Source organism: Calypte anna, chromosome 1 (assembly GCF_003957555.1).
Source record: "Calypte anna isolate BGI_N300 chromosome 1, bCalAnn1_v1.p, whole genome shotgun sequence".
NCBI classification, from domain to species: Eukaryota; Metazoa; Chordata; class Aves; order Apodiformes; family Trochilidae; genus Calypte; species Calypte anna.
This window is the reverse complement of record NC_044244.1, coordinates 180,041,267-180,304,054: the sequence shown is the minus strand read 5'-3', so window position 1 is coordinate 180,304,054 and position 262,788 is coordinate 180,041,267. Positions and strand designations below refer to the sequence as shown.

At 39.3% G+C, this 262,788-nt stretch overlaps 5 protein-coding genes across 9 annotated transcripts; 2 read left to right on the top strand and 3 right to left on the bottom strand.

Annotated features, from left to right (window-relative positions):
* Positions 1–25,084: 25,084 nt before the first annotated feature.
* On the top strand, positions 25,085–28,381 carry SAP18 (Sin3A associated protein 18). The gene is made up of 4 exons (XM_030447902.1): positions 25,085–25,230; positions 25,424–25,533; positions 27,128–27,250; positions 27,894–28,381. Exons 1-4 carry the CDS (start codon positions 25,159–25,161, stop codon positions 28,048–28,050), a joined length of 462 nt encoding a protein of 153 aa, XP_030303762.1. The 5' UTR covers positions 25,085–25,158; the 3' UTR covers positions 28,051–28,381.
* A 10,697-nt stretch (positions 28,382–39,078) lies between these two features.
* Positions 39,079–49,262, bottom strand: SKA3 (spindle and kinetochore associated complex subunit 3). The gene is made up of 9 exons (XM_030461052.1): positions 49,113–49,262; positions 47,902–47,966; positions 46,871–47,036; positions 44,900–45,326; positions 41,870–41,967; positions 40,891–41,075; positions 40,476–40,691; positions 40,187–40,302; positions 39,079–39,112 (listed from the first exon to the last, which is right to left on the bottom strand). The coding sequence occupies exons 1-9, from the start codon at positions 49,213–49,215 to the stop codon at positions 39,079–39,081; spliced, it is 1,410 nt and encodes a 469-aa protein (XP_030316912.1). The 5' UTR covers positions 49,216–49,262.
* Positions 49,263–49,611: 349 nt separating this feature from the next.
* Positions 49,612–51,392, top strand: MRPL57 (mitochondrial ribosomal protein L57). Of its 4 annotated transcripts, none has more exons than XM_030446083.1 (2): positions 49,612–49,701; positions 50,916–51,392. In XM_030446083.1, the coding sequence occupies exon 2, from the start codon at positions 50,921–50,923 to the stop codon at positions 51,230–51,232; it is 312 nt and encodes a 103-aa protein (XP_030301943.1). In that variant the 5' UTR covers positions 49,612–49,701; positions 50,916–50,920; the 3' UTR covers positions 51,233–51,392. The 4 variants fall into 4 exon arrangements, with proteins under 4 accessions (XP_030301943.1, XP_030301952.1, XP_030301957.1 ...); XM_030446092.1 differs by having other exon boundaries at positions 49,617–49,678; XM_030446097.1 differs by lacking the exon at positions 49,612–49,701 and adding an exon at positions 50,395–50,456.
* Positions 51,393–52,019: 627 nt separating this feature from the next.
* On the bottom strand, positions 52,020–100,456 carry ZDHHC20 (zinc finger DHHC-type containing 20). 2 transcript variants are annotated; one of them, XM_008502330.2, is made up of 13 exons: positions 100,242–100,456; positions 83,176–83,202; positions 78,797–78,891; positions 75,202–75,322; positions 73,766–73,835; positions 72,582–72,614; positions 71,602–71,722; positions 65,239–65,371; positions 63,472–63,598; positions 62,220–62,309; positions 60,948–61,063; positions 60,481–60,558; positions 52,020–57,525 (listed from the first exon to the last, which is right to left on the bottom strand). In XM_008502330.2, exons 1-12 carry the CDS (start codon positions 100,357–100,359, stop codon positions 60,521–60,523), a joined length of 1,089 nt encoding a protein of 362 aa, XP_008500552.2. In that variant the 5' UTR covers positions 100,360–100,456; the 3' UTR covers positions 52,020–57,525; positions 60,481–60,520. The 2 variants fall into 2 exon arrangements, with proteins under 2 accessions (XP_008500552.2, XP_030301931.1); XM_030446071.1 differs by lacking the exons at positions 60,481–60,558; positions 60,948–61,063 and having other exon boundaries at positions 100,242–100,447.
* A 5,796-nt stretch (positions 100,457–106,252) lies between these two features.
* On the bottom strand, positions 106,253–244,633 carry MICU2 (mitochondrial calcium uptake 2). Its single transcript, XM_030452337.1, has 12 exons — positions 244,436–244,633; positions 165,295–165,442; positions 143,412–143,443; positions 143,220–143,295; positions 138,498–138,545; positions 134,316–134,398; positions 129,236–129,298; positions 120,170–120,267; positions 110,724–110,895; positions 110,332–110,440; positions 109,614–109,771; positions 106,253–109,331 (listed from the first exon to the last, which is right to left on the bottom strand). Exons 1-12 carry the CDS (start codon positions 244,631–244,633, stop codon positions 109,227–109,229), a joined length of 1,290 nt encoding a protein of 429 aa, XP_030308197.1. The 3' UTR covers positions 106,253–109,226.
* Between the last annotated feature and the right edge of the window lie 18,155 nt (positions 244,634–262,788).

The following is a 262,788-nucleotide window of genomic DNA, read 5'->3' as shown; positions in this document are numbered from 1 at the left end:
CCACTCTAAGTTCTCCCTGGAGCCTTCTCTTCTCCAGGCTGAACAACCCCATTTCTCTCAGTCTGTCTTCATAGAAGAGGTGCTCCAGCTCACTGATCATCCTCATGGCCCTCCTCTGGACTCATTTCAACAGCTCCTTTCAATATGTCCTTCCTCTCCTGGGGACTCCAGAACAGGACCCATTACTCCAGGTGATTCAGATCATTAACATGTAAGAAGCCTGCAGTCCTAAAATGAAACTTCAGAGTTCTCAAAATCCTGTTGCAAAGCTGAGGAGGTACTTACTGTAGAGGTGATCTGTTTATCAGGGAAAGGTTTTTGATACTGTGCAGACACAATATCAGTCCTGTAAACACTTAAGATATATGGCTATCTTTAAACATACAATGAAGTCCCAGTGTCTTCAACAGGACCAAGAGCATGGACAAAGAGAAATCTATGCATGGCTGTCTTTCCAGGATAAGAACTATATTTACAGCCTTTTCCAAGCCATGGGGACTATTTTTGTAAGTAATACTACTCATGAACAGTCCCATCTAAGGATATTTCTCTGAGGTTGTTTACCATAATCTTTTTTTTTTTTTTTTTAATGCTCTCAGTGCAAACTGTCAATAGTGCTTATAAATGATGCTGGTTTGGGAGGAGTGACTGCCCATAGAATCCCATATTTCATGAGAAAAATTCAGCCTGGTGGTATTGCTCAGCATCTCATCAGAGAGCGGCCCATTTCTGTATATAGATTACTGCTGGACTTTCAATAGTGTCACTGACTGCAATATATTGCAAGAGGGGAGAGGAAACCTCCAACTCGGTGAAGATAAAGAAACCCATAAGCTTCAGAGCAGATTCCGCCGTCGGCAGAATATTGCCAAGTAATGTAGTTTGCAATCTTCAAATACCTGCAAAACTGAAGTAAATTGTAAATTATATGACAGATGCAGCATGGCTTCATTTTCTGAATTACTGCTGTGCTTAACCGATAAAGCATAGCAACATGATTGCCCAAACCAAAGATTGCTCAATGGCTTGAGACCTTTTCCCAACAAAGTTCAGGCTGGTTTAAAGGAACAGCATTGAGATAAAAATTGCTTACTCTGTGCTAATATGCTCTTTTGTAAGATTTGGTTGTCATCCACATTCTTAAATCTAGGTAAAACAGATCTTTTGATTTATTTTCCTCCTTTGGAACTGTTTGTTTTCCTTTTGCATTCCAGTCCATCTGGGAATGAAACTCAGCTGCACTATTTCACCTCCTAGTTCCAGCCAGCTGCACTTTCTGAATTTCATGCATTTGCACAGAGTTGACTGAGTTTGAATTCCCACCAGCTGAGCAGCAGGTACAGGAGAGATGGCTGCAGGGAGTACTCATCACATCATCACATCATCACAGAATCACAGAACTGTCACAGTTGGAAAAGACCTCTAAGATTATCGTGTCACATCATATTCAGATAACCCATAATAGGGTCCCCTTCAACCTGGACCATTCTGTGATTCTGTGATGAGGAGACTTAGACTCTTTCTGCTCTTAGCTTTACAAACCCGAGTTATTATGAATTGCATTTCTCAAAAATGCTAAGGAAAAGTATTTCAGTTGGCTTGTATCATGATACAACAACTCAGTTGAAGTATTATTTGACCTCTGTAAGTTTCTGGAGTCTGTGTATCAGTCAAGTCTTTCCTCACAACTTTCTTCTATGCTGCAAGGTATCTCTAGAAGGAAAGATGCTACATAAAAAGAACATTACAATTTTTCAGTACAAGACTATACCGTGAGATAATGATCTACCATGAGTAACGGTCAGTGTGTTTATTCACAGCTCTGCTTCAGTGAGTGACTCTGCTGGATCTATGATGCTTACACTGCTCACATCCTGACTTGCCTGGGCAGCTCTCTGCCCTGCTGTGTGGTTAAGGTGATAGGGACCACAGCTCCATCATTTCATGTTCTTTGTCCTTCCACCCACCTGAGACAGTGAGGAAAGAGGGAGCTCTGTGCAGCTCCATCCCCTCACTCCCCTCTAATGCTGTGAGTTGCACCATGCTCTCCTTGTAATCTTGCTTCACCATCAGCTGGGCCACAGTGACAGTCTTTCTAAACTATTGTATTTAGAGCCAATTACCAAATTGTGCTGTTAAAAATACTTGTAGCGAACAAGAAGCAGATGGATCAGTTTTTCCTTTACATAGTACTGGTAGCCACCAAAAGCTTGAACCCATTCTTCTGAAAAAGAAAGTTAAAGCAAGAATATCATCAGGAATGTCTGGTTCTCTGCTAGTCTGTTTTTCTAAGAGAACAACGTACACATGAAATTACTGTCAGCATATGATCATACACATGTATGAGCATAGACACAAAGAATTTGCTGACAGTAACATCCTTCAGGACAACGTGTCTAGAACGAACCACTGTGACACAAAATGAATGATGTGCGAGGAAAAAAGACCTAGGTAAACACCACTGTAATGCTCCTGTTTAAATATATTGATTTTCTTTACAGAATGATACTGGGGAGTAATTTTTCCCAAATCACCAATGCAAAATGAGTTACAAACAGGAGTTCTGAGTCCTCCAGCACAGTACAGACAACACAACCTACGTGTCAGTGTAATATGTATGTTTAACTGTGGTGCAAAATTGCATTTCTAGCAAAGTTTGCCTTGTTGCTTCAGTAACTGAGTGGGTGAAAAAAATAAGCTCTAAGCAAATTCTAATTATGATTTATATATGGGGAATTTGTTGTTGTTGTCAGAACTGTGTATATGAGATTTATCACAGCATTCTCTTGGGGATGGAAAGGCGTAGTGAACATATGAAAAGGTTCTTGAAAAATGCATTTGACCACAGAGCAGGTGGAATGGGACTTACCTGACTTTGAATCTGCCTCAGCTTTGCAGAGGAAACATGAACCCAGGCTCGCATTAACTGGATAAAGCATTCTGGATGCTCAGACTGCCTTTACAGCCCTCACACAGAAGGTTCAAATCTCAGAATTTCACAAGGACCCATGTTCCTATGTACTCTGTCCTCAGCCCCACACTTCATGTCAATCATTGACTGCAGCTGGAGCCCAGGAATCGCCCAAGAGGACTGCAGGAATGTCGTGGCTTTGTGTGGAATTTCACCAGCCCAAGCCAGTTGTGCTCTCCATTTGGGAATGAATCAGCCAAATTTTCAAGTCCCTGTGATCAACTTGGTGTCATCACTTCTTTCAGATGCTGTTCAGATGGCTTTTGAACATCACACCCAACAGATTCCTGAATTTTAGCAAATGTTGTAGGCATCCAATCTTGGAGAAAATGAGAGGGTGTAATGCAGGACACATGAAGCCCTGGCATCTGGTGGGGGCATCTAGCAACCATTAATCTGGCCTGTAATTATCTTTTCATCAAAGGCCTGGCACAGCAGCTGTTAGCATCTCCCAGCACAACAATACCCCCACCACAGCTCTGCCCTTCCTGCCACAGACACCCTGAATGATTCACCCTCCAGACAGAAAGAAAAGGTGTGGGAGGAACACATGCACATTCAAAGCCTTTGCCTTGATACAGAAAGAGGGACTCTGAAATAGGCAAGGACAAGGGTGGCTTCCCAAAAAGTCTGTGTGAGGAGAAAACAAATGGAGGGAGCTGTGAGCAACCCCTACCCCGAGGGAACAAATGAGGCGCTTTCCTTCTTCAGTTTTCTGGAGAATAAAACCAACCAACCAAACAAACAAAACCCAAAGAAATTCCCAGAGCCACTGGTACAAAGGGGAGGGTTTGGAACTAAGAAACTCCTAGAGGACTAGAGGATGAGAAAAGGGCACATGGGGAGGAATGTGTAGCCTGTGGAGACAACAGAATGCCCCCTGCTCTGCCCAGACACATACACACAAGTTCAAGGGCATTTGGTAATCATAAGAAACCATCTGAGGCATCAGAAGAGTGAAACTCTGCTAAAACAAATCATGCTGATTTGGGAGAGGGTTTGGTAGCCAGGTCTGTTGAGCTAGCATGGATAGCATTGCATGGATCAGCTTTACTCCACTCCCTGTCCCACTTTGGGACTGTTAGCAGATCATTTCACTTCTCCACCTCAGCTTCCCTGTCTGTAAGGAAAGAGGAATGATCCCCACATCTTGGAAAGACTAGGAACTCTTCGGGTTAATAGCTACTTCTGTGAGCTATCATTATGTTAAATTGCCCAGTGACATAATTTAGCATTAATTTAAAAGAAAGCTATGTTCTTTTCTCTGGTAATTTACTGTACTTATTTAGAAGGCCTGGAACTGAAGTGTAGCTCTTCCCACAAAAAAATCATATGTATTTTTAAAGCATCTATCAAATTTGCATTTTGCACTAGACTGATCTATCAATTTAAAAACTGTTGGCTGCTAAGGAATTTGTATTGTCATCTCTACAATAAACAACACATATTTCTGAAGCAAGTTTATCAAGTGCAATCAAATGAAGCAAGTTAAATCACACATATATTAATATGCTTCAACAGTTAACCTGAATCCAATGTTTTGTTGTTTTCTGCTACCAACCTTGAGTGAAGGAAAAAAGGTCTCCTCTTTCCTCTTATACAGTTGGTTTATGGAAAATCTGGAAAGTAGAAAAATGGTGTCTCATTTCACTGATAATATAGAAATGTTATTATGTCAGTATAAACTGATACATGCTTTGTCTATTGAGTAGCACATACGTTGGGGAGAGATAGCAGCCTACTCAAATGAAGCCCAGAAGAGCAGTGAACAAAACTTTATTGAAAATGAGTACTTTCAGTTAGTTACTTGCTTACAAATAATGCCTGGTCACTAAAGTTAAAGATCACATTCCCTCAAAGCACCACCAGAAAGGTTCCTACTAGACATCTCACCAGAGAAACCTGATAGATAACTGCTAACAGTGAGAGAAATGTCATACAGAGACAGCAGTCACAGGAGGGGGCTGGGGGCTGCACACAACTCACATCCTCAGGGATAGTTTAGGAACCTTCGTCCTTTTGGTTGAAATGAGGCTCAGCCACAGGCATTTTACCACAATTACTTCTAACCCTTCTCTGAGGAAAAAAAAACCCAACAAAAATCCCCCAAAACATTTTAGAAAGCCTCAAGGTGTCCACAGGTCAGAAGCTTACCGTAAGGAAGGACAAGAAGGACAGAGAAAATAAATATTCTAACAAAGGATTTCAAGAGCAACAGTATCCTGGGAAAACAAAACTAGACAGGCTATAACCAGCTCACAAACATAAAAACCCAGCAAAAGGGTAGAATTGAGTCAGAAGTTAGCATTTTTAATAGGCTGCTTCATCAGAAGCAATATAAGGAAAAAATGACACTTCAGAGAAGGACAAGAAAGTGTCAGATTAGATATAATTTGAACACATTATGTGTTCCTGACACACTGTGTGGTTTGCACTAGAGGTGAGACTCATAGGAAATCATTCCTTTTCTGAAATGTTACTGGATCTGCCAGAGTCTTTAAAAGCAGGGAAGTGTAGTTGAAGATTACAAAAAAAATAGTGACCATGGTAATGAGCTTTGGATCAGATCTCTCAACAGGATTTGGATCTTTGCCTGTAAGCCTTGTTATTATGACTAAATCAAATCAAAAGGAAAAAAAATAAAGGCAAAAAAATTGATCTTATTACATTTAGAGAGAAAACTGGACATAAAATAGAGTAAAGGAAGGGATGGGATAGAAAAATGGGCACTGGAATGTGTTCAGAGGTACTATTTACGTGTATTCAAAGACAATTAAAATAGCAGTACAGATGGGCAAGGAAGTACAAGCATGGATAAGAAGACACAGTGCAGAGGAAGAGAACTAGACAGATCGCAGATTGACATCAGTAATGCACAAGGAAAAAGCAGTGAGTCAATATAAAACATGGAAGTCAAACTGTAAGAGATTGAACTATGTACATGCATCTCTTCTTGACACACCGAATGAGATCACAGTGGAAACAGGGATAGACATCAGCTATAGACAGATGTGGAGAGCATCTAAAAAAAACAAAACCTTCTTGGACCTCTGTTTCCAAAATGTCTGCTTTTGTATTAGAGTGTGGGATGTAAGTGACAGAAGTGACCATAAATTAAAAGAAGAAACAGATGTGAAGCTGTGTTAACACAAGACAACTGCACTTGTAGAACAGCTACTAAATGAGAACATTCCAGACAAGCATGGGGCAAGTATCAGTTAATCTTGCTATATTTGCTGATGCACTGAAAGGATCCAATTGCTCTCAATAAAAATTAAAAAAAAAAAAAAAAAAGAGACCATCTCTTCTGAGTAGAGATTACAGATAAGCTGCAGATAAGATAGGCAGAGAAACTGATCAGAGAAACACAGTTAGGCTGCATGAATATACACAAGGAGTACAGCCATTCAATGGCAAAACCATGACCAGAATCCTCATCCCCTGAATCATGAACAGCACCTGGATTATACTGTCAGTAAAAAAAAAAAAAAAAAAAAAAGATTAAAAAGGATGCAAAACATGAAGACTCCGAGGGGGCATTCAATTTCTCTGTTCCAGGCTGTTACCCAGATACAAAGCTGTAGGGGAAACCTGTTAGACTTAGGTCTTGCCCTAGGTAGTCTGCAGAAATTCAGATCCTTGCTGCTTAGCCTCTCTTTGATACGCAGTAATTTTCCAGTGTATTTCCAGTATTGCTGCCTCTCATTTTCCTAAACAAACTGGCTTTTCATGGTGACTCAGCCAACTGAGCTGGCCTGATGTTGGCATCCCTGACATATCTGCAAGACGGCACTGAGCAGCCCTACGGTGCAGCAGGGAGAAACTCACGACATCTCCTTAGCTGAGGGCACAGTGGGGTCTCAGCACTCTCCTGCTCAAGGTCTGCCCACAGCAGTGGCACATTCTCAGAGCACCTGCTGAGCCCAGCACTCAGTCACCACATTTCTGGCACTGTAGGAGAGGACCTGAGAACTGAGCAGTTGTGTGGTGCAGTTGTGTGGTTCAGGGCTTCAGGGAAGCCTCTGCTGTTTGGATTGCCTGCAGGAAGGAAGTGGGATAACATACAACTTGGCAAGGCATCTCAAAGCAGCATAAGAAGCTCCAGTCAACAAACCTCAGATATTTTCTTGAGGGAGAGAGAAATATACTACGTAAAGGAAAACTTCAGTCACGTCTCTGTGTACTCTGGGAGCTGAGATTCTGTGTGCTTTGTGCTTGTTTACATACCCTTATCAGCAAAGAAGGACACCAGAAAACTAAGAGAAGGTATTTACTATTGTCTGTGAGGTGAATGTCTTGCATGACTAAAATAACTTGGCTTGAAACTTACAGATCAGTCGGTCTAATCACAAGCAGGATAGAAGGATGGGGGTTAGCTATTGCCTGGCTTTTGCAGGAGAAACAGATTTTCATGTTGGGACTTGATCCATATGTGCCACATGTCCATGTGCCACATGTCCAAAAGACAAAGTTTTATGGAAATCGGGTTCAGGATTACATCCCGAAACAGGTTGTTAGGGGAAAACAATGAGAGATTTCTGCACAGGACACTGTGAAAAGTCCCCAGCTGTTCATAATGTTCCAGTAGTATATTATCACTGAGCGATGTAGTATAAAAACAGAAGCATCCAAATGGAAAGGCTTCCTACTCCAAAAATGCTTTGCCACCACATCTTCCTGTGTGATGACTACCATTATTACTGCGTGTCTCCTGGTGTTCCACAGAGTCTTTCAACCTACATCTATTTTGAACTTTCTTCCCACACCAGCTGCTGCTTTTAGCTCACTTCAAGAATACACACTTGCTTGTCTAAAAAGCTCCACAGCAGTCCTACACATAGTTACAATTTTTAAGCTATTTTCTTTCAGTCTCTGTTGTATGTTAGTACCTTTGCAAACTGTGCTAGAGCTCATAAAAACTCAGCTCTATGCTTAAAGAAAAAAGGCACTGAATGTCAAGGGTAGCTTTTATTTATCACTAGTCACTAAAACTGCAGGTTGGATATTCTGTGATTTGCAAATAATTGAAATCAGAATTCAGTTATAAGGTGAGTCACCATTCTGAATCTCTAACTTAAATGAGTAAAGTCTTCTGTAAGTCTTGGAGTGTGATAAAGACATGAACGGGGATATTAATATACCGTAAATTAAAGTGAATAGAGACACAGAAGTCACAACAAATTATTTTAAAGCAGCATCTCATGAGGCACGAAAAACATTTCAACTGGTCCTTGCTTTTCTGTCACCATGACTACAAATCTCTGTGCCCTGGCCATTTCTTGTTACAGGCATTGTAATTTACTTACAGCTACTCTCCATGCACCTTTTACTCCCTTTAGCCTAGTGAAATCAGTCTAAGTGCTCTTTCATCATATACTCACATGTAACTTCAAATGCTCTGATGGTCTGTGTGATACCAAACCCTTGGTGTGTACCTAGCAAAAGCACAGGCTCAAGCTATGAGATGACCTTCTATGCACACCAGATCTGTTTAGTGATATGGGTATGCAAATTTAGAAGTTACTTTTTATGAAGCCTTGTGTAATGTTCAGTAAGGCAAGCAAAGGCCGTGTTTGTGTGCAATGAGTGTTTTCCTGGCCACTTGAAATTTTACAGTTTTGCTGCTCTTCACTTCATGTCCACTTGAAACATCACAGTAAATCCTCTTCTCAGAAAATGAGAGGCGGTGTGTGCCCAGAGTAGGTGACACCAAATGGCAGTACTGGTGCAGCTGGAGTTGTTTGTCTGGTGGCTCCTGAAGCATGGCACTGCTGAGCATTCCACCTTTCCCTCCCACACACCCAATCGTGTCTATCTGCACCTTTCTAATTGGGAAATGATTTTATGTTCTGTCCATGACTGTGCAACTTTATATCCCTGTGGGTTTTAAAGTTTCTTTTGAAGTCATTGCTGCTATTACATATTCATTCTGTCTCAAATATTTTTTTCAATATAAAAGTATCAGTTCTCTCCAGTACTTCCTCTGTGGTTTTCTGAGGTATAGGAGAGGTTTTTTCTTTTTCATTTTGTTTCTCATTAAAGACCTAATCTGAAGGGTTTAGTTAGTGACTCAGTACCTTCTTTAGGTGGCCCTTCCTTTTCTATCACCATGACTACGGTTCTTCTCTGTGCTTTGGCCATTACTTGCTTCAATTATCACAATTCAGTGGCATCTACTCTTGAGGCTCTCCTTTACTCCCTTTAGCCTAACCAAAAGGTCATTAATCTGCAGTCTCCTCCCTCACACCTGAATGATACCATCTTGTTTCTTAACCTCGTCATGGGCTCCCTACCTCCTCACTCTTCGAAGGCTTTCTATCCTTTCCCCCTGTTTTCTCTTTTGCTCCCTGCATGCCTCCCAGTGCCCTCCTACCTCAAAACCTCCTGTCACCTCCCTCCTCTGCTCTGTATCCTGCCTTTATTTTGGTAGCTGCAAAAGTTGAAGTAATACCAGTTTTACAGGGAGGAGAATTTGTGCAGAGGTTTTGTGACTCCTAAAGGTGACCTATAAGGTCCATGACAGATTAGAAAAGAAACCTCAGTGTTCTTGAGGAGCATCTAGTCATTTAGCCCCAGGACTGCCCCTCTCCAGACTGGTCCTTCAGACCTCCTGCCCTGGTGATTCTCTGTCTCCGCAAGTTCTACTTTTTTCATGAGGATAACTGCCTCATGTTTTTTCTTCACCATGTGTTGACTCTGAATTCTTTGGGAATGAGATTAGTGGTTTTGTATTTGCAAAGCACACAGTTCACCTTTGTAGTACCATATAAATGCTTACCCCATCATAATTATAGTAGCCAGTGGCTCAGACATGCTGTACTGTAGCTAGGGAGGAAGCAGACAGATTTCTGTGCGTCACACAAAGGAAAGCGACAGACTGTGTTTGCTCGTTAATTAAAACATTTCAGTGACTTTAGCTTGAGCAATATAAAACTGCCCTGGATAGCCTAAGTGTGCCTCAACTTAGATCTCAGATAAGATCTCCTACCAGAACTGAGAAGATGCCCTGGTAACAGTGACGGTCAGAGCAAAGTGCTGGCTGGAAAGCGAGGGAACAGAAAGCACCACCCTGTCTGTCTCCTCACCTTCTAGAGCTCAAGGGAAAAATATTTCCAGAGAATTCTATGTGTCTCAAAGTATGAAAAATCTCCATCGTTTTTCTGGATTTGTTGTTGTAACAAGGTCAGAGACTCTTGGCCTTCCTTCCTTCCACTAAATTAGCAGAGCACTGACTCAAGTAATGGTCACTTCTGTATGAAATCAGGAACATTCCCATGGAGCATCATGGTGTTAATCCCATGTAGCACCCAACCATCTCTTTGGTTTTTTTTTCATAATTACCCAGCTGGGTAAAGTAGGGGTCAGCTTTGTTCCACAATGTTATACTCAGCCTCACCAGAACTAGAGTCTGAGTGAATATCAAAGACATTTATTGAGGTTATACTTTTATTTAATAATTTACCATGAAGGTGAAAAGTGCCAGAATGATCTATACTAACATCAGGTCTCTGGTCATTGCCTGTCTGTTCAGAGCTGGACCAGGTTGTCCAGGCAGTCTGTGAAGCCTCCATCTGTGGAGATACACAAAACCTGACCAGATACAGTCCTGGGTAATCTGCTTTAGCTGACCCTGTTTGAGCAGGGGTTTGCACTAAATCATCTCAAGAGGTCTCATCCAACCTCAGGTATTCTGTGATTCTGTGAGCTGGGGCCTACCAGGTTCACATCACCAACCATCCTCCAGGATGTTCCTCCCAAGCAGCAAAGAGAACTCCAGCACTGGATGCAAAGCCTTTTGTTTGAAATCAAAGCAGGGTGGGGGGAGGAGGACCCTATTCACCCTGGAATGAAAGTTCAGCTGGAGAATTGTTCTTTCCTGAACCTTATTCTCCTATTCACATTTTTGATGGCTAACAATTGGGAATCCAGAGTACAACAGGCTAAATTTATTCATAGTCTGACCATTATGAGAGCACCCTCTGAGGCAGTTTCCTCTCACATTGCCACACCATTGAAGGCAGCCCTGACCTTCGGGGACCACCCTCTTCAGGAATGGAGGGTTATTCAGCCTGCATCCTGTTTGAGAGCCACACGCCCCTCCTGAGCAGCCGGATCACTGCTGGAGTGGGGCCTGACCATTTGTTTCACAGCATTCCCACTGCAGAGCTGCACTCCTGAAGTGGCCAGCTGTCTGTGACCCACTCTTCCTGGTGCTGGGTCAAAACTGAGCTCTCTCTGGGTGTATGCTCCTGAAGCAAGTCTGATCCAACAACCGTACAGGCAGAGGTGTCAGCAGCTCAGCTGGCATCAGAAGGAACACACACCCCTGGGGTACAGCCTTGCATATCATTTAACCTCAGCTGAATCCATGTAGGAAGCTGAAATCGGGTTCCTGGTAATCCTTATTCAAGATAAGTCCTTTGAAGTTGATGAATGCTGCAGGCAGGGCCAGCTTGGCAGTTTTGCCAACTCGGTGAAACGTTTTGACAGCAACTGCTTTCCTTTTCCCCAAAACAAAAACTGGCTCTTGTGCTGCTTATTTTAATCCTGAAAAAAAAATCTTCACCACTTTTCCATCTTGTTCTGCATTGCTATGAGAGAACACCATTGCCACCACAATTTCTCTGATGCACAACTACCCAGGCTCGTTGCATGCAAATCACCCTTTTCTCAGTGCCCAGCCCTGTTACATTGGGAGCAGTGTCTGTCCTGGGTTCTGTGCTGGCCTCAGGAGGGGCTGGAGAAAGAGAGCTCAGGTTGCAGAGAGGAGAAGAGACTGTGCTTGCCATTCTTCATGCTGGGGAGGGAATACAGGGAATCACAGGAATGTAAGGCTGGGAAGGATCTAGCTTTGCTGTCTCTCTTCACTATGGCAGATTTTTGTCTAGTCTTAAAAACTACAGATTCTACACATTTCTCCATGGCATCTTGGTGTAGTGCTTCATGTCATGTTGAAGTCCCTGACTTGAGGCTACCCTGTGTCCCCATTTGATAGGTGCTTTCTTTTTCTGTTTCCAAAAATCGCCTGCCCAGATTGTTGAGGATTTTCTGTACCAGAGTCACATATAGGAGCACTACACAGGTGGAAAACCTGGATACATCCTCAGGACCTGTGCTGACCTATTGTACAGTCTGTGTGCAGGAAACGTTATCAGGAAGCACAGGTCTTATTCCATGGATGAGGTGTGGTTGCTCGATGCACACACAAATGGTCTGCACAGGGAGGTGGTGAAGTTGCCATCCCCAGAGACATTCAAGAAGTGTTTAGATGTGGCACTTCAGGATACAGTTTAGTGGTTGTGGTAGCTGGATTATGGTTGGACTTGATGATTTTGAAGGTCTTTTCCAACCTTAATAATTCTATGGTTCTATGGTGTTCCAAAAGCATGGGATTGACTACATATAAGCAACATCTCTGCAGAGTCAGAGAGGAAGTACTGGATCTACTGTGTGGACACTGCAGAACATGACACAAGCAGGCAACAAGACACACAGTGGTATCTCTGTGATATCCAGCGTATTAGACATTGACATTGCTGCAGTATCCTGGATCCTGCTTCTGGTCACACTCATCCTTTGTGGCTTGGCTCATACTTCCTGGGCCTCTACTTTTTCATTCTTCCCCTACTTATTTTTTCCCCCATACTAGGCTCACTAAGTGAGCATATATTTTGAGGGGACAGCCTGTACAGAAGCACAGCAGCTCTGTGCTGGCTGCAGGGTGTGACACACTGATTCTCATCTCAGGCACCCTGAGGTGCTGCTGCTCCATATCTGCTGCAGCCCCAGTGCTGCACCACAGGTGAGATAAAGAGTAGGGGGAAATCAAAAGCTCCCAAGTGAGGTGCATGGAAAGAACATGTAATTTTGAAGAGCAGTGTTCCCCTCCTTGTCTTTCACCATTCCTCACAGTGCTTTTCTACCAAAGTACAGCTGTTTGCATGATCTCAGGGTGACCTAGAAACTGACCTACAAAAAGGGGAATACCTCACTAGATAATGTTTTGGGTATCACTTGGTTGTTTTTACTTCAGCCTACAAGTTGTGCTAGTCTGGCTGAAGCTGCCACCTGACTGTCTCTGAGCTGAAGTGAGCAGCAGGGAGAAATGTGCCACAGACTGATGCTGTGGCCAAAGTGGCAGAGCAGCTGCAGGCATGCCTGGCCAGCTTCAGCATTCCCACTCCGTCACATCCCCTTCCCTGTGCCATCTCTACTACTACTTGGATATGTTGCTCAGGGCCATGGATGGCTGTTTGGTGGACCAGCCCAGGGAACCTATCCAACTGAGAAATAATCCATTAGAATAAAAATGAAAGGGACAATTTTCACTGCAATGTCCTCCTCAGTGGCATCCACTGCATGGGTGGAGAGCTGCAGCTAGGGGATGGCTTGCTTCACCCTATGCTGCTGCCAAAGAAAACTCCCCAGGACCCTCAGTGTGAAACCACAGCCTGAACACAGGCAGTTTCCTTACACATAAATTAACTGTATTCTCTTATTCTGTTTCTCAGCACAATCTTCCATTCTGAAGGGAAGGGTGGTAATTTTTCTTGAAAATTCACATTGTTTTGTTAGCAAATAAGTTCATGTTTGACACAACATCCGCCATGTCTGCCAGATCAGCAGGGTTTTCATTCTTTCCTCTGGCTCTTTTCCTCTTTGTTTTTTTGTTTTGGTTTGGTTTTTTTCCCTTTCAGTATTCTCTTAATTTAGACTGGACCCTTCTGTAACAGCAACCCAGCAACTTGCTTTGGGCAAAACAATTTGTACGCTAGATTTATTGTCTTCCTGCCTGGATGTCCATCTTCTAATGTCTTCCACAACCAAGCCTATTCAAGTTTCTTTCTCTCTATTTTCCTCTTAATTTGAGCTTAGTGTTTTGAAGGAAGTTGATCAAACTGAGCATTCTTGTGATTTTGAGCTTGGCTGCCAAGAATGTAAGTGATTCATCTCCCTGTAAGAAAAAGTGCTGGCAATAAAACATTCCCCATTCCCATTTTTTTTAACATGCAAAATACTGCCATTGCTCAAAACAAGCAAATCTTTTTATTCAGAACAAAGTGTTACACTATTAATTGCACGACCGCTAGAATTCTCAAAATACCTTTGAGCTCTATTCTTAGAAGAAGAAAATATTAACAGCAGAGGCCTTGAAAGAGAGGAGATGTAAATTACAAGGGCTAGTAAAGCACAATGAAATAATACCTTACCTCACATCCTTCATATTGTTACCTTACCTTCAGCAGGACCAAATTCCAGCAGTTTTTCCTTTGAGCTTTGTGTTGCTGATATTTCCAGAAACCTTTAAGGAAATGCAAAATAATTCAGGGGAGAAATGTGTTACTTACTTGAATGAGGACAGGGCAGGAGCTGAACAGTGTATCCAGTGAGGGGAGTTCCATGTCCCAGCTTGTCTCCTGTGGTGGCCCTGGTGCAGCAGGACAGGCGTTTGCTCTGGTGCCACTCAGCAAACTCCCCAGGGACCTGCCACAGCCATGACTCCTGTGACATCCCTGTCTCACCCCCATTCTGCTATGGCACTCCAGCAAGTGAAGGTTCTCGTGCATCCATCAAGCAGAAAGCATAGTGTTCTGAACACTCCTCCCCGAGAAGTCAGAGGGCTTGTTTATAGTTTGAAGTAAAAAAGGTAGTTTGGGGTTAAATTTGCATTTTTACAGGCAGGAAAGCACAATTCATCTTTTCTGTGAGTCTTTCTTCATGGTATTAGTAAAAGACTGCATTTCTGTTTGTCATAGTGCTGGCTTTGCTCCTGACTGGGCCAGGAAACAACATGCACAAAATGGTATTTCCCACATTGCAGCAGCGTCCCCACAGCCTTGCTCGTGCTCCATCAGTCACACACAGGTAGGACCGATAACACTAGCACCTGACATTTTTCAAACCTACCAAGGACCAGCTGCTTTCAAATGCCTTATTCCAGCTATTATCTCTGCCAGATAGTCTTCAGTAAAGTCACTCACAGTCCTTCACCCTGATGGCAGTGATGCTGTCCCAACAAGAAAGTGGGACTGAAGAAACTGTAGCACTTCCCACAGTTCAGCTGTCAGAACCCACTGTGTGCTGAGGTAAGGGCACTGAGCAACTCACACCCTGCAGGGAGCAGGAGGAGGATAAACTTTGGTGGCCTCAGAGGCAGGTACGCAGCCCATTCTTGGTGGCCTTCCACCACTGTCACCACCCAAAATTACCATCTTAGGAAAAAGAGCTCAAAGAATGGGGGATGAAAAAGTGTTGATCTAAATCCAGGCATCCCTGAGTACAAACAGAAAGAGAACTTCTCCATGGATGACCAAATATTTCATCTGCTGTCTAAACATAAAATCATGAAAAATGCCAAACCATTTGGATCTGCTGGCCTTAGTTCAAAGAAGAACTACATATTACATGAACACAAATATTCCCACTTCATTTGCAGCCCAAGATGGAGGCACACTCATTAATCTTATTCTGACAGGTTTTCATGGTTTCTAATCAAAAGCCAGTTAATAACTTCTGCAGTTTATAATTTCATCTTTGGTCTTTGGTCAAATCCTTTCTGAATTTCCTTTATGTTACTAGTGGAAGCTTGTTGGATCAGTAGCTCCTTACTGGCTTGGGTGAAGCCAGACACAAGTCTGAAAGAAGTGATCAACAGACAGGCTGCTGCTGTACTTCCATGGCATTTTAAGACCTGGTCTATATATCAGAATTTGTACATATGAATACTGAACCCTGTGTTCTTAATGTTTCACTTTTATGTTTTTGAACACCTATGCTTAGATATTAATTCATCCCTAACAGGTAGGGAATCTACCCATACCTTTAGTAGTATAATTTTTGCAATTCTTGTATCTCAGAGTTTCACCTCCTTTCATGTAATGGTGTCTTTTTTCTATTATTTATTTAATTGAAAAATCTGATATCTCTTTTTTAAGAGTAACAGAGTGGTAACAGTCTTAAAAATCTCAACATCTGCATCAAGTTGGTGTATCAGCTGGTAATTATTATGCCTTTTCACTCCTCAGGCTCAAATAACACACCAGAACATATTTTATCTTGCTTCATATTGAACAAATAGAATCTAAGAAGTGTAGAGAAACGAGATAAACCAGGTGCCTCGAATTGCCAGAGAGTGGGTGTGAGTCCACCTGTGCCTGATTAGGACAGGCCCCTATTGGGCATGAGCAAGATCAGGGGGCCAATAAAGGTGGGACACACACCCACAGAGGGAAGCTCAGCTCATTCTGGTGTGAGGCATGGAGAGGCCAGCAGCTCGTCGAGCCTCTGGAGCAAGAAAGGCTCTTCCTGCTACACTTCTACCCTGGAAGCGCTGTGTGGTGGCTGGAGTCCTGGAAGAGACCAGCAGCTCGTTGAGCTTCAGGAGCAAGAATGGCTCCTCCCGCTACAAAGAAGTGTAGAAGAGCCATTCTCTTGCTCTTCTGTGACTTGAAGTTTTATAGAAATTAATCTGAATTATTCTTACCTTCATAACAGGGATAACAAAGTCAAAGCTGACTGTGAAGTAGTGTGAACTTAAGATTTTTTTTTCCCAATCCACTTATTTAAAACAATTTCTTTCCTTCCTCTTTCTTCATTTGCAAGAATTTCCCCCCAGCAGTTCTGAGGCACTTATTTTTCAGTGTCTCATTTCAGAGTGCTGCACTCATTTTTCAGCACTGCTCACAGAAATACGAAATGCCATAATCTATCATTCTGTCACATCAAATGTCACACTGTACAGCTTATCATTTGAAGGCAGCAGCTTATGGACAGATGTCCTTTTCTGACTCCAGCTGAACCACTGCAAGAGGATGCCCTTTATCACCATTCCCTTTGTTCCACTGATGTGCCAGCACAGCCACTTGTGTGAACACTTCCTTGCCCATTCCAGGCAAGAAGAGTGAGATTACTGAAAACAATGTAAGTATAAATTCTTCGTTAACCTATTTAATTGTAATAAATCTTTGGAGAGGTCATTGTGACCAGCCCTGCTGAGGGAAGTGACAGAGACAGCAAGGGCAGTGCTGCGGTAGGGACAGGGAGCAGTGTAACAGCACTGGCACCCTGGCTGCAGGGGCCACCTCTGCCCTTGCCCTGGTGGCCACTCATCTACAGCCCCAAGGTGCCTCCTGTGCCCTGCAGCAAGACTTCATAGATTTGCAACAAAATGTCCTTTAAATTTCCTCAGCACCTTTTTGCCTGTCCAAACAGGAATGTAATACAGCTGATAACCAGTACCTACAGAAATCATTCTTTCTTGGTCCAAGGAATAGATGTGCACAATTTTTCTATCAATTTTTCTTTCAAAACTTGTGATCTGAGTAGCCAAAGTGATTATGTCTTACGTTATGCCTACAGGACATTCTGTTTTACTGGCATTATTCCTACCGCTATCATTAAGATTATGTCAATGTTTCCACTAAGCACTGTCTCTGAGGAGCTTATGGTAACCAAGCTGTCAGAATTCATTCTCGACTCAAACTTCACATACTGTAAATTCCCAGTGATGGACATTTCCTTTCTTTAAAAAGCATTGAGGTAATTGATATTGCAATATATATGACATATCATTCAAAAAATAATTCAGGTTTATATTGCAGTATTCAAAATGTTGCAGGTAATTTATCACAGCTAGAATATTTTGGTCGTAAGTGGCCACTCAGGAAAAAAAAAAAAAGGAAGAAAGAGAAGTTATAGAATTGTGTTTTCTGGCCTGCTATGAGCAACAAAAGATATTTCTGCAGTGTAGCTGTGTTCTCTCTAGGTGCTGAGTCTGCTTTGTGCTTGACAAGGCTTGCTACATGGAACAATGACTTGGAGAAGAGCTTTGCTTGACTCTTTGTGATGATACTTCTGAAGGCAGGAAAAATGTAATGGCTTACAAAGCATCAGGCTTTGTTGTGAAGGATATGGAAGTGCTCTCATAAACCTTCTGTGGAGCTCTGTGAGCCCCAGAACAAAACCAAATAAAACATGACTTGCTGTGGCTGACAAGAGAGGAATTATTTATCAACAGCTCTGTTGCCACTGAAGACTCAGTGTGAAATGCCACAGAAATGAGGAGATTCTTTATGTTAAGACCCATTATTCTGGGGCAGAAAACAGAGAATCAAGTATCTGTTCCAGGTGTGTGGGATCCAGCTACAATTTTCAATAGGAATGATGTCTCCCACAGACTGGAAACCCCTAAAGATCTATGTCAAGCTTAAGAGCAACATAGCCAGGGAGTTCTGTATAAAATATGTGTAGTTTGGTATATAAAATCAGATCTTATGGAATTTTCTACTTTAGAAAAAAAGCATGAGTCTTTTAATATTAGTCTTCCATGGGAAGAGAAAAGAACAGGTATTTGGAAGAAGATACTGGAATATCAACCTAATCTGTTAACATTTATTCATGGAAACATTCCCACCAAAGCATGATCATCCCTTTCTCAGACTTTTGTGTCATGTTCAAGAATTAATCCCATTAATCCAGGAAGCAGACAGGGAAAGGATTTGTCTGCACAGGAAACATAGAAGACAATATTAAGGACACCTTTTCCAGGCAATGATGCAGTGAGGGGACATGCTGTTTTTTCCATGCAGGGTGTTTGAGAACAGTTGCCCTCAGAGCAGCCATAGCAGGGGCTGCAGGTCAGGCAGCCCCCATGTTCCAAGGCCAAACTGGTGTCAGCAACATCCACAACTACAAAAGCACCAAAGATTAAAGTAACCTCCTCCTCAGGTTTCCCACCACTGCTCTCAGTAGTGGAGATGCCCCAGTAAAGGAAAGCTGTGAAACAGCTTCAAGGGAGGGTGGGCAGGGGCCCGTGCTGCTCACCTAACTATTTGCAATGAATTACAGGCTGACAAACTTCTGATGTTGCTTGTCCTCTCTATAATATATCTTGTACACAATTTTTAAAATTTCCACTTGTGGCAATGACAACCTGTTTATTCATTCCTTACAGCATCTGAACCTTTCAGTGCTGAGGTAATTTAATACAAACAGTAGGGGGGAAATAATGAATCTATGGTAGAGTAATACCCAAGTTATAACAGCAGTTTATAACTCCATTGTGTGTCTAAAATTTCTGGAGCATTGTATCAGATGTATTTTATAGAGAAATGACAACACATTTTAATGAAATCCAGGTTTAGACTCTGGCAACATTTCTTCCATAATTTTATATTTTGTAACTGAGTCTACTACCCCACCAGGAAAAATCAATAGAATATGTAGTACATCTCACCATCACACCTTCACATATATTTGCAGAGAGAAGAAAATAACTCCATGTGACAGACCAGGACTTACAGTTTCTTTACTTGAAACCGAATTCTGTCTTTCTCTGCTCACAATTACAAGTTCCAGCTTGTTCTGGTCTCTTCCAGGTGAAACTCAAGCAGTCGTTACAATTTTTCCTGGATCTCTCTTGCCTGACATGTACCCTGTTGCTTGTAGAGGCTGCAACCAGTTTTGCAGTGTATTGGTGTGCTGTGGAGCTCCACATGCACTCCAGCTACCTCCTCACACTGCTCAGGGGCACTGGCAGGGTCACATCCTGCACCCCTTATCCGTGCCCACTGCAGGGAGCAGAGCCCTAAGTAGAAAAAAGAAAGAGCCCTCCAGTTGCCAGGTCCCTTGTCCAGGCCTGTCACAGAGCACAAGAGCACTGTGGACATCCTTCTGAATTGCTCACAGACCCAGATGCATCAGGCACAATTAGCTCCCCTGTATTAATTTGTCTCTGATAACTATGGATAAATCACATTAAAGCATATATACAGTTCAGTGAAATGTATTTGCTTTATGAGAACATTTCTGATGCAGGAGTGTCTCTGCTAAACTGTGTTTCTCAAAAGCAGGTAGATTCCATAGGCTTTCAGACAAACTGCTGTAGGTATTTAAGATGAACAAAAATAATAGAAATGTGAGTGATAAAGATCATCTGCCTAAAATGTTATTCTTGGAAACATTTTTCCTGAAGCTGAAAAAAAAAAACCCAAAACATCCTGAGGGTTCTCTGACAGGAAACACCTGATGTGGAAAAGTTCCATCCAAATGGCGGAATCATAACACTTGGCCACAACACAAACAACCATAAACAGGGTCTTACAGTGGGAGGCATGAGCCAGCATGTTCACAGTGCACACCAGAGGCTCTGCCCTCTGTACCACACCTGGGTCTTGGGCTGTACACAAGGCTCTGCTGGCTGACCCCTGCTGCCCTTGTGTTGACAGTTAAATAACAATTTTGCAATACTGTATAAAAGTAAATAATCTTCGCTCTCTACAACTACCTGAAAGGAAGGTGTAGCCAGGTGGGGGTTGGTCTCTTTTGCCAGACGACTTTCAACAAGACAAGAGGGCATGGTCTTAAGTTGTGCCAGTTTAGGTTAGATATTAGAAAGAATTTCTTTACGGAGAGAGTGATCAAGCATTGGAATGGGCTGCCCTGGGAAGTAGTGGATTCTCTGTCCCTGGAGATATTTCAAAAGAGACTGGATGTGGCACTCAGTGCCATAGTCTAGCAACTGCAACGGTGGTTCAAGGGTTGGACTTGATGATCTCTGAGGTCCCTTCCAACCCAGCCAATTCTATGATTCTATGATTCAAAGTGTTGTTATCAACTTGTGGTCCTTCTGATGGTTTTAGAGATCAAGAAGGAGAAAACATATATGTAATATATGCACAAGTATAGATTCCTCCCAAGCAGTCAAGTCTTTGTGCTCCTATGTGCCTTCTATGCTCCTACTGCCTCAGGGTCTCTGCATGCTTCATACCTACAGCCACAGGGCCCTTTCGCACCTTGCAGACTGCCAGCCCTCTCCTGCCAGCCTTTGCCACAGCCTCCTTCACCTCCCGGCTCCTGTGCAAGTTGAACAGGGCCACAGAAGCCCAAGTGATGGTGCATTTTGTGAGCCCAAATCTTCTCAGTTCATAATGAGACAATGAACAAGAACTGAAACTTAAATTAAAACAGTGTAATTTCACAGCAGCACTACAGACTTCTTGAAATCCATACCAACTTTGGTATAAAATACAGGAAATTAAAATGCTGTAACAAAATCACATGAGTGCACATGAAGCGCTTGGAATGTAAAACGGATGTGATGTTACCACAATACAAAGTGCATGAAATACCAACTGTGAAAGCCTGTTTGCAGTAGAAGCTCCATCCAATTTGACACTTGGCTCATCAGGCTGATTGTAAAGATGTCAATCGGGCTGTTGCCAGAACAGGGTAGCTGAACCTTCCACAATCGAGATCAAGTCTTCTGTCAGACAAGCTTTGTGGGATATATATACAAAAAAATTAAGAAACAGTATGTAGTCCTGGTTAGGAAGAACTCACAACTGCAGTCCATAAACCAGAAGTCCTGGGACCTCGGGAACCTGAAAACAGAATGCTGCAGAGAGTGAGGCTAAGTCAGCTTCTTTGAACTTTTATTCAGTATACTCCTCCATCTGAAATGTTCAGAGTTCCTTGCTTTGGTCTTCTGTTGCAACTTTTCTAGTTCCTTGGAGGTTTACCTCAACGGTTGATATCCCAGACCTGTTGTGCCATTCCTTTCTGTATCTTCCCAAGGACACTTTTTATTTACTATCATCTTCTCTGTTCTGCCTAGAAAGTTTTAAATCACCCAGTACTGACTTCTCCTTTTGTTTTTCACTTTCAGTCACAATTTACTCATGTTAAGTATTTCACCTTACAAACTCTTCTCTAAATGGCTGTGGCAGCTTTGCCCAACCTCATATTTTATGGTACCAACACATCATCACATTCATGCCTTTCCTAGATGTCTTCACAAACAAAAGACCACTATTTAAATAACCACTTAAATAGAAATGTGTGTTACCAGTTCTTAAAGAGGCAATCCACACTTCTGAGACCACTAGTCTAGTTCTTTACAGACATTCTTATCTGAAAATGTTTGATTCAAAATTTGGGTATCCCCTTTACAACGCTATGGGGTAGTAACTTTTTTGTATGTAGTGTCTTACTCTGCCTCACTTTTGCAGAGTTGAGTGCTGTTTGCCTTTTCTTTATGGTGCAAACAATATATCCATGTTTGCACATATACAAACTGTTGGCACAGAACACAGAGTCCCTGACAAGTAGAAGGATCCCTCACACCCCAAAAACCTAAGAAAATGTGAAGGAAGGGTGAAACCATCAACCTTCTCACTGCCACTGAAGAGACAAACACTATTCCATTCCTATAGTCTCCCTCCATATCCCAGGTGCTCCTAGCCATGAACTGCCACCATGTATCTTGCACCAGGTCTAGCAATCATGGAATCAGTTTAGAGTGTGTCAAGGCAGAAAAACATCCTCCAAATTGATAGTTTCATCCTAAATTGGGAAATTTAACCTATTCTTAGAAGCATCCAGTGAGGAACATAGCTGGCAAAAGTGAGGGGAAATCCCTCACATGACTGAGAGCAGAGGGGAGCTAAATCCCACTCCTTTGGCGGGAGCGAGCTGTCAGAATAACTCAGGTACAGGCAGGACCTCAGCCTAAACTGGTGGGACCCCCATTTTCTGTGCTATGCCTTGCTTAACATTGCCTTCAGTAAAACCTGTATCCTGGTTACAGGTCACATAGCTGCATTTCCACAGAATTTCCATCTTGGTCTTCCAAATAAGTAATGTAAGAATCTAAGATTTTACACTGAACCTAAATTGCAATTGTTAATACAGTTCATGAATAACGAATTAAGTGATGCTTGAATTTACCTCAAACTCAAGCACACTAGGTCAGTTTTCACATAAATAAAGCACTCAAAAAGTTCTAGCAGCAGGAACTAATTAGAGTCATAATAGAAATATGCTTTATTTGTTACAGCTGTTCCTTTATGATACCAGATCCCTCAGTCCATATACTGAGCCCAAAGTGTGTATTATGAGGGCAGATATGATTAATTTTATCAGTGTAATAAGTTGTATCTTTTCCTGGGAAATCAAATCCTCCAAATGGGGGCAAGGATGAGTCATTCCCTTTGGTAATAAAAGGATGATATACTATAACTTAATGTAGATTAAAAACTGTACACTACTACCCAGGCTACCACAAAAGGAAGTTAATAAAAGCTGAAGGTGAACTCTAGAAGGTTGTTGGTTCACTTGACTTGTATTAGGTGTGCCATAAATCAATATTTTAAACCAATTTTATATTAGAGGTGAACAGCAAGACCTTTGTTTTTTTTATTTAGTATGGACCCATAACTTTTTCTTCTTCATGACATACAGAGAAGCCTCAGAGATGAATGTAGTTTTCTATTTTTTTTTCCTTACCTACATTTTTAAAATATAGAATGCATTGATAACATGCATTGTTTGCCCATGTTAGACATCTGCTTAAATCTCTTTCCATACGGAAAAAAGTGGCTTTTTCCAAGAGGCATCAGTATCAAGATCTTATTGAAAGGTATAATTCTAGGTTATTATTCTAGGTATTATTCTAGGTTATTATTATTCTAGGTATTAAAACCACAGGCAATGATTCAGAGAACTGTGAGCACCACACCGGGCAGAACAAGGAGAGAAGGCTATGGCAGCACATCCCAACCCCTGACCAACCCCTGTCTGAAGAAAACAATATTCTGCTCAGCTCAGCGACTCTGTGCCAGCTATTTACAGGAGGAGTCACCTCAAGGTGTTTCCCCATCAGGCAACAATCACCCAGCAGCCTGCCCCGGGGTTCGGGACCTGCCGGGGCAAGGTCCCCAGCACAGCCCCGGGCAGCCCACGGCCACGCAGGAGCTCTCGCAGTTGTCTGTCGGTGGTGATCCCAGGGCAGGCTCAGGGACCAAGCCACAACCCCTTGTGCCTGAAGAGAATCCCAGGCCAAGAGGAAGGTGTGTGTCCAGGTAGATACAAACCCTGCCAGGGAGGCTGCTTCGAAGGGGCACATCTCAAATGCCTCTGTGCAAACACACAAAGCATGGGGAATAAACAGGAGGAGCTGCAGATGGCATCGGTGTCACCGAGACGCGGTGGGACGGCTCCTGTGCTGCGATGGTTGTGTATAAACTGTTTAGAAAGGACAGGAAAGGCAAAAGAGGAGGAGGTGGCACTCTCTACAACAGTGACCAATCATATTCAAGGATCACGTCCTGCATGCCCAGTGATCAATGTGTGGCAGTGAAGAGGAAGGGAGGCAGGAGTGCCAGGAGCCTGGTGTGAATGAGCACGGAACTCCTGGACACACTTAGAGGTAAAAACAAAGTTTGTGGAGTTTGGAAGCAAGGACGGACACCCTGGGAGAGCTACAGAGAAGTAGTCAGAGAAGCAAGAGAGCAGGTTAGGAAAGCAAAAGCACAGAGAGAATTGGATCTGCCAAGGGAGGTTAAGGGCAACAAGAAAAGTTTCCATAAGTATGCCAATGATAAGAGGAAGACCAGGGAAAATGTGGGCCCACTACAGAAGGAAACAGGAGAGCTGGCCACCCAAGATATAGAGGAGGCAGAGATACTCTGTAGTTGTAGAAGAACATATTCTGTATGTTGTAGAAGTCAAAGGCAGGGATTGGGAAAAGGAAGATGCCCCCACTGTAGATGAAGAGCAGGTTCAAGACCACCTAAAGAACATGAAGGTGAACAAATCCCTGGGACCTGATGGGATTCACCCACGGCTCCTGAAAGAACTGGTAGATGTAGTTACAAAGCCACTGCCCATCATATTTGAAAAGTCATGGTGGTCTGGTGAAGCTCCTCCTGACTGCAAACGGGGAAACATAACCCCCATTTTCAAAAATGGAAAAAAAGAAGATCCAGGGAACTACAGGCCAGTCACCCTCACCCCTGTGTCTGGCAAGCTCATGGAGCTGGTCCTCCCGCAGGGTCCGCTAAGGCCAAGCTCCGGCGGGGTCTTCCCGCCGGGGACAGCATCCAAGCGCACCGCCTCATATCCATCCCCCGCCCCTCCCAGAGCCATATCGGGACCTGTGCCCGCCCCGCCCCCTGTACCCGCCCCGGTACCCGCCCCCGGTACCCGCCCCCGGTACCCGCCCCCGGTACCCGCCCCCGGTACCCGCCCCGGTACCCGCCCCCGGTATCCGCACCGCCTACAGCCCCGCCCACCGCCCCGGGGCCCCGCCTACAGCCCCGCCAGTCACTGCCCCCTTTCTCCTCTCGCGAGATCTGATCCGCGTCTGCGGGACATCCGGGGCTGCCGGTTGGTTTGCGCAGCAGGGCAAGATGGCGGTGGAGTCGCGGGTCACGCAGGAGGAGATTAAGAAGGAGCCGGAGAAACCGATCGACCGGGAAAAGGTGACGGGGGTGATGCCGCCGCGGCTCCACTAACGCTGCTCCCGGCCGTGGTGGGACGGGGCGGGCGCCGGAGGGGGGAAGGGTAATGGCGATGCCGTGAGGCCTCGAGGGGGGGGGAAGAGGGAGGGGAGAGGGCAGTGGAGGAGCGGTGTGAGGGAGCGGGGATGGCGAGTGTCCCCTCACCGCCCCGCAGACGTGTCCGCTGCTGCTTCGCGTCTTCACCACCAACAACGGGCGGCACCACCGCATGGACGAGTTCTCCCGCGGCAACGTGCCCTCCAGCGAGCTGCAGATCTACACCTGGTGAGTCCGCGGCTGTCGGGCCCCTCCGCCCGGCCCTGGAGCACGGAGGCGAGCGGGGCCCTCCGGGTCTGGGGTCTGGGTGGTGTCCAGGAGCCTGCTTGGCTGGAGCTCCTGGTCTGATCCTCGGCTGCGGGAGGGAGTTCGGTCGGCCTCGTGTAAAGCAGGAGCCGGGGGGCAGCTGTGTGCTCTGCTGTGGAGGCCGCTGAAACGCGGTGCCTCTGCTCCCAGCCGTGGCGACTGAGACGTGGCATCCGTGGAAGCCCAGCTTTAGCGAAGTGCTGATTGCTGCCCGCGGAAACTTAACTGCGGTTGAACTGCACTGGTTCATGTTACTGGTGCATGTAAACAGAGGCTTGTGTTGTGGTGTATCTTGGGTTATCACAACGAATCTACTCAACACAGCTGCTCTCCTTCAACTAGTTAGATTTTGTTCCTTCTTTTTTCAGTGAAAGTAGTTGTCCCAGGAGGCTTGTGTGAATGGTGTGGTGGTTTTAAGTCAGAGCCTCTTGAGGATGGAGTAGTGTTTTTCTGACCAGGCAGCAGCACTTTACCAGAGAGCTGCTTTTTATAACTGCTTTCAGTTTTAATTTGGAGAACTGTTTTAGTTGGTGTTGCAAACAGGTTAGTTTTTATCTGTAGTATTTTGAAGAATGTTTTTGAAAGTGAAGAATGCCACTTATTTTTCCTTCCAAGGTATCTGCTAGGGTTATGACCCATATGTTGTATGGGTGAATAAATCCTTTTTTTGTGGCTAGCAAAGCATGCAGTTCTAATTTACTTCTTGATGGGATTTATGGACTCAGTCCAGGCTATTGATGTTGTCTGAGCTGTTTGCCATCTGCAGAAGTCAGAACAGGCATTGTCTGTAACACACTGCTCCTTGGTTGCTTGAAGTGAGTGCTTAGTCTGTACAATTAGAGCTACTTTAGTCGTGATGATTGAGTCCTTTTGTTCTTGAAATCCTAGAAATGAGCTTTGGCTCTGGTCTGGTTGAAGGCTGGGAAAAGGAAGAGTGCTGCCTGTTAAGGCAGCAATGGAAATCTTGGTGGAAATGGAAAACTTTTTTTTTTTTTTTTTTTTTTTTTAATCTCTATACTTCTAATATTCAAGAAGCTATTTTAAGATGAAGAAACAGTTACAGTGTTCATTGTATAAATGTGTGTTAAAAAGTTCTCAGCTGTTTTCAGGTATTGACTTTTGAAATTTGTAGAAAAGCAGATGTCGAAATTACAGATTTAGAGACATCAAATATTGCAGTGAATTAGAAGGTACCACAGGTAGAGCTGCATTGCACCTGATCAGATTGTCTTCAGTGTACAGGAAGTGGTACATTCTCCCAGGTGTTGTAATCAATAAGTAGAGCAACTTCTTGTCACTTGGTCATTAGACCATTGTTTGTCGTGCCATGCAGGTGTGAAAGCAGTGGCTACCAGGGAGCTGAAGGGTTTAGGTCTTGCTCATCTTCAGGTGTTGCTGGAAAGGCATTGTATGGTTAAATTGTAGCAATATATTGATTCCAACTTAAATGGGTTTTGGGAAACTTTTTTTATTGCTGCTTTTGAGAATGTGAACTGCTTGGGTTTGTTTAATGTAGGATGGATGCAACTCTGAAAGAGCTGACCAGCTTGGTGAAGGAAGTGTACCCAGAAGCACGGAAGAAGGGCACACACTTCAATTTTGCCATTGTTTTTACAGATCTGAAGAGGCCTGGATATAGGTAAATGGCGTTTCTTCTCTGAGTTAACAGAAGACTTGAGGTACTGGAGCAGTCAAATAATTAAAACCAATTTTAGAAGTTGAGAACCCACAAATCAAATTTCTTAAGTTCTGGATAACTGACTGTATGATGATTGCTACAAACTCAAAATTTTGCTTGGCCATGGTTGTGAGTGTGTTCCCAAAACAATGAACCTGTGTGCTGAACACCGTGGTTGCCGTATTGGCAAGAACAGGGGTGTACAGTGTGAGGCAAAGCTCTGTGTCTGGTGACAGGAGGTGTCATCTGAACACTCATTTGAGTCTTAGCAGTTACCTTTCTGCAGATACACATCTTCCAAAATGGTGTAAGAGCCTGTGTCAGAAACCAGCAAGTACATTCTGCTCTGTAATCTGTGGGGCCTTGGTCTCTGGGTGTGTGCAGGGGGGCAAGGGGCTCTCTCTGGTATTTAATACAGTATCAGATTCCTTAGGGAACCTCCGTCAGGAGGAGCTTTTGGTGGGGGAAAAACCCCAACATCCCACACAAGCACCTAAACGCTAAATGCAGAGCAGGGGGGGCATGAGCCATTACAGACCCTGTTTTGGACATCTGGGCAGATTTACCTCTGATAATGACCTTGCCTTTTCTCTCCTGCATCCAGGGTGAAGGAGATTGGCAGTACCATGTCGGGCAGGAAGGGCACAGATGATTCCATGACGTTGCAGTCTCAGAAATTCCAGATAGGAGACTACTTGGATATTGCAATCACTCCTCCGAACCGTGCACCGCCCCCATCAAGCCGCATGAGGCCATACTAAGCTACTGCTGCTTTGTATGGTTATATTTCCTGTTTACTCCTACTTGCTGTTCCAAATCAGGCTTTTTTTTTTTCTTTTGTTGCTAAGCAAGTGCATCTGAAGGCAAAGCTAAGTACCAGAAGTAAACTTAACTTTTAAACCTTATCTTTTAGTTTATTTAGCAGAAGTACTCCTCTCCAGCAGTGCCATCATCCTATCCCTGATTGTTAGAGCCTGAACAGTAAGTCTGTGCGTCCTATGTTTCAGGATTTCTGTAAAATACAACCAGAAGGATTACAGATGTTCTGTAGTTCTGTCTTGTTTGGAATAAAGATCAATGTTATTAATCTTTTTCATGGTGTGGTTGTGGTGCCTGTGTGGCCAAGAGGGCCAGTTGCATCCTGGGGTGCATTAGAAAGGGGGTGGTTGGTAGGTTGGGAGAGGTTCTCCTCCCCCTCTGCTCTGCCCTGATGAGGCCACATCTGGAATATTGGGTCCAGTTCTGGTCCCCTCAGTTCAAGAGGGACAGGGAACTGCTTGAAAGAGTCCAGCACAGAGCCACAAAGATGATGAAGGGAGCGGAACATCTCCCTTATGAGGAAAGGCTGAGGGAGCTGAGGCTCTTCAGCTTGGAGAAGAGGAGAATGAGGGGTGACCTCATTAATGTTCATAAATATGTAAAGGGAGAGAGTAAGGATGATGTTGCCAGGCTCTTCTCAGTTATGCCCAATGATAGGACAAGGGGTAATGGATGTAAGTTTGAGCACAGGGGGTTCCATGTAAACACAAGAATTTTTTTTTTACTGTGAGGGTGACAGAGCACTGGCACAGGCTGCCCAGGGAGGTTGTGGAGTCTCCTTCTCTGGTGACATTCAAAGCCCATCTGAACGTGTTCTGTGTGACCTCCTGTGGGTGACCCTGCTCTGGCAGGAGGGTTGGACTCAATGATCTTTTGAGGTCCCTCCAACCCCTAAATTTCTGAGTGACTCTGGTGGTGGTTTTGGTTTTTTTTTGTTTGTTTTGTTTTTGTTTTGGGTTTTTGGGGGTCTTGGTTTTTTTGTTTGTTTTTTGGTTTTGGGGGGGTGTGAGTGTTTTGGGGGGTTTTTTGTTTTGTTTGGGTTTTTTTGGTTTTGCTTGGGTTTTTTGGGTTTTTTTGTTTTGTTTTGGTTGGTTGCGGTTGTTGGTTGTTTTGTTTTGTTTGTTTGGGGTTTTTTAAAGTGGATTTCTGCAGAGAAATATGGCTTTAAGCAGACTTGAAATTGAAAGGATGACCAAAGCCTTTATCTGATAACTGTGGGGTTGCTGAGTGGCCTCATGGGGATTCCTTGTACAGGAGGATTTCTGGCTGGATTTTGGGAGCTGAGCCCCAGGAGCAGTGTGGTGGTGGGAGGCAGACAGACTCCTGTTGTGCTTCCTGCTGGTGCAGATGAGCTGAGAGGGACAGGGAGGCTGCTCCCCTCATGTGGGGAGTGAGGGGCCAGGGCAGACCACAGCTTCCAGGCACTGCTCCTAGGATCAAGATGATGCCACTCCATGGACTGGGAGTGGTCTGGGTGACACCAGTATATCCCAGGATCCTGAGGAGCTGCTGAGCAGAGGAGGAAGAGGTGGCTTGGCACACTGGATGACATCTTCTCTTGTGTTCTGAAGAAGCTACTTTGTCTAAAAAGAGAATGTATAAGGCTGGTTTTGAAGGTCTGGCTTTTCTTAGATCAGTGTTCTCCGAACTTTTTGATTGCAGCCCTCTTACCAGTAAAATTTTTTGTGTGACTCCAGAATTGTTCATATACATTATTACTGCACAAATACAATATGTGCATTATAAACTAACACAAAAGAGAAATTAAGAGGTGAAATACCACTAAAAATATTTTAAAATTCTACTTATTAATGTACAAACCTATTTTCTTCCTGCAGGCAGCTTGTGTGTGTACCACTTTGGAGATGATCTGTGGTTTATCTTGCACACCCCACTTGGGGAGAACACTGGTCTTGGGAGGTGGCAATATCTGCAGGGCCAGAGGAAATCCAGTGTTTTCAGGTTGAGGCTGACTGAAGAGAGAACAGAACTATTTCCCAATGAAAGCACAGGGGGCTGTGCTCTGCCCAGAGATGCTTCTGCCTGCAAAGGGAAGAGCTGGGAAGTCAGGCAGCAGCTCTGCACTCTGCCAGTCCGTGTGGAAGCCCTGAGTGCTGTGGTTTTTGCCCAAACAACCTGTGGGGTGGAAGCAGCTGCATCACCTGCCTGTGTCTCCTGTCCTGTTGTCCACAAGCAATATTTTGTGAGTGTGCACGGACCAAGAGGATGATATCCAATATTGGCTCCCTAGAACTTTTGGTGAGTGCTGTAGCATCTTGCTCATCTTCATCTAATGAATTCATGTGATGCTGGGCCATGCCAGACCAGGCTGGGTAAGTATCACTTCCCTCAGGAAGGTGCCCTCCACCAACACTTGCAGCTCCACTGAGCACCAGTTCCTCAATTTACTGCAAGCCCTCGGGGTGCCAGGGCCAGGCCAAGGAGCCCTGAGTGTAAAGGTACAAGATGTGATCAAAGTTGTTGGTGAGGAAGCTGGGGTGTTGGTGTGTAGCAGGCAGCTTCCAGAATCTCAAAATGTCGGGAGGGGTAGCTAAGGGGCCATCCGTTGTCCGTGGTTGAAACTGGACTGCAGGTCTGTGTTGAATGGACTCTGCTCTCTGGGAAGCAGCTGGTGCTGCCTGTGCTTTCTGAGGACAGGGAAACAGGGGGGGACCCCTCAGTAAATCCGCACAGCTGCAGGGTGGAAGCCTGTGGCTCCCCACAGCTTCAGTGCTTGCCGAGTTCTTCTTTCACTGCAGGGGGAGATCTTGAGACACTCGAGGTGCCTCTGGCCTTCCCGGGGCTGTGTCCCTATCCTGGCTGGTGAGAGGGCCAGTGCTTGTTTTCTGCATGTCCTGCCCCTGGGTGCTGAGAGAAAGGCGAGAGCAGGGGAAGCAGGAGCTGTAGCTGCTCCTTCAGGACTTCACCTTCCTTCAGGTAAGGCCTTGCACTGGCTAAGGCTGAAGGAAGTGTTCCCTGTGTGCTGAGGAGGAGGAGGAGGCAATGCCTGCTTTTCAGGAGCTGTGATTTATGTATTTTTTCCTCACAGAAGTCCCTTGGTGCAGTGTAGCCTGAGGGATTTGAGGTTTAGTTCTGCCCATGGCTGTCCCTCTTTTGTCTGCTTCCTCTGGCTTATGAATTAGGGACTTGCTCTTTCAGCCTTTGAATGACCTTTATTTGCAAAATCACCTGCATTTGAGTCGCTTTTCTCCTAAGACTGAGAAGGCTGAAAATGCTCCCTACCTTTTAAAGAGATCTCAGGAAAAGAAAATACTTATGCTGACTGGGAGTGGCAATGGAGCTGGTCTACTGTGGCTGGAAGCTGGATCAGGGGAGATGTTTTGCCAGGGTGGAATGCAAAGTGTTTTTACAGCTCAGTGAGTTCTGTTGTTACCGGGGCAGGTTTGGTCAGGATCCCTGCACCTGTGTGCTGGGTCAGGACCATCAGATCAGCCATCTGGGTTTTGGCATCCTATAGATCTGGACAGGCAGAGAAGCGAAGACCACAGCCAAGAGGCCTGCTAGAGCATTGCCTGTGCTGCACAATGTTGAGGTGAGTCCTGCAGTAACCACTGTGTAATTATACAGAATTGCATGGCCTCCACCAAAGGCAAGGACAGACCTGCCATTAGATGCAACTCAGGAATATGGGCATTCCTTATTTTCTTTTTAATCCTTGTTTGTGCTTGAAATGTGTTTAAGCGTTAATTCTCAAATGTAGTCAATATATAAGGCAACAGCAGCAAGTGAAGCTGTTGCCTGTGACTCAGCTGCTCTGGAAGGCCAGTGTGGCTTTGCTGCTGGAATGGGACACATGGCCCAGTGATGGCTTGTGCATACCCAGCCTGGAGCACATCTTCACACACTTCAGCCAAAAGGAGGAACAACCTTACTGGCTTTAGGTATGGTGGCCCATGAAGCAAAATCACCAGGACGATTACCATGCAGAACTGTGAAACCTTCTATTCGACTGCTTAGGTTCTTCACCTTCCCATGACTGCCATGGTAGTATAAATTCATCCAACCTCTTCCCTGACTGCTTCAGGCTAAATGATTATTGAGAAGATTTTCCCTCAAACACTTGAATGTTGAACAGAAAGGTAATGCAGATGTGAAGAAAGTTCACCTTTCTGTACCTGCTTTTATGGAAAAATGCACTTGAGGATAAGTGCAGGTAGGCCTAAGGGTTCCCTGCATCAGAAGCCCACTACACAATCAAGGCCAATGGCAGCAGTTTTGAACTCAGACACCAGGATACAGTGAGCAGCTGTGAGAGCAGACAGCACCAGGCACAACCATCCTGATGGTGGAAGAGGTGAAATGGAAAGGCAATTGTCACATGCTGAGCTCCTACTGGAGAGGAGGGAATCTACTCACAGTAACAAGCTTGTGTGTCTCTTTCAAAGGAAGGATGTCAGTTCCTAAAAAAAATAATGGGTTCAGCACTGTGGTTTAGGAAAATCAAAACATGGTCTCAAAACTCAACAGCAGGCAATGCCATATGCTCAGGAAGCAAAGCTCTGTATACAACAGTATACCCAGATCTAACAATCCACAGGACTTGGAAGTTCAAGAGGAATTGTCCCTCATCAAGGCAGCTGGATTAAATGTTTTCTTTTTGGATGCTTAAAATCCTGACACACAATTGCCACCACCAAGGATCCCTTCGAAGCTCTTTTTATCTCCCAGCTGTGTAAGGTGAAGAGCTAGGATGAGTTTTTCAAGGAAGGTTCCTAATGTAATTTCTTAGAGGCCTAACCCCATGCACAGCACACAGCCACCAGGCAGCTCTTGTCCCCTCCTCCAAGGGTACCAGAGGTACTTCCCCTCCCCTTGCAGATGACCCTCCAGATCTCACCTCACCCCTGAGAAGGGCTTAAGTTGTTTTTCTCCCTTTAACTGGTGACAAACAGATGGGTTTGTGCATGTCTCCAGCCCCTGTGATCATTGGCCCCTCTGGCTGCAGCAGGAGCAGGTGCCTGGAGAACTGTCCTGTGCCCCTCACCTGCAGGTGCAGTGCAGTCAAATGGACCCTCTTACAAAACAGAGCCAACTTCCCTAATTTCTCTTTTTCCCCCTCAGCAGCAGCTACCCCAGGCTGCTCTGCTCCCATAAATGTGGCTTTCATGCCTGCTGTGCTCATGGTGTGCTTTCCTGTCTACCGCGGTTTGCCCTGAAGGACTCTGCTCTGCTTTCCCAGGCAGACTTGGTTCTTAGAACTAAATATTTTTTCCTCAGTTTGTCACCCACAACCAATGCTTTTTTGATTGAATGGAAAAAATGTATAAAAATGCTTTTTTGTTTCTTTTCCACAAGAACCATCTACCACTATCTTGTCCACACCTTATGATAAGTGTTGCTTCTGGAGTTGATCCTTAGCCAGGGTTTCATTTAAAATTGAAACCTTTGGGTGAAAGCCCAAAGGACTCTTGTTTCACAGGCCCTCTCTGATTTTTCCACCTCTCCACTACTAGGTCATGGATGTATGTTCATCCACAAAGGTATGTATGTACAGAACAAGCCACAGCCTCAGGAGACCAGCCAGTTCCTGCCCTACAATGACTTCACAGCCCTTATAAAAGTTGGAATGCAGCATTTTTGCTGTTGTAATACAGCTGGGTTACTGCTCTCGCCCAGTTAAGCAGTGGGGAAGGGCTCAGGCACACGCTTTGTCATTAACCTGAGCTGCAGCAGGAACACTCAGCACTGTGTTCACCTGAGTGGAGCAAGCTTGTGGAGGCTTAAGCTCTGCTCAAAAGCAGAAAGAGCTGTGAATGCAGCAGGAAAACATGAAGCTTTATCAGCAAGTTGTAACTCTTGTGATGGAAAGCATGAGAAAATGAGGTGTTTTCAGAAATCCTGTTAAGGTCACAGCAAATGAATTACAGCACCCATGGTTGTGTTTAAAGAACAGCACTGCAAATACTGCTAAAGCTAAGAGACAACTGCTCAAACCAACATGACCCAGTTACCTGCTGCTCTTGTCTCAGCCCTTGTGTCTAGACATTACAGCACAGCAGCTGGGTTCAAAAAAAAAATCCAAAACAAAACATCAGTTCCTCCAACAGAACAGGACGCTGGGGAATGTGAACTGTAAACCACCCGTGTCATGTGGACAGCAGGCAATGAGGAGGTGCCTGGTAAGGCACTGCAGATGAAAAATGGCCAAGTGCTGAGTTCAGAGGGGGCTGGAGTGACAGCTTAAGTAGAGACATCCTGGCCCAAAAATTCACTTGATGGTCAGCAAGAAAATCCAGTGAATGCTGGCAAGTGACAGCCTCAAGGGCAACCCGCCCTGTGCTACAGGCAACCATGAGTTAGTGTCTGCAGGCTGAAGTGAGTTTGGGGGCCTTTAACAGGGCAAACCCCACTAAGTGCAGTCTGAAACTGCACCTGGCCAGAGTACCCTGCTGTATATGGTGTTTGAATCCAGTGATCCTTTCCTTGAGTCCTCAGTGCATGTTTGAGAGCTGTAGAAGACCTGCCAGCTCTCCATCACTGAACAGATAGGAGCAAGCATAGCTGACCCTTCTCTTTCCAGTCTTCTGCTGAGCTCTTATAGCTGGAAACTGTGAAGCTTCAGAGGGGGAAAGGGGAGTGCCGTAACAGTGGTTCCAGGTGAGGCACTTGAAGAACAGCACCAGGCAGGCAGCAGACCTGCAGCAGATCTGTGCCAACACCTCTGGCTGTGTGGCTGCCCCACCGGGGCTGTGCACTGTCCCCCAGGCCTTGCCCAGCCTGGGCACTGCTGGCTCCACACTGCTGCTGCCTTTAGTTTCAGAACTGCACTGAGGAGCAGGAGGCTTATGCCTAAAAGGCTTGAAGGGGAGCACATGCATTTCAAAGAGCTGGAGGTTTGAAATATGGTCTGACCAGCAGCACATCACAACAGCCTCCGTGGTCAGGAAGGAGCCAGACCACCCTATACCTACAGAGCCCTCCACCAGGGGTGAGGTTTGCCACAGCAGCTCCGTCTCCTCCAGCGTGGCTCCCGCACAGCCACACGCACAGGGAGGGCAAAGGGGGGATGAAAAATCGGAGTTGCTTCAGCTGCCACAGCTGTGCTCGTGGAACAGCAGCCTCAGGAGATGTTACCAAAGCAGCCAAACAGGATAGGATTCCCTGAGCAGCTCCAGCAGTGGGTGAAGGATGGTGGCTGCCTCCCACTGTCCTGCCCTTCTCCTGCCTCAGTGCCCAGCCGTGGCTTTGTGGATATGCAGTGATCTGGGTCAGTGCACGGAGTGCATCAACAATTTAACCTTGGAAAACAATTAGTTCCAGGAGCTGGGCAAGCAGGAATGGCTTCCTGTGCAGCCACAGCTGCAGTGACACAACCCAGGGTGTGGGAGGAAAGGCAGGACAGGGCAGCAAAGCCTCGGATTGGTTTGCAGTGGGGTAGGCAATCATTAGGGAACGTAACTGCGGGGCTTTATGCCAGGAATTATGAAAGTATTTGAACAACTTCCTGCTGGGTATTCTGCGAACTATCCTTTGCTTGGCCTCTTGCCAGGCAAAACACCTGGGTAGTGGTGCAGCAGCTTCTTCTATGGGCTGTTTCCTCTGTCTGCACATTTGTGCTATTTATTTTTTTATACCCCTCAACTCAAATTGACAAGACAAAATCAAAAAGATGTCAACCTCCCTTTATGAAGGGGGTATTACTGTAAGAGCAGCATGAGGTTTCATGTTTAAAACTGATGGATAATATTTACAGCATTGACTGAGGTCCTTCCTGGCAGAAAGGTTTGTTCCTGGGACTGATGTACCTGCTGATTCCACAGCGTGGCCACTGGGATGTTGTTATTGGCTCCTGCATGAATGCCACAATCCATATTCCTGTCACATGGGGAAACAAGGTCCTCCCAATGGAAGCTACAGGTTTCAGCTACAAGCTGCAGATGGAGCACACAACCACCACCAGTACTGGAAATCTCAAATTATGACAAAAGGGAACAAAGCAAATATCACATCTTACAAACCATTCGAGAAGCATCCGTGAGCAATTTAACTAAAGATGCCTGGACCACAGTTGTTGCTCTACTGATTTATAAAATACCAATAAAAGCCCAAGAGGGGGCAACAAAAAGTGATGCTTGCCATTTAACCATTTTAACAGCCACCTGGGAGGCTTTCCTTTCACTGAAAGTCATATTGTGAATTTAACCTTAGGCAAAATATTTCTAAGATAAGAACAGCACTGACCAATTTTACAGGGGGTTGCAAGGCAGAACAGTTGAGATGCTTCTTTGACAGCAAATGGGATTAATAAAGGAAAGCTTCTGGTGGCTTACACATTTGATAAACAAACAAACAAAGATTAAGAATTGGCAGCAAATGAAAACCAAAGGCTATGCTTTTTTTGATTGCATCTTAGATTGTCCTTAAATATTCGAAGCAGAATTTTGTACTGGGTTTAATCTTTTCTGACTGCAGGATATACTGCTACAAGTTGTGATCCTGTTCTTCACCCTGCCCTTACATCTGATTTAGCAATCACACAGAGAGAAATTGAGCTGGAGATATTGTCAGAGAGGATTAAGATAGAAAACAAAATTATCAGTCCTTCCTGTGGCTCTGTGAATGGAAGGAACCCATCATAGAAACCATAGGACCTCTAAATTCTGTGCCATAGAAGTGGTGAAACAGCCTCCAGAGGCAGAATCCCCAGTTAAAATGGATTAACCCAGAACATGAAACCATCACCTGAGTCAGCTCCACCTGGTTGGAGGCAACTACTGTCCCCTGCATAAGTATTGTGTTTGCATTTATTTAGTTACTGTTGATTCAAACTGTGCTTTCTGGCAGGCCAATGCTGTGATCACATTCATCCCACAACAAACCACTCTGCAACTTCTAAGCTTTTATATTATTCCCACTCTGATGTACTCCTAGTGCACAGGACAAGCCTCTCCAGCAGCAGCACTGGTTTAAGGGGAGCCTGAAGCTCTGCTGGCCCCATGGCTCCATCCTTGGCAGTTGCAGAGTTTGAATGTGAATTTTCTGAGGTGGCCACAGAGCCCCTGCTGTGACAGAGCTGATCTGAGTAGGCAGAAGAAAATAAGAAAAAAAAAAGACAAAATAAAATACTTAACCGTTCCACCCCAAGCTTATTTTGTAACCTTTCCAGCCCCAGCTTATTTTGAACATAGAACAGTTTCCAGCACTGCTTATGCTTTCACCTCTGCCGACCTTTCACTCCCTCACTCCTAATACACAAACTCGTCCTTAGGCCTTACTGAAACTTAAAAAGCTTTCAAAAGTAAAGCACAACGAGATAAACCTAGGTTTTGTTTTGCTGCTCTGATTATATCTACCTCAGAACAATGGTCCTGCAGCAAAAAACCAAATACAAACTGCAGTATTACTTGTATTATGGTGATACTGTAAGCAAGAAAACCAAAATTAACTAGAAAAACTTCATTTTGAGATTTCAAAAAGTGCCCAGTGAGATAATATGAGAATATTATAAAGACTTCAGTTGTCATCTTGCAGACAATTTGTCACTCAAAAATTTATTGAATTTCTCTTGTATTATTTAATGAAATTGCTATGAAAATGTAGCAGAAAATTATGTGGAATAGACAAGAAAAATTATGCAAGTAACTTAGTGAGAACCCAGCACTGCTTGGTACACTGTGCTGTTCTCTCTGCTGGTGGAGGACGAGTGCAGGCTGTGAACCACCAGATGACTGCTGGTTGAGCTGTCTGGTTGAAAAGTTCTGCTCTGCAGCAGCATATTTTGTACTCTTTAAGACTATGAAATCCCATGACCAGTAACAAGCCCATTAAATGTTTCAGTCCTGTGATGGTGCTGGAAGCAGCTCTGGATTAACTCTCTGAAGGGGCTGGGTAGAGGAGCATTTATAGTGGGCAGATTAGTTTTCTAAGCAGCCACCACGCATCTGAGATAGATTTATTTAGTATTCAAAGCACTGTTTCAAGTACCAAAGACTGACACATAATACATACATTTTAAACAGAAGCTAGCACAGAAAAATTACAATAGTAGAAAATCAGCTTCCCAGTTAATTGAATTTAATTATCCTGGATAACAACTGGCATAGCAGGAAAAAAGCTTCTTTACTTTCTACACTTTAACCAGTATTAGTCTAAGCTACTGGAGAAATACTTCCAGGCATCTTCAGATGTTTACATATCCCAAAGACTTCAAAAAAATGTGAAACTGTTCAAAAAAGCACATACTTCTCCCCCTCTCCTGGGACACTTTCTCCCTTGTTTTACAAGCCTGGCCTCATATAAATGACAGAAATGACAGTCACCTTTTAGAGCTGCAAATGTTAGAGTGTCAAAGGGAAAACAGATACATACAGCACCCAGTGCAAAGAAAACTACAATAAGCAGCAGCACCGTAAGAAAAACCCATCCACCAGACAGGTAGCCGAGAGCCTGATGCAGGAATGTGTCTGGTATTCCTCAGCATTGCCAAAGTGATTTATAGCACAGAGGTGCTTCAAACAGCACAGCAGGAGTTACTCTTCACATAAAAAGAGAGATTTGTTTCAGTTGAAGACATCAAATACTGCTGAAGTGCTGGACTTCAAACTCAGCCCTGAAAAAATGTATGGTGTCACCAGAACAGCCAGAGATCCACTTCCTGGAGCAATATACTAGACTTCCCCTTCACTGCAACCTAACTACACTTCTCTACAGCCTGCTGCAAACACGTCCATACTCACCATAAGAATCAAGTGAAACAACTGTAGTACTACCTCATACCTGGCATACTCTTTGAAGTATATCTATATTTAAAAACCCTCAATGTGTTTTCACTAAAACAATTAAGGACAAGTTGTTAGTTCAAACAATCCACAACTTCCTCATTAAAAAAAGCTTGCTCCTTCGTATGGCTCTTCCCTCCCATCACTATTTTCTTTTGCTTTTTGAGCTTGCTGATTCAGTGATAAGATCCATGAATATGAAACAGTCTCAACGTGGTCTTCAACTTGATTTCAGATATTTGGTTTGAAAAATCCAGAATATACTCTGAAAACATATCCAGAAGAATTAATGAAATTATCTCAATCCTATTTTAAATTAGCAAAAGACAAACATTGAAAACTTTGTTTTTACTATCTTGACAAGGAAAAAGAAGGGTCAGCTGAAGTAAGAGCTTTGGTCTATTTGATTACTGAAATGGATCCCAGCTCCAAGTATAGTAGGGGATCTGCTTTTATCAGTGTCATTCTCAGTGGTGAGTACTGTTTTGACTCCATACATGTTCATTGGACCTCTTAGATAATAATCTTGTACTGACAAGTTTAACAGATAAGCAACAGGTGTAACACACATTACATTGAATCAGGAATACCTATTACTTGATCAGGTTGTCTCAAACTTGTTCAAATCAACTTGAATTCTTTCTAAAGCTATTATTCCATTGTTCAAAGATTAAATTAGTCTACAATAAGTATGAGTAATCTTCACATATTGTTCATAACGTGGCTTTGCATTTCAAAGAACCTCATCTTTGCCATAACAGTCATGACAACTGGTTGTTTTCTCCAGTTTCCTTAATCTTTATTACCTAAATTTACTCAGAATAAAGCATTCAGTGGTGCTTTGATTTCCATGAAGAAAAACATACCTAGAGATAAAACAGCAAAACTCCCTCATTAAACACAATCAATTTCAATATCCGTTCTTTACAATAAAGGCAGTCAGACACCATGCCAAGGAATACCTAGGTAGTGGCAGCAACAAGAGCTATTTTGGTAGCTGAAGCAGCTGCATGAATTTCTAAATGCATTGAAGCATTTTAGATTGAATATTAGGAAAAAATTATTTACTGAAAGGGTTCTTAGGCACTGGAACAGGCTGCCCAGGGGAGTGGTAGAGCTTCCATCTCTGGGAGCAGGTAAAAGATGTGTAGATATCATAGTTAAGGACATCGTTTGTGCTGGACTTGGCAGTGCTGGATTGATAGCTTTCAATCATCTTTTCTCATTTCAGGACTCTCATTTCAGGAGTCAATCATCTTTTCCAACCTAAATGATTCTATGATCCTTGTAGCTCCTCCAAATTAAATTACTTACCCAAATTTGTAAAATTTAATCATACCTGTTCTCTTTGTTGCAGTAACTACTGAAATCACTTTCATATCTTGTAGTATTCCCTGCCTTGGCTTCAATTTCCTTGGCTTTAGAAGTGTCTACTCTATTATACCTTGACAGAATCTACAGGAAACATTAAAAAGGAACAAAAAAAAATTATGTAGGATAACAGTTTATAAATTTTCAGTAAGTAGCAGAGAACTTCCTTTTTTAAGAACAAAATTTGATAGAACTAAGCCCTTTAATTTTACTACTTTGATAGTAAAAATAAACAAAACCCAGACATATTTGCTAACCTGTAGAACATCATCTGGTATCCTTGTTATTTCAGGAGGTGGAGGAGTACTGAGTAACTGGTCATAGTGATTTATTTTGGGAGGAGAAGGGTCTCCAAAATGTTTAAGATACTCATCAGAACTCAGAGCAAGAGGAATGTTGCCTTCTATGTTTTGTTTGTTGCCTGTTGCATCATTCTTTGTCACTGACTTGTTCTTTTCCCCCTGCTTCACCTGCTGCAAAAAAAGGAGGTAAATTAACTGAAGTCATTTAATAATCTTAAGTATTAATTAAATGTTCTCACATAATTACCATTACAATGATCTTCTACAGTAACAAAAGAAAAGGCAGTATTGGAAAGAATCTCTAACTGACATTTGAAAGACTTCTTATGGTAAAAAGTGTGTGAAAAAGTACATGGTTGCTATTTACTACCTTAGCTTCTGATTTTAGCCATCTTGTTTCAAAATCTGGAACCTGTGGTGTTCTTGTATGACTGGGAAGAGGCAGTTCATTTGGCTCTGGTGACCTTGATAATACTTGACTATTTGCTCTTGAACAGATCTTCACTTCAGGAGTACAGAACACAAGTACCATAGGAGAAGCCATCCAGTCAGCTGCTGAAATTAAGGGGAGGGCACAAGGGGAGAGGAGAGGGGGATAAAAATATATACATACACACATATACATATAAAAATATTATCAGTTCCAATACTTTAGTTTGCCTATTTGCTTTTCATAGATTTGCATATTCTAACACACTTGTAAAATTTTAGCTGACATTTCTAGCATGAAGAACTATCCAAATTACAGAATTTCTTAAAAGCACCAAATGCAAAAAAAAAAAAGTAATAAATCTAGTCCTCCTACTGAACAGGACTGAAAAAGCACAACTGAAATCAACATTGCTTTAGCTTCTCATATATTCAATTATCACTATGTTTGTCCCAAGATCTTAATATATTTAAGTGAACATATTACATCTCTTCTCAAAGAAATTTTAGCACTACTCTTGAAAGATCTAAGTGACTGTCTCATTGCCTCTTTCAAAGCAGTTTTTCCTGTCTACAAACAGATCTAATCAGTATTCTCAGAAAAACTGCAAAGTTGGCAAAACAGTTTTTACTGCAAATAAGGATACATTTCAGTTACAAAATGATTGATCCCTCTGCATATTTCTAGATGGATATGAGTAGAAGAATAAGCAAAGATCTGCATTGAAGTGAGAAACATTCCCATAGGAACCAGCAACACTTCATTTTCTATACATTAGTACTCATACTGTGACTGCACTCAAATTAACTATATTTTAACAGAAAACACAGCTTAAAAGTTTACTATTCAATTACAAGGTATTTACATAAACTAATTAAAAATTACATATGTATATTTATTTCATGTATTTTTAACTTACCATTTGCAGGTGTCATTTTTGGTTTTGGCCCAGGAGTAACTGTGCTTTCCCTGGATGTCACTTCTTGTACATTCACTTCACAGTCATCTTTAACAAGCCTGAAAAATCAAACCCCTTCATTAGCTCTCAAGTAATTTGAAGAAATTGCAATTAAAGGAATACTTAACCTGATAACTTCTCTAGTATCTGTTCTGCAATATGCAAGTTAAAAATTCATGTCCTCAAAGATGATTTTTTTTCCTGTTTGATCTTTCATCTACAATTCTACTGCTGTGCCACAAAATGAAAACAAACAAACAAAAAAACCAACAAAAGTGTCCAAGGTAGGATTAATTTTCTTTGTCCCACATGTTCAAATGTGTTTTAGGGGGAACAGTATTTTATTTTGAATTGTCTGTTGCCTACACAACTTCTACACAGAAGGAAATCTTTTGAGCTCTTAACCTACTGATATTATTGTGGATACCAGAAGATCTTAAATTCAGCTTTTAATTTTGAATAACATTAATTATGTTCATCACTAACTGACTTAAGAGTAAAGCTGTTTAATATAAATTCACAGAACTAGAAACAGAAATTACTAAAAATCTTTTTTCATATCTAAGATATTATAGTTGAAGGCATTGTAATACCAAGCAAAAGCTGGAAGTTTACCTAAACTCTACACAAACTGTCTAAAAGACAATTTTAAATGTTTAAAAAGTTACCTTGAAAACTAGATATAGAGCTTCACTAAAAATACTAAGTTTAAAAACTCCAACACAGTCAAGGCAGTATATTTTACTTAGACGAACACCCCTCAAGTTTTGAGATTAAAAAAGTAATTTTTCAAGCCAGTTTTCCTTGGAAGTACTAGAGCTACCTTAACAGTTATGATTTTTAGTTTTTGCAGTAGAGAAAAAACAAGTAAAACAAAAAACACTTTTGTTCTGACAATTCTCCTCCCCCCACTTTTTCTTTTTTCCTTTTCTTTACTAATTAATTCTGGTTTTAGTTTTGTTGTGGGTGCAAAGTATATTGTTCTTTTCACCTGCTTCAAAATTGAAAACGTGAAAAACAAAGTTGGAGAGCTTGAGGTCTACTAAATATTTCCAAGAACTGTGAGACAAATGTTTAAAGTATTTTTCACACAATGCACAGCTGCTTGACAGATTCTGGCTACATACAAGACCTGGCTGCCATGGTCAAAGGATACAAAAGAGCAGGGCTGTCTCAAAGTCTGAATTAGTACCTGGAAAGGAAGGGTATAAGGCTACCCCATTTGTACTAGTGGGTTTTTGTTTTTTTAATCTGATCCTCAGGGCACAAGATTCTGCCCATTAACCATTTGGTTAATGCAAAAAATATATTTCATTATTATCTTAAATTTGCTGACTTAACATTCTGCTCATTTATTGTGTTGAGCCTTCTCACTAAGAGGTGAGATGAGTGCTTTTTGGAGGTAGCAAGTTGTTTACATGTTTTAAGCTTCCTAATCAAGCCACAAGCTAACTCTAGCTTAACAATGCCAAATAAACAAAACAAGCTAAAAGACAGCTAAACAACATTTCAACTCTAATGACTTACTGTCATTAACCCTCACATATGCCTCTAATTCTGAACCAAGATGTAGTTTTAACTTCACTTGCAACTGGTGTGATTCCATCCGTTTTGGTAATTAATAACTATATGTTAAGGAGCAATTGTGCAATAACTGACTCTGTACAGAACTTAAATATTATCATTAGGTGTATAGAAGGCTGCCAGTGTGCTTTTTAAGAAAATTATATATAAATATTGCTAGTGGACTGTCTAATTATTTCACTAGAAGCCACACACACAGAATTTCCATTTGTGGATCTATCCATTTATAAATTACAGACATTATTAAAGACATAATTAAAATGGTTCTCATTAAATAGGAAAAGTAGTGCAAAACCATAAAAATAGGTATTAAAATTACTGTGTGATAAACTGAAATTATTTTCAAAATATTATTTGAGAGGAAACAATTTATGAATTAATATCTTTCAGGATTCCAGAACAATTTTCCTGTTATTATGCAACTATTCAAAGGGAGAGATCCCAAAACTATTTTAAAAGAAAACAGATCTTCTTACTTTACCCTCCCCAGTAATCTTAAAAGTAAAAAAAGCCAAAGCAAAATACAACTCAAGCAGCAAAAATGTAACCATTGCACTAAACTGGATCTTTGGGGGACAAAGTAATTAAAGTGGACATAGTTCTGAAGAACTTCACCATTGTGTCTATACTGCAATATCTGGGATAAAACAAACAAACCAACCAACAAAAACACTGAATTGGTATTTCCACTACTTATTTTGAATAGTTCTTTTTTGAAACTTTTATCTAAATACAAAATATTTAGCTGCAGAGCACTGAGCTTCCTGCTTCTTTCAAATACTGTGAGCTTTTAAAAGTGAACATGCTGCTAACTATAAAAGCATGAACTACTTTTACAATACCTTAAAAGTACTGAAAAAAACGTACAGCTAAGGTATTCTACACCTCACTGCTGCAAAACTTTTCCTTAATAAAATAGTAAAAATCTGAAGATCTCTTTTCAAGACTGGAGCAAAAAGAGCTGACTGTTTGTTAGGTCGAGCTGGATAATGTTGGAGATAATACACTATTCCTACAATGAGGCATTTTACAGAATGCTTCCAAAGTGTTTTTCCAGATCTATGTAAAACATTTGAAACATTTAAATGTGCTATATAGTATCTACTGCAGACAACTCCTCTTCAGATCTAAATCCATGGTTAGGGAAACCTCAAGATCACAGGTACACTGTATATTGAAGATTCTTATCCAGTGGAGGGCAGGGGTATATCAGATGTGCTTTTGGCACTGCAGAGGGTACATGAAAATACACAGTATCAAATAAAGACAGGGGGCTAAACAGATGGTAGATAGCAGCATATCACCTGCTTGAAGAAAAAGGGCAATAGCAACAAGAAATAAGCACAGCAAGAAAAAACTCCAGAAAATGCAGTAGGTAAACAATCTACATTTAGGTAATTTACTCACTTCTTGTTTGTCTGAGCAGATTTACTAAGAAGTGACATCGTATAATCTTCATTCATACACATGGTATGTTCACTAATGCCAAAGTGTTCAAGTTTTGGTGTTGCACACTCATAATCGTCCATCTTTAGCATACATTTTGGTGTTTTAGGCAAAGTATGGGGGGTTTGTGGTTTTAGAGGAGTCCTGTTACTTATGTTTTTTTGATGTTCCTTTGTTGCTTGTTGTCCTTTCACTGCACTCCAAGGCCTGGAGAAAGCATATTGTGAAAGACCAAAATCAGAAAGCTGGGGGTTACGCAGTGGGTCCTTGGGAACCAGTGGCTTCTCAGTACTAGCAGGAGGATGAGGTACATGATCTGGTTTTTCTTCCTCAGATTTGTTCTGGGCAGACACCTCCGAATCACTGCTGTTAACTTCTTTGTCTTCTTCTGTTCGGGAAAAAGTAATACATTGTAAGAAGTTGTTCTAAGAATTTATAAAATAAACTGGTTCTTTTCCCTTCAGCATTTAAAATTTTTATTTATCATTGTAAAAAAATAGAATAATTCATTTTAAAGCTACAACCAATCAAAAGCTCATATCAGGCTAAACTGCATGTTTATAATATAGATTACACATTTACTAAATTTCACTTGATTGCTAAATATTACATCTAGGCAAAATGTAATTGAAAGATAAGTGTATTTTTAATTAAATTCATCTCTCTGAATTAAGCAGGCAGGAAGTACTCGTCTTACATAAATTTGTTTTTATGTCAGTATAAGAGTGGAAATTAATTAGAAATGTGCAACACAAATGACAATTAAAACTTTTATAGAACTGAAAATATTTCTGGGGACAGATACAAGACTGCACACAGTAATAGAATGCTCATTCTTCAGAAGAACTACTGAAGAAAGGTTATGGAGCAGTAACTAACAACTCACGAAAGAAGGTCACTTTTCAGACAACAGGAACAGTCCAGAAATAAGCAGAAATATACAAAGGGGTAATTTGTACCTTTCTGTAGCTAACTAAACTGAAACACCCACAAACATTTGTGATTTTCTGCATGATGTAAGCAGCAGGGGGGGGAACTATTTAAAATAAAATGGCAGAGTACAGCTGTGCATTAGTATTTGTGTATTCAGATACACTTACTGAAAAAGACACTGACCTCGTAGCTCTATTTGTAGTTCTTTAAAGGCAGAAAGAGGACAGGGAAGAAGGTACTGTAAAATCAGAGCCTTCTGCTGTATCCTTGCAAAACAGCTGTAGCAGCTTAACTCTGAGGTGCATATGGTCCAAAACCATAATTATGTTTTATGTAATGACTGGGTAATGCTCAGAGAAAGGTTAAGGTGTGCCATACCAAAGGCTTTTTCAAGATACCAAAAGGGTACCAACAGTAGTAGTAGCAACAGCTGTAGTATTTTAAACCCATTGGCACATCTGGATTTTTAAAGCAGGTGCATGTGCTGTTTCTGACTGGATCTCCTCCAGTGATTAAGCTACTACTGCTTCATAGACTGCCACAAGTCACCTAATCCCCCCGTGTGCTAATTTTGTCCAATCTGTGCTATGAAACACATTATTTTAAGATTTTCTTTACAGTGATTTAAGTTAATGGGAATCATGACGTATGATATGGGCTAATTTAGATGCATCTGCAATAGTTTCCCATGAATGAGAAGCTGAAGCAGCATAATTCTGTTACCAAAACATGTTTGCTATCATGTTTTCTGAATATTACTGGAAAAAAAAATCATAAACACACTTAAAAGTATGCCAGAAGATCTAACACTAAGTTTTTGTATTTTCATTTATTCTTATGGTAGCACACACAATGGAATATTTTTGCCTCTGGATATTATAACAAAGCAAAACATATAGATGTACATGACCTCTTATTAGAAGAAATGCACACAACTCAAGAGAAACATTTCAGAAAATTACTTTTGTCCTCACATACTGTATTGCCAAGAACTGTTACCTGTAGAGTCTTTGAAATGTGGTTTGTAGCCATATTTCTGGAACAGCTCTCTTATTTTTCCAAGATCTGCTGCATTTCTTTGCATCAGTATTTCAATTGCCTTCATAAAGTCATTAATTGCTTCCTTTTCAGAGTAACTCTTACCAAGGCTGGCATTAACATCTTCCTTTGGGGGTGGATGCAGGCAGGGAGGGAAACATAGAAATACTTGTTTTCAAATCACCATCATGAAGTGCTTTGGGAATAAGTATTGACCTTCAATTCAGATGAGTAAATTTAAGTCTAATCTATTTGTGAAAACTCAGTTACAAAAATATGAGAAATATAAAGAGCACAAGTGTACAAAAATTTAGGAAAGTTAGAAGATGACAGTTCACACTATTTATTGGTAACCTCAAAAAAATACATGCTTTTACTCCAAGAAAATATGAGATAACAGCAGTTAGTTTGGACCCTTACTCCTTATGTACAAACAATTAGTGCAGAGCAGATAAGTGAACCTCAAACTTCTGTCCTAGCTTACCTCTCAATTATTTGTACACTTGTTTACTTCTATAGCCCATTTTTCCTACTTCTATTAAGGAGTTAAACAAAATACTTCAGAAATAGAACTGAATGGCTGAAAATACTGAAAATTCTGTAAAGACTTTCTTTATTCTAAGTGCTAGCCATTGAGCACAAACAATCCTCTTTCCTCTGTAGGGAGTTGCTGCTACTGCATCCTTCACCCCTATGCCTACCCTATTGGCCCTGCTACAATCTCCCTGGTACACTTGTCCCCTGCTGATCCCAGTGACCACAGTGATCCAAACTAATAAACGCTGCTAAATCCACTTCAAGTCAGCCAAATGTTTTTGGGCACTACCCCAGCATCCGCAGCCATTACCAGGACTTAAAAGATTAATGAATAAAAATAAGGCTCAGAACCTACTGAATAAGAAAGTTGTTTTGTGGCTTAACCAAAACAGAACTATAAACTTATGGAACATCCCCTCCCAAGTTTTTAAGAAGTAAATAAGTTAAGACATTACCTTCAGAGTCCTGATTTCACAGTGGAGGTCCTGTAGGACTCTTATTGGAGGTTCATCTTCATAGTCTTTGATATACACGTTCACATAAAGGGGTTTGGAGAAAAAAAGGAGCATTAGTATGTTAGCATGCAAGGCTATTTTACATCAGAACACAATATCCTGTATTAGACATTTTGCAGTCATGTGTTAGAGAGTCAAGACAAAAAAAAAAACCAATGAGAAACTAGTTCATATTGGGTCTTTTGCACAAGAAACAGTTTGCATGGCACATTAAACCCCAGGGAAACTGTGCAGGCTTCCATTTTACTATTGCTGTTAATACTGTAAAAATTAATGTATAACAGATTGAGGTACAATAGGTAGGTCCCTGGGCTGTGGAGCATTAGCTATGCTGAAGTGTTATCCTTTAAGTGCTTGAATTTGATGTAATACAAGTGGAAAAAAACAATATAGACACCACTGAAAAACCTACATCAATAAGAAGCTGAACTCTCATGTTCAGTGAGATGATAGTATTGGTAACTTACACATGGAGTAGTCATTACTTCTTTCACTGGAAATGAAGGGTAATGCAAATAATGTAAAAAAAGGAGACCCGCTGTGCAGCAAGACACACGACAGAGAAATCCAATTAGAAGCCTGAGCTACCTGTGCAGAGCGAGCGAGAACGAGCCCTGCAAATGCGTTTTTATGTCCGAATCCATAAAAATGAGCAAAACCAAGAATGTGATTCCCGTTTCATCCCTCTCATCTCAGTTTTTCCTCGTGATAAAAGCTTATCTACAGAACCACAAAGGAGCTCAGGGAGACAACCATGGCAGGGGGGGCCCAAATAAAGCCTTGCCGAGCTACTCCCAGGCCCAACCAAGGGTACCAAAGGCCCAACTCCACACATCCAGAAGAACACAGGGCCCACAGGGCCTTAACGGCAGGCGGGAACCCATATGAAGGACGCCCGAGGAACAACCGACCCCCCCATGCCGTCCCATCAGAGCGATCTGCCCCAGCGTCCGTGTGTGACGCCCATCACCATCAATCAAGGGGAGCAGCTCTCCAGATTAGGTCCCAGCCCCAGGGTCCTGCTGCCTGGGGTGGGACGGACACGGCAGCAGGGTCCCGTCCCGGCAAGGGAGGCTGCGGCCCGAGGAGCAGGCGAAGCCCCGGCGAACTCAGCCGTCCCGAGACAGGAATGAGACGAGGCCTTCCCTTACCCACGTCCTCTCTGCGCAGGGCCCGCTCGAGCTGCCTCGCCTCCTTCTCCAGCGTGAGGGCCAGGCCACGCAGCTTACCGAAGAATTCCCTCGACAAGTCCATGGCCGACAGGAAAGGGGAGCGGAGGGACGGGGGGAGAGCGGAGGGACGGGGGGAGAGCGGAGGGACGGGGGAGAGCGGAGGGACGGGGGGAGAGCGGAGGGACGGGGGGAGAGCGGAGGGACGGGGGGAGAGCGGAGGGACGGGGGGAGAGCGGAGGGAACCCCCCGGTGAGGGCTGCCTGAGCCCCCTCCCGGCAGCCGGTCCCACAGCCACGCGCTCGGCCGTTAACGGCTGCCGGGGAGGGGCGGAGGCCGCGACCCTGAGGCGAGAGGGGGAGCGGGCCTGCGCGCTGCCGCGGGGACGGTTGCCGCGCGCCACCGGCTTTGAACGGCGGGCAGCGCGCGGCCCATTGGCGCCGCCAAATCCCGCCCGCCGCCAACTCTCGCGAGATGTCTCGGGAAGAGCCGCCCGCCGGCCGCCATCTTGCTTCACCCGGTGGAATCCGGATCCGTCTCCGCAGTCGGTGAGTGAGAGCGGAGGGGCCCGGTAAGTTCAGGGCTCGGGGCGCTGCAGGGGCCTCTCGCAGCGCTCTTGCGCCCCGGGCGCCGGGTGTCTCTTGGCGGGTTGGTCCCGGTCTCGCTTGGACTGGCCTGGCCCTGAGCCGGGAGGTAACCCCGGGAGGGAAGGGGCCTGGAATCTTTTCGTTTGGCAGCACCGGAGCCAGTCCCGGCTGCAGCTGGCGGGCGCCGAGCGTTCCAGGTGGCGCTGGAAAACCCCGGTGTGTGCCGCGTCGAGGCTGCGGCGGGTGCAGGCCTGAGGGCGAGCAGCCGGGGATGCCCTGGAGTCCGGGAGGGAGCTCCCCAGGGCGGAACCGCAGCCTGGGGCAGCAGGGCCCCCTCAGAGCCCCTCAGCTTCCCCTGAATGCATCCCCGGGGGAACATCCGCATGGAGCTCACCGTGGCAATGGGGTGCCGCGGGGTGGCTTTCCTCAGTGGTAGTGCTGGTTTTTGCTGTGATAAAGTGCCTGGGTGACTTGTTAGTTGAGGAGAGTAATGTGTAATGACAGACCTACGAGTTGGGCATGTTTAGGTGTAACAAATAAGTTAATGAGGAGCTCGGATGTCGAGTCTAAACGTAGTTTGGCCTTTCTTCCCACTTTAGCTACACCTGAGCATTGTGTCAGACTGTATTCATGCTTTCTACATACACTGGTTGGTTTATTGCATTTATTATTTTTAGAATCATAAGAATACTGATTTCCTCTACAAACCAGACTTCCTATAGTTAAAATACAAGACGAGGTAATTGCATACGAACGAGATTATGGAGAGAGTAGTTCAAAATGTAATACTGAGGAAATACTGGATTTACAGGAGAGATTTGGAAATGCTCCCAGTTCTGACAATGCAGTTAGCTGTTTTAAGAAAGAGTGAATGAAGTGTATTCTTTATTTGATAGTATTTGGGACTGGATTTTTCATAAACAACTTAGAGGATGTGCTTGAATCTCAGTATCAGGATAACGGAGTAAACTCTCTGGCTAAATAATGATTTTTTTTCTTTTCCCTTTTGTGGTCTTAAGGTTCCACTGTGTTACTGCTATATACGTAGTGGTGGATTATTGAGTAACAGATTGTTGATCTTCAAGACAGCTTAAAGGCAGTGGAATAAGTGTGTGCAGATTTTAATTTTTTCTTGTTAAATTTGTAACTTTTATTCCTAAGGTAATGAGTATTTTATTTGTTTTGTTTATTATTTGAGGCATAATGTTTTTAACAGCAGTATTACTCCGAAAGAGAATTCCTGGGAAACAATGGATTGGAAAATACAGGCGACCAAGAGAGGTTACCATTGGAATGAAGCAAGCAATGGTCCGAAGGTTGGAAATTGAAGCAGAGAATGAGTATTGGCTGAGTCGGCCTTACCTGACACGGGAGCAGGAGTACAAACATAACACAGAAGGGAGACTTGCACGTTGGGAAGCTTTCAAAAGAAAGGTTAAATCCAAGTTGCCTGAGCATAGATACATCAGTGATCAATTAAACCATCTAAATGTAACTAAAAAGTGGACAATCTGAAGCCATGGTGTACAAGTATCTGGTGTGTATTATGCACTACTGTGGAATCTGCTTTTGTACCTCTTATGGTACTTTTGTAATTCAGTAAATAAGGTTGGATGACATGTGAGATTTGCTATCATGTACAAAAACTTGTATTAAAAATAGTCCTATAGAACAATGTATGTTTCTTTATTATTGTCTCTTTAGAAAAACACTTCTGTGTTTCTTTACTATCTGCCTGTCTTCTTCAGGGGCTTTGCATAAAGCAGCTTGTGTTCCCAGGTGAAACAATGATGTATAGCTTCACTAATTTCCATTGAAAGCTGGAGAGGGCCACCTGCTCTGCAGGTCCTCTTTGGGAATGAATTGTTGAATTCAAATGCCAGTGTCATTGTCATGTCAGTGTCATCTTAGGCATTAGTGCCCTCTTTTACAGAGATTATTTTTAAAAGAAACACAGCTGATTCCTGTTTGAGTGGTGATCAGACTTCATAGTCGAATTTAGTGTCCTGAAGGAATATAGGCAGCCACAAGTCGGAGTTATTTCTCCTCTCAAGACCAAGTGACCTGGACAATGGGTGAAGAGCAAGGGTAATCTTAGGTTTGTTGCAGCTGGAGGGTAAAGAATGGGGAAGAGTTACAGAATGTTTCCCAGGCAGGCAGTTTTTCTCACTGATCTAATACACAGATGCTACAGCTAAGCAACTTTCAGAGAAATCACATACTTTTATTAAGTTGATGTTGCATTCACTGATGAATTTGAGTGTCAAATCCATTCAAATTTTATCACTTTGGAAAAGAGACCTAAAGTGGTACAACTTTTTTATTTAAACATGAATTATACTTCAGAGAAGTTTGAACAGGTCTGAACACTGATGTACAAAATCTTTGCACTTTCAAAGGCTGTAAGTGGCTTAAGGTAACATGGAGAAGAATACATAGGGGGAAACTGCATGATACAATTAAAACAAGAAAACTGAGGCAAAGCAATGTGATTTTGTATTTAATTAATTTATAAAAGCCCATTTTAAAAAGTTACTTCAAGTAATAAACTACAAATGGCAATGCATTTTTTCTGTGCGTAAGACTAGTCCTATCTGCAACATAAAAAATACAATAAATGTGTAATTATTACATATATCTTTCACACTTCACCTCAGATTTAAATACAGGTCCTTACAAGTTTAGGCAGCACAACCAGAAAAAGTTACATGGAAGTAGAAGAGCTGGACCATTATTAGTGCAGATGTTGATGACCCTTGCTGGCAAATGCAAAAATAATTGCTAAGAAACCCAGGGATGTTTCATTCATCTGCTTTAAGAAGGGGATTGGGGAAGGGGAAGACTTAAAAGCAGGAGTGCTGCCTCTTTCTGTGATGTTTTTATGGTGGAAATTGCTGTTGTTAAAGAAGTAAATGTCTCACAGTCAAGCTGATAGCAACAGGTGAAGGGACAGGACAAGTTTGAGAGGAGCGTGGTAAACACTGAAGTTGTCAGCTGGGCAATGTAAACAGAAGGGAATCTGCCTGTCACCATTAATGCCTTAGTGCCCATAGGGGTGATCCCAGTGCTTCATCCCCCAACACATCTGCCTGGCTGCTGAGCATGAGCTCTGTCTTGGGGCAGAGGCTGGGAAGAAAGAAGGAGAAACCCCCTCAAAAACCAAGTAAAGCAATCCTGTAAACATTATCAGACTTCACTACCTAATGGAAACAAGATTCAAGTAATTGCTGCAGAAAACAAACAGCCAAACACCAGTTTTAATCAGCATTAAAACTACAATTTGTAGCTTCATTACATTTCATGACAATTATGTAATTAAGAAAAATGCATATAAAAAGTTGTCTATATATACAAAATAAATTGATAGAAATGAGTGTAGTAAATGCTCAGTATTGTAACAAAACACTTCGTATGCAGCTGCTCTCTTTGGTGCCTTTTAGGGACAGAGGGGCCTCTGATGTGGCATTACCTCACTGTTTCTTAGGTACTGTGAAAGAAATGTTCTTCATCTGCACTTGAACGTAGCCACTCCTCAGACCCTCTGTAAATGTATACCTGAATCACCCATTATGTACAAGTTTAGACAGTGTTTTCAGATAACATATGCTATGGAACTCAAAGTTGTTTGTTGTTTTCTGGTTGTCTTTTTTCTTTTTTAATAAATATGGTCAGTCAGCATTCTAGATCTAGGCAGATCTGGTTAATTACATCAGAGTCAATGCTTGATAAATCTGCCAGATGCTACTGCTAACTCTTGCTTTCCACCAACACCCCACCTTGGTCCTTTGGAGAGCTGCAACTGGACCATACTTCAGAGAGATCAAGAAGTTATTTGGAGGATAGATTATTTTCAACACTTAAGAGCCCAAAAAGATCAAACAAAAGAAGCAGTACCTGAAAACTGCAGGCATTTAGCACTCTGGAGAACTGGACCGGTTTTTAAGAATGGCATACCAAAAGTTTGCTTGGTACCTGTGAATTCCACACTCAAGGAGCAGCTTTAAACAAAAATGTTTCCATAATTTCCACTCAAAACACTAAAAAAAAAGTGCCCAAAATCCCTTTAAAAATAACCCTATGAATATTTAAAATGGAAGATTTTTCAGTCAGTGAATGATGAATCTTATGATGAATCTAAGTTATGATGCTGTAATCTCAAGATAATGCTGTAGGAAATCAGTTATGAAAGAAACCTACACCTCCTCCTGCCTTCTTCCTATAATTTGCCTTCAGTAGGGGCAACAATTATGTATATGTTTGTTGTACAGCCTGTGAATAAATAGTTGTTAAGAAAAAAACCCAAAACAACAGTAATAGCTGTGTAGTTTTGAGTTTTCTATTCATGGATCTCCCTGCTTTTATCTTCACAGGGACAAGTTTATCATGTTGACATTTCAAAAATCTTGAGGAGTCATCTCACTGAAATCTTGTCCTAAGTCAGGCTTCTGTCCTCACACTGGGAGTTTAAGTTTGTGTGCATGAGTCTTGTATGTATGTGAATTTTTTATAAAAAAACAACAGTAAGAAATACTAAAGCATAGCTTCTAATTTCAGCCAGTATCAGCTATCCTACAATAACTGCAATGCTATTTATAGCTTGCAATAGTAATTATTTTGATAGATCTAAAAGCTTAAGGGCTGTTATTTTTAGTGATAATCTAGATATTATTAAGACTTGTGGATACAGAATAGGTTAAAGCACAAAACCAGCACATAAAACATGACCCAGCACCCTGAAGAGTTATTTTCTCAGGATCCATCTCCCTTCTGGTCTCCTGAACAGGAAAGGCTGCTCTTCTCACTGCATTCACTGGAACTGTTCAGCTCTTCAGTGGATAGGTTAAAAGGACCTGTTTCCTGGAGCACTCCGACAGCCCCCCAGCCTCTGCTGGCAGTGATCCCCAAGCCTGCTTGCAACTCAACAGCCAAACAGCTCTTTGTCCTCACACACTTCTTAATTTCTGGCATGGTCCTTCATTTTGCCTGTCTACTCTTTGATACAGTACAGAATACCCTTCCTTATGGCCAGGGAACTGTCAGGACAGGGCTCTGAAAGACAGAGACAGCGTCCTCTCACCTGAGATGAGACACCTCCTCTGCAGCCAGGGCCTGCCAGGAAAACCCAACCCCCCCATCCCACTCACTGGTGTGTCCTTAGAGTTTATGGATACAATTCCCCCAGAGAACTTAATTCCTTTTTATCAGTCTGAAGTTTCTCCTAATAACCAGCTCACCAAAGAAGGGATGGTACTTGTGAGGGCAGAGAGGAGGGGGCTTGGGACAGTGTATTTGGAACAATCATATTTGAATTATTTTGCTACGTTTCATATTTGTCAAAGTGACTTTTCATGAATCCCTGCTTTTATACCAGCCATAACTTTGGCCTCAGGAGTATCCTAAGGTCACTGCTCTCCTCCTTTTCTCATCTGAAACATGACAACCTAGAACAAAATCTACCTGTGATATGCACAGAAATGTCAGAAACGTCAGATTTTCAAGAAAAGCCAAAAGAATGTCCATCAGATATACAAAGAACTGGGTTCAGAAGACCAGCACTTGCTAGAGAACACACACAGAGTTAGCCCAGTCTGTTTGCTTGCAGTTTCTCCTGTAGATTAACTATCCTGACTTAATAATCAAACAAGTTATACTGATGTTAGCCTAGAGCATATATACATTCATATAGGGGGCATATTGAGCATATTGGGGAGTGGGGGAGTAGAGAACATATTACTGAATTTACCATATAAGGGACATATTTTACTTACAGTTCCACTAGATTATGACCATGTATGTTATATCTCAGCTGCAATACACTGATGCAGTAAAACCAGATGGTATCTCAAGCCCTCCATTACAATTCCACCAGTGTTTGGGGCTGCAAACTCGAACTTGCAGTCTTCTGTCTCTGTTGTCTTCACCAAGAAATTTTACTGGTGCAGAACTGCTGAGAGCTGATATTCAGATGAGCTCTTCTCACTTGACATTTGAGAAGTAAAAGCTAAACTTTTCAGATTAATATGTAGCAAATGTTTTGGGAAGATATGAAATCAGCAAAACCAAAATTTCTTGTACAAAGTTTGAAGAAACAATCTGTAACTTTCATAAAACATGCAAGTTTGGACAATTACACTTCTGTCTCAAGAATACCTAACAGTGACCAAATCAAGTGTGTAGGATCTCAGCGTGTTCTTGTTCTAGAAGATCATTATTTAAGAAAAAAAATTACTCTTTCCAAAGGAAAAAAAAAGCTCTTCAACCTCTTATTTGGTACCTTTATATCTCCATGGTAAACATGTTTGACCTAAGTAGAAGTTAGTCTAGGAGAGAAACAAAACAGGTGCTTTTCATCCAGATGAGCTACTACCTTTAGTCTGTACTAAAAGGGCTCATGTCTGTCTGTAATAAGCATCAGCTGAACATCAGAAAAAATACAGACAGGAAAACATTATTTGCCAAGTGCAAAACCCCAATACCACCCAAAGATGAGTCAGCAGTCTTCTCTATGGAGGAGTCATGGGAAAAAAAAATCCATGTTGTTTGCTCTAGGTCTTGATCTTAGGGTGGACTCACAGAGGAAGCACATTTTGCCTTTTGTGCCAGGTACATCAGTGTACAAAACACTCAACCTTTAGCAATTTCAGCATCACTTAAACTAGGCTTGAAAGTGGCAAACTAAAGCACACAATTTTTCAGTGTGTTAACACAGATGTATGACCTAACACTAATTTTCTCGTAAGTATTTGATATTTGTTTAAATGGTACTTTAGCAGCCAATAAAAACTTGTGCCTTTATTAAAAAGATAAAACAGAAGTAAAAAACAGTACTTGTAAACCATCAAGAGTCCCATAGAAAAATGAGTATTCTTCCAGTTCCATTTTCTAACAATGCACAACTGCAATAAAATTTTTCTCAGGGGTACTTTACCATTTTGTTACTGTCTCATACAGAACAATGTTGACATGAACAGAAAAAGTAATGACTGCTATTTCCTTTTTGGAATGGCTTTTCTTTGTATGCTGATAGACAATTGTTGCAAAGTAATAATTCATGGGTTTTTTAACTAAAAAAATGAGCTTGTTTCTTTGAGCTCTGTTCTTCATATGGTTAAATAAGTCAAGTTAAAATGCTGAGGGGTCTCAATCCTATAGTGAAAAAGCAACACACAGGCTTTTATGTTGCTGGCATTGCTTTGCTCCAAAGTGCAGCTAGTAGAAGGAATCCTCAGTCTCAAAAGACTTGGAGAGTTATGATCATGGAGTAGACTGGTTAATACAATAGGGGAGAACACATCATCCAGTCCCTTCCCCATCACCTGGTGTTCGAACTATGCATAGTCACTCTTCAGACTCACTGGTCATACTCAATGTCTATTTTTCTCACCCCTATCCCATCCTTTTTTCTTTATTTCTGTACCCTGGAGACTGCTATGGAAGTGACCTCTGCAGTGCGTAAGGTGTCAAGTTTGCCCGTGGGGAGGTAGGAGTCTCTGCAATCTACCCTCACCACTGCAGCATAACAGAAATGCATAGTTCCCACTCTGGACCTTGTGCATCCAAGCAGGGCACTTCAGGATTTGGCCCTTTGGTAGCAGTATATAATTCAGTGTTGCATAAATGCACATTAAGAATCTTAAGGCATCTGTCTTAACTTCCCTGCTCCGCAATAGTGCTTAAAATAATCCATTGTACTGTGTAGAAACTTGATTTTCTTCTCTTCCTAAAATGTTCATGCTCCATTTCTTTACTCATCAATTTCTTCCAAACAAAATTAAGTAATATTCAAGCACAAAATGTGTTGCAGAAACCTGGTGAAACAAAAGAGGTAATTAGTGGAATTATACCATTAGCTTTGGAAAAACTGATCACAGTGCTTCACAAGAATGCAGCTGGTAACATGTAATTTACAGACCCCTGATTCAGGATGGGCAAGTAAGGTAACTAACTCTTAATTAGCCTTCTGGGATGTGTGGCTTTGTTTTGTTGTTTTGTTTTAAGCCTCCTGTTTTAAAATGTGAATTGCACCAAGAATGTCAATTCTTCTGACCGGTGGCTATAGGATCTTCGGTGTCTGATTGCTAAGAATTACTAATTCATTTTTAATTAAATTGATACATATGGGGCAGAGATGGTATTTGCCTAGGTGAGGCTGGGAGACTGATGCCTGGGGGATTTGCCACCTTCATGCTCTTTTCCCTAAAACAATGTGGGAATTGTATTCAATAGCCATAACTCTATTGCTTCTGCTGTGTTAGACATAAAATTAAAAAATACAACTATCAGTCTATTTTAAGATATATGGAAATGCATGGAACAGATGCTTGATCTCACAACTATTGCACAGCTGCTTACAATTGCAAAGGGGCTTGAATTAACCACCTTGGAAACTCTGATCAAATCCAACTCAACTCGGAACAGCTTAGTTGATCATTACTGTGCTACCAAGTTAACCATTGTTTGAGGTAACACATACCAAAATTTCTTTTGCACTGGGTGCAATTATGTGCTAATTACTTATACAAATTTTAAAACTACAGCAATTTGGGCAAGTGTAACACCAAGTACACTATTTTCTTTTATTAAATTAGGCCTGACTTTAGGAAGAGAGGGAAGATAGAAAGGAAATTCATCCCAAATTATTACTGGTTAACTTTCTAGCTTAAGACAGTCACATATTCCCTCTCTAGGCTGGTGGAAAGAAAGATTAAGACCTTCTATAATACCTTATCAGAGGCTGCTGGGATGAAGTGCTCTAAGAAGATACCTGTTCCTTTCTATGAAGAACAGGAAAGCCCTGGTAACCTCTTTAGATCCGATTAGTTTTTACATAGCTCAAGAATGAAAGGAGTCTCTTGCTTGGGACATTAATTTTCATATTTATATACAGAGTTAAGAGAAGTTGCAAAGTGAAAACTCACCACTGGTGGATTGTCCTGGTTGAGTATGTTTTCCAAGTACCAAGTTTGAATTTGGTTTTGTACAAGTTTACACTGAGCAGCCTGACCAACATCAGCCCAAGGATCACACTACCTCCCCACCACAAAGACTTTAAAGTTATTTTTAACATTGAAAAAAACCACAACAAAAACAACTCCCACCAAAACAATGATTCTAGATCAGAAGGCTTATTTAATAAAAAGAAAAAATTAAGTGATCCTAAAATTACTCAAATGTTGTGTTTTCTTTCCAAAGAAAGGGAATTCCTTATGAGTTCTGCCTCCCATTTTTTTCAAAGGGAGAGAGAGGGGGGGGAGAATGGGGGGGGGAGAATGGGGGGGGAGAATGGGGGGGGGAGAAAGAGGGGGGAGAAAGAGGGGGGGAGAAAGAGGGGAAGAAAGGGGGGAAGAAAGGGGGGGAAGAAAGGGGGGGAAGAAAGGGGGGAAGAAAGGGGGGGAAGAAAGGGGGGGAAGAAAGGGGGGAAGAAAGGGGGGGAAGAAAGGGGGGAAGAAAGGGGGGGAAGAAAGGGGGGAAGAAAGGGGGGGAAGAAAGGGGGGAAGAAAGGGGGGGAAGAAAGGGGGGGAAGAAAGGGGGGAAGAAAGGAGGGGAAGAAAGGAGGGGAAGAAAGGAGGGGAAGAAAGGAGGGGAAGAAAAGGGGGGAAGAAAGGGGGGGAAGAAAGGGGGGGAAGAAAGGGGGGAAGAAAGGGGGGAAGAAAGGGGGGGAAGAAAGGGGGGGAAGAAAGGGGGGAAGAAAGGGGGGGAAGAAAGGGGGGGAAGAAAGGGGGGGAGAAAGGGGGGAAGAAAGGGGGGAAGAGGGGGGGAAGAAAGGGGGGGAAGAAAGGGGGGAAGAAAGGGGGGAGAAAGGGGGGAAGAAAGGGGGGAAGAAAGGGGGGGGAGAAAGGGGGGAGAAAGGGGGGAAGAAAGGGGGGGAAGAAAGGGGGGAAGAAAGGGGGGAAGAAAGGGGGGAAGAAAGGGGGGAAGAAAGGGGGGGAAGAAAGCGGGGGAAGAAAGCGGGGGAAGAAAGCGGGGGAAGAAAGCGGGGGAAGAAAGCGGGGAAGAAAGCGGGGAAGAAAGCGGGGGAGAAAGGGGGGGATGATTCAGCCCTCAGCACCTATTGTTGCTAGTTGTCAAAATAAGATTTATTTCTCTTTCAGGTACCAAAATTTGGAGTATATAAGCTCACCAAAGAAGGAAGTCAACATAAGAGAAGTCTAATTTACTCATGGGAAATACATAAAGGGCAAGTTTCCACATGTGCAGCAGCACTCACCTAATTTCCTAAACACGAAGTGTGTACTAACTTCTTACATCACAGACCACCACCAATTCCAAGTGTGAGGAAAGAGCCCATATGCAGACACCTATATTTACCTATTGACCTTCCTTGTGCACGCACAGCTTTGTAAAGTCTAAGAGCAGAGCATGGCCCCCCACCAACATATGACTAAGAAGTAGACAGTTAAGGAGCTGCTCCTTAAAAACACTGCTGCCTCAAGACAGAACCTCAGCTTGAAATGCCTATTTAGCAGATTAAATTATTTTAATGTTTAATGTCACTGGTCAAGTGACAAATCCAGCACTACCCACTTCAATCTAAATTACAGGATTAGTCTGACTCATCTTAGATCTAGCCAGCCTGTTCTTCCTGCACTACAGCATTACTCCCATTCTTGTCTTCTGGACAGCCATTCCAAGTTTTATTTAGACTTTTCTATTACTCATCCAACACGAGAAGACTCCTCTGCATTCCATGACATTTGACTTCAAGATGTCTATTTTAGTTCTCTTACATATACAGAAATGGCAATCAATTATGTTGGTCTTACCTGTTTCTCACTGAGATGGTTGGTTAGTAATAAACTGAGATCAGCTTTCCAATGAAACTATAATATGCTTTTTTGCACCTAAAATGTGAGAGAATCTCAATTATGTGTTTTAGCAGACTTGCACAACAAATAGCATAGACTTCAAACCAGAAAGCACATTTATAATGTGCCTATTTTAAAAATAGATTTTCCTACGTCAAACATAAAAAGATCCAAAATCTCAGAACAGGAACTGAGAAACAGAGAATTATCTATCCATTACCTTAGTATAACAACTCAGTGCAGATCACAGCACGAGACACAAGTTAGCCTTAACTTATAAACATGCTGACTTTTTCTATGGAGCAAATTTTCTTCTACTGCACTCCAAACAATTCTTCAAGACTTTTTAGGCCCAAATAACTCTATGGAAAACCCCACCACAAACAAAGCCATAAAGCCATCAGAAGTGTCACAGTGCAGGCTACCTGATTTAACACCTTGCTCTTCAGGGCCACTTTCCACCCACTGACTGTCACTGGCTAGCAATCGATTTTGTGATTCACTGAGTGGTCGAGGAGGGAATGACTGATTGGCTCCAGAGCTGAGAAGTAAGCAAAGTCAACAGGAATTCTGTCATATCAGCAGCTGCTTATTTCAGACATTTCTAGAGAAGTGAAGTTACTTCAGACCAGAGCAAAGCAAACAAAAAAGCCCACTCTACCAAAAATGCCCCCCTGCCTTCAACCCTTCTTCTCTTGCAGGCTTGTTCCAGTCCTCAGTCTAGACCCTTACCTGACACAGACCACTTGCAGTTCTAGTGAACAAAAAAACACAGACAGACATGAAACAGCATCCTGACAACACTGCTACTGCCACGCAGTCAAAAAGAAAACCTAATGAGTACTGTCTGGAAGAACAGCATAACCATCAGTAAATGCTAGGGTCTTCTGCTAAACATGTTCCTAATAGAAAAGGATACTCCACTGTTTGCATGAGGATCCTGCTCTTGTGTAAATTTCACAGGTGATTATGCACTGGAAGAAGCTTCTTTTCAATCTTCCCACTAAACCCCCCTTAAGGCCTGGAAACTCAGCTACACATTCACTGAACTATACAGAAGACTTCCGAAATGGCAAATGTAAACTCCCTCAGAAGTTTCCCATACTCCCTCCCGGGTCTTTGAATCTAAAACAGGCTTCCTGAAAATACACTACAGATACAAACTGTGCAGATTTGGAGGGATAAAAAGTAAAGAACTAAAACTCTCCAGTGTTAAACCCCAGAAATAAATAGCCACAGTGATTTACCTCTCTTGCAAACTGTCTCAGCATCCCTCATTAAAGCATACTGGAGGAGGTGAAATACCAATTAACACCTGGCCTTTCTCTCAATCAAAAAAATATCTTAAGCTTTTTATTTTTAATTTTTCCCTCCAAAGATTAGTCTTCATTAGGACTTTTTTGATTGATGCTAAGAGCCAATAACCTCTCATTCTGTATTAGTTTCCTTAAATCCATATCCTCTGTTACAGGTACCAAGAAATAGGCTTTCTGCATTAAACAGCACCATTTTTTAGTCTTGATCCGTTCTGTCCTTGTCTGAAGACTTACAAACTCACTCTGAAGATGACAAGAAGTATACAAAAATTAGAAAAATAATTTTGAATTTTTTAGAAATCCAGATGAAATATGGAGCAGAACAAAATCAGTATCTTAAATTTTATATATATATATATATATATATATACACACACTTACCTTTTGGCAGGTTCATTTTGGCTTGAGACAGCGAGTTGCTCTGGATCCATAATCACCAAACGAGTTGGAAAATTACAACCATCTCCCAAACTAAGCCAGAAACAAAGATCCAAATCACTGTTTGTAGTGGACTTTAATTAACTGAATAAGTATGTATGCAAAAGGCAAACACTACAGGCTCAAATCAATTATTGAGTGCAGCACTGAACTCCAGACTTGAGCAAGTCAGTTCTACCACCAAGCCAGATCATCAGTTAATTAAAACCTGGAGCTCAAAACATTCCCACCCTATCATTCAGTATGGATTGCTGAGCACAGCAGTAGTCTACACATTTCAGAAACATCACTGTGTTTCTGAAGACCATGCCCTAGTCTTTGTGAAGAGACAGTCAGACTACCTGGTATTTATAACCCCAGAAACTGTAGCATAACTATTGTCCTGGTGGTCAAGCCTTCCCCTTTGCCCAGCATTTTGAAGTCAGCTAAGTCTTCTTTTAGAGCAAATTTCATCAGGATATAACGTTGTGGCAAAGCAGACTGGTACATCTACATTATAGCATCTTTTTTCTAAAACCCATGAAAAGTCATGGTAGTTGAGCAAACAGCTAAGCCAACTTAAAATCTTGTCATTAGCTCTGCTGTTTGCTATCAGATCTAAGTTTCACAAATAGATTCACTGGCATTTTAAACTGATACACAACCCCCCAAAAGCAGTGTTGAAACACAGCACCTACTTTGTTTTTCTGACTTTCTTAGTGGTGAGAGTGGGCAGCAGGTCACTCTTGATCCATCAAGCTTTTCTGATGCTTGTCTGCAACTCCCTAAGACTAACTCAGCTGAAGTTTTAAAAGAAAATTTGCATTGTATCAGATTTTTTTTTGCCTTGCTGCTTATTTACATGCACTTCCTCAGGTGGTTTTCAATACTAAAACAGTAATCTACAGCCACAGCAAAGCTGTCATTTTTTCTCATGGTTAAGAGGGGAGTATTTTTAAACTGATGCTGTTTCAGTACAGCTGAAGTTCACACACTTGTATCTCCTCTGAGTTGCTCACTTCTGCTCTATAATCAGACACTACTACTACCACCAAAAGATGTATAATTTTTGAAATTGCAAATATTCAACAATATTCATTGTGAAGGTTTACAAGTTGGCTTTTCAGTTGTGCTTTGTTTTTTAGGAGGTGGGGAAGCCAGGTGAAAGAGACAGAGTAACTTTATTCCCCAGTTTACTCACTATCAGACTGAATACCTGGTAAAGATAGGGATTAGCCAATACTTCTTTTCATCTCCAAAAACCTCCCTCAGATTTTTGCTGTATCCAAGAGAAAAGCCATTTTTATCAGGGCCATTTCGAAACATGGGTGCACGAAATGTTTCTGCAAAAGAAAAACATACAATATCTCTAAAGTGACAAGGAGTGACGGAAGATGAATAAACAGCCTCAAACTTTTCTACTGTGAACAGTGTTGGGAAAGGTGACACAATCTTGATATGATTACAGAGAAAAAGTCACCATCGAAGAGTGGGGGAAAAAAAGCAACCCAGCATTAGTAACAGAAATAGAAATGAAGGGTAAAAAGTTCACCTAAGCAAAACAGTCATCTTTCTTTACATTTTACATCAGGTCTGAGACCGAGCTAAGCACCATCAGATAACACTTCCCTTAGCCACTGATGACGAGCTCTCTCTTTGGCCTTTGAAGCCTTCTTTGAGCAGAAGACTTCCTCATCTAGAAACAATTTACTGTAAGTACTCCTGGACATAAAGCCATGCAGAACAGTTTTTTCCACTTCTGTTATGGTCTGAGGTTCAATTACAGAAAGTGGCATCAGAGAAAGACAAGATCTATTTCATTAAAACCACAGACACAACACAAACTACAATAAAGCACCACTGTTTTTCCAGTCAGACAAGTTTAACCCTTGGCCCAGAACCAATAGGACTCATTGCTCTCCCCATACCAACAGAACCAACAGGACTCATTGCTCTCCCCATACCAACAGCTTGTCTTCTTACAGTCATGATCCAGAAAGTAAATAAAGTACTAACTGTGCTGATAACTATGACCACTGACTTTCAGGCAAGGAACATGCTAAAATTTTCTTCAACACTGAAGAAGAGATGGTGAATACTCTCTAGCTGTAGATACATCAAGAGAAAAAGAACTCAAATAATCCTCTTGACAAGCAATCAAAAAAACTTCCTTTTCCTCCATCAAAAAATTCTAGCCACCTGAAAATTATTTCATTTTCAATCAACCCACTTAATTTTGAGGACAGAAATTTAACTTTGACTGAAAAGTATGAGACTATGACCTATTCACAGTTGTGGAAATACCCACCAGTCCCTGTCCCCTCACCCTTCTTTTTAAAACACATTAGAAAATGCTTTAGCAAGAACTCAGATATTTTAACTAATTGCTTATGCTGGTGAGTGCCATTTAAAAAATTTAGGCATAGAAATTATGTGAATCTCTGGTATTACTCAGGAAATGTATAGCAGTATTTCTATATTTCCGTTTTTACTGTATTGCTTTTATAAGCCACTTCCTAATAGTGAGGTCGATTTTATTTCACAGGATTTAAGAGTATCTTCTGGATCTGGTTCAAAATGTAGTATTTTCACATACAATAATGCCTTCATCTTGGTTGGGGCCACCTAGCTACTCAAAGTATTGCAACAACAAGGTTACTGGCAAGTAATAATTGTGTTACATACTTAACACTATAAAAAAAACCCCACAACAAAAAAGCACAGTGCCCTAGAAATCTCAAAATTACAAACAAAACAAATTAACATTAACGATGACTCCAATGTTTGGCTCCAGCAGAGGATCCCTACACATACTTCATTTTCCTGTTTGTTTCGCATTTAATTACTTTCACCAAATACACTTTTTATTGCACAATATTTAAAAATTCCATTTATATGTGATGGCATATCCTGCAGGCCTCAAATTCTCATTGACTTGTTGGTTTTCTCAACAAGGAACAGTTCCATATTCCAATTAACTGACCTATGGTTGACCTGTTTTTGCCAACTAGCCAGCAGTGGTAGCTGAAGAGTGACAGTATGCTGATGAAGAACATGGCTGCCACAAAGAAAAGGAAGAGTACGTGGAATTTTGCATGGGTATCTGGCAATTCATTCTGGGGAGAAAGAGAGAAAGAGGTTAATACGTTAATGCTTTTTAGAAACGAATGCAGTATTATTGTGAAACATTTTCTGCCACACCTATTCTGTGACAGGTCTTTCATCTCACTTTTCACAGAAAAAATGTCCAATGAACAAAAAAACACAAGCCCAGCTTTCCTTCCATGTCACATGAAGCTGTGTGTAACAGCATTTAACACTGATGGGTACATATGAGTTTTATAGCATGAGTGTGTGTGTTCATTTGTTTTATAGCACTTTGTTTTATAGTGCTGTGTACAATTGAGTTGTGTTGTTTTTTTTTAAATGCACAGTATTTAGGAGGGAAGGAAAAAAGTTTCCTATACTATATATTAACCTGGACTGTATGTTTCCCAGACTTTGTTTCCTACACTAACTGTGCAGGCACACCCAAAGAGACACAGAGAAAACACATCCAAAATCATTTTCTTTAAAGAGAAGAAATTACAAAAACAATTCCAGACACTTTCCTGGCAAGGAAGTAACACCAAACCTACTTCTGAACTGGTATAAGGAACGTGAAAGAGAAATGGCTGTCACATGGTGTGTTTCTAAGACTGAATGGTTCCTAGGCAAGCCCTGAAAGAGATGTCAATTTTTTGATCTCTAAGGTTAAGGCAATGATCAGCATGTACCTAGCAAAACACATCTGCCACATCTGGCCAGCCAGAAGTGTTTTCATACATGAAAAACAACAATCTCAGTGCAACTACCATATAAAAAATAACCTCCCACCCATTTGAATAGTTGGGTCCATGCCAAACCCCAACTATTTTAAAGCTTGTGTGTTCAATAGGCCAATGGGACTTGTAACAATACTCTTCTACTGCTATATCCTCAAAATCACAGTACCAACTAGTTGGCATTTGACAGCACTATGAAAGTAGAAACTCTGTTTTTATTCAGCTGGTTAGTTAATATTATTGCCATTACTTTTTCCATTAGCTTGTTCAGTATACCCACTCATGTAAAGCTGATTTTTCTTTTTTTAGACTAAACCACACTTCAGTTTAAGATCAAGTGCACATAAGTATATCTACAATCCTGTACATTGCCTATATTCACAGATTACAAGTCTTCTTCTGTGATGGTATAAATAGCTACCATGAAAGACTGGACTAGAAAAATTATAGTAGGAACAGTATTGAAATAATTACAGCAAATTGGATTTTACCTTTGGACAATTCTCTGCAGCTTTCCTGCGGCAAAGCTTTGCGCAAACAAAGACAATTTATTACACACTGGAATTACATTAGGATGAGTGTTTGAAAACAGCACAGGCTTTGTTAAGAAAGTGATGGTTGGTGTGCACAAGTGTGCCAAGTTCCAACGCCCATCAGCAGCCTCAGCCCTTGCTCTCCAAGAGAAAGGAGGGGAGAGTACACAAGAGCACACTACTAACTTCCAAGACATGAAACTTTCTAGCAAAGCAGAGAAGTGTTGCTATTCAGATTGCAATTGGATCACTGCCACGGGGTTCCTCAACCTGAACAACATGACTACAACAGATGCATTCTTTGCTATTAGTTTCTAGGACAAGTTACTTGAATGTTCTGTATGAGGAAACCATTCACAAAGGTCTGAAAAGCTCAGAATACTCTAGAGGTATGAAGCTATGACTTGCAAATTATAAATTTTTTTCCTACTTCAGGACGTATCTATTACCATTATAGTTTCAGTCAAAACCATTAAGAAAACAAATTTCCATTCTTTGCACAATTTTCTTTGTTTAAAAAAAGAAGCCAAAACAGATCAGTAGTTTTTCTTCTTCCCAACATCCTTTAATATTGAAAATTTATTTGTGGGATGTGTCTTTAGCCAAACATCTGAAATTGAACCAGTCCTTAAGAAAATAAAGCAAGAAACAGGAAAGCTTAGTTTAAATTAGCTTTTAAATTCCAAAATTGATACTTAAAGCATTATATTAGCCACCTTAGCTAAGATGCTAACACTTAATGAATCTGTTGCAGGCAAGATTTATGGCATTCTCTGTGCAGAAGACCTAGGGAGAATGCAAGCTTTTACCTTGGAGTTAGGCAGACATATCCAGCATTTTAAAACACGCTGGTTACCATCAGATCATGCTAGAGTAACCAAATGACAGCAAAGCCCAGCTCTCTCAATTGTCATGTAAGTTCAGTTTCCTTATTTACTGACATTTTTTGGATGCAGTTTTCCTTGGAGAATTTCTGCAGCTGTCCCCCTCTCCCCTGCCACAGGGATGTATTAAGTTCTGTGATCCCTCAAAATCAAGGCTACCAAAATACATACTCCAATTACTGCTTGTTCTTAAGTGTCATGCTAAAGCTATGATTACTTTACCTACCTCAAAGCACAGTGCAGTGCTTCCAAATTTCCTAGTTAATTTTTCTTACTTCTATGACTCTCCTGGAATTGACTATTTAAACAAACAGTTGCCTATAAAGAATTCTCAGGCCAGTTGGTTTTGAAGCTCACAGTGCAGCAGTAGCTTAGTCTCTGTATCTTTGTGGGCCAGAAAATAAAAGTTCATTCCAGTTGCATCTTTCTAACACAGAAGCTCTACAACCTGCAGAAGGACTTGTTCAATTATGTCTGATCAATCTGCAGGATCCCCAGGGAACATTTACATTTTATGTCTATCTAGTTTCAGCCACTGGTTTTATGTTCTTGAATAACAGTTGCAGAACTGAAGCATCTTTCAAAAAAAGGTCAATTCCTTTCTGGAGAGAAGCATGCAGGCTTTGAGTGAATGAAACAGCTGTGTTCTTATTCATAATTGTGTTCTATCAGAGAATGAAACTTCAGACATTAAAATCATTATGCTTTGTAGCAGCACAGAAGCAGAGACTTGCAGGTGAGAAAGCTGCAGAGCTTACAAAGGGAAGCAAATTGCACAATAAATTTGGGCTTCTTAACACAGATAATAGATTAAAGCCCATCACTATTCTAAAGAGTACTCTAAAAACTCATTCACAAGCATAGTCATTTGAGCATCCATCAGGTCACACAGCCCCCCAAACAAATCTCATAACAAAAAAATGGGCTGTCAGAGCTTTACTTGTTACCTATCTGTAGTAGCTAGGTCTAGATTAAATCTAGAAAAAATCCTAAGGAGATCTGGTTTATGTCCTTATGTGTATATGCAAGAGGAATAAGTTCTAACTAAGGCTCTGGAACCCTCTTTTTGTTGTTGTGGTGGTGGTGGTGGTTTTTTTTGTTGTTATTAATCAAAGTTTTACAGAAGCATGTGCCATCATCCAGAACAAGTATCAGACCCTTGAATTAGATATACTCAGGATTGCCACTCAGGATTGGTGGACAGGGTAAGGCACTGAAAACAGCAGTAAAATGTAGAAGTTTCAAGGGAGAGGGAGTGCACCAAGAATGAGAGTACCACTAGGCACTATGTAAACAAGGAAGCAAGGACTGGGCGTTCAGCCAGTGCTCATGTTTGTGTCAAATACATTTGGTTAACTGAGGTTTTATCCACTCATCTTTTAACAGCTTCCTAGATAGAAGTAAAAACTTAATGAATATAGGAAAGGTATTTACAAGTATAAAAAAGGAGTTATTCATGCTCCCTTGAGCTACAGAAGAAATGCTAACATCTGTATGAGCTGGTAGTAAATATTTATAGCTAGTGTGGTCATTCCACCACTGTGTGAATAGTATCAAGATCTTTCTTCAGCACTTATTCATAGAACATGAGAGATGCAACTTAAGACTTGCTTTTGCAAGTTGGAAAAGACTTCTTCAGCAGAAGAGGCTGTCTGGTGTACGTGTCTCACAATGCTTGCAAGCATCTGCATTTCTGTGTCATGTCTACGCAAGCATTATCAACAGTGCAAACCAAAGGATTATTAAAATTTTTGTAGTTAGCACATACACCTTCACAACCTCAGTACTACAAATTCTGAACTGAGGAAAGCTGCACTCCCCAAGAAGCAGTTCATTTTCCATCCCAGGGCTCACTATACAAAGCTGCTGGTTGCACACTTTCTCTGAAAAACGTGTGAGGAAGCAAAAAAAAACCACAAAAAACCAAACCACAACCAAACCCACTACCTTCTGAAGCTGTAATATTTCTGATAGTCAAGCTTTCATGGGGGAAAAAGATACCTTGAGAGCCTCAGCAGAAAATGTCAAAACAGTAATCTGTCTGATGCTATGGCAGCCAAAGCTGAGAATTAGCAATACACTGAAGCACATGTCAGCAGTATTTGTCTTTCATCTAGATACAGAAGTAGAGAGAAGTTTCCAAGACTCTCTTGTGCAGCCAGCATCAGTTGCCAATGGCTTACATACATGATTATGGTGCTGCCACCTCTTTCTGGAAGTCTACTTTAATTGAGGTATTATAAGATCAGAGGAATATAAACTTTGTGGAAAAAATGATTGAATGTAAGCACAGGGAGTCAGAGACTTATTCTAATGATAAGATTATGGCATCACCAGATTCTGTCTTAGATGCAACCAGAAATGAAAGCAACAAGTGCAAGCACACAACTACATTGTCTACTGTCACATTTCAGAAGTATTGCAGGAAGCACTTCAAATAGCTTAATAATTAAAAAAAAATTCCTCTTAAGTTTACTTCCTCTGCTCAAGGGCCCACTTCAATATTGTGTCCGATGGGCTTTGGAAGAGGCTTGCTGAAAATGTTGGTATTAAATGTTCATTGGTGATCAGATGTCCTGTGGATTTTTGTTGCACTAACACTTATGAAGTGAGCTGACAAAGCAAATTAAATTTCTTGACTCAAGCACTGACTAGGAAATATGTAAAAGCGTACCTACATTTTCATTAGAAATTGCACACAAAGCACTGGAAAGCAGCAAGGCAGATGTTTGGGAGTGGCACATTCACAAATTAAAAATTTAACTATTTACAGTCAAGCAAGACTGAAAAGCAGAGTCAGACCATTTCATTTGCAATATATGTCAAGCCACAGCTACGACTGATAAAATACTTCTGTAGCTTTCATCTCACACAATACTGACAGCTCAGTTCCCATGTAGTTCCTTGCTCTCCAGTGACAAGCTGCTATACAGAACTGACAGACCAAGAGAAACACAGTATTTTGGCAGATGAGACCCATAGGCTTAGATGAATACAAATGTAGGTACTCCTTGCACTAATCTTACCTGTCTAATGCCAACTGTCCCAAAGTACAGCTATTCTGAATACGTAATCAAGCTTCTCTTGCCCTGACATGGCAACATCTCTTTGCTCCAATAAAGATTATTTCTACAGCTACAGATATTGTCTGCTTTTCACAGCTACTCTGACAGCAACTAGTGCCCAAGAAATATGTGCTGTTATTTACTTATAAAGATGTGATGGAGAGCCTTCCACTTACAGATTTTTCCCATACTATTTAATGGAAACTGATTAAGAGAATTCTGATACTGAGTATTCTGCCTTGAGACAAGAAGGCACAATATGGGGCTTTGGAGATGAAAGGGAACAACATCAGAAGACACACTCTTCAGCCTGGAATGTGACTGAAACAAAACTGATAGGTGGAATATAGCACTGACATACAAAGATGCTTGCCCTTCCCATACATGTTATTACATCTAGTAAGATGCATGTATTTGTTTTGATCATTTGACAACTGACAGGAGTTGCAAGGAAGATGTGCATTCTACCCGTATCAGATGGATAAAAGCTGCTAGTATGAAGTTCTGACACACCTACCCAAGGACTCTAAAACAGAGCTCAGTCAGCTCCCAAGAAACTAATCTGCCTTCTCTGGTAGCGGATTATCCATAAACAAGTCTAGTAAGATACAAAATTGTTATTTATGTTTGTCAGTATTTTTATATGTACTTGTGTGTATATAGATATATACACATATATTATGTGTATATATATATATATATACACACAATTGTTTGATACAGCCAGTTCTTTGTATATGTACACATCTATATCTAATAGTCTTGAAAGAACTGAGTTGACCTGTGGCACTCAATATTCATGGGGCAGAGAAAATGCAATGTCCACATCAGAACTTCTTCCCCAATTACTCATCTGGGGCACTGTAATACATTTAATTAATTAATATTCTAAAGGTTCTCCTGCTTCAGTCATTCCAATTGATGGTATTAATGGTAATGAGCTATGGAAGAGAGTAAATGGTGAGTGACAACATGCTGATACAGCCTCCAATAACACATGCAAAATTAAACAAATTAATAACAACAGCTTTGAAACTTACTGTCCAAAACTTTATGAAGTACTGCAAGACTGTAGCGGCAACAAACAGACAGTACAATAAGGAATACATTAAAAACAGGAGGAAGAATTTGTAGTTAGAAAATCCCACACAATTATTCACCCTAGAAGGAAGAGAAAGAGGTTAGTACGATACAGTAAAAAACAAAAAAAAACCAACAAAAAAACCCCCAGTACATTCAGCTTTTGCAGAGCATAATGTGTATGATGTCTGTCAGTGGTATGCCCAAAACAGCCTAGCACTAGTGTTTTAGAAACATTTTAAGACACCATTTTGAATTAAGTCTCTTTCCTTAGTCCAAATGATCTGGGCCCATCACGTAAATTTTGTTCTCCAGCAAGTTCTACAGGACAGGACATGAGCTGGCAAAGTGTGCAATATGTGCAGCCTGCACAGGAAACATCTCTCACACCATGAACTAACTGCAGTCATTGTGAAAGATCATACAAACCACTCCATCAACTACAATGGATGTTGCTTTGGTCACCCTCAAGTCAACTACTGGTTGCAGCAGTTTTATAGTGGCAGCAGGTAATATTTTTACTGACTACCAGTAAAAATAAACTGCAGAAGAGCAACTGTCTGAGGGGGTCTTATGCAACATCTAGAATTGAGAACTGATTTTCACAGTGTAGTGGGGATCTCCTCTCCCAGCAACAATACCAAAGTAAGCAAAAGAAAGAAATGCCATCATGGGCATCTCATAATGAGACTCATAGGTCTCAATAATGCCAGGATTCCACTGTACAAGGAGAAACTGCATGATTTGGGCTACTGGGCCTCGATGTTGCAGCAGATACTAGGAGCAAAATTTGTTTTCACATATTACAGCCTAAAGAAGTTCTGTGAGAATCAAGTTTTATTTCAATGTTTCATTTTTTGAAGAAGCATGTAATTTATCATGTAGGATCAAATTCATCACTACTATACCGATTTGTTTTGTTTTGTTTTTATAAGCTTACCAGGGACAATGGTGGTCCATTTTTAGTACACATCTGAAAGAAACAAATTTCCAGTAAGCTATGGTAAAAAATACATTTTTCTAAGACACATACTTCTAGCTTCTACATGTCCAGGGCTTGGGTTTTGTATTTATTTATTTTTAAAACTATTTTGTGACACTGTATCTTTTTCAAGTTCTGAGCCACAGCCAGTTCTCTGTATTAAAGCAGCCATCCTTTCACCCCAAAGGACCAAGTGAGATTCAGAAGAGTTAAGAAAAAATCTCTTAAATTAACAGAGGGAGCATTACTGAGCATGTTGTAGTTCATTACTCCACACTAGTTTTATGTCCATACTGAGAGAAAACAAATCCAAATGGCCCTTCAGAGTTGTGTGGATAAGGTATGTTAGCCTGGCATTCACTTCAACAGTATGCCTTGGGGCTATTTGTGCTACCTTTTTTTTGCTTGCTGCTTCCTTGCTTGTTTTATAAAGACAATTAAGTAAAAGAGCAGCACAGTCAGTAATTTGACTAGTCCACATACCATCTGAATCCATTTTTAGTATGAGGACAGATCCTAGACATTTCAGAGACACAGACATTCATTGTATTTGTTAATAAATTTTATTTTGGCCAAAAGATGTGTCTTAGGTGCTTCAGCCTACTGAAGTCTCACTCATAGCCTCAGTCTTCTGTGCCCTTAAAGACTTGTCTGATGATTCACAATAAGGCAAGGGAATAACAGTGATGTCTTTGAAATGGTTAAGGCATGTAATTGCACTGCCAATCTTTGAGATAAAGATTTTGAACATTATTATTAGCACACACCTGTTTCAAGGCTGCAGAAATAAGATACAATGGAAGAGTTCTATAACAGGCGTATCTCAGATGCTGTTATCTCAGACCTGCCTTTCCTTATTTCCAGTCACTGCTTTCTTTATTTATTTTTTAAAATATAAGCAGTGTTTTAGAAAGCTGCAAGCACGTTTCCTAAAAAGTTCTGCCACTTCAGATAATGGGGCTGCAATAATAACATGGCACCAACAGGAGGAACTTTGGTCTTTCATGAAATCCAGGTACTGGGGGTCTGGGAGAAGAAGGAGGAATAAAACCTGCTGCTATGCAAGGCTGACACACTGAAGAAATGAAGACACTAAAGTGATAATTGCAGGAGAGAGAATAATTTCAGATTCAGTAACTTACATGTCACAAGCAGAGCAGTGGTGGCAGCGGTCAGGTTTGATTAGCTGGCATCTGTCACAGTATCTGATTGCTGCATTCAGGTGGCAAGGGTCAAGTCATTAGAACTCATTAAATATTTCAAAGGTTTTCCCCCCTTAACATGAACTGAAGCTTTAAAGTTTCCTGCCCTCCCCTGCCACAACCATTCTCAAAGACCTTCATGTGCCTGCTCTCATTTGATAGGTACTTCTGAGTTTTTAAAATATGCAACATAGTAAAATATTTAAAACACCTTCACCTATACTAGTGTATTAAGTCCATTTAATTTACTCTTTGGCTCCACAGTCTTCCCATCCTTTATCCTCCCCTTTGGTTGCTTGCTTTTCATCTCTGGACAGGGTACTCACTTTCATTGTGAAACTACATTCTTTCAGAAAGCCAACTCTCTGCATTATTTTGTTGTCCTCTTTAGCAAATAGTGATCTAGCAGACTGTTCAGTAAATTAGCTCTTCCTCATTCTAGATATTTTTAAACAAGCCTTCTGTCTCTGCTCAGTGGAAGCAAGACACCAGCACAGTCAGTTTTTAAAGGAGGAGGAAAGGCAACACCTACAGCTGAGTAGAGCTGCTAAAAGCTGGCAAGAGCATCCCAGACCACTCCAGGAACTTAAGACTGGGATTCCCTTAAAGGGAGGCTTGTATGCTAAAAAAGCCAGGTCTTTGTCTGGAAAGTCACAGGAAAGTTCAGTAACACTTACTCTGAGTAGTTTATATTTTTGGAAAACTCAATAGTTTCAAGAAATTGAAACACATATATGCACACACACACACATATATATATAAATAATACATTTTTAAAGAATATACATATGCATAAGACAGCAGTTTCACAGATCATTCATACATAAGTTGGAATAAAAATGCCTATATGTATTAAAGGCAAATACAGAAATAGCCCATAATTAGCTCTGTACTGAATTGCAATTAGGAAGGAAACAACATTTATTCCTTCCTTAAAGTCTGGCCTGTATGCTGTTTCTACTCCAGCTTAACTGATACAAATCATAAAAAAAAGGTTAAAGGGGGACGTAAGTCATTATAAAATTGAGCAAAAGAGTTAAATTTCTCTATTTCTAGCTGCACTAGCTATATTTCTTTGATGTATTAATTTTTTATAGAGACAATTAGAGATAAATGCTGTTACCTATCTGCTTGCTAGAAAAACTTAAAAAAAAAAATAATTTCCAAATACTGGCTACATGTTGAGATCCCCAGACAAAGGATTACAGTTTCTCCTGGGCGGGGGGAGGGAACAACAAAACAGCCCAAACAAATAACAAACAAGGTCAAAGCCTTTGCAATATGTGCTTAATAGATTGTTTATTCAGTGACATCAAATGAATTTCACTGAATTAAACCAGCAGCTTCAGGAGCACAGAATTATCTTTACAGCTCACCTTTCGATGCTGTTGTGGTATAGATAGGCAAGTCTTTAGCAGCTCTTCTCAAAATCTCCTGCTGGGATTCTGGTCTCTCTTCTTTTTCATATTGTTCTTTATCAGATTTTGACAAGCAGAACTAGGACAGTTGGAGAAATTGAATGAACTGAATTGATTTATTACTTTGTGTTAGTCAAGCTTCAAAGGACTGTATTATATCTTTATCCTTTGCTTTTGGACAACTCCCATCCACCAACCCCCCCCCAACCCCCCCCCCCCCCCCAAGAAAAAAAAAAAAAAAGGATACAGGAAACTTAAAACTCCATGATGGTTCTGGGCATATTTTAAAGAAAATATTAGTTCTCTTTTTTACATTATCTACAGCATTTTCCCTTCAACACAAAGGAAGAGTTTTAAGACAGTACAAACTTTTCTTTAATTTCTGCTAAGCATAAATTTAAGTGATCTGTGAACAGTCTTTTGCTACTACAGGGCACTGAAGTTCTCTTCCCCACTTCCTCTGTCTGACTTAGGGGAACAAGCCAGATGGGGGAAGGAGAAGGAGAGGGGTGGACTTGTGGCTTCGGCACAGAAGTTTGAAAGAGTTTAAATGGTATTTTCATTAGCAAGTAATCTACGATAGCCTCAAAATCCATGAGACTGTATTAAAAGCAACTTCAGCAAAGCCTATATGTTTGAGAGAGTGGTACAATTCTGAGTGAAGCATGACAAACATTCCTGCTTAAGCCTCACTGAAATAAATGTAAAGCTTTACCAGAAGAACCTGGAAAGCTTTTACTCACTTAGTTTGGTACCCTCTGAAAATTATGATCTTTTCCATTAATCCCCACAAACCCCAGTGTGCTCACAAGCCCCCGTGGAGTTGGACGCTGAACTCACTATTTCCTTTGGTATTTTTCTGTTCCAAAGCACTTTTAAACACTGCGATTCCCCGCGTGGACTACAAGAACCCTTTTTATGAGCAAACATAGACAAAGTATTCATGGCAGTGAGTGGAAAATTCTGTGTTTGTAACTGGAACAAAAAACGGTGTAATGTGGTTTAATGTGACCATATTTTCCTACTAAGAACACGTATATGATTAGTTCACTTGGATTTTCCTCTCATCCTGTACTTTCTCCTCTTTGGATTACAGTCAGTTGGCAAGCAACAATGAAGACTCTACTTAAGAAAGGTGGTAAGCAAGACATTGCTGCAGTTTCTCTACATTATTTTCTAACCCAGAATGCAATTAGTTGCCTCATATCTCACAGAACCTAGTGATGTCTCCTGTCACATATAGGATCACCTCAGTTATTGAGTCTACCCACCATTCACAGGTGAAACACAAAACAATCACATTTTAAATAATCAGAAACTAGGATCAATCCACATGAAGAGTGAAATAATGCTTTTAGTTCATCACCAAAGGGTTTGACCTCAGTTTTTAATATCCTTCCCTAAGCTAGGTATTTACTCAAATATTAAAACTGGAGAAGCTCAGATCAGAAGATAAGACAGATATGTGCCCAGCACACAGAGGTGCAATATGCCTTCCTCTCTATGGCCCTTGTGACCAAATACCTATTTGATCTGCAATCAAGTAGAAGTGCCATTAAACATGAAATACTACTACTAACTGGATGATATTTCTATGGCAAACAGGAAAGGAACTAAATTACAAGATTTAAAACTAATTTGTCTAAGTAATATTGTAATATGACTGCAGAAATCCCGGATAGGATTTTGGTTTTCCTATGAGTTATATTTCTTTCTAATTTCAGAAATTAATAAGGGCCATGAGACCACAGTTTCTTTAGACAATAGCAGGATATGTTCAACAACATCAGAAGTTGTCTGTTACCACACAGCTAACAGAATTTCTAATGAGGTTCCAGCAGTTCTTATTGAAAACAGAAAGAGTCCCTTTGTTTCCTTCCTCTTTCTGGATCTTGTATAATGCTGATTGTTCTTCCTTCTGACAAATGCATGGGGATTACACCAAGACAACAGCAGCTGCAGAATCTTTTTTTAGTTCAATAGTAAGATCACAGGATGCTATTTGTTTTGCAAGAATGGCTAATTTGGATGACTAAAATATATACGTTTACATCCTCTGCAATGGGGAGATTCTAAAGTAAGGTTTTGTTTTTAAGTAAAACAGTGTAAATTACTCACTGGTACATGAAAAGAAGGAACTTGCAGAGAGAGAGAAAAAGCAGTGATGGCTTTTTTTGTTTGTTTGGGTTTTGTGGGGTTTTTCTGTTATTTGCTGGTGTTGTGGGATTTTGGCTTTTTTTGTTTGTTTTTCTTGTTGTTTTTCCCCTTTTTAAAGCTAGCCATAGCAGAAAATGTATTGAATCTGACCTACTCCAACATTTGATGTAGGAAATACTCACTACATGCTGTGCCCTAACCACCCTTTCACTCATTGTGTATGAAAAGCTTGCTACAACATTTCTGTAAACTGCAGCTTAAATACTGTCAAAAGAAACTTTCTATTATTGATTAATTGAAGTAGACAGTAAAAGTTAGTAGGCATTAGTTTGGATGAAAAGCTCTAGTTCACATAGCTTTACAAAACCTGGAATAACAGGGTTCCAGCCACATTTCAATTAGTTAACCTGCTTAACTTCATAATTTGCCTACGAAATTATCCCAGATAAAACCCACACAAACCACCCTGAAGACCAGACCCTTTGATTTTTAAGTTTAAACAATTCTTTTTGCTTAGATAAACAGCAGAATAGTCTTTAACTTTTTCACCTTATATTCTGTGGCTTTGTAAGATTACAGATCTCTAAGACATAATTACACACTGAAGAGAAGTTTTTTGCTTTTCCTTGGAAGCGTGGTTTTAAACTCTTCAAAAATGTTTTAAACTTGACATTAGCACTGAAAGTCAGTCTTGCCAAAAATAGAGTTAAAATTCAGCTCCCAGAGAACAACCAAAACCTGAAGCAGTTTAGCAAATTTCAAAGCTTGGGATGCATTTTATATTTGGTGCTGGTATTTAAATCCTTCTACAGACACACCTTAGAGAAAGAGAAAGCTATCCAGCTCAGGATTATTGCAATTAATATTGTTTTTTTTTAAAAACAAGACTTCTTAAAGTCACCATGCATTCTTTTACCATTATGTAAAGTTCCTTCATGTATTTACTTCTCAATTGCTCCTAAACCTTAACCCTCACCTTACCACTAATGTAGTTCAGTCCTCTAGTTTATAAGTAGGCATTTCATTACTATTTTTCTTACCCAAAGGAAAAAACTGCCTAGAATGGAAATTTAAAACGTTGTCACTTTATTTATTGGTTTAAAAAGTTTCAGATTTCAAGCAAGATAATCACAGCAACAGCACTGTACATGATGATCAAACTTGTGATGAATTAATGCACATTCCATATAAGGAAATGTCATTACACAAACTATAAGGTATTTTAAGAGTTTATTTGATAATTTTTATTCACGATAAACTGTCATGCGTGTTCTATTTTAGATAATGAGAAGTGAAAAGGTGAATCATACCAGTTACTGCAAAAAGTTTCATCACTGAAAACAGTTTCAGCTATTTATAAAAAAGGCACTGACAGTGTTTCTATACATATATTTACCTCCTGTAGAGGGGGATGCAGGCGATGTGAAAATTGTCTTCCAATAGGACCACACAAACATGAAAAATGACAGATGCAAAACCGCAAGGAGACAGCTGCAAGAAAATACCAAATAAGAGTTTGGTGAAATACAGCTGAAAAGAAAAAGAAACAATTTCCTGACTTGGATGAAGCCCCTACTGCAACATTTAAAACTACCTGATAAAATTAACTTATATTAAACTCTCCTCCCTGGACAGACTTAGCACTCTAGAGTACTCACTTTAAATAATAAATAACCAAATTGATGGTGCTATCCTCAAGGAAATAATATGGGTTTTTTTGTACAGTTCAAAAACAGATCCTGAAGAGGGGAAAAACCAAGAAGCAACCCCTCACAAAAACCCAGATTGAATGCATCTTCACCTGTGGCATGTAGGTTACTAACCTTTTTTGATAAAGACAATGAGACAATTCATTATAGACTACAGTAAAGTATTTGATAACTGACCTGCAGAATTCAATTAATTTCTACTTCAATTAGAACCAGCAAGTATTGTGTCATATAGAAGGCATCAGCTAACAGTAAGAACTTGAAACCAGGGTTTGGGAGAGGAATGCAAGATAAGAGATAGCTATGAGTTAAAATTGTCTGAGGTATCTCTTCTTCAAATCATCACAGGAATATAAAGTGGAATAGTCCATGCTACTGTAGTAATGGACAATAAAATGAAGGTGGCTTTAGTCAGCAGCTCAATCACTTTATGATGGTTTTAAAGATATGATTGCCTTAAAGACCGGAGACCCAGACTTTATGACCTAGGAAGCTTCTTCCCAATATTGTTTCCTCCAATGGTTTTATTTACCACTTGTTCAAGAGGGAAACAGATCAGTTGTGCCAGAACAGCAAGCTTTAAAAAAAAAGTCACACTAAATATTTACATTATCTTCACTTATATCATCTTCAATTGCAGGAAGAAGGAAACTTGACTAGTTTCCCATGCACGTAAAAGACAGTCCTTTAAGAAGCTAGTAAATGACATTACTCTATAATAGATAGTAGAACAGGCTTTGGAAATTTTGGGAAATGCTTGTGCACAGTCACTGAAGATGTGGGCTTAATATATCTTTCAGGATTTCCTTGCTTGTTGCATTAAAAAAACCAAACAAACTGCACTGAGCTATTCCTTCAGTTATGCTTTTTTTCCTTACCTCTGATTCTTCCAACCTTAACAGATCTGGGAAATTTTCAGCTGTGAAGCTGACTGAAAATGCAGGAAGCAAAAACTTTTTTCTAAACCTATGATAAAACTGTCATGCTGATAGGAAAGAATTGTGTGTTACTATACTGGGCATTGTCGTAAGTAGAAATTGCATTTTATTTAAAACACACTTATACGCATTCAAACATAAGCAGTTTAAGCAATTAAAACATGAGAAAACAGTCTGGGGAAAAAGCAGGAACTGGACACAGAGCACAATCAGCAGCACACATCAGGACTTTGCAGAAAAAGAGGGTTAGAGAATTGAATAGAAGGAAAGAGGAAATGACATACATGGGAGGGTAGGGCACAGCAAAACTAACTTACACAGTAAACAGTTCCATTCTGTCCATAAAAATCACCTCCAGATTTCAAATTGTTCTGAAGGATTATTTTTAGTGCATACACATACTTCAAATGCAGAACCTCGAAGTCTTGCCCCAGGCTGCAAATGCCACAACAACACAAAGAACAGGAGCACCAAGGCTGGTTGCAGCAGGGTACAGATCTTGTGCCAGCCCTAGCAGTATAACTAGAAAGAGGCATCAGTTTAAGTGCTCTTGCACTCCTGGAGAAACTGAGATCTTGCAGTCTGTCATCACCACTATAAGCCTGTCCTCAGCAGCCAGGAAGGAGCTGGCAAGGCTTTTCACAGCCCTTCTAGTGATGGGACCATCCAGTCGAGAGAGAGAAGAAGCCTGAAACTGGCAGACCATACTTGCAACACACTGAAAAAATTTTTGTTCCTTTTCCCCACTTTCATGCTGCTATTCAACATGAGATTACAAGTACCTGTCCCATCAGTGCTCCCTAAGAAATGAAAAGGAGTAAAGATGTATTTTTTGATGACTTTACTTTGGCAGTTCATCTACCTGACTGTTTTGGGGTGGCAATATTTTTTCTGCAGAATACTCCCTGAAGCATCTTGGCAGCTGTTTCCAGAAAAATACACAATAGCTTCATTTCTGTTCAGCTCAATTTCTTGAAATTGTAAGCTAGAATGGAAAAGACATCCCAAATCTCAAACCCAATATCAGCCTCTTTAGCCAAACTTAAAGACATGAGGAAGTCTTGGCTAAGCTAAAGGAATCTAGAATTATTGGTGTCATACTGTGACTAAGTGAAGTCATTCTCTCATTAAGGACACTCATCGCTTGCTGACCATAATTTATGCAGTTAGGAGGACAATGTCTTAAGAATTACTCTTAGTATCTTGCTAAAATATGCTAAACCTTCTAAGATTTGCCCTTAATGTCCTTTTCTGAATCATCTTAACATTACTTCCAAGACATAGATTACAGAGAGGTAATAATATAAAACAGAAGTATATTATATTTTTGAGATATTTAGCATTGATTTTATTCACCTAACCTAATAGATATAAGTCTGGACAGAATATAAAACTACAAAAGAAACAATTAAGTCTTAAAGAGTGAAGAAATGGTAACTAATTCAATAGAAAGTTGTAATTAAGTAGTGGAGTAAAAGGATTTGGATACAATACACTGAAATATAGAGCAAAATACTTCTGCTAAGATGCACATTATAGATTTACATAGCAATGTCACTGATACTTTGGTCTTCTGACTCTTGCAATGTTATTTCTGGTCATTCAAAGTTAGCTTCTAAGATTTCAATAAAGCTTATCATAGCCTTTATTAAAATGAAAAAAAAAAAAAAAGACTTCACATCTCCTTTTAAGATCAACCTCAATGGTAAGGAAATTCATGCCTGCAGGATGCCTGGGCATGCTTCAGAACTGAAAGTGCAAATAGCAGGTGACAGCTGTTAAAAGCCTAGCAGTCAGGTTCCAATGATACTCTGTCTCCATTTATTAATCAAGCATCTTTTTATTTCTTCGTAGTAGATCTAGAGTACCCACTTCAGTCAGACAGCACTACATTTGCATTAAAACCAGAGATCTGATTATGCAACACCAACATCACTGTCAGTCCTTATCTGAGACATGGATCTTGGCTTTCTGGGAGAGACTAGAAAGTAATACTTATCCTATACAGGTCAACAGTAATGCACAACAGCAATTCACAAAACAGTATTTTGTGAAGGTCTAGGTGAAGCCAGCTCTGCAACTGTGATGTAAAAACCAGGCTAAGACACACAGCTCCTATCTGTATGGCTTGCAGGGTTTTTTTTTTTTTAAGATTTTCCCACTCTTTTCATCTCTTCATTAGAGATGAAAGTGGACAGGTTCCATCCTGAACCATCAAGGGTCTTCTTTCTCTTCAGTCCTTCTGGATGTTCCCCACCAAGAAGAAAACTGCTAGAGTAGCTTCAAATTATATGATCTGTTTGGAAAATATTTAAGAGATGAGAGCCTCTTACTAGTGGTCTCATACTCTAAGACAGCCATCTGTGGAAGTCAAAATGCTAATCTGTGCTTAAGGTACCACTTCAAGTTCCCCAGTAAGTTGAAATGAACTTCCAAAAAAAAGAAAAAAAAATTGTAAAAGAATCCTGTATTTTGAACTTCTGGAACTGAATCATCCTCTAGACTAGGTTTTGTTCACAATTAAAAGAAGTGGTAGAGCAAGAATGCTGACATTTCTTTGGTCACTTGGTATCTCCAAGTACAACCCACTGTGGCATGTACTTGCCAAAGCCCATATGAAGACTTACGTAAAATTTGTCAAAACAAGGCCTTAATCACTTCACCTGGAAATTTAAAATTATAATGTGAAGTCAACTTTGAAATAGTTGTGTGTTGCACAGTTCTAACCAGCCCTAAAGAATGGAGTTCTGAGGAAATTGTTAAACTGTTTGGAAAACAGCAAGCAGTACAAAACTCTTCTTTCAGAAGTCTCAGGGTGTGTTCAGGAATAAGAAGCAAATGGACTTGTGGATCTGTTGCAGTTCCTTCTCTCTTTTCCTTTTTCTGTTTTTGAAGGTAACCATTTAAAAATATTTGCACACCTAAATCATAGTTGCATTACCCACAGGTCTTGTCATCATCCCAAGCTTGAGGTATTAGAAGCTAAATGCCTCCAGTCACAATATTTACTTTGTTTCTTAGCACTAGTCTACACTACAGAGCTTACACATAAAGGAGTACATTTAAATTATACATGCCTTAGAAGCTGCATGCAACAAAACTATTCAGAGCTTAAAAAAAAAATTTACCTTTTTCTGCAGTTGAAGAAATAGTAACTGGAAGAGAAAAAAAAGATATATGGTAAGTAAATCTGTATTGAATCAAAGGTTGGTAAGAAGTAAGGTATATGAGGTAGCTGACTTATTCCAAAATGTAGTTCAGTTGTTACCAGAGCCCCCCTAGCCTCTTTGGATGTAAAATAGGAATTAGTATTCCTACTTCCAGCCCTTGATGCGTGGTGAGTCAATGAAAGAGCTGAAGAGATCCAGTTCCCTGCACTTAGCAAGAAAGCCCACTCCTTTTCACAGACATTAATTAGATCATAATTTATAGATGCTCTCCTTCAGATATGCACCTAGTGATTTTCTCTGAGGCATGTCAGCAAGTAGGCCAAAAGGTGTACCATTGGAAAGCAGGAAATGACACAGAAGTTCTCACTGAAGTCCCTGTGAAACTGTTACATGTTCCCTCTCCTGGCTTTTCCCCACCACTTCTCTCTTTCTGTCACATGCTACTTTTTTTTCCCCTGACCTGAATTATTGAGGCACAATTAAAACCTCTCCACCTCTACCTCTCTCTTCTCCTACATCCTCATCTCTTTTTATTCCAACAGCAAATTTTATTCCAAAAATCTACCTTGTATACTGTCTGATTAACATACACCCTCCTGCACTCAGGCTCTCCAAAACCTTCACTCTTCATTCATCAGTTCAGGTAGATGCTGATTAGAAAGCCACTGTAACTTATTGGGTCACTTTGTTCATATCACTCCCCTTGCTGGACTCTCTTCCTGAGACACTGAATTCCTGAAATTTAATGAGAAAATGATCTTTTCCCAACTTTTCATCTTCTATAGCAAATTTAAACTTCTGGTCATCATCCACAAGCAAAAGGTTAACAGAGCACAATCTGCCTACTGCAGTTCATCTCACTCACACCATCTCCCTCTCTCAGCTCTGACATTTCTACAGTCCTCAGCCTGTGTGCCAGTTCAAAAGATCTTTTTCCTGATGCACACCACAGTCTTAAGTCTGCAGGGCTAAGGTGCACACTGCAGACCTTCTTCTGAAGGGTACTTCTGTCACAGAGGTACGTGTCTCGCTTTGTGAAAGGGTCTGCAACTTGTAACTATGCAACCATGGCTACTTTTTATAGCCAAACAAGAGACACAATGACATAACACCTCAATGTATAGGTGACCCCTTTTCTTCAGATAGGGGGGGTTTGGGATTGGTGTTTGTTTCTTTGTTTTCTCTTCTTCCCTTCCTCCTTCCTTAGAATACCCACTCAGCACCCTCTATCTCTCTGCAGAGGCCTCTAGGAAGTTTCTCCTTACACCCAAAGAAAGAAACTACCATTTAGAACAGAACAAGGTTTCCTTCAAAGTAAAGGAGGTCAAGCCTAAAGAACAGCTTAATTTCACATTTGTTACACATGCAAATCCTCCTCTGGTGTTTCTGTGTGAAGCAGGGATGCAATCCATACAGAAAACCAGACCTGAAGCACAAGTTTACCTGCAAAGTATGCATGTAAATATAAGAAGGTCCAGTTGTGTCATGATGCAGTGTCAGTGCTACTCCACTGCATGCTACAGAAGTTGTATTATTTATAAACAAATCCTATGAGGGCTTTTTCTTGAAATTTTACTTACGTGCTATTTCTTTGGTTTAAACAGTTTCAACAGCACTAGAAGATAAAAACCACTAAAAGGATGAAACTTGAAAAAAACTTGCTAAGTAGGATTCTTTCCTCAACTTAAAAAACAAATACTGGAAGTACTTTACATTATGCCTTGTCTTTGTCTCCTCAATATTGTTAAATATATACTCTTGCAAACAGCCTGAAAAAGATGTATTCCCGAGGACAAGATATAAAAAAGTTTTTAATTATCATCTAATGGATGACAAACATTGTTATTGTTAAAACTGCAGGAATATTTTAAAGTAATTCTGGTTAAGTAATCCATAATATGAGCCTCATTTCGGCTCTCTGTACAAGAAAGTAGTATTATGAACCAAATTTTATGTTTGAAGATGAACAAATACATGACAGTCCCTTACATGCAGGGAAAAGAGCTTGAGATTATATCACTTGTGAGACTCCCGCTAGAAAGATCTCTAAACAAACTTCATGGGAAATTAATTAAAGCTTCAAACGCACCGGGAGATAATTTCCTCTTTTTACCTAGGTCCCTTAGTCAGAACGCAGTTATTAGACAGCTGCAGAACAGTTTAATTTGGTAAAGTCCCTGCAGTTTGACAGTAAAAAGCCAACACTGAAAGACTTGTGATTTCAAGGTGTCCCATCATCCTCAAATGAAATAAAAATAAAATAAAAGATGGCTAGTTCCCTTATGCCTCTGAAGCTTGTGTAAGTTTTTTGTTTGTTCTGTCTGACAGTGGGAATAACAACTGAACTGAAGAGCAATGCCACTTGATCAAATTCACTCATCCAATGGCAAATTACCAGGAGCTCTAAACTACAAAGTGAAGCTCTCCTTTAAATAAGTTAATATTTAACCTCTACATAAAACAGGCCCTTAAGTATTTACTGTGCTGGCAATGAAACAAGCAGCTTTATACCATCAAGAAATCAATTCTAGATTTTGAAGTTTGCTTCAGGGAAAAAATCCCAGACACCAAGACATTACCACTGTGTCCCATCATTCCTGGCCTGTAGTTGAAGTTACAAGCTCAGCTCTCTATTACTTTTCTTCTCTACTGTTTCTAACTACTTAGATTTTGCCATCAGTTTCTGCTAAATTAATACCATTTTAACTTTAAACATTTCTAGAATATTGTTTCTTGTTTAAGGGAGGGTTGGTGGGATGGTTGAGCTACAGAGGAAAAAGCAGCAGTGCCTTTTTGCTAATTGATTTTTTTAACAAAATAAGCACTGCTTACTATTTATATGTTAACCCCAGAATGCACATGATTAATCAGGATTTACTAGCTTGGATGCATCAGAACTTGTCAGTGCCCTAAGCACTGCAGACAGCAAACTTGTCCATATTTCAGAAACGTAAGCACTGTTAAGCAGCTGATCTTCTGAGGATTTTAAAATACATGCCCATATCAGTCTATTGCTCTGCTACAAAACGAAAAAAAAGGAACAAAAACATTATTAGGATTGGCTTCTTAAAAATACTGTGTCTGTTTTCTTGAGATGACATACTAGATTCTAGCAAGATATTGCAGGAGAAGGGTTAAAAAATATTACTAGTCAATGAAAGCTGCAGTTCACTTAATTGCCAAGAGCTCAGAACAGGCACTCTTCGTGCTCATGCAGACAGGGAGTTTCCACAAGGGGCTCTCATTCCAGAGCATTCAGTGTCTCAGCATTACCAGCACTGACCAGTCAGAAGGAGTGAACAAGTCCTGTCTCACTGCAGTGCAGAGCTTTACCTTGGCTACCTCAGGGTTTCCAAAATCAGTCTAATTATGGAAGGAGCCCAGCAAAGCCTCTCTGCAAAGAGAAGTAAATGGGTGTACACTGAACTGCTGCTGCTGCAGCTTGTCCACCGACACACAGGCCCAGTATGTTCCGCCAGTCGGTCCTGTAGCACTGAGCAGCTTACATGCTGGGCCTCTCAATGCTTTGAGATCACTGCAATATGAAGCACACAGAACCATCTTTGTGGTTTCAGTTCCAACAGAATACTACCTCCAAAATACATGATTCGGCTTTTGACTAAGGTGGATTCAAATATACTTCTACATTTGGTCAGCTTAGAGGACAAGCTGAAATTGCAGGTTTGATTTTAGCAGAGGAAGAAGTTGCCTTAGCTTTGATTCATACACCTAGCATCACCGCTGGCAGCAAAACCACTTTTTCCTTCATGACCCCACTTGTTAAATTCACCTCTTTGTAGATACTCTTCCTTATATTGTTGTCTGTTATCTTTCATCTCACCTATGTCACAAGAACTAAAGAGACGGAAGCCTACAGATTATCACAGGAAACAAGTGATATTTAAGGGATATAATGAGCTGTGTAACAAATGAGACTGGGGTGAAAATGTCATTTGTTGGAAGCATTCTCTTGGAGTATGACCTGACAGAAATGCACTTTTCAGAAAGCCTTGGAGAATTTTTAAAGCTGCTTTAAGGAAACCTCCCAGAATATCTTGGAAGAACAAGCATGCTTGGGAAATGGGTTTGCTTTCAGTTTCAGGCTTATTTTCATGATTGCTATGAAGTTTTCAAGCATGTTCCAAATCATGGTGTAACAGGAAAAGAATCCAGATCTCTCTATTCTGAGGTAAAGAAGTGCAACAATCTGCCATGACCCTGCAAGAAGCATGCTAAACCAAGACATGCCTTGGAAGAAAAAAAACCTCACCACCCTACAAAATCCACACGTGACACCTCCCTACTTGTCTAAAAGTCAATCAAAGTCAAATCTTATCTTTGAGGAGCAAGAAATTAAACTGAAACAACTGTAGAAGTAGAGAAAAGTAAAAGAACTGATCTTATGCCATGTTTATTTGCCCCTGTCCTCTCCCACAATGGCTCCTACCAGCAGTCACACTTCAGGTATTACAGCCTCTGCATGAATCTAAAGAGTAACATTCACATTTTGGCTGACATTCCTCATGGGTGGGAAGAAGGAGTGATAAATGTGCAATTGCATCTCTTCAGCAGATGTACAGCCTTAACTTTTCTCATTTTCAAGGAAAAGGGTTAAAAATATATATATATATGTACATGCATACACACACACACGCATACGTATTTCCACAAGTTAACAGTACTGAAACTCAACAGAAAGTCCCCACAAGCACCACCCTATCTGCAAAGGCAAACACTGCTGACATTATCCCAAGTCTTTAATTTGTTCAAAGAATGGCACTGAATTCAAAGTACAATTTAGATTTATGGTAACATAATTCCCATTTGCAAATGCAGACCTTAATCACTTCCAAGAAAATGGTAGAATATTACTGACACAAGTGGAACTGGTGACAATGAGTGAATTTCTTGAGCAAATAATCATTTGACTTCTCTTACAGGGCAGCACCAGAGCATGAAGACCTTAGCACCTCTTCAGTGTTCTCTAAAAGCTGTAATTCTGTGACCTTTCTTCACTGAGCTATTTCTTGTTTCCTGACCACCCACTAGGTGCTTTACTCCCTCAGCAGCAGGGAGTTGTTTTTAGACAAATGACTCAAGATGACAGAGCTGACATCATCACATAGCCAAAAGCCAACGCAGGAAGATGCTGCCAGATCCCTGCCGAAAGGCTACCAGGGGCCAAAGAACTGCACACATGACTTGCCACCTGCTGGAATGAATGTCCTGTACAGAAACATGATCCATGGGAGCCTGGAATAGTTTTATCTTCGCATGGTGCTAGATTAATATTTTTTTTCCTCCAGATCTCCAGGAATAGGATGCAAGGTTCCCATTAATGCACTTGTGGTAATACAGAAAGTAATGTTTTATAGAAGGGTGAGGTAGGAGAGGTGGCTCCCAGGCCTTTATTCTGTGCTGGTATGAAGAAGCATAGGTTGTCCCACAAGCAGCACAGGATGATGCTTCAAAGCCACTGGAGGGGGAAGAAGGTGTAGGAAATCTGGGGTGAAAGGAGAAGAGAGGGAAAAAAATTGCATTCAGGGAAGAGACACCTTGCTGTTGTTTGTGACCACCAGATTTTCTGTGCTTATGAGCACTGTGCCCATTGCTACAGCATTTAAAGAAGCATTATCACAGGGTTAGGTAAAATGACTTAATATTTCAAATAATGCAGTTCCAGCTGCACAGCAGACCTTTTTTGTTATTTGTTACCAGTCATCATTACAGTTTATGTTTAGAACACAATTGTGTTCTAAATATTAACACAATTCTTCACCATAGAAAGTAATTTAGAGCAGCCAGAGGCTTACTGCCCAGAAAACAGTCTCCTATCACAATAATAAAGGTCTTTTTTATTTAGCCAAGGTCTTTCAAGCCTCAGTGCAGAGAGTATGTACATAAATACAAACAGGGCTACAGCAGAAATTAGCATAATCAATGCAAGATAGTCCTTGGGTACTGAGTTACATTTAGTGATGAATTAAGCTATGACAAATTGTAAGGTTTATGATATATATTCTGGGAACAGTAAATTCTGTGCTACCACTTCCACAGTTTGAAAACACAACTATAAAGGCAGCTGATGACTGGGACCCACAAAATCCTACAGATGCCTCCTTATCTCTGCCTCCACAACATATTGTTGAAAGCTATACCAAAGAACTCCTAATGGTCTTCTCACTGAGAGAGCCTGCATGGTTTAAATGATCTCAAAACCAAGAGTTACACTGGGTTAGCCTGCAGAAGTGTTGCCAAGAACTGTGTTGCACTAAGAACCATATGTATCAAAACAAGTATCAGTCTAAATAACTAAAAGCTTTTTCTGCTTATGAAATACCACTTTGCTGTCTCTGAAAAGCACTATTCACTTTCAGTTTACCGTAACTGCTGAAAGAAACCTAATATAACTTGATTTTCTTCAGCTGTTTAATTACTCTTGCCACTGCTCATTCCATTTGCATTTTGATGGATTTTAAACCGTAGCATTACTTCCTCATGTTTTCCTCAGTTACTTACTCAAATTATTGGACTTCCTTCATTCAGTTCTTCCCTCAAAGTTCTACTTTATCATGACAATAACAGCTTAATCTCTCAGTAGTTTGGAAGTGCTGCACATAAATTGTTTCCAGTATTGCTTTTAAGCTACCAGACGCATCCAAAAGAAAGCCTCATTTCTTGTCAAAACACAAAGAGAGGTCTTGCATGATTCAGTGAGCTGTGCTCCCTCTGGCACATTGGGGAATAGGAAAAAACTGCATCAGCAGAAAAGCATGGAAACTCAGCAGCATCTGAGTGGAACTAGCTTATCTCCACACCACTAATTAATTATATTTACATTTGAAGGAAGGGTATTTACATTTAGGCTGGCCAGATCAAGCTCACAGAACACTAAACTCAAGCATCCGGATAAATGAAAGGGCTTTTTGTGTTAGAAATAACTCCAGCGGTTCTGTAGTTAAGACTCCAGTAAGACACTTGCAAGAGACAGGAGAGGCAAACAGCATGATCAGCTGGTGTTGACAGAGTGCTAGTATCGTATGTTGTACAGAGCTGGCACAAGATTTGGTGTTCTGCAGGTAATACTAGAAACTCTCAATATATTTAAAGTACAAAACCCAAACCAAACCAATCAAACAAAAAACCCACAAAACAAACAAACAAACAAACAAAAAAACCCCCAAAAAACCAAACAAACCAAAACCCAAGAACCTAAAATTAATTTTCATAAATTTTTTTCCCAGGTAATTAAAGAGTTACTACTTCTTTTCACTAATTTGTGGTTGTGACTGCCAGTCAATGCCTGCCTTGAATATTAAGGTCACTGAAAGCTGAGTGGTCTCTCAAATGGCTGAGGATGTTACTAGTAAATCCATTTACTTCTACTGCAGACAGGAAAACAGAATGACATTCTTTACTTAACTATCCCCTGCACAGCTGTGAGGCATGATGGTGGGAGAGCAGAGGTGTCAATTTGAGGGGAACAAAAATTCCAGACACAGCTGCTGTGCCCTGCAGACATGAACCATCACTCAGTGGTAGCTGAGCGATCCATAAGCCAGCCAGTGGCAGGGATCTGCTGTGTTAATCAGGCACCCTTCTTTGCATTTACTTTCAGCGTCTTCCAAAATCAGCTGTCTGCTTTCTTAACTGGCTCTGCCAGCAACAAGTGCTTCCTCAAATATTAGGATATAAATCTCCTTGCAAAACTCCATTGATCAAAATCTCTCTGTAAATCTAATTACAAAGTATTAAGCATGCTTTTCTGAGAGAAAGATTTTCCTGATGCCAAGTTCATCAGGTAATGAGAGAAATCAAACTGTCCAGCAAGCAAGTATTAGGTCACTGGATTCCTCAAATGAAGCTTTAAGATCAAACTTTTTTCTAATGTTGGTCTGGTTTGATTGGAATTTGCCATGTGAGATTAAGTATGGAACTACTTGTGATGAGAAAAGCTAATTTTCTGCTAGCAACATATTAATAACATACCATCCAGTACGGTAACTTTCATCAACTTCCATCAAGATAGTGATAAAACAACTGTTTCAATAGAGCCCTGTAATGAAGATTTGGTTTAAAACACAATTTAAAAACATGTCTATTAGTTGTGTAGAGGTTCAGTGGTGGGGAATTCATGTCTTCGACATACTGTACTTGTAAATATCAATAACTGGTTAATATGTTCTTATTTTTATTGTTAAAATATTTATGGAATAAATAAGGTTAAAGGACTGCTCATGGCTATTCAGTGAATCTGTCTATAAATGGCTCATCAAGTTGCTTGGTAACAAATGCTGCCAACTTTTGATGTTTGCTCTTCTTCCACAACAAAATGTCACTCATTAAACCTTACTTGGACTGACACATCTCAGGAGAGATTTTGACTGTAGCTGAAGCTACTTCCTCCAATTCCTTTGCAAAAAGGAAGAAATAACCAGCAACTCCCTTCAGGAACATAAAAAACATCCAGGTGCTGCAGAGGGCAAAAACCATCATGGAAACAGGACAGGACAGCTTGGTTGGAGAACACGATCAGAAGAGCATGTTTTTGTTGCATCAGGTCTCATTTAACTACCAGTCCACTTTCAAACATGAAAAAAATGACGGCACAAAGATTGCACAAGACACTGAAAAGAGATTTTTGGATACTCTATACTAACAGTTAGAAGGTACTCCAGAGTAAGCAGAGAGGCAAGCATTAAAAAGAGCAAAGCCTGTCACCCATACAGCTCTCATTTAGTAAACATGGCTTTCAATAAATACAGAAATAAATAAATAAATTCTTCAGAGCTGACATGCCTGCTGACAAATCAAATATTCTTGGAAAGCATTAAAATAGGACTCTGTAAAAAGGTCAGCTAAAATAGTATAAATCCTAATGCAATGTGTGCCAAGGGAAGAAATGTGCAGCCTACTATACCTTTGAGGTTCATTAGGTCTCCCATGGCTAAGCACTGGATGAACACAGGACTGGAAAACTGCCTGGCATGAAACAGGTATAGTCTGATACATGCGTGACACCTACAAAGAGAAATAACTTTTGCTGCCATCTTTCTAGGTTACCACATATTGTAGAACAGTTGCAAAAATATCTGCATTTGCAGGTGAAGTACTGGAGCGTGGTATACCAGGGGGAAACAAGGTTTGTGAAGAACAAGTCATTATTGCCCCTCATTTAACACAGAAGTCAGGAACCATGCTGAGTTATGGGAAGTTAGATCAGGAAAGTGATTACTTTTAAACATCTGTGACAAGTATGAGATGACCTAGACCCTTAAAGCTGCTGCGTCCTGAGGGGTTACACAGGAACAAAAACTGGGATGGGATCAGGAATTGCAGCCACTTTGCCTAATGGCTCTGGAGAAGCCATGCAGCTAGAGAAGAGCACTGGCACATGGCAGGAGGCTATCACAAATCCAGGCAGCTGGGCATGGTGCATATCCTGATGCCCTCTGCCTGCCTACCTGCTCTCCCAGACTGTCCTTTCTGCTGGCAAATAGAGCCCTTTTCCCCTCCTAATGGCTCCTTGGCAATAGCGTTTCCCAAGCGGCTCTGATAGTGTGGGAAGTAGGGAGAAACACAGGACCTCTGCAACTTTGAGAATGTCAATAGAAAAAGCCCACACAACAAAGAGAAAATGAGTGAATCTAGCTTTCAATGGTCTTTACGCTTCCCTTTGTCTAAATTAATAATTTGTCTAAATTATGAATTATTAAAAGAGTTCAAGCCTACCCTCTGCACCAGTTACTGCTTTAGTATTATCTCAGCAGGCATCTACCCTGCAACAGTAATATATCTGTATGCAATTGTTAGGCTGAACTGAAAAAAAACAAAAACCAACAATACACCCATGAAACTTACAGAGCAGTAAATTAAACTGGTAAAAATATACAGACACAAAACATCCCCACAAAAACTGCACAAAGAGCCTAGTAAGCAGTTTTTTTTGTTTCAGTTTCTCTGCACTGGCAGCTTTCCTAATTCCAGATGAATTATTATTTTCCTAATTCCAGATTAATTATTACTTTCCTCTCTAAAATTTTGTCACAAAATGGTTAAAAAGGAAAAAAAAAAAAAAGAAAACCCAGCTATTTCCCTGCTTAGTGCTTCACAAGAGATGCATAAAAATCCCACACTCTGGAGACAAACAAAAAATCAGGATGCATAACTGCATAACTGAAATGCCACAAACAAAAAACCCTGCATAAAACCTTTACTCCATCCCCGTGTAAATCATATGATTAAAATGGTTCCGTGCTTCACATTTAAGACAATGCTGCACCATATACAGAATCAGAGAGAGCACTGCAGAAACTGCAAAGGGAAAGCATGCTGTTCTTGTCATCTAGTCTCTTAGGCTCTTCAACAGTATCATAAGACAATTTTAATAGTCAAAAAGGGAACATGAATACATGAATAAGGAATGGATGAGCCATTTGGTCTTAAAAAAAAAAAAAAAAAAAAAAAAAAAAAAGCAGAGGCTTGAAATGCTGCATAGGAGGAACTTGTTTTTTAGCACAGATAAAACAGCCAAAGGTTATGTAGGAGGCACTCCACTGAGGATCTGAGGGGGAAGGGGAACAGAAGAGAGGAAAACGTTTGGGTTATTTTTACTGACCCAGGACAGGAGGAATTAAGCACATCCCACAGGAAACAATTTAGTGACAGCAGAAAAATATAATATTGGGGAAGTAGCTGAAAGAATGAATGTATTTGTTGTATTCTCATTATTGTTTTATACCTGATTCACCTTGGTGGAGATTCAGCTCACGCAGAATAATAGCCCGTGGTTGCTTCTCAAATGTTTCTATTAAGTTTGACACACATTAATGAGAGAAAAATGGGTATTCTTGCCCTGTTACAGGAAGAATATGCACCAGGTGGGCAGGAGTTAATGGGTGACTTGAAAACTCCATAAAAGCTGCTTCAGGAAACTTAGGAACCTATCGTTTATAACACTTGTAAGGAAATTACATGCTAAACCAGCATGAACTCCTACCAGTTGTAGGAAACGGTTGAACAAAAAGAATTGGATATACACTGATGTATTGAATGCGTGAAAAATGAATATGACCCTCAACATTCATGGATGCAATTTTAGACAACTAAGATTTATCCTACTCCTATTTTCCAATGCAGGCAGCTGCAACTTCCAAAAGTAATAGTAGGTACAGTGCCATCCAAGTGTTTCATCTGCTGCAGGTGTGAGAACTCAGCTCAGATACCACTCTTTGTAACACTTTAAACTCTTTGATTACAGAAAGCATGCCTATATTAATCATAAAAGTATGTGCTGCTAGAGAACAAAGCTTTAATTATTTAAATATCAGTATGGTGAAGCCTGAATTCACAATAAAGATTGATAACCTCGAAGTAATGTTACTGAAATAATTTGAAATTGGTCTTTTTACTTTGAAGGAAACTGGGAGACTAGCAAGTAATGAAGTAACATATAACCCCTGATTAAAAACAGAAGTGACTTTTTAGTTTGCTGCTAATTGTAAAAGCATACAGAAAGCTCCTACTGCTGTTACCAGAGAGAAAGGTTGAATAGAAAAATGTGATAGAAGTTATTTTTCGTAGTCTTAAATACTCATACTATCCAAGCCCTTTCAAACCAAGAACAAAAGCTTTCCAGTGGACATCTAAAAGGCGATTAGGAAGCAGTGCAGCAGAGAGTGATTACAGCTACAAGAGTTAACACCAAAAGCAGAGTTCCTGTTTGAGCTCAGATACTTACTCAGTTCCCTCTTTCCTAAGCCCCTTCCCTCCCTATTTCAAAGTGATCCTGCCCATGGACCAGCTTCAGTAAAGTTCTGAAGCTCAGCAGAGGTCTCACACTGAGTATATGCCAGGAATCTTAACCAAAGCTGTGCTTGAGTAGCAGAAAAGCCCACACAACCTGTTAGGAGATAAATAGCTGCTCTGAGCTCAGGTGCTCATTCTGCCCAGCTCCCGGCAAGCCAAACACCACCGAACTGGCCCCGGGACCACACTTTTTTTAAGCAAATGGTAACTAGGGATCAAGGAAAGACACCAACTGATGCAGAACTGTCAGGAATGTTTTAGCAGATAGAGGTGAAAAATGATGATTGAGGGTTATGCTGGGCACTGCAAACAGAAGGCTGGAAAAGGAAGAATGATGGAGACTGTCTGCTGGCAGCAGAGTAGGAAGAGCAGACACAAAGCAACTTTCCAGGAAACCAGGCTGACTATTTCTGTTGCTCTTGGAACAATTTTTTCATTAGAGGGCTGCCAAGACAGCAGATTTCATGCTATACAAAGGGCTCATGCCCATTTGTGCTTATAAACTAATATGATCAATACAATGCAAAGCACCATGTAACAGGTACTCTTTCTACTCAAGCCGAGCACCTGGTTTTCCAACACATTTGTATCCAGTCTGAGCACCTCAACAGGAATTCTACTTACTTAGAATAACAGAAAAGGTTCTCACTTAGAGATGATAACACCTACACTTGAGCTGAGGTGCTACAACACAACTAAATGCATCCAAAGCAGTTCAATTTCTTTATTTTGAAATTCATGAGAGGCACATAAACATAATTAACTGTTACTAATGATCTAACCTGTTACATTTGCTGTTTTTTTTCCTGAAAGACAACCCTTCTTTTCCTATGGGAACAATTTCTGCATGCTTAACATGCAAATGTTGCACTTCAGTGCTGATACCTCAGCTTCTTCTGTAGTTTGAAATCAGAAGTTACTGACACACTGCTTTAATATCACCTTACCATTGCTTGATAACTACTGCATTAGCATTTTCAGTAGAGATTTCTTCTGAAGGAGGCAGATGGAATTACCTTCTCTGTTTATGCAACAGTCTCATCAAATGGAAACATGACAACAGATTACCATGTGCTTCTCATGTGGACTGCTTCAGGGAAATCAGAGCTATCTAACACTCCGTTACTCCCATAGCTTACAAAATTAGATTTTCCATACTTTACAGAGTCTGAGGCATGACACCACCCAGGCATTTATAAGACTGGTAAAGCTGTAAAACAAGACATTCCTCTTACAACTCTTGGCCCAGGAGAAAAGCCAAGACTGTGCTTTTTAGAACATACAGTTCTCTCCATAGAAGTAAAACCCTAACCTGAAGAAGATTTTTAAATGATTTTATTTTTTTAAAAATAAACCAGCCAATACACCTGAGTTAATATGTGCAAGCAACTCAGCCAAAGTTAACTTCTCTCTCTTCCTCAGTGCAGACTGCACTACCAAACTCTGCTAGTTTTTTAGCAAAAAGGTTGCCTGTAGGAAACAGGGTGGCTTTACCCTCCAACTCCCACTATGTATGCCAAAGCTGTGTCTTCTAAGCATCCTCTAGCCAGTCTCTATAAGAACCCATAACCTATAAAAACATTTGGGATAGGTAGTAAGATAGTCTTCAGCCATAAATGAAAAGCACCACAAGAGAGGAGATCCACTCTCTGAGCTTCTGAGGGATGGGGTAAACAGACACAATTGGTCCGATTCACCAACAGCATAATACAGCCATTGTTTACAAAAGCAATGTTAGAAAGCAAAACATGTTTTGATAACAAGAAATAATACGATGATGGTTTTGAACTAAGGAAAAGCTACTGTATAACATCCTTTATGTATTTCTATGTATGCTTTCTTGCAAACAGAGCTCTGGGAAAATTACATGTGAAAATAAGAAATAAGCTAGTAATAAAGTGTCCATTCATGTTTTTCTACTTCAAAACATTTTAAAAAGTCTGAATGAGATGTTGCCTCAAGTCTTTTACAGTTCCTTCAATTACATGTGTTCACAATTTTTCCCCACTTTGCTGACATTCCCACAACTTGTACCCGTTTGGCAATGGGTTCACCTTTCAAATTAGCTTCGTAGCTGAGCTACCTGATGGATCACAGCTACACAGCAGCAGTGGTCTAAATAAGCCAGTGCTCACCAGCAATGCTTCAGAGAGTTATTATGATGCTGGCAGTTTTCATGGGAGGAAAACAAAGCTCATGAATCTCCCTTCACCTTATCCACACCAGTCCTCCCCAGTGTTCACAGCTAGTGGGTAAATAATGTAATTTAGGGTTATAGAAGGGATATAACCAAGTAAACACATGCTAAGAATTACCGAGTAAGACTGAGTCAGACACCAAAGCAAGACACTGAGCTGTATGTGAGCATTACAGCAGAAGAGGGTGGGGCAAGCAGCACAGAGAAAGAAAACTGAAAGGAAAAAGGTTATTTCATGAAAGAAGCTGCCCCAACTTTAACATTTTCTGCTTTGGTTAAGAGGAATATTTTATGATACAACATAAAGCTTGGCTTGCCACTTTATCTACTAATAGAATATATATGTTTAACCTTTAATACATAAGCAAGGACTACAAGGAAAAGAAAAAAACCCAAAACAACAGGAAGAAGAAATGATTGGGGAAATTAAGGCTCTCTTTTCCTTTTGTTTATTAGCTTCACACCTTAATGGTTCTCTGATCTTTAAGAATAACCTTCAAAAAACCCACTGGTGTCTGTGGGGTTTCAATTTCTCTTTTACTCTCAGCATTTCCTCAAAATTTTTTATTGTGCCTGCTCTTTTCTACAGTTCCCTTCCTCCATCTGTATTTCCTTTACCCAGACACACAGCATATTGTGCCCTTTGTCAGAGCCACAAAAGTGCAGCAAATCACAAGCCCTGCTTCTGTACCAGCTGTATGGGAACATCTTCAGAGACCAGAGTCACCTCAAATTCCATAGCAATGCACTAAGGCACGTCCTTGCTCTTCCTCATGGTACATAGTGCAGTAGTTCTCAAACTAAAATAAAACATGGAGAGCACTGGTAGAAAGTAAACATACCTATCCAGACAAACTAGCTGGTTTGAACTCAACTTTGGTGTAAAGAAACCCACACAAAGGAAAAACAAAACAAAAACCACCATAAAAAACCCCCAAACAAAAAAACACTTTCCTCTCCCTTGATGAGATGACCTTTCATTAAGAGTGTAAACAAAATTCAGCAGGGTAAAAACAAAGCAACCACAAAAAGAAAGATTCACAACAGGAAAAACTTACATAAAATAAAATCATTGGTTATACGGGTCACAAATGTGAAAATCAGTGAATGCAGTAAAAATCAGTAATTTTCTCATCAATAACCACTTTTTACTAAATAGCCTGTACGTGCAGTCATTAAGAATGGAGCTGATTTGCGAGCAAAAAGTGCCAGACATCTATCTAGAAACCAGATTTACAGGTGTGAAAGTTCTCACATAAACAGGAGCCAGCCCTTTCAGCAATTTTTACACAAATGAAATCCTAATGAACTCAGAAGTGCTCCCTGCAGCTTCTATATGCCTGTGAAACAGAAATTATCCACCAGCACCCAGCCACAGCCCACTCTGTGATCAAGACACAGAGCTGGGACTCAGGAGGTCCAGAGGCTGTTCCCACATCAGCCAGAGACCACCTGTGCAACCCTAGCCAAATATTTTGAGTTTTTATTCTTTGCTTAAGAGAAGAAACACACAGCCTAATCTGCTTTTAGTAATACTAGTCAGACTAGTACAGAAAAAGCTTCATGTCAAAATTGTAAAATGTGACTCTACAACCCTGCATAGCCCTCTCAGGACTGCTGTAACAACTACCCATGCCCAGACTTTCACTATTAAAGACAGTCTAGAATTTGGTTTTAAGTATTTATAAATTTAAGTACAGTTTTCCCAGAAAATCAGTCCTACTCACACAGACTATAAACCATAGCATGGCAAGTTTGGATACCATGACATATTTGCAACTCTCTCATGTCAACATTCCACACGGTATCTCAACAAACATTATTCAACTATATTCTGCCATTTTAAGTCCAAATAATTTCTTGCCTGTGGTTCATGTTACAGTTCACATAAGTAAAGTTAAAACAAAAGGTGGAAGTACCATGGGTATTCATAAAACTAAGTCCTGCAGAAAAAGAGAGGTACTGATTATTTCTAATGGAAGAATGTCTTTACAAGTCTGCTAAGATCCAATGTGTATGACATACACCTTTTATTTCCAGCTATGAATATCAAAGCCCATTTTTACATGAACAGCAAAAAGTACAAGGACCTACAGATGCTAGGTGTTTCTTCATACTTCTGTTTTTGTTTGGCTTTTTTTTTTTTCCCCCCATTTCATTTTCCTTACTTAAACATGCCAAATGCTTAGTAAGCATTCATTAGTTTTCCTGCGCTTCTTCCAAGTTTCACCCAAGTCGACAATTACGCACATCACTCGGCTGCTCCGAAAGCCAACATCTAGATCTGAAGTTTCCTAACAGGAAAAGGTAAATACCAACAGAACAGGAAATTCAGATTTACTAATTACGTTGGAAGTCCTTGTCCAGAAAGCCTTGATGTGACCTGACAAAACCCCCTAAGACCTAAATCCTTTACCCTGCCCATTTAAGGGGGATGTTCAGCCTCATTATGCTTCAATGACACTGAGCTTCTTAATTAAAAGTGGGGGGGGAAGAGAATAAAAGCATCCATGAGACGGTGAAGGAGTTACTTGATAAATCAGGAAGACGGATTAACAACAGGAAAACAGGGAAAACTTCTCACGGGAAGACGTGAGGAGCTGAGACCTCAAGTGTTGCCGGAGCCCTCGTGGGGTCTCTGCCCCTCTCGGCTCCCTGGGGGCCCTGTCCCAGACGAAGCCGCCTGGACCTCCCGCCGAGGCCTCTTCTCCCTGGTCTCTCTCTTGTCCACCGGCGACCGCGAGCCGGGACCCGCCGCCATGAGGCGCCTGAAGGAGGGCTCCCGCCGTCCTTGCCTGCGGACCCCTGAGGCGGGGTGGACAACAGGTAAGCCCAGGCCCGGAGGGAACGCCGGGGGGTTTCCCCTGGCCCGCCTGAAGAGAAGCTTGAGGCGGTCAAGGGAGTGGAAACCCCGCCGGGACGCAGGGAAGAAGGCAGCCCCCGAGGAGGCGGGTGGTCAGGGGTCGTCCCCCGCCCGGCTGGCAGCTCCCGGTGCCCGCGACCCTCCCCGTCCACTCACACACACACAGCTCCACCACGTAGGCGTAGTAGGACCAGGCCACGACCAGGGCGATGAAAGCCACGGGCACCCAGGCCAACACCTTCTGGCAACACTTGAGGACGTGGGACGGCGCCATCTTCCTTGCCGGGCCGCCGCAGGAGACATCGGCGCCGGTACTGCAACGGGCGCCAGCGCTGGCTGCTGCAGCCACGACCGCCGCTGCGGAGCCGGCCCCGGGCGGGCGGGCGGGCCCTGGGCGGGCCGCAGTGGGCGGGAAAGGGCGGCCCCGGCGTCTGCTACCGCCTCCTTCTCGCGGGCGCCGGAGGGCCCCAGTGTCCCACTGCCCTCCGCTGCCTCTTCCCGCCCCTCGCCGGCAGGGAGCTGAGCGAGAGAGCACCTCTCTCAGCTGAGGAGTCCGTCGTGGGGCTATCGTCCTGCAGCGGCAGGGCAGTTTCTGGGCTGCATCGTCCTCTGGTCACAGCACCACTCCTCCTCTTACACCGGCCGGGCGGGTCCACGCTCGCCACCCTGGGCGGGTCTGGGCAGCTACGCCCGGGGCCCTGTGGGAATGTTGCCTCCTCCGGCTCACCAAGTCCATGTACTTACAGGGCTCAAAAGGCTCGTTGGATGCAGCAATGTTTATTTATAAATAACTTGTTGTACTGCTTTCTGAACTTCAGTTAGAGCTTGACAACTTGGGACAGCACCACGACCTTCCTGAAAGGCATCTCCACAGACGCTGCTGTGCACCGTGGACGTTGCTAATGCGGGTTGGAAGGGCCCGTGGCGTCACGAAATCCCGATATCCCTTCAAAGTAAGAGGGTGCCCGTGCTGTCGCCCTTCTCTTCTCTCTCCTGGTCCCGTCCCCGGCCGCGGTCCCGGCCCGGTCCCACGGGGCTCCAGCACCACCTGGCGGCAGCGCCTGAGCCTGGCGGGGGCAGCGCCCCGGAGCAGCGGGAGGAGGGCGAGGCTTTCCCGGGTGTGTTCAGCGGGGAGTCAAAGCAGAGAAAGGAAGCAGTGACCTCTGGTCTTCACATCTAATGAGCAACTGCGCAGCTGGGGAATGTGCCCGGCGACCAAGGGGGTCAGCTTGGGATCTGCTCTTAAGTGTGTGGGCATAGAACCTAAGAATTGTGTTGGTTGGAAAAGACCTTTAAGATTATTGAGTCCAACTGTTAGCTGCCAGGGCCACACTTCTTTTTAATACCCCCGAGGATGGTCACTCCACCACTTCCCTGAGGAGCCTCTTTCAGCCCAGCAAACCTTTCAGTAAAGACATTTTTCCCAGTAAGAGATTTTTCCTAGTATCCAATCTAAACTCCCCTGGCACAATTGAGGCCATTTCCTGAAGTCCTGTCACTCGGTTCTTGGGAAAAGAGGCCACCACCTTCCTCATTACAACCTTCCTCATTACAACCTCCTTTTAGGTAGAATGGAGAGAGAGAAATAAGGTCTCCCCTCAGCCTTCTTTTCTCCAGATGAAATAACTTTGTGTGCTAGAACATGGGAGCAGGATTAGGGTGGTAAGGAATGGGGTTGCAAAATTCTACATTAGTAATGCAAGGGCTGTTAAAGAAAGGGATTATTGGACAGGGAGAGAACGGGTGGAACATCTTTGCCTCATTCCTAATGGAGAGCTGGAAGGTATGGGAGGAGTCATTTGTTATGTGAATGGCATCTTGGTTATGCTAGAGAAGTAGTAACACAAAAAAAGAGCAGTTTGGATTTAATGTGAGCTTGGAAAATTCTCAGCTGATTTGCTGGTTAGCACATCAGGGGTCCTGTTAGGGTATTTCAGCTCCTCTAATCCTCATTCTGTTTGTTAAAGCTTTAAAAACATGAAGCTGCTGCTGGCACACACTTTTCCTCAAGATCTCAAGGGAGTTTTATCACCTAGCCTCAAAGCAATGGGAACAAATTTAAGTATTTAGTGTCCTAATAATGAATACTTGTTAATAGTCCTCTTAGAAGTAACAAATTTTTACCTCTGAAGGGGTGTGGAATGAACAAAAAATGGAACAAATAAATGATATCAAAGCAAAATCTGGGTTCTAATCCTATAAATTATGGGATGAAATTAGAAATGTCAGAAATATAGAATGGAACATATGGAATGTCAGAAAATAATTATTCTGGACTGAGTGTGTCTCTCTCCTGTACTGCCTGTCTGGTAAAACTTGCCTGGCATACTGGCTGCCTGGAAAACATCATGGAAACAATATAGGAGGTATGGACACATCTGACATTTAACACTTTTAAATCCATTTGACATGGAAATGCTCTCAGCTAAATTCAGAAAGATGGAGGTGAGGGGGAGGAAATTTTGGTTCCCATATAAAGTAATTCAGTAACAAACTTGGGATTTTTATCTGATGCAGTGACAATGATAACCAATTGGGATGAACCAGGCATGTGGCAAAAGGAACTGCCAGTTTAATGGAAAATACCTCTGGAGAATTCAGTTGAACTTCTGGTTGGTTATTGTACCCAGCACAACTGCTGGCAATCATAACAGTAGTTCCAGGCATTCAAAAAATAAGAAGAGGTAAGAAAAATGGAGAGGGATCTCTGACAGTAGTGTCAGAGAGGGACTCTTCATCCCACACAGACCCCCTCAAGGAGTTACACTGCATGAGGAGCCCCTAGCACAGCTGGCAGGAGCTAACACTTCCACTTCTCAAAGCCATACAAGACATCTCTACAAGGATTTTCTGAGCAGAAATCAGGTACCTGAATAGGTGCCAAAAAGGGTGGAAGAGGGCTCTGCTAGAAATCACTGAGCACCTGTTTCAGTTCAGATGGCAGTACTGCAGCTGGTGAGGAGGGAACAACAGTGACACGTGGGAACAGACTCTGGGAAGCCAAACAGTGACTGTAAATGCTGTGTCTTGGAAATGGCTGCTCACATCACTTGCATCTGATTCCATAATTATAAATAAAAAGGTGTCCCCTGTCACTTTTCATATTTCACAGCTCCATCACTGGCTGCCCACCTGCTTTAGCCCCAGAAAGGACTGTATGAGAAAAGTGAAATATTTCTCCTTGCACCTGAGCACCAGTTTAAAAGTCTATTGCACAGTCTTCCAGATATTTTGTCATCTATTTGCAATAAATAGTTTGTGCAGGTTGTCAGCAACAGATAGCAGAATTTACTGCACTGTAGATTACTGCATCAGCTCTGACAGCTACTGACATTTGCTATGTGTTTGAAAAGAGGAAGACACTGCAAACACTCCAGTTTTCAGAACTTCTCTCTATAGTTCTTTAGACCTTTACAACAGTTACATTCCTATTTTGCTCTTGTATTTGTCTTCTCAGAACAGCTCATCTGAAATTCTGGGAACATGCAGTCCCTGAGCAAGAAGCATCCCAACAGCCTCTTAGGTGGTGACTGATGCAAAATGCTAATTCACCTTTGGAATATCATGGTAATCATCAGACAAATCAGGTGGTTTGTTTTTTTTTTTTTTTGGGGGGGGGGGACTTCGTGTTTCTGATACACACACAAAATCTTTATTCCTTAAAAAAGAAGGGAATTTTAAAACCACTGTATCAACAAATCTTTAACGAGTTATTTTCTTGGGAATGACTTGGAGCTATTAAGTTTTATTGCTTTACTGCTTTGGTGGGGTAATGTTAAAACTGACAATTTTCCCTAAAGCAGTAGACCTGATGTACACAGTATTGCAGTACAACACCCCTGTAGTACTACACTCTCCAGAAAATTGTCTCTGGTTGTTTCCAATTCCAAATCTAGTACATTGGACCTCTAGGTCCAAATTCACAAAAGTTTAAAAACTTTTCAAAAACAGCTCCTCTCTAAGAGGTGCTTGCTCCTCCTGCACATAATTGCACATCATTTAACAAAAAATGTCCAAATGCAAGTACTTCTATAAGGGGCCACCAGACAGGATGAAGAAAGGAGACATTCACCCAAGCAGTCTCGAATGCTAGCCACGCTCACGTTCTGTGCGCCCTCTGCAGTTAATGAGAAGGCCGGGTCCTCCGATGTTCCGGAGCAGCTTGCTGTGATGTAATCAGGTGAGAATCCCCCCCTCCCACGTTTCTCTGCATTAACTACAGATATTCTCCTCCCAGCTTTTAAAACCTGTGTGTCTGAAATGGGGCAACATGAGCCCCTGTCTTGCAAGCTGCAGGTTCCTGCTCGCCCCAGGGCTGCTGCTTCTGTGTCCTTCTACCAGGCAGTCAGGGTGAAAGGGAGCTGCCCTAGCCAGGGGCAGAAGAGGAAAGAACAAGGCTTCACAGTGGGTGCAGGGGTGTGGAAAAATATGGCTTTTTTGCTTTTCAGGGCATGAGACGTTCTTTCTAAAACCATGCAGGTGGGTGCATTGTAAGCAGCTTCCTCACAGGGGCTGGCATGTGGAAGCAGCAATGTGGCTCTGAGGATGGTGAGCAGAGCTCTGTGCCAGGGCACTCCAGTTAATCAACTGAGAGCATTATTAACTATGCCAATACCAGCCTAGTGGGAAACCTGTCTCTGCATATGTTGCATAATTTTTGTATCATTGAACCAACTAGGAACTGTTTAATCAACAAAGCCAGCAGGAAACTTCCAAATAGCAGGAAAGTGACACGAAGTCGTTTGCAAATTAATTTGGTGCATGCTCAAGCCTCGTGGGTTTTCTGTCCTGAACAGGGCTTTCCACTTGATGTTGGGAGAGCTTCAGTTTCTCTAGCAGGAGTTTCTGTGGCCAGCAAGGAGCTAATGGTGTGTGGCCACATCCATCACTTTAATTTTCATGCTTCCTTTGTTACCAGCTGCATTACAGGAGCTGTTGTTCAGTCACCTTGGATCTCACTAGTAAGGAACACAACACCATTTGGGTATATATTTTCTGTTCGAAAGATCTGCAGATTTTTTTTTTCTGCATTAGAGTAATTTCCTGACCCTGTTGTGACTGATTCATGGGAAAAATTTAATCTGAAGGCATGAGACATGCACTCTCCCATGAAAAGTCTTCATGAGAAGAAAACTGTTTTTAAATTCTGCTGCACATTTATTGATCCCTTTCATGCTTAAGTCAAAGTATGGAAAACTATAACGTGTATTTTTAAAATACTTCCTCTAAATAGCTGGGTTTGTTCCCATCCTAGCCCTTTATTAGGCACTGATTCTTTTTTTTTGTTATATGTGCTGGACGTATGAAATGCCACAGAACTGCAATCTCTGGCTGGGCTTGTTTATTTTAATGTCTCATCTCTGCTTTTTAGATGATTCAAGTGTAATCTGTAAACTCTTCAGAGCCAAGACATGGCCTGATATCTACACTCAAAATTCCACAAGCTCTGAGACATCTTGAAGTCCAGAGACAAATCATACACATATCCTCCACCAAAAGCTTGAAAAGAGGGCTGAACATATTGCCCACCCTTTCAATGATATCTGGTTCCACAGAGAAGCCATCACAGTGACACCTGAGTTCAGATCTGGCACTGGCCTCTTTCCAGGCACTATCAGTGCCAACCTGTCTGAACCCTGAGGGGACGTTCAGGGACACAAGACACCAGAGGAGATGGAGTAAACCTGAGGTTTGCTTTTGATGCAACCGTGTAATACTGTGATAAAACCTTTTTTTCAGTTCACATATACAGAATATATACTCCTTGCTGTTGCATATTTCATTAAAATCCACCAACTCTGTTGGCTCCACAGAAAGTTTTGCTTTTAGTAAGAAGCCTGGCATAAATTCAGACACTGAAATTTCTAGAAACACCAATGAGTTTTGCCAGTTGTAGAATATCACACAGGCATTCATTGCCTTGCTTCTTTCAGAAATGAAGAATAAAAGTTCTTCAGCAATTATCTTGAACTAAATAAACTGAAAGAAACGTAGAAAGTGGTATGGGGATACAACTAAAATTCTCTAGTTATATGCTCTAAAATACTCAAATTCATTCTTTATGTATCCTCTTGAAATATGTTAAATTTATTTTTGAGACTTCTGCAATGTGCAGTGTATTCATCCTTATTCTATACAACACCCAAAACACAACACTGGACATTAACAAAAATAATTTTATTTAGTTTTTCTATATATTTATGATGAGAGGAAAAATAATGTAAAAAAATCATAATTGTAAGTTTAACTGATAGACTGGCAGATGGCATAAATTTCTAACTAAACTGTGTTGAGTAATGCTGACTGATAGGTTGCAAAAATCATACAGCTTTTACAAGGAACTAAAACATCTAATGTGAAACTATGATAGATTCCTTAACAGAAGGTGAGTATAAACACATAAACAAGTCTTTCAGCCTAAGACTACAAAAATAAGAATAAGAGAAATTATTTTAAAGCTGTTTATAAAGAATTCAAGTTAAGAGAAACAAAATTGACTAGAAATTTAAAACAGAGAGTGATTCTTCAAGCCTGATGGATTAGTTTTCAAAGGAGTTTCCCTGGCTGTACTTTCAAGATACCTTCTGAAATGTCTCATTACTGTATTTTAACTCCGAATCGATAATTACATTACTTTGTTTTTACTAGAGACAAATTTCATTTAAAAATAAGCATATCTGTTCTCTTTTTCCTCTGAACTTGACACCAAAGCTTTTGCTAAATAGAACTTAAAATTCCATTTTCAGTGACTTGCTGCTGAAAGCTACCATTGATTGCACAAACCCAGATACAAAGGAGCAATGAGAAGTTAAACTCCTAGATACACTAAATCTAAATGAATTGATTTTTTCCAAAAGAAAAACAAATAGCTGGAAGGAAGCAAGGCATTGGTAAACAAAAGAAAACACAAAGCCAATAAAGAACATAAAAAAAAAATCTATGAACATCACACATAATAAAATGTTAAAGAAGAATCTCCATTTCAAAGTAAAAACAATTTGCCAAAATATAAACAGCAACAAATAAAAGGCAGCCTTGCATTAAAGGCAGAGCTGGAACAAAGCATACTTCATGTGAAGATGGCTGGGGTACAGCCATGCCTTGCTTGACTGTGTCCTTTACTCTCTGGCTGTGGCACACTGATGCCAATCCCACAGCCCCTGTTCGCTGTCCCTTCCTCATAGCTCCCATCACCAGAAGCAGCAAGCAGCTTACAAAGTAAACCAGCTATTTAATTCCCTCTGCATGCTCAGTTTAAGGGGGGGAAGGCTGAAGTGTTTACTGAATTTTTATTTTTATTTGCTTTTTTTAATTTCATCCTGATGGTTTCCTGGGGAAGTGAAGGGATCCTTGGTGGTCACTGGTGCTGGATATAGGCAGGTCTCAGGATGCCTGCACAGCATGCTCTTGTTCTGGTGGGTGACTCTGGGTGCACGTCCACAGATGACAAGAATAAGAGCATTTTCTCTGTCATACAATTTAAATAGTGCTCCAAGTGAAGGCTGTGGAGAGAGCAGCACACTGCTGCTTTGCTAGCTCCTCACTCTACTTCTCCACATGAGACCACTGTGCCAAGGCTGGTGCTGGGGGACTCTTCATCAGCACAAGCTTGTCTGACACCTACTGACAACCAAATACGTTCTCTGTAATCTCAGTGCTCCTTAGGTGGCATTTTCATGGTTTCCTAATGCAGTATCTCCTGTCCCTCGTCTGAGAGAGGGCTGCTCTGGTATCTGTGTATCATGGAACACTCCTCTCATCAAACACCACAGGAATTACAACAAAACACCTCCTGTTGAGCTTATATGCAACTTTGAGAATAGCAGTGCTAGTGTCATCCTTAAAAGGATTGATACTTCCTCATAAAGTGGTGAAATTTCTTGGTTGTTTTTCTTGAGACATTTCCCTAATCCATCTTTTTAGTCTGTTACCACATACCTGTCTTGAAAGGTTAAGCTTTCATCCCAGTCAAGCAAGTCAGATAACTGGGAAGGGAAGTCTTTTGAAAACCCTTGAAAGCTTTACACATAAATCTATCTCCTACATATAGTGGACAGCCACGAAGACTGATCTGGACCTGGGACCATCAGCTCTTAAGGCTGTAAGAAAGAAAAAAACATGTAATATGCACACCTATGTATACATAGATGCACACTGTTATAGCCAAAAAAAGTTCATCCATAATTGTTAATGTTAACTGATTTTCATGTCATACTGTTTAAAATCATACAAATAAAATTGCATTTTGGAATAATAAACATTTTTGTGTAGTTTTTCCTTTGACTTATTTTTCCCCCAACACTTGCTTATTACAACCTTGAATTCTTGAGATACTGCATCACTCCCTGTCACCACCTCTTCCAAGGTAAAGCAACAATTTGTTACACATTCACCTTCTGCAATACAATTAAAGCAACATAGTTATAACTGAAATTGTAGATACTGCCCTTTATGACAGGAGGATTTTTGCTTCTCATTTATACTATTTGTTGAAGAGGTCAGAGAAGCTCAACACACATTCACTGATCAGTGTACAACTTTTAAAACCTGAATCAACAGTCTTGTATTTCCAGTTTAGTATTATCATCATGAAGGTAGACAAACCAGACATCCATACAGGATGTGGTAGAATCATCCACCAGGACCTAGCACACAAACAGTTCACAGTATGAGGGCACAAACCATGTGAATTTGAGTTTGTGATTCAGGATAATTTGATTTGTATGGATTGTGCAAGTGGTTTTGCCTTTTGGACCTCGACCCTTGCCAGGGTGGAGAGAGCTGCTGTGTTAGTGGCTGAGATGATGTCCCCTCTTCCAACAGGGGATGATATTGATATGATGTTCCTGCCAGTGGCTGATATTAAATCCTGCCTATCCTGTGTGCTACAGTGCAGGGTCAGACTCCACAAGGGAGTAAAGAACACATCCTTAGAACAAGAGTATTTCCATATAATAATGTTAATAGTGCTAACAGCCAACCTGATTGCACTAGAATGATAGAAAAGTATTGCATTAGAAACTGGGTTAATTAAAGTTTAACTATAGTAAGAAAAAAGTATTTTTGATTCAGCAGTTACGTAAACAGGACAGACATCCCCCCCAGATAACAACATTTATGGCAAAAGAACAATAAACTGCTTTAAAAAGGACTTTTCCCACTTTGCTTCCACACTTCTTTGGCTCCTTTAATGCTTTCTCTTTTCACACACTTCCAGTAGCCCTGAATGCCTTGCTGTTGTGGTACCTGTTAATAAAGTTAAAGTATGTTTAGTGTTTACATAGACTCCTATTCACAGATTGTTGCAAATATAACACATAATGCAATGCTGCTGCTCCCATAGATCATATGCATAATAGCAAGTTCTTGGTGGCACCACTCCTCCCAAATTCATAAGCAGTGAGGAATCTACAGTTCAAAATGTAACTTCTTTCTATTCATTACCTCTACTTGCCTTTCTACAAGTGTTAGCAAGACAGTTGTAGCAATCATCTGTGATACTTAAAAACAATGATATCAGCTTGTTACCCTCAAACCTCGATGCATTCGGTTCTTCAGAACTCCAATAAACTCGCTGTGGCTCAGGCAGTCATCTCCATCTAGATCAAAAATCTTGAAGATGGTATCCAAAACATTATCTGAGAGGTCCTGTCCTGTTGCCACCTTCACTGCTCTCTTGAACTCCGCTAGTAAAAACATAGTACTACATCAGAAGTGACTGTGAACTTGTAAAGAAACTGGAAAATACATAAATAGAAAGATTCTGTACAATTTATAATGTCTCATGAGTATCATAACAGAAACTTTTAATGAAGAGGGTGGTAGGACACTGGAATAGGTTGCCCAGAGAAGCTGTGGATGCCCCATCCCTGGAAATGTGCAAGGTCAGGCTGGACGGGCCTTTGAGCAGTGAAAGACTGATCCAGGGAAAGATTCCCATGGCAGGGGGTTTGGACTGGATGATCTTTAAAGGTCCTTCCCAACCCAAACCATTTTATGATTCTATGGTTTAGTCTGCTATGAGTGGTTCAGCATATGATAGCACATTAGAACTTAGAAATCAGTATTCTGGAAACTTAATATGGTTATTTTTAAATAAATTAAAATTAATTTAGAATAAAGAGGAGTATGCTATCTTTTGGACTTCACAGTGTTATGCTGGAGAAACTTGTTTACATTAATTCTGTAACAAAAATACATTCTTTGTTATTTCAAAAAAGTACAAGGAAAGGTGTGCAGCACTTACCCCGTTTAATGGGACGATTGGCTAGAGTAAACATCTTCATGACAATAGAAAAGTCTTCCAGGTTATTTGTAAATTTGCAAAACGCCTTGAATTCTTCTAAACTGATATTCTAGAGTATCACAGAATTCAGAAGATAAGTAATAAGTAATACAATCAAATCCCAATATTCACTTCAGTAAATCTGGTGGGACCTAGTGTTCAGGTGTGATTGCCCACGCATTGCCAGTATCTGTATTTCTCAGTTGCCAAATTACCATTGCTCTTATTTGCATAAAATTCAAAGGCTGCAATGATTCACCTGGCAACCAGTTACATTATTAGATACTCATATTCAAACGAAAACCTGTACATCCAAATGAGAAATCAAAAGAAAGCATGTGCTCTGTACCAACCTCTCCTGCCTCAATTCTGTCTTTCACGTTCTGCCAGTAAATTTCATTGTTTTCCTCATTGGTGAAGTAAAGCAACCATTCTGCAAAGTCTTCTTTTCTCATGACGTTCAAACCCTTTGAAAACTTAATGAATTCCATTTCTTGGACTTCTGTTTGCAGATTTTCCATGAATCTAAGTGTAAACAGATATTACTGAGCAGTTGATAATTGCATCAGTGTATTACTATTACTACCTGAACTACTCAGTGTAGGAGACAAGGACTCATCAACATTATTGTCTAAAATGTCACTGGTTTAATTTTACCTGTGCATACAGATTTGTTTCCCTGGATGCATTTCAAAACTGAAACCAGTAGGGTGCTCTCTAAGTCTGCATTAATATATTGCTGCTGCTAAGATATTGTACAGATACACTTGGCATCTAGCTTTTACTAATGTTTAAAAATGTGCAGATAATGAGATAAAATAATTTTGATAAGGCAGTATTATAGTGAGTGAATGAAAAAGGACATGGTAACTAAAAGCCTGCCACACGATTGATGAAATTTCATATTAAGAAGAGAGGAATAAGGTTGGAAAGTGCATAGAAAGATGAGGCACTAATAAATACAAAGGAGAAACAAAAGAGGAAACTTGAAATCATCATTGCAGAAAATTATGACTAAAAGCCTCAAAGATTATAATTGCAAAGAGGGGTTTAGTAAATCAGTTCTGCACTCACTAGAGGACGGATTAGAGAGGATTACAATTGACATATACAGAGTTTGGAAGAGCACAGAAAGTTATACTGCAGATGTTTGAGAAGTTATAAAGATAGCTGACTGAAAAAGGAAGGGTTGAACATCAAGAGTTTTAGGAGGCACCCATTCTTTTAGGAAGAAATGAAATATAGCATAAGAAGAGAGTAATATTCAGCAGGCACAGAGCAAGAACTGTAAGCAGAGTAGTAGCTTTGTTTCCCCACTTTGGTCTAGGAGGCCATTATAACCTCTTCTGGCCTAACACGAATTTTGAGAAAGGCAATTCCAACTTTAGATATGGGGCAATTCCAAAAGTGATAATTTAAAAATATAAATAAAGGCTACAAGCACAGTGATGCTTGCCAGAATCCCCTTAGAACTTTGAAAGAATCTTGCTTTATTAAGTTGCCAAAATTATTGCCAGGAGAGAATGAAATACTCCTATATTAGGGACGAGGCAATTAACTGGAGAGGAGGACAGGTAAGGACAGCTAAGGGTCTATGTAACAAGTATCAGCAGAGGCCCATTTGCTCACCAGTGTTTGCATGGCCTCACTGGGTTTGAATTCTTTCCCCTGAAATTACAGCATTTTAGTCCACACAGCTATCTTTAGTTCTTTAATGAGATCACTTGGACAATTAATGCTTGAAGCTCTGTGAAGTCTGCAAGGGGTTAGCTGAAGACTGCTGTTGCAGCATGAGATCTCTCTCATTTTTTTCTCTAATAATTAGAACTACACATGCAAATAAAGGGCCATCAAATACTTCCAAGACTCGGGACACACAGGTACATGAGAACCTGACAGTGTAAATGACTTCAAGTTTCAGGCTAGAATTTTATTATGATAATACTGAGGAGAGGTATGATAGGCTCTCACATTTTATATGGGCATTTTTCTGGTCTGGTAAAGGGGGTTAACAAGGCTTCCACAGCACAGCCATGCACTGAGGTATAAAGCTGGAGTCCACCTTTAGACCTGGCTCACTTTCAGGTCCCCCGACTCTTCCTCTCACAAGGGGATGAAACACCAAAGGACCTGTTTGTGTCAGAGTGGGAAGGGGAGGTTCTGTGTCCTGCACACCAGTGAAAGTTTACTTGCAAACCACCCTTCAGTTTTCAGAGGCAGCTCCTATCCTTGTTACTCATGGGGTGACTGCAGCCTCTGGCCAGTTCAGCATTCAGAATGTGCTGGGGAGATGAGCCAGTGTGGACTGGCAGAAACACTGCCTACAGGAGACTGCCCAGGCCCTGGGAATGGAAGTTGAGCTACAGGGGAGAGAGGACAGCATGGACCTAGCACACAGACCGGGCATGGAATCAGTCCAGCAGACTGACCAGGGCCACTTGGTTGCATTTTGTGAGTGTCCATCAGTGGCAAGGAGTAGATAGTATCTGGGATGTGTGGCTCATGCCTGGCTGAAAGTCACAGCAGACCATGCAGAACAATAATATTTGACTGTTGTTTTCAACCCATATAACACATGGTCTGGGGGAGGAGAAGCTGATGAAAATGAGGTCATTTTCAGAAATATGTTTAAAATGTGGATATAGGTAAAGGAGATACCATGCATTTTATTTTCTTGGCTTTTAATCTATGAAAGGTGGACATATCTTCCAGAAGATTTAAGGTCTGTTATTGAAAGAACAAATTGTTTATCTTGGAGAGCTAACTCACCATCATTTGGTGTACTGGTCAGTAGCCACAGGTGATGACAAACTACATGTTCTTCCATCTTTTCTAAAACATTGCATTTACTTAAGTAGAAAACCCTTAGTGACCTGTCCTCTAGCCATGCCCAGTGAAAGCAGGACACCTGAAAGACCAAGCATGTCTACGTGCTGAGGAATTAGAGTCATCAGGGTTGGAAAAGACCTCTAAAATTGTCAAAAGTCACACTGTCTGCACCACAACCCCTTCACCACCTCTCTGGGCAGCCCATTCCAATGCTTAACCACTCTTTCTGTGAATAAATTTTTTCCAATATCCAACCTGAACCTCCCCTGGTGGAACTTGACCCCATTTCCTCTTGTCCTGTCACTGGTCACCAGGAAGAATGACCAACATCTGTCTCACCACAGCCTCCTTTCAGGTGGTTGTAGAGAGCTATGAGGTCTCCCCTCAGCCTCTTCTCCAAGCTGAACAGCCCCAGTTCTCCAGTTCCCTCAGCCTCTCCTCCTATGCCTGTTATGCAGACCCCTAACCAGCCTTGTTGCCCTCCTCTGCACCCTCCCCAGCACCTCAATGTCCTTCCTATACCACAGTGTCCAAAACCACCACAGTACTTAAGGTTGAGTATAGGAGCAAAGGGAAGGAGTCCACGTAACTCCACAACACCAGTGGGATGAAAGGTGTGGTGAAGTCAAAGGGGAAAGTAAAAGATTTGACTGTGGCATTTTTGGTGTGTGCTTGATTCTGCACCCTCTTCTATTCAGACAGTGAATAAAGCACTGTATTTCTCCAGCCTCACCATGGGTTTTCCACTGCCTTTTCTCAGGCCTGGGCTCTTGCCCTCTCTGATTGCTTTGGGGAAATGACACTGTGGCACAAGACCTGCTGCACTGTGCAGATTAGGAAGAGGAGAAGGAATTACTTATTTAGGTGCAAAAAAGTTAATGGATACTTAATTTCAGCTTGTACATTTGCTCCTGGTAAACTGGAGTGGGAAGATTTTCTGCTGTACCGAATGCTACTTGGAGAAGCAGTTGAAATGTGCAGTTCTAAATTTATATGTGATAGTCTCCAATATTACAAAAATTAAAATACTATGAATCATCGCATCAGCATTCTAGGTCACTCTTATTCCCAGATGTCAGAGTTAAAAATACTAATGAGGGTTTTTTTAAGTGAAAGTTATTAAAAGTTATTAAAAATAACTTTCCGGTTAGGAAGTAAAACTTGATACCTAAATGCCAAGACATCACTAGGGATACTTGCTTTTGTACCTTCTCAATCACGGTGTGATAAGTTTCTGATGGAAACTCCTTAAAAATTTCCCCAGATATTAGGAAAAACAAGCGTAGGAATGAAATTCCTGCTGTCCTAAAGTCAGTGGGACCTTGGCTGAAATCACAGAAGGGAGTTATAATTCAACTACAGAAACAGGATTCTGACCATAGATGTGTTCTACAATTCAAAAATAGTGACATTGAGAATACACTTACGCTACAGTAGCTTGAGACTAAAAACTAGCCTTAAGTTTCCAAATAACAAAAACAAAGGGTAAATCACAGATTTTTAAGATAGTGAAAAGGCTGGGAACAGACAGTACTGTCTTTAAGATACTCTGATTTATCCACTCTCTAAAACATCCACATTGAAGGCCAGTGGCCAAATTTGTTATCACGATAGAATAGCATCCAGAAACCTCATCAGGATTTATCCTTAATTTTGTAATTTGCTTTGCACATCTACTGAAAGAGGGAGGTTCTCAAGACTTTTTGCCAGCTCAGCTTTAATAGAAATGAAAATGTAATAAAAGTTTTTCTTCTTTCTAACCTGAGATGTTGCAATGAAGTGCTATGAACACAAAACAGTAGAAGAAACATAAAACTTAATTGAAAGTCTGTGTAGAGCTTTAATCTGCTAATACAGAACTGGCTAGATCTTGTTGTACTGATTTATAGGAAGAAAACTTCACACCAAAGATAGTGGTGGACACACCACCCCAGCATTTGTATTCTGCTTTGGCTCCTCTTTGGACACTGAAGTCCTTCTGAGCCTTTCTACACCAAACGACTGCTGCAAACCAGCTGCAAGGTTGCCTTTTTGCAAATCTGACTTTCAAAACAGAATACAGAAAATGTAATGAAGGCTTGACCATTAACCTTTAGAGAACATTTAGATCTATGCCTGTAAATTCAGTTTTGCAAGTGGTATGACAGTTAATCAATCTCACCATTTTTAGAATTACAAGCAAAATCCCCTTTGATTTACTGTCCTCAGTGTTTCCAAACTAAGCATAACAGAACTACTCCCTTACATTTATAAGCATTCTGTAGAACCTAGTCAAGCTATTCCTTTGCTAAGTATATAGGAAAGGAAGAAACAGATTCTTTTCAATACCATTACTGAATACTGGAAATTATTCAGATTCAGTTATGACAGGAATATATCATCACAAAGTCTTATTTTGTTCCCATCTCCACTTCCTCACTCTCTGATTCTGCTGCAAGAAATGTAGTTCTACATGTATTAGGGGTCTCTATACATACGCACACACACACACACACACACACAGATACAAGTGTAGGCACAGAGGTAAATAAGGAGACAACCATTTTCTGTATCTGCAAAGCACTTACAAATCCTTAGATAAAAATCACTGAAAATGCACAAGCAATCACCACAGCAAAAGCACTACTGCTTGACGATGCTATCTGAAGATGCTGCTGCATCCATACATCAGCACAAACACGACAGCACCAGGCAAATATTAGCACTAGCAGTGGGGTTCAGTCCACAGCATTCTAGTTTCCTAAAGCCAAGGTTTCAAATGAAATGTAGCAATTAGTTCAAAATACTGAAGGAAAGAAACTGGACAGCTATGGAAAAAGCATGGTTTGTGTATGATTATACAATTTGTGACCTTCCACCTAAAGAAGAAAACAAAAAAGAAACTGTAACTACAGAACATTTCTGATGCAAAATTCCATTAACTGAGGAGAAAATTGAAAGCAACAAAACAGATACGAAAATGCCATAAGCTGGATTTCAAAGCAATTTTCCTGCTATGATTAAAAGATGCCCATCGTTTAACCATGCTGCGAAGTATATTTTTGTAAGTCATCCCAGGAAAAAAAGAAAATAACGATATTTTTTGAATATTCTTTCCATACTCTGCACTTTTTCTTTTCTTCTTTCCTTCAAGGAGATTGTGAGAGATTTAAACTTGCTTGGGGACAGATTAGAGAAAAAAGTAATAGCAGTCGTAAACTGTTTAGGGAGTGAATTACTGTCTCCTCTTTTATTTGGGATTAGACATACTTAAACAAGATCAGTAAGGGACTTTCTGAGGAAAAAAAAAAACCAAACAGTGGCTGTCAAGAAGAAATATTTGCTATACCTAGAAAATGAAATAGTTTTCTACTCAGAATAAAAAATACTACATACAATGTATCTGGAAAATAAGGCACAAATGAAATATTTTTTGGAAGGAAAGATTAAAACTTATCTGTGTCTCAAAAACCAGGGGAAACTGCTAGTCACAAGAAAAAAAAGCCTGGTATTCCAAAGAACTTCTAACTTCATATTTGAGATGTGATATTTTGTAACATGGGACCTGGTATTAGAAGATGACTTCATTGTTGATGTGTAAAACTGAGTGGTGGTTGTCTGAAAGAGAAATTTGTTCAGGTCTTCTAAGAAAAAAATCTCACCTGGTTATAGGTTCTTGCTTTAAATTTACCCTTCTTTGTTAAATGATTTTAGGTTTGCTGCACAATCTATGTTTTCTTAAACTGATAGAGGAGAATAATGACTCCAGCTGCATTTGATGAGGAAGAACCACCTGTACTAGTGAGGTACGTAAATATACTCCGTAACTATTTAAACTTCCTAAATTTTGTCAGAGAAACAAGCTCTTGCTTTTGAAGTTGTGAATTATTATTAGTAATTATAATACTGTCCTTGGTTAGGACAATACAACTGGCAAGAAATCGTGTGGTGATCTGGAGCTGAACATGTGCTCCTTGTCTCTTAAGATCTGTGAACCCACCCTGTTACTATGGGGAAGACATAGGATGGTGTGCTTCCTAGACTGCTTCCAAGCAACCCCTACAGAACAACGCAGGAGTCCCACCACTACTTTTAAGCAAAGAATGAAAAGGAACAGTTTTAGTTGCTGTTTTGACTAGGGTCTGCAGGGCAGTGAGAAAAGACTTGACTTGTGTCACAAAATGCCTATGAAAAGGGTACTTCTTTACTGTCATGCTCCAGCAGACCAAGAAGAGGTAAAAAGTGATCTGATACTGTTTAGTAGTCTCATTCCTTATGTCCAGCAAAAACCAGCCTGAGAACTGTCCTTGTGGTAACACCTAGCTATGATTTCCAAAGAACCATGCACCAGGTGGAGACAGATGGAGCACAACGTGCTTAACCATTTCCCCTCCCTATAATCAGTGTGCCTCCTGTGTTTGGGGCAGTCAGGGGAGAGCAAGAGTGATTCTCCACATTGCCTGAAGAGACACAGACAGTTTCCACTTTCCTTGTGCCACCTGAGTGCAAAGAAAGAAGAACAGGGAAAATTAATTGCCCTGACATATTGAGTGTGGCTGTGCAAGGTATCTTATATGTTTTGACTGAGGGCTAAAAGGATTGGACATCACTGGTGCACATGTGGATCAGGTGAAGATACAGATGGTTGCACACTTACAAAAGGATTTTTTTTAACATCAGACAAAATGAAAAGGAGGAAGGATGAGGAAAATATAAATAAGTAATGAGGTATAAAGATTAGTCTAAGCTTCCTGAGTTACTATGTAAGTACAGTGAAATATCACCAAGAAAGCATTCCTGCCTTTTTTCCTACAGCACAGCAATATCTGTGTATTTAACTAATGTGACAAGTTTCAGTGTGTCCTAATCAAACCTAATCAGCCCTAGTTTCTACTAGGTACTGCACTGATCAATGGAAAAGCTTTCTAGGCAAGAACTTGGAAAATGATAAAAGCATTTGTGATCATTATTTTCTGCTTTTGACAATGATCTATGTCTGTACAGCTCATCAGTCATCTCTTGTAAAAACAGCCTGGCACTTTGATCAAACAGCCAACAATAGCTTTCCGCGTAAGGTAAAATGTTATGAGAGGCCATCAGATAGAAATCACATTTTCTCTGAACAATAGAAACCTAGAAATGATGTGCTTGATGTACTTGCAAATAAAATAATGTGAAAGGTGATATCTTCACACAGGTTAAAAGACAGTGATCCTTTTATTCACCTCTCTGTGTGTTAAACAAACCTCACTGTCATGTTGCAGCTGAGATGGAGTGTCTACACGGTGATAAAGAGCCACATTCCAGCTCTACAAAACATAACTGCCACTGTTGAAAAATTACCTGCATTAAACCTTACACTTATCCCACAAATTTTAAGAGCAAGATGTGGGAGTTTGATTTTGATTACAGGCCTCTGTCTGTGTGGTAGGCAAAGGTCTTTAACCTACGTGTTCTGAATGTAGTAGGTACATAGTTTCATCAATGTCATGCCTCATTGGGTCAGTGTAGGATTTTATCTAAAACCAGAGGCTTTTCAGTTTACACTGTATATGCAAACACAACCTTTTACTGTGCTCTCTGTCTTTTGTTTCATTGAGAGGATCATGGTATTTACAGAACGGGGAGCTGGAGGCATCTCAAACTTATTTTACTCACTTAGATTCCTACTGAGTCAAGGTCTTCAAAAGAGAAAGGTTGTTTATTTGAAGACAAGTGTGTGCCAGAGCCAGTGAAGCTGCACACTTTTTAGTGTTAGAAAAATTGCCCCTCTTCCTTTTCTACTGTGTCTTTCCCCAAACTTCCATTGACTGCAACAACATTAATTTTTAAGAAGGCTGACACAGATTCTCTGCTTCTGAACATAAACTGAAGTAAAACATATTATATCCCAATTTTTTTTGCAGTCTGTAAACTACTGATTATTTTTGCACTAGGGGTAATACTGATGAAGATAATCTTCTCTTGAAGATCTCTCTGTGCTATGAGACGTGAGTCAAGAGTCACATAGGTATTTAGGCACTTCCCTTTATCTCAAAGAAAGACCGCATTTGGATTCTGGGCCCAAGTTCACATAGCATGATATGGCTGGAGTTCATATGAACATCAGATATTGACCTCCAAATGAACAAAGTTAACCAGTTAAGTTGCAATTCTGTAAGGATGATCATCCTTACTAAATAAAAGACTGGAAGAAAGCACCTCATGCAAATGCAACACAGAACATCCTGCTCTGATGTAAACCAGGATTACACCATCTTTCTCACATGTAGATGACATATAAACTGAACAGTTCCCTAAACCAGCCTTAGAACTTTCTATTAACTTCTGATTTTGCAACGGTTACAGTCCAATAGACAAAACTCTATTATCTGAGGAGTAATGGCTACTTGGTATTCCACTCCAGTTCCAGTCCTATGTGGTGTTTACCATCTGAATCAATTCTCAGTTCTGACAAAAATGCTACAAAATATCTGTGTAGTCCTATTGCAAAAGTAGTTCAAAAGGTAAAGGAAAATGCACAGGTAAAGTTTTAACTGAAGTTGGAATTCGAAGCAAGCAGAGAAGTTGCCTGTAGCCTACATGAGAGATGTAATGGGGAGAGGAGTATCAGCTCAGAAATAATTTTAATTGATAGGCAATTCCTTTTTTTTTTAATTTTTAAATTTGATAAAGAGAAAGAAAAATACCTATTAATACTATCTTAAAGAATGCTATCAATCAGCTGCCAAGAATGGTGGTCTCAATCCTCACGACCTCCTGGCCCATTTGTGCTTTGGAGTTACCTTGGTGTCCACCTCCTCCCGCAGACAGCGGACCCCAGAAGCTAAACTAGAAATTTAATAATGCAAAATCATGAATAATCTCCTGTTTGATTGCTTAACTTTGTAAATCAGTCCAGTGTGTGGGCAGGTTAATGCCAGTGTTGGTGCAAAGTAGAGGGGGTAGGAACAGGACTGGTTGCTCTTAGGCTTGTCTAGTAGGAAAATACCTGAAAAACTCAGAATAGCGAAGTTTTTCCTTTCCTTGTTTTCCGAAGAAATGTACCAGCAATGTGGTATCAGCACTACAGCTTTCTGATTCTGCTTCCTATAAAACAAAACAAAAAGTGTGATTAATTATTAAGCATTCTATGATTATTAATATTTATTCACAACAAATCTGGATATAGTTATTTGAACTAGAATTTCAGAAGAGATACTTGCAATGTAATTACTGTTCCCAAAGCTATTATGCAGGATCTCAGAGCTGAATAATTCTTTCACATAACTGGTAACAGTGTATATTATATGCTCTGTTTCTAAATAGTCTGTATGAAAGATGAGTACAATTTACAGGCACCTTTGGTGTATTTGATTAAGAACTGAGAAAGTTGCTAGTTAAACCTTTAAAAAGCTTTGTTGCCGTGAACAGAAGCTTTAAATAAAGTTAACACCTTTGTAAAATTTTTTTGTGTATTTCTAATTTGTTACAGCCATTTAAAGACATTCATGACAGCGTAAGAAAACTAGAAAAACACAAACATTTACAGTGCTCATAATAAGGTTTTGCAAGGCTTCTTGTGAATTGTCTATCTGATGAAGAGATTCCTGCAGAAGAAGGATGCACATTATTTCAACTCAACATCATTTTTAGCAAGCCTAAAACCACATATAATGCTGGATTTCTGTTCTTCTTTCAGCACTAGCACATTGGCATTTCTTTGAATGCAAAAGACCACTAAGCAACATGAAGAGAGATTTTTTCTTTTTTTTGTAAGTCTGGAGGGATTTCAACAAACTATTCTTATGACATCTAAATAGCCTCTGTGTCTTTTATCTGGTTGAAGAGGTAAGATGAAAGACAAGAGTCTATTCATAAGATTTAATACTAATGGTTATTTAGCTTTCAGCATCATCAATAACAAGTTCCATTAGTTCACTGTTTCATGCTTACTGCATATGTGATGCAGTTATTTTATAGTTAAAGAGCTAACATTCCTCATTTCTACTGCAAAATACAATTCACTAAATGCCAGTACTATGAGTTATCTATGAGTGAACCTAGAAAAAAACTTTTCAAGCTACATGCAAACTGTACTTACTGAACTTTATCATTTAACTGCAGGCAAAGTACACTTAAATGCCCACAAGATCCATCCTTCCAAAGTTTAAACACTTCAGATTACTGTGAAGACTGATGCATAAACATTAGTATATGCTTTTTTTAAAAAGTAGAAAGTCTAACATACATTTATGCTTCTTTGAATTTTAAACCCAAAGTACTCATAGCAGAATGCAAAGTTTTCTAAGAAACAAAGAACCCACATATTTCTCAATGCAATGAGAGACAAACCTTTTTGTGGGTTTTTTTGCTTACATGTTTAAAGGAGACTTTAAAAATGAAAGAAATAAATTTGCTGATGTAATTTTGAATACTGAACTCATGATCACACAATTTAATGCTGCCAATTTAATTACACTACATTAAAACCAGTGTTGCACTGAAAACAACCTGGAAAAAATAAGTTTTAAAATAACCTTCTAAGGAGAACTAAGGCTGTGACAGAAAAAGCTTTTTTCATGTTTCTGTAGTTTTAAGCTAGAACAAGATATACAAACAATACCCGTTTCATCTTATCTAAGATGACAAAGCCTATCCCTGGATTTATAACAAATATGCACCTACTTTTTGGCTACCCTCTTTATCAGTTGAAATTCCAAAGTGGAATTGGCAGACATCCAAACACTATGTTAGTGAGAGTTAAATGTATTTGAAAACTACAGAACAGTCCATTTCTTTAAAACAGAATATGCAATAGGAGACCACAGAGACTACTGCTTAAGGGTAAAATAAAAAAAAAAATTTGCTTTTCCTAGAGCTAATGCTATTAAATAAAGTACATGTTAGTACATAATTCCTTTTTGTCCACAGAATCATTAGGAGCTTTTGCTGCTGAACTGTATAAATTAGTACCAACACAACAAATCTTTGTAGAAGATAATGAGAGCTCTATTAGTATTTCCAACACCTCACCCTCCTGAGCTTAGGTAGGAGAATAACTTATGTTTGGAATGTCTCTCTTGGCAATGAGGATGACATGGTAACCTAAATCCTGGTACTGTAAAATGGACCACTCTGGTAGCTTTGAGTCACAGAACTACAACCTAAATTGAGGAAAGTTCATATTCGGGTGTATCTGGTGGCTTCAGTCTGGGGAGGGTGCAGCACAGCACCCTCTCTAGGCTGTGTGCTTTATAGAAAGCTGAGGAGGGGTGGTGATGTTCTGAGTTTTATCTTGATACAAGCACTGGATGGGGCCCAGACATGTTTCTCAACTGGGGAGGTCAGACATCCTCCTGGGACCACTGGTTCATGCAAAGAATCCTAAAGACCAAGTCTCTATGAACTAATGAACATGTGTACCTACATTAGAGAGACCTATGTTCCTAGTGCAATCTACCCCTTGTACACTGTTCAAAAGCACCATTAAGTGTTAAATTATGCAATTATTCCTTTTTAAGCAAGATCAGATAACACACCATTTATTTCCTTATTGTGTTACAAAGACTAACATAGAAGCCTGATGATGCAAACATTGAATCATGGCACAGACCTAATCCTCTAACTCTCCACTGAGCTTTTGACATTTAGGACCTGATACTACAACAAGTAGCAACAAGTGCTACAGAGAAGAAACTTATCACTCAGTGAGACAAGATTTTCAGAATAATGTACCTAACTGATTTTTTAAATTAATCTGAAATGTTAATAGACTTACTGTCTCTAGATTCTTACCACGTTCCATGGCAGAATTTGCCTTGGGCATGACTGGAAAGCATTCATGATGATTAAAATCTGTAATATGCCCCTTGTTCTCTTACTTGCTTCCTGTGAGATGGTATTTGCTGTGCAATGTCTTGTTTCAATAGCACTTGTAAAAGTAATACATATTTTGGATTGAAATTTTTTGTTACGATAGAAGGAGAGCAATATATGAAAAACAGGGGTATAAAAGATAGGAGGGTCAAGGAAAACAAAAATTTAGTTTCTGTTTGCTACAGATGCCCCACATCTTTCCAAAGTTATAACTAAATCTTTGAAGTTTTTTCTAAGTCCACTTCTCTGAAATGGTCTTTTTCAGTTGCCAGGTCAGTCATGGTAGGCATCTCTGGAGGCAATGCAGACTTCAGTCTAAGCAGCCTAGCCCCAAACACTGCTCAAGAGCATAATTTCTGTCATTTTGAGAGTCTCCAAAACATTGGGATATATTCCACAATTCAGTTATGGGAAGAAGGTTTAAAAGATATAACCATATGCAAAATTAATCCTGCCAAGTACAGCTAGTCAAAAGAACTGTGAACAGGCAAGACAGTGAGATCAGATCTGTATCTTCAAAGCAGTCTTTTTAAGCAGATCCCAGACAAATGGATACAATGGAATCAACAATGGATCATTTTATGATGAATCACCTTTAATCATGTGATTCTTCCCCTCTATTTAGCCCTCCTGAGACTCCACCTAGATTACTCCAGTTCTGGAGTACCCAACACTGGAAAGATGTAGAGCTCTTTAAGTTAAGTCCAGAGGAGGGCCCCAAGTATGATCAGAGGGCTGGAGCACCTTCCCTATGAAGACAGGCTGACGAAGTTGGGGTTGTTCAGCCTGGAGAAGAGGAGGCTCCACAGCCTTCCAATACCTGAGGGGTGCCCACAGAAAAGCTGGGGAGGGATGTTTTACTGGGGCATGTAGTGACAGGACAAAGGGTAATGGCTCTAAACTGTGAGTAGATTCAGGTTAGATTGCAGGAAGAAATTCTTTGGCTTAAGCATGTTGAGACTCTGGCAGAGGTTGCACAGGGAAGTTGTGGATGATCCCTCCCTGGAAGTGTTCAAGGCCATGTTGGATGGAGCTCTGAGCAATCTTGTCTAGTGGGAGGTGTTCCTCCCCATGCAGGGGGTTGGAACTAGGTGGTCTTTAAGGTCCCTTCCAATCCAAACCATTCTATGATTCTATGTAAATCCATACTAAAAAATGTTATTGTTTTGCAAGCCACTTTCTTACAAGGTAGGATTCAAGAATACATCTGGTCTTGTATAAACAGGATAAACTGTGCACATTTTTTTTCTACAGGGTATATAACAGGCAATATCTGAGAAAAAATCTGATGGAGCATTTTCCAAGCAATAAAGAACTTGTAACCCAGCATTCAAGAACATCCAACACTCCCATTACCTGGGGATTAGCTGTTTTTTGACAACAGCTAATGTCACAGAATTGCTATGCTGTACCATAAAAGCCTTTAGCAAGGAAGATTCATAGGACATTCGTAGATGTCCTCAGCTTTCAGTGTGTGACCTATGGTTCATCAGCTTATGAGAAGGTACAGAATGAAAATGGTTTCCCAGTCAGGTGACCTAAACATTGCTTGGGATAGCACCTCACAAGAATTCAGGCCCTGCTTTCCTGTCACACCACACTTTAAAAATATTAATTTCTGTGAAAAGTAGAGAATTCATAATAAGGACACCCTCAGGAGGTATGATGTTCAGGGTAGCACACTCATTTGATTAATGTAGACTTGGTCTCAAAGGCAGAGCACACCCATTCTCAGCATGTCTAAACCTTGATCTCAGCACTAAAAGTGACTCCTTTTCTATTCTATTTTTCAGGTAATCCACGTTCAGGTTGCCAGGTGAGTCTTTGTTATCACAAAATGCCAAGTAAGCATGCTCGTTTGCAACATTTCCAGTTTATTCCAATTAATTTTACAAGCAATTGCACTAGGTAGCCTTCAGAGACCATGACCAGATTCTCACTGTTCTGAATCAAGGGCTGGAGCTGTTAGAGCAAAGCCAAATCATGTTTTCCCTGCCCTGTCAGGAGCCCACACTGCTATCTGGCTTCTCTAGCTATGTAATTTAAAGCACTTCAGACTAGGTTAAGTAGCTGAGACTGAAGGGGTGGCCTTGCCTCACACACCCTTGCAATGCTACAGTGACCACAACAGGCTTCCAGAGTGACTCCTCAGGGGAAAGGGTTTTGCTGTCAAAGCCAAATTCAATGTACTAGCAAAACAGGTACCTAGAAAGATGTCTGAACACACATTTCTTTGCCTCTCTTGAGATTATAAAGTCATCAGATCATGTGGAAAAAGAAAATATTTTCCTTGTCCATGAGGTAAAAAATAGCCCAGCAGTTTTTTAGTAATGTATTTTGATGCCACATGGCTTGGTTCTTTATGGGGTTTACCTGCCTGGAAAGCTTCTTTTAAATTATGCAGGAATATTGCAATACTCCATGGTTTAAAGTATCTAAAAGCTTTTCAACAGAATTAAATGTTAATCTGCTGATGCAAAATGTTCACATTTATGCTGCAGAAGATAAGTCACGGTAAAAAATGTCCATTCTGTATGAACTGAGAGATGACAAGACTAATGACATACTCTCTTGAGGAGGGATATTAATTTTAGTTTTGGCCCAGCTCCTTGCAAAATTCAATATGCTGCCTCTCTTTTCAGAGTATTTCTCCACTAGAAGATAGCATAGCTGTCAAGCACCATCTTTCCCCCTCTAGTTTATGCAGTCTGTAGCTATTGTAGACTCTGGGCTCTACAGACTGAGAAGCTATGGCAAGAAAACTTTAAATTAATTAGAGATGGCCAGGTTATGATGGCCCACAGAGTCTGTGGCTGAGGAGATGCATCACTATGCTGCAGTGTCTGAAGGTCTAAGTGAAAACTGTGATGACCAGGTAAATGGTAACAAAAGGAATAATGAAGGAAAAAAAAGTGAACAGGTTAAAACAACAGACACACAATCAACAAAGTAAAAATACACAAAAGTATCCATGTATGGGTCTAGAACTACACTGTTTATAGTCTGACTGAACTTTATTACAAAAAGAGAATATTTGCTAAAAAATTGATAAATTGATAAAAAAAGAATTGATAGAAAAACCAAGAACTAGTTAAGTGTGTTTTAAAAACGTGTAAATGAAATACTTTATATGAGAAGCATATGTTTAACTATTTGGAAATGAGACAAATGCAAACATTATTTCCCAATATGGATTCCATTTTAAGAACAAATACAGAATATTCTGTACTGTTATTCCTTTGCTAACAGTAGCTAAAATTAACTTCTAAGTTAAAAACATAGTAAATTACAGGCCTTGAAACTACTTGATAACTCATAAATCTAAACCTGAAGAGGAAAGTCCCTGATCTAAACAACGGAGCTGTAGAGTAGATACCTGAAGCTATTAGCATTATTTTCAGTACCAGGATGCTCACACATGTATCACTACTAAGAGTACCTTTTTAAGGAACTCAGGGCATCAATACAGAAGCAACTAGTGCTGTTCACTGGGCAACACCTTTTTCAAAACACACCAAACTCTTCTGGCTTATGCACTTTCCTGTAACACTCTACATTACTTACAAGCAAGAAGAAAGAGCCTTGGCTCTTCTGTGAAGCATGGTCAAATGCTCAGCTGGATGTCCCACCTGAAGCAGAACAGTGGTGCTAGGGAGGCGAGACAGTCACTGCCTCTCTTGACTTCTGCACCACTTTCTCCAGTCTGGTTAGAATAAGCCAGGTTGCCTGTCTCCTAAATCTGCTTGCACCTCTCCTTCACTGTGTGCATGCCTGTGCCATGAGTAAAACAGATTGTCTGCTCTGCAAAAGTCAGCAAAAGTCTGAGTTGGCTAAGGCTCGGCATATTTTATTTTTTTTTTTGGCTTTTCTTTCAGCATCAATTACAATACTGGAAAAAGAATTGAAATATTGAAATATTGAATTGAAATATATTTATCTGTATAATGAAGTTCATTAAACTTCCATTTGAGGGCAATTACTAAGTGGTGAAATTCTGAATTTTAGATGTATAAGTCAAAGTCTCAGTAATAAAGGCAGAGATATAAACACACTGGGAGCATGGCAAGTGTACTGCTTTTTCTTTCCCTGATAGAGTATCTTGATGAGTATTAAGTGGTATTTCCACACAATAAATGAATGACACCTCTGTCTACATACTGGACAGGGAACACACCTGGGTATATCTGGTGGTTAAATAAAGTTGCAGACAACAATTTAAACATTATTTTTGTAAGTCAGTGACATTTTCTATTTTATATCAGAGACTTGAATTACTTTGAAAGAACTAATATACAATTATATATACAAAACATATACGAATAATATACAACTAAATATACAAAGTAATATATAACTGCCATAAATACTAAAAACAAGGGGTAAAAACATATGTATTGACTACACTGTGTAGTTAGATTCACTGCTTATAAAGCTAGTCAACTTCTTTTGTGAGACAAAGATTGAGGAAAGAAAAAAAAAATTAGAAGAAAAGTAATAATTTGAACTTCATTCAATAGAAATATAGAGTCCAGAAGAATTTCAAGATATCTGTACTCCTCAAAGCTATTTAATTCTTCTTTTGAACAGGCTATAATTGCATTTATAATCTGCTAAGAAACCGTATTAAATAATATTTTCTGGTTACAATAACCTCAGATTTTTCTCAATGGAGAATACTGAAGACAATATTCAAAGCAAGAAAAAAACCAAAATAGAGACATTCAGGCTCTGGTATTTAATTAGATCTCAAGAAGCTTATGTGTCTATAACTAAATCTGTCCAACTGTATCAAAGTTTCTCTGGAAATTTTATACTATAGCTGTGCATTCATGCAGAATAAAGATCCTTTTTCTTTCACTGTCATGGCAGTTAAGTCTCAATTGAAATTGGTTTTGAGGAGCAGACAACCCTATTAATCCTAGCTATTTTAATCTGCTGACTGATGAAAAGATGCAAGAAAAGAGATGGTTATTAGTCAGTCAAACAAATTTTTAACTGAATTCTGGATGCATATTGAGGGAGCAAAACCTTTATGCATCACAAGACAGTTTTTGCTTATGTCTACTAAACATTAAAGGTCGTAGCAATGCAGCTACTTCCATTTTTTCCCCAGGCAGGGGAAAAAGTAAAGAACACGACCTGGATCAACTCTATGTAGAAACTGATGATGCATGATAGGTTTATAAAGCAGAGCCCTGTGTGGGTTTCTCATTGAATGCTTCCAACACAGGCAGACACTGCTTAATTACCCATTTTCACTTCTACAACTGAAAGCAAGTTTGGGGTGAGAAAAATATCCTTCAGCTACACTATCCAATTTAAGCAGATAACAAAAGCAGTGCTGCTGATGTAAGCAGCACCTCCTAGTAATAGCTGGAGGTAATCCATTTGTACTTCCTTTGACCTGCTTCATCAGCTTCCTCTGAGATGTTTTCAGTACTTAAGGATTTCCCCTGCTTTGTCTTCAGTTTCATTCAATCTCATCCAAGCCACAAAATATCTTGCAAATGTGCTAAATAGAGACTGAAGAGAGATGGCTGCTAGCAGACTCCACTTGGAGAAGAAGTTAGGTTACACTGGCAGGATTTAGGGGACAATAGCCAGAAGAGAGCAGGAATTTACCTCCTCCTTTCATGATGAGCTGTATCTGCCATATGCTTATGGTCTGCAGTGAAAGGGCTGACCCAGTTGGAAGATCATACTCTATGACTGCTTCTTCTTCAGGTCTGCATCTAAGCCCTTTATTTCCAGAAGTGGACCTAATTAACTAAAGATCCTTGCCTTTGTCACCTCCATGACAGCAATTACATTCCAAAACACCTCAGAATAAGCTGATATTACTGCAACAGCAGCATTGAAGTAAGCTTAAGGTATAAGTTTTTATTTGGAAAGCCAACTTTTCTCACACAGTGATACAGAATTCTTCCTAAGTTTTTCCTAAGTTGAAACAGAGGCTACAGACACTAAATAAGAGTGATCACACAGTAATTCATTAATTGCAATAATTTCACCAGGAGAATCAGAAATGACAAGCATTTTTCATTCCCAGTAAGAAAATAGTTGACAAATCATGCAGTTTGATTTAATTAGAGCATTAATACTGATGCTTATATACTTACCTAAACACTCTGAAAAAAATAATAAGGTTCATGGGGAACATGACAAAGGTTTTGTTAAGAAATGTATCTGTATTTCATACCTGAAATACTGTTTCTTCTCCATCTGTTTTCAAATCATCTTCCTTCCCAATGATTTTCTGTAGCTGTATTAGTTAAAACATTAAAAAAAAAAAAAATTACAAATTTGGTCTTACATGAGTCTCCTTTTTTCAGAAACTTTTATTAATTTTACCTTTTCCAAATGATAAAATCATTGTTTTTCTGCATGTTGCTATCATCATGACAAAATATTTGCATACTGAAGGATATTCTGCTATTCAGGCACACTTTTTTCCCAGGATTGTCTTATTTATTGTGGTTAATATATCCAAGCAGAGCATATTACTCCACCTCTTGCAACCTACTGCTTGCTTTATTTTTAGAGATTTTCTTCCTCTAGAATCTTAGCATTGACTCCACAGGATTTTGAAACTCAGGGGTATAACATCCAAGGATCACTCAGGAAATAAAAATTTTCCTGTGATTTTCATGCTGTTCTCCTATATAGTTCTGCTTCAGACACGATCTTCTGGACATAAAAACATGCCTGTTCAAATGAAGTACTCTACAACTAACAACAAAGAGTAATTCAATTAAATAAGCAAACATATTTTCAGAACTGGCATTAAGCAAAATGTGGTCTCAGTTGCTTCTTCATCACACAAATAAATGAATCTTGAATATGTTATTAGCTAAGAAGATTTTTACAAGAACTTAAAAGGATCACATTTTAAAATACAATTTTCACCGTCCCTGGTAGACTTTTAAGATATTACAGAAATTGCATTAATTTGCAGCATCTCAAGCACATTTCAGCTCCAAGGTTTTTTTGACTGTATGTTAGCTTGGTAAATCAACATTGCCACAAGAATGAGTGACTTAACATAGCACAAGGTACACCTACCTTTCACAGGTATTTGTATGAATCCTCAACAGGACAGCAAAAATGAAAGAACAGGGAACTTATTACATTTCAGGTAGAGATACAGACTTACACTGAGCACTCTGGATTTGGACACTTTGGGAGAGATGATTTTAAAACTCAGGGTTTTCTAAGCTCCTGCTTTGCTCCTCAAACATTTGAGGGATTCCTCACCTCTTCAATTAAAACTGGGGAAAAATCCATGCCCAAATTTGCTTGGCTTTTATCTTGTATGGTTTTCAAACTGTGCATTCAAACTGTTTTCTCTCTGAGCATTTTAAAAAATGATGCTTAGGGAGGCATTATGGGCTTGTAAGTAGTAAATAGGAAAAAACTGCTAACTGTGTCACCAATGGTCTTCCCTTAGCCTTCAATTTTTGACTAATTCACCTGGTTGGTTTGTTTGTTTTTTTAATAGCCTCAGTTTTTTATTTCCTCAGGATAGTTACCCTCTATTTTTAAAGTGCCATGCCTTGGTAGCATTTATCAAAATACAGTAAGACAATTAAACAGTACCAGTTCCTTGAAGTTTTCCCAAATTATTGTGATTTTTGATGCTTTACAAAAAACTGACTAGGACAGTAAAAGCATTGTCAATTTATTCATGGCAAAATCACAATATAGAGCTCTGGATAAAACCAAACCTGTTCATTCATATTCTCACTGAAAAATCACATTTTTTCTTACCTGATAAAACCCATCTTTCTTCACACACAAGACATAGAACTGAAAACACTTTCCAAACAGGAGGGAGTAAGATTTTATCTTTTGGATTTTATTTTTCAATGACTCTTAAAAAATCTGCAGAGACTATTAAAGAACACGCAAACATAGTACAATTTTTTTCACAAGTGTTCTGGAAGATTTCGTTTATTGTTCTCTTACACATCCTTACAGTGCTTGAGACTATTTCCAGTAGTTTGCAGATTTTTTCCAGCACAGTGGAGGAGCTACTCACAGAGGGAGAATTCTGCCCCTGAGATATTCTAATATCAACTGCTACATTTATCTAATATCAACTGCTACATTTATCTATCTTTAATATTTATATCTGTTTGTCACTGGAAGTTACTAGTTGCAAATGAAACCTAATGGATAATGTAACCTATTATGTGCATCTGATGCCTCTTTACTGAAGACACACTAAGAAGTAATCTTTTCTGAAGAAGACAAGAGCTGGCAGAAAGGCTACATCAATCTTAACAAAAAATCCAAATAAACAAACAAAAAAAGGTGATTTTGCATCTTCCAGTTATTTCAGAGAAGTGACTGTTCATAAGTGTGCTAGGACTGCAGAGGGTGTTCAGTACCAAACCACCACAATTCTGACAGTGCCAGGTGGTGGTTTACTCAGCCTCAGAAGAACCTCTACAAGTTTTTTGTGGTATCTGCTGTCCAGGACAAGTGCATAAAGACAACCTATTTAGAAAGTCTAGATCTCATAGCTTTTTCATGTGCTACCAAAATTAACCTTTGAACTGTCATTAATGTTACTTAGAAATCTTTAATTAGGACAGAGTTAGGGAAATTCCTCACTTGCTAGAGATTTTGGGATCTTTGCTAGCCTTGCTCTTGATGGGTCTCAGATTAATGTGCATGGGTTATTATGTGCACGTGTCTGAAAGTCTCCATCACTAAGTCTCACATGAATGTCTGGGAAGTGCAGAGTTCACAGAAGAATCTTATTGTCCCCATATGGCTCCGAGAAACAATTCTTTGCAGTCTGGCAGGGGCTGATTAAAGGAGGACAACGAACATCTGTGAACTCACCATTTTTACCACATCTTCCCCCCTGGAGTTGCAGGGCAAACCAACAAATACTTGTGGATGCCTACCTCAAAATAGAGACTGCTGTGATTCTGGGCCCTGATACTGACATGTCTCTTGTATTGTGAATGTTTACCACTAAAACATGGGTGAAGCAGAAACTGAAAACAGACTGGCTTACATAAAAAAAAAAGTAGGAAGGAGAGAGAACTCCTACTGGAAAGGAGGAAAACATGCACAGAAATTGAAAGGCTATGGAGGGCAAGATAAGTGCCTTCAAAACATGGAGAGAGATCTCCTCATGTTCAAGATCTCCTTTCCTGAACATTAGTTTATGTTAGCAAAGAGTACCAAATCTACTGGGAAATCCTGCATCTCATGCTCCTCTGGTGTCTGATCCATACAGGACTGAACAGCCTGTATCTCCATCAGGTGCTGCAGGCACTAAGGACTTGGACTGTAGAATCCACTTGTCCCCCTTCTCTCTTTCTTGAGTGGGACTTCCTTGAATTTAATGACTCTTGTGAGTTGACACTGCAATTTATATGGGTTTATTTTACCACTCCATATGAGTTTATCAATACAGTCCATAACGGAAATGCCAAATAACAACCTAACTAGAATAACTTTGATATACTCTGAAACAAATTTGATTGCTTCTACAGCAATATATGTATATATATAGTTTGTATACTTACACTTACAGTTTGTATATATTATATATATTTTGTCTATTTTCACTTCTACTTCAGTGACTTTGTGGTGTTCATATTGGCTGATTTGATTAGAATTACTTGAAAGGAGTAATGGACATTAAATATATGACATAGTGTATCTCTTCCAAAGAGAATTGTGCTGTATTTTGGCAAGAATCTCCTTATTTGCTTAGCTGACACAGTAACTATTTAAAGGAACTACTGCTAACAGGGCGTTCGGGTGCAGAGGCACTGCAGGCTGCACGTGTTCACTTGTGCTACTCCAATAACAATTCACTAGGATTGTACCAGGTTTAGTGGGTTAAAAACAAAGGTTTTAGTTAGAATTTGATTTCTTTTTAATCAGCAGAATAGTAAACATTTTAACAGCAAATTCTTCAATCTTAAAAGATTTTGCATATCAACAAATGAGAGCAAGGTCTCTGTTCAGTCTGGGGTTTCTGGGAACACTGTCTTAGGAACCAGTCTAATTTCAAGTATAATTTTCAAACAGTACTACTAAGTCAAAAAGTACTGAAAATATTTAAAAAGTATAATTAAGTACAACTCATCAACTGTAATCCTACTAAGAGAAAATCCACTGAAAAAATGTCTATCAGTGCAAAGGACATGCTAACAGCTTTTATATCACTAATTCATAGTTTAAGGCTAGGAAAGTACAAGTAAATACATTTTTTTATTTTCTCTAACACAGGAGCATCTTTGTAAGTTCTAGATTCTATAGTTCTCTAGAACTGTTGTATTAATGATCATCTTTAACTTTATCCTAATGAGAGAAAATAATTTGCATTTTAGTAGCCATTTCAGTTTCTTATAAAATTGTCTCCCTAGTCACCTTCAATATGAATGATCTGTATTAAGCTGAGTCTATTAAAACTGCATTTGTTAATTTTACACTTGACTTCTGACAGGAAGTCTTGTTAACAGTCTCCTGTTAAATACTTAGAAGTTGAATAAGCTATATAATTAAGACTATTCTTTGAAACATCAGAGCAAGATTTTCTTCGTTTTTAAGCACCTGCCTTTCTCCCTCTTATTTTACATAAAATAATAGGAAATACTGCTGTTACCTTTTAAAGTGCAAATTGGTAAAAAAAAAATGTGTAACAGCAAACAAAATTAATAAAAAACAAATGAGGATGGTGAATTAAAAATTATTAGAAATATTTAACAAACAGGACTTCTACAGACAATTATTTAAATTACCTCATGGGATTAAGGGATGTACACCAGGTCCTATGTACCCAGTAACAGATATTTAGATACAAGTCAAGGGTAACATTTATAAAAATAAAATCCAAATTTTTATAAAAATAATAAATACTAACATAAAAAAATTAAAAATTGTTTACTGTGAGGGTGACAGAGCACTGGCACAGGCTGCCCAGGGAGGTTTTGAAGTCTCCTTCTCTGGAGACATTCAGACCCCACCTGGACATGTTCCTGTGTTACCTGCTTAGGTGACCCTGCTCTGGCAGGGGGGTTGGACTTGATGATCTTCCAACCCCTAACTTCCTGTGATTCTGTGATAAAAGTGGATTCACATATAAAAAGTACTGCTACAGCAATGCTTTAGCATGTGCTCCTTCTGTATAAATTATTTTAGTAACTGTGTGAGCACAGACTGGACTTAAAAATTGGCTTGAAAATTTTAAAGAATGTTCATTTAACAAATATAAGCCATGGAATCATTAGTATGCATATAAATACACATACCTTCACAAATTCTTTCTTTTCAAGTTGTTCATTGCCATCTACATCCAACATTTTAAAGGCAATCTGCAATCCAGTCTGGGGTTCTAAAACAAATTGCAAAAGATCTTGATGGTAAACACACACACATACTTAAATATGCAAAGCAAGAGGAATATTGCCTATGGTTCAGTTCTCCATTGTTATGACTGTATACTAGAGTTCCAGTAAACTGTGTGTAGCTCCTCCAATAGAGGTAAACTTTTACAGCACCATTTCACTACTATTTTAAGGGATAATTAATGCAATGACAAAGCAAGAAATGCCAGCAGTGCCTAGGTACAGCCATGCCTATACATACACGTATATATGTGTATACCTGTATATACAGCACTGCTGATCCCTATGCCTGTGAAACGTCTTGCTGTCCTGGTCACAGACATTCTCTACAGATGTCTCCATAATCCTATGGCCCTCCTGCAGTCTAGCTCTGCCTTGTTTTTTAGAGCTCCTTTTCAGGTGAGAAGACTGGCAAGTGCCTTGAGAAACCAATAATTATCCCCAAATGGTGTGAAAGAGGTAGAGTACTCCTCAGGTACTTGCATGCATCCCTGTATCCCAGTATCTGCAGCCTTCCCTGGTCTTCCCCAGCAAACAGACTGATCCTGTAATTCCGGGCAGCTTTCCTGGCTCCTGCTCCCTCTGAGTTACCCCTAGGCCTTTTTTCTTTTTTTTTTTTTCCCCATTCCTTCCCCTCCCTCCCTAAGCAATGTCCTCAAATGTTGCTGAAAAGTAATAGGACACTTTTTCTGGACTTTCTGGACAAAAGCAGGTTTTGTGTGACTCCCATCAAGATGATTTTTTTTCAGGCATTTCACACCATTTTGCCTTACACTTCCCTCACTGAGTGGGTGTTTCTTTTCAACACAAAAAATGTAATGAGTTCTGAGTCTTGCAGGCACTATAAAAACACAGTGTGTTTTGAACTCCTTCCCACAATTTCCTGATCCTACTTTGCTTACAAGAGGTGGCCTTGCTCATTAGCAAGCCCACACAGGAGCAGCATGCTGCTGATATGTAGTTACAGTTCACTGCAGTAGCAAGGACTTATCCCAGTAATTTTTGGAGTAGGTGAATCAATTCCACAACCCAGTCAAGTCAGGCATTAATATGAAAGCCATGGCAGCTTATGGTCTCTAGAATATGTTCAGGTTTCCAAGAATGGTGTTGGACTCCCGAGGGCAGTGAGGCATTATGTCTAAAAAACTCTTAATTTCTTCAGAGTTTTTCTTGTAGAAATACATTCTTTCTGATCCATCCCGTAAAGTTCCAGTCTTAATTTTTTTTTAAGAGAATATTTCTGCAAAAGGACCAAATTAAAGAAATATCCCTTTCCTTTTAAGGGATAACAAGATGGTTAAATATAAAGTAGTATTTTTACATTTTAGAAATTACACCTTCAGTAGCCAACTAATGTTCTCTATGGAGCAACCTTGTGATGCGGGGATATTTTATAAGTACCACTGGAATCTGCATAGGAGGGCCCTTTAACACCAGGAACTGGATTTTAATAGTCCAAACTGGTGTCATTCCCATGGAAATGCCACATACTAAATTTGTGTTTCTACAACAAAAGCAAGAAAAACCTATCCTATAACATATTTGGAGAATAAAAAGAATTGATGTATTTAATGGTAGTTCATACCATCTGTGCTGCAATTTCCAGATAAGAGAGCTGTTACTGAAAATATAGGACCTAAAGCTGCTTATACTTTTCAGAGATGACATACTTATCTGATATGATGTAACCCCAAAGGTATGTGTTAGTAAAATAAGCATAGTTCAAAGACTAGCTCAGATATATTTGTATTTAATTAGAATCAGGCAAAATTCCAAAATCTGGACAGAAGAGCTTCATCTTAGCTGAGAGTGCAGGTTAGACTTCAGTGCTTCCCCTGCAACCACTCCCACATTGACTAAGTTGTCAACTTGTGTGACTGCCAAATCCAAATGAAGCTTTGAGTCAAGGTGACAATTGCAGTTTCTGGGCACCTTCACCAGAAGCTTCATTAACCAATTGCTGGAAATAAAATTCAGAACAGCACTGGAGGAAAAAGAGCACTTTTCCTGTGATGCAAGGCACACAGGAAATAGTAAAGGGGACCACAGGGGACAAAATAAAGCCTTTGTCTGCAGCAAAATTATATTTTTAAGTTCATTGTTAAAGATGGTGCATGATCAGGTCATCCGTACCCTGAAACTGGAATTCTGGAAAACTGGTGACTCTGTTTACCTATTGGTCTGTTGGTGACTTAGAAGAAGTCATTCCAATATTAGTGCCTGCTTTAAGAAATTTCACATTTTTTACTAGTGAGAAAGAGAGGTTATGTAACTAGGAGCTGACTGGCATGGGATACTTGTTAGGGAAAGACAGAGGCACAAGCACTTCTTTACATTTGCTTTCTGAATGATTAATCTGATAACCCTCTGTAGAGCCAAAGCAAAGGCATTAATTAGCACTACATTTTATCCTGTATCAAAGGGTGCCTTTGTTTCTACAGTCCAATACATTTCTATATAAATTCTGTGGAAAATATTGTTGATTGTCTTGAGAAGTGTAGCAACTTTCTCTGATACTGCTTCAGTTTTCTCATTGTTTCAGCCAATAAAAATCAGCATAAATTTACTTTCAGCTGCCACTAATTGTTGAAGAAATAGAATCTTTAGCACCTATTTCTGCAGCTTTAATTAAGGTATTCTTCTGAACTTATAATGTGGTAGCACTTTAAAAAAATCCCTCTCTTTGAGTTGCAACAAATATTTAAAAATCACCTTTCTGACTGGGTTAGACTCTCATATTAATTTTGATTTTAAAAAGCATTTGAACATGTGTTTTAACTTGTGTTCAAGTTGTCTGTAACACTGTAACAGCTGGCAGAACACTAAGTCTTTATGGTAAAAAGGTTGTATTAATTTATACATACTGTGTAACTCGTTGTGTGTACCCATTGAAGCTCTTCATGGGAACTGATGCAGTTCTGCTTAGAAATGACTCAAGTTTTGAAATGCCTCCCTAAACTGTGTGAGAGGTGTGTACTGACAGTCATTGTGAAGAATTGGACTCTGGAGACCAACACTACTTCTTCTTACGACACCATGACAGAATGGACTTCCAGAGCAAGGAAAATTTGTTAATTTGTTTAAGTCCATGCCATGGACCTTGTAGGCATGGAAGTTATAAGGCTCAAAAATCTACAGTCCACTGGGATAATAATGACTGCTTCCTTCTCTCCTTTCCCCACAAAATCTGCTATGCTTGCTTTCATTCCTTGCTTGAAGCGTTGGACCTATGTAAGTCAGTCAATCAGAACTGCATGTGGATCAATACATGGACATACACATGGACAACTTCACCCTCATCTATGGGTCTCAACACTCATTGCATGTCTTATTTTAGGTTTTATTTTCCAGCATCACCTATGCTTCCTCAGAACAGCACAGGGAGGCAGCAAGCACAGTGTAACTATGAGTGAAGAAACCCAGAAAATCCAAGATCACTTCCACATACAAACCAAAATGCTGTGTCTGACAGAGAAAAAGGAAGAAAGCAAGAGGGTGGTAGAAATACATGCCAAATACATGGAGGAAATAAAGTAAAAAGTAGCAGAGAAAAAAAAAAAGATTAAAAAGCCAAACAAAAAGGCAGTGCAGAAGCCTCCTGTTTATGTATATCATCCATTGCCTATATAAACACACAAAGAAGAGGAAAGAACCTTTCAGACACCACAATAGCTTTTTACCCCACTTCATGATCTATAATGTTAATATCTCATTTTCTAAAATTACTAAAAATCCAGAAGGCAAATTATTTATCTTCTCCCACTGTTTTTCATCCCCTTATTATGCAGTTCTGTAACCAATACCTCCCCTCCCTCAAACTCTCTTGAAAAACTTTACTGATCCCATGATGCAGGGATGAAAAAGATTTTTGAAATACTGCTATGGACCAATGATGACCTTATGGAAGTACACTGCAATAATTTAAAGTTATATCCATTAAAATGAATGCCTTAGTACTCTATATACAATACAACTTTACCTTCTGCTATGATTTAGAAATTTAGAAGTTAAAAAATATCAGAAAAAGTTCCTGGAAACCTGTTAGTAGCTGAGTATGCATATGTATTTCAAATATGTAATACTTACTTGTAAGGATTGTCAGCAAAAATAGGTACTCTGCATAAGATATCAACCCTGAAACAAGAGTTAAAAAATGACTTGCAAAAAACCCCAAAACTTGCAGTAAGACTTAAAAGATCAAATCTTATAAATATAAAAAACATAGTTTAACATCATATCAAATAGGTTATTAAAGTAAGCTACATTACTATTATTTAATAAAGGTTTTACTTCTGTTTTAGTGCTCTCAAAGTAAAATTCCCTATCCAGAGACTTATCAATGTTCATGTCTAATCAAGAAAGTAAGGTTTATTTGGTATTAATAAAAGGTCTACACTAAATCTTTGGATTCTCACTGAAAACATTCTATGTTTACATAAAAAGCAAATAAATTAAACACACTTTGGCACATTTAGTAGCCGGGAGGAGAACTACTCTAACATTACCCTGAAGGATCAAAGTCCTGCATCCTTTGGCAGGCTTGGATAGGTGGGGAACAGCTTCCCTCTAATTCTCAAGGGGAGCATGGCAACACGCAAAGCTGCCAAGCTGCTAGATTTTGCTGATAGCACTGCTGGGCCCTGTGCCAAGAGGAGGCTTCAGTTTTGTTATTATTATTTTTATTTTTTTTTAAATAGGAACATGTCCTTTCTACAAGGTGAAAGTATTTTCCCCCCTTTAGAAGGAAAATTCCAGTGTTTTCCTTTGAAATACCGCCTTAAGTGAAAAGCCTGAACAAACACAAAGATGTGATAGTGTCAAAATAGAACACAGGAGCTAAAGATAGAGAGTGCATAACGAGGGTGGTTAAACAACAGAATCTGAACCATCTGCCCTGCAATAACATTTGGAGAAAAAAAATGCAAAGGGCTTTTTTATAAATTACTTTTCAAAATAACTGAGCTACTTTTAACTTCTGAGCTAAACATTGTATAATGCTGAAGCTGCTTGAAATAATTAAGTTCAAACATGCCTATCTCTGGAAAGATAAACTATTTTTATAATTTATATTCAGTTAATTTATAGATAAGGAATCCACTTAGGCTTCAGTGATAAACAATTAATTTCTGATAAATTGCTATGCCGAGCCAACAGCATTTGTATTTGACCTCAAATTGTGACTTAATACTTTAGATTTTAAGTACAAGAATTTAGAAATATTAGATTGCTCAGTGCAAGAGTCTAAAATCTGAGAACAAATTGAAACCACTGAGTTCTGGTTCCATATCTCAATTTTCCTCTCCACCAAAATAGGGCAATAGGGCTATTGCTGGCTATTACCCAGCATTCATCATGTGTAAATCAGCACAGTCAGACTGTATTGTGGAAATAAAAAATACTTTCATCTCAAAGATTTAGTTCTGGTTACAAGTTTTAGGGTTACTAAAGAATGCAAATTACTGTTTGTATTGTTATAAAACTTGGAATCAATGTTCCTAGACAATATATCCAGGATTTGAAACAAAGCAGAAATAACACTGATTTAGTTTCTTTTTTTTTTCTTTTTTTCCTTTTTTTCCCCTTACTCACCTAAGTATAGGACAAGATAAAAAAAACAAGATAAAAAAAACCAAAACAAAACTAACAGATAGAAACAAATAGGGGAGGAAAAGAAATCAAGCAAAGAGCATGATGGGTCGTGACAAAGATTTCTGCCCCGAATTTTGTTTTGCATGTCACAGCAAAAGAATGCTTAAAGGAAGAACATAAGGAAAGACAAGGTGCTAACTTTTCAACTCCGTATAGAAAAGGCCTCCCAGCTGTGGCCTTCAATGGTATCAGCACAAAGATTCCTGCCTGAAACTTTAACCAGCAAGTGATGAAGTGATGGCATCACTGGCCAAGGAGATGCAGCAGTCTGCCTCTTGTCTGCCTGCAGACAGCACAGGGATGGTCAAGAGATGATCTGGAAAGGGAAGACAAGCAGCTCATGCTGGAAAAAACAAACAGAACAAGGAGAGACCAGTGTTGGGATACTGGGATACAAAAGAAGAGATGACAGACTTGAAGAAGTCATGTAAGAAAACCAACTGTATCGAAGCGTATGAAAGGATATTAACATGGCTAATTATGTTTGTTAAAATCAGAGAGAAAAAGAAGTCATAATGATTGAGCTACAAAATGCTGAGCATCTGGAGAGTTTTAGTTATATGGGTAGACAGGAAACATGGTACCTTACAAAATTTTGCTGAAAGAATCTGCAAAATTTAGATGGAAGATGGTAGGATGTAAAGAAAAAGCCTGCTTATTGGCTCAAGGGAGAAGCAGGATAGCTCTATTCACTTGAATTGCAGGGGGCTGGAAAGAAAAGCTTTTCAAGAAATGGTAAAGGTGAGACACACACAGTTTTCATCATCATATCATAAGCTGATTGAAAAGTTACTATATTTACATAGGAAAAAATGTAAATATAATAAAAATATGTAAAACCAAAACTCTCGATTGTTCTTTAAAACCTGTCTCAGAGCCCTAAAGCAGAACCACAGCCTGTCTGACATTTTCTGTCAGACTGGTTATAATAAAATAATTTGGGATAAAATTTTTAAAGTTTTGGACTTATTTTCAGAAAAATTACTCTTTTAGTTTTATTGTCCTTTAATCACCTGTAGTGAATGACAATTTACCTTATGTGAACAATAAAATTAAATATTTTGGTAATTTTCTTTTTTATTTTGCAATAATTATTAAAGTTACTCAATTTAAAAGATACAATGCAACAAATTTAAAAAAATAGCACAAAACCCATATATAGAAAATAATATTCATGTCCAAGCAAAATTTAAAAGATAAAAGCTTCATATGCTGTTGAATGACTCAGCACACTTACAGCCAAGCATTTGCAGTTAGCATTGGCAAAATACTGTCATTTCCTAACACTAAAGGAACCTTCCTGATCCCTCCTTGGAAATCTATGCCCTCAAACTTTATAGCAAATGCTGACAATACAATATTCTTGCTGAATAAATCATAAGTATAGCCACTAAATATGACATGAATTTTACAACTGCCCACTAGAAGGCAGAATTCCCTAGCATTCTGTTTTACAAACTGGGCTTTATGACAGTTATCCCTCTACTTGATATTTAAGTAACAGCTTGAGTGTAGTTAAAATAAGCTCAGCTAAACAGTGGAACAGGTGTAGAATCATTATTCTGGTACTTGTAAAAGCATTTTTTAATACACAAATGTTTACATTTTAGAAGTGTAATAATAATGCACCTCAAAGCAAAAGCATTATAAAGTCACTAAAGAGGCATCATGACCAAAATCTATAAAAACTCCACATGTTATAGAGAGATATGGATGACTGCACTGAAAATCCCATCTCGAACTCCCACCTTACCTTTAAAGGGCAGAATATATGGGCCCAGAGTCCTAAGTAAGGCTAAGATCAATGCCTTGTCCAGAATGTAAAAAAGGGCCAGGCTGAGTGTACCACTGAGCCCACTTTCTGCCAAGCTGTGGGAGGTGCAATAAATAGAGGCTGTGCTGACTTGCTGTGTTTTCACCTTCTGTTGGTGGATTCCTGGTTTTCCCAGGCAGAATGCTTTGGGGATTTTCATTGGCAGTCACAAGAAAAAGAAAGGCTCCAAAAAGGCAGGGATAGAAAAAGAATATCTCAGAATTATGGACTGGGAATGCTTTAAACCCCATCCTGGGAAATCACATAATTAGTAACTTGAAAAGGCATGGAATGACAATTCAATGGAAAACCCAGCCTTCCCCAAGAGAGGAAACAATTGTTAAGCCTGTCCAGGGATGTTTCAGGGCTGCTGGAGTATGCTGGGGCTTTCAGGAGTGGGCTGATGAGCAGGGCACCGAGTTAAAGACCCCTCCACATCTGCACAAGTATGAAAATAAAGAGCCTCATGCAGAAGAGGCCAAAGGGCAGGAGAAACACTGCAGGCTGAGAGTGAGGGCTGCTCTCCTGGCACAAGCTGCCAGCCGTGCCCAGGGATCTGCTGTGCATGGAGAGAGCATGGCTCATGCCTGCCAAGGAACTGCAGCTTTATTTTCCAGAAAGGTCCAGAGGACAAGGCATTCAGGCTGAACTTTACCCTAGAGAAAGTTTGTGAATAGATGCTGTCTCATTCTTCTGGTGATTTCAGTCTTTGTTACTGGTGAAATGTTTAATCACTCATCTATTTGGCTTCCTTGATACTCCGGCTCATTTTCTCTCTTCAATTAATTTATGCAAATGATGTGTTTATTTAGAATTCTTTAAATCTTTGTTGCTACAGAAACAACGTTCCAGCTCTATGAGTTTTCTATTTACGTAGCTCAATACAAGGTGGAAACTGGGTGAAAAGAAACCAACGTGCATTGATGATGTGAATGGCTATCAAGCTCCTGAAGAGGGAGAGTAAGTAACTGCTCTTGGAATCAAGGGTATTACTGTACATAAACAGATTAAAAAATGATTTTCATTCTTAGTTCCCATGTATTTAAGGTGTATTAACAAGTCTCAAAAGTCCATTTTGTGCTGATGTTATCCTTTCAGTCCCTTTCTCTTCTCCAAGTAGGTTTTCTGATTTCTTTGACTTCTCATGCACCTTTGAAGGCTTTCAATTCCCAGCCCTGCTTCTTTACTCTTTCTTTCAAAACTGAGACATTTGCCAAGGAGAGAGCTACTGGCTAGATGGGGAGGAAGTAAAATTCATGAAATCTGCTTTAAAAAGACATTCAACTCATATCATATAATGAAATAAAAAGCAAGATGTATTTTCCAACATTAAAAATATTTGTTACCTTTATCACCAAGCTGTCTAAAAAAGGTTGGTCCTGGTTTAACTTTGGATACACACAGCAGTGCAGCATCTACGTCCTTAAAAGACACAAACAAGAAAATACAAAACCAGTTTTGAAAGAGAAGCCTATTCAGTTAGGTAATAGAAAGAATGCAAGGGTTTTTTTGAAGAAAGAAAGGAACATTTTGCTTACCTTTTTTGTCAGTTTCTTGGCTGAGGCTTTACCTATAATAATAAAAAAAAATCATCATCTTTCAATAACAAACTGACTTTAAACTTTGATCAGGTGCTGTGGCATTTCTTCAGAATTTTATGGGAAAATGCTAAGTAATGTGAAACAGAATATTTTGCAGCAGGCAGTTTGTTTCTAATTCCCACACCGATCAAGAAAGGACAACATTTAAAAATAACATGAGCAGTCTGTTCAAATGTTCTTGCAACCCAGATGAAACCACAGATGACTTTGGTACCTATGACTGACTTACTGGTGTGATTTTGCATACTGTGAGCTACAAAGGTAGTACAGATTCCAAAGTAAGACTATACAGTAAGAAATAGTCCTTACAAAGGGACACATATGTATGCATGCACACATAGTAACTCTCAAGTGCAGACTGATTTGCAAAAGCTAAGAAATACTGAAAAAGAGAAAAAACAATGAAAATGTTGATATTTCTGCTAAGCAGACATAAATTGGACACCTCTGCCTCCTGAAATAGTATGAGATGAAACTATGCAAACTCATATTTATTAGTAAGTTCAAGTCCATACACTCAAAGAGAGGAACCAGTGGCAGCAGCACAGGTTGCATTCCCATGTAAATCACCCATGTGAGGAGATGCAATCTAGCAGTGGAACATTTCAGCTGCTTAGGCAGGGACCACAGAAATGCTGTGGTCACAGACTGGCAGGAGCTGTGCTCCATCCCTTCTCAGTCTATCTACCTACCAGACTGGTCTGCTTCCTCAGCATTTCTCCGCATGCAGTTCTTGAACCTGATGTCCTTCTCTCTTGCCCCTCTCTGCCCATTGCTCTCTGCCTTCACCACTAGTTCCTCTGGATACCAGCCAGCCATTCCCTCCTGTTTATTCATGCTGTGGGAGCAAAAGCCAAGCTGCTTGCTGTTGCTTTGAGGACTCATGTCCCTGTGTGCAGCACCCTGCTTTGTTCCATGCTCAGACTCCAGGCTTACTCTGCTGGTTCACAGGCATCTTGCACCCACAGGGTCACCAGCACAGCACTGCTGCTTGGAAATAGAGGTGATGGAGGCAGCCTGGCAGGGCAGCTGTCAGCAAACTTCTACCAAGCATTTTCACAGGCCCATAATTTAGGTAGACAGGGGTGCATTCTCACTAAAATATCAAATTTTCATAATGCTGGCAAAAGACATGCCCAGATGCAGGGGGATTCCACTGGCAATTTTGCCTTCAAATGACAGAAGCTACTGGAACATCTCAACCAGCAATAGTTTCACTTTTCAGCACAAGCAAACCAGTACCCTGGCCTCTGCTCTCTGGACTGGCAGTAACAGTTTTGCTGATAAATTCCTCTCCCCACACCCCTCCCCCAAATCAGCCTAAGGCAGACACCTGGCACATAACACTGCAACCCAAATGTTTAAGTTTGACAAAAGTTATAAAAAACTAAAATTAGGGTTTTAATACTGGAGTGCTGAGTGACCCCAGCAACAGGTGTTGCCCGCACCACCTGTTACTGTGGATGAATACATTTTTGTACACTGTGTGTACATATATTTACACACATATAAAACTACATACATAGATACCTTCTAGCTCAAAGGAAGTATGAAATCCTCTGCTTTGCTCATTTGAGATAAAAGAAATCAGACTAAAAGCAGTCTGGGAAAGCAAGTATATCCAGCAAGTATTTTAATGAATGTCTATCCAACAAATTAAGTGATTCAGATCTCAGCTTTGAAATGTCATCTCCTCTGTATACTGCATTTCAATGAGGAATTAAACTACAGCAGCTCTTTTGGCTCTGTGAGACCCACATAGTGAGAAGCCTTGTAAGAGGGAATGAGTCAGGCTGTAGGTCTGTGAAAAACACTATCTGAAAGGAAAAAAGGAAAACCACCCTGCAGTAATTTTCACTGTAAATGCTCTCCTGTAGTTGTCTGTTCTGAAGTCAGGCACATACTCTTACGTAGTTTACAGTGGCTCTGCTCACTCCTTTCTCCTGGTGGCCCCAAGAACATCACATCTGGGGCAGCAACTTCTACCACAGCAGTGTATTGGGCAGTAGTCTTCTGTCTGCATCCAGGAGGATGATGAAGAGAGAAAAACTGAGCTGTGTCAGCAAGAACAGCAAAGGCATGAATAACTGATTCAAGGGAAGGAGAAAGTGGTGGGAGCTACAGCTGAAACACTAGTCACCATCCCTGGAAGTGTGAAAAAAATATGGATGAGGAACTTCAGGGCATGATTTAGTTGGCATGGTGGTTGTTGAGTTGACAGTTGGACTTGATGATTTTAGAGGTTTTCCAGCCTTAACGATTCTATGACTCTATAGCACATTACTACAAATGTATCAGGATCTAAGTCTCTCTGAGGAATAGAGACAATTCTTAAAATTGTCAGTAACTACAATCTAATAAGTGAAAGATCTGTACAATGCACTTTTCTGTAACTTTTTTTACCCTAACAGATTATTAATAGGTAATCATAGTAATAGGAATCATAGGTAATGATGAGTGAAACAAACCTTTTAATCTAGATGGGATTTCTGCACAGCTGTAATTTGAGGATCTGGGGAATTTTAAAACCCAAACCCACTGTGTGCAGCTTATGCTGTGGCTTTACACCCTATAAGCCTTGCCTTGCCTGCAGTGTGAACAAAAATTGGTATTTCTCCCTTTTAGCCATGTGCCAGCTTTCACGTAAGATGAACTCTGAGAATCTGCCCCTCTACCCTGGTGAGCTGAGATAGAAAAGAATCATGTATGTTGATTTCCTTGGGAAGACCCCATTAAAATTTTTGTCTAAATTAGCCTAAAATAGAAAATAATTGAAATTTGATTCCTTGTATTCCATTCCCAGCTCTCATCCCAGTTATTTTTCATAATATTGGAGAAGTACCTGTGGTACACCTTCAACAAGGTGTCCTTTGTTTATTTGCCTTATTTACATTCTCAGCTTTTTATAGCTCTTCCATGCATTTATAACACACTTACGGCTAATGAAACCAATATGTAAAGGGAATAACTTTAAGCTGGTAATTAGTTCTTTAAGGCCTCCTTTTCAAATATTGGTAGTATCAGAGACAAATTAAATTAAAAAAGAAATAAATTAAAGCCTTTTCAAAGCATGACAACCAAGTGGTCAGCTTCCTAAGACAGTGCCTGGCAAACCAGCACCTGAATAATAAATGAATGTGCCATCTAAATGAATCAAGAATCTACATCAGCTAGAAAGCTTTTACTGAACCACTGAATGGTGATTGATAAAAATCTTTTCAATCACACAAATTAGTGAATTGAACCACCTGAATTAAAATCCAAGTATGCCCAGTGGAAAAGGCAATTTGCAGTAATAGAAGCTTCTGATATGCTTTACAAAACAAGATTTGCATCTGTCCTTCTCTATTTAGAGCCATTGTTCCTCTGAGGAAACACAAAATATTCAGTCCTGGGCTGAAGCCAATGCTGGCAAATATCCATTTCAGAAGAACAGTTGCATCAGAGCCAGTCAATACCAGGTTTCTCTGTGAGTAAGGCAGCGTAGGGTAAAAAGGGTGGGATGCTGATGTAGAGAGAACACATCAAAGGATGACACAGTCATCAGGAACCTGAAACAGACTGAAAAATTCAGATAAGGCAGCTTTCAAAAACTGTTAAAGAGACAATGGCACTGAGTTATCAGCAGTGCCAGGAGTTACAAAATAAGCAAAGGCATCTGGGTAAAAGCAGATTTTGTGGTGCTCGCTAGAGAACACACAAATAGCCCAGTCCTCATTGGCACTGCAGCAGCAGCCTGTGGGGATGGCAGGGAGAGCAAGGAGACAACTTATCCTTAGGTGTTATCCAAGAAAAGTGATTTGGTAACAGGTCTGCTCTCTTTCTTTTCTTTTCAGACAGGAAAAGCTGAGAACACGTTCAAACGTCCAAGCTTACCACAGCATATGCACTGCAATGATATATAGCATACTGAATGTTATTTCTTCCAAAAGATGAGAAGCCTAACCACAATCTAGATGGGGAAAAGCTGACATCTCTGTGCACATTGACCATGTGTGCAACAGCAGCCCTTAGCTGTCAAAGTAGCATGAGATGCAAGTTAAGATTTCATGTGTAACATGGCATCAAGAAGCACAGAGAGCACAGCTGCAGATGAGCATCTCAACAGCAGGGTTGGTTTTCAGCCCCCTGGTTTGGGACTGAGCTCAAGACTGGAGGCAGCACCCAGAGGAAAAATGCACTGTGTGAAATACCAGGCCTCAAACTCCCAAATAAGCACATCCTGCTTGGCTCCTCTGGCTTTGTTTAGATGTCTAAAAATTAGATGCCTAAATCTGAATTAGTGATCTCTATGGCACTTTGCTGTAACTATGATGGTATGAGGACACAGATAGAAAAAGGTTTATAATTAACTTCGAAATCTGCTGCTTCTATTTGAGACCTGAAAAAGAGCTCATATGCCCAAAAGTTTGTCTAATTTTTCCAACCTACAGCAGCTGATCTAATAAAAGATATTATCTCTGTCTACAAACCTCATCCTGCCTAATGACCCCAGGTTCCCTTTATAGTCAAGAGAGAGAAAGCAAAAGGGCAATTTTTTCCACCTTGAGATGGGTGTCTTATAAAGGCCTTGGACTTATCTATTTCCTTCCATTACATTTGAAGAGATGCTGCAGTCACACACACCTGGCATTCAGTTTTTATGTATCCAAACAGAGCAGATGAATCTTTCTGCATTCAACCAGATAGCTTGCACCATGACTGCCTTTTGTATTTGTTGTATCTGTAATCTGTTTTTTCCAGCCTTCTATCTGTGAGCCTGATGTGAGCAGCATACCCTCTGTTTTATTAAAAACTTACTCAGACACAAGGAAAAAATTGTACTAAAGTTCAAGAGGTAGAGTGGCTGCATAACTGGAGCAATAAAGTATTATAAAGGACAATTAAGATTACCTGGAAGAATCTCTATCCATAATACATATTTCTGAGACTAGCAGGGCAGATAATGACTCCTGCGAACCTACACAGAACATGGATGGTGTCTCCTGAATCTGCACAAAACTATGGCCCTTCCACAAAGAGTAGGCAGGCAGAGCCTCATCTCCAGTAAAATTCCCAGTATTAAGCTTGAGATGGTAGTCAGTCTCTCCTAGCAAAGAGAACAGCATAAGAGTCTTGGGTTAGTGCAGTGGTGGTTTGGAAGTGGGGGGGTTACAGGGGTGGCTCCTGTCAGAAGCTGCTGGAAGCTCCCCTGGTTCCAATTCTGGCCCCACCTCCACCCAAGGCTGAGCAGATCTGGGAAGCTGGAGGTGCTTCTGTGAGTAACATATTAAAGGAAGAGAAAATAAAACTGCAGAAATATAAAGAAGAGACAAACAGAGGAGGAGGAGGTGAGAGCTATGCCAGAGCAAAGACACCAATGTCAGTGAAGATGGAGAAGGTGCCTGAGCAGAGATTTCCCTACAGTGTACAGAGAAATGGCAGCTGTCCCCATGCAACCCATGGAGGAGCACAGTGGAGCAGACCCTGAAGAAGCATGTTGGGGTAAATGTGGATTTGTGGCCCCTGAAGGATCACAGTGGGCATACGTGAAGCTGCAGCCTGTGTGGGATCACAGAAAGGGGCAGCTGTGGATCTGCAGCTGTGGAAGACTGTGCCAGAGGAGGTGACTGTTCCTGAAGTGACTCTGTGGGCAGCCCGGGGTTGGAGCAGTTCCTGAGGAACGGCACCTGTGGGAGGGAGGGACTCATCTCATGTCGGAGGGGTTTGTGAAGGGGACATTTCATGAGAGGCACCCCACATTGGAGCTGGGGAAGGCTGTGAGGAGGAAGTAGCAGCAGAAACACCATGTGGGGAACTGCCTCAACCCCCCTTGCCTGTCCCCTGTGCCCTGAGGGGGAGGCAACCCGGGCCTGGGAAGATTGGGGTGGAGGGGAGGGCAGGGATCAGATTCAGATAGGGCCATGTTTTCTCTTTCTCCTGGTAGATTCAATTATTTTTTTTTTCTTCACAAGTTGAACCTGTGTTGTTTTTGTCTGGTGCCATAATTGGGGAATGAAAACCTGTCCTTGTCTTGATTAAGGAGCCTTTGGGTGGATTTTCTCCTCCCTGTCCCAGAGCTGGGGTGAGAGAGTGGAAGCCTGGCTGGTACCTGCTGGGCCTGAACTGTGACAGTAAAATGGATTAGGCTTTCAAGAAGATTCAACTAACTTTGAGCCTAGCCTGAAAGAAAGATGATTTCTGTAGCTTTGCTGTGCTTTATGTTGTAATCTCCTATTGCTAACAAATTTTTTTCATGCTATAGTGTGGGAACACATGCAGATACTAACATCGGATGAAGATAAATTATTATGACAGCCTTGTAGCACAAGAAGATCCCTGGCTTAAGGGCTCTGCAATCTACTTTATGGCTGAAGAAGGTAAGTATGCCAAAAATTAGAACAAGTCAGATAAGAACAACACTGAAATGACACAGTTAAAAGTCTTAATTGCATGCACAACTTGAGCAAATTGCCTCCTAATAGTAAGCAGAGTTTAATTTGGAAAATGTGTGCAAATTAATTTTGCTGCAATCAAAACAAAGGTCAACACTTTAACAGCACTAAATACTGATTCTTACCTCACTGTGTAAGACCTGATTTATGTGCTCAATATAAAGCCACCATCACCCACTGTACCAGCCTTCTATGATTCTATCTGGAGGTTCACATTGAATATTAGGAAAAATTTCTTCACCAAAAGAGTGATGTGGCATTGGAACAGGGAGGTGATGGAGTTGCTGTCTGTGAGGGTGTTCATGTGGGCAGGAGTGGCACTTTGGGAGATGATTTAATGGTTACAGTGATATAGGACTGACAGCTGGACTTGATGATCTGAAAGGTTCTTTACAATCCTGATGACTCTATGATTCTATCCCTATTGTAACTCATTCAGCCTTTTTCAGTTTGTATTCTTCCACATAACAGAAGATATTCTCTACCATGACCAACTTCTAATTTCTAGATGCGTTTTAAAAAATGCAAAAAACCCCCAAAACATTTAAAGACTAAGCACAAGAATAGTAAAGATTGCTGATTATTACAAACTGGATTCACTTGCTGGCAAACATAACTGAGGTACAGGGTGAAGAATTCATCCTTTGTATGGGAATTTATCACTAGCATAAAGCTACCTTGCTAACCACAGAATATGAAAAAGAGGGGATGTGTCAAAAAGAACTACCTTTTTCACCTTCCTGTTTTGAGGCAATTTATCCTCTAAGCTGGAGCTGCAAATCATATAAAACTGTGTCAAATTATATGAACTAGCTGTATGGTTCATTTATTGCACTTCGATATGTAATGAACATTCCACTGTACACGAATTATAGATAACGAGGCCAGAAATGACCATGTGGGTCACCTACTTTATCCTATTGCTCCCAACAGACTTCTGCTCATGCATCATCTCATAAATTTATGGGCACAAAAATATATGTTCACACATTCAAAAGACAGTATTGGCACTAAACGGTAGTTTTGGTTTAAAAGGCAATAGTGACATTAATTCAGCTGCTTTGTTCATTAAAGGGTTTGCTTGTTCTTAAACTTATTCAAGCAAAACTTCAGAGTACTATTGATACTGTTTATTCCTAGTGGACAAGGAATAAAAAAGTAATAATGATATAATTTTACAATTAAAAATGGAAATATTTAGTGAAAAAATTGAAGTTCTTCATGGCATCAGCATGAAAAATGCTGTTACCATAATTCTGCTCAGATGTAGGGCCTTTATAGTACTTGTGTCCAAGCTGTAAATAGCTGACATATTAGTGCATCAAGACAATTTAAATTACTGCAGTGGGTAAGTAACCAGGAGCACTGACATTTCATATAAATTGAGTAGGTTCTCAAGAGTCCTGTAAATAAAAAAGCTATTTAGATCCAGTTTATATAGTAGCTCACTCTTTATGCTGTTTCATCCAATCATATACCATGTGATTGTCCTGATTTGGGCCAGGATAAAGGTAATTTTCTATCTTGTAGTTTTGGTTTTTTGCAAGGACAGTGATTTATGCCATCATTAATGCTTTCTTTTTAGTTAAAATGATTTTTTTCTTTTACAGATGAATTTATTTTCCTACAACAACATGCAGTAAAAGGTCTTAGAAATACTGCAAAAAATGTTACAAAAGGTGGAAGATGATTGGAAAAGTACAATGTGATTTTGCTATATGTATCAGTTTGAGAAACTTATGTCTCTTGAGAGAGAAGATGGCTGATTCCCATCTTCACTACTATTGTGAAATTTGCAGATCTCATCAGCAGGATGCCCACTTTCTACTACATCCAATGATGGTGGTAATCACTGCTCCTGTTTCATCCTCCTAGTGTCCTGTTCTATCAAAAGTCTGGAACCTCCTTTAGGGCTGTCCTACATTCTTCAGACTAAACAGATCCTTTTCAACATCTTATTGTTCCCACTTCCCTCCTGGTGTTAACAACTCTAGGGAATATAGCACAAACAGCACCTTTCTGGTGATACCATAAGATGGTCTCAGAAGTTAAGAGATATTTGTGGGGCTCTGCCATGGTTAAGGTAAATTGCCTCATTCACACAAGAGCTGAAGCTGAAAGGGAGTCGTGGAGATGACAGTGGTAACAGAATGTCCTTACCTTCTTACAGTGACAACTGGAAAAAGCTCAAAGCAAGAGTAAGTCACCCAAGATCATGGTGTCCACTTGGGTTTTGAATGTGCTTGCAGACACTTGTTTCTAGAAGGGCTACAAATACAAGGTATCTCTCTAATTTAATAGAGATCAACTTTGCAATAGGAAAACATCAGTTTAGTTGCTTCTGTAACCTCTACTATCACCAAATATAAGCAACAGTTTGTAGGTTTCATATGTAGTTTTAGGATTTCCCTACCTTGCTTATACAAAAGCAACAACATTCTTATGCAGCTGAAGACTGTATCCTGGCTTCAATTCTCACTGACAGCCTATGAAGGGAGAGACAGCACTTCTGCTCTATTTGTCAAGACCTGAGAGCACTAAGTACTGGATTTAACAGCAAATCTGGGCATTTTGTTGAAATGAAGCATTTCTGTGTTGGTAATTTAATTAATGAGAGCTCTGTATTTAAACTCAAGGCGTGAGACATTTTGCCTTGCTGTCAGAGCATGGCATATGTCAAAAAAATTTAGAACCTTATTATGCTTATCTTTTAGAACATGAGCCCCATTCATGAACATGTAATTTACAGTGACTGTCTCTGAGGGCACAGCTATTCAGTTTACATAACAGTTAATTGCTGAATTATAACTAATATAAATTCTGTCTAGGAATGAAAGGATTAAGAGAACACCCACTAGATGGTGTTCAGTTACTGCATGGCATGACCTGGGCTACTTACACCTCTAGCTCCTATTCACTCCTGCTTTGCTTCAGACTTTTCTTGAAGAAACAAATACATTAGCATAGGAGGACAAAAAGGAATGAAGCAACACTCTTACTAGGCACCTGGAAATGGTTCAGTAAATTAAAGTTGAATGTGACTAAGTGAAACTTGGAAAACATGAGGCAAATCTACATTAAAAAAAGACCACAAGATTTGGATTTACTTGCTATTATAAGGTTTTACTGAAGATACTTGTGTTTTTTGCAATTGGTGACATCATCCATCTGCTTCGCACACTCCCAAACTCTCCTGGTATCATCCATTGAAAGAAAAGTGTGAATAAACACTCACCAAAGAAACATATCCATTTTGCAATTAGTTTCATTAAAAGAATGAACCGAATTAACTCATGTCTATTACAGTGGAACCTAAGAACCTAATGTAACACCTTCTTTTTCAGCAGAACTGCAGTAATTGCAGAGTTAACTCCCATTAGTGATTAGTGAATCAGCATAAGGGAAAAAAAAGTATAGAAGTGCTACTTTAGGAGAAGAGACATTTGGCATAGGTGCAGTACTGTAGCTCTTATGATATTTTAGATTCCTGGAGATTACACAGGTGACTAGTGATAAAGAAAACTGCTATTCAGAGATGAATTAAGCTGATCCTGTCATGTCAGGATTTCTAGAAGGAGCCTTTTCCCTTTATAAGGCTCTAAAGTGCAACCTTACATGAAATTTTTAGGAAGGCCATTTTAATGCAGATGACCCCAGTGATGTCATTACTTTTTCCAATTGCTACTGTGAGAAAATAAGGACATTCTAATAACCATGTTTGGGAATTTTCCTGCAGAAGGCTCTTTCTGCTGCTTTGCACATTTTACTGATTGTGTGCAGCCCTACTTCATTATTTCTATAATTCTCCAGGTTCAGGAATTATTGCAGTCCCTAGCTTTTCTTGCTTTCTTCCTTCTCATACTTCATTGGACTTCCTTTCAGTGGCTGACTTGCTTTCCTTCAGTTGATTGTCCATGTCATTCTCACTTTTACCTTTAAATTAGCCAGGAGTTTCATCCTACTTCTAAAATTAGCTCATTCTGTTATTAGCACATATGGAAGCTCTGAGGAAACCAGTAACAGCCCCTGCTAAGTCTGACTTGTTTATAAATCATTAACATCTGTCACATAGCAATTAACAGATGTTTGGGAAGTTTTCTTACAGTAGGGGCTTCAAGTGTATGTGTGTGATAAGAGAATGCTCCTGCATTTTAAGCTAAAAGAGGTTTATTATATATTAGCTATAGAAAAAAAGCTAATAGAGCAATCTAGCTTTGGCTAGTTTTTAAGAGTATCAGAACAAGGAAAGTTACATAAACCTAATTTGAAATGTCTTTATTCACAAGGTGCCATGGTAATGGAAAGAGGAACAGGATCACAAAAATTCAGAGAACAATTCTAAAATATCAGAGAGAGCTGAAGTAATGAGAAATCACAGAAAAGCTTAGAAGTAGACATTAATTGTGCCTTATTGCAGTGGCCAAACCACTGGTTAATTTGCATGTCTGTCTGTGTTTGACATCATGACATGTTTGACATGATGTCTGTCAGTTCCTACTAATAGAGAAGAAAGTCTTGTGCAAAAACTAGAACACCTCCTCTGCTCTAAGGGGTGAATTTTGAAGAATTCTGATTTATTAAACACCAGAGGAAACACTGTCTCAGGTCTATTAAAACAGAAATAGAAGAGAAATATTTCTTCAGTAAAGATAAAAGAGATAAATCTAAAAGTGTAAATACATTTTACATCACAATTCCCACTAACATCTTCCCATTCAATGGGAACTTCAACTTCAGCCTTCAGTATACTGGGCTTCTATGTCCACTGTCTCTAATTATCCCTGCATCATCTCCTTCCTGATGAGCTTCCACTAACAATAATAATTGCTCTTCCAAGAGCATCTTGGATTGAAAAAATGAACAATTTTTCCTGTTCCTGGTCAAAGGTATACATTGCCTGGGGACATCAAGCCCTTAACCTCCCAAAGGGACAACCTTTGCCTGATGCCTCTTTTTTTTCCGAATTAATCCATGATTAGAGTAAATCTTTCTTCACATAAAACCACATCAAATAATTTGCCCTGCTGTAGTACTCTCAGCCTACCAGATGCACAGACCCATAACTGAGGACCAAAACACCCATGGTGCTGGAAGCTTTTCTCTGTGTAGCAATGTTAAGTAAAGTAGAGACTAAATGAGTTTAAGTGTTTTGCTGTAGTGAGCATTGCTTTGTACCATTTTTCTTCTTGGCTGAAGCTGCAGTTTGACAATTCAGATGTTTCAGCAACAGCATTAATTTAAAAAGTTTCTGACTTCAACCCTTGTTCCACCCCCTAGGCATAGTGATTGCTCGTGGATTGTGCTGTGAGTCAGGGTATGGCTTTACAAAAAAAATCAAGTTCAGGAAAGCATGGAATATAGCTACCTACATGAAGCTATGGAATGGATGGCCTCACCCAGTCAGAGGAGATAAAAATAAGCTTGGGTTTGCTTCTAACAGGACCACTGCTGAGTGGTAAAATAATTAATGCATCATGGGCTTAAGATTCAAAAGAAAAAAACCCCAAACTATTTTAGATAATGGGAAATGTTGGCTCAAGTACAAGAGGGTTTAAATCAACAGTGGACAGTGCCTAATTTCAGTTTGGATATCAGAAGAGTTTTCAACCAACAGAGGAGATGCTATGTTGGTATTTTCCAGTATAAACAGTGGTTGCTAATTATTTGAAATTGAACATTAGAAATTTGCAAAAGTCTGTGGTTTAGGTTTGTAAACTTTCAAAATGGGAGCTCCCTTTAAAAATATATATAACTTCTGGCACACATAGCCATGAAATGGTAAAAACAAGTGTAAAGTCATTATGTATCACCCTAATAGAGAATACAAATCCTTGAAAACTGTTACAAGCTATTTCAGAATAGCCTAGGTGAGCTGTGCTCATAAGTACAAGTGTTCTTACAATGGTACAACTAAGCAGATAACCTTTTTACTCCTTAAAGCAGTACTGTACAGACATAAAGAATAGGGACTGTCCTTCTGTAATGAGCATTGATTTTAGCTGCACAAGAAAGAAATAGAACTGAAATGTAAATAAAATTTTAAGTAGGCTTTTTACAATTCTCAGAGTGGGTGCAAATAAAAAGCAAACAACAGATAGGTTTCATTTAGCAAACAAGTAAAATAATTTTATATTGCCCACTGCACTTCTAAATAGACCACACTGGTTTAAAAAACCCTCTTACTTATTCAACAGCAGAAATTGCCTTTATCACCATACACATCACCAAAAAACACTGCTCTTTTTTTTTTTTCCTGCTAAATAGTTGCTCTCTTTTTCTTATAAGACCAAAGGAGCAGTTAAAATTTCTGAACATCAGGTTTTGTATTTTCTCCCAACAAATTGCGAGCAAAACAGAAGTCAGTTCTCACATTCTGTATCACCAAAAAATTCACACAGAAGAAAGAATTGTTGTTAGGGTGTAGGTAACTTTTCAGAAGTTGTCAAACATAGCAAATAAATACAGTGGAATCAAAAGTCCCTGTGGAAAAGCAGATGCTCATCCATGTGAGACAAAATTACTGATTTTAATATTCTCTGTTGTAAGAATCTGCTCTGACAGGCTCACAACTATTTGATCCAGTCCACAGTTAGGAACAAACACACCTCAATCTTCCCCTGGAAAAACAAAACCAAAAAACATTTTGAGAGGAACAACAACAACAAAAAAGACAAAAGTCATCTGGTTTCTGGAACTGTCAGTTTCTCCAGTGGGATCCATGTCTGACTCAGTGCTTGTCAACACCAATGCACCAGCACAGCACAGCCCTGTAATTTCAGTAGTTTCAGAGGTATTGTTGCAAAAAACATGAATTCAAGGCATGAATAGATGATCAGCACTTCAGAAAATGAGCTTTATTGCACTGAAGACTTAAAATGTAAACTCCACTGAAAGACAACTGAAATAGTCTGGATAAAGTTAAACTGGCTTGGCCATATTTCATATTCAAGTTCCAATGCAAGGAGCTAATTTTAAAATTTTTATTAAGCCAGGTAGGATCATAGGTCTTAGTGAATGAAGCCCCAAGATACTGGCATTTTCTACATACTGATAAACTAACTAGAAAAACTAAGAATGGCCAATTAGGATGCATTTGGACGTAATAATGATGCTGAACTGCCTTTCATCTGGTAAGAAGGAAGGTAGGATTTGTAGCAAAATGTAATGTCTTTTGTTACCTATGGCTGAAAAATCTTTATGCTGTCAGCTGCATGAGCCTTTGCAAGGTCTGGGAAGAAAGATATAAATACATAGCCAGCAGAATGACAAAGGTGCTTGCCAGTATTACAGATGGTGGTGTGAGGACCAGAGTTCTCTGATGGACTGGAGAATGCTGGAAGATGGATTTGATTATTGAGAGTTGGCTTTTGGCTGTGTTCTCTGCAGAAATGAAGCTGGTAAGTCCAAAAGAGGGCACTGCCATGTTAGCAGGTGGCCCTAACAAGAGAAATCTGTGTTTTACACATGGAAAAAAGTCTAAGCTCAGCATTTGCTTTCATTTCACAGCCAGTGAGAAAGGCTACTGAGCACATCTGTGTTACCACCTATTGCAGGTGCAGGGCTAAGGAGTAAAAAAGAGAACATAATCCAGGCAGTTTCTCCCTTAGGAAATTGATGCCAGTGTTTTCCAAAGAGGGAGCAATGGAGCTTTGCAAACGTCTCACTGGAGATCCCAAACAACTGTCAAGTGAGGACAGTTCCTCTCATTTCCAAGTGCAGGATGCACACCTTGCTTGCCATCATTTCCTAGAAGGAAAGTGATGGATACTTCATGGTTCTACCTTAGATATATGTAAAAAACCAAACCCCATAATGCAGCATTTCTTATGAGAACATGTGAGGGTGTGTGTGTGTGTGTGTGTAATCAGTCTGTAACAATATTACTCCAAAAAGTATAAATCATATGACTAATACAATAAAAATACAGCATTGGTCTAAGGAAAAACAGAATCATGAGCATTGAAAGAGTTACAGACAACAGAAAATGTGAGGCTAGAACCATGCTAGATTTTGGCAGGAGCCTGACCTGCACTCCTGGCACCTGCTATCATCCACTAAGGGTCTGCCAGATCCCCATCAGTTCTAAATATCTGAATGCAACCCAAGGAATTTTAAAAACAGATCATACTTCTTAGGTACAAACCAAATACCTGTCTGTTGAGGACATATGTTACAAGAAATTAAAATAAGCTTAAGAGTGGTAAAAATTCACTGAGTTTGTTTTTCACGCTACATCTGTTAAGACTTAGCTGTCAGTAAAGCAGGATGTTTCAGAACTGATTAAGTTCCACTGAATTTATTAAAAAACAATACTGAAGTAATCTGTCAAAAAGTATTCAGCAACATGGCAGAAAAAATCCCAGAAATATTTTCTGTGGTATGTTGACAGTATGTTATAAATGTTGTTGAAATAGTGTGTGGTGTTCCATAAAAATAAAAATCCTTTACAAATAGGAAAAATATTCAAAGACCAAAAAAGACTGTACCAGTTCTTGAAATTTGCTCATATGTATATAAAAGAAGAAAAAATTACTTCTGTATTACATATTTTAAATATCATGGTAGCATGTCACAAAACTGAAATATTTGACTAAGGCAGAAACTGTTGCAAGATTTCTGAAATTCTAAGGAAGCCGATGTTTATACAACAAACAGACTCCTGGTACTAATAACCAGATATTTCCATTACTTGTATTACAAGTATTCTGTATTCATGCAACATATTTCAATTCAGTTCAAGGAATCTGTTTTCCATTCAGATGCCATTAAGTAAGCAATAACTTTCACGATTTAAATAACTAAATCCTTCAAGATGTGTGCTGAGACCACTTGCCTCTTGCTTGTAACTCTGCCGAAGCCTGAACATTTCTAGGATTGGTACTGTTTTCATGCTGAATTGTTAAAAATTGCTTTGATTCATTAAGAAGCTGCAATACATCTTCTCACTAACAATTATTTTTCAGAAAGCTAAGCAGCTAGTATTGCATTTTCAAAACATAACATCTTGCCAAAATTTTTACCTAATCAGTAAGCACTACAGTCTTTAGAGAGGAGAACTCTGACTCAGTGTCATTCTCCAGCTAGTCAGCAATGTCACTAAGGAAAAAATAAATTCATCACAACAAAGCCATGAGCTGATTATAACCTTACTGTCATTTCATGCAGACATAACCATAAAAATAAAAATGTCATTAATAAAACATCAGTATAGTTTTAAGAATCAAAAATATATTGGACCTTGCAGGGAATAGTACCCATAGTTCAAGGCATGGAAATAGAATGGGGGAAAAAACTGACACCTTCTCCCTGTGCAACGATATGCTAATATCTGCCTCTTTGTAAGGAATTTTGTTCTGTGGTTCTCTTTCCTCCCAATACTGCTGGCTCAAGCCTTTCCCCTGCTCCCCCAACTTCCTGACTGCTGCAGCTGCAGGGGCTACAGAGCTGGAACCCAGGTCTCACCTGACAGCTCTCTGCCCTAATTGCAGCACCGCTTGCTTCTGTTTCTCCGATTCTGAACCTAACAAGTTTCCCTGAAAAATGAGAGCAAACATAAAAATCATCCCAGTTGGCAGTGGTTAATACAACAGAAAAGAAGCTTGGCCAAAAGACCACTTTTGATTTCTGAGAGGAGGGGGACAGACCCATTCCCCATAAGAATCCCATCTCTGATTCCATCATGTATGATTCCATTGTGATGCAAGGATTAAAAAATGCATTTGTCTTTATTTTTACTCCAAAACAAAGCTTATGTTCAGACATAAATGCACAAGGTTTTAGGAATTTCTGCAGTATTTCTTGTGATTATAAAGAACTATTTCCCTTCAAAATAATGTGTAAACAAAACAATCCTATGAAGACCACTGGTGTTGCATCACCAGTGCAACCGCTGGTGTAACTAAGTTATCAGTGTTAACATATTATATAACATATATATATATACATGCCATATACTATTAGAATCATATCATATAATCAGCCTCTATTTTCTATTGCTGAGGAAAAAGAAGAAAAAAACTTCCCTAAATCTATTTACTAACAAGTGGCTGAGGTACATCATATTATGCCAAACTATCTAATATTACCCAGAACACACATTTGAATGTTGTATTTGGACATTTAAGGAAAAATGAAAGGACAATATTTTAAAGGCTTTCTTAGGGTTGCAGTATAATTTCCTAATGCTGTTTGGGTGATGAAGGACAACTGAAAATGAAAAGATGGGCTGGCTACAGAAAGACACATTTTTTGATAACTGCTTATCATTGCTTATGTGTACAGATCCCTCAATAGGAACATTATTTTTCTTCACTCACAATGGTACCTTATTTAAGAAATGAGGAAACAATGACGACTAAGAAGCTCTGGCAAGACATAGCTGATTTGGTTTCATTTTCCAAAATCTCAGAAGAGATTCATATAATGACCTTAAGCCACAACATTGCTTCTTCATTTTTGCATTGCTGCCTTCCATCTAGCACTGGGCAAGGGCTCAACTCTGTCCTGCTTACCCCAGGAGTTCTCTACTGTATTTGGAGGATTTGTCCAACAACAGTGTACCAGTGGTAAAATGTATTAAATGTAGACAGAGACAAAACAATCTCTTTGTTAACCCATTAGAAATTCAGGACTAAATTCAATTTTCAGCTGTGCCAATAGCTCCCCGTGTAAATTTCAACCCCCACTACCTATTTAGGGCTTCCCCATTTACACAAGCTTGAACCTTAGTCTTCAACTCTGAATCCTAGGTTTTAGATCTGAAACTCACATGTGACTCATATCAATCTGATTAGTTATTGCATATGAAAATCAGGACAAAATGAAGACACTGAACTATAGGCATATGAACTCCCAATAGAGAGAGAAACTCAAGACCCATAAACAAGAAGACTGACTTAGCTTATTCTGTTTGGCTGCTCCCTCTTGGCTCTTTAAACCCCACTGACTGCATCAGCACTTGATCTCTGCTAGGGTCAACAGAGAACTCAGTCTCCTAGCCATTTCTCATGAACACATTTATTTAACTTCATTTTACTCATTAGCCAGAAATCATTTCTAGCCTGGCACTGCAACTTTTCTTTGGATTCTTTCACAGTCATGACCCTGCTGGTGCTGTGGCAGGGCAAAGCCACACATCTTATCACACCTGCAAACACACCACAACCTTATGCAAACTACATTTCCACAGAAAACTTAACCAATTGAAACCTCTCCTAGCAAACTTTAAACACATTCATATTCACTGACAGGTAGGATTCTACTATGGAAATACTACCTGTGGTACACCGGTACTATATAAAACAGGAAGGTATTTCTGGAATAGAATAATCTTTTCCAGAAAAAATAACATAAACACATTCCAGATTAAATGTGCCTCAAAAGCTTCATTTTCTAAAAATTTGCTTCTTTAGTCCTTCTGAAAATTTAATATAGATTTTCTTATATGTTCTACAACAGCACACCTGGGATGGTATCTCCATGGAGAAGCTCTAACACAGTATTGGCTGTATAACCTGGAATATGAGCCTAAGTATGCACAACTGTTTAAAACACAAGCTTAACATGAAGCTGGAAGGGTCTTTAGAAAATAATCCTGCATTGCAATGAAAATTCAGAGTAAATCAGTTGAGCTTTGTCCTTCTTGATGCTGCAACTTCTGATGCAACACATCGAGGTCATATGATTTTTATGAGATACTGCAAGAGGCTGAGAGGTTTTTACATCATGTTAAGGACAGTAGCAAAGACCAGTTTTCCACTACACTATCATTGCATCAGATATTACAGTTTACAGGAGCATCCCACAGAAGAATTTGGTGGCTTTGCAACAGTCTGCCACACATCCCTGTGGTAACATTGTTCTAACACAAGAGGACATGGGGTGCTGCCAAAAATCTCAACAGCACAATCAGCACACACTGCATTACTTGCTGTAGTTGTGTTTCCTATCAATGCAGATGCTGTGCCACACTACCACATCTCATTTACTCTTTGCCACTGTTTATAAAAAAGTGGCTGCTCCTTTCCATAAAATCACTAACAGTAAAAAATTAGGCACATATTTACAACGGCAGCTCAGTGTGAAACACGACAGCTAAAAGCAATAACATTTTTTTGGATGATGCCTTTCTTCCTTTACAGAGCTCTTTCCTTTGTCAATATGCAAAACAAGTCTGTCAGGAAACTGCATTTGTTATCAACTCATTCTCCTTAGATGGCAAGACTGTAAATATTTTTCTTCATTATCACTTTGACAGTAAATAACTTTGCAGGTGATTTATCAATATGAATGCCAAGATTTCACAATTTTTGGCCTACCTTAAAGAAAATGAGTAATAGAGAAACCCATGCACCAGGAAACAAATGAGCAGAACTAGTGAACTATGGTCTATCAAGCGGGGTTCAAGATCACTTGGGCTGGATGACAGTTGATATATTTGCACTACAGTTCATCTGTTTTCTTATCTGGGAAAGTGTTCTATAATAAATAAAAATTTATTGCATGTTTTGCAACCTTGTCAAAGGGCACACCTAAGATTTTTGCTTCAGTAATAAATTCCAACCAACTGTGTACAGGAATTCATCTGACAATCTGGACATAGATAAAATATTTTGGCATTTTCTAATGTCAGCACTTTCAATCTAGCACCAACAACTCAACTGGTTTATGGAACACCACATAAACTTTCTCCTAAATTTAATTATAGTTAAAAACCAACAGTAATTCTCCAATGACAATCACCAGTGAGGAAAAACCCCAAGGCTGGGGCTGCCTATTCCTGACCTATAACTGCCTCCCCCTCACCTTTTTTGCCTGCTTTTTGCCCCCTTGGGAGTGTTTATCTTTGACCAGGATCACAGCATGTTGACATCAACCTCAGCAAGACTTCTTGGTGTATACAGTTAATATTGCTCTTGAGACTGGTCATGTGTTCCTGTCTATTACAGGTAAAAAGGAGCAGAAACAAATTCAGAACAGCCTACAGAGAAAGCTGAGCCTTCTATATTATAAACAGCAACCAATTCTCCAGCTCCATTCACCTCTAAGCAAGTATTTATGAAGATGAATGGTTATTGCATGGGTGTGTCAAATTTTTCTGAGGTTTGTTTTTTTTAAGTGATTAATCAATAATAGAGAATAACCAAATCATTACAGTTTTAAAGCATTGTAAGACTCATTATTTGTATGCAGTATCACATCTTAAAATTGCATTTCTGTATGCCATTAAGTGAAGAACTTCCTGGGATTAGTGGTGGTGTGCCTGCCCTCTTTTCTAAAATCACTCTTCATGGTGAAAGGGAATGAATTTTATAATAGAAGTGGAAACTTTCAAAAAAATAATTGATGCTTTGCTATGAAGTTCACCTTCTTCATCTGCTCTGAATAAACTTGGAAAGATGCTTGCAATAGGTCCATCTATTTTCCTCACAGGAAACTCTTCAAAATGCAATGTACAAGGAACTGGGTTTAAAATACTTAAACCACCGTATTTCTCTGACAACAAATGCTATGTCTGTTTGCAGTTATAAGAAAACCTGAAGTCCCAAGCAGTGTGGTTTGGAGAGAATTGCTTCTCATCATGTTTATGCTGCTAGCCAGGGAAACCCACAACACTGATAGTTAAGAAAATGTTTTGGAGTACTAGATTCATGTATTAACATTGTCCTATGAATTGCCTGTGATGATATTGTTGTAATCCTGACTGCAGTCTGAAATGCCAGATATGCATTGGTGCAAAGATTTTTTTTTGTTCATATGTTTTTTTCTTGTCACAATTTTTTCTGTTCTGTTTAAGGCTGTTTCCTACTCATATTAGCAAAATAAATGAAATTAACTTGGCTGCATTACAAATAAATCTTACTCACATACCACTTCATTAAAAACCTGCACGTGTACTATTATAGATAGAGTAACCAACCAATTTGTATGAACTGCTAAGACTTAAAAACACTTATTTCTCTAACCTTGCTTTCACTGACAACTGAAACCCATACCTTCAAACTTTCAGTATTCACTGTCTTTTAGTGTTTCAGGCTGGAAAATTCAAATGAAAATCCCTTCAAGGTTTTTATCTTAATGACCTAAGTTTTGAAGGGAAAACAACTCTTTCTGTTAACCATGTATTTAAAAAACACCATTTTGAGAGTCACCGTGACTCCGAAGGTCATAAAGTCCTTCTAAGGATTTATATTCAGCTTTGTACAATACTAGAAGTTGTGTGTCAGCAGTGAAAGTGTGTGTCCTTATCACCTATATATTTTTGGCAGACACAGAAAACTTTTATTACAAATTCTGTGTCCTATTCTTTGAGTGCCTGCAGCTCAGTAGACTCAGTTCTGCTACAGGTTTCCCACAGGCTCAAATCACAGTGTGTTCAGGTCTCCTTGTTCCTCCACAGTTCCCTAAATTCCCTTCTGTGTTTTCTGATCAACTCCCAAGTCACTCCAACGTCTGCTGCTAGCTGGGCAGAGCACCCCAGACTATGAACAGCTTTTGACAGACAACATGCTCCCCTAGTCAGTATGTGCAGACTGCAGCAAACTGATTAAAAATCTAAGTTTTCTTCTTTCCCCCAGCAGATATACTAAGTAAGTATTTCCTTCTGAGTGACAATCCTCACAGAGACTTGGAAAACTTAACATTTATAAAGCAAAAAAATTATTGGCAAAGATGTAAAAACCACATTTTTAGAGAAAAAAATGCATTACCCCCCAAAAAATAGTGTAACATGGATATCACAGAAGATGAGACAGAAAAAAGAAGATTAAGTAATGGGTCAGAACTAATGAGGCCAGAAGATGAGCAGGAAAGAATACACTTTTTATTTGTGTGCTGGTCCTGTCTTTTCCCCGGAAAGCACATTTTTAGAAACATGCACAGAATTTTGATCTGTTCAAACCAGGTTTTGTATAAACCAGGGATTTGAAAACAGAAGCCTTGTGGTGAGCTTAATGCTTCATTGCACTTATTCAAGCCACTCCCATGACTGTCTTTGCTATGAAAACACTTCATAGAGTACTTATTGGTGGATAGACAGATAATGGGGACATGAATGATATGAACATTATTATATTACAATCCTATTGTATTCTGTGGCATTGAGTATATGCTATATACTATAGTAACTCTATACTGATCAGACATGCAAATTATGCAGAGATGTACTGACATCATCAAGTCACCAGATTTCTCAATCATCAGCCTCGCTTCACTGGTGCAAAGGGTGGTGGTGCCTGTGAAAATCCATATACACAACATTTATAAATTAGCTTCTGCTGATTTATGTCAGCTAAAGGATCTTATCCCAGTGACTTGCAAATTACATCTTTAAGGGGACCTGCAAGTCTTTTTTCCTACACAAATACAATAATAAGAAAATAACTTACGTTCAACTTGATCAAACACAACTGAGAACAAGAAGTCTCTTGGTGTCATGTAATACTCTCCTTCATATTCCAGTGTTGCAAAATGCATGAAACGATCCTTCCGAAGGGCAAGATTCTCATCATTTTCCACATAAATGACATCTTCCTTCTGAAACAGAAAAAAAAAACATGCAGAAATATGGTTACATTTGCAGACTAACTCTGTAATTAAGAAGAATCCAATACCCAATCTTGATTGACCTCAATATCTTGAATGTAGCCACAACAAGAGACTGCCAGGAATTAAAGCATTAATGGCATGATCTTAATGAATGACAAGCTTATAACGGTATTAATTTTTTTTTCTCTTCATGGAGAGCATGCCTTAAAAACATAGCTGAGCCAAATTAATGGCTTGTGGTCACCAAAGGCTGCCCTTCTTTCCCGCTGCCCTTCCTTCCCACTCTCCTACTCTTGGCCATATGGTCCTACACCTCTTTGTTTGCCAGCTCTGCTACCTGTTGGACCCTTGCTGAGCCAAATTTAACTCAACAAAAAGCTAAACTGACCAAACAGCAAATAGTATTTTGTCAGGTTAGTGACAGGCTCAGCAATGGCTGAGATTTGCTCTGCACTCATGGAAATGAACCACTCCTGAAGTTAATTATGAAGTTGTGGAGCAAATCCTAAGATGGGAGAACAATGATTTAGTTCAAATATGGGCCCATCTTCCAGAGAAGTTAGAAAAACAGGCAAAAGCAATGAAAACACCAACAAAAGAGTTGGAGAGTATATCACCAGACCCAAAGATTCAGGTAGTCAAAGGATCATAAGACTTCCACATCCCCTGTCCTCCCTCTACCCCCTTAAATACTGAGAGATCAAAATAATACAAATTGACAACACTGTGATAAGCAGTAACACAGTAACACCAGACAGCAAGAGGACACAGACTCACTGAAGTAGATGTTCACATTTTAGGATTTCAGAGACAGTGAGTGACTACAGGAAAATAAGACACTCCAAAATTCAGAACACTGTTTGTATTTGAACATCAATCATGGAACAATTTTACCACCAGCATCATCACTGTTGAAAAGTGTGAGAACGTGAAGGAAAAGCAAGAAAATCCAAGGCTAAGTACCAAGATTCTGGCTTGAACATACTTGACACAAGTCAGTAAAGAGCAGGATGGTTCTGCAGCTGGGTCAGTAACCATGGCACTACTCTGGGTGTGATGCAGATGAGTGAGCACAGCCAAGGGCATGGCCAACCAAGGTGCTGCATCACACCTTCCAGCAACTGATCATGACTTGCTTATACAGTTTTCAGTTTCTGGATTATTCCTATGGACTGCAGAGTATTTAAGCTGCCCAGTAGAATTCTAGTGTATGCTGCCTTTTGCTAACTTGGTTACTCCTGAGACAGGCCAGTGGCAGAGGCTCCTGGTTAGACCCAGACCCAGACCAACTGGAAGTGCAGTGAAGGTTTCACCAGCTGATGTTAAAACAGGGGTTGTGATGAGCTCAGTGTGGTCATGGAGTGAATTGTGAGACACAGACAGGCAGACAGTATGTGAATGGAGGAGGGAAGAGACCAGTGGGAACATCTCAGGTATTTGGCTGAAGCTTGCACTGGTTATAGCAATGCACAAGGTATCAGGCAACCAGCTGTGTGGGAAGCAGATATTTGTAAACAGCAAGGAAGATGATGGGGTGCTTGTGTTTTGGTGTTCACACATCCAGGCAGTGGGCATGCAAGAAGGGAATGGGACTCTTGGAACCACTTAACATCAACAAGAAAAAAACCCAAATATGAATAATTTAGAACTAAAAAAAAAAAATTCTGATATGCAAGGATATGCATCGTGGCATACAGGACAAAAGTTGCACTGCTGCTGTTCTATGATTCAGATCTGTATATTCTAGGAAACAGGAAAAAAATCTAATGTAACCAGCAATTTAGCTTTATTCTTTTTAAAACTCACAGTGGGTGTCTGGAGACAGGATGACAGGGACAAATGACTGTAATTGCTTGGTTAACAAGAGTCAACAAACATTGCAGGTAGCAGCTGAATAGTTCATAGTTGATGAGTATTAACATGCTGCATTCTTATTAAAATCATCTCTTTCTCACAGTAACATAGGCAATGTTTGCCCAACAGCAAATTTAAAAAAAAAAAAAGAAAGAAAAAGGAAAATTACTTCATGGTAGTCCTTTAACTAAAATTATGGAACGCAAAGCAATCTTTCTGCAGAAACACAAAATAAAAAAGTTCAGATGAGCAGTAAAGAGCTAATCTTACATTATCTTCAAACCAACGAGATTTTCAACTTTAAGCCTTGCAGTATTTGTCTGAATTCTTTCTAAAGCTTTTCCCTGAGGAGTGCCTTGTGTTTGATAGAGAACATATTCTCATCACAATTACAATAGCGTGTGAGTACAGATTCATCAAGCCCCTCCTCCCTCACCCCCCATTTTTTTTTGGAGAGACTGGTATCCCTGATTTGCAAAGTGACTTTGGGAACATGGATAATTACCTACAGAAGTCAGCTCCAGATGAGATAAGTAGACTGTACAGAACAAACTCTATCACCCGTGTCATCCTCTACTTTGTTTCCAGAAGTTTTGCAAAATTCCTGATGTTCTGTCACTACATCAGAAGCTCAGCTTCTGCTCAAAGCACTCTGGACCCCAGCACAAGCTACAGCTCAGTTGCTCACACGTAGACTGCTTATTCCTTCTGAACAGAGTGTGGCACTTAGACTGAAAACCGATGTCACTCCAATGGCAGCAAAACAATTTATTCCAGCTACAAAGCTGACCTGGTATCTTCATGATGACAAGTGGCAAGAAGAGCAGTTCTGAAAGGCAATTACAGGGACTTCTTTAGTTGTCTGGACAGACAGTTCAGAAGCAGGGAGGAATGGAGCACCTCAAAAAATGTTGACCTCCCTTCCCACAAAACATGTTTGCACAGTTTTGTTGTAAAAATCTGGTCAACGTACCAGAGAATGGAAGTTCAGAGAAGAGGTTGCAGCAGGGGTGTCACACACTCCAGCCAAAAGAGAAGGTATGTAAGGAATAGAGATTTTTATTGTCCAGAGCAAAGACAAGATGCATCAGTGCCCCCACACTCAAATAGCACATCATCCTGATGTAAGGCTTTTTAACTACCATTGTTCTCACCAATGTTTTCCAAAACCAACAATAATACTGCCCCAATTGATTTAATATCAGTTAAGGACTAGAAACTACCACCTTCTGCATCAGAGACCAGACATTCACAATCAAGCTGCAAAGACACTGCTGAAGTGATGACTCATCAAGCGTTAAAGCCATGCAGTTTATAACGTGACATAAACATTCAATACAATTATTTCTGTAATTTTAATTAAATTGAACGTTGCTGGATGTTCAACCTTCTGGACTTCCTCCAACAGCTCTGTATTTTTCTTACACTGGAGGCTCCAGAACTGGAGTCTCATGAGAGTGGAGCAGAGGGGGAGAATCACCTCCCTCAGCCTGCTGGCCACATTTCTTTTGGTGTAGCCCAGGATATGGTTGGCTTTCTGGGCTGCAAGTGCACATTATTGGTTCATGTTGAGCTTCTCATCAACCAACATTCCCAACTCCTTTACCTCATGTGGGGTGTTTCCACATGGGAAGAAGTAGAAAACTGTGGAGTTAAAAAAATCAGAAGTGTAACTTTTACTTACTCTGAGAAGGGATAAATGACTGAATAATCATTCTAATCACTATTCCAAATACCTAACCAAAGAATCAATAAAAATTATGTTTTGAAGAAAACACCAATTCAATAACTTAAGATTGATCTTCTTTTAAAGTATCAATCGAAAGTATATATGCATGACCAAGCTCTCTCTCACCATCTCAGTACCCTTCCAACTTAAATTAAATCCTGACTAATTTCCAACTACTTTTTTCCTGAGTCATCCAAGGAGTCTTTCACCTAAAACCAATTTGACATTCCTGACATTTCTAATAACACCGTCAAAGCTCATTTTGCTCATAAAAATGCATGAACAGGGCAAAAAGCAGAATATTCCTCTTAATTTCTATTCCACAAAAGGAGTTTCAAATAAAGGCAGGTATACTGTAGGAAACAATTAAGGCTGGACTTCAGATATTTAAGCTATCTGTAATCTGACACCTCAGCAGTTTCCAACAGTGCAAACTCACAGTAAGCAGGGTACAAAAATTCAAATTTATTGAAAGGCAGTGGGTGAGAAGAATCTATTACTATTGTTTGCACAAGATTCTTGCAAGCATAACTTAACGTGACTCTGAGATTCACTTGGGCCCATTTTTATCTTTAACAGTGCCATATAAGAAGAAAACAAACCATAAATGCTATACTACACTAACATTACAGCTTGGGCTGAAATTCCATCCTTAAGTTGAACTATTGTGTGTGGGTACAGCCAAGGCTCCAAACAGTGGGTGTTCCCACATGCTCCACAGCACCCCCCAACAACCAAGGAATTGAAAATGAAGTTTCAGCTTTACCTTGGAATTTATTTGCCTTTGTGGTTTTATGTCAAGTTTCCAACACCAATTTGAGAATGTCCATGGTAAAGATATGATAGATAGATCTATCTAAAGAGAGATAGATGGTAAATTAGGAGTAAATTAAATTTAAAAGGCTCTAGAAGGATGCAAGTGTTTTTTTCTGCAGTCAGTATGGCAAGGGATCAGCAGCTGCCCAGCCACTGGCATCTAGAAGCATTACCCAGGACTACGGTTTCTTTCTTGGCTTCCTGCACTGAAAAATGACTAAGGACAACATAACTTCTAACAAGGAATTTTCAGATTTATATAATGAACCTTTTTAACAGTCTCTTAATTTAGGACACTAATAGAAGCAAAACCTTACATTTACTGTATCTTTGAACTTTGAAAAAAAATACATTACATAAAAATGAAGGGCTACAGAACTAAAACCTTGATAACCCTTACCTGTGATTTTCATAACACTGCTGATCACTGTGATCCTATTTTGGTAACGCTACTAACCAAAGTATTCATTCATTTAACACAAAAACACTCGTGGAGAAACTCAAATATTTGCAGATGATAACTCACAGAAATGCCTTACAATAAGCATATACACTTATAATTATGTTTTCCACTTTTGTTCATTTTACTTTCTCTCCCTTTGCACAGAACTTGGTGTTTTGATGTGCCTGCACCTTTTTATGTTTTCACCTTAATACTTTCTGTGTATAAAATAGTCTATATTTTCCAGGTATTAATTCCTAACAGAATGTTCCTTTCTTCATTCTACTCCTTTCAATATAATCTGCTTGTTTTGCCTCTTTGTAACCTTTCATTACCTTTCTTTTCTCTGTCCTCTATACACCTTCTTCCACCTTCCCTTTTCCTTGGAGGAAAAAAAAAGAAAAAAAAAAAAAAAAAAGAAAGAAAGAAAGAAAGAAAGAAAGAAAGAAAGAAAGAAAGAAAGAAAGAAAGAAAGAAAGAAAGAAAGAAAGAAAGAAAGAAAGAAAGAAAGAAAGAAAGAAAGAAAGAAAGAAAGAAAGAAAGAAAGAAAGAAAGAAAGAAAGAAAGAAAGAAAGAAAGAAAGAAAGAAAAAGAAAGAAAGAAGAAAGAAAGAAAGAAAGAAAGAAAGAAAGAAAGAAAGAAAGAAAGAAAGAAGAAAGAAGAAAGAAAGAAAGAAAGAAGAAAGAAAGAAAAGAAAGAAAGAAAGAAAGAAAAGAAAGAAAGAAAGAAAGAAGAAAAGAAAGAAGAAAAGAAAGAAGAAAGAAAAAGAGAAAGAAAGAAAAGAAAGAAAGAAGAAAGAAGAAAGAAAAGAAAGGAAAGAAAGAAAGAAAAGAAAGAAAGAAAGAAAGAAAGAAAGAAAGAAAGAAAGAAAGAAAGAAAGAAGAAAAAAAAAAAGCTACAAACTTTATTTTCCCCTTCTCTGCAAGAGGACCTGCTCTTTTTTCCTTCCCTGATCCGGAAGAGTTAACTCACACCACTCATTTTACCTGCTACAGGATAACTAACCATGTGTGGGATGTTAATTAAAATCCAGTTGGTGCCAGTAGGCTTTCTGGGAGCCTTAGGTTTGGATCCATTAATTCACACTAGATTTACAGATGGATTTAGGGCAACTCTGTATCGAATTTCTGGGAAGACTGATGAAAACTCTGCCTTTAACTTGTGTCATTATTGTATCTCAATTTCAACTCAATCCAATTCGAAATGACCAAAATAACAGAAAATGTAACTTAACCTCAAACCCTGCTGCACATGTTAACATACCCAGCATGCATGCTGAATGCAAAAAGGATAATGCTTGGAGCTTATTGTTTGAAAGTTTCATATGATACAGTAATTGATAGATGAAAAAACGTTTTGACAAGAAATCCATTTGACATAAATATGCGACTTAAATATTACAATCTTGAGCACATGTTAAGAAATCTTGTGTAAGTATGTGCAAAAGTAGCTTGTGCTTCACTATAAAGGAACTGAGACATCCTGGGCAAAATCTCAATTAAATGCACCAGTTACCAAAACCAACATAAAGACATAAGGTTAGAAGCAAAATGTTCTTAAGAAGTGAACTGATTACTTACTTAATATTCTGGTTTTTGACCTTGCAGATCAAGCTGCAAGCCTGGTACATAGAGTAAGCAAGGAAAGAAGAGAAAAAATAGCACTGGTTTCTGTTCGGAAAGAAGTTCTAAGTATTTGAATTATTGTAGCAATGTGAAACTAAATAAACAACTACATTTCTAAAAGTTTTAATTGCCATGAAATCCCTAAATATGAAAGGACAAGAGACCTTTTCAGGAACTACTTCTGAAACAGAACAGACTGCTAAAAGAAGTACTAACAGAGAATGAGAATGCAATAGCTTTATGTCTGGATACTCTTAAAAATGCTGAATATAAATACTCCAAAATTAAATTAAGACCTTTCTGTGCAGTAACAGGTGCCACTCCCCTTCTTTCTTTCAAATAGCTGCTCAGACAATTCTGCTGTGCTGCTACCAATTAGTGACAGTAACGTTTGAAGTAGCAGCTGAACAGTTTATTTGAATCCAAACCCTCTGACATTCTTGGTTTCTATTTTTCTCTTCCACTTTTAGTATTTCACTGAGTTCAGACTAGACTGGTAGACACAAAGCAGATCTTCCACTGTTACTAGAACCCATATTAAATGAAGAATTAACCCATGCATAAGGATAATAGAGAAAACAGTCTCGGTTTATAAGTTTGTGGGTTTTTTAAATTTCATTATTCCATTATAAACTTCAACCTTAGAAGGGCTCATTTTTAAACATAAGCATAAAAAGAAGTTGGAAACTAACACATTTCCCCTAATAGAATATAATGAAGGCAGGTATGGTGCCTGGGCCCTAACAAGCCAGAGAACCAGTTCATTTAACAAACCATACATTTGCACCTCAACTTGCAACTTCTCACACCGCCCTACTTACACGTTCCCCCACCAAGGCTGACAAACTGCTACAGCAGCCTGGTGCAGAAGCACTAAATGCATGCAGAGTGGCAGGGGGGCCACAGAGACACCTCAAAGGCAACGTGCCCTGGAAACGTGTTCATACATCTTTCTCAGAAAGCTCATCACACACCTATTTGTATTTGACAGTCAGTGGATTTAAGAGAAAAATGCGTTATACCCACTTCTCACTGATCTTTGGCAATCACTGCACATTGAAGTGCAGTTAAGATGTGAAGATAGGAGTACATTTATTTAAAGGTAAACAGGGATAGATATTTTTGAAAGATGTTATGTGCAAATGTGTAATCGATACATGGACCTTGACTAGTTGCATCTAAAATGCCACAATTCCTTTGTTTTTTAAAACAACTTCAAAGTGCCTCTGTCAGTGGTTTCTAAGTGCCTCTGTCAGTGGTTAACTACACCTCCAGTACAGGTCTGTACACCCTACATTTGCAACAACATGCCAAAAGGATGCCTGAAAAGGCATTACACCTGCATGGTATGTTACAGACAATGTATGTGCTTCAAGGGAAACACTGAAAGAAACTGCCTCCCTGTCACCAGACAGTACTGCTGCTTGCATGTTTTTAAAACACATTTTAGACTACCAGTCTTGTTTAAGCACTATTGTTAATGTTTGCACATTCAAAATGTTTCATACAGAGGCTGAATGCATGGTGCCTTCCATAAAAGTAGATGTAGAACAGCCTTAGAGTTCTGTGTCCCTCACTGAAACACACCACATGCTAAATATAATTACACGTGAAAATGCAAATGCTGTTAATTTTTAACTGAGGTACGTTGCACTTGTCCTACCAGGGAATGTTAATCACAACACTGGGATTGCATTACAAGAAATTCACCCCGTGTTGCAGCTGCCAACTTGACTAACACAGCACTGATTAAAACCAACCATGCAGTGGCAGAACCTATGTACTTACAACTGCTTCTCTACCAAGGACAAGCACACTCAAAAGCAGAAATCTCTTGTCATGTCATCTTCTGGGACTAAGAACTGTGTTTCTATATAGAAGAATGAGTGCAACTCAAACCAAACCAAACAGGATGCTTACATAAGGTTTAAGAATGCTGATACTATTAGAACCTGAAAAAAATGCAAGCTTCATACATGCCAGCAGTCATCATGTTCTGCAAATGAGCGCTTCTATTAAGTCACCCTGCAAATTACTTTAAAATAAACTTGTAGTTGTTACAAGTTTATCCAAATTTCAGAATCTCCAAAGGCTTTGACATGAAGAAAACTCAGATAGTTCAAAAATGTGGTGAACCTTGGAAGAGAGTTCTACTGGCTGGTGCTTAAGTTGAAACAGGGGCCTGGGATTTACTCCTCGTGGAAAAACAGATCTCCTTGGTCACAAGATAAGATCTACACAGCCTTAAAGCCCTTATTTTAATCCATGCATGTATTTAACAGTATCACAAGTCACTGTACATCATACCAGTGTACATATGATGGCTTTACAGAGTAAAGCTTCTTAAAAAAAAATTACTGGTAGAGCAATTAGGAATTTTACACTTTGTGGTTTGTTTTTTTAATTAAGTGAAAAACCACAAAACCAAACACATCAAAACAGAAGAGGGCAGGCAACAAGACAAATGCCTGCTATAAATACTCTGGGGGGAAGAGGGAGGAGGAAAAAGGAAAAAAGAAAATAACTTTAAAACAAAGAAGAGCCCAAGTAGTAGGCAGTACTCAAAAATATCTTTTGTTCTTAAGAGAGTTGTTCAGAAAGAGTCAGAATTCCCTTCTGTGACAGTGTGAACATTACAGAGTTAATCACATTACTGCTTCCCCAGAAGCTTGGAACTTTCCTAGGGGAGGGGGTGCAATGTTATCTAAAAAGGGCTGGAGAAAAGCTTAAACAAAATTTTCCAAGTTAAATAAACATACAAATGGCCAAAAGAAACAAGATAATGGCAAAATCCTCAAAATTAAAAATGTCAGCTATGCTCCAGGTTCTTCTGCATAAGTGACCATATTAAAAATTAAATAAATACTAAATACTTAGCCAAACCTGTGATAATGCACTCTTCACTCTACAAAAAGTCTATCAGATTTAAAACCCCATTATTATGTATGTTACATGGAATTGTTTTCTCAGTTCCCAAAGAGACTGGTACTTAATAAGGTGCTGTAAGAGATGGGGAGTTAACTGATTAGGTTAGGCATAGAAAAAGGCTACCACCACCACACCTCCCAAAGCATCCAACAGCATCTGGGAAGTGTGAAATCCTTCCCTTTTAAATACAGTGAACTAACACTATTAGATAAAACTTCCACAGTGGTAAATTGATCAAGAGACTATCAACATATAAAATAAAGAAAACAGAATCTCTTGAAAGGTTTTCTTTCTTTTTCTTCTTTTTCTTTTTTTCCTTTTTGTTAATAAACTTTTGTTTATTAAAGTTTTAGTCACACAGATGAAAAATGGCTAGAAATTTATGCTCTTTAGAAGAGAGGTCAGACTTATGTTCAATGGATTTAGCAGGTCCCAGAGGGACCCAAAACAAATATCCATATGTCCTGTAAGATTAATACAACAATAAAAACAAAGTCATTGCAACCACAAGAAATGTTTGTACTGTAATTAAGTTGTAAAATTATATTTATTTCTTCATAAAGCTGCTGACTTCACTTCTAAACAAATGATTTGTTTTCTGTAGGAGTCACCACTATAAGTAACACACTGTATTTTCCAATGACCAGACATACTTTTTCTAGTCTTGCTTATTTTTTTAAACTTTCTACCTATTAAGAATTTTTTTAAAGCCTTTTCATTTGACACAGAGATTACACATGGAAACACTGGATGAAGAGAGACAGCTAAGAAAGTTCTGTTGTTCTACTTGTTCAGAAAACCAGAAACCACAGTGAAAATTTTATGTAAATTCTGGTATTTCCATTTACTAATTCAACATTTTCATCAATATTCTTTTCTAAAACTGCAACCTTTTCAATTAAAAATATTTTAAACAATAATTCAGAAATCTAGACATTTCAACCTGCTTATTCAAATCAACGTTTACTTTGGACTAAGTATGTATAATTTAACCACAGATTGGTGTAACATTTGTCAATAGACTGCAAAAGGCATCACACTCAAAATTAAGAGTGACTAAAAGTTCCAGCTGACTGCTGTGTAGATCAGAACTTTTAAAATTAGTTGTTGACAGCTTCTAACAAAAATCTCACAAAAACCAGAACAGATGAGACAAAGTTAAGGGTTCCAGCAAAAGGTAACAGAAGTTTTCATTCATTACCTGTATACCCACACTTTATTTGTGAAGAGGATATGTTTACTACCTCTAAACTGGACATCAAGGAGATGATTGTCCAGGACACAAGATTTACATTAGGAAAATAAGAAAGATCTCTTTTGCATTCAGGAGTTTCAATAACAGTTATCCCGAAAGTCAAGATTCATTCAATATGAAACACTGTGAAAAAGGTACCACTCACAAATATTTAATTGGAGCTTATTACAGAGTATAAAACCTGTACAACTCTCCTGATTACAGCAGAGTTGTAATGACCCTTCATTTTTCACTCGTGTTTATAAATTCCATCCCCTAATTTTGAACTTTCCTTCTATAATGAAAGTTCAAGTATGTTTTCTCAATCCTCCTTCAAAGCCCATCACTGCTGCACCTTCAGCAGGACTGCAGGGTCACAACACAGCACTCCAGTTTTCTTCTCTGCAGCATCTGAATTTAGCAAAAAAACCTGTACCTGGTAGGTCATCCATTTCTCTTTGCTACATTCCTCTGTACCACAGATAAAGTTGTTTTCAGTCATCCTGGCTGCACTGTAAATGGCTTTTGTAGACGTTGTGGTACCATTTAAGCAGATCATCAGGCATCTGCTGATTTTCTTTTTTGAGACTTTGGTGGTTATCAGTGTTGCTTCATTCATCAAAGCTGCCATATTCTTGGAAGCAGACTGTGCTATTAACACAAACATTACATTTCTTTGGGAGGTCCAGAACTCCATCCGATGTAGTTCTTTCTTCACCTCCTCTTAAAAGTTTTTAAGATTATCTTTATCTCCAACTTCTTTGGTGAAATAGTTTTGACTACAGCATTTAACTCAAGAAGGACAAAATAATGTAAACCCCAGACTGAGTCAAATCAGTCTACATTTGTCAATGTTTTGTTTTGTATTAATAAAAATTATTATTATTACTATTATTTTCATTACTATTATTATTATTATCATTGTTATTATTATTATTTCTCAAACATCCTAAAACCTCAGGCATGCCTAGGTTTTTCAAAGGCAGACAGACTGCCTATTGGTAAATGCTAGCAGTAGTAACTAAAAATAATGCAAGTTAGTGTTTCCCTGCTCTGCTGGACAAGATTCATCATCCGCCACTTAAATTTAATGATTTTAAAGTAAAAATTGATGATTAGCCATCATTCACAAAAAACAGATTACTTCTGGATCTCTAGCTGGACACCTATATACAACATGCATTAAGTTAATATTTTACCTTTCACTGATTTGTTAAAAACTAATGTTGGAAATAACTCACACAACCAACAGAGACATAATGTTTATCATGCACATATTTTCTAATTCAAGACACTGCTGAAATTCTCTGGAATAGCTTCTCAGAGAGAATGAGTTTCATGTGATAATTCGCCATTTGCCACAGGATGACAGTAAAAGATCCCAGAACAGGTTAAAACCAGGTTAAGACCAGGCTAGTTGGACCCACCATAAAAATGCAGATTTGATTCAATTTTAAAAACAGGGATATTATGCATTTATCTACAGTGTAGATAAATAATGCTATTTCTTTTTTACAATATTAAAATGTGACAATTTAATCAGTATGTTATTAGCAACACCACCAAACAGTTCTTCTAATCCAGCTCTAGCCTTTGTTAAATGGTATATTACTAAGACAGGAATTAAATTTGAACAGACAGAAGAACTTGCCAAAGATTTCACAGTATAACTCATTTCAAGTAATTTTATTTCTCTGCTCCACTCTTTTCCATGTTTTCCCAACCATCTTCTTATTGGAAAAAAAAAAAAAAAGGCAGGGAAAGCTAACTGGTGTTCAATCTCACACTGCATAACAGATTTGGCTTTTTACATTACATTTTGGCTTTTTACATTACATTTTTCCTACATTAAGATTCTCAGTAGATACAGTCTCAGTTTGCAGAGAAACTGAAGGCAACTATCATAAAACACTACACTCTTCAGACCAACTGTCAGAGATGCTCTGTTATATCTGTGGTCTGCCACATTTACCAGGCAATTGAAAGTAAAAAAAAAGTAAAAAGAGGACACTATACCTATCTGTATAGTGTTATCTATCTGTCATGTTCCTTGCACCACCCCATTCTCTGCCCATCTAGAATTCCTGCTTCTTGATGTCAGATCACAGGTGCCCCACATTTGTCAGAAATAGGGAGATCCTATTTATTCTGCAACCATAAAACCTGAAAAATATTTCAGGGAAAAAAAGGAAACACTTTGTTCATTTTTGAATGACAATGAAAGAGAAAAGGACATTGCTTAGGTCTGTTTTTAGGGCACAGTCCCAGTCAAACTCAAAGCCTCCTTACCAGCACCTGCATTTGAGCAAGTGACCTCTGGGAAGATCTGCAAGAAGGAGGCCTGGATACCCCTTGCTGCAAAGAGACATACAGGGTTTCATCAACTCCACAGCTAGCTTGGATGGCATGTCTTAAGATTTTAGTGCTCATGAAAAACAGAAGTCAGTTTGGAGGATATGTATGACAATAAAGCTTATTCCATTACTTAAAAAAAAATAAATAAATAAAAGTTACACAGATACTCTGCTTCTAACTGGAGAAAGTTAGCAGCCCTTTGTCCAAGGCTCTGTAGTGCTCCACAGGCTTCACTTGCCAGTCAGGATATTTCAGCTTTATGACCTTTAGCAGATACACAGATATCAAAAGCACTTCTATACAGAAAAACTAATAAATGCACATCTATACAGCAGGACTTAAGCTGAAGCTCGGAACTGCATATGTCTAGGCCCATCTTGAAAAAAAACATTCAAAAAACCATTTAAACATCTTCCTGAATTAGGTCAGAGATGGTTTCAGAAGAATGGAGGAACGGCTATGCTGGGTTAGACCACAGGTCCACCTCATCAAATATTCTTTATCCCTCTTTATGGTCTGTGGCTGCAAGGTTAGAGCATCTAAATGAGTCAGATGTTTTACTTAAATTCTAATAGCAGTCTCTGCATCAATTCAAGCAGGGGTCACAAGCAAATGCTTAGGAAGGAATAAAAATACTCTGTCGGCATCAATCTCTTTTGAGCTGAGGGACACCCTGAGCTGGATGTGGTTTCTATGTATTTAATAAACCTTGGCTATATCACCTCATGGCACTTAGCCAACATCTCGAGTCCATGCACATTTTAATGACTTTAATGACTTTTGGCATGGAGTTTCACACATCTATTGCCTATTGTGAAGAGCTGCACAATGGATAATAGACCCTGGGAATGTTGAATTCATGTCAGACTATATGCTAGCTTTGTGACCGCAACAAACTTAAATATAATTGATTATTTCTCTCTCCAGGATGCTTAACACATTTAAGTTTTTCAGCCTCACAGCAGAGGTGAAAAAAACCTACATAAGTACAGTTTCCATATCACTTCACAAACTGTACTAAATATTAAGATGATATCACCAGAATCTTTTTCACTAATGACCTATCCAGGGACATAAAACTAGTTCTGGGAGAAAATGCTATTTCTTTATTCCACTAACCAGTCCTTTAAAAATTCTCTTTTACAGGCCACCTCTTAAGTCTTTTCTTATCCATTTTAATAAACATTACTTAATAGCTCTGCATACTGCCAAAATCCATTATCTTAAGCTGTAAAATGATAGCTGGAAAAAAATGCCTTAACTTTAAGCTGAACAAAAGCATTGTGCTGCTATATATTTTGTATTCTGCCAAACTGCAGCTGCATATTTCAAATTAAACTATAGATGGTTTTACTCAAAACTGATCTATTTTCTCACACTTCATTGATCTCACTGATCCAGTTAGTGCAGTTTTATGATTGCCAAACCCTTTCTAAAGTAATATCCAAACCTCTTCCGACCTGAGTGTAGTGATTACATATGCCATCCTACTCTAGCTCTTGGAAAAAATCCGAAGTGACATTGCTTTCATAAGTGGGTCAAAAGCAATGTGGCTGAAAAGCATGTTTTCTTGCATTTAACTATTCAAGATCAACACTTTAAAATTTATCATTGATTTTAATTTGTTAATGAATTAAAGAACTACGTTAGAGAGGTGTTAACAACAAAATACATTTTAGGTATCTAAAAGGAAGAGACTTTTAGCAGGAGACTGTTTCTTCCCACTGATTCCAGAGTGACCAGAAGTCCTCAGTTGGGTATCTAGGTATGTAAACACAGAGGAGTAAAGCAGTTTGAATCTCTCACACAGTATCAGTTTACTACAAACTTCTGCAAAAGACTCTGGGGTATCAGAAGACACCAGGGTGTCTTAATTTACAGAAGCAGTTCTAATTCAACTGCTATGGCATTAACAGAATAACACATTCCCAAAAGGGATCAAGTCTTCAAGTAGGAAATATTTGCTGGACAATGATGTTTTGAAGTGTAGCTACAGCAGTGCAATAAAGCATGGATCCAGCCATTTGGATAGACCTTCCTCAGGACTAAGCAAGGGAGAGGCAGAGCTCGCTGCCTCTTGGTCATCAAGCTTGCCAAAATCAAGGACCCACTTGCAAGGACTCAGAAGACAGAGATCTGTGTACAAATATCTTTGCTTTGTCTCCCCAAGTTGCTTGATTTTTCTCTGTTTAAGTTTCTAGCTTTTAATCAGATAAAGTCAGTTTGATACTTTTCTGAAGCCTCCTACAGGCCATGTTGCAGGTGGTTCACTCTAAAACTATGCCTGGCTTGCTGTCCCATCATTATATACCATTAAAGATACTGAATAGTTGAAAAGGTACCACTGGCTTGACTTTGCTTCTGGTAAGTCACATTTCTTTAAATGAACTGCTTTGAGGTGATTCTAACTATAATGAGAAACTCATATTGTAAAAGTTGCTAGGTTGAACAACAAGAGGAAAAAATTAATAGGAATTTGGTTTACATTAGCTTTATCATCAATCTTAACATCAAACCTTTGTATATAAGAAGCTACTGTAAATATGATCTTGTTGCCAAGACTATCTTAATATGCAGCACCAAGTTTTTCTCACTGACAAACTAATCTGCTGACCTTTCCTGGTCAGGTAACTAAAAGCAGATTTCTGATGTGGCAGAGGAACAACACTGGGAAGAAAACTGTTCAGCCCATGGGAAAGGCAAAATCTGCTTTTTTCTGCAGTGAAAACACGCTTACAGTACAGGTAACAACTTCACAAATAACCTTGCTCTTGACATATTAAAGTCTATCTGTGTCAAGGAAAGGCAATATATTTGTGTTCTCTTTGAGGACTCTGAGGACACTGGGAGCTTAGGAGTCATCATATAAATGCCCTAAGCCCTCTTTTAGCCAATATTTTCATTAGTGACTTGGGTGATGGAAACAGAATAGGAAATAAAAGTAAAAGCAATAAGTATGTCTAGAAATCATAATATATTAGGAAAAGCTGAAGAGAGGCCTTTATACTGCAGATAGCAAGGCTGCCATTTAATTTTTGAAGCCCTTCAGGTTCCGTTGCTGTTTACTGCCAGCAGCCACCTAAACCTGCCTTTTTGGAAGCAAATCCATGCCTGTGCTTATGTCACTGCACCCCAGCCAAGATGGGTGCAGAGGCACTGTCACACCCCAGAAATCAGGGCAGCAGCTGATCAGATTTTTGCTGACACGTGGCAGGACTTGTATAGAGCTGCGAGATGAAGCAGCTCCATAACACCACACCATCACTTTTAACATGCTCACAAATACTGCTATGTGACAGCAGTGCATGGACAGCAGGCTCTGTGCTGGTCTGGGAGTCAGTGGGAGCTCAGAAGAAAGGGTCAGCTGCCTTTCACAGAAGTATGATCCTATGCAACATTCAGTGACTTGCTCTAACAAGAGCCTAACTTCCAACTTGCATTAAGTTGTCATCCAGAGGTAACAGGAGAAGCACGACTGCCATTCACACTGATTTCATTTTTCTGTCAATAAAACTCTTGATTTTGTAACTCCCCTTCCAAACCTCTCCACTTCCTTGGAATTTGAGGTAGTCCATTCCAATCTCCTGAGTATCTACCTAAAAAAATTGAATCACAACACCAAATCCTGAGTGCTGGGCCCTGCTCTGTACTTCTGCAGAAGTTCTGAGAGACAAATTACCCCAGCACACTGAGCACAAAGACTTTTGCAGGACTGTCCTCATTGATGCAGCTGTGTGACTATAAAAGAGTAGCTGGGACCAAATAAGTTGAGAATTTTCAAAGCCAGGTAACAAAATGGAGAAAAAGTTCTCAGGAGGAGTTAACAATTTACACCATTTGACGAGCTGCTTTTTCATACATCAATCCAGTGACCCATTTCATTTGTTTTAGATCTAAAGACTCAGACATCTAACTTCAAATCTGTGAGGCAGTTTTCTCCACAGAATTGAAGTCTATGGAGTTACCCCTTAAATTAGTCATGTACTGTCTTACTGTTCCTGCAACAGTTAGACAGGCACTAACAAAAAGGACCAAAACAAAGATCTGAGTATCTCACCCTGCCAAGTATTGAATCCTAAAAAAAGGGGAGGTTTATTACTTAAAATAGTTTAATTGCTTTAGCATATTCTCTCATCTTAACTAGAATTTTACCACTTACATCCACACTGAATAATTCTTTAATATGCTTGGCTTTCTTGCCCTCAAGTGTGTCAATGGAAGAACCAAGGTTGACAAAACAGCAAATGCTCTGAAACAAATTTCCAAACCTATGGAATACTGTGTAAATATTATCCTGCAATGGCACTAACAGCATTAATCTACAGTTATAGTACTCTGAAATACAGAAAAGCACAGGCAGAGTGAAGATGTTACTTCTAATGCACAGCATGAAGAATTTGGGTGCTCCTCAAGACTCCTTAAAAAGACATTCCTTAAAAAGACATTCCTTAAAAACACTCCTTAGACACAGAAGCATAACTCAGATGCAAACTGTGTGCCACCCTCCCAGTTACGAACTGTAATAACTCTGAAAACTATGGTCATCCAAGTCACAACCCTTTAAGAGGGGAGGGAAAGGAAAACAGCATAGGGTTCCTGCCTTCAAATTAAAAAACTCAATCACAGATTTATCACTGTTTATCATTCCCTTTATTTCTCTTCATGAAGTCTACAGAATTTATGTGTAATTTTGTATACCAATGGACTTTCTGAAATTATTTATTCCAGATCTTTATCACTCTCTGTGCAGTTCTAAGTTGCTAATTTCTCTTTCCCCATTTTTAAAATTAATTTTTAATGTTCTATGGGAAAAAGGATATATGTATCATCTTCCTAATCTTTATCATAAAATATCTTTCTTTACTGCTTTTGCACTCTTTCCTAAACAATATCTTCCCTGTGTGGCACAGTGAGCAGCACTATACACAGTATTCCAGATGGAACCTAACACTCCTGTAACAGTATCGTCTCTTATTTTCTATTTTATCCCTCTGATTCAACCTAGTAACTTACTTTCCTGCAGCTGTGCACAAGTCTCATAGTTTCAGTGATTTTTCCACAATAACCTGCAAATCCTTTTCTAGTCAGTGTTCTGAATGATTGTTCCATTGCACCATACACCGTTTCCTTTCATTTCTTGCTCCCAGACTAATTATTTTACATTTTTCCACAGTGAACCGTGTTTGCCAGCTGTTGACCCAGTCACCTAAACAGTTCTAAATCCTTTTATATCAGATTGTATTGTTCCTGATTCACTGCTCTGAATTTTACTAAGAAAAAAGGTGGAGAGGAGAATAAATCTCTGTGCACAAATATACATTACTTATATGGGAGCCATATGCATGTGATCAGTATAATTTATCATATGGTTTTGCAATCTATCAGGCACTTTTGCCCACCTCACTTGCATTTTTCCAATAATCCATCTCTGCTGGGACTACTTTGAGCACTCCACACTTCTGAGCAGCTTCATACGGCTGCCAAGAAAAAAACAGTCACAAAAAAAAACCCCAACAACACCAAACCCTTTTTGTATTCCCAAATGTTACTCTACCACTTCAAATCACACTTACCTGAAGCTAAATATACAGTCTTGAAAAGTCAGCGATATTCTGTCTGGGAACTGTAATAGATTGATGACTTTTTTTTGTGAACCCTTGGAAAAAGGAGGTGGAAAGTAGGTTCACCAAACATCCACAGATGCTAAGTTACATCAAATCACTGTTTCCAGATAGTAGTTGCAAGAAAACAACCAGATTTTAAAATAACAATATTGTGTGTTATAAGAAAACTTTTAGTAATATTTAAATGCCCTTCCTAATTATACTGATGTAATGTTAAAAGAGTCTCTGCTTATCTCACAATAGCAGCAACTCAGAACATTGACCAGCTCAGCATGTGTATGTGGGGGAGGCATATAAATCACAGATTACTAGCACTTGTACAGCATGGTCTTTCAGTACACTTTGTTCCTCCAGTAAATAACTTGTGATTTCCTCACAATTTTTCAAACCCTGGAAGCCTGATACAAAATTTTGTATTGCACCTGGTTCAGGGCAGTACCAAGCATTAACACAGGTTGGGCACAGAACGGACTGAGAGCAGCCTTGAGAAGAAGTACGTGAGGGTGTTGGTTGATGAGCTCAACATGAGCCAGCAGTGTGCACTTCCAGCCCAGAAAGCCAACCATATCCTGGGCTGCATCAAAAAAAGCTTGGCCAGGAGGTTGGGGAAGGTGATTCTCCCCCTCTACTCTGCTCTTGTGAGACCCCACCTGGAGTACTGTGCCCAGTTCTGGAGCTCCCAAATGTAAGGAGGTAGAGCTCTTGAAGAGAGTCCAGAGGAGGGCCAGAAAAATCATTAGAGGGCTGGAACAGCTCTCCTGTGAAGACAGACTGAGAGAGTTGGGGTTGTTCAGCCTGGAAAAAAAATAAGAGAATTCCAAGACAACCTTAGAGCAGCCTTCCTGTACCTGAAGGGGGCCTACAGGAAAGATGGAGAGGGACTTACTATAAGGGCATGTAGTGATAGGACAAGAGGAATGGTTTGAAGCTGGAAAAGGGAAGATTTAGGTTAGACATTAGGAAGATATTCTTTTGTGTGTGGGTGGTGAGACACTGGCACAAGTTGCCCAGGGAGGCTGAGGATTGCCTCAGAGATGGAGATGTTCAAGGCCAGATTGGAAGGGGCTTTCAGCAGCCTGGTGTGGTAGAAGGTGTCCCTGCCCATGGCAGAAGGGTTGGAATTAGATGATCTTTCAGATCCCTTCCAACCCAGAACATTCTGTGATTCTATGAAATGCAACAAATGCTTGATTTCAAAGCTTGCAGAGTTGCAACTCATATTTAAAATAATGCTTTACCACATTCTACCTCAATGCACAATTCTACTGAACCGACCTCATAGCTGAAAGCATCCAGCATCACTACATAATTGTCATAATTTCAGCCTCAAAGAGCAAAGTTGAAGCACCTGCTACTCTTTAGGCTATCAAATAAGGGAGCACACCACCAGTTCTAGAGTGTCTCTTACTTGCTGCCCTACCAGCTCAGAGGACTTCAATAGAACTTGAAGGTTTCTGTGATTTCTTCCACTCCGTCCCTGTTCATTACCATTAATTCCTCTTTCATAAACCAGAAATGGCTCTTGTGCTTTTATACTTGAAATTATCAATTATGGTTTTAATTAGTATGGTTTTAAAGAATCATAAATTATATATCTGTGATGCCATTCCTGTAGCATTACAAGAAAACTCTCTTAAAAGAACAAATCTAACACTTAGTATAAAATCATATTGAATTGCTGAAAAAACACCCGTGTGGGATATGAATTCACTATGAATATTGCACACAGTGGACCATCAGTAATTGGCAACATGCCAGTTCTACCTACAGTCATCTTTAGCTCCCAAACTAAATGTGTTCTGCTTTTTATTTATAGAAATTTGAATTACCAGTCTGTGCTTAAACAGACTGGAAAAAAAATACTTTAGAGGATTTTTCCCTTAAATATTACTTATGATTTCTGCCAGAAATCTATTAAGGCTACAGAAGTAGAGCCACCTGACTATAATTCTTGTCAATTATCTGATATTTCATGAAGCCGTTTTCTCCTGCATTTTTAAAACTTTCAAGTAGTTATTTTGTGTGATGGTTTTTGTTGTTGGTTTGGAGTTTATTTGTTTTTTAAATATGCACCAACACTTCAGTGTTTTAGAAACCATTAGGTATAAGTTCTCTCCAAATGGAAGGTGTTCAATCATCTTTTGTAATACAGAAACACAATGAACAGAAAAGTTGGATAACATGTCCTTTTCTCTCCCTCTCAGTTCACTAAGTGCAAGGACTATTTCCTCTGTCAGTGGCACTGTATTGTTTCATTAGTGTCACTTTTAAACTGACTTATGGTGTTAAATAAATGTGCAACAATGTCCCCAAAAGGAATTAAAAGCCATACTGAGGCAGAAGCCTCACTAGAGAAAGCTAGATACAAATTAATATCTTAGAAAATGAGGTGTAAGGAAAGGAGGTAGAACTATTTACTTTTGGCCACTGAAGCAAACAAGAAGAAATTAATTAGTCTGAAATTAGGTTAAATTTCTCTCTGGATGTTGAGCAACAGTTAAGCAAGGTATGTCTGGGATGACAGACAGGTCCTAAGCACAAAGATCCCTGAACACTCTTCACAGATCACTGTCTACCTGCTTATGACATTCCCAGATCCAGGCTAAAGGGTGAGAGCACTGTTACCTTAGGCTCCTCCTGGCCTCAGTAAAGAAAGAAGAGTGTCTATTCATAATATTCAGACACCTAAAATTTGACTTATTCTGTGATAAATCTATGTTGGACTTATCTCCTTGCTTACTAGGTGTGGTAAAAAATGACAGCACACAAGTCAGCAATAATATTCACATGTAGCCTACAGCTCACGTCAGTAACTCCAGCTGCTGGGAAAGACAGGAAGCCTTTGTTGAGGAAATGAAAGTCACAAGCACTATCACTTTCTCAGCATAACCCAGGAAAGCTGGGATAGGGCTTTTTGCACGAGTGTGAAGTGAGAGGACAAGGCAAAATAGTTTGAAACTTGAAGAGGGGAGATTTAGGTTAGACATTAGGAAGAAATTCTTTCCTCTGAGGGTGATGAAATGCTTGAACAAGTTTCCCATGGAAGTTGTGGGTGTCTCAGCCCTGGAAGTGTTCTAGGCAAGGTTAAATGGGGCCTTGAGCAACCTAATCCAGTAGAAGGTATCCCTGCCCATGGCAGAGGGGTTGAAACTAGATGATCTTTCAGGTCCTTTACAACACACATCATTCTATGATTCTAAAAAAGATAAGAATATCTTGTTCACAGAAATCATAGCAGTTGTTGTTCTGTGGGCAGAGAAGAAAATGAGAAATTATTCCAGACTGATCCCCCATTAAAAACTGGTATGTACTAATTTTCACATCCATCTATTGAGCAAGAAAGCTCTAATGTTATCTGAAAATGCAGTGATAACTGTAGAATCCTGAAAAGAATACTAGTCTCAAATCAGTCGGCCTTACAAAGTGGACACTGCTTGGGTGGAGGCCTCAATCAGTAGCCATCTGGACTCTGTTCTCTCAAGGAGAGACCCTCACTTGGGTAACCACCCTCCTAAACGGGGCCCAATTCTCACCCTTCTTTAGTGGCCATCCCAATAAGCTGAACACTGTCCTTGCAAGGGGAGCTCTGATGGCCACCCTGATAGGCAGGACACTGTCCTTATGTGATAAGGGACAGGGTCAGGCAAACTGCACCCTGCGGAAGCAGAGTGACATCTTGTCTGTGCCCTGGGTAAAGCCACTGGAGAGGGTGCATGCACAGAAATAAGGATTATTGCTGTGTCATCCCATCTGGAGGGGTCCAAGTGACCATCTGGCTTTGCAAGATATGCCAAAATCCCCCCTGCAATGGTGGGGTCAGGTGGCATAAAAGAGGCACTCTCGAAACGCTGGATGTGCACCCGCCATCCAAGGACCCAAACTTCCTACTTAGATCATCACTGGATGCCAGGGTGGGGATATTTTCTTTCTCTCTTCTTTATCATCTTTATCTTTACCTCTTTCTCTCTCTCTGTTTCTAACCTTATCGCAGCACCTGAGGGTAACATAGTTTCTAACTTTGTAAAGTTTTACTCCCCATTGCTCTTCAAGTTTTGTTAGTTGTAACCTGTTCTTTTGACAGCTTCCTTAAGTTTTGCTAAATTGTAATCCATTGCTTTGAAAGTACAATCATTTAGAATTCTGCTAGCTGTAATCTCACATGCTTTATAATCTTTCTTATTATGTAACATTGTGTTTTTATACAAACCTCCTGAGTAATAACCTTACTTCTGAGTACCACGCAGAGAATTCCCAAACTTAAAGTCGCTGAATGGGTTGTTAAAAAGAGATTAATTAGAGGAGGAGAAGGATTGGGCCCAGCCACACTGAGGCTCCTCTTTGAGGGAGTTTAGAAAGCAAGGGGATCCAGTCTGAATCTCCCTGAGTGACCCCCACTCTGGGGAACCCTACCCACGCCCACTCTGTGGGATATGATATTTTTCTTGGCATCTGGGGAGCTGTGCTCACTCTGTGAGATGTGACAGTGCCGCACCCACCTGGTGGGCCTGACAATAACATTCTGCTGTTACACCAATGTCACTGTAATAACAGATGAACTTACTGCTCATTTGGTAAGAAATCAACTCCTTTAAATAGGATGCTCTTGAAAGCAAAAAACTGGCTTTGAAACATCTCCCTTAGGAGGACAATGCCCTCTACCAAGCCTCTATAAATATACTTAGCTTCATCAATGCGTACTTACCATGTATTAGGATGCACCATAATGATAACTGTAAATATTTTGTTTCCTTTCTAGTTAATCTTTGATAATGACAATATAATTTCCCATATTATAATCTGACAGACACAGTGTAGAAAGCATGTCCACCCTCCAAAATCCCACAAGACAAAGCCAAGACTGACATGCTCATTGTGTTTAAATTCGTTTCTGTAGCCAATTAACATTTTATAACTGGTGAAAACCTGAGAGGAACTCTTTCTTTAACATCTTGACTTGCAAGCACATCTCTCTTAAGAAAAAACCCCAAACTTGCAAAAGAACACAAGCAGCACAGTTATACAAGATTGTGGGAAATAGGGAAGGGAGGAGAATCTCCATTCCATCTGAAGCCTTTGTAGCAAAAGGAGAAATAGAAGAAAAATGTAACAGACAAGTAGAAAATATAGAAATATATAGGCTGGGAAGGACCTCTAAGATCACAAAGCCTAATCCTTTGCTTATCTTTTCATGAACCACCAGGTGCACCTGAAAAAAAATGACAAAATGGAAAACGTGGAGTGAGTTTACCTGTGTTCAAAGTATAATTATCTACATGATTAAGACTGGGGTCTTGAAAGTCCTGAGGACTTTATAACAAAAAAGTCACCTGAGTCTTTATAAGACATGCACTCTCTTGAGTCACTTTGATCAGCAGCCACATAGTTATCAGCCACACTTGTATTTTTAGCATTCAGCACTTCATTTAAATGACTAAAAGAACAACCATTCCTGAAGATTTATGGTTTCAGAAAATCTAGAAAAATTAAAGATAAGAAGAACATTGCTTATGGTTATACTTGGACACTTTCTTCACAGTCATCGGAGACAGAAATTAATGCTACAGTTTCTGCATGATCTATGGAAAAGGTGTTTTGACTGTATAGCTGAAAAGATAGTGTCATACCACATCTTTTGCAACGAATTACTACTTAAAAAGTAATTAACAATTTGCTATTTGAACACACTAACAAGCCATGATAATATAGCTATCAAACTTCATTTCAAAGAACTTTATCTGGAGAAGTACACAATACTTTAAAGGTATCAGCACTTGAAAATAAATCTCAGATAACCCTCACAATTTAAAACTCAAGAAGCTACTAGAGTGAAGCAAACACACTGAGGAGGAAACAAAGATCAGCTACAAGAAGTGGTACCAGGGGAGATTTTCAGAAGGAGATATACTAAAATAAGCCCCTTTAATAGAAACAGTGAGTTACATAACTGAAACTTCTTGGCAGGTAGAATTGTTAAATGCTGAATTAACTCGATTACCTCAACATAGTCCCAGCCTGACAGCTGTACAGAACAAATAGTAGCATAGACAAGGCTTTTTTAACATACCAGCCATTGACAAATCAGGGTAGGTACAGGTGCTTGAGTCTTCAGTTCTGAATTTGAAGCCTAAAATGCTGAAAGGATGGAAAAATGAGTCCTTCCAGTGGTTGAAGCAGCACAAAGCCAGAAATTACTTGTAAGGCTGCTGGTATCTGAGTTTCCACAGGCATGAATTTTGGGGACCCTTAATGTAGTAGAGTATGTAAGACACTGTCAGGTCATTACTTGAATAGTTTACTGCAGTAACAAGGAAAGCAAACTTTCCTCATTCATCTCATACAAGGGAAATTCACTCTGTGGTATGAAAGTTACTAAAAGATTATTCATGACAGATATGACTCTGAGCACGAATGCTGAGAATATGAATGTAAATTTTGCTGTGATTTGCATATACTACTTGAAGAGTGGACATGTAATGTGTCAAACAGCTATTTCAGCTTTTCTATACTGGAGAGATTTTGCGACATCATGAGCCATATATTATGTTTCTCTAAGATAGTGTCTTTGTTAAATTGCTGTGCAACCAAACAGAAATCAATATATTTATTGTAGGAAAGAGTTAAATCTTCAATTGGAAAACTAACAATGAAGTTACAATGCACGAAGTCTGAAATAAAAAGTATAATCTGGAAATAAATTTGAAGCTAATCCCTTCTCTGAATATCTGTTAAACTAGAAGAGCTGAGATCCTGCCTCAAAAGGTGGTCTGTTCTGGAAAGACAAGAAGATCAAAGTCCCTTTTGTCCCAATTACGCCTGATGGCTATCATGAAGCTATACTGTGTGTGAGCAAAACTTCAAAGCAGTCTTAAGGGCTCTTACTCTTTTTTTCGCACTAAATTAAACAAAACTCATTGTGTTAGCAGTTTTGAATACCTCTGGTTTTCTCTGGGAATACAAGTGAAACAGTTTCATGTTACACATTATCTGCACAATCCTTTAAAATGTCCAGACCTTGAGTTATGCTGAGTTTTCCCTCTATCCATCTTCCTGCTTAGGTAATGGAGGGACCTATCCTGTCATCTGGTTTCCCCAAGTAGGGTTTCTCTGCAGTGCTTTCTAAAGCTTTATCTCAACTTCCCTATTACGAAACATGATCTGTGTAATTTCTGCTAACTATGGAAAAGGTGCTGCACCTTTTATTTGACCTAATAGAAAAACAGGAACATACTGTGTTGGGATTCTAAAAAGAGTCCCTTTTAATCCAAAGAAAAGAAGATAAATGTATATGCAACTGTTATACTGAACACAGAATCTCTTTTTATATATGTTAAAATCTCTTATATGTTAGAATCTCTTTTTCTATGTTAAAATAGCAAATTGAAAAATAATAATCCATTTGTCTGGACTAATTTAGTTTCCATTCCAAAGAGTTACATTAAAAAAGAGCCAGCATGCTTTACTAGCATTTGAGGACATAGTTACCAACTGTGAACTACCCTCCAAGTAACTGTATGGTTTGACCAATTAAAATTTGAATTAAATAAAAAAAAAACCAAACTATCAAACTTACATAATATCCTGCCTGAAAGATTATTTTTTTAAAAATTCAAGTAAGTGAACTTCACACATAGTGGCACAGTAAAGCAGGCAGTCCTTGCAAACAAGAGTTTGATACTGAGCAAAACACCACCCTGAGACGTGTGGAAATGTGGAAACTTGCCTGTGCAGGTCAACAATGAGAGCTCACCCCAACTTTTTCATTCCAGGGATTTCAGCTGCAGCAAGGCAGCAGATTTTACAAGCATTGCGGACCCCACTTCGATTGCTCTCCTGTTCTGTGAGGGGAAACTGATCCCAGTTCACAGAAGATGCAGGCAAATACTGCACATCAGAAACACTGTAATGTATTTTCCAGTTTTATTAATTCCATTCCTACGTAGCAATTAATCACCCAATAGGCTTTCTCATCTATAACTGAAGGTTTCATGATGTTTTCAATTGCACCTAAACTTGTGAACAGGAAAATAAAAAGTTATTGTAACATCCCAAGACAAAATGTTTTGTTTATAGAACAACTGGGAAAAACCTCTCAGGGACTGACTGAGACAGGATGCAATGCTGTTAATGACAGCTCCTGCAAGGAGAAAAAAGGTCCCTCTGTCTTTCACACTTATTTTACACTTCACAAATTAGTTAGGCTGGTGATGGTCTTACATGAAAGCAGGCCATAAAGATGGGCAGGAGCATGAGGCTCACTGTCTGAGCTGGAGGAGAGGGGCTCCATGATGAAAAGGGCTGGGGAGAAGAGAAGCCAGAGGTGCAGAACACCCGGCAGGCACTGCACCTCCCCTGAACGAACTATGAACTCAACAGATTTTAATCTCCTGCCAGAAGAAAAAAAAAAATGCAAAAAACTATTTCTGATGGACACATACCAGTGTACCTGCCTCTGAAGAATATAAGATTCTAAGTTAAGTATGAGTGAAGAATAACAGCTATTTTTCAAATATACTGTGAAAGGAAAATTGATAGGTAGATAAAGACCCAGCTTGGAAAAAGGAAAATAAAAAAAAAAAAATCAGACTCATCTGCCTGACAGACACCACTGTCTTCCTTGTATGTATCAAGTCATCACATCATTTCAAATAAAGAACTCCAAGTGATTCACATCCTTTCCTCCCTTCCTTGCCAATAAACTCTTTTCACACACTACCACTATTTATGAGAATAATATACTGTTCTCTAGCAGAATAAAATCTTACTGAACTACAAAACCTGGCAATTAATGACACTGCTCATGTGATGTATCCTTTTGACAAATGAAAAATATTCCACTTGTCATCAACAATAAAGTGAATGTCCACAGTGATGAATCAGTTCCTGCCTTCAATATTGAAAGTTGCATTTCTGAATGTTCAGTAGGAAGTATTTATTTTAAATATTACATTGTTAACTTAACACTGTGTTAGCTTGAAAAAGAAAGTGTCTGCTTTAATGATGCAGTAGACTTCTAAATATTTAAAATCTCTAAGAATTGGGGCAAAACACACCTCAACACAGCACAAGCTATTTTGCAATTTGATATTTTGGAACAACAGCTTATGAGAAGTAGATGTAAACTTCCACAAATGTACCATTGCACTAAAATACACAAAAAGAGGACATTTGTTAAAGTCATTTTCTTCAGGTAGATTTGTGATTTAGCCCATCTTAGCAGGAGCTGTCTAAAGACCAGAAACCAACTGTGTAAGCCCACACAACCAGCCCTCTACAGACAAATTTCAGCACAGGAAAAAAATGCTGAGCTGTCTTCGTAATTCAGTCTATTTACTAATGGGATATTGTAGCTTCCATTTTTTCCAGTACCCTACAGAAACAGTTACTTCCAAAGGAAGCTTACTTAGTTATTCTGAATTACACGGCAAATTAAAAATGTAAAAGATCCCTCAATTAAGAGTATTTTTGCAGAAATCAATGCACATTTTCAAACATATACACACAATATTTTTGCACAGAAGGGAAGAAGTTGCCTGCCTTGGTCATCTCTCTTTTTTCAGAAGTATTGTTCTCCATCACAGCCCCATCAATTGCTGAATAAACTGAAACAACATTTTAGAATGATAGCCTATGAGATTTCTTTCTGTGGCTAAGACAAAGGAGAGTTGTTTTTAATCTCCAACATAAAATATCTAAAATGCATGCTATAAAAACCTTTTACTCAGACTAACGTTTATGTCTGTATCATGTTTTATTTTGAAATAAAATTGTGTCAGTGAAGTCCTTTGATCCTTCTGTTATTAAGAGTTAAACTTTGAGGCTGCTGCCTTGCATACATATCAAGAATGTTATGACTCCTGTGCTATTTCACTACACAGGGATTATATGGAAATTATTACAGGAAGTTTGATCTTTAAAGGAAAAGCAAAAACTCAATAACCTTTGTAGAACTAATTTTTAAGGTTCAGGTGGACTTCTTTTCTATAGACAACTTCCAACACACTGATCTGACTTAGATTCACAGAAATGATCTGGCAAAACAAGCTTTTGATAGAAGTTAGTTAGGATTCTAGTATGGTGAAAGCTGCATGGTAGACTTCTATACCAAACCAAGTATTTATGAAACACAACTAAAGGCAACCCCCAGAGAACATATTTGTAAATTTAAATATTTTACATTTCAGTTTATATACATGATTATCTTAGAAAAAAGTGTTTTGTTTTGTTTATGACAGAATAGCGGTTGCAACACAATATTTAAAGAATTATGTATTCTGATTTTGCAGCCCGTTGATGGTTCAGTTTATGCTACCAGCTTGTAAAAACCAGTGGGAAGAACATGAATGGTATGTGTATATATAAATTTCACTTCTAAGACAATGTTAGCCAAACTGTCATCTGTAACAAAAAAAGGAAATAATAGCAACAACAATTAAAAAAACAGCCACACAACTGCATTTAAATTCAGCAATAATAAGGCCCCACAAAAACAACTTCTTGCATATTATAGTTCCAAATTGTGAGGGATTGGTTTAATGTAAATTCCTTTTACAGCCGTTGGTCTGTTACTCCATCCATTGCATTAACATATCATAAGAATGATGGGATTATGTAAAAAGAACCCTTGGCCCCAGCTAGAGATTAAGTAGTCATGCCACACTCCTCCTATTCTGCCACCTTGAAAACAATTTCAAAGCTATTCTAAATCCATGCTAGGGTTTTAAATACAGCGTGCTTTCAAAAGCCATCTGCAAAAGAAAGCATGCTAGAAATAAGCCAGTTAGCTATTTTAAAAATTTCTGTGATTATTGATCTTTAGACACTCACAAAAGGCTTCAGAATAGATGTTGGAGTTCAGCTTTTTACAAAGTAATTAAAAAAAAATCAGTACTTAGCCTAAATCCGTAAAAACAAATTCAATCTCATAGCTGAAAAAAGTGAAGTATCAGTTAAGAATGTTCCCCTGTTCTGAGCTCCACAGTTACCAGTATTAAAATCTTTGTTAGAAGTTACTTCATGTCTAAAATTATATAGCAGCAGAATCAGTGCCTGTAATCTTTCAATACTGATTAATTGGTAAGCAAGCCTAGAATTAAGGGAAGCATTCTAACTTAACCTAACCTACCCTAAATAGACAGGAAACAAAAGGTACATCTTCAGTCAGCAAGAAAGGGATATTGCTGAAGATGCTTCAGCCAATGTGAAATACATTGTACCTTATTCATAAATTTTCCTTTGAAATTTCACACCTTTATGAAATGAACAGCTAAACAGCTTATTTCCAGCAGGGTTCAGAAAATCAGAGTCACTTTATAGAATCATAGAATTGGCTGGGTTGGACCTCAGAGATCATCAAGTCCAACCCTTGATCCACTGGTTTCCTCTGTACCAGTATAGGCGCGCAACTCATGGGTGGGAGTCAAAACTTATTGCCAAGCAGTTGTCCTATTCTATAATCACATCTATGAAAGACATTTTTCATACACCCTATGGCACAGAAACAAGTACTCCAATCAAAGATTAACAGTTGTCTATTTTTTTCAAAACACAGACCCCAAAATTAACCTACACTATTCCATTTCTTGATGTATCACCTCAAACTGTACTTTCTAGGTAACTGCACTAGAATATTTACACCATAACCAGAACATACAAAATTATTTTCTCAATCATCTGAATCAAACTCATAGATTTCTTTATTAATTGACCTTCTCCCTTCACCAAATTATCCTGTGATACAGCCCTGCTCTAAGGTCAGCTTCCTGGGCACCAAAAAAGACATACAAAATAGAACACCTTGTTACCACAACCAAATAGATCACAATAGAACCAATGCACTTTCCTACATAAACCCAGCAACTTTATTACTTCTGCCCCAAGCACAGTCACTCGTTAAGCCCTAACCAGCTTAAGGATAAGCATTGCCCTACAAAAATACTCCCAGAAGGAAAAGCTCAGGACACAGATATTACATAGTAACCTCCTGCAGTACAAGAATTCTGCCTCATCTTCTTCCTGCAAGTGTGTCTTTAACCTGCCCCATGCTGGAAACCATACATGGCAAAAAGAATCAGAAAACCAACACATACTTGGAAAAGGGTGTATAATGGAAGGTATGTTTTCCAAATCCCATTCTTACAACTTCTACAGCTTTACCTAACTCATTATCAGTAGCAAATCTCCAGTGCTTTGTGGAACAGAATAAGATCTTGCAACAATTAACCATCTTGTCACTGTCTCCACAATAATCACTATAAATGCCTGATAGTTTGCATGTCTTATATGAGTACATACCAGACGCAAAAATGTTCTTTCAAGGAGACCACAAAATTAAACCACTAACCAGTGCACAGCAGAATGAACTCACACAAAAAAACCAAAACCAGGCAGTTGCCAGCAGACCATTTCTCAAAAAAAACCCCCACAGCCTCTAACCAGAACCCCTCCCTCTCTGACCTTTCAGTCTTGAACTTCAAGTAAGACAAAATATTTCTAGGGAGTGACTTGCAAAATAGAATTTATAACACACTAAATAGAACAATGATGATATCAACACTGGTCTTATGAATCCTACAGTCCTCCACACACCTAATGTTGTGTTAACCAGGTGTAATAAATAACTGCTTGTTGTCCTGTTCAAAGCTGGCCAGTAACACTCTCCCTGTCAACATGGCTCTCTGCCCTGCAGGTATCAACCACTCTTTTATCTTAATTTGTCTAACTGACATTTCAATATTACATTCAGAGCAACTACTCTTCAGTCATCCTTCGTTTTCATCAGATCTGAGGAACAAAATCAGATTGTCACATGAAAAGGTGGGAAAAGCACAGTTATACCATCAGCTAATGCAGCTTTGACTTCTATCACTTTAACTGGAAGGACCAACTGACAGAGTAGGGGCCAAATGCAGCTAGTAACAGAACAAAGGGCTTTAAAGTACAGTATTTAACAACTGGAGGCTGTCTTCTGATTTGATCTGAAGGACATTTGATTATGATTTAGGTTCTTTTATATCACATCCTGAAACTGTCTTTTATCTGTAACAGCATACTAAGAAATTAAAAATACAGGTTTGTAGTGTGATGCTTCAATAAAGAGCATTAGGCTTACAAGAGCAGAAACACAAAGTAATTGTCAGTTCTGGAAAAAGAAACACCAGTTTTAATAGACTGGTTATACTTTGGAGATATAAATCACATCCCAAAAGGAAGCAAAGATACACGAGCAACCAAAAGGTATTCTTAATTAAACCTTAATGTCAAATGACCTTTGCTCCTAAACACTGTTTTTACTACACAATTATTTTCATATCAATATTGTATTAACATTTTTGACAAAGCAGGATAGGTGGACAAAGTTCAAAGTGATAAAAAGCTACGTATTCAATGGCTGTTCTATAAGCAAAGGTCATGTTGGGGAGCTTGGAAAAGTCTGAGTTCAAGAAGCCTTGCACAGTGCTATCAGTGAGGTGAGGTGCAGTCAGTGAGCTCCTGCCAGCAGCCCACTTGGGGAGGTCTGCCCAGCACAGACATGGGGACACTGTCTTCTGTCATTATGGAATTGGAGTAGCCCTCCAGTCTTTTTTAGTTAAATGCTTAAGCACAATAGACCATACTTTGTCTATTGTGTCTTTGAATATCAAAGCATACCGATGATGCACCAATTACCTTTCTGCCACTAACCTTGACTAATTCAATACACAGCTCAGTCCCAGGCTCTAAAAGACACTCTTGGATGCCTACTCATCTACTTGCAGGTGAAAGGACTCAGGCCCAGCTCCTTTCCTTTTTATATGAATTCTACTCCCCACTTTATTCTTTGCATTGTTGTTATCAATCCCATTATTCAAATTTTCAGCCACAAAGTCATCCTCTAGATCCATCTTCCCTGCAATGCAACTACATTTACAATATTTTTCTTTCTACATTGATAAGCTTTAGAAAGGGCTTTATCCTTTAACATTCACAGCTGCCCCACTTCCCTCCAGGAAAATGACATCTAAGATTATGCATTTTGCTAAATTTTTCTTAGCACCATATTCTCCTCAACTCCTCAGTGTTGAGGAGAACCTGCCCCCCCAAAAAAGCAAAAAAACCCCCAAAACAACTCAAACAAAGAACAAGTCAAAAACCCCAAAACAAACAAAACAAAACAAAAAAACCCAACAAAACCCCACCACCACAATAAATTCAAGCTTTGTTCTCATCTTCTAGTATCTGGATTACTTCATGTTTCTACTCACATTTTATACTGTAACTTTTTTATCCCTCTACGGGCACTATTTTCAAACAGTCCACTTTGTTAAACATGAAAGCCACAAAATCAATGACTCAAAACCCTGCACTGATTAAAACTACTAGTTCAGTCATAGTATTACTTTTTACATATATATGTAAATATATGTACATATATATGTATATAGTGATATAACTCCAAAAGATCTTTCAATTGTTTCAGTACTCTAAAATACACACAAAAAAATCCAAGTTCTTATATATAACACCATTTTACTCTGTAACCACATATGCCTGTACCATTTGAGTTGTGGGAGTAATTGGTAGATTATAGATGAACTTATCTTGATTGACTGAGGCAAATAAAATACCACACCTTGTATTCTACAGACAGCAAAGGAATGTGCCAAGACCATGTTTCCCAGAACCTGGACTCAAGCAGAGACTGTCCTGCCCCAGTTACTGCCTCATCCTCACTGCCCACTCCTTGTCTCTCAGCTGTTGTTTCCCCTTTGTTATTCCCTTTAACCAACCCTGCAGCTACCACCTCAGCAGATGGTTTTATCCTTCCATCTCCTACTTTGAGGCTGCCCCATTCCTGTCTCCTGCACCTAAGACACTTCTCTGAAAGTGCTTTTACCTTCCATTTCATCTTCACTAGACAGTTTCTGAAAAAAAATCAGCCTAAGGCTGACTGCTGGCACAGAGAATTTCAGAGTGAGCTGTTTCATTTTGACACTTGTGAAATACTGGAATCGGGCTTGTAAAGAAAAAGGTTGAGTAACCTTATCTCTCAGCAAAGCCACCGGAGCTACCTGGAAACCACAAGCATCTGTGACTTGAGAAATCCATTAACTTTCATGTTGCGCCATCCAAGTGCTAGGGCCTAACTGTTGCCCCAGCCTCTAAAAGAAGACACATATGTATATACATGTTGCTGTGTGCACATAGATCCAGAAATGAAATACCACAATTTATCTGTCCAAAAATTGTCAAATAAATTGCTATGTTATATCACAAGACAGGATTTAATCGTGGAGGCATTACAAGCACACTCCATTCCCATTTTTGTTGGCTGTGACAGAAAACAAACTGATTAAATCACCTGTAAATACTTATCAGCAGATGAGGATACAAAGCTTCCACAAACTAGCTTCCTTCAGGAAAACAGGATTTTGTGAGGAAACACTTCTTTATAGTGCAGATGTGCAAGCATTATGGTGAATATTCCAAGATGTGGTAAAAGCTTTCTACACGGACTCATCCTCTGGTGTCTGCCAGCCCATGACACAAGTAGTTGTAGCAATCTGTTTCATGAATCCCTGTAGAGGATAATGATTTACAAGTCCATAAAATGCTGTCTTAGCCACCTTAATTAATTAAATTGATAATACACCAACTACTGCTAACACCTTTACAAAATAAACCATTTCAAGGGCTTACAACAAAACAAAGAGAAAGTTCAGTGAAGACCAGGCCTTTCAGAAATGCTTGCCCGTGCTTTCTTGGCCTGCTGCTGTGCACACAGACAGAAGGCTGTTTCAGAAACGTCACTGATAAAGAGGTAGCTTCAAAATAAGGCAAGTGAAACACAATGTGTTTGCTTGGTCCAGCAAATAAGCTGATTTGTAAAACACAGGATGCAGAAAATAAGCATGACTGCTACTCTTGCCTCTGAGGGGAGTGTCTGTTTTGGGAGACCAAAAATAGTCTGCAGTCACTCTGATTTTGAAAAGGGAAGGCTCTACCTCAAAAGGGTGTCCAAATATATCTTTTGCAGCAATACATAGTGTGCAATGGCTCACCACTGCCACAGGGTGTCACAAGTTTATTAAACAAAGTTTATTAATGTTTAACAACTCAAAATGTTGTGAGTGAAGATGACAGGGAGAGTCTAATTACAGCTTCGCACAAGTTAAGCTTAGTTAACTTACCAACAAGCAGCTGTGGAATTTGGTATGAATTTTAATGATCAACAGCAGCTACAAACAGGACTATGATACATTTTATAATATGTGTCCTCTTGAATAGTTACTTCTAAATATTCTGTATGTCCTACTACTAACCGAGCTTTTGCTTCTGTTGAATCTGGAAAATGTTAACATTAAAAATAAAAAGACATTATTCTTCAGAATAACCATCATTCTCTACTTCCAAAGGTCAGAAGTAAATAAAGAAATAACTTGCATACCCCACAAATTATTAATACTTTAGACGGTTATTGTTACTTTTGCAAAGAAATCGTAATTGGTTTTCATACTTGCCCTTTCTTGGACTAGACACATTTCATTTGGTGATACTGAAGCATGAAAATACTTGGTGCTGGGGGGAGGAGATGAAATGGAGTCATAAGGGTGCATTTTTAATTACCAGAGGAAAAAAAACACCCATCCTGTTTGAGATTTTCATATATGTGTGTGTGTGTATACACACACACTGATACACGCTTACTGCATTTTACATGTACGTATAAACACACATAAAGTAAGTAACATTCAATACAACGTAACATTTCACCAGTTTGTATTTGAAGAAATAGTATGATTCACCTAAACTTCAAATTATATAGTTTTTCAAGTTTCTTGTGAATGTGCTCTCAAGTCTATGCCAACACTTCACCCCATTTCTCCAGGCAAAACAAGACTTTTGGCACACTTCAAGCTTCAGCAACAACTGTAGTGCATGGGTGCAATCACAGCTCTTTCTTTTAGAGAAGGATTTAACTGCAAAAGAGGCTGAAAATGGATATGAGATTAATTTATTTTCACTCAATTACATATTTTGTACTTAGCTCTGTAAATACTGATGTTTGATGATAATTCACCTGAGAGGTGTTGAGGGTAGCAGCTTACAGGGATACCAGACATACCTTGTGCCAGGTTTCTATTTTTGCTTTTTAATACTACAAAGGCAGCCTACTGCTACAGATTGTGAAGAGAACATAAGACTTTAAAGCCAAACGTATTTGACCCTACATCTCTAATCTGACAGACTTTTTTTTATTAGACTCAGGAGTACCCAGTAGATCATGGCAGATCAGAATCTTTAAACGCATGCAAAATGTGTTTTAATTCTCTTTCCATTTTAGAAAATACTTAAATCTTCACTCAGTTTGCTGGACACATTTATCCTCTGATAGTTTAACCAGAACTTAAGAAAAAAGAGATTAAGCATAATTTGAAGAACTCTTTTTCAAAAGTTTTTTTAGCCTTCCTTCTTAGCTGAGTTGCTTTCCGACTGTTGAAAATCATGTATAAAAATGAAGCACTGTGTATACACATAGACTCCTCTCTCTAAGTGACATAGCCCAGAGAAATTCCTAGGCCACTTTTGCATTTTCCCCATATCCTGCATTCCAAGATTAGGTCAGGGGGCATCATTTCCCAACTCAACTTTCTGCTTTTTTTTTTATATCTGATCTTCAAAGTGACCAGGCCATTTTCATTTTGTTTCAGCTGCCTTCTCCCACTTTTAGCTATTTAGTCTTTGCTCAGTTTTTCTTTTTAGTAAACCAAGTGTGAAGCTAGGATAAATAGGAAAACTCACGAAGTCAGCAGATTTATCAAAGAATCCATTTAATTTTTTAAAATGTATTAAAAGTTAGAGGCCTGATAGATTTTGAAGTAGTAATCTGAGGCTCCTAAGCACCAGCCTTAGCTACAACACAACCATTTGGACAAGAAATGATGACTTCATTTAAATATTTACACACATACACATATACAAAGATACAGATTACTAAGGGAAGAGAGAAAAATAATTCTTTGTCTTAAAAAATGAAGAAATGGTAAATTAGAAGTGGATTTTAACAAACACTGTAAGCCACTGTTTAGGTAAAAAGGTGGTTTTTTGCTTCTATGCCCCATTGTTAAAATATTAAATTACTTATAAATTATAAGCCTATTTCTTCATTAATTCCAATAATATGAAAATAAGAAATGAAAATAAATTTTCCTATCTGTCTGACATAGGTTTTTGTTGCTTTATGAGAGCTGTCTTCACATCACTCAAGTTATTCACTCTGGAAGGTTACAACTAAATTCTCTTCCCTTGGTGCAGTTTTGAACAAGCCAGTGATGTGATCAGACTTGTGTCACTAAGCTTTTCTTATAAAACATGTGACGGTTTTCTCTCTCTCTCTTTTGTTTTGTTTTGTTTTTTTTTTTTTTTTTAACAGATTTAGGACAAGTATTGCACATTCCTCAAACAAGAAAAACCCTTGTTAGTTACCATGCAGTCAGAAACTCTTACACCCTTCACCATAAAGACTAAGAAAAGCTCCTTGAAAGCTGAGAATGTGTGCCAAAGCTATGTGAAACACACGAACTTCACATATCCAGTGTGAGAGAAACTAGATCTCTGCCTTTTTTTGCTTAAGTTCTCCAGGGAAGGTTGGAAAATCAAGAGAGGAAAATCCTATAACGAAACATGTTTGCAACATGGTCAGAAGAGAATAGATTCTCTCTTCCCTAACAATAAATTCTCTCTTTTCCCAAATCATATCCCTAATCAAAATATTGGACTTACTGCTTTCACAAAGAGGGAGGAACAGATGCAGGATAATGAATTTCTAATCTCCTGGGAAGCACAACACAACTGAAGAACGACAAAAATAGAAAGTCAGGCAATCAAGGTATCAGAGATGGTTAGTGTTCAAATTCACCACCTTTCCCCTGATTCTGTAAAAAACAGAAACTAATAAAACACAAGCAATGGACTATTAAATTAAAAATAAGTGATAAAACATAATTTTGGGAAATTTATTTTTCTTCTCTCAAGTTTAGACTTCTTAGAGGGAGTTAATTTGCTGTAATTTGTTTCAGCTTTGAGGCTCTATTTTTTCATACTCACTGAAAAGCTTCTGTAATGTGAACCACCTCCAGGCAGACATGGGAAGGCATATATTGGCCTTTTGTTCTTTCCCTCCCTGAGAACTGCCACTTTTCCATGAAGATGAGAATGCAATTACACCATTGTCATTTTCTAATTAACATTAGGCACCTAAAGCTTTTAATAATCAAGTTGATACAGGAATGCACAGAGAAAGGAAATAATTGCAACCTCTACAGCACATGATAAACAGTAATATGATCACAAGTTCTTCCTTCAAAATCAGCAGAAAACTCTGGCATTCACTTAAAAAGAAAGTATAATGAACTGAAAAGCCCACTCACTCTGTCAGATAATCTAAACAAAATATGTTAAATTAAGATTGTGTATTAACTGTTCTGCTGAATTCAACATTTATTTCAAATTGGAACAACATCCATGAACCAGCACAAATAACGCAATAATTGTTTACATGATATTTTAATAGAGAAAGCCAAGGTATTAACAGTCTTTTGTGACAGTAAGGATTTAATGCACTTCCTTTTAAGAATTATTTTTTCCAACAAAATAAGAGCATAAATAAGAAATGTCTCACAAATAAACCACTGAAGAGATTCCAGCTCCCCACCCCGAAGCATTCTTGTTCAAGTTAGACAGCATTTTACAGGGAAGATGCAGAGCTTCCCTTTGAGTAAAAAGGAAAGAATGACAGTAATTAGCCACCCAGGAGGCATTTGTTTCACAATATTTTTGTTACTCCATGGCTTCCATTGTGATGGGATTTGTGAAGACTTACAAACAGGCTTGGAATATAGCTTCTAATTCAACAATCCTGGCTTGCCAGAAGCAACCCACATTTGTTTGTCAGAAATCATCACGGTGGTTATGTTTTCCTCAACACTTTCAGTGGCCATAGAAAAGCTAGGATTTTATTTGTGATGCAGTCCAGAAATCTGAGCTAAAACCCAACAATTGCATAATGCTGATCCTGCTTCTATGTAGATGACAAAATTTGTAACTGTTCTAAAAAGCAGAATACAATACTTATGGCCTATTTTAATACTGGCAGATACAAGTAACTCTGTAAAATGCTAATTCTGAAAGTTGGTCTTCGAAAGACCTAGATATCATAACCTCAGAAGCAAAAAAATCTCTTGAGAACTCACCAGGATTCTATCCAAAGACACTGGAAAATATAAATTACAGAACTACAGATTCATATGAACTGACAGATAAATAGAGGTACTTTCTTTCTGTCACAAATTAAAAATTTTTCTTGTACCAAAACAAATCAAAAGATTCTCTAAAAGGACTCTTATCAATATGGTTTTCTGTATTCAGGGTCACAACCTGGAAACAGAAAATAGACATGAAAGCATGAGAAAGCAAAGTTATTGCCTGCTGAAAAATAAGGTATAATATTCCTACGAAAGTTTATGTTTCCAAAATGACAGGATTTTTATTGAAACAAAGAAAACCTGGTCCTTTTGTTAACATTCTCAATAGGAAAGGTAGAGATGGAGCAGGTAAGACAACCACACTGATGTGTCCTCAATTAGGTAGATGCTCCAGTTCCTCCAATCACCCAATTAGGTAGATGCTTATTACTGGGACAATACAAAAATGCCATGGGAAATTTCTTGCCTTTTTGCTCATCAGTTTTAAATGTGGAGACATCAAAAAATATATACATACACATACATGTGAGTATAGATGTTTATCACCTTTGTTGAACTGTATATACAGTACTCAAACTCTTTGGTATATGAATGTTCTGAAATAAATCACACCATAGTTTTGCACAATTTCATTTCAAATATCTAATTTTATTAAAAAAAAAACCTGCTACATATTCTGGAAGAATCCTTCACATAACCAGAATTTTAAATTATATTTGCTAGGGAGTTTCAAAAATGTTTATCTGACCCAGAACAAGTATTTAAATTTTCTAAAATTAGCACACTTAAGAAAAACTAAACTACATCTCAATTGTAAAATTCTATACCTTGAATTTAAGAGGATCAAATGCATCCTTACTCAAAGAAATTTCTACATTTACTCTACTGCTTTATCAGTAATGCAATCACACACCTATCATTAAAGGGGATAAAGTTAAAAGAAAAAAACCACATGAAATTATCCTAACAAAAATCTGAATTTTCTCAGTAGAAATCAGTAGAAATCCAATCCACAGCTATCTGAAGTAGTAAAAGTAAGTTACTAAGTCACAACTGGTAAGTCAACCAGAATTCTGTAACTCCTGCTGGTCTCCTCAAGTACACATCTTCTTTCTTGGGCCTAAAACAATTAAGGCTTCCCAGGCAAAGAATTCCTTACCCTGGACCAGACACTGCAGTTCTCATCTATAGGATGACCTAAGCAGATCTGATTTTCAGCAATGATCATCTTTTGGAGGGAACTGATTTGCTATGATGATTGCAGTCAAAGACCTAATCATGCTCTGAAAGTATCATTTAGAACAAAAGTCATAATTTGAAACAAAAGTGCTTTAAAGAACACATATCTGTCTTCTTTCATTTCCAGGTGTAAGACCCCCATACATTCTCAAATAAAGGTATTATTACACTTGAAACAAAGGCAAGGCTTTGACATCTTTCAAACTAATGACTCAAAAAAAAAAAAACCCCAAAAACAACCCAGACCACCAAAAAGAGAAAAAGAACTCCAGAACTGGTACAGACTCCAGGGAGACAACAAGTAGAAAGAAATATTCTCCTATCTAGAAATCTAACGTAATTACAGCTAAATATTTGATTTCACTGTAATTTGATTTATTCCATGATCACAATCTACACATACATCTTCCAATTGTTATAAAAAAGATCTTTGTAACCACACATCCAGATTAATCTTACAATTATTTTTTTCCTTAAAAAACATTAATGTAAGTCTCTAAGGAAAGCTACAATTCTGCACACAGGGAGTCCAATTTCCCCTTCACCTTAAGGCATTTTCCCAGTTCTCAACAAGTTGCAGCACCTCAAGGGAGTGAGAGCACAATGGGAATAATCTGTTTTAATGGAGTACATTACTAACATACTGTGTATATACCAATTTAGGAAGAAATTACATGAAAATTTCACAGCTGTCAAATACTAACACTTCAGATGTATATGCTAGCTTTTTTCCCCCCCCCAAACAGTGGAACTCATAGTAAAGTATGTTTCTAAATTCCCAGTCCACACCCTCATTTTTGAAAGAAAACTCAAAAATAATAAGGCTATAATTTGAAGTGACTCCAGTCAAAACCAGGGAAAAACATTCTGGTTTATGTATCTGAGTTATAGAGAAATCTCATTCACCATTTACATCAAACAGATAGAAAACTTAGAACAAAGAACTTTGATTTTTTTCTACAACATAATGAACTCAGGTAATTGACAGGCAAATCAAATTCTCTAAGTAAAACTACTAGGAAGTCCCCCCAAAATTAATAGTTGTTCATCTACACAGATTTGCTGTTGAAATAACACTGTTTGGGGATTTCCTTTTTTTATATTTTATTCAAATATAAAGACCTCACATAGTCTTCCAGAAATTTCAGTCACTAAGTGATTACACCAAAATGTGACCTCTGAAATTAAATTCTTACATAACTGGTTTTATAACTACATTTTTCTTTTAGCAGCAAAAGAAGCTACAGACTTGGCAAATCCTTTTCCCCAATATAGGCATAGGTGTTCCTAAGTAGGATATGACACCAGAAGAAAGAGAGGCATCAGGAGAGACACTGGGGCAGGAGGGAATTCCTTGCCCTTGGATGAGCACAGACTCCCAGAAGGGAAACTGCAGCCTCACTGCCCCAAACAGAAAGGAAATGCCTGGATCATCGGTCACCCTTCTCCCCACCAGGCAGCTTTTACTTCTAGGTAGAATTCATGGACTGGAAAGACAGCTAGAAGGACAGGGGTAGATTTCTGCACTGCAGTACAAGCACACACCCTTTCAAGGATGTAGCAGAAGACAGAAGGATACCCACAGGAGGTGGAGGGCCTCCTGGAGCCTCCAGGAAAAAAGGACAGGCAGCCACGCTGAAGCATCCACAGGAACCATTTGAGAACTTACAGCATGTCAGACTTGTAATTCAAATAAAAATGTAGTCACTAAAACCAAAAGCAAAACATACTTTGGTCATGATAAAAAGGAGTCACACTAATTTTTTATTGTGTTTGCTGCATTTTCATGTGTAAGAGAAAGGAAAGCTTTGGCAAGTGGCTTGGCACTACTGCAGCAGTCAACTCTTGCATTGTATATTGTGGATTTACAGCATTAAACAACAAAGCTGACCAAAAGGTGCTCTGTGAGGGTACTGCACATTCCACCAAATGAGAGCTGTGAACTTCACATTAGAGAGATTCAAACCATACAACAGTACCAGACCTTCAGGTAATACTATAAAGAGAATTTAGCATGTCTAGAAATACAGTAATTATTCCTAAACTGGGAAAATTAAAAAACTGATACTGCCATTAGTAAAATCTGCAGGTTTCCCTGAATCATCAGTATTTTTCTGTTTCTTTGCAATACATAATGTAGAAGAAAAGATTTCATTTAAGTTTTCGTAGTGTATGGCAGAGAGAGAGGGTTGTAAAATAGGTTTCAGAACTGAAAAGTTTGTTTCATGCAGAGATACCATAAAACAAAGAAAGGAATCAATTATTTAATTAATAGCAATTTATTCTAAAAGACTTTAAAATATGGATGAGATGGCCAACTATGCAGCTGCTAAACAGAACAACTCATTAAATTATTTAATTGGACTTTTTAATTTTCTAGTTCTGATGTAATTTGCTTGTATGACATACAAGTCTGTGATTTATACTCAAGGTAGGAACTAGTTTTGTGATTGACTGCATTTTTCTAAAATTATTTCTTAGTTTCTGGCTGTGCTTTACCAACACTCAGCTTACTATTATTTTCAAATACTAGGAAGGGCAAACCAACTGGAGTACTCACATAAGAGGGGATCAATATGCACACTGCTTTCAAATACTTCTTGAAAAACAACCCTAAGGAGGTTTGAAGTGGGATGTACCCATACTGCAATTCTATTATACAGGGACAAGAAAACATAAGACAACCTCTCATTCATGCAGGACAAATAGCTGTGCCAAAAGCACAAATTACACCTAATTACAGGGTATAACTCTGTCATCTTTCTTTTATAACCTAGCCGTTTACACACTTTGATTTTTCACTTCCATTTGGGTTTATTAACATCAAAGCTTTGTCATCACTTATCTGTTTCTACAGACTTTTTTTACCTGAGGCAATAAATAAAAACTTTGCATTTCAGCTTTTTGGATGCAAGGAAGGTTTAGTCTACATTGTTCTTAGATGTTTCATGCTTATTAAACTTCTGAATGTTGTTGTAAAGTTTATTGCCCTTGGCATAGTAGTCTTTAATGTACCAAAATTAAACTTACTCTCATTGCATATAAATGCATTAGCACTATCCTATGATAAATTTTATTCTTACAGTTAAGACTATCTTTCATGCAATTACACTACCTTGTATAAAAGCATAATGGACAACTTAGTCTAATGCATTGTTTAGCTTTTTGTCAAACATAAAACAGCAATGAATTTTTAATTAAGCTATACAGGTCTCCTTCTGTATATACAGATTACAACACAAAAGCACATAGATGACCACCCTTGAAGAAATAAAGAAAGTAAAATCAGTGTCAGAAGGCTAAAATAATCTTGACAGTCACGCTGTCAAGAGATCCCTTTCAAATTCAAATCATAGAAAAGTGACGGACAGACTCCTGTCTGAAAGCTATGACTATCCAAACAAAAATACATTGTCTAATCTGAAGATATCAACTCCTAGAATACAAAGTTTTGCTAGAGCATTAAAAATATATTCTAAAATAAAATGACTCTTGAACTAAATATGGTATGTTTAAATCAAGAGAAAATTTATCAGTTTGGCCAATGAAAAAGAACCTTCTTGAAAGAAGATTTCTACAGTTTGAAACAAACCCTCCCTGCTAATTCCTCACCCCCTTCCTTCTTGTTATAATGAAGAAAAGGTTTGCTCATTTTCCTTCTCAAATAAGGTGAATTAGAGCAGGGGGCCATGTAAATGGATCTGTTGATGTTATCTTGCTTAAGCTTCAATACTTCTATTCCAGGCAGTAATTCAGTCACAAACTTCTAAAAAATATAAGGTAAAGAAATAAATATTTCTAAAAAAAGTGCTTTTCCACCTTTCTCTCAAAAGTGGGAAGAACTAGAAGGACACTTCTTTAACTAACTCGTGAAGCACTGATAAAATTTCAAAGCCTTCTCATGCAATTTGCTTTATTAAAGTAATCTGATGCTTAGAAAGGTTTCTCTAATACTTCCTTTAAATCTTTCTTGGTTGAGTTTTGATGCTTTTTACTTACCATGGTCTCCACTGACATAAGAGATTACCCATTTATTTCTTCTGCAATAGCCTTTTACATATTATAAAACCATATTCTGCTGTCTTTTTGTCTGCAGTCTAAATAAGTGAAGATGGTTTACTCTTCCTTCAGTGGTTGCTTCCTACACTTCTGCTCACCTGCAATGCCTTCCTTCATTCAGACTCCAAGGGGTCCAAGTCTTCCTTGACATTTAACTTCCCAAGAGGAACACAATGTTCCAGCAGAGGCTCCGATAATGCTGAATTAAGAATAAAGCTGACTTTGCTCATTTTACTGGCTATGCTTCTATCCTTAAAGCCAGTGGAAGGGTTACCTTTTGATATCACATAGTGCTATCATATATTAAAAAAAAAAAAAAGCAAATCCTTTCCTGAAGGCCTGCTATGATTTATTAATGAATAAATGTCACGTCTTCTCATCTCCACTGAATTTCACCTACTAGTTTCCAGATTATTTTTCCAGTTGTGCAAAATCATTCTGAAGTGTGACCATCACCTCTAGCACAGTCCCTTCCCAATTCTGTGTAACCTGCAGAATGACTCCAATTACTCTTTTATCATTCATTTTACTAAATTAAAAAACAAAAAAAAACCCACATAAAAATCTATTACCTTGCAGATGAATAAAACCACAAAATAAACAAACTTTTTGGGCTGGGAGAACATCAGCATTAAGATGGCTGCACTCTCTCCTTGACTCCTCTCTCCCCTTTGACAACTGATACATTTCAGTGTAACTATCTTCCAGTATTTAACAATCTTCCTCAACAATCTCTCAGTATTTAATCCAACCTCTACCATTTCTCAAAGATAAGGCTGCTATTTGATGTCTTTGGAGGTGATCTGGTTTACTCAAGTACCAAATCTTGGCACCACTGCCCCCATATGAGTTAATACAGCTTTATCTTTTCTTCTCGTATTTCCTACCTAGGTACCAACAGGAAAAAAAAATCCACTCATAAAACTGAATTTGAAAGTCAAAACTTTTCCAAGGAGTGGTGTATTTGCCCCCATAACTCCAGTCAAATAACTGTAAAATCAATGTATTGGTCTGAAATCACCTAAGCATGGTTAAGTTCTTCTGTCTTGCTAAGTGTCTCACTTGTACCATATTCTTAGTGACTTTTTTTCACTTAAGTTTCTTCCAAAAGTCATACAATAGGGGAGGTAAATCCAAAAGGATTATAAACACCTCCACTTTTCCTGCTTCAGTTCCAGTGATAGAAGCACACAGTCAGGTACCAGGGTGTTTGGACACAGACATTTCTGGTAGGAGTACAAGAAGATCTCAACTTTTTTCCCACTTTGAAGGTGCTAAAACACATAGAGGTGTTCTGCCTTTTCTATCATGTTTTATTGTATTTTCTAATCTTAAATTAAGACAAAAATTTTCAGCTTTAGCCAAGTGTTTCATTCAACATTTTATATATCTAACACTGGCCTCTTCATTGTCTTCAGACAGAAGGATCTTTAAATAACTTTCATAAAGTCTAATTTGCTTGACTTCTAGTATGTCTCACTATCCCCTCTGACCTTCTATGTAGTCAAGTTCGTGCTTTATTCTTCTGGTTTTTGAGATGCTTTATTTTCTCTTAAGTCTAGAGTTCTTTCCTGGCATTTCTCATTCTTGTTTGGTATTAAAATGTCAATTATTTTCTGCACTTTCTTCATAATGAAGCTCTATCCTTGCAAATCAGTGCTTTATTTAATTTTGCAAAGTGTGTGTTTGAATTATAAACTAAACCAAACAGAAAATCTTAAGCATTAAATATATTATTTTCTATTTAAACATATTTTAACATCCATATGCTGTCAGTCAAGCTGCTACAATGTCCTTAATGACCCAAATCTAGTCTACAATTAACATGTTCCTTTCCAGGCACCCAGGCATTTTCTGAAAAAACATGGCAGCTGTGAAGCCCAGAAACATACAGGCTTTACAATTATTACTTGATTTTTTTTTACTAGATTGTATTTTGGGAAAATGCTTCTAGCAGTATTTCTATCACTTTCTCAAAGAGGTATTCCCATTCAAAGCCAAATCAAAACCTGAGGGTCTAAAGTACACTTTCTAATGTTATAGGTGATGAGCTGAGCTATTGCTATGATCAGGAGAACAAAGCATGTATTTAGAGAGAATCACATTAAAAACAAGTTTGGCATTAGGTCTTTGAGAATACCAGGGGTTCCATCAATCGAGCTGGTCCTGCTCAGTCAGATCTTCTACACACAGTAGATGGGGACAAAGTGCCTGTGGTGCATGAAAAGAACCTGCTAGGGAAAACAGTTTGGGTTTATCCTGCCTCGGGCAAATAAAAAAGTTTGGGTTTATCCTGCCTCCGTGGGGCTGCTTTCGCTCAAGGGCCTGGACACACTTGGTGGGTGATGATGAAAGATGGAGAAGTACAATGTGTACCACAAGGGAATCTAACTCTAGGTGAGAATTCCTAATTTCTGCTTGTCTAGCTTAAATTGACTACACCAATCCTGGTGTAGTTGGAGCTGTCCCTGCCCTTGCAGGGGGGGTTGGAACTACATGATCTGTAAGGTCCCTTCCAAACCAAACCAGTCTATGATTCTTTGGCCTAGCAAAAGAAAAGATAAAAGAGATACAGGTTGTTCCATATAAAAATATAAAGTAGTGATGGAAAGTTATCAAACTATTAAGAATTATCACAGTTTCAAAAAACATTAATGATAGTGCAAAATTCTACCAGAAATAAAGGTAGCTTAAAATAATGTGGTCCCAAAATGCAAAAAATTCTGGAACAGCCTTCCAATTAAAAGATTTAAGAAGACCATACAAACCATAAGAAGTTAAATGGAGGTTGGGCAATTTGTGACTTGAATTATATGTGATATACATATTTCCTACAGAATGGTTTTACATTTGAAGTCCGAAGTCCTTTGAGGTACCAAAGGATTCTAGCTTAGAGTTCTTAAACATCTCCTGATGTCTCCAAATTGTTTTACTTTTTCTGCCATTCCATTTCCCCAGCTTGTACTTCATACACAAAAGGTAAATTCATCATGTACTATTAGCACCTCTGTCTTCACCTACCCTAGTAGTTCTAGTTCTATTTCCTTGCTTTTGCCTACAGATATTGTGGGTCTCTCTTTTGACATGGACACACTGCCCTTTCATTAACATCACAGACATCCACTCTACAAACAGGTGTTTCAGCTAAAGGAGGCTGTTTTCCTTTCCTCTCTTCCACTGTTCATTACTGGTTTATCATGAGTGATATGCACCAACATAATCAGTTGTGCCTGAAGCAGGATGGGGAATCTTACAGTTTGGCTGAGGAGAGCATTCACCAGCTGATGAATGGTGAAACAATTATTAGAGGTGCTCATCCAATAAATGTAGTACAGAAGAGAAAGTCTGCCCATGAAGTAAATCTTAGCAACTGCTTCTATATTTTCCTTCCTTACTGTCATTTGTGTCCTATTGTCATCTCTTTGTTTATAGCTATATTCTAATTAGTTTTATTTCTCCCTCCAGGGTACAAAGACAAGGCAAAGAAACAGCTATGTTCTTTCAATCTTTGAACTTATTCCTTGCTTTTTAGATTATATTGGACTTTCTGCCCCAGAACACAGAATCAGTTTGCCTCAGGCCTTTAGTTGGGATAAATCCGAAGAGTCTTTCTCCAATTGGTTTCCAATAACTTAAGAGCCACAAACTTTCACCATTACCACCAATGACTTACTGATTTTGTTGCGTATTTACTTTCCTTCTCCAAGATACAGGAGGACAGAAAGACAGAATATATGTCTCTAATCATTGTCCATAATCTGCACTACACTTGCTTCATCACTTCAGCAGAAATTTGGCAGTGCCATTTGTTAGTTAAATAATAGAGATGTTAGAGATATCCACTCCATACACTTTGTACAATGCTTTTATTCTCTCTTGTATCCATATATATTATTTTCATTTTGCACAAACACAATACCTTTCTGATTTTAAGTTTTAGATTCATTCACTTCTTCTTTTATCATATTGAAAAGTTTCCTGAGCAGGATCTGACATTTTGATTCAGGGCCTATAATTCATATTTTGCTGAAAATCATAAATTTAAGATGTTCTGCCAAGAGGAATTAAACATGAAAAGTCCTGACTTTGAGTATGGATATCATAGCCTTCAAACATGAGCTCATGAGGCCATAAAAAAAAGAAAAAAAAAAAAAAAAAAAGAAAAGAAAAAAAAGGTAAAAAAAAAAAGTAGTAGTAGTAGATAGAGTTCAAAGAATAATTCAATCTTGTAAAATGCTTGTCTTACCTAGAAAAACATTAAAGCTTCTTGGTTTTGACATGTGTAATCTACAGGCACAACCAGACTAAGCAACAAGAAGACCCAGGTTTCAGATTGTGGAGGGAGCACAAACAACAACAGTAAAAAGGTGAACTGATAATATCTGTAAGACCAATGAAGGCTTTGTCAGGCTCTACAACAGGCAAGTAAAAACAACAAGGTGTTAAAGATCACCATATATACCTTGTTCTGCTCTTTCATGCCTTGCAGAAATAATTTAAGACAGGTAATACTGAAAAGACCATTACTTGAATGGGTTGAAGTGCTGACATTCCTATAAATCTAGAAGGCTGATGCACACCCAGGACCAGAAGCCTGAAACATCAAGGTCCATGCATGTGAGATGATCACTGTATGGAACAGGGATTCACTATGTCACAGCCTAAAGGTTGAACATACACAGCTGGAACCATATCAGGCAGCTGCCTTAAGCCATAAGCTACCTGAGAATATGCCTCTTTCCCTCTCACAAAGAGTATCCAAGAGAAGCTGACTAAGTAGACTGCATATATATGTGAAAATTAATAACATAATATAGAAACAATAGGTGGAACCTCAGGAATCAAGGGCTTGAACCCAAACTGGGGTCAGAACTGCTTGCAAGGATAAAATGCAACACACACTCTGTTCAAAATAACATGCATGTTAGTTGTAAAGAAACATGCAATTATTTCCCTTTCATGTGATAAAAATCACAGGAATCTTATTCTGTGTATGTGCACAGTTATACAAAGAGCTACAGATAAACAGCTGTGCACTGTTAAATGGAAAACAAAGGGCACTGGTATAAACAAGCAGCTTATGAAATGCAGTGTTAAGTATTTTAGTGTGTAGGTTTTGTAATAGAACAGGAATTTCTTCCATGAGATTGAAAATTAAGAACCCTGATATCTAAAAATATCTACTTGCCTTCCAAATAGCCCTTGAAAAAGCCTATTATAAACAAAAACTGTAGAATATAAGGCAAAAAGAGAGAAGTTATATATTTTAACTGCTACAAAATTGCTAGTCTTACATCTCAAACTATAGACTTCAACACCATTTTCTCAAAGATAAACACACTATAAATAGCAAATGTGGGAGAAAATAGTGCAAAATATTACTTTTGTTGAGTCACCAGTTCACAACAGACCAGGGTCTGGAAAACAACCACAGTAACAATGACAAACTAAATGTACTTCAGGATGATAAAATATTATATGAACACACTAAACTGTACTTTCTTTGACCTCTAATAGTGGGAGTACAGCTATTAATGTTATCCATTCTAATCTGATTAAACTATTGTCATTGTTGAGCACGAACTGCTAGAGTACAGAATTAATGATGGCAATAAAGAGTCCAAAAGCTATAAAGAAAAGCAGTAAATCAGACCAAACAACACAAGAAAGAGAAGACAAGTGGAAAAATTAGAAATCATTGAGGAACAAAATATGCAAAAAAACGAGAATGGATCTTCTGGAATATACAAGGTGTAAATTAATTATTACACACCCAAAGTAATGTAACAAAAATAAGTGAACAGTAAGATAGGTAGAATGATACACATTTTTCCATAAAAATTCTAAACATAATAGTTTTAATTGCTAAATAAAGCATAGCTGCAACAAAACATTGTATGGCACAAGAAAGAACAGAAAAAGAGACTCTGTAGGCAGTGGGTGGCATTCGTGGTTGGAGAATGTGACTGGAGAAGTCAACTGTCTGAAATTTCACAGGTCATACCCCTTCCTAATAACAAGTTCAGCACGGTTCTTCAACTCAGGTAATTTTGGCAAAAAAAAAGCTATGCACCAGACTGCAAAAAGGACAAAGGAGTTTGAGAGACATGAATTTTCTAATTCCCCTCACAAACCAGTGCTAGCTCTACATCAAGCAAAAAAGTTTATAAAAGCTGAAATCCAATGCAAATAATCTCAGTGCATATTAACCAAGAAGGATGCAAGGAAATCACGCAGAAACCAGACAGAAATTACCATTTTTTTCTCCCCTTACAAGTGCAGGTGTATTAGCAAGGCTACAGCTTAGCTAAGAAAGCTCACCAGCTCACTGATTAGATTTGGTTAACCTGACTTACGTGAACTGTGCAGGACTGAAGGGAACTGCAGTCCTTCCTGGCTTTGAAATCTTTACCAAGTTAAGAACTATTTGAGCATTTCTGTTGAAATTACAATAGTAAGTAATCATAACTTGTGTCCCTGCTTACTGCAGGGGAGTTGGACTACTAGCTGACCTCTAGAGGTCCCTTCCAACCCAAATTATTCTGTGATAACCCTTATATTCTTAAAACCTCCTAAAAATCCTGGTAGTGTAGAGCCTAACTGGAATCTATTACCCGCTTTTAGAAAGAGAACATGTTGGCAATTGGCACTGACAGTCATGTTGGAGCCAAAATGGTCAATTGCTACCTAAAGCTTACAGATGGGCTTACCCCAGATAAAGCGAAAGGGTTTTCAGCACAGCATACAGTACTCCCCAATTCCAGTGCAGCTGTTTTTTCATTTGTTGAAGGCAATTACAGACAATTCAAACTTCCCTTTAGTCTATCTTCTGTTGAAGGTTCTCAGCAGGACCCAACAGTCATCCTGTGGTGATAAAATGTTACTGATTCTGAGTCACCACTGAGCCAGTTTAAACTTCACTTCTGCATCTCTTGATTAGTCTGCAATTTAGGGATCACAGCAATGACCAACATCAAGAAATCCATCATTTTCTCAATGCTTTGTAAAGAACACTAGAAATGACCTTGTCCTACAATGACAATCCATGTTTTTACTGTTCTAGAAAAACTGCTGAAGAGAGGATGAAATGACAAACTATGTTCAACCAACCTGCATGGAACAAGGATATTCACAGATGGAAAGGAATGATGCATAAACATTTGCTGTTCCATATCTCTGCAATCAGTTGTGATAAGATTTCTAGAAGATTTCTGTATTCACAACACCATTGGCTATTACAAATAGGAATCATTAAGAAAGGCAAAATTTATGTTAGAATCTTTAAATTTAACTCTATACTTGTTAACTATACACTTGAGATACTTGGTGCTGTATTCAATTGCAAATAAAGAATTTGGATAAAACATTCAAGTCTGTTTCTCGACTCTCCTTTGACTTACACCCAAAACATTAAAAAGAGGCAGATGCCTTGGATACCAAATGTTTAAAATCAATAGGAGATGGCTCATGACATAAATACCTGTTAAACACTTGCACTAGATATTGTAGACATGAAAAAATTTTGCATTCAAATGAAATCTAGAGATGCCCATTGAAAAAGAAGAAGAAAAAAAACCTGAAAGCCAGTGAATCCTGAGCAAAGATGTTTTTTCTTTAGGCTGCCAAACCACACATGGCCAGAATACTAGAAAAAGTGCCATTTACACCTGCCCAGTTCCTCTATTCTTCCTTGGCTGACCCTCATGGTCGTTCCCATGATTTTATGAAAAAAAGATTACTTCTTAACTGTGAAAACAGTTGGCAGAGCACAAATTTTAAAAAGTTTTGATACATTTTATCTATGAGTCACTTTCTTAAAATTATCAGTAACCAAAATGCCTTTGAGAATTTCAGGTGATAAGACTTTTGCTAAGGCAACGAAGAAAACCAGTGAAACCCATCTTACTTCTGTATTCCAAATTTATGAAGGCTACCATCTAGTGCACCTATAATCAGAGGTTAAAAGAGCTTCCTCAGGAGGCTCTATGGTATAGTACCAAATCCTAATCCAAAAATAGAACACTTCCCTGTATTTGAGGATGTAACACTGCCTGTACAAGTTAACTGCAGTTCACACAATATCAAGTTTTCACTAACAGTCCGGATAAAGTTTCTATATTAAATGAAAGATCAAATATTATGTAATTTTCCACAACAAATAAAGGCAGGACTCCTGTACATTTGACATCTCCAAGTAACTTACTGAGATCTACTGATATTTTCCACTACTTTTGTAAGTCTGGAAGTGCCTGAAAGGAATTGCTTTAACTTAAACATATTTTCTGTTAAGATTCAGAGTTTTACATCTATACTTGTAACTCTCTTTCTAAATCTGCTTTCTGAAGAACTGGAACATTAATGCTGAAATAATAACTACCACTGGATTCCGTAATTCCAAATGTTATTACTCTGCATCAAGACAGATAAGTTCTAAAAACCAAACCCAAAAACCACACGACCAGATACAGTCAACAACACTATTACATTGTACACCTTGAAAAGCACCCTAACTCAAGTAATGTGGAATGGGAACACCATCAAATTGCAAGAGCAGCAGCTCAAAACATTCCCATCTATTAGAATTATGATGGCAATCAGTTAAAGGGGGCAAAAAACATTTAAAGCAAGAGCTATAAAAGGCTACTGGGCACCTCCCCCAGACTTGTAACATTTATTTAATTAATATCCAGCTAGATTCTTATTATTGCAATTTATGCCCACTGTGTCTTGTCTCCTCCACCATTCACTGCAAAGAATATGGCTCTATCTTCTTCATAACGTCGTCATAGGCACTGGAAGGATTCAAGTTCTCTTGAGACTCCCTCCTCTTCAAGTTTAACAAGTCCAGCCTCTCTTCACAAAGCAAGTGTTCCAGTCCTCAGCCAACTGATGGCTGTCCTCTGAATTCACTCCTGCTTGTCGATGCCTTTCTTGCACTGTGGAGTCCAAGACTAGAAATGGTGCCTTAAATACAGTCTAAAGAATCCCAAGTTAAAGAGGATAATCCTTTTTCATTTCCAAACCTACTGTGAATACAACCTGGATATTTTGCCTCCTTTGTAGCCAGGGCACACTACTAACTCACTTATATTTCAGATTGCTGCCCACCAAAATCCTTAGATCTCTTTCCATAGAGCTGCTCCTCAGATAGTATTGCTGCAAGGAATTTTTCCTTTGCAGGTGCAGAACCTCGTATTTGTTTCTGGAATTTCATGAGGTTTCTGTTGTCCTACTCCTTCAGCCTAGATAAATCACTTCAAATGGCAGCTCTGAGTATCACCTCATTCCTCTCAATTTGGTGTGGTCTGGAAATTTGACAAGTGAACCCTCTGACCACCTCCAGTTCATTGGTAAACATATTAAGCAGGACGGGTCCTAGGACAGATCTCTACTGTATCACACTTTCACTTGGCCTCCATATCTGTATCACTCATTAACCATGACCTCCTGAGGATGATCATTCAAACATTTTTTCACCCATCTTGTCCACTCTTCCAGACTGTACCATCTTGACTTGGACACAAGAGTATTGTAAGAGATGATGTCGAAGTTCCCACAAAAATTTGAAGTAAATGGGTCCCACTGTTTTCCCTTTATCTACAAAACCCAGAAGAAAATCAACAGATCTTTAAGCACAGCATCCTCCAAACATAAAATTAAAAGCTGTACTATAAACCACAAACCATGTGACCAAAAGTTAATACAATAGTACACACTAATGTGGGTTGATGTGGTTTAGCACATGTAAGATCCAGAAAACTGGTTTAGAAAAAAAAAAAAGAAAAAGCTTGCTAATTATAGAAAATTATTTTGTATGATAAAAAACCTGATCAAAAGGCATAACTGATTGAAGAAAAAAATGCCATGCAAATGCAAAAGAAAGTATAAAGAAAGGGAGATTACACATGATGAGTTATGCCAATCTGTCACTAGTCAGGTGGGAGAAAAAGGAATCATCATAAATGGTTCTCTACATAAGTTAAAATCCCAATAGTGATTGAAAAGCCAAATCTAATTCTAGGGTCATGAGAAAATGATGAAAGAATAAAATAAAAAAAGAAAGAAAAATCACTGTGTCACCAGTGTAGTGACATTTTTGAAAACTGTGAACAATTTTCATCATTCTTTCACATCTTAAAAATGTGAACACAGAGCCAGAAGAGAGACAACAACTACAACGGCTTCAAGATGCGGAACAAAAAACAAATAGGGGAACATGACAGAAACAGGTCAACTAGGTTAACTGTTCCAAGTTCTGAACCTGTGATCAAAATAACTGGCAAATTCTTACAAGTTGCAGCCAGAAAATGATGACATTAACTTCTACTAATTACCAAAAAGAATTCAATTGGAAATGCCAAAAAAATCATAAAATAGTTTGGGTTGAAAGGGACTTCAAAGTTTCGTCATCTCATTCCAACCCCTTTGCCATGGGCAGGGACAATTCTCACTAAACCAAGTTGCTCAAAGCCCCATCCAGCATGACCTTGATCACTCCCAGGGAGGGGGCATCCACAGTTCCTCTGGGCAACGTGTTCCAGCCCTCTGTCTGCCCTCACAGAAAATTAATTCCTCCAAATATTTAGTCTTAAACTACCCTCTTCCAGTTTGAAACTGTTCCTCCTTATCTTGTAGCCACATACCTTATAAAAAGTCACTCCAAAGCTGTCCTGCAGGCCCCTTCAGGTACTGGAAGGCTCTTACAGCAGTCACCCTAGACCCTCCTCTTCTCCAGGCTGAACAACCCCAACTCTCTCAGCCTGTTTTCTTAGGAGAGGTGTTCCAGCCCTCTGACCATCTTCATGACCCTCCACTGGACTTGCTCCAAGAGCTCTAGATGCTTTTTACATTGGGGGCTCCAGAACTGGACACAGTACTCCAGGTGGGGTCTTGCAAGAGGAGGAGGAGAACAGGGGGAGCATCACCTCCCTTGACCTGCTGGTCACACTTCTTTAGATGCAGCCCAGGATACAGCTGGCTTTCTGGACTGCAAGTGCACATTGGCAGCTCATATTGAGCTCCTCATCAACCAAAACTCCCAAGTCCTTCTCCTCAGAGCTGTACATAATCCATTTTCTGCCCAGCCTGTATTTGTGCTTGGGATTGCCCTGACACATGTGCAGGACCTTACACTTGGCCTTGCTGAACTTCATGCAGTTTCACAGGCTCACTTCTCAAGCTTGCCAAGGTTCCTCTGGAAGGCATCCCTCCTCTCCAGTGTGTCAACTGCACCACACAGGGTGGTGTCAGGCAAACTTGCTGAGGGTGATATAAATTATTAGATTGGGCATGCCTCCCAGTTTAGTGACACAGCAAAACAGACTGGACTGATACACCCTGTGGAAAGGTTAAAATGTAAGTACACAGAACGGAAAGCCAGAGAGGGTGAACTGAGATACACGTGCCCTCAAAGTATGTCTGTGGCAGGAGGCAAGAAAAGCACAGCTTCCTCCTAATGGGAACACTACAACTTGCAAAAGTTGATGAACAAATATTTTCATTTATTAGATGCCAACTCAAAGGAGTTTAGCTAATGTCTTTCACCAAATTGCATTGTGTGGTACATAACATGAGTTGCACCACGTCAAATACACCAACACCTCCACAGACAGACAAAATGTAGAATGTGTCTTTTCAAGTCCCTTTAAAAAATATTTTAATACATAACAGGCTCTAAATGCAGCTTGGGACTTGACAGGCAGATTTTTTTTTTAATATAGAAACTTGTAAAAGATATTTGAATATCAATACTTAAGAGATATACAAGCTAAAGCATAATTCAGTCAAGCAATTAATATGAGAATCAAATGTATCTGCATACTTCTGCTGAGAGTGCCAGCCTTCCCCATTTTCAATGCTTACATACTAATACAGATGAAAAATGGTTCTTGTAGTTGGTATGTTGATATTTTTATTGCTACACAGCAGGGTACTAGTCTCTTGCAAAGGTAGACTTCTAGTAAATAGCTGTCAACAAGTTTATGCATGACTGAAATTAAATTACAAATAGTAAAGGAACTGGTTTTTGAACTTAATGCCAGCAAAATACCATGTATCTAATCCATGAAAGAATTACATACCTCAAGACTATTATTATTTTATTATCCATACCATTTACTTTTTGATCTGTTCCACAGCTTTGTTGGAACTTACTAACCAATGGTACTTACCACTGGTACTTTACCAATAACAAGTCTCAACATATAAATATGTTTCCTATTGTATCTTTTTATCTATGTATTTTATTACAGCTGCAAAAATTATAAATACCTAGAAATGTTACCAGTAAAATTAAATAAGTTTATAGAAGCAAGCAAATCAGCTAAGTCATCTGAAATCTCTGCAGCTAACTTTTACAATTGGTCAGCAAGTGCAGGTCTTTTTATGTCAATAAGAAAAGATATGAATGACCAAAACTGTTTCCTAAGAGTAATATTAGGAGTAAAAGCCCTTTCATTAGAAAACCACACACAATAAAACAAACCCAACCCAGCCCACACACCACACAAACACCAATTCAGCCCCTCGTGTCCCCATCTCCCACAAGTACAACCCCAATTTGATATTCAGTGCTTGCAACTGCAACACAACAGCATCAATACCTCCTCTTGTCCTTTTGAATGACACACAGCACCAATTTTGGCCAACTTTCTGCCATGCCAGTTTAAAGCACTGCAATTTTACTCACAATTAAAATGAAAACACTACTAATAATGAAAATTAAACCACCCATACATTTTTATTTAAATTACTTAAGCTGCCAACTGCTTAAGAAAACAATCTGCACATTTATATAAAGGTACTAAAGAAGGCATGTACGACAATAAAAATTCATAGTTTCATAAAAGTACTACTACAGAAAAAAATTCTAAGTGTTATCTGATTAAAGAATAACAAAGTATAACAGTATTAATGACACAATACAGATACTGGTATCACATATTAATTTTTCCATATTTAGTCACAAACATGGAAAAAATTAAAAATTATTCATCTCCTAGTGGTTTTGCATGGATGAGGAACAGTATGAGATAAATCAGAAATCATTTCATATATTCCAATTAAATTCATTAACTGCTGCTAGGGAAGAGTTGTAGATAAAGTGACTGTAAAAACAGTGTAGCTTTGGGGTTTTTAAATAAACACAAACCTGATTTAGAGACACCGTACTTTCATAAATAATTTTATAGCTGATGTCTGGAAAGCCTGCAATTATTCATGACCTTATGTGAAAACAAGGAAATAGAATTTGCCTGTCTGGTCTGAAAACCAATCGAATTATCAAGATGAAAACCCAGATCAAGAGGAACCAAGAGCGATGCATTAATCTTCCCTGAGCACCACATTACTCACAAGTTTCACATTCTCTATAGTTAAATATGGACTTTAAGTAAGGAATGATCACAGGCAGCAGATTTGAAGAAAGTATGACGTGGAAGATTAATGATAAGTAACACAGACTACACGAATGGTCTGTGAATGGCCTGGCATAACAGAGGATTAATGTGTCACAGTATCTTCTCTCACAACTGCTACATGCCATCATCTCACATAACAATGCTAATGAAATTTTAGTAATCATCAAGCCTTATTCTTTTTAAGATGTAGGGATCAAGTACAGTCACATATGGACAGAGTAATTCAAGAAAAGTAAGAACTTTTAGTTTATCCCTCAAATAAACCCATGAATGACAGAGTAAAAACTCGCCATTTTTTTAGAAGCATTACAGTACTTTAAGAGTGAAAGAAAAACCCTGGTAATCTACTCAATTTATACATGGACATTAAAAGCATTGTAAAAATGTAGCAAATTCAAATGTTCAACACATCTTCAGGGATGGGAAAAAGGGATCCCAAATAGACACACAAGTTCCTGCCATATCCAGCAGCATTCAAGGAGCAGAACTGCCTTGTATCCCAGGGCACTTCACTCAGATCCATAGCACAGAACTTGCTTTGCTGGTGAAACACCTGTGGGTGTGACAGCACCTACTACACAGTGTTGGCCATTACTAAGCTGGGTCATAATTTTGTTTCCTCTTTGATTAAAAGAACGCACAGACAGGAAAGTTATTAGCTGGGCTGAGCAATGGCCTAGGCTATTTACTGGTAATTATAAAGTACCAATTCTTATAGTCTCTACCTGGGCTTTAGATAAAATAGTAATTTTGATTACAATCTGTACGTATAATAGCATCTGAAAGCTTTATTTAAACAAAGTTTAGCCCAGCTCTTTCAATGTAGTTTTGGTGTCTGGCATCTCTAACCCTACAAGTCACAGGTTAATTAAGCAACCACTTACTAAATACAATTTTTCTTTAAGTAATCTTCAATCAAGTTTTTCTAAGCTATTATTTTTTTCCACTTCAAAAGATCTAACACCTGTGATCAGAAGCTTTGGGATACCACTCCCACATCAGTTAGAAATGTCCATTTTTTATAATGTTTTAGAAAACCAGAAAGAAATTCCAAAGCACAATTACAAATTTGGAGGAATATCAGACTACAGAAACAGGTACAATATGCATGCTTAAAATATCTGTTGTGCTTCTAATTTTTCTCAAGCATGAATGTTATCAACTTAGTCATTTTGAACATCAGCAGAGCATGCCAGCTGTGATGTAGCAGTTAAGTGGTTTTATTCAACCCTTGTGGGGAACTGGTTTTAGCATAAAACAACTCAAAAGTCCATGTAAAAAGGCACATCTCTCTCTCTCTCTCGTTTCCCTCCTCCCCATCCATACACACTTAAAAGTGAAACATTTATTTCTTATAAAGCCAAGCAAATCCAATCACAAAATTAAATTTAAAACAATTTTAAAATAAGCAATACCAAATGAGGTTCTTTAACCCTTAGCATATCTGCTTAGAGAAAAGAGTAAATTATTAGTATAGTCTGGATTTTAATAAAGCTGGAGATGAAGTCAGATGGAGACTACAAAGAAATTAAAGTAATATTTTTCCATATCCTGTTTGTGACACAAAATCAAATTAACATTTTCATTAGAAAAACCTTTAAAGAAGCTTTAATAATTGATATTGGGCAGTGCAAATTACAGTCCTTGCAATTTACTCATTACTTATTCTAAACCTGTTATTTACCACCATAGCTAATGTTATCTCTAAATATTAATTCCCTAAAAGAAAAGGCTTCAAACTAGTCATTATTACAGCTTCTACTGAGGGAAGCCCAACCTATCTCTAATGTAGTAGCCAAAAAACCCTAACACATTACAGAAGGCGAGCAAATGCAGAATGTCTATAAATCCTTTCAATGTCCAAGTAACACTTAAAATAACATCGCTTTCCAATCAATATTTCCTGGATATTTGCACCTAGATACTAAGATACACAGATGCTTGTTATTCATTCTGCCGTAAAATAAGTTTAAAGTTTATGGTTCTGTACACTTTACGACCAGTAAATGACATAACACTGCATTTTGGCTGGTACAGCAATATCCGTACAAATTAGTTGTAATAATTTTTTAAAAGTTAATTGCTTTGGCTACTACATGGCCAACTTGAAGGACATATTTTGGCTTGTTAATGATACTAAACTATACCAGCTTCTGTAAAAAGAAATCAGTTCCATGGTCTCTAATTTGCTTTTTATATAAAGTTAATTTTTAGTTTCAGACCAGGATACTAGTCTTCATTCTTCCTCAAATAAATGCTTGTCTTATATTAAAATGCACAAAGAGAGACTAGAAGTTCAAAGCATGAAGGCAGGTAAGGATGTTCTTTAGAGACAAGAGGAAGGCAACACAAGAGTTAATTTAAAGAAAGAATTAAGAAATCACTATCTAGGAAGAGAGAACAGTAGGTCACAGTTTCTGGTGGGCCCTTTTCCCAGCCAGCAATACACAAGAACACCAATTTAAGATTCCAGTATTTGTTTTCTTATCTTTCTTTTGATGGGATTATGGAATGAACAGATAACAGAGCTGAGGAAAAGATGACCAACTGTTCTTTAGGTTTTTTCCTCTCACTATAAACACTGCTGCCTTTGGTTTAGCATCATATTAATTTCTCTTTAAGATACCAAACACTTTAAATGCTTGAGAAAGCTCTGTGAAAATTAATTGAAAACTACAATTAAATAGCTTGCAGAGAATACTTCAATTACATTAACAAAAAATGCCTACTCTCTGAAGCAGGCTCTTCATGGCACAACAGACTCTCTAGTGCAAGTTGAATTTTATACCAATTAACACTGCTACTGCTGAATTACATCTATTTGTTCTTAAAAACTCATCTTCTCAAGTGCTTATGGCTCCCCATATTTAACAGAGATAATAACGTATTTAACGGAGAGTTTAATGTTAAGTTTTCTTTAATGTGTGAAATGTGAACAGGGTTAGACAAGGGCTCTAACCAAGAAACTGTTCATCAAAATAGTATATTTAAAAGGTCTCTCCAGTATTAGCTTGAGCAGCTATAACCACCACCAGGGTATAAGCTGCCAGCAGCTGTGAATGGTTATTTAGGTCCCATGCTCAAATAGCTTTGTACCAGAAGCACTGAGAATGTTAAATGACAGCATCAAATTAAACACAAGTTTTTTGGACCTTGGCTACTTTTTGAGCAATGCTGTGGGAATGAATGCCAGCACATGTCAGTGCACTGCATTCCCAGTGTCAGAGAATGAAAATGCCGCCCCTTCTTATCTGCTTTCCATTGACCAATGATTCCAGTTCTTCACATCCACAACTATAAACATTATATAATGCTTAAAAGAGGAAGATTTTTCTAAGGAGGCATGAAAAGTGTAAGGTAAATCACACAGTTTAACTTAACAAGCTTAGCTTGTAATAGTACATCTTTGAATAAGGATTAACTGCTACCAACACATCAAAAAACAAGCTATTTTAAAATTAGATTTTAGCCATTAGGCTCTATGTCAGTGTTACCTTGGGCATACTAATATATTTAGATTAATTTCAGCCCAGCCTGACATCAAATATTTATCTGAAAGTTCTTGTTACAAAACAGTTTTCAAGACCAATGAAAAGTAACCACAGCCTTTAGCATAAAAAAATTGGTACCAAAAGCTCTATTATCAACATTTATTTTTTATTAAATGCTTTCATAACCCTTGTTTTCTATAAATGGCTTGTACATAATCCAACATACAAAGCTAAAGTCTATACATTCAGATTCTTGAGTCATTCCATAAAACTAAATAATACTGCTAAATAATACTAACTAATACTAAATAATACTGCTAGTCAAAGAGAATCTTAGAGGAATTAATACCACAAAATAGTGCATACTTGTCAATAGGAGATCTGAGGTAACACGGCTCTCTAAAATAGGAAGGAGCAGGTGCCCAATCCCACAAACTGTTCTTAATGTCTTTGAAGTTTTTACTCCAGGAGACATAACAGGGAGTTGCATGCCTAATTCATCTTGATTTTAAATGGCCAAGAAAATTGGAAAATGAGGCTGGTGGGGAAAATCCACATCATAATTTCAGTTGGAAGGGACCTCTAAAGGTCATCTAGTCCAACCCCCCCTGCTGTAAGCAGGGACACCCTCAATTAGATCAGGTTTCTCAGAGCCTTGTCAAGCCCCACCTTGAATATCTCCAGGGATGAGTCCTCAACCACTTCCCTGGAAATGCTGTTCCATTTTTTCACTACCCTCATGGGAAAGAACGTTTTCCTAATACCCAGTCTAAATCTACTCATCTTTTAAAGTCATTGCCATTGTCCCCTATCACTACAGGCCCTTGCAAATAGTTCATCTCCAGCCTTCCTGAGTAATGCTGGAGGACATAAATTTCCATCTTGGGTACCTTTCAGGAGCAAGTTCTACTGCAGGGCTTGTTAATTCTTGGTGTTGAAACACCAACATCTTGGTGTTGATTAAATTCTTCATTTTCCACTGATGAAGATTTCCTTTTTCCTTCTGCTCTTTCTCTTTGTGTTCACAAAAATAGATCATACAGATTTTTATTTCAGTGTTGCTGTAAGGTAGTAACTCATTCTCATACTACAGCTGTTTGCTAACATGACAGAGGAGTTAGAAGGAAAAATCATCACCACTTAATTTTTCATCCCAACAAGAAGAGTGCTTATAAATTAAAAACATACATCATAAAACATACATAACATAAAACCATACATAAATTAAAGATACATCTTCTTAAGACAATTTGCTTACAACCAGAAATTTCACGCAGAAACAAGATTTCACCATGCAAAGTAACACCAAGTTAAAACATGGTGCCTGCATTTTGGGTTCAAATGGAGCTACCCACGTCTAAGTGTTCAGAAGTCAAAAACTGCTCTGGACTGGAAAAGCAATGACCAGTAAGTGTCACTGGTAATGAAACCAGGGAAGTTGTAGCCTCAGCCCCTGGCAGAGCGAAGCAGAGGGAAGATGAATGACACAGAGGGCTCAGGAGGCTGGAGGAAGGGATTGCACTTAATGCCCCGGAATGTGCCTCGGCAGAGTGCCCGCGTTCGGCACCGCTGGCTGGAATCCAGGCAGATCCATTACCTTCCCTTTATACATCAGCCTACCACATGCCTCCCTGACACCACAGATATGCCTTTCCTCCTCCTGTTTATTTTTAACTTCAGTATCTTTAGCACAACTGAGATACATACTTCAGGCTACACCATTAAGGAGGATTTTAAACCCAGTTTAAACCCTAGCACCTGGTAAATTACTGTGCTATCTTTCCAACTCGAACCGAACACAGGCAAATTAAACTAATGATACAGTTCACACAGATGCTTATGTGAGTTATGCTGAAACAACTGGACTTTAATTACCAAGTTATCTGCATGTGAACTGTTCTTACGTTCCACAAAAATCATTATTTTGACTCAAAAGAAATGATTTTGACTCTAAGCCTTGGAATAAAACTTTGCCCTCCTCAAGGAAGTTAAGTTCTTGGTAAACTTAGAGTATAAAAAAAGCCCATGATACGTTTCCTTTCAAAACCAATTTGCTTTTTCTTCAGTTGCATTTCTTGTATCCAGCTGTACCTGAATCTGGTTGGCCAATACTGTACATTTGAAATTCTGTGCCTCTCTTTCACTCTGGCCCTAAAAGAATCAATTTTTTAACACCGATAAGCAATACCAAAAGAATCTAAATATTTTTACTTAAAACAACAACTACAACAAAGATAACTTTAGAAAGTTTTTTTCTTGTGAATTGGCCTTATATTTACTTAATATAAAACTGATTTTAAGTCCTGAAGTATCTGGACTGGCAGGAAAAAATTACGTTTTCAATACATATGAGAATTTTTTGTTCTTGTTGAACTTTAAAAAACCCACACACATCCTAGCAAGTTGGTTGGCTAGACATCTACTTGTGATATAAGAGATGAAGAGTGAGCTTTGCGTTGTGCTCTATTAAGATCATGGAGCTGAGCCTAAATATTTCATATCCCAACCTTCACAGTCTATTCAGTAAAAACTTCTCTCCTGTCTATTCTCATCTTAGGTGGCAGGAATATTCCTTATATTGTGAACAGACATATTGCTATATTGTAGACTACAACAACTTGCTTTATTTTCAGGAAAAAAAAATACATGTCTGCTAGTTCTCCAGAAAACTCATAACTACAAGAAAGACTGAGGCTTTCTATACACAAAGGCAGACACCCAGGATTTCCCAGCATATTTATCATTATGTTCAAGTGTGGCCTTGTTACTTGTAACACAAAGCCACTAAAATGCCGTATCAAATATGACATTATGAACCCAGCTATTCCTATGCTGATAAATAGAAGAACCAGAGAAAAATCAATTGTAACACTAAGCCCATACACCGCCCCCAAGACAAGGGGGAGCTTTTACATCCCCAGCTAAACTCAACCCAGAATTCATGACTTATATCTGCTTTGCTGCAGTGCATCAGGGCCCTGTCATTAACAAGGATGTTAAGATACAAGACACTATACAAAAACAAAACACAAAGACAATCCAAGTTTGTATTTGCTAGGTGAACTATTTCCATGTAATGAAAATTCCTCTCCCTTTTAGAAAAAAAACTTACAACTTTGTCAATTTTCTTCTGTGGGGGAGCTGATCTTTGCCTCTGTTCTATCTGGAGAAACTTGAAGGTCAGTAGCCTTTAACTTATATAAAAAAAATCAGCCATATGGAGAAAAATTAGAGTACAAGGAAAAGAGACGGGGTGGGAAATGAATAACCAACGAGGAATTCCAAAAGTGGAAAGCAGTCAACAGTTTTTACAGGTCTTTTTCTATTGTTAAAGGCTTGATTTTCATTGTGGTAGGTAGTGCATCTTAGACTTTCAATAAAGATTTTAACCTTGAGATTTAACATATGCCACCAAAGAACTCATTAAGACTCTTGCTATTCTTGATTCTCAGGTCAAGGATGTAAAAATATATAATGATAGCATTTGCTATCATTAAAGTCACATTATTGTTCATAATACTGCTAAAGTATTTCAGCGTCCACTGAAAAATTTCTGGCCCTTGTAATCCCAAAGTTTCAAGCCTGGAGGTTCAAACCAATAAGATGAATCCACTTGACGATAAAAACAATCCTTCCATTTTCAGCCAGGTCAATTTTAAGGCTTGATTTATCATTTCTGAACACTTACTACCACTGTATCACCCTACCATGGGACTCAACTTAGTCTCTTCTCAAAGCACTGCTTGCCCATTAACAGATTGAGTATATGGCAGGTAAACTGCTTATAAATACATATAACAGCAATTTAATTTTATTGAATGTCAGAAATTTCATGGACAATTATTTTATGAACAATGGAAAATTATTAAATTATTCCATATATTTATTGGAAATAAATTGGAAATATTGGAAATATTTATTGCATAAAAAATAAAAAAACACAACTACAATAACATGGAATGCTTTTCTCAGTGCCTTATGCAATACATCAGTTCCAAAATATATGTTTGTTTTCTGTAGTGGAGAACAGAACCACTTTCTCCTCCCATGCCTCCCCTACCATAAAAGTATTAAAAGTATTAAATTAAATACAAAGATCGCAGGGCCAAAACCAAATAAAGGATATTTTTACTGCAAAAGCTGAGCAACTGTTTTTATAAACTGCCTATAGGGGAAAGTTACTCATATTCAGCAAAATATCTCAAAAAAATATTCAGGTGATGTATAGGTATGAATGCTGCTAGCACACCAGTTTCAAATTCTTATGGAAGCATTCTTTGCACCTTGCAAAGTGTGGCCTCTAGGGCCAATACCCTATCCACTACCAAAAGTACATCACTGTTATCTCATGACTACCCCAACATAAGCTGATCATCATCAGTAACACATTACCTGCCTATTCAAAGTTTACAGACAGAGGAGACACGCTACAGCTTGGTGTGGTGACCAAAAGCTTGTGTGATTTTCCCAGTTACAGAAGACAGGCTAATAAAGGATATTGACTCTCACAACTTTGTTTTGCCAAACACATTCACAGAGAGATGAAATGCACTAGAAGCATCCTTCAAGCATGCAGTGATGGGAAACTTGGCATCTCCAGGTCTGAAGCAGCAAAGTAACAGATGAGACAGGACCTCCAGGATGACAAGCAACACTTCATGCATGAAGTCTAACACACTTCAAAGAACTCCAAGCAACTTTTAAATCACTCATGGTAGTCTAGTCAGATCAACTGGATGTTTCTGATGGCCAGAAGCAGACACACAACATGAATTATAGAGTTGATATGCAATTACACATACTCTACTGAACCACACAAAAGAGACTGATTCCATCAGGCTAGCACCACATCCAGAATTTAATCTCTACACAGCCTGGCCCAGAGTCATTGTGTCCACTTCCTATTACCTGCCACCTTCTAACTCTGAATTTGAAGCTGAATTGAGCTCAGCCCCATTGGTACAATGATGGAGAGAGCAGAAGAAAGCACTGCTTCCTGATGGCAAGTGGCAGCCCTGAGCAGAACCTCGGGTGGAGTTTGCTGGTCCTGGAATCAAAGGAGTGAGAGTGACCTAAACCTGCAGGCTACTCAAGGAGAGAGGACCCTCTGCACAGTGTCTGCCCTGAGGGAGACATCTTGCAGCCTCCTCCCCCCGCCCCCCAAAGACCTAATTAGCAAGGAGATGAAGACAGAAAGATGCCCCATTACTCTCACAACTCCAGTCTCACAAATCCTTTCCACAGTGGATTCAGCCATGTGATGACTCTCAGGAAAATAATTCCCTGCCTGCTGTCAGGATGAGTGCTCTGCAATGCTGGTAGTGGGAACTCCTTCCACTGCCACAGAGCCAGGAGCACGCACAGCAAAGGAAACATTATACACTGCTTTAAGTTTTATACCAAGGAGTCTGACTGTAACAGTTTCTGACAAGTTACTCTGCTGTCATTTCAAGAAGCAGTACTGTCAAGGGACCTTAAAATGAGGAACCCATGATAAACATTCAGTAAAGAGATGACCCATTAACAGAGAAAAGTGCATTATTTTTACAGAGGTGCCCACAGGAGGAATCCAGATTTTACTGCTACGTAAAGTCTGCTCTGTTAACACGTGAACCATTTCTAGTGCATCTAAATATTTAGATTTGTCTTTGTATTTTTCACTTTTGAGGCTGAAGAGAACATAAATCTTTAATTTTAAGATTAACAATACAAAACCATTTGACAACATGACACTGCCAGTTTTCCAAATTTAACAGCAGCTGGGAAAAAAGTATGTCAGCAATTTCCTACAATGTTTTTCTAGGAGACTGTGTAAGGACATTCCATACAACACGCATATTCAGAATAGAAGAAAACAGAGTTTTAGGAAAAGTAATTTTATAGACCTTACACTCTTTTTTGTCCATGATGGTTGTTCAGCTAGGCTGAAAATTTTATGTTTTAGCTCTTGTTTTTTTTTAAAAAAAAACGGCTAAACAAACAAAAAACAAAAACCAACCAAACAAAAACCACAAATAAAACAAAAAGAAAACAAACAAACAAAAAAAAAAACAAAACAGGAAGAGAAGAGTTGCTTAATTTTTGCCATTTTTATTTTCCATGTTGAGTCTTTCTCATGGGTCACAGCCTAAATGCTGTTATTAATGACTTTTTGGTCTTTAGTACTCTTTTCAAGAAAGTTGCTGGAGATAGCTAAAGAAAGACAAAGACAGATTTCTTTACAGAAGTGTTTACTACAATCTTATGTGAAAAAATGAACAATTCTTTTTTCACAGAAGGAAAAGTAGTGCAGCAGTAATACACATGTGCAATAACCACTGAGATATAAAAACAAACTCCATCTCTGCTATAAATCAGAAATTTATATGCTTTGAACAGCAAAGTAATGTACACATTTTAACTGCAAAGCACAAAATAGAGCTTTCTTAGCTATTATATAGTAAGCTAGACATTTTTTAAGATTTTGAGAAGAATCTTCCATATAGGAAGGTTGGATATATCAAATTGAAATGAAAAGAGTTTGCAAAGCTTAAAAAAATTGTCACTGAAGTAAAGAAAAAATAGCAGCATGCACTGCCAGATAATCTGCTGGAGGGTAAGAAGAAAATCTCGGACAAAGTAAGTCACAGCATAGGAAAAGCATCTGCACATTGTAATGGTCACCCAACTAAGCTCAAACAAATGGAATCTGCATGTTGTATACGTAGCTCTATTTCCATCACTCAGTTGGTTCTGGCATGCTTATGAACACCCCTGGCTTAACCACAGGATTTCTGTAGAAACAGAGTATGAAAGACTACACTTCTCTGACTGCAAACTTACTAAAACACATCCACATTTGTAAATAGCTCCTGAAAATGCACCATTTAAATAAAAGTCTTTCTCTAAATTATGTTAATGACAATCCAGATATTGTTCTTGTCTGAAGTACTGAAAAACTGTTTTCTTTTATCTGTGTACGATAGCTCAAGAAGTTGGGTTTTTTTGACCTTTTTTGTTTGTTTTTAAAGAAAAACCTCACCAGGTTGTTCTACTATGAACACAACTCATTGCAAAAAGTAGAAAAACTACTCTTAAATGGAGATTGCTCTCATAAAGAACACTTATGCATTAAGAACCAGAAGTTTATCTAATGTGAACAACTAAATCAAGTACAAGTTCTTCTCATTTGTTTCCTACTGAAAAGTACAGATTTTATATTATTGATTATATCAGATAAAAGCATCTAAATCTCTCTGGGAAAGCCTGGCTTTAAATTGATTAATCTTTTGTATTGTTTTTTAAATTTTTTGGAGATACAATGCTTCACCCTGCTGTTTCACATCTGTAGCAGATGCCTGTCAATTTTTACTTATTCATAGTATCAAAGAATGGTTGGGGATGGAAGGGACCTCAAAGATCATACCCTTCCCAACTCTCTACCACGGGCAGGGGCATCTCCTGCTAGATCAGGTTGTTCAAAGCCCGACCCAGCATGATCTTAAACACTTCCAGGGATGGGGCCTTCACAGGCCTCTCTGGGCAACACGTTCCAGGGTTTCACCACCCTCAGAATAAAGAATTTCTTCCTAATATCCCATATAAATCTACCCTCTTTCAGCTTGAAACTGTTACTCCTTGTCCTTTTTAAAAGCCCCTGCCCAGCTTTCTTGCAGCTCAGCTTCAGGGACTGGAAAGGTCTCCCCAGAACCTTCTCATTTCCAGGCTGAACAACCCCAACTCCCTCAGCCTGTTTTCATAGCAGAGCTGCTCCAGCCCCCTAACCATCTTCGCAGCCATGCTATGGACACACTCCAAGAGTTCTGTGTCCTTCTTATATTGGGGCTCCAGAACTGGACACAGTGCTCCAGGTGGGGTCTCACAAGAGCAGAGGAGGAGAATCACTTCCCTTGACCTGCTGGCCATGCTTCTTTTGATGAAGCCCAGGATCTGGTTGGCTTTCTGGGCTGCGAGCACACGTTGAGCTCCTCATCAACCAACACCCCCAAGTCCTCCTCAAAGCTGTATTCCCAAATACAACAGTGACACTACTTATACTTAAGATGATTAAACTTACTTTTCAGTACAGAAGAGTGCCAGATGGTTTATCAGTCAGCTTTACTGCATTCCAAAGAAACTTACTCTAATGCCTTCTCCACATGTAAATGGGAAAGGGAAAATATTTGTTTGTAACAAGTTCAGACTACTGAGACCACTGACACTTTGCATTTAAACAATTTAAGTTTAGAAAGTAAAGGTAAAAAGCAGTATCTTAGTCACCATCCCAAGTATCATTTTGATTTTTCATTTCCCTAAAAAACACCAATTTACCAGAAGTCCATAATTGCTTCAAAATTAAGCCTAAGGAGAAATGGTACAGAAGCTGTACTGCAGCCCCAAACCATTTTTTCCTGTCAATTATGGCATTAAGCTCTGCTGGCTTCTAATTTTCAAAGCTTTAGGAAAGGAGAAGTAGACTGTCAAATAATGTGCTCAGGACATAAGCATTAAGATTTCTGTAGTGAAAAATAAAGTTCATTATGGCAACTTTGTGAGAGCATACAATACTATTACCAAGTTTATCTCACCACAGTGAGCAACAAGACAGCACAGGATGTTCCACTTTTCTCCTTGGCAATATTTCATATCAGCATGTACATGCAGTCAAGTTCAAAGCCCATCCTGACCTGGCAGCACGAAGCCATCTGCCTCGTACAGGGCCACCAGAAGGAGCCCCTGATGGAATTTCAGGTAGAATCTACCCATTAAATTCTGGGCATATCTGACAATTTAAACTAGAAACTTTCAATCTAAGTATCATCAATTCCTTATTAGCACAGCATTATATTTATTTTTTATTACTGCATTCACACTACATTGTAACTATATTTTATACATATACGTACTATTATATGTATGCATATTTATATCTATATATCCTCTAATTTAAAGTACATATATACATGATAAATATGTATATAGCTTTATACGCACTTCCAGGTATTGTATTTTAAGACTGAATTGTAATTTTTGATGAGTTATTAATGGCAGTAAATCCAATAATAGGCATTGTAAAAAATGCCTACATTTAAAGAAGAAATACTAGGGATAAAAATTAATTTCATGTAAATTTTTCATCTATACTGGAATAAGTCTCTGCAGTTTTTGGAGGCAGACAAAGGAGTTTCTCTGCTGTTTTGGCAAAGGGAAAGCAGCAGTGCAGATAAGATAATATTTATTAGCTACATGTGCTGTAACTGCTTTTTATAGACTCTATTGGTACAAGAGAGTCACTCTTGTAATCTGCTCTACCCTGAAAGGGACACAAACCTTGAGAACAACTTCAACTCCTGTTTGGTGTTTAAAGCCAACAAGACTCCCTTTTCCTGTCTTTCAGTCCATAGCACAATAAAAACCTTCAGCAGCAGTCAGGAGTCCCAGCATTCTGAACAATAAGAAGACATGGATGCTGAATGAAAGCTTCACACAGTTTTATCTGTCTTTACCTTTGATGATTATCTTAGTCTCTTTTTGGAATCTTATTCAAACAAAATTAAGCCTAGTTATGCAACCTTTTAATAGGAATCACAGTGAAAACTGACTTAAAAGTACCTAATAAAGGAAATCAGGAAATGGAATAAACAGCCCTAATGCTATTTTTACAGCTATAACCAGCAAAGTTTATCTAAGTTTCTCCACAGAACAAATTAAACTAGATTCTGAGTTATTTCTCCTTTTTCTGAGTACCTTATGTTTCTAAAATGCTGGCCCACTTGTTAGAAACAGACCCCCTTAGCTAGTCATAGCCTTTACAAAATGGTCTGCTAGGAAGTCTAACACATACCTACTGCACTAATCCAGGAAACACAGGTGTAAAACAGTACAAAACTGCATCAAAGGGACAACAGATGCTACTGCTTCTACATAATATGATTTCTTAGGGGGGAAAAAATGTTCAAAGTTTTTTTACAGAAAAACCCAAACACAACACAGCTTTACTCTAAGAAAGCATACAAGAAAGAAACGTTATATTTTGAAACCATCAAAGTATTTACTGGAGAAAAAGTGCTGTATCCCCAGTAAATAAATAAATACTAGTTCCTTTTGCGGGATCTTTGTTAGAAATCAGAATATAATTTTGTGCAATTCTTTCTATTCAGAAGAACATTTTCCAGGCAAGCTATTTTCTTATCTGTTTATGTTTGTCCGCTAACATAAACAGCCAAAGACTCTCAAACACTAACCCTTTATAGCACTGCAATTACAACAGTTGCTGAAAACACAACAAAACCATGCACAACAAAACTCACCCCACCTGTCCACATGTAACCAAGTGCCTAGAAAGAATGTTAGTTAGTATTTAATCACTGAAGTAATATAGCAAGAGTGAATTCAAATAAAAAGTGAGGGATGAGATGAAAGATAAGTTAAATTTTAACCTCCAAGACCCCTAAGATTACATTTGACATCATGTTGTTTCATTATCAATGAAGACACCTACACAAAGAATCCCTGTGCACACAGAGAAGGAAATACATGTAAATATTTTTAAAGCCAAAAGCTTCAAGATATGAATACCTCACATTCAAAAAGCTGAAATAGTTACCATACAAAATTGAGAAACAAATGCATATCCATAAGTAATACTTAGGTCTATAATTAATTATAACATCATACTCCTACAGATTCCATAATCTCTGTACAACATTCTATTTTAGGCACACAACATGACAATGTCTGTATGTCACTAATGCCAAGAATGATGTTTGTGATATATTTAATATCTCGGTTATTGATTTAGACTGCTTGGTGGATACCTGATACATATGGTATTTCCATAACACAGTGAAATACAGAATTAAACAAGAGGTAACTAAGGTTACTCTGGTTGGTTGCACAAAAGGAATGGTTTCAGAAAGAATGAAGTATATTTTTAAAGAAGAAAAAAGGTTAAGGTAGGTTGAGATAGCAACCTAATTCCAAAGAGCTCTTCTTGAAGTGCAAATTCATGTTTACTGATACTTCAAGTCAGGAGGAATATTGCTTTAAAATGCATTTTTCTAACACATGTTTTCCTAATATTTCTGAAGTAGTAATTGAAATACATTCTGTCTAGACGAATTAGGAGGTAACGATGTTATTGAAGCATTTAAATGCACAGGAGCAAATCAACTATATTGCAGTAGTTCAGTTTACTTCCAGATCCATGCTAAATAAGATATATAATAGGAATTTATTCACACGATACACCAGACTTGGAAGGCATATGCATGAATTGTGTTAAACTGTCTCTTACAGAAGCGGTAACCCACTGGTATCTCAGTAATGCAATAACAAATTCATCACCTATTCTCTGTTGAAAAATAGCAAGTGCTTAATGTGTTTACCTACAAAGATGTCTGCCTTGTCATGGTCTAAGACAACATTTTTTGGTAATACTTACCAAGACAGTAAACGGAGCAGTAAAGGTACAGTGAAACCCTGAAGTTGTCAGAGGGATGCTACCACCCTGCAGCTCATTGCACCTCACCAACCAGCCTGGCCTGCACCTGGAATTAAAGTGGCCCCTTTTAAGGCCTCCAGTGTTGCAGATTCTGCTGTGGGAAGAAGACTTAAAGGCACCATCTTGCAGCTGGTTCAAGGACCCAACTTGAAGATGCAGTCAGGAATCCTTTAATACCTTTCCAACCACACTACAACTCTTAATGCTCTGCTGGGGACCACTGCCTGACTCCACGTGCTGCATCCCAATCCACTCTGTGCAGAGGAACAGATGCTGACATGCCAAGAGAACAATGGTCAGCAGCAAAATTAGATGCAAAAAACCAGAAGGACAACATTTTAAGGAAGGGACGAGGTAAAGCAGGAAACAGACTTTTCTAAAAAATAATAATAAATATAATCCTTACATAAATATGCTCCAACCCTAGGAACAATGGTAATTTCAATGGTTTTTAGAAGGCCTTGTTTTGCTACACAGATTTTAAGCTTTAATGATCTGACTGTGTGGTCAGGTTTGCACTGCCTGAATTCAAATATAAGGCTTCTCTAAGGCTTCCAAGCTGTCACTGAGTAGCATGTTTGATGTGGATTAAAACCAGTTGTATTAAATTTCAAAAGCCTGTTAAAGGATTATGCTGCAGACTTTTATATCATACATCCTTTACTTTGTGAGCATCCTAGCAATCTATTATATATGCTGATACATTTGCATTCTCACTTGATTTCTAATAGAATAAAGACATTAACACACTAAAATATTAGGAAAAAACTATTACAGGATTTTTTATCAAATAAAAGTGGTCAACTTTTTTATTCTCATGATAAACTAAGCACAAGAATTTTCCTCTGTATTTTTCAGATTGGACTGCACATATTACTTCTGATTTTATTTTAGAATCACATAGCCCCCCTCCAGGCGATTCCATATATCACTACAAATCCTTATGTAATTTTATCCTGGGTTCTGCATTTACCAAGACAACTCATCTTAATAGCAATGCTCTTCCTTTAGCAGAAACCAGGGTTTTAAGAAAGATTGCAAAGAAACCCCCATAAAAAAATCCCATTCTAACAAGAATCACCAGTGTCTCAAAATTTAAAGCCTGTTACTTACAGATTAAACAATGGTCCATACAAAGAAATATGCTATTTTTTTTTCTATTTTATTCACCAAATTCAAATGCCCCAAATATATTTTTTTATCTGCCAGTACCAAAAATCCTTCACATATAGTTAATACACACAGCTTGCCTTCCTAATAACATCATCTATTACCAAAAAAAAAAAAAAAAAAGAGAAATACCAGAGAGAATCAGAGTAAGAAGTATGAGAAAAAAGTAGTGTAAGCATAAATTAGGTCACAAAGTGGTTCTGGATACAAAGGATTTAGAAAAAAACCTTCAAAATCCCAGAGCTATGCACTTTCTTCCACTGTTCTAAAAAATTCCTTTGAATTACTTTAAAAAAATGCTGCTTTTGAAAAGCATGCAGCAGACTGCACTTGATTTGGAAGCATTTAACAAGGGCCACTGACAACACCATGAATGTATGTTACATACATTTATGCCAGAAGTTAATAACCAAATGGAAATATGCTAAACATGTAACATGCTTATAGTAGATACTATTTTGCCAGTCATTTATTGATATTGGTTGGAAATACTATCTGAGTGAAAACCGTGCAGAATATACCAGAACCTGTCTAAAACAACTCTAACTCACCATTCATCTCTTTGGAGATACAGTGCAAAGCTCAAAGTGTCTCCAAGAAACACAGATGGGACTTCAGAACTTTTTAAACCATTTTTATCAATTTCCAAGTCTGGGAGTACAGAGACATCTATTAAACTCCTGATAAACCTAAGACTTATATTTCATTCAGTCACTCTCCCAAGATTATCCTGTGAACTGAGGCACTTCCCGAGTTCTCCATAGCCCTGGGATTTGTAAAGAGGTTTTCCAGATATTATTTTGCCTTTTCTATAGTGGCAGAACAAAGGGAGTCTTCCCCGAACAAGCTGGTGTTTGGGGAATCCTTTGCAACATTCTGTTTTCCTTAAAATAAGTTTTTTGTGGTGGCTAAATATCTAGCCCCAGAAAACTAATGTAAGCTCTAGTTTAAATCGATAGAAGTTAGTTACTCCCAGATACCTGGAACAGTTTTCATTATCACTGCAAGACACAAAGTCACCACTACTATCTGTGGCTATCTTTGATTCTCTTATGAATTGTTAACATTGAAAAACACTGAAAGACCCAAGGCAGTTTAAAGTGAAACAAAACATTTAATAGTCAATAAGGCTGCTGTTTCAATAACCACTAATTTTAAACAAAAATAATAAAAAATTTAAAAATTCAGAAATATCAGACACTAGAAAAATAAAAAGGGGCACAAATGGTTATTACAAACCACTATTACAAGCATTATCAGTATTTTCAGTATGATCAAATACAGTGTATATATTTAAGACCTCCAACAGAGGAATCCAGTATCTCATCTGGAAGAACTGTAGCACATTGTTGATGCATCGTAAGCAGTAGTAGGAAAGGCAAGATAAAGAGAGCCAATTAGACTACAATTATGTAAAAGAAAGTATTAACAAGAACAGACAAAAACAATGTAAGCTGTGTTTTCCTCTTTACATCAGGTGACCAGTATTAAATATTTAAGTACCAACTAATGCTCCTACAACCCTAGGAAAAGAATGTTGGAACTAAGTCACATTTATCAGCAAGCAGGCAAGATTTTGCATATATATAAATGCATGTATGTGCTAGTAAAATCTCCACTCATTCTCGTTAGGAAAACAGTGACTTAGAATCAGCACAAAATGTAACACTTCGCAGGGATGGCAGCTTTTCAAGGGTGAATCAAATTGTATTCTTCTTTCTGAAGACAGAATGTCCATAAAAACCTCAGCAGGGGCAGGAGATGCTGCCTCTGGCAGCTTGCTGAGTCTTGGAGTTTTCTTATAATTTGCAGTTTATCTGTGTACAAGACCAACACAACAATCCCTTGGCAAGTTCCAAATTTAGCTGCAATGGAGAGGCAGGAATCATCACCTCCCACAACGTGCTACAGCCTCTAGACATGTGCCATTCCAAATGCACACACTTTGGCAATGATGGACTTGATTCTTGATCCTGATAAAGGTAACCTCAGGGACTCCAAAGCTGCCTCATACAGACAGCACACATCAACCAAAGAACTCCAAGGGGTTTAGGCCACATAATGTCACATCTGTACTGCAAACTACAAGAGAGTTACAGATAATAAAGCCACAGTAGACAATATTACAGGTTGATGAAGGTTACAGATCATGTACCATTTTGTCATTTGAATTACACTACTAAAGAAGAGCAGCAATATAACATCACTGCAGTGAGAGGTGCAGCATGAACATTTTTGACCTGCGTTGGTTAGGATAACAGGATAAATGTTTTTAGTCAACTTCTACACAAATCCCCATTCTAAGTTACAGTTACTGAACTCAAGCTCTTATGTCTTCACTTGCTCCTTTCCCCTGCCTTACTGAAAGCTGGCTCGTTAATTTAATTTAATTTAAAAAAAAAAAAAAATTGATCTAGTTTTTCCCAGCACATGCTAAGTCTGGTCTAGGATATTGTCAGAGTAGCTTTGCTGATAAATAACAAGTTCAAATAAAACTAAACCCTGCTGTCTATAAAGAAATCTCTACCTATAAAAAAACATTTATTAAAAAACAACCAAAAAATTGTTTCGTTATACAAATATTTCTACAGGAGAGACTTACAATTAGTACTATGGATTTATTCCAAGATATATTAATTGTGTTTCCTAACAGTAGGTCAGCAAATTAAGACAGAGAATAAAAATAGCTTCAGAAATCACTTCCTGAAGATCTAAAGAGACAATACGAAAGATTGCAACTGAGATAATCTCACATTAAATATAGAAAGTGGTGTTATTATTAATATTCTACCCACTTAATGGAAACTGTCAGAACAAATAGCAGTGAAGCTGATGATTAAAAAATGGGCCAAAAAAATGTTTTGAAAAAAAATGATCCACATTCAAACTGAAAACTTATTAGCAGAAAAAACAACTATTATATTGGAACACAGTAACTCAACATAAACCACTACAAAATAAAACAGAGGCTATTCCAGCAAAAGGAAAACAGATTAACTGACCCTGCTGGACATTTGATTCTGCAAAGACTTGCAGGCAGGCCTGACTTCATTCACTCTGAGCAGAAGTCAGAAGTGACAACAACCAGTACAAGCAGGATTAGACCAATTGCAGCAATTGTGAGGACTGCAATTAAACAAAGACTTAAGAAAATAGGTGCCAAAGGTATGAGTCTTTGATTCAAAAATAATTAATCGATAGCTTTGGAAGAGAAAAAGAAGAAATACTGAATTTACAGAACCTTAGCTTCATGTGTTGTTCGCTGGTCTGAACAGTAAATTGTATTTCTGAAGCTGTCTAGAACAAGCTATAGCTGAAAAATTTCTGATTAGTTTGATAGAGACTGCTTTTATTAAGACTCAAGTAAAATCTAAATACAGCTATCAACTTCAGCTACATTAAATAAAAGAGCAGGTATTTGCAATTAAGAGTTTGATTCTACAACAAAGCTATTAATGGGTGTTATATCTCACTTAGGACAAGAATGAGAACTCAGTAACTCAAATTATGCTGAAATTGAACACTTCTTACATATACTTACATGAGTCCTATACTATGATAGCATCCCCAACAGTCTTTTGATGGAAAACCAGAAAAGTGTAATTTACATAAACTACTTCATATTTGCATAGCTCATCAATTTACTTTCTCCAAAAATGAACCAGTTCAATAAACTGTACACTTTTAGTCCATCCAGAGAACTAAAAAGATTCCTTGTAGAACTGTCCTGCATTACATGGAAGCTAGTCCATGAACACATCAATTCTATAAATCAACACATTTTAGAAGTGATTATTCCCCACATTTAATGCTTTTTTATATAAACCTACATACACATTTACATACACAAGAGTCTCATATGAAATCGGCATTAAAGACAGGACTTTTTAAACACAATGCAACAACACATAAGCAAATGTAAAATCATATTCTGCTGGCCCTTTACAGAAAAGATATATTTCCAATAGGATTTCTAGTGGAATAATGGATGCTTTCCTAACTGGGAGCTATGCGCATAAAACCATAGTTTTAGCATACGCTGTTCAAGGAATCAGAAGAGTAAATCTATTTAGAAACATGCTTGTACAGAAAAAATTGGAGTTTCCTAAAAAGCAGCAGCTTAGAAACTCTCCACAATTAATTCTGAAATTAAAAAAAACAACCCACAAGCAAAATCATTCCTTGTTCTTGACTGAAGAATAAGTCAGGTGACTATTTACCTGCCTGCAGCTCAGTCTGTTCAATATCTGTTAAGAAACAGGATATTGAATCATACAAACTGTTGAATACTTCCAAAATTTCCCCAACAGAAGCAGATGAATAGTACTACAAGTATAGGCTAACCTCCTCCATCCCACCCAAACTCCCTGGCCTAAAAATCATTAAAGTCTTCCAGTTTTGAGATACCCAACCAACTTCAACTGACAGTAACTTCTCCAAAGGGAGAACATGAAAAAGCTCACTACCTCTATCAAAATACTCAAGTAGGAAAGCATAACTGTGTTATGGGACTTGAATATTTACTTGTAAATTAAAACTATATCTGTTCTTGAACATAACCTCCTAAGTGTGCATTGATGCTCCAAGGCAAACTACATTTTAACATCCATAGGACACATTTCAAACATACTAAGAGAAAATCATTCTGTTATGTGTGATGTGTTTCAGCCAGATTATGAAATATAAAAGTACTACTTTTGTGAAGCACTCTTTATGTGGTGTCTTTTAAGGGGGGAAAAGGGGACATGACCGTACAACAGCCCCTGACACGTAGACCGGGCATGGTAGAAGTTCTACCATCAAAAGAAGGAGCTCGGCACAGCCCGTGTGCTCGGCAAACCGCACGGGTTCGTTCATCCATCAGGCTGCGCGACCCGGGCTGTCAAGAGAACGGGGAAAGCGGTCGGTGCTAGAAGATCTCCCTCCTCATCCACTGCCCAGCACGGCCAAGTTCCCCCCGATGGGATTAAGCGGGAGCAGTTTAAGCGCCACAGCGGTGGTTTCGGCTGCTGCCAAGGGGACGGGGACGCGCATTCCCTGCTTCCCGACCGGAGAGAGGAAGACTCCGGCAGCCGGGAAGCGCCTCACGGCACTGAGGCAGAGGAGCTCTGACCCCCACAGACCCCGGCCCGCCCGCAGGCCGCTCCTCCGAGTCCAACAGCAGCCCCCGGGACCCGGAGACCCAGCGCCAGACCCCGGCCCTCCCTCGCGGCCCGCCCGGCCCTGCCCGCCGGCGGGAGACGAGGATGCCGGAGCGGGGATGCTGCCGCCTTACCTGAGCCAGGACCGTCGGGAACACGCCCAGCCGCCCGCCGTAACAGGCCGCCAGGGAGCCTCCCCCGACCAGGGCGGCGGCGGCACCGACCCTCCAGCCGGGCGGGCGCCGCGGGTTCCGTGGGGGCCGCATCCCGGCGAGCCGCCCCCTCAGCGGAGCGCGGGCGGCCGCCGCCAGAGCCGCTCTCCACGCCGCCATCTTCCCGGAAGCCGCCCTGGCACCGCCGACATCGAACCGGCCCCGCCGCCGCCGCGCATGCGCAGTGCCGGTCCCGAGGCGGCTGAGAGGCCGGTGCCCGCCGGTGGGTGCGGGAACGGCGGGGACGGAGGGGACCCCTCGGGATCGTGCTGGCCCCGCTCCGCGAGCGGGAGGGAAGCCACCCGCACACCGGAGGGGACGGTCCTGCCAGAGAGGTAACGCAGGCAGAGGTGCGCAGGGTCTCGCAGCGGTGTTCGGCGCCGCAGGGCCGCCTTCCTCCCGGCTTGGAAATGTTCCCGACTCCGGGGCCCGGGCAGGCCGCTCAGGGGTGCGGGGAGGCGGCAGGATCCCCGCTTCGAGCGTTTCGCTGAAAACAGCTCAATTGGAGAGGGCTGGCCGGCAGGCAGAGGCCCTACGCGGTCCCGCGGCCCCTGTCCGGTCCCTGACAGCGGGAGGAGGCCTGGCCGGTGATGGGGCTTGGCCCGCAGGTTCCTGGTAGAGAGGGAAGGCGGTGGCAGGAGTCAGGGTTTTTGTTTGTGACAGGGAAGGGACCACCGAAGGCCCTGCCTGTGCGGTAGGGAGTGAGATGTGGACTGCTTGGAGCTGTCCTCGGCCTCCTCACAGAGCTCAGGTTCTAGCTGGTCACTGGTGTGATTCTTCTCCCAGAGGTTTTGGTCACTGCTGAGCACATGAAGATCACCGGATCATGAACTGAGTTGGAAACCTCTTGGGAGGCCCAGTGTACCGAGAGAGGCAGGTGTGGTGAGCTTATGCTGGACAGGGCTGACCAAGCACCATGTGCTGTGCAGTTTGAGTTTTTTAAGTGTTGGGGACAATATTTATGGATGTATTGCTCTGCAGATGTTCCAGAGGAGGAAAAGCAAAAGCATGAACGACTTGATAACACCCTTTTCAAAGGCAGAGTGAAGTTTCAGATGAAATAGAGATGACAGAAGGTACTGGTTGCAGAAAAGGTTGTGGCACAGATACTGTCTGAAAACCACTACAGACTGACTTGACTAGCAGAAATAATTAGTGACAAAGACAGCCGTTCACTGTGAATGCTTCAAAGTGTTCTCTTTTTGTCCACTACCATAGTTTTAACAAAGCTCTCAAGGCCTTGTTTTCAATATGTTAGTTGATTAAGTTCAAACATTGAGCCATACGGGAATTAAAGATGCAGTAGCATAAAGTAAAGCAGGAAAGAAGCTATATGTCCACTGTTGGTTGGTAGTGCCAGTATCCATGTTTTCAGAATAGTTCGCCCAGTGGCTCCGTGAGACTATGGGAAAAGATTAGGGATAGAACTGCTACATGCATTTTCCCATTATTATGGTCTTTAGTTGAAAGTCTTCAGAAAGTACTCGGTCCATTTCAGCAAACGATCTTTCACTTCTTTCTGATAAAACAACCAATATGTGTTGCCAACATGACAAATGCTGAGCTACATAGAAACATTGAATCATACCTCTGAAACATAGAATCATAGAATGCTTTGGGTTAGAAGGGACCTTAAAGATCATCCAGTTCCAACCCCCCCTACCATGGACTTCCTGCTTTGTATACCCTCCACTACACCAGGTTGTTCCAAACCCCATCCAGCATGACCTTGAACACTTCCAGGGAGAGTGCATCCACAGCTTCTCTGGGAAACCTGTTCCAGCATTTCCTCACCCTCACAGTACAGAATTTCTTACTAATGTCTAACTTCAATCTACCATCTTCCTGTTTAAAACCATTACCTTATCCTATCACTACAGACCCTTCTAAAAAGTCCCTCCCTAGCTTTCCTGTAGGCCCCCTACAGGTACTGGAAGGCTGCTATAAGGTCTTCCCGGAGTCTTCTCCAGGCTGAACAACCCCAGCTTTCTCTATCTGTCCTCATGGGAGAGGTGCTCCACCCTTCTGATTGTCTTTGTGTCCTTTCTCTGGATTCATTCCAAGCTCTCCATGTCCATATGATGAGGACCCCAGAACTGGGCACAGTACTCCAGCTGGGGTAGGATGAGCAGAATAGAGAAGGAGAATCACACCACCTGCGGGCCACGCTTTTTCTGATGCAGCCCAGGATATGGTTGGCTTTCTGGGCTGCAAGTGCACATGATGGCTCATGTTGAGCCTCTCATCTTCCAATACTCCCAAGTCTTTTTCCTCAGGGCTGATCTCAATCCATTCTCTGCCCGGACTGTATTTGCGCTTGGGATTGCCTAGACGCGTGTGCAGGACCTTGCAGTTGGCCCCGCTGGACTTCATTCTGTTTGCACAGGCCCACTTCTCAAGCCTGCCAGTGTTCCCCTGAATGGCATCCTTTCTCTTCAGCATGTCAGTGGCATCACACAGCTTGGTATTTTTCACAAACTTGATGCTACTGCCCATGTCACCAACAGAAATGTTTAACAGTGCTGGTCTCAACACTGAGCCCTGAGGAATGCCACTTCTCACCAGTCTCCACTTGGATGTTGAGCCATTGATTGCAGCTCTGAGTGCAACCATCCAGCTGATGCCTTATCCATCAAGTAGTCCATCCATCAGGTTTACGTCTCTCCAATTTAAAGACAAGGATGGTGTGCAGGACAGTGGCGAGTGCTTTGCACAGATATGGTTGATGACATCAGTCGCTCTTCCCTTATCCACCGGCTCTGTTACATCATCACAGGAGGCCACAAAGTCTTCATGGAAATGCCCTTTTTTCTCTGTATCCATTGACATGGTGATCATCCATCCATCCATGGCACTGAAGTAATTTTAGTTCACTCTCCTTCCCTGACCTTAATTTGTAGTCATGACTTCTGTTACAGGGATGGTAATTTCAGTCATCTAACTAATGGCATCTCAGAATTTATCCAGTCTTCCATTAGCAAAATTTTTTCACTGAGTGTTATTCTGTGAAGTGTGTGGGACATCCTCTGGAATCTGCCACCGGAATCCTTAGCAGGATACAAACCCTTCAAAAACACCTTCTCTGGGGAGCACAAATGGCTGCTCATTGCAAAATCACTGAAGGGTGCAGCATGCAAGGTGAATGGTTTCCATCTCCACAGGCTAATGTATATTGCAAAATCTTTTGCCTGTCCCCAGAGACCTAGAAAGTAACTCATAGTAAAATCCTTTCTAATCCCCAGATCCTGTAAAATGTAGCTGCAAAATCCCTCTATCATCAGATACAAAGACACACTACAAAACCCCACTTCTGCTGTAGAGATGTAAAACTTGCAGTAGATTCCTGTCCCCTATTTCTACTTCCCTCTAGACAGACAAACTATTTTCCATCCTTGTCCTTATAGTTTGACACTGAATATTTGCACAACTTTATTAAGACTATTTCCCTTTCTGTGCCAGTCAATAACAAGCACTTTATGAATGCTGGCAGCATCCCAGAAACATTGTGAGGGATGGCTGAGAGAGATGCATTCTGAATGCCAGGTCCCTTGGTACTTGAGCACACGACCACAGCACAGGTAGGCAAGCATTCTGCCAGGCATTTTCAGTTTTTCTTTGAGTAAGAACAAGTAAGTAGGTCATTTCCCTCTCCTCAGATGACATTCCTGTCTGGAACAGATACAAGCTTAATGTGAATGGAGAATTATTCTCATATGAGTGCAAGCACGCAATGCTGATGGGGAAGTTGTGTGTCCTTAGCCACCCCTGCTCTCCTCACAGTAAATTCACTCTGTGTGTGCAGTGTCCAGGAGTGCAAAGCTTCTGCTGTGCTAATGTGGCTCACACCTGTGCTGCAGTAACCAGGCTGGTATGTTTGGGGGTACTAAAATGTGTTCTTAAGTAGCTAGAAAACCCCTGGCTATGAAGACAATTGTCCTGTTTCACCTCATGCAGTAATCACTGCAGGGGCCATTTATGATAGAAAGGAAAGATTGCTGTATTCTATAGAAATGACACTGACAGTCCTGTAAATATAACAGGGGTTTAATCACAAAAATTGAGCTACATGATGGCAAACATCATCAACTATTGTGCCAAGTGGCACTAAAGTGTACAGAGGCTCCCTTTTCCACCCTGCAGTTTGCTCTACCTTGGCTTTTGTAAGCAGATACCATCACATGTAGCAAGCTGACTTTTCTGTTTTTTCTCGTTCCAGAGACATTTGCATTGCTGCAAATTTGCAAAAGCAAATGAAAAGCCTAACAAAATCCCCCTAATTGTTTGAGAATATAATTTTCCTGTCAGATTCAATGTTGCACTGAATTGTTAGATAACAATACTTAGATACTGTCATTTCTTGCAAGGCATAATAAACATAATGTGAAGTCACATTAAAAGATGAAAACACACTACTGTGAAATAAAACCCTTAGGACTTCTGTGATTCTTAGGAAATACTCTGCACTCTGGTGAGACCCCACCTAGAGTAATGTATCCAGCTCTGGAGTCCTTAGCACAAGAACGACATGGAGGAAGTCTAGAGGAGGGCCACAAAAATAAATTATCAGAGAGATGGAACACCTTTACTGTGAAGAAAGGCTGAGAGTTGGGGTTGTTCAGCCTGGAGAAGGGAAGGCTCTGGGGATACTATTATTCTGGGGTCTATAAGAAATAAGGGGACAAACGTTTTAGCAGGGACAAGGGGTAGTGATTTCAAGTTGAAAGAGCATATATTTAGATTAGGTATTAGGTAGAAATTTTACTAAAAAGTGTGCTGAAACACTAGAACAGGTTGACCAGATAGGTAGTAGAAGCCCCACCCCTGGAAACATTTGAGGTCAGGTTGGATGGGGCTCTGAGCAATCTGATCTAATTGAAGATGTCCTTGCTCAGTGAGGGGGGGTTTGAACTTGATGACCTTTAAAAGTCCCTTTCAAGCCAAACCATTCTATGATTTCATGTTTTGCAGTAACTTAATTTCTAGCAAATTTTGTTATAAAGTCAAAAGCAAAAGTACCGAGTGAACCTGCAGCTCCACATGTGTGAAGGTTCGCTTCCAGTCCTCAGTGTCTTTTAAGAGCCTTAGGCCAAGTTCAAAGAGGGATTTACTCTCTACTAGAACTCCAGTCCTCTTAAGTGTGTTAGACCATTCATTTATTCTTGTAACAAATTAACTCCTGATACATTCAGTTGAAACTGTTTCTCACTGTATTAGATAGATCAGGAGTGGAGAGATGGATTGTCATCCAGTCTGAGAGCCACTCATCATGCTCCTCTGACTTTTTGGACTTAAAATTCTGCATAAACTGGATTAGGGAAGGCAATGACCAGCCAGTTGTGAATAGAGGGAGGAGCTGGCAAGCCACATGGCCCAATTTCATGAGACATATCATGGGAGTGGTCTGGGTTATTTCCTTCTGGTAGATTTGACAGTAAGCTCCAACCAAAAGTAAGAGTTCAGTGAGCTGGGTACTGTGCTAACAGTATTTTGGATACTTTCCTGGATAAGATGTAGAGACAAGCTGATTGAAAGGCAGGAGATATCACTGCCTGGTTTTGTAGGTGAAGAACTTGACCATAGACTAAATTCCAGGTCTTCTCTCTGGTCTCTTCAAAATTACATTGATCCTCTTCAGAATATCACTTGTATTTTGTTTTATCAGCCATGAGAGCAATCTGCCTCTGATTAAAAGGAAAACACTCTGAAACAGATACAGATATAAGCACAAGGAAGACAAGTTTTGTTAAAAGTGATAAAATGAAATAATCTTAGCACATTCACAACTACAGGATGCTTGGATAAACCTCGACAGGCTTTAAAGTTGGCTGACTGATACCTTGATCTCTGTCCAGAGTCTCAGAAGTCCTGTACCAAGGTTGTTGATGGTGAAGGTTGCCTCGACCCAGGTGCAGAACCTTGCACTTGTCCTTGTTGAACTCCTTGCAGTTTGCACAATCCCACTTCTCAAGCCTGTCAAGGTCCCTCTGGATGGCATCCCCTCCCTCTACAGTGCTGACTTCACCACACAGTTTGGTGTTTATTATAATTTATATTGACATTTCTAACACACTGTCTTCCCACACTGTTCCTATGCTGAAAAACACCTTGCTGGTACATCTAACAAGTTTCTTCTAATTTCAGGAGAACTACTTTTTGAAGTCAAGTTGAAAAATTAAAAAAAAAAAAAATGTAAGGCAAATTTTTATTCTTAAAAATTACATTCATTTGAGAATTGAAGACACTAGTAATGTAATTTGAAAGATTTAAAAATACAGTTTCTAGGTGGTAGTGACCTTTTAATAATAAGTATTTGATTCATAAAAGGAATTGTATGCACACTGTGTGAGTAAAAAAATGCACATCAAAACTAGATACTCTCTTGTGAAGGAACATGCTTTTTTTTTTTTTTATTTGAAAAGTGTATTCATTATGGCTCTTCAGGTTTTGCTGTAGGTCTCAATTCTGTGAAGAGTTACATATACCATACGTAATTTTAAGCATCTTGAAAAGTTCTGTTGTCTGGAGCAAGACTATTCCTACTGCATAAAATCACTGAAAACTGGGGACTTACTTGCTATTAGATGAGAACTGTGGTTCAACTGCTATTTTATCTTTTACTGATAAGATTGCACGGCATTTTACAACAATAATAGAGGTCCCATGGTCCCCTAAAAGCTTTTTAAATGATGGTATTACATTATGTGTTTTAGTGGTTAATATTTTCCTCATGGTTCCAGCTGAATGCTTCATTTTTCTTCCCTTCCAAACACTCCTCTGTAGTGTTACTAATTCAAAAGATAGACCCGTATCTAAGTGAAATCCAATAATTTTGGCTATTTAGCTGTACTTCCATGTACACGCACATATATATACACATATATAAGTGTATTTTGCCTACAATAATCAATTGTAGGATTTCCTTAATTCTTATTACTAGTACTTCCTGTGTAAATATAAAATTTTATTGTGAGGACCTTACTCACAATATTTCAGGGAGTATTTGTATTCTTTTCTTTCATTCTCTGAAATCAATGCGAGCCTTGCCATCAATTTTAATTATACCAGTATTTCAGCCTTAGTTTTATAGGAAGTGTTGGCAGCAATAAGTGTAGTTAAGGTTGCCTAATACTTTCCACTGTATAGATTCTGTACTTAAAAAGAGAGTGGGATAGCAATTGTACATAAGGGTACAATAAAACAAGTCAAGATTAGCAAAGTTAATTTTATCTGTGTGACTTGAAGAAGCAGAAGGATTTATTAGGGCCTCCCACTCTATACTTTTAAATGCAATGTGACTGATGTAATTTTAAATAATTATTGTTATGTAGTTCAAAAAATACAATAAAGATGGCAAAGACATTACTTCAGAGTATTGCTAAAGAAGCAAATATAGAATTATCAGTATTTAAACCTGTAAAATATTTTTAAATATATGTTTTCTGTGGAAGTTGAAGAAGCATTGTATACCTTCTTTTTTGTTTCTTTTCCCAGAAAAGCTACCATCTAAAGCTACTATTAATAACACTTTGTAGTACTACTGTGATTTATTAACAAAAGTTACCTCAAATTGTAACATATTTAATATTGCTGAAGATTAAGTGCATATAATTTCTTTGAAAAAGAAAGGCATTATAAAACTCTAAATTACTGTTTTGTGTAATGTATGCCATTAACTTAAGTAGTGTTTACTTCTTTGCTCAGAATACCATTTTTTATTCCACTTATTTTTGCATTTTTTATTCCACTTATTTTTGCATGAGCAAGGGAAGGCATTATTATTTTCTGAATATGTGTATTTAGTAATTAAAATTAGTGTGGGATCTGATCTAAGCTACACACAAGTGCAGACACATGTTCACTATAAAAAGATTCTATGATCCTTTCATAAAAAAGTTGAGAACCCTAATACAAAGTTCACATGGTCAGCAAAGTCTTGCTGTTTCCAGAGATGTCTGCAAATTGCTCTACTAGAGTTGAAAAATAGCTATACTAGTTGTGTAGAAGTTGCAGGCAGACTTGGTGTATTTGCTGTTGAGCAGTTCCTTTGTCAGTAGTTACATCTAAAGGGACTGGTGGAGCCACTCACCAAGGCATAGTCATAACGGCACTAATAAAAATCCCCAAAGAAACTGTGGATAAAGCCGCCCCCACTTGACACCATTTAGGGAGAAGCTGTTGGCTGAGTACACCCGGTCCATTACAGGACCTTTCTCTAGAAAAGGGGAGGGTTTTGATGGGACTTGAGGTAGTTGGTACTCTGGAATATCTGAATTGCACATATCCCAGGAGGCATAAGCTATACCAAGACCAGAAAGTCAAGATACAGAGACTGGCTCACTTTCACTTGGCTTAGGGGTCTTCTGTTGACATGGCATTTATGGGTCTTCATGTTCACACAGCTCAGGTCTGGTCTCTCTGTATCTCGTGGGTAGTGAAGAGATTTAGTTGGAGGACCCCAGGGCACAGCCAAGACACCTGTATGGTGTTGCTTTTGGTCTCTGCATTCAGTTCTGCTCTTTCTCTCTAGCACAGAAGATGTGCAAATCTGCAGCAAATCAGCTGTAACTTAATTTCTGAGGAAAGCAGAAGGGTGAGACTCAACCACGTGTTAATGAGTGGAATGGCAAGGTTATGTAAGACATGGCTGGGATTTGTCTGGGCTAAAAATAAATGTCTACATAAAAGTGTCTGTCCCTGAGTTAACTGCCCTAAGCTCTTGTTATGGTCAACAGGGAGGTGTACACATCTCTGCATCATGATGCATGATTTGTCTTATCCTAAGGTGGATGTTGAAAGTGGTGCTGATGAATGTCAAAGAAATACCCCTTTCAGTCTTCCTGGCTCTAGGGGGAACTGAGATGCTTTTAGGTTAATGGTTAGTGCCTCCACTATAAGGTGGTTTTGGGTACTGCTTTCTGTTGTTGCAGTTTCTTGAGCAGGAGCTCTTGCAGATCAGGATATCAAACTTGTTGGGCACATGGACTGTCAGGGTTGGCAACAACAGAGGTAGTCAAACATGGTTTGATTATGAGCTGCCACCCTGATGGCAGTGGCACAAATATGTTACTTCAAGATACAGCTGAGGGAAGAATGTCTAATTGCTATTGCATATGGGAAGTTGTGATACCCTACCTAAGTACTAACTCATTAGTAGGGTTACAAACATCTGTGTTTGAGGACAGTGGAATTTATGTCTCATGTCTTGCCTTGTGTGAAAAATATGCATAACCTCTGGCACTTCAGACATCTCTCCTACCAACTGCTACAGAGAGTGCTCAGAGACCTCACAAAGACAGATGGTCCAGTGTTGCAGAGGCTACCCTGCCCACTTGTCTTGAAGGCACCGAGGGGTGCTAGGCTCACCATGATAGGCTGCCCCTAAGTTGAGCTGGCTGGGGCTCTATGAGTAGGGAGAGGTCAACTGATGAAAGCAAGCTCTTGCTTGTTCTCCACAGCAGCAAGAAAGACTGACAGTTTGACTCACAGGACCTGAGGTCAGCCTGGAACCTCCCAATCCATAAGCCAAGAGAAGCTTGAGGAAGCTATGGCAGCAGTGAAGGACTAAAGACCAGCAGAGCCTATAGGCCACCTGCTGGAAACTGGGCACTGTCCATGGTGTGATCCTACCTCAAATCTACCCATGACACCTTAAAACCACCCAAAAAGAGCCCACTACTTCTATCAGACTGGGCTGGACAAAGTGGAAGGCAAGTTTGAGAGATAAGTATTCCTTTCTTATATTGAATAAACTGTAGGCCAGCAGTTGCTGTCACAGACTAAGTAGGAGCTAAATGACTTAGCACCCATGCAGTCTCTATTCTCTTTTTAGTGTGTTGTACTCCTTAATCTCTTTTTATGGAATGTCTGTTTTGTTGTAAGTCATATTTTGTGTATTCAGCAACTTGGTTTACTTAATGATGACCAAACACCACTGCCTGGTGGGTGGAGAAAGATACCAGACTCCCTGCAGGGACAGCAATAGGGGCTCTCCTACTCTGAAGGGTCATGGTACCGCATCAAGAACTAGGTATTACAGCATCTGTGGAGAGTCACTAGAGGCTGATTGCCCTCTTTAGGTGCCATGAAGCACAGTAGGCTGAAATTACTTGTCTAAGTTGCTCTTTAAACAAGGTGTAATCCCTGAAGGCAAAAGCTATTTGTAACATATTTTCTGCAAATACTGCAATATTTGGATATTTCCAGTTGATTAATGCAAATCTAAATAAAAATAAAATTTCTGCATTACTGAACTTTTGTAGTCTATGTTTGATTTTAAAGCCAAGGATATGTGTTTCTGTCTTGTGCTACTACTCCACCTTACAGGTAATTTAAAAATTTTCTTAACTGTAACTCCACTGATTCAATTTTGTTGTAACTCACATTCTGAAGAGACAGGACAGGCTGTTGTCCAATAAAAGCAAGCAACAAGCAGATATAAGAAAACAAAGGCTATTGCATGGTGGGAACCTCTAACATTAACCAAATTCTCTTTAATGTGATGGGATGAGTGACTAGGCTAGATGCTTATAAATGTCAAAAATTATGTTAAGCTGGAAGAAGTTGGAAATACACTTGAAAAGGGATCAAAATGGTATAATGATCCTCTCAAGCTGCAGACATGGCTTGGAATTAGCAAGTGCAATAAATACTTGTTCTTAAGGTGATGAAAGAGGAATCATTTGCACAAAAGCAAAACAGACAAAAAAATCCCAAACAGGTGGAAGAGGAAGACTGCAAAGAAGACTGCACAGAACGGTAGAAACTTACAGACTAGATGAGATCATTAATGAGATCATGCCACCTAAAGCCAGTTCTCATGTATGGTATGTACTACCAGGGAGACTGAAAGCTTGAATACTCCACTATAAATGATAGAACAACTAAAGTTGGAAGGGACCTTGAAAGATCATCTGGTCAATTTGTCATAGGAATGAAAGACTACATGGGATGCTTTCCAGAGGCATGAACTGGCTTACTGTATCCAGTTTGGGACCTTAAGCTTTAAAAAACATGAATAAATAGAAATGAATTCAACAAAGTGCAACAGTATAAGACGAGAAAAAACGGCAATTCTGTTTAGTCTAGACAGTGGGGAAATAGAGGAGGGAAGACTTTTCTAAGAATATTGAGCAATTGTTCTTCAGTGGCCATTGAGGGAAAAGCAAGGAGAGTAAGTTTGATTTCCAGGTTAGAAAAAGCCTTTTCATTATGAATATAGAGAAGCAGTAGAATAAGCTATGTAGAAAGGCTGCAGAATATCCTTCATGGGAAGTTCCTTTTCTGGGCAAATTAGGTAACTATCTCTTGGGACTGTTCTTCACATATTTCATTCTGTCCCAGTGCTGTAGTTTGAAAAAGTAGTTTGAGATCCCTTGAGCCCTAAATTTCTGTGATTCTCTGAAATCTGTATATAGCTGTACAAATGATACAACATGGATTTTTAAAGATTTCTTCCCCTGTGAAAATGGAATGGGAAAAATCTTGATCATAGATTTTAACCTTTAGTTTAATTCCCTGTATTGAATTTTGAAGTATGAAGATTATAATATTATGTTTTTGTTACTAAATACAGTTGATTTACTTTTTAAAATCTCAAGCTTCTATCTAAATGGCATAAATAAGATGTTGCTCCCTGTAGATCTGTTGTAATTCCAAGATATTCATAAAAAGCGATGAAGTTTGGTTCTGATGATTGAATTCTGGGCCAAAGGACAAGAATGCAATTATTTTTACTTTACATTTTCACTGGTTTCTCTGAGTCATTTAATGTGTCACTAGAGTCACCTGCTCTGTCTTCTACTGGAGTTACACTATTGATACTGTACAATACATAACCCTCTTGTCATATAGGTAATAATACGTGTTAGACTTCTGAATATGAAATAAGGGTTTACTATCAAGCACATCTTTCATTCTGGCAAATCAGAAAAATGCTAAGATGTTTACTCTCAGAGGTTTCTTGCCTCATTTCTCCATATATGATATTACCTTGGCAGTTATGAAAGTAGAAATAGCTGCTCTTGTTATACACAAAACCAGAGATTCTGAAAAAGAAAATTTAATGTAATTTGCAACACTTTGTCATCTTTAGAATCAGCCACATTTTCCCAAATTATTTTAAATTGTTAGTAGTTTTGCAAAGCTGTTAGGATTATTTTCTCAGCTCACCCAAATGTTTTTCAAAAGACTTATTATCTATGATGAATCATAACAGCTTTTATTAAAATAGTTATAAGAGCATTAAAGCTGTCAGGTATAATTTGCAGCTTTTTCTCCTTCAGATTCAGCACTCTGAAAAGAAGCTAATATAATAGCTAGGGAATCTAAGTTACAATCAAATTTATTATATATACCAGACTTGAATTTCAGATGAGATACAATTAAAAATGTACTTGAAGAGGAAAGTAGAACTGCCAGTGGGCATTGAATTGGCAGCCTGAAAAATATCTAATAGCATTGTGATTAAGAGTATTAGGGTGATGAGAGAAAGAGAAGTTCTGTTTGACTTTCTTTGCATATTTTACATGTTTTGCAAGCTGAAAGAAAGACTAGAACTTCAGTTCAAAGCTTTGGCTGCTTTGAGTATCCTCTTTTTAGATTTTTTTGACATCCAGTGTGCCTTTAAAACCTAGCACTATAGTTCTGCCCACAAATCTCTACTGCTGAGAAGCAGATGCTGTTGTAGATGTGCAAATACAAGCACTTGCCACTGTATGCTGTGTAGCAGATGTCATCTTGTGAGTTGTACATCCAGAGAATTTCTGCTAAATTCTGGATATCTGTGTGATTGGAAGACTTCTGGATCAAGGTCTTCATGCCAGAAGGAGCTCAATAAAAGGCTTGTTCAAAAACAAACAAAACAAACAATACAAAGCAGTCTTTTTGTGTTGCTGACATTTGTCTCCTCTGAGTCTCAGTCCACCAACCCCCTTAACGCAGTCTGTGACATAGAACATTCTTGTTTACAGATATATATTAATGTGATTGTTTTTGTGTGATCACATTAGTTGCATTTGTACTGTGGAGCTTTCAGTTTCAAAAGGTGCTGCCAGATTCTGTGTACACAATTTCAGGTTAAGTGGATTTTTTGGTTTTCCCAAGTGCTTCTACTTCCATGGATTTAAAATCTGAAGTTGTGGTTCTCTGATTTATTGTCCATTAAAGAATATGCTGTAATAAAACTAGCAAAGGGGTTAAATATGGATAAAAAAGCATTATTCCAGAGAACCAGGATACCATAAAATATTTATTTCCTGAAGGTACATTGCCACCTAGCAAACACTGCCAAAAATTGCCACACACATAGAAAAAAGAAAAAATAATAAGGCCTAGGAAATGTTGCTTGATTTTGAAAAGCTTAAATGAAGAAAGAGCTTGAGGTTTGAGCATTCCTACTGAACATTTTGCACAGAGGGGATTGTCTCTGTATGGGTATGGCACATCATCTACAGGACAGGAAAAGTCAACTGTTCACCTGGCTCTACTCTAGCTCCAACCCTCCACAGCTCAGAATGTTCACATCAGGAAAGAGAGGAGGATGATAATACATTACCACCTTCTGGCATTTCTGAAGTTGTGTATGCTACAATGCAGAGCCCTTGATGCTGAAGGTAGCCACAGCTGGTATGAAGAAACAGGGTCTTGCTCTAGAATGCCATGATCTTTTAGCCTTTGTTTTACACACATAGTTCTTTGGGGAATCTCAAAGTTTGAGGATGACAAAAGAAAAACAGAAGAGGTCAAATTGTTCCACAAGAAGAGCTAAATGAGCTTTTAGTAGAATGATAGGAACAAGATGAAATGTCACAATACCCAGTGCAAGGTCAAGGACAAAATAATGGAATTTCTGCTCTAAATGCTCAGTGATTAAGAACTTGAGGACTCCATACCTGAATGAGTATTTCTTGCACCAGTCATGAAACAGCCGCATCAAAGCAGACTTAAGATGAAAGACAAGGCTGCAGTGCGATGTGGAACTGATGAGATAGCTCCATACTGAGAGCAAAACTGGAGAGGAAATCAAAGATCAGCTCACTGCCCCTTCCTGAAAGGTAAAGAAGCAAAGAAGGGTTAAGAACATTTCAATAATAATTATCAAAGGGAAGAAACAAAACCTAGACGACAAGGTTTGAAACCAGCTCCCATGATACAGCAATCTTATAGCTTTATGCTGTCAGCAAAATGAAATTGGATTAATTTCTGCAGACTCAACTGTAATTGCCATGTGGCAGCAGTAAGTACTATTGAAATGCTGGAACTGATGGGAATGAACTAAGCCGTAGTGACTGGGAACAGATGTCCTCAGAAGAGCATGAGACAGCATTCTGCAGTGTGAGAGAAATCCTTGCCTGTCAGTCTAAACTGATGGTTTGTTTTGTAGACTGGGATGTGTATGTCTCATTAGATCTGAATTTTAGCTTTTCTGTTCCTTTGTGTTAATAGATACCCAATCTGGTCCTCAGTGAAGCTGGAACAGTCTTGTAAATGCATTCTAATGGACATTAATTCTCTGCAGTTATATATGTCCTAAATATCAGCATTAGGACTAGCACAGGTGCCTGCATTTTTTTATATCATAGAATCATAGAATCGGCTGGGTTGGAAGGGACCTCAGAGATCATCAAGTCCAACCCTGGATTCACTACCACTGCAGTTACTAGACCATGGCACTGAGTGCCACATCCAGTCTCTTTTTAAATATCTCCAGGGACAGAGACTCCACTACTTCCCTGGGCAGCCCATTCCAATGTTTGATCACCCTCTACGTAAAGAAATTCTTTCTAATATCCAACCTAAACCTCCCCCGGCACAACTTAAGACCGTGCCCTCTTTTCTTGCTGAGAGTTGCCTGGGAAAAGAGACCAACCCCCACCTGGCTACAACCTCCTTTCAGGGAGCTGTAGAGAGTGATGAGGTCTCCCCTGAGCCTCCTCCAGGCTGAACAGCCCCAGCTCCCTCAGCCTCTCCTCATAGGATCTGTGCTTGAGTCCCTTCACCAGCCTAGTTGCCCTCCTTTGGACCTGCTCCAGGACCTCAATCTCCTTCCTGAACTGAGGGGCCCAGAACTGGACACAGGACTCAAGCTGTGGCTTCACCAGCACTGAGTACAGGGGCAGAATCACTTCCTTGGACCTGCTGGCCACGCTGTTCCTGATACAGGCCAGGATGCCATTGGCCTTCTTGGCCACCTGGGCACACTGCTGATATTTTGGAGAAGGACTGCTATGTCAGGAATAGTTCCTTTCCAGCTCACTGAATTCATGTTTTGTCATGACCTAGGCATAAGTGACCTGGAGTTGAGCTGTTCATATTTCCTCTTGGAGTAAGACTGGAAATTGGTTAAGCTTGCACAGTTTGATAACACTGAGCACTTGCAACTGGAGCCACTTGTGTGGCACTTCCCTCCAGAAGGCTTTGTGGTTGCTGCCTAATATCTGCTCAGTGGGCAGAAGTAGGGTTTGAATTTGCAACCTGTCAAGGGTGGCTGAAGTCCTGAGTGTCAAAAGCTCCCACATTCTGCTCCAGTTAGGAGCAGTCCCTGAATACGTAATAGCCCTGAGCTCCGTGGCTGTGCTGACCATCCAAAGTGAGAGGGGAGGAGGCAGACTGCTCTGTGTTTAATATGGAAAGGACAAAATAATGTGATACCATTGTTAAACACTGTTAAAAAGATTTTAAAATATGTGATTTTAGAGCCATCTACTCAGAAGTAGCTTATCTAAGGACTATTCTTGAAAGGAATTGCTGGTAAGGTCAGGGTGGAAGGCCAGTCACAGGCAGAATTTGGAACTAATGTTCTTTGTCTCATGGTGCATGTTACATATGGGCTTGCTGCTGTCTTGTTGCCTGCACCAGCTTTTCTTCTCATTTTGCTTAAGAAGAATCTTGTGCATAAAATGGTACCGTGAATAAAAAAGTACAATGCTGATCAACCTTCTTGGCAGATCAACCTTCTTGGCAGCTCATGTCTGTTCTTCATAACCTGGCAGGACTACCCTGGTGACTACCCAAAAACTCTGAAGCAAAGATCATAGCTTTATATCCTCTGAAATAGGAAACCTTTAGTGATTTAGACTTGCTTGATATAATTTTCAGAAGTGCTAAGGAGGTATAAAGTGTGGTGTGACGCAAGTATATTAAATTTTAACGTGAAAAAAATTCCATAGATTAACAAAAATGTAAACTCTACAGAAAGATGAGGCCAAAAATTTAAAACAGCAGAAGCTTAAGATCAGGCACTGAAATCCTTATCCTCGCATGGAACATAAACAAATAAATAGTTAAATATCCTAAAGAGATCTTAGTGGACCTTACCTTCACTTACCAAGCACTCATAGAAGCATCTTCAGAGTTCTTGAATGTAATTGCCCAAAAAGAGACACCAAAGAGTAGTTCTGAGAGCCTTAACCTTTCAGTCTTAATTTAGGCTCTGTTTTTTTGAACACTTGCCCTTGGCCCTATAAAACACATAATTTCAAATAATTTCATTAATGGAAGCTATTTGATTCTGTTTCTGAAAAGAGGGTCTATTTGTAAGACATCCCTACAGATGACGGATTCTCTTCAAGCCTATTACCAGCATGTTGTTATTTTTCAAGTGTACCATTTTTTGTGTCTTATAGATTTATTTTTACCTTTTAGAAATGCTAAGAAATAAGCTTCGCTCCCACTGTTAAGTAAACAGACAGATATAATGCCTATACTTTTTACTGGATTGGAAATGCAATTAATTTGAAATTTTGATGGATTCTGTGTTGCAATGGAAATTGCAAATAGAATTCACTCTTGTCTGAATAGTGTACAAAGATGTTTAAAATGACTAGACAAAAAATTATGAAAGCAGCATATGACTCAAATTATAAATAAAATATGGGGACTACTGGACCAAAATCTGCATGCAGAAGAACTTAGGGTCAGTCAAATTTTCGGAGAGGATTATTCGAGTATATTTGCCAAGGACTCAATCTTCACAGTTTTACAGTTGAGAGTCAAGTATTTTGAGCAGCTGGGCTGCAAATAGTCTTTCCAGAAATTCATGGAATGACTGTAAATGTCATTACATAAATGTTAGCAGTTCTTAGATCTTTTACCCATTTCCCGCTGGATGTTGTACCTGGACTTTGTTTTCACCTGTCCTTCTATGGTGGCTACCACCATTTTTCACAATTAAGAAAGGTTTGGCCAAGAATGGTGCACAAATTCTGCAGGTTTTCAATGAAGAACTGTAAGAGGGTTTTTTAATTGAGGGAATAAAAGACCCAAATGTGCTTATCTTCTGTTCATATTAATTGTCAGAGCTCCAACAATTCAGTGATGCTGTGACAGTTTACTGAAGCTGAGAATATTCTCCAGGTTTTTTTGAGGATGGGAGTTTTCAGTTTCATCACCACCATCCCACTGGAAGACACCATCAGAAAACACATACTCTAAGGAAGTGAGCAAGCTTGCAATCTCTACATCAAAGCTGTCCTTAACAGCCCTTAGGTTCCCAGATCCAGAGCAGGAATGATCAGATGATTACAGGAATACAAGGTATGAATTCCAGGAAGTTCAAGCAAATTCCTTCCGCTCACTTATATCAAGATTTATACAAATATTATAACTGGTGGCTTGAAAAGATTATTTTCCTTCAGTTTTTGCCATGTGTCTCTTCATTAGCTTGTCCCCCACTAAAAAAAGCAGGATACCTAATAGTAGAGGTCTGTCTGATGTCTCAACTTTTGCATGCGTAGTTCTGCTGGCTGCAGTGCTACTGCAGCAAGGGCAAGGTTGTCAGAGCCAATTTGTCTGCATCTGCAGAAGTGAGTTCTCAGTGCTTGGTTGTGCTATGAAGGCAGTCCCTGAAAATCCCTCATGGTAATTGGAATTCTCCTCCTCAAACCTAGAGCAATTTTTAAAGCGGGGGAAGCACAGGAACCTCCTGTACAGTTTCTTCCCTCGTTGCCTGTCAGTGATTTCACTGCAATGCCCAAATAAAGCAAAGCAGCTCAGATAGCATCTATTTCTGGTGTGAAATTCTAGTTGTGGATTCCCAGTGCTGATGTGTTTTTCAGACCTTCTGGTGAATTTCTAAGCTCTATTGGAATAACAGTTGCTGGGAGGGGACTAGAATCCCCGCAGTGAATTTATGGCTCACGGACTGATGAAATCTCTATACACAACAGGGTGGGAAAAATGGGGGGTTTTTTGTTTGTTTGTGTGGGGTTTTTTGTTTTTTTTGTTTTGGTTTTGGTTTGGTTTTTTATATATCAAAAGCAGCTATAAAGGCAGAGAAG

Excerpts from the sequence above, each read along its gene's own strand:
- SAP18 (XM_030447902.1), top strand. The coding sequence starts at position 25,159 with ATGGCGGTGGAGTCGCGGGTCACGCAGGAGGAGATTAAGAAGGAGCCG. Across the intron at positions 25,231-25,423 it reads AACCGATCGACCGGGAAAAG|ACGTGTCCGCTGCTGCTTCG; the intron begins GTGACGGGGGTG and ends ACCGCCCCGCAG. Across the intron at positions 25,534-27,127 it reads GAGCTGCAGATCTACACCTG|GATGGATGCAACTCTGAAAG; the intron begins GTGAGTCCGCGG and ends TGTTTAATGTAG.
- ZDHHC20 (XM_008502330.2), bottom strand. The coding sequence starts at position 100,359 with ATGGCGCCGTCCCACGTCCTCAAGTGTTGCCAGAAGGTGTTGGCCTGG. Across the intron at positions 72,615-73,765 it reads CACTGCTCTGCTTGTGACAT|ATGTGTACTAAAAATGGACC; the intron begins GTAAGTTACTGA and ends TGTTTCTTTCAG. Across the intron at positions 62,310-63,471 it reads CTAATCCCTATCTTTACCAG|TTTGGGAGATGGTTGTAATT; the intron begins GTATTCAGTCTG and ends TTTCTGGCTTAG.
- MRPL57 (XM_030446083.1), top strand. The coding sequence starts at position 50,921 with ATGTTTTTAACAGCAGTATTACTCCGAAAGAGAATTCCTGGGAAACAA.
- SKA3 (XM_030461052.1), bottom strand. The coding sequence starts at position 49,215 with ATGGACTTGTCGAGGGAATTCTTCGGTAAGCTGCGTGGCCTGGCCCTC. Across the intron at positions 47,967-49,112 it reads CCTGCGCAGAGAGGACGTGG|ACTATGAAGATGAACCTCCA; the intron begins GTAAGGGAAGGC and ends TGTATATCAAAG. Across the intron at positions 45,327-46,870 it reads ACATTTCAAAGACTCTACAG|AAGAAGACAAAGAAGTTAAC; the intron begins GTAACAGTTCTT and ends TTTCCCGAACAG.
- MICU2 (XM_030452337.1), bottom strand. The coding sequence starts at position 244,633 with ATGGCGGCGTGGAGAGCGGCTCTGGCGGCGGCCGCCCGCGCTCCGCTG. Across the intron at positions 120,268-129,235 it reads GAGAAGAAACAGTATTTCAG|GAAGCAGAATCAGAAAGCTG; the intron begins GTATGAAATACA and ends TTTGTTTTATAG. Across the intron at positions 109,772-110,331 it reads CAATCGTCCCATTAAACGGG|CGGAGTTCAAGAGAGCAGTG; the intron begins GTAAGTGCTGCA and ends TGTTTTTACTAG.